Below are 286435 nucleotides of genomic sequence, written 5' to 3' on the forward strand. Positions count from 1 at the left end.
GGTTCTGAATTTAAAACTGCAGTGGTAAAATTAAGTGTATAAGTCTCTTTTTGTTGGTGGTGCCTGGCTCAGATCCATTTTTAACATGCTGTTAGCTATCAGAAATATGACACTGGCTACCCCGGTGCCTGCTCTAGGGGTAAAACCTGTTTTTAATTGCTATATAAACTCCTTTTATAACATGGTTAAAAGATCACAGAGATGGTTCCAAGCAGTAATTAAGGCCTATTTAGTAAATATTAAAAATTGCTCAGCAGGGGAATGTTTAACACAGACAAGCAGGAAAACAAACAGCTTTTCAGTTGGAGGTTCTGCCTTATGACAGTGTTGGAGTGCCTGCGCAGCAGCGAGCGAGATGGGGCTGTGGGGCTTTTTTGTGGGACACAGAAAAGAGTAGAAGCAAGGAGTTGGGTGTCCTGCATTAGAGCTCAAGTGAAAGCACTGTGGTCAGACTATGCCTTTGGCAGTGGCCCTCCACAAAGCCTGGTTCACCAGAGGCATCTCAGGAATTTGCCTTAATAAACTAAAAATACATGTAACTGATGTTCTCTTTGACCCGCAGAAGAGCCTGACATCAAGCCACAAGAAGAACAGTGATCAGCAAAGAAGGATGAAACCTGATACTGAGATTCCAAGTCGGTTCTCCTGATGGTTACTGTCCTGCACTGTAATAGTGAGATGCTGTTTTCTCTCTTTTTATGTTGGTGGAAAAAAAAATCCTCAAACTACAAGCAATTTAAATGTATATACATTAGACAGAAACATCAGCCTTTGTGGGTCCATGGTGCCACTCAGCCTTGTATTCCTCACTCTTTTTGTTTTCCTCAATGACCACCAGATGTACCTGAATGCATCCAGATAAAAAAGCTCCGGGTGCAAAGCCTTAAACCATAGGATGAGCGCACAGGACATCTCCATGAGGGCGTTGGACATATCCACGAACGCTAGAACTGCAGCGTGGAGCGGAGAACTGCCCGTCCTCGAGGGCTGAGAGAATACCAGGCCTCCTGATGCCTCACACCCACACGCTATTTTTAAACACGGAATGTGCATCCCTGGAGCGCCTGGGCCGGGCTCCGCTGCCGCCCGCAGGCTCCGGATCGCCTCAGGGCAGGATCAGGCCCAGCCCCGCGGGCGCAGGGACCCGGGAAAGGCCGGCATATGATTGGCAGCCGCTCGACCAATAGAAGCAGCGGATCTGGCAGCGGGCAGCCAATCGTTGCCGCTCTTAAGCGGCACCCGCTCCCGCCCTGTGCTTGAGGGCGGGGACGATGTTTGCAGCCGCCATCTTGTGTGTGGCATCCCCGCCCTTTCCTTAAGGACTCCTCCTCCGCCCTTCTCTTTGGAATCCCTCCTTACCGGCCCGTCCCCTGAGGCCGGTGGTGATAACCGAGCAAACCGTGGCGTAGTCGCCTTGTGGTGGCGGGCAGGGAGTCGCCAAGCCACGCTCAAGATGGCGGCGGGCGGTTCCCCGCCGTGGCGGGCGGGGCGCACGCGGGTGACGTGCGGCGCTCCGGGCATGGGCAGGTGCAGGAGGTGGCGGCGGCCGGAGTTGGGCCGGCGGTAGCGGCGGGAGAGGAGGAGGCGGAGGAGGAGGGGGCTCGGGCTCGGCCAGGGTTCGGGGACAGCCGGGACACCGCAGCGCCTCCTCTCCGCTCCCTCGCCCCTCTGGGACGCTCCCTCTCGCGGCGCGGAGGGCGGCGGGCGCGGCGCGGCCATGGCCGAGGAGTCCAGCGCGCTGCCCTGGTCCATCAACAAGGATGACTACGAGCTGCAGGAGGTCATCGGTGAGCGGTCATCGGGGTTTGGCGGGGGGGGGTGCAGGGTGCCTCTCGGATGTGGGGGTGTGAGTCGGCTGAGGGAAGGGGGGGGTCCGACTCCCCTCAGCTGAGGGGAATCCTGTCACATACCCCGCAAAGGAGTGGGACTGTGTGGCTGCCCCCTCCTTCAGCCGTGTGAGGGTGTGGGAGGATCCGTTCCCCCACACTGAGCTGTGTGAGGGTCTGGGGGACCCCTCAGCTGAGGGGGGTTTGTCCCCCCGCTCTGATGGGTGTGAGGGTCGGGGTACCCTTCAGCTGGGAGGGGTCCCGTCGCACACACCCGTCACGGACTGGGACTGTGTGACCACCCCCCCCGCCCCGTTCTCCAGCCACGTAGGTAGGAAGGATGTGAGAGGATCTGTCCCCCCGCCTTGCGGGGAACTCTGAGGGGCGTGAGGGTCTGTGTGAGCCCCCTGCTGAGGCTGCTGCCCCTCCTCATCTGTGTGTGGGGCCCATGGAAGGTGATGTGGGTCTGCCCCATCCCAGGAGAGGATTGCGGTGGTCGCGGGGACACCTCCCTGGCAGGGGGGGCTCGTCCCTGGCCTCTGCCCGCACCTCTGGGCAGGGTCTGTGTCTCGTGTCGGGGTGAGCGGGACGGGGTACGCTTTCGGGGTGCTTTTCTTCCCATCACGGTGTGATCTGGATGTGCTGGAATGTGAGTGGTCAGCGGGAGTGAACTCCAGAGCTTGCGTGGGCTCTCTCATTCTGGGGCACCCCCGTTCGTTTTGGGGCGGTCACACCTCTCAGCAGTTTCGGAGCCCCGCGCTGCTTTGGTCCCTGCACGGAGGGCTTGGTAGAGCCGCCGAATGAGCCTTTTATCCTGGAATTTTGCTGCTGCCGTGCATTTTCATTCATTGTCCTTAGCTCGAGGCCCCAGCCCTTGCTCTCTCCATTAAACATTTTTTTTTTTCCTTCTTCACTCTCTCTTGCCTTTAAACTGCCCAGTTGCCAAAGGCCTCCCGCTGTACTGATTTATTGGCTATCTCGACCATTTTGTTGGGGTGTGTTTGAGGGATATATTGCTCTAGGGCGAGTGTGTGACACATCAGAGGTGGTGCCACAGGTGACTCTAAGGTCAGTACCTCCCGTCTCACCCTCCGGAGGCACGGAATGAAGCAGGAGGTGGCTCCTGGCCAGAGGGTTTTAGGAAGGAGGTTAATTCTTTGAGTAATCTTTGTGGAGTGCTTTCATTTGAAGTTTCTAAATGACGTAGCACTGTCATGCCCAGGCTTTCCATCTCTGCCTCCTCGGGAGGCTTGTTTTCTGTTGAGGGCGGGAGAGTCTGTGAAAATGCTGTTTTAAGAGATTAAATTCTTAGCATTGTTTAAAAGTAGGAAGGAACTAAAGCTGTGGAGTGGGGGAAATCCTTCTGGAAATCCCTGTTGCTCTGTGGGATCAGGCTTTGTCCTCTCCCTCTGCTCAGAGGGAGCAGCAGTGCTTTAGGAAGGAGACCAACTACCTGTAAAGACAGAGAAGATGTAATCCTCAGACCAACCCTTTAAATCTCCTGGAAAATGTGCCCTGGGGAGGAGGATGTTTAGCCTCCCTGAGGAGCAGGAGATACAGGTGTGGGGCGGAAGGGGGAGAACATGCCACCCATTTCCTGGGGAAAGAGAACTGCATTTCTCTGTGTAGGAAATACTTCCTTTTCTTTTGAGAGCCTGCAAAGGGGTGCTTTGTGGTGGCACAAAGCAAGGATTTGGACCTGAGCAATCAAGGATAGGAGCGAATGCCTCTTTGTAACTGGGGAGCAGGGTGGGATGGGAACAAAAGGGAATGTAAATACACTTCTGCTCTTGGGAGAACTTGCTGCTGGAGACGCGCATCCCACAGCCTCAGAGTGTGAGGAGGAGCACAGACGTGTTGTCTCGTGTTAACTGACAGAACTTGGGGAGAAATCTGGAAAAAATGTTTAATTTCTTCTCTATCCCCTGTCCCTCTGCAAACTGAGTTTCTGGATGTCGCCTGCTCACTGAAAGGTTGTGTTGGCATTTTGGCATGTGATGGAGTGTACACTGAGATGTGTATATTGCAAACATATGGTTTCTCTTTTTAACTTTCCCGTCCCCCGCCCCCCCTTTACTCATTTCAAACACTGGTGTGTCTGCCAGCGGCCTGGATGGAGATGTGACGCAAGTTTCCTAGCACGTATATGATTTGTGGGACAAAATGTCACTGTGTTAACTGAGCTGGTCTGCCTTGCCTCCTGCTTCATGTCTCCTGTAAACCTCAAGGGTTTTTGTTTTGTTGTTGTTGTTGGTTTTTTGGTTTTTTTTTTTTTTGTTGTTGAGCTCTCTTTTTAACTGAAGAGCTGTAAAGGTCCTTCAGCACAGAACAAAGAGACATTCTCCTGTGGAAAGAGATGAACCTTGCACTGGTGCTTTTAAAGGATTTAACTTGTTTCCTGATGAAAAAAAACATAACTCTTAAAATATAGAGTAAATTTTGAGATTACCAGCTCAGCTGTTTCTTCACATGGAATAACGAAAATCCATTTGTAGTCTAATTCTTTAATTTGTACTTGCTTTGCCTGAAAGCAGCCATATGTGGCTTTTATTGAATGTGGATGGTTCCATACCACTCAAGTACAGGAATAGAAAAAGCAAGTTTCCTACCTGCAAAGAGAACTTGTACTGTAAAACTGCCCCCCTGATTCTGGCTAATACTATATATAAATAAAAAAGGATTACTCGGCACCGGGGATGACTCATTATAAAGGTATGGATTAATATCCATGTTGATTATGCTTGGTTAGTGTTAATAACTGCTGAGTAGCCTCCTTAGGCTTAAATAACTTCCAGTATGCTGAATCAAGGAACTTTGATCAGATGAGAACCTAATTTCATTTTAAGAAAGGATAAAATGCAGGTGGGGTAGAGGAAGCAATTTATAAAGCATTTCAGTGAAATGTACCCCCAGAGTAGTGAGAGTTCTGCAGGTGAATAGGGCCTTTGGAGACACTGCAATTTTGATGTAAAAAGCAGAATATAGTCTGTGCCGTGGTGGTGGTTGTGAAGGTGGTTGGTCTTCTGAGCGTGGATTGCATATAAATTACTGCAGTCTTCTTTTTGAAGCCTGAAATAAATTCGACCTCATGCTGCTTGTGCTGATCAGATACACAGGCAGGTTCCCCTGGATCTCACAATTCCTCTTGGAAATGCTGGTAGCAGGAGTGAAGGTGGTTGGAACTGGGTCATTCTCATTTTGCTACTTTTTTGGAAAGATGAGAGCAGTGCTGACTGTGGCTGTTTGATTTAGGAGCATCCCCTTTGCTGCAAACAGCCCGTGCCAGAAACAGGAGATAAATTAGTGGTGGGAATGCTCCCATGCTCTGTTCCTGTGCCCTCTCTCCCCTGACAGATTCCTTTGCAGCGATGAGGACAGTGCAGGCTGCATGAACAGATGTGGTGGGAGTTTCTTATCCCATCAGAAATCAAGCCTAAATTGAAAACTGAAGTCACCATTTAAGGAATGATTAGTTTCTTTAATGACTGCGGTTTAAGTAGCTTTGGAGTTGGGCTTTGCCTGTGAACATGTTGATCTTTTGGGGCTGAATATTTAGATTTCTATCTGTGTTCATCCCAGCCCTGTGTGGGAGAAATTTTTTTTCACAGGTACAGAGGACCTTCTTAGAATTAAGATTTCTGCTCTCCCAAATTTTATCAAAGTGTCCGTGGTCATCTGTCTGGTGCTTCTGTAGAAGTCTCATGTGCCATTGAAGAAGAGCAGCCTGGAGGTGCTGACCAGGAGCGATTGGGGTCTTTGGATGTAAAAACCAGGCTGGAATGGGAGGTTCTTGTCCAATGATAACTTTAGGGATTGTTTTTTTTTTCCTTGGAGCGTGGTGGTGTTCATTGCTAGCTGTGGTGCCTGTGTGCTGGCTGCAGCCAGTTTCACATGCCTGATTATTTAAAACCCATTCAAAAAAATGTTACACTGTACAAAATATAACTGCCTGAGCTCTAAATGGAGTGTTTAGGATTCAGTCTTGGTGCCATATGTTTTGTTTTAGCATTTTCTTGTGGATTCCCACTCCTCCCCCCCCCCCCCCCCCCCCCCCCGCTTTGCTGAGCAAAATTGATTCCTACACTGTATTCCCAGTATTCAAGCTGGTTAATTCATTTGAAGACTTGCTTTGTGTGCTCATTTTTTCCACATAAAGTTGGTGGAAAAGCCTTAGTTGTTTTATATTATGTTAAAACTTATATTAAATTGACTTTGGGCAAATATAGATAAGTTAAAAAAATGTGAGCAGTCATTCATAGTCTGCTTGGGCATTGAAGTGAGAGATGCTCAGTACCAGTTTCTCAGCTGCTTGGATGTAGACAAGTATGTCTTGTGTGATCCTGAGTGCAACAGAATAGCCAAGCTACTCCTGCATCCAGGCTACCTTGCCTTTGGACACTTGACACATCTCGTTTCTTTAAGACCTTTGATACCATTGCCCTGCTAGAATTAGAGCTGAAATGAGTTGCTTTTCACCCATGGGGAGGTGAAAGCAAAAGGTGTTTGGTTGTTCGTGTGCCTTTGTTTAGTGCTTCTGTTGTCTGTGCCCTGATAGGAAGGAGGATAAAATGCAGCAGAGTGGCAGGATAAAGGCAGCTGAATGAGGACTTACAAAGCCAAGCAGTGATGAAGGAGGCTGGCTGGGAAGAACACCTGGTTGTTAGCCTTGCCTACTGGTTTGAGGGGACAGCAGGGACAGATCCTGCTGTTTTCAGCTATTCTGGGGTATTAAGAAAAAAGCCAGCATGCAGGGTGTTTCATGTAGAAGTAGTTCACACTTTCCTGGGTTTAGTTTCTATGTAGCAGTTGCTTCCAGTACTGTTAGGTACCTGGACCGATTAATGTTTAACACTTCCATTTCTCAAGAATCCATTTAAATAGTTTCAGTTTAATGCAAATATCTTTGCTGGTGCTGGGAAGTGTGTCTGTACTGTGCTCCTGAACACACCTGAGGGGTGTACGTGCTGCCTGACAAATGCATGCCTGGGAGGCATCTTACTTCTTCAGCTGATGAAATCTTGAAGAGAATCAACTCTTCCCCAGAACGTTTGTCTATTTAAACTTGGCAGCATCTCTTTTCTTTCCAAGTGTTAGCAGCTTGCCCACTAAGCCAGAGTCTAGAGATGTAATATTTTAATAAAAGTTGGAGCTCTTTAAAACGATGGCAATAACACTTATTGCTAATAGTATTAGTGCGTAGCAACAAACTGTGTCTTGGTCAAATTTTCTTGGAAGATTTCCCCGAAAATGGACAATATCCATCATGAATTGCTGCAGCCGTAAATTTAGCTGTGGACATGATAATGGAGTGCTTGTAAACTTGGTGTTATTAAACTTTCTTAATAGGGAGAGACAGACTTGAGGGCTTTGTGGGTGTAGAAGAATAGCTGTTGGAACAGTGGAATTTGGCATTGCAAAATCTTTCAAATATCAGGATGCTGGGGCTTTCCAGACAAGTTGAGCTATTATCCTGCACTCCCTTTAGAATCAAACAACTGAGATGCAGATCTGAAGGACTTGGCTCTCAAAGCTGCTGCAGTTTCCTGTGACTTCACCTAAGGGAGTTCAGCCTTGACATTTCTAAAAAACACGTGAAACTCCATCTCTCTTCCTGGCAGCCACACGGGAAAGTCTTGGAGACAGGGTTAGGTCCCCGGCAGACAGGCAGTCCAGGCTCTTAATCAGAAGGTCTTAGCTCTTGGTGTGTGAGAAGAGATAGGGTACCTCTGGTAGAGGCAGAATAATGCATATACTAATGAAGGGAGTCAGACTTAAGAACAAAATCCAACTTGTCTGGCTTGAGTAAGACAAGATCACTTTAGCAAATGGTGTAACTACAGCTGAATGGCAGCAGGGATACAGATGCCTGACTGGGTCCATGGTACTGAGTCAGAATTTCTCATGTCCCTTGTGTGCATGAACATAGATGAAGAGACTGACTTAGTGTGGGATTCTGTCAGCCCTAAGTTTGATCCCTTAACTTGTCTGAGCATGTTGTTTGCCTTGAAACACTGCTAATGAGTGGGGTTTTCATGTTAATCATCACAGCCTGCATATTCCTTGGTTTTAACCATATTAGGTGGTCCTGTCACATTGTACAAGCAGGTAGGGATTTGTGGTGATACAAGTGCACAAACGAAAAATCCAGTACTTCTTTTCACAACTACTCAACAGCTACAACAACCAACAAAGCTTTTTTCCAAGTCCTTTCTCTCATCACTCCCCAAGGTTCTTAAAGATTGCTGTTTTCTGGTGTGTACCACTGCACACAGAACTTTTGCTTAATGCAAATTTTCTTGTAATTAGGAGAAATTCCATCCTGGAAAAAATACTGGTTATGTATCAGCTTCCATCAAGCTAGGGTCTAATGTGCCTTGCCAGGATTTCTGAGACCTTTTTGGTTCTACATACTGGGAAGTCTGCAGGGGATGACTGTCTTCCACTCTTAGAGGCTTCACATCCCATCCATGAATGAAGTACAGAATAAATTCAGAGCACAGATTCACTTTCTCACCAAATTACCATGTTAGGCAAATCTTCCTTCCACCTCCCATCCCTTACAGTTTTATACAGTTTGTACTGCATGCTTGTGAAATGACACCTTCAAAGTCTGATAACTCAGTTGAATTAAAATGCATTTGTGAGTGAATACAGAAAAGCTTTTCTGAATGAGGCTTTAATTTTTTGCCAGATTTCAATTTTCTGCTCCAACCACTTTGTCTTGAGAGTTTGGGGCGGGGAAGAGAAAATATTCTTGTTTTCTTTCATTTCACTGTTCCATGCTAAACTGACTTTATAGCATTCTCCCCAATGGATATTTCCTTCAGGCAGGAAATGAGCGTATGTAAATTCATTCTGTAAAGAGAAGGTACAAGCAGCTGTTAAAGAATAGTGTGAATTGAAATACTTCAGTGATCATCTCTTACTGTAGTAAATTCTCCTTGGGTTTTGCCACAGTTTTACTGTTTTATTGTCATGAATGGTAATTTAAGGACAAACTTTACTTTTATTGCTAGCACCTTGCTATTAATAAAGCTGTGTGGGAGGATGCTGTTCCCATTTCATCCATCCACAGAGTTGAATTAAGTTAAAACAGCAGAAGGAAAATTTGACCTTAAGTACCCACCTGACTTCTGGTGAGATCTGTCCAGTTGTATCCTCTGGTGGCTTATTGTGTGGAAGAATTGAAGTTGGCTTTTGTCTTATTGCAGAGTTAACTGACAAATTTTGCAGTTCCTTAGAGGGGAGGGTGTTGTCAAGTAGGAAGATGTCTAAAAAACTATCTGTGAATGTAGAATTGTGTTGAGGTACTTGTGGCAGGATGTGAGATTATTGCATATTGGGGCAGTTCAACGCGTTTTGTAAAACTGATGGTTTACTAAACATTGGATGAAAGCTCCATAGTTACTATTGGACAGGTTGTGCATTTTCAAATTTGGTTCAGTCCCAGTTACGCCCTTGCTCATTTTCAGTCTTCGGGGGATTTTAAGTCCATGTCCTTAGGTCCTGGGGTTCATTCCAGCTCTTCTGAGAAGGAAGCCGTGAAAACAGTGCAGAGGGTATTGGAAAATGATGGTATTTGAAAAGTGAGAGAGCACATTAATGGCTGTGGGATGAGAGCACTTACAGAATATTTTTCTTAACAAAATTTTGGGCTCAGCTGTCCTCTGAGCTGATACCTGTTGAGGTAAGTGGGGCAGCTGAAACTGCAGTTGGGAATTTCAGGCTGTCTCCATCTTCAGGCAGGCAACACAATATTAGGTTATCTTGATGGCTTGAGAACTTGTCATTTAAAGGCAGAGCTTCTTGTTGTGGAGTGTAAACACCTTTCCTGCAAAATCCACAGGGATGGATTTCATTATGTCAATTTTCAGGACAAAACCGGAAAGCTCCTGTCACTTATTTTGCTGAGACACAGAGCTAGTGAGGACTCCCAGGGTCGTGGAGTTCAGTTCCCTGCTCTGGCTGATGCCAAATTGTATAATCCCTATACCGAATTAATGAATGCTTGTGCTGGAAATGGCACATGGGGGAATTACTGACACACGTTCTATTAAACACTCAAATCTCCCTGTGACCCTGTCATTGCTGGATGAAACAGCTGCTTAATGGATTCCCCATGACAGTGGGAAGTAACAATGCCTTGTCTTTCATAGCACGTGGCTGAGGCTTGGTGGTTTCTTACACCACTTGCTTTATGTTCAGGCTGTATCTGCAGGGACAATTCCCTGTGGAGGCACAGGGAAGCTGAACCTTGACGTTTGTGCCATCTCCAAACCTTAAAGGCGTTGATGCAAATGTCTCCAGTTTGTGATTCCTCAAGATCTACCAATGGAAATGGAGTTATTTGGAAACTTGATGTGTATATGTCTTGTGTGTATATGTCTTTACTTCCTAGGCCACTTCTTTGTGAACCTTTCTATCTCTCACCATGTGAGGTAGTTATAAAATCATAGAGTCATGGGATCATTAAGATTGGAAAAGACCTTTAAGATTATCAAGTCCAGCCATTAACCCTGCACCACTGTGTTCACCACTAAACCCTGTCCCCAAGTGCCACATCCAGTGTTTTTTGAACACTTTCAGTGGTGATTCCACCACTTTCCTGGGTAGCCTGTTCTGATGCCTGACCACCCTTTCAGTGAAGGTTTTTCTAATATCCAATATCAGCCTCCCCTGGTACAACTTGAGGTCATTTCCTCTCATCCTGTCACTTGTTACCTAGGAGAGGAGTCTGACTCCCACCTTGCTACAGCCTCCTTTCAGGGAGTTGTAGATGGCAATAAGGTCCCCCCCAGGAGCACCAAGCAAGTTGAAAGGTGAAGCCATAAGTTCCATCCTTTCACTAAAGTAAAAATAGTCATTGAGGATGCCAATTGCTGTCTAATAAATAGCTTGGTATTAACAGCTAATAAATACCTTGGTATTGACTTGCAGCAAACTATATTTCACTGGAAAAAGCATCTTGAGCATGAACAGTTTTCCTGTTGAACAACTCACCAATGCAAATCTTGTTTGAACAGCTGAGAGGCCTGATGAACTGGCAACCTCAGCTCAGTTATCTGTCCAGATACTAAGGCTCAGGATGGTTCTCATTACTCTTGGTTAGAGAATGTAGTTTTTAACCAATGGGCTAATCTTGTGTGCTGAACAGACTAATAGATGCAGAAAATATTTACTAGATCAAGATATTTGCTGAAAAGAAAGGATAATAGCCTTTGAGAGAGGATATATCTGATACTTAAAAGCTTGTTTACCTAAAATAACCATGGTACTATCAAACATCTGCACTGTAAGCAGACAGATTGTTCTGTTAAGTGGAACCCCGGCCAAATAAAATATCCTCTACAGTTGACAATTACATTTGAGAGACAGAGTTCAGAGATAAAGATTGGAAGGGAAGAAAGGAGAACACTGGCTTGGCTACTGTACCAGTGCTGTGTTTTGAGCCTTGGTAATACCTGATGACAGCCAGCATGATATTTACATTGCTGCATATACCATAAAGGCAACTGACAGTAATTAAAAGGGAACGATGAACCTTCTCCACTAAAATTGCTGTGTTTGGAGATGTTTGAGCCTGCTTTCCGTCCTGTAGAACTAACACTGCATAGCTGCAGTGCCCTTTAAATTAGCCAGAGATGTTGGCACAAAATCAAATAAATATAATTGGTTTCAAACTGAAAATCTAATTTAGGCATGCTAATAGCATCTTAAGTAAATGTGGCAGGTCACGCAGGACTTGTGTAACTAGCCCTTTGAGCTTACTGTAGTTACTGCCATGGGGAAAATGGTCTCAGAGGTGTTCCCCAAATCACCTGGGTACCTTGGACAGCTGGAGGGTGTTTTCTTAAAGCATGATGGGAATGTCTGCTAGTCTGGACTCATTTGGGGTATGTGAGGGCTGCGGGAGGTTAGGCATACAGCCAAGAGCAGCACTCTCTGCCACCCTCTCTTCCATGCTTTGGTTTTTGCAGTGGAAATGTTGGAGGACTATCAGATGGGCTGATACTCCTCCCTGGTAATCCTCTCTGCTGATACCTTCTGTGGCCAGTGGCTTTTCCCCTGGTCTTTTTTTTTTCTTGCATCCCTTGCTCTGGTGTGGAGTCTGATGCTGCAGCTCTGTCATAGGGAGGCAGTGGAAAGCTTGCCTTGGCTGCCTGTGCTGTGCACTGGTGCCTGCAGATGAAATCAAACAGCGAGGTGACCGGGTGACAACTTTGTCACATACCTTGCTGACATGCTTTGCATGGCCAGCCCTATTCCTTGCCCTCTGTTCCAGTCCTGGCCTGTTTTACATTGACAGGCTGACCGTTTTCTCTCCAAGCCTGTCACTTCCCTCCTTAGTCTGTGAGGATTCTCAGCCTAAATGTTTGCCGAAGGTGGAAAACAGATGACATTTTTCTGTGTTCAGGGCCTATGAGATATTGAAAGATTTTTGAGAGAACAATGTGGTGTGGGGTGGGGTGAAAACTTCCATAAGACTCCCTTTCCTTTCTGCAGAAACCTTGGCATTGAGTCGTTTAGATTACAGTAGCTAACCTCTCTCCAGCTTAGAAATCAATGTCATTTATTTATTTATAGTGTAGAGTTCAGTGGGGCCATGGGAAGATGTACCTATCTGTGGGTATTGCCCATCAGTTGCTGATGGCTCTGGAAATAATAATGGACTTATTACAAGTGATTGGATTTGGGTTTATATTACTTCCTCTGAGTCTGAGATGTGAATTAAAGACTTGGGCAATAAGTCTGCAGCATTGAGTGTTTTTGTATTGATGGACCACTGGATGGGAAGTGTGTTTAAACGAGTGCTGGCAGCACTGCGTGATCTTTGCTGGCTTACCATCCAGCTCCACTGTACATGGAGCACTAGGAATCTTGAGAAGTACATTGTCTTACATGGGCAGAAACATCTGAGCTCTGGACAGGATGTGTGGTTTTCAGTGGTATTGTCAACTGTGAGAGCTCTCGTCAAGATGGTGAATAACTCACTGTCAGCAAGTTTATGTGCTGTTAAATGTTTTGGCTCTATTTCTAACTGGACTGCAGACTTTCAAAATATGCTTCTCCTTATTTTCTGAAATTCTTTGAGCATGCGTGATTAATGCTGGAATATCAGTTGTCTGTTGGACACTGCAGGTGCTGACATAAATTGAGCAAAGACTCTCAGGCTTTGGGAAGACACATAATGGTGTCTTAACAGAAATCCCTTGTGTTGTGAGCACTGTTGGAAATCTTTGGCCTCACAACTTGCACAGAATCTCGAACTACTTGAACTCTGGCTGTACTGGAATAAATGATCAGAGAGCATTGCCAAGTGATACACCTGCAATTTAAATGAAACAACAGGAATTCACAAGTGAAAACTCTGCTTTTTCCAGTTCCTCCTTCCAATTCTTCAGTAAAAGGTCTAGACTGTAGTCCTTAGATGTGCTGGTGTGAAATAGAAGTCACTTGTATTTATGTCTCAGTTCTCTGCCTGGACTTGTTACCTCCCTATCCTTGCCCTTTCTCAGGGTGTTGTCCAGCCCATGCCCTGTGTCTTGCTGTACCTCCAGCTGCCTTTGGCTTGAACCCAGCTGAATGTTCCCAGTGCTGGGCTGTGCTCAAGGTGAGCCTGAGCGAGGAATGAACCTGCTGCATGCAGTGATGTGAGTTAGGCTGGGCTGAAGGGTGGGGTGACATTTTGTCATTGACCACACAGAAATGCAAAGTTTTAAAATTATTTATTTAAACCAGGCTTGAGCTGTTCTTCCTAAAGCCTTTTCAGAACAAATATGAGGGTAGCCACTGTCTTGTAAATGTGAGAGGTCAGCTGTTAAGCTGCCTGCAGGACTGTTGCATGCACATAGTGCAGGTGTCTTCATATGTAGTGTGTACTTATGCTGTGATTTGTAGTCTGTGGGGAATTGCTGGTTTTCCTCCACCCCCCCATATAGGCTTTAAATCTGGCTCCCTCACAACTTTCCAGTTAAATCTGCTTTCGCTTTCTGCCTTTGCTTATGCTTTTCTGATTTATTTCTTCCTTGCACTGTATTAGCAAGTGTTTCTTTCCTTCTTCTCCACACAGTGTCTTTCCATCTCTGCCAGAGATCAAACACTGTATGATTGGAGTTGGGAGAAGGTGCACCTAGTTAAACCTGGCCTCTTACTACCTCTGCCAGAGTTTTAAATAAGTGCTTGTGCTGTGGATGTGTCATCCTTCAGCTTGTAAAGAAATAAATGTAAAGCCCTGGTTCTTCTCTCAATAGGAAATACTATTCATAGTAAATTTGTATTGGGAATGAGTGGTGGAAGGGTGTCTGGGAGTGAGTGTGGCTCTGCTGGTGCAGCTCTGGGAGCTTCTTGTGGGTAGGTGCATGTCTGCACTCCCGTGTTGCTGTGGGAGGGGAGTTGTGCTCACTCCTGTGGTTTTGTAACTTTTTTTGTTCTTGTCTGTGGATTGCTCTGCTGCTGCTTCAGTTTCCCACAGGTCCCCCAATCAGGCACAGAGCAAACCCAACTGAATTCTCCCTGACTGGTTTTGCTGCTGCTCCCAGTGTCTCTTAGCAGCAGTACTCACAGCCAGTTTGCTGGCTGGGTTCACTCTGAGCAGTGCTAGAAGCACCCAAGTGATCTTCCTGCTGGTTTGGGACTCTAATTCCATTTCTAGAATTGTTATCATTCTTCCTGCAGTCTCATGCTGAGTAGATGACACTTTGTTGTGAGAACCTTTTCGTCTCCACAGGTAAGAAGACTTTTTGCTCCCTCTGTGGCAGTACTAGGACTATGTCTGAGTCCTGTTACGAATTCCATTTGGTTTTACTAATGCTATTTGTAGCTGCTGTAGATTGCATCTTCCATTTTGTAGTAAGAACATGACATGTAGTGGGGAGACAGCTTGAAAAACATACTCAAGGACCATTAACATTGCATTACTTCACTCTTCCTGAATTGTGGGGCTTGTGCCAGCAAGACTTTGACATTCAGTGGACTCTTGTTACCAAGTCCTGCTTGGGGAAAGGAGTATTCCCACCCCATGCTGAGTTGGCTGGAAATCCGAGAGTAGGCTTTTTTTTTTTTTGCTAGCTTGTTTTTAGAAGCAGTTCATTCTTTGCAAGAGGACTCTTCTTACCAGAAGCCTCAAATGAGGTGCAGAAAACAGAGGCATCACTTTGCCTTCGCAGCACATGGACCAAACAATGCAAGATCAGTCTGAATTTGCAATCTGGTATTTAATTTCTGGTTTAATTAGATCTGTATTTGCCCTGTGCTCTGTAAGAACGCATAAGAAGTTCTATTCCCAGTCTTGTAGCTTCTTGTTTTATAGCTGTATTGTCCTTGGAATGAGTAATCAGAGCAGGGCTCCCACAGCTCTTTGGCATGAGGCTGTCAAAGAGTTGAAGCATCCAGAGATGGAGCGAGCCTGCAGAGACAGAAATACTGAGCCTTGGCTGTAAAGCATTAAAGGTCTCCTGGGCTTTGGGGTACCTGGAACCTGCAAGTCAATGCTTGGTCCAGAGTAGCCTTGCAGGGAAGTGTTTTGTGTGCATTGTTCATAAGAGGAAAACCCGTGGGCACAATTATAAACAGAGCCTGCGTCACGAGCAGCTTTCTGGCACCGCACTCCAGATAGTGGAGGATGGATTCCAGATCTTGCTTAAAAGTGGAGAGGTCATGTGTGTGCAGGGAACGGTGGAAGCACAGGGCAGGGTTGTGCAGAGGTGTTCGGCTGAGCATGGCCTGATGCTGAAGGAGACTTGGGAATATAACTTATGGGGGCACGTGTGGAGAGCTGGATTTCTTCAGCCTTAGCAGAGTTGTTACTGTCCTCAGCTATATAAGTGGGAAGTTTTAGAGAAGATGAAGCTGGATTCTACAGAGGTGCATGGTGAAAGACCAAGCTTGGGAGCAAAGCTGGGAGATCTGATTAGTAATCAAGGGGGGAAAAAAAGCTGTACCACATGGGTGGTCAAACACAGAAACAGCCAAAAAGGTTGTAGAAATACCTCTTGTTAAAGAAAATTCAAACTAGACTGAATTCAATGCTGAGGAAATTTATCTAGGCTGGGATTTGATCCTGCTTTCAGCAGGAGGACGGACTGGAGGTTCCTTCAAACCTAAGTGATTTGTAATGTTCATTTGACCCTGGGAAAGAATATTTCCAATACAGAGGGTATCTGATACTGCAGTAGGATAAGGACTGATGCTCCAAGACTAGTATGGAACATGTCCCCCGTTGATTGTAGCTTTGTGAGCAACTGAGTTACAGTGAAGGGAAACTGTCCCATCTCCCAGGGTGCCCGAAGTAAATGTAAAGCTCGTGCAACACTGTTTTCTGAATCCTCCTTCCATGTGACTACTTCAAATCACTATTGCATGTGGTAGGAGAATACTATCCTAGAGCCAGGATTTGATGCTTGTCTTGTGACGGTTTGGCATGACTGTTCCATTGCTTAAGCGGATCTCTCTGCCAAGGGGATCTCTGGCTTCAATTGCATTTGCCTGGGAAGAGGCATCGGTGCAGTTCATCCCAGTCTTACTGGTAGAGCTTCAATGTCCTGATATGGCTGCAAAAATTCAGTTAAATTGGAGACAAAGTGTACAGGAACATGCTGTGTCCTCTGGTCAGTCCCCTGTCTTCCCACTCCTCCAATTAGCCTTGAAATAATTGATTTCCATTAACTTCAACGGAGATCTCAGAGGGTTTGTCTTCATTTTCAAAAATGGAAGCTTCATGTAAGCTGTGCAGCTGTAGAAGAGATGGTGTCCAGCATGCCTTAAAGGCTGATGCTGGGCTTTTATGGGGAGTTTGTCTCAAGGAGAAGTTCAGGCTGGAGCTGTGGGTGCTGAAGGTACAGGGAGCATGGATCCAGGGGTCTAGAGGAGATAACCTGAAAAATCACGCTTCAGTAACTGAGTGCTTGGGGACTTTTTTATTTGGGTTATTTTAATCCTTTCAGAGGTTGGTTTTATGTCAGAAAGAGCCATTTAATCGTAGAAACATGAAAGAAGCAGGGGTTAGAAAGGGTATGTTTTCTTCTTAAGGCGGTGTTTTCTAAAGTAGGTCATGACCCTCTTATGCAGGAATTTTGCAGCTGCTATCCTAGGGGTTGGAACTATATCTGGGAGCCTACAGAGGCAAAAGCAGAGGGTATTAAGCAGATCCTAATAACCATTCCTCCCCATCACCCTTCAATGAAATGATCTCCTGCTTTTCAGGAATAAAGCAGCAAGCATTTGGCTGTGCCTGGTTTTCATTGTTTTCCTAAGCCATTATGTTGGAAGAGATTAATCAGGGAGCAAATTTTCTCCGAAAGCTGATCTTAAAAGAGGCGGGGGAAGAGCCTCAGCACTGACCTTGATCAGAGTGTCTTGAGTGAGTGGGGGAGTGAGCAGGAACCCAGCACAGGAACACTAACCCCATGCTGCCCACCTCATTGGGACTGCAGTTGGCTCTGAGCGCAGCAGATCTGTGGCTGCTGGGAGAGTTGGTTTGTCTAAGTTGTGCTACCCTGGCACAAACTGCCCTTGGGGTTTTTCCTCATTGAAGGCTGTTCACAGCAGCCCAGGAAATCTCTTTCCATGTTCCCTATATATTTGTTAACCGCTCTTAAACTTCACAAAACCTTCTTGGTGAGCTTTTTCTTCTTCTGTCTGTTGGTATCATCTCTCCCTATACTTGTTTTACGCTTAGCAGTGTGTTCAGCATCCTGGCTGCAGCTTCTCTCCTTTCTTTCTCTTGCCACCCTGGCATTTAATAAACAAACTGTGTGGCTGCAAACCCTGAAGAGCCCGTGTTGCCATGTTTTCTGAACTCTCCAAAGAAGCATGGAAACCTGTCTTTGTTTGGTCCCAGAAGCAAGGCACGCTGCTGCTGCTGCCACCAAAGAGCAGCTTGCTTGTGGCACATCGTGCTTCAGCTTGGCTTAATCCTCGCTTGATACGCTTTTGAGATTTCATTGTTTCTCTATAATTAGTGCTACAGAGGAGCTGAAAGAAATGACGAATTAGCAGGAGAGGGGGGAGTGGGGAGAGCAGGTGGTGATCGAACTAAAGAGAGCTGCCAGAAAAGTAGGAGCAGCAGGGAATTAAATGGGAGGAGTCTCGAGTTCAGATGGTTCCCTGCCATGTGCCCAGAAGGATTTAGTTTGGGATTTCATTAGTGTTCAAATAATGCCATACACTCCTAACAGATCGGGTCCTTGTAGGCTGGGACATTGTCCAGCACCTAGTGAAAAGCAGTTTTTCCCTGAAGTCCTAGTGAGCATTGATCCCACAGACTTGAGGACTGGAAAGGAGCTGTAGCATGAGTGGTCCTGCTTTTAATTAGCCTGTATCTATTGTTTCTGGTAGTGACATCCTGAAAGAATAAAACACAAAGCTCTTCTTTGAGTGGTGACTTCTATAAAGCCCTGGACTTCATCTTGTGAAGGATTTGGTTCATAGTAGTGATGTTGCATCTGGATTGTGAGAAGCACCTCTGCCAGTTGTGCTTACACAAACTGGGTTTAACTGGCACAGAAATCCTGGGGTGTCATGCAGTGGGGGGAAGCAGTATGCTGACACTCTTGAGTGTCTGAGATATCCAGAAAGAGTCTTTGAACACAGATACCTATGCTGATGAAGACAGGTAGCTTTAGAAGTAAAAATACACACTACAAAACTAACTGGGGAGTGAAAAGGGTTCTGGGACAAGACAGTCCTCCGAGGTGCACAGTCATATTCTTCCAGCATCTGGCTTGTGTTTTCAGCCTCTATTACTATGCACCAAGACATCCAAAGAAAGAAATCATAATACTGGTGCTTTGAATGTGTCAGCAGCAACATTTCTTTTGGGATCTAACTCTTTCCAAAGAAATGATATAGTGTTTGTTTTTTGTTCTGACTTCCAAAAGGCTATTGCTGTAGGGAGACCAGCAGTTCTAGGAAGTGCAAACTCACTTCTGCCTTTTGTCACCACTTCTGTGTGCTCTGCTCTCTTTGTCTTGAGCCTTTGTGGTTTTACTTTTTTCCCCCCACCAAAGAAGCAGCAGAAACAAAACGAGACAAACAGGTATTGGGTGGAGAGAGTAGGTCAGTGCCACCCAGGATTCCCAGTGAGTGGGAATTAATTTCTACTGGGACTGCTGCTTTCATGCTGGATTCCTGCACCTGCTGGGCAGAGTGACTACAGGGAGTGTATGTGGAGGTTTGCTTTCAGGATGTTTGTCCTGTTTTTAATGTTGTGTATTTCAGCCCTGCTCCTGGCAGTCTAACCAAACTGCTGTCAAAACCTCCATCCCTTGCTCTTTCTGAGCACTTTCTTTTAAATATCTGCATAGACCTCTCCATCATCTTTCATTTGCTCAAGAACCTGCTTACAGCACTCAAACTTTGCTTTCAAAGCCCCTTGTAAATATTCTTGCTGTTATTGCTGTCCTTTTCCTCATAACTTTGTTTTGCCTTGTGCTGTGAATAGTCTCTGAAAAACATTATGTGTGCAAGTAATAAATGGCCTTAGTCTTGAACTTCTTAAAAACCCATTTGCTTTGTGAAATAATAAAGCTTTAGCAACCTTAGCATTTTGTGTTCTGCACACTTTCACTTTCTGCCATTAAAATATAAACTCCTGAGTACAGGGACTCCTGGCAAGCTGATGCTGTTGTCCAGGGTGCACTGGCCATGCCATATAAAGTGAAGTCAAAGTCCTGTAGCTCCACTGCTCCACTGTAGCAGGTACTGGTTGAAGATTAGAGGAGCAGAGTCCCACAGTTCAGGGCTTCTCAATTTATTTCAGTGTGATTTGGAATGGAGCATTTTTCCTGTATCTTTCAGGGCTGGGTTTCAAGCTCTTTCTCCCACATGGAACTTCGAGTTGGTACAACTTGGTGTGAGAAGATTCTTGATGGTGGTTGTAGGGAGCTTCAGTAGCTTTTGTTTAAAGATGAAACTTTTAGCCCCCAGTTTATGTGAATGTACTAGAAAAAAAATCACAAAGCTTGCCAAACGTGCTTTACCTGAATTGCAGATTCTGGAAGTAGTTTTTATAGTGTTAAAAATAGGAGAATCTGCTAAAATAGGTGTTACTCCAAAATGCAGAATAGTTGTTCTCATTTCTCTCAGCCCAAATGGACTCAAGAGTTATGCCTGGGATAATAAACAAAATAGCTGTGGGTTTATTTTTATTAGCATTTTTTAGGTATTGGCAATAGGCACTTTGGAGCTATTTTTTACACATCCTACCCCTTTTTTTATTAATTTGGATTTACTCCTTTCCAATGAAATGTGTAAATGTGGGGAACCAAGATGAAGGTAGAAGGTAAAGCAACAAGGTGTCCTATTGATGAGAGGTGAATGTTGCAACAGCTTCTGGAGGCCAGCAAAAATGAGCATCAAATAGATTTTATGTCTCAGCATTGCAAACTCCTTCTCATGTCAAAGGATATGATGTTGCTGAGCATGTTAAATCCAGAACTCCCTACCTGTAGCAGTTTGAAGGACTGTATGTTAAAATACGGTATTTTTTCCCCATTGGAATTTAAATGTTCTCTGGCTATGGTTTTCAACCCAGAAACTGAGGCAGTGTGAGAGCTGGAGCTGAACCTGCTTGAATGAAACCTACCTCGTGTCTTTGCATAAAATCAGGAGAGATGGGAACAGCAATTAGTGTCTAAAAATATTTGAAAAATCTCATTAGTGTCGGCAGCAAAGAGTGGCTTGTTTTGACACTTTGGGTGAACACATCAGGTTAAAAGTCTGTGTGACCTCAGTGGCATATCTTTTAAAAATACATGAGTAGAATCACTCTTCTATAAGGAAGCTGGAATCTGGAGAGGGTTTTTGGTCTGCAGAGCTGTAATGATCCCTGGAAGGGACCATAAAGATCTACTTGTTTTCCTTCAGTTTGCCCAGTTTGGATGTGGCGGCTGAGCCAACCCATGGAGCTGCACAGAGGGGAGTGCCTAGAGGGCTTTCACTGGGTTTTTACCTGGCTCTGCTGTCTTTACTACCTGGCACTCAGAATTTTGTTGTCTGGCCTCCCTCCCTTCCTGGTGAAGTCTGTAAGGTGTTGGTAACTCTCTCTTTTTCCTCCCTCAGGGAGTGGAGCGACTGCAGTGGTCCAGGCAGCCTTCTGCGCTCCGAAGAAAGAGAAGGTGGCGATTAAACGGATCAATCTTGAGAAGTGTCAGACAAGCATGGATGAGCTCCTGGTATGCAATCAGAATTGTCTGGGGAGTTGTATTTCTGTTATTTCTGAAATATCTCTTTGCCAAGTGCCTTAAAACCTTTCTTGAGGTGGAATGAAGGTTTTGGAACTTGACTGACTTCATTAGAGGCAGCTTAGTTGTCCTGGTTGTGGGACATGGTACTTAAAATGTTAAAAAGATCAACTGTTGCAAAACTTCAGACTGTTTGTTTAGAGCTCAGCACTTTGTATAATCCCTTTGTTTTGAACTGAGTTAATGTGCAAGTGTGAAGCTCAGATGTACCCACAAGAGCTCTGAAGTTTGAGGGGGATCCAGAACTGCTTTCAGAACATTTCAAATTTAAGGGAATGGCTTCGCTTTCTTTTCCTTTCCTTCAGTTCTTTACATTTTTTTCCCTTCACCTGTAAAGAGAAAAACTGAATGAATTAGCTGTTGTTCCTAATCTCTTTCTGGTACTGATGCCAGCTAAAGAGATCACTGACATATTGCAGGCTGCCGTATGGAAATCCCCGTAATTCTGAGTTCAGGACAGGAGACAGAATCCTTTGGAGCTATGGCTCTGTCATTTTCTGCTGCTCTGTGCCTCTTTTCTCAAGGTTATCTCAATGAAAAACAGATTTTTGCAGTAGCTGTGGTAACTGAAATTTCCCTTTCCTCATCTGGCCCCTGTGTTGATGGGCTTGGTTTTCTTCTCTTTGTGTGTGTGTGTGAGCTGGTGCCTCTGCAGTGCAGTGGTTGTTACATTCGCCTCACATCTGGAAGGTCCCTGAATTTAAACCAGGTAGAAATAGACATTCCTGTGAACACTGAGTTGTCTCCACTAAAATGAGAAAGCTCTCTGGGGGCAAAGCTTTTCCACAGTAAATATTGGCATTACGGAGATGAGTCTTGGTACTATCTTTTCTTCTAAAGCAACTCTCTAAGATTTTTATAATCCTACCTTGTCTGTCTGTCCACTTGCATCTCGACAGCTTCTGTAGTTTACTTCAGGCACTTTTTTTGGTGCTTGCAATTACAAGGTAGAACAGAGAGAATTTGAGAGTCCTGCTACCTCTACATTTGTACAATCTTCAGCAAATCACCTGAACCACAGTTCCAGTTTCTGTCTAATGCTATTTTTGTCATTATAGGCATCTGCAAATCTGCCCTGGTAAAGAGGTAAAGGCTCCATTCAGTCTGTCATAGTGCTCCTGTGGAGGGTTGCATGAAGGACTCAAGATGGCCTGTGTTCAAATCCTCTTATGGTTCATGCTAGTGTAGGAGTTCAAGATCTCCTCTCACAGTTGGTCTTTTTGTCCTTATACCAACCCTTGGTATCCTTTTCGAGCCTCTTACATGTCTTGCTCATACTACCCTGCCTCAGTGGTATTCCTGCCTGCATTGTCAGGATGTAGTAATTGAGACTGAGTCTTTGAGTAATTGCCAATTCTGGCAAAAGAAGGTTAGGTTCAGAAAGAGATACTGCAGAGATACGATGTATAATTTTAGATAAGTACTTCTAATTGCACGTTTTGGGTCTCTGGCTGACGTGTTCATCACAATGATTTTTCCTGTTGTGGGTAGGCCTGCAATGTATTGCTGTTATCAGCTCTCCAGAGCTTCCAGTTTTATGACCAGATCTGGTGTGGGTCCTTCGCTGGGCTTGGGTATGCAGCTGTAAATATCCTTGAATTTAAAAGTCACAGAGGGGTGGAGGGGCACAAAGATGGTTCTGAGCTGTAGCAGCTTCCTGGGGCAGCGGTTGCTGAGGTAGATGTGTTGTGTGAAAAAGTGTTTTCCCTGGGCTTGTTCTGAATTTGTCAGTCTATTGGATCACCAGTGTTGTTTCTCAGTGCAAGAGCCAAAAAGAATGGAAGTTCCTGATTTCCCAGCTCTGTGTGCTCTTACCTTCACTTATTTTTATCTTGTTTCCATATCTGCTTCTACTCTAAAGTAAATATCCTCAAATTTCTTGTAGTCTCCCTTCATGGCAGTTTTCCCAATTAGTTTAATTAACTTTTTTGAGCAACTGCTTCTTATTGCAGGATTGTGGTGTTCCCTCCCCACCAAAAAAAAAAAAAAAAGGTAACTGTAGATGGTTACAGTTGCTTTAAGAAAAAAATGCAAAGACAAATATGATGAATTCACACTGGGGTATGTTACACCCCCTCCTTGCTTTCTCCTTTCCCCCAGTACAATTAGAATCACAAACTGGGGCCTTCAGGAGCTCTGTTATCCTTCTGTTGCATTTGAGCACAACAGTCAGCTTAGGGTAAACTCTGCTTTCCTGCCTGGGGTCAGGAGAGTGCTCTTGGTTTACAGCACTGCCCACTCATTGGGCAGTGTGATAGCAAGGGGGAAATTGTGCTTAAATTATTTTATAATTATTTTTCTACAGACCTGTAGACTTCTCTGTTGAAGCAAGCTTCTTTCATCCCAGAATCTGCCTAGCTAAGAGGGTAGAACAGTGTCACATTGCTCATGAGAGACTAGGAAGACCAGCAAACAGTTCTGTAATCCTTAAAAAGATGATTTGATTCTTGTATATCTCTTTCAATGTCTGTGCTGCTTAGTGGCTGGCACTTCTACTTCTTGGGACAGAGGAGAAGAGGAAGGTTAATATGGAGTGTGAAATGCAGAGCAAGTGGCTCTATGACCAGCTGGATGGGTGAGTGGCCTTGAGCTTCCTTTAAGCCTAGCAGGTGTCCAGAGGCCAGGAAATCTGGGACCATGTCCTTGCTTTGGAGATACTCACTCTAAGCAGAGTAAGTGCTATGACTTGGCTCATTAAAGATACTGATCTTGATCCTTTTAGCTCAATATACATTTGAGCCGTGTGGGTGATCAGGAATAAACTGCACACTTTGCATATACTGTGTGACATTCTAGGTTAATGCACTGTATTTATTTATTGCTGCTGTGGGGTATGGAAAATGCAGGAAGGCCCAGTTTTGTTGAATCATGAGTAAGCCAAGTCAAGGGCATTCAGCTCTTCAGCTGGAGTGCTAATTGCTGTAAAGAATGTAGACAGCAAGAGTAATGCTGGGCAGAGATGTACCTCTTTCTAACCCAGCTGCTGAATTAGGGGTGATGTTTGTCAGGAATTTATTTCCATGCTTCATTTTTACTTTTCCCCTGTATGTTTTTGAATGCTCCCAGATCCTTCCTAGACTGCCTGTGGGGTTCAGCTGAGAGGGAAGTACAGTGTAGCTTATAATGATTCTTGCTCAGGGGTGTGACTGGGAGTGGAGTGTAAGGAGAGCTGGTCAAATACAGTGTTTTCTATAAATTATCTTGGACTTTTTGATTTATTACTGACGTGGAATTTATTCAATTCCAGTTTTTACTTGTCTTGCGACCCGTGGTAGTTAACAACCACACTGGTGTGGGTTTGCAAACAGTCTGCTTGTTCATGTGTTGTATGTCACAGCTGCACACCATTCAGTGCTGTGTTTTGCTCTTACTCTTTTCCATTGTGGGATGCTGGTTGCTTTACTGCTGTTGCCAATCCTTGAAACAGTGGTGAAACATCTGCCTCAAAATAACCATGCCTCCAGCCTTTTTTCTTGTATAAGTGTTTTCTTGTTTTAAAGAATTACTGATGTAAAAGGCCTTAAATCCCCCCTCTGTCCTACAAACTCTGCTTCATTTTCATGCAATTAAAGCTGAGTTTTCTTTCATCCAGATGGAGACTTTTTTCTCCATGAGTAGCAGATGACGTGGGTTGTCAGCTTAGCAGTTACCAGGAATGTTGAACAGCAGAGAGGGAAGCATAAGCTATGGGATATTTCACATTGGGCTTTCCCAGCTAGGGCGAAATGCTGCCTGTTTATTCCCTAAGATGATTCAACAGGAGACAGGCTCAGGAAAGAGCATGGGGGATGTGGTGTTGCTGTTCCTAGAAGGAGATTCCAAATTCTTCCCACTCCAGAAAATGATTAGGACTGGGTCTGACAGGTCTGCACTCAAGACGTGATGGTACTACTCTTTTACTGCTGTGGCCAGAGGGCAGTTAAGGAGGCTGAGGGAACAAGTTGAACTGCAGTTAAACAGAAATGTCCTCTAGAATTTCATGGAAATAACCTGGGGAACTTGCTGCCAATAATGGAGATCAAACATTGCGTGAGATTAAATAAATCAACCTATAGTTTAGAAGGTTAAATTAGATAGGATTTAAAAAAAGGATTATGAACTCCCCTGGTTTAAAGCGTAAGCCAACTGTTAACTGCCCAGGCTTAGTAAGAAGTCTACCCTCTGGGCAGATAATTGTGTAACTGCTTTTTATAGGGTTTTTACACCTTCTTTTGAAGACTTGGGCAGGATATTGAACTGCCTTTGATCTGATGGAGCACTTCCTACAAGTGGATTAACCAGACTATAAGGTTGTTGGGAACAAAGCAGCAGATTGCTGTGGAAGTAGTACAGATGTTTCATCCATGCCTGTCATCTGATGGGAATTGCTGTTATAATTCCATTTCCAGGCCTGAGGAGCTTTACACTTACTCCAGGGGAAAAAAGTCCCCAGTGTCAGTGCCAGGGAGTCTTACGTATGATACGTGGTTTCTGCATGGTTATTTGATCTGCTGTGTTACATGTTGGGATTGCATCTTAAGACTTAAACCTATGCTGGGTACAGCTTGGTTGTATTGTTTATCAAAGCAGGAACAACAGAAGTCTTAATTACTGGACTGGTTTAGGTTTTGGTTTGGTTTTGTTTTGGGGTTGTTTTTGTGTAGAGTTCACTATGATCATCAGTGTTAATGGTGGGTGAAGTCCTGAACACAGAATGTCTTCCTTTACTTGGACTGGATGAGCATGAGATGGTGCATGTAAAGAACTTTAGAGAGTTTGCAGCTGTCTGTGGGCACTAATCACATTGAAAGCATTGTTGAGCTGTAAGCACTGGCTATTGATCTGAACAACTGTAAGGGTCAGTAATAGGTTAGTTGGTGATGTGGGTAAAGCTGGCTTGCTTGTATCTGTGAGAGGAGGCATTCACTTGCCCGTTCGCTTTTTGGCTGAAACCAATAAAAAATGGCCATGTAGGAATTGCTACACCACAATTATAAACAAACAACAGTTTATAAACACCTGCTTCCTTCAGTACATTTCCACTAATGCTGAAGACTTTGAAAGAGGGAACGACCACTGACTGAGGCTGAAGACTAGCCATTAAAATGGGCAACTGCTGAATGACTTGCCATGGGACTGTTTTGTTCCCGTCACTGAAGATTATTTAATGGATGAAGTGTGTTTATCCCTTTCAGAATTGTTTCTCTTTCACTGTTGTTCTAGGGCTAATCTAACCCCTCTTTACTCGTGCCAATTTAGGTCCTGTAGCCACTTGAGGCAAGGAGTTGAACTGGATAATCCAAGGAGTGGGAGGTGAATCAGGATCTCTGATTTTGTGTTTTTCCCCCACCTTCTTAATGTCTCTTGAGTTAATTTTGGTAGAAGAACATGTTTGGTTTTGTTTTTTGTTTTTAGTTATGTTGCCACCTCAAAAGGCAAATGAATTATTACTGTCAATTTTCCAACCTTTTAGCTAAACGGTTAAAATTCCACTTGGAGCAAAATATGAATGGTTATGGCTGCTGTAGGACTGGAGCTCTAAATCCTGCTTTAAAAGGATGAAGAGCAGCTTTAATGCCTTATCTCTCAGCTGAAATCTCATGGTGTAAGATCTTTACCAGCCATACTTGAAGCACTGATGTTTTCAAGGGGTGATCACACCTGACCTGCTTTGATTTCTGCCTAGCCATGCTTTCCCTCCCCAGTTCTCTTATGGTTGTGATTGCCTTCAAACAGGGTAGCCACGTTGACAGCTTTCTGGACTCTGAAGTTGCAGGTAGCCACATGAAAGCACTCCGCTGCTGTGCTGTATCTCTTGAGTTCATGTCAACATGTAGAAAGTAAAACTAAATAAAGCACAATTTTTGTCCCTGTATTTGAGAGCGTCTCTGAAGAAAGCCTCAGGGGCAGACGAACAGAGTAAAAGGTGATGATGTGAAAAGAAAATACCATTAAGAAACTTGAGCTGGTAGCTAAAACACAGCCTTAACTGCTCCCATTAATTCAAACTTCAGTTGTGTGTCAGTGGGCAAATAAACCCTCATCCAAAATAGCGGATCTCCAGAAGTATGTCTGACTTACAGGAGACTAGCAGGTTGCTTATGATTCTAGATTATACTTCACTGCAGTTTTATTGCTGTTTTGCAAGCCTTGAAAAGTTTCTTTTATTGCCTGTAGAAGTACTGAAAACATTTGTCAGAACCCTTAATGGAAGCCATGGAGGCATTTAGAGCTAATCCCAGTCTATTTGCTTTTGGTATTTGACAATACAGATATTTTTAATATCTTGCCCAGGGTGAGCATGTAACCATTTCCAAACCATTGCCTGTGTCTAGACATGTTTTTGTTGGGAATTCATTCTCCATAGCTAAACAAAAAGCGGAGCAATTTATGGGAATTGGCAGGAAGGCTGTCTCTCATCACTGAAGCCATGGAGTGTGAGGGGTGTTGGGTGGAAGAGCTGCTTATCACCCACTGCATCTGTGGATGGCGTGGAGGTCTGTATCAAATGACCCATGGCTGTTGGCAGAGAGGGAATAAAGCAACCTTTCCACCTTAATGCTTGTATAGAGCAGCCCAAATAAATTATTACAGAGGTGTGGAAATCACTGAGATTTTTTTTTAGCAGTCTTCCAATATAGTTTTCATGCTGGGGAAAATATGGGAAGCACAGTTGTAACTCAGTTATCTGGGGATAGCAGTCTTATTAGGGAGGTACGAAGAGGAAACCCTTGCCGGCTATGACTTTGTTGTGTTTGAAGAGCAGCAAACTCTCCCAAAGGTTTTGGGAATAGTATTAAAGCTGAGCTTACTACACACAGAATGGCTGTTGCTGCATTTTATCCCCTCCTTCTGTAAGTATGCTTTTGAGGAGAGCTTCCCAGTGATCCTTGAGTGGGATTCCTGCTTTAGCTACAGCCCTTCAGCCGCTGCATTTGTACTGCTGGAGCAGACTGTGGATGTATGACAGAATTGGCTTGGTTTCAGTTATGCCAGGAAGCATTTTAACCACAAAGCCCCTGTGATTTGCCACTATCACTTATAACAATTGTATGGGTTGAGCTTTCAGGATGTTGGTACCCTCTTTGGGGGAGAAGAAGAACCAAGCTTTGATATAGCCAGTGTGAGATTAGCCTAGAAAACTGCTGAAAATGGAGTGGGGGTTTGTGGGTGGAAGGGAAAGTCTGCTGCTCCTTCTGATTGGTAATAATGTAAAAACACTAAAAATCGTGGGCTGTGATGCAATTAATTATTCAGAGCTGTGCTACACTGTGTGAGAAATGGATTAATCTGCCTGTGTTATACATCCACTGGCTGACAGAGGTGTTTAATTGCACAGATCAGGTTTGTGATTATTTATTTTCCCTCTTTATGCCTTGGTGCACATGACAGACTTGAGCTATTTTTTTTTTTTAAGCTGTGCTTCCCAGCCCAGGGAGCAGATTGTGGTAGTGAATGAGAGAGGAAGTTCTTCAAAAATAATAAAATGGTAACTAAGTGTCACAGAACGCCTGAAAAATTCTGAAGTACAGGGCTGCTTAAATGACAAAGATCTGATCCTGGTCTAGGCTGTTAAGTAAACTTGGTCCAGGCTTTGTCTCATTGCCTCCTGTACTCCAGTAGGATACACAAGTGTGTATCAAATATGCAGTGTTTGAGTATATTTCTCATATTACTCTCTTGATCTCCCAGGGAACTGCTTCAAAATATTTTGAGCAGTCTAGCTGAGAAAATATAAAACCAGCTCCTTTGGATAATTTCTGAGAGTGGTGGGTTTGGGGCAGGTCTGGCTGAAGAGATGGATTACCAGTCCTGCTTGCAGCTTTCCATCTTGGCTTCCTCTGGTGCCACTTGTGCTCATGTAGTATATTTTAATTGTCAGAGAGAGAACTACAGAGAGCCACAGAAAACTCTGAAGTTGCTGATTTATTCCTTTTTGAAAAATGACTTGACACAAGTGAAAGTTTGCAAGGAAGGGAGCTGGAGCTGTCAGAGTAAGCAGAATATATTGTTTTAGGCTGTATTTATTTTCACAGAGTGTTTTTTATTCAGAGTATGCTACATGGAGATGAATAGCCTATTCCCCACTCTTCAAATATGCTTTCCTGTTTAGAAGGATTCTTCTTTAATCTGCTTGTTAAGTTTCCTGGAAAGCTGGTGCCTCTCCTGGGGAAGCAGAAAGAGGAACCAATTGCTTTGGATTCCTCAAATGCACCTACTCCCTGAAAAGCAGTGCTAAGTGGATAAATCAACATGAGCCTGTTCCTTTGGAGCTGTGATTGCCAGCTCAGGCCTTGCCAAGGGGAAGCAGTGGCTTTACTCTGAACTCGGTCACAAGCAGAGCTTTGTACAGGAGTAGGAGGAAAATGTGCTGCATTTGTGGGGCGTCCTAGGCATGAGTGAATTCTTCTCAGAGCTCTCTCTTGTACTTCAGTACCAGGGAAGTCTTGTGCTTAGAGGGAGGGAAGGATCAGGGGGTGAAGGGCCCGTGCTCTCCTCCTTCCCTGCGTCCAGTGAAGGAATGTTGTAGTTGAGAGCAGAAGTTCAGGGTATGAGGGGAGGAGTGTCTGGGGTTGGTGCTGCTGGAGGGTCCAACTTGACAGTTTGGGGGACTTGGCTGGAGCACAAGGGCTCAGCTGGGTGCGGTGCAGGGTGCCAGGCTTGGCTCCGTGGATGGCTTTTGTCTATGGACAGCCAAGAAACTGTGGGTCTGCCTGTCCAAACTGGTGATTTGTGCTTGCATAATGAAATCAGTCTGTGTTTTCTGTGGTGTTCCCTCCATAACCTGGGAAGCCTCAACCCATAACCTGAACCCATAACCAAAACTGAGGCTAAGCACAGTCAAAACTCGAAACAATTTATATATCTCAACATATTTCATGTTGTCCTCCATCAGTAGTAGCTACTGACTTTCTAATCTCAAAGTGGTCTCCCTCTTCTTCCAGTATGACAAAGGATACAGCTGTCCTTTGTGCCTTCAACCTGATTGAGCTAAGCCATCTGCTTTCCTGCTGGGAAGAAACATTAGGAATAAGAGGCCTTTTTTTCCCAGAGGCCAGTATTTCCCTTTCTCATCCAAATGATCGTCTTCAACAGATTAAGCATCTGTTGCATCGTGTCTTACTGAAAGGAGAAGTCGGCATGAACTTCTTAGGTCACAAACTGGAGTGAATTTTTGGGAATATTCTATTATAGCTGCATGCAGGTGTTTCAGTTGCCACCACTTTGATGGTGTTACCAAGGGTTTTTTGGGTAACTTTTTCTTCCTCTAGACAGACAGGAATAACATCCTAAAATACCTTCTGGCTCTAGTATGATGCAGCCTGAGTGTTTAGAGTATTTCTGGATTTTCTACATTTACCTTCTAGGTATCCTTTTTCTTTGCACCCTCTTTGTGTCTTGAGGGAGATAACCTCTGTGCCTGAGGAGTAATAATCACTGTGTGTGTCCAACTGCTAATGTTTTTTTTTTCCTCTACAGAAAGAAATTCAAGCCATGAGTCAATGCCATCACCCCAACATTGTATCTTACTACACATCATTTGTGGTGAAAGATGAGCTTTGGCTGGTGATGAAGTTACTTAGTGGAGGTGAGTGGTCCAATTTCTTTACCCTAAAAGGCAGCATAAAAACCTGTCTTACCTCCTTCCTCTCTCCCTTGTTTACCTCTTAAGCATCCCACCTGTGAATTAAGACATTTCATAGAATTGTAGAGTTGTTTAGGTTGGAAAAGACCTTTAGGATCAGAAAGTCCAACCATTACCCCAGCACTGCCAAGTTCACCACTAAAACCCTGTCCCCAAGTGTCACATCTATGCATCTTCTAAACCCCACCTCCCCAGGCAGCCTGTTCCAATGCTGAACAACCCTTTCCATGGAGATATGTTTCCTACTGTCCAATCTAACCCTCCCCTGGTGCAACTTGACGCAGCTTCCTCTTATCCTACTGCTTGTTCGCTGGGAGCAGAGCCTGACCCCCACCTGGCTGCACCCTTCTGTCAGAGAGTTGTGGCAAGTTAGAAGGTCCCCATGGAGCCTCCTTTTCTCCAGGCTGAGCCCCCACAGCTCCCTCTGCTGCTCCTGGTGCCCCAGCCCCTTCCCCAGCTCCATTCCCTTCTCTGGACTTGCTCCAGCCCCTTAAACTCTTTCTTGTAGTGGGGGGCCCAGAACTGCACACAGCACTTGAGGTGCCTTAGCAGTGCCCTGGTCCTGCTGCCACACTATTCCTGACACAGGCCAGGTGCCTTCGGCCTTCTTGCCCATCTGACCACACTTTGGCTCGTGTTCTGCCACTGTCAACCAGCACCCCCAGGTCCTTTCCCACCAAGCATCTTTCCAGCAATTCCGTATGAACAGTAATAATTTGATTTCAACTCATTCAGGTCAGAAATAGCTTCTCATGTTATGTCCATCAGTAGTAACACCTAACTAGCTTTTTAAAATCACTGTCTGGTTAACACAGAGCCAGGGAAACTTCCCTTTATTCTCTCAGATGCTGGAGAAACAGCTTTTTTTGAGAGAGTTGAGTTTGAAAATTTTGTATCAGTAGTGTTTTATTTGATGTCATAATATTTTCCAGGAACCCTGTGTAAGTTACAGTTGAGACAAGAAATGGAATCAAGTTCTGGATGATAGCACAAAGGGTTGTTGCTAAATCCTGGGCCTGTGTTTAGGAAGACTTCATTTTCCTGGCACTGCAGTGAAAAGGAATTGAAAACTGGGGGGGAAAAAAAAAAAAAAATCCCTATTTTCTTGCTTAAAAAAAAAACCTCCAACTTGGCTTCTCTGTTCTTGGCTTAATTTTGAGGACTGTAAAATGCCAGAAGATGATGTAGAAAAATCTGGCTAAACCTGTTTGCTTTTTACTCAAGAGCTCAACAATGACCATAAAACATGTCTCTTTGAAGGTGTTCTTTAGAGAATTTTAGCAGTCCTCTTGGGGGAAATCAAATTCCATGCCAACCTTAAGTCTGTCTTAAAGGGTTTTTAATGTCTCATGTGTCATTAAGCAATACCTTCTGTTTTCTTAGAGGGACATGTAACAGGCCATTAAAGATACGATGACTATGTGTGTGTGGAAAAGAATCCCCTGACAGCTTAGAGCAAGCAGTGTTGCTGTGTGTATAAAAGGTGTATCTATGGGAAAGTTTCCACAACACGAGGAAATGGCATTTCAGGGGGTGCTGGAGAGGCAGCAGCAAGGGGTTTGGCCTTTTCCAGGAGAGGACACAACCTTCTTAAAGAAAATGCACAGCTGCCTCAGTCACTTCACAGCAGTTTTCTGTCAGAATCAAGTCACAATGAGGGTCATCCTTGAACCTCCAAACGTTGTCTCTGTCTGTTCTCAATTTTGTGTGGAGGTGGGGTTTTTTTGGTTGTGTTTTTTTGTTTGTTTGTTTGGGTTTTTTTTGGTTTTTTTTTTTTTTTTTATGTAAAGCTGGGAAAAAGTCAGACCATCATTATCAAGGCATCACAGATGTAAAGACTACACTGGAAAATTTCTGGAAAAATAATCATTGCTTCAGAACCAGCCTCTTGCTGGTGAGAGTGACAACCTGCTTCTCATTTAATATTCCCTTTGAATGGGCTTTTATGTTCTTCAGCCTGATAATTGACCCATGTGCAGCTCTGGCATTTAGTGGGGGACTTGCAGTAAAGTAGTGCTAGGAAATCTCACTTCTTATTCTGTTGTATATGTTGAAGAGTAGGGTCATACAGTAGAAGACAGACTAGTAAGAGTAATTCTTCCCTCTGTCCAACACTTCTGTGAGTCAGTGTTACATTTTCTCACTTAAAAGGAATCATTTGAAGGCTGGAGGAATTGCTAGAGGAATTGCTAAAGTAAATAGAAAGACTTTCAGAATGACCTGTCACTTTCTAAGCAGGAGGGTACCTTGTGAGGTATTTTTCAGCTGTTTTCTTTCACATACTTTTTACTTCATACTTTTTTTTCTATCTGTGCTTCAGGAATCTCATATCTCAAGGCAAATTCTACAGCACAGTCTTAAGGATGGGGGAAGAAACTTGTGATTGGCACTTTCTGACTGAAGAGCTTTTCCATTCACTTTTAACGAGACTATTTTCAGTTGGTCTTAGACTGAGTGATTTATGTAACAAGAGACACTTCTGAAACTGTCTCTCATTCCTTTGAGCTTAGTTCTTATCAGTAATAAAGTGGCTCGTTTTGCAGTCATCTGTCATCCAGTGGGAAAAATAATGATCTGGGTTTCTCAACAGGAAAAACCTTTGAGCTGGTTTTTAAACCAGAAAACAAAACAAAAAGCAAAGGAAAACACCCCCAAAACAAAATCAAAAACAAACAAGCAGACAAAAGCCCTCCACCAAAACAGACCCAAACCAGAGTACAGCCTAACACTTTAATTTTGTTTAGATGTTCAAAGAGATCTGTACATCTCAGTAAGTACATATGAAATACATTCTGATGTCCATTCTGTATCTTGATCATGGCTTTTGTACTTGAGAATTTGTTCTGGGTAAAAGTTCAGAATTTTATTGCGTCTTTTCTGTCAGTGTGTGATTTCAGGCTGAAACTGGTTTTAATTTCAGCCTACAAACACTGACCTTACTAATTTGATAAGCAGCCCATAAGACAGCCCAATCCATAATGCAAGCCTTTTTTGCTGTTGTTGCTGTAAGAGCAATTTAATTTATTTTCTGGCTGCAGTCTTTCTATGAAATCCTAACCTGGTCATGCATGCAAGAGTTTTAGGAATGTCTCCAAGGGAAAATAAATCCATTAATTGCTGCTGTCTAATAGTGCTTTGCTCCTCAACAACCAGAGGGTGCACTCAAAGGTACCTTAATTACCTGACTGACATTGTCACTGAAACGGAACTATTTGTCTCCACAAGTACTCTGTTGATGGGAGATTTCTGTATTTGAAGGGTGTCAGCAGCCAGGAGGTAATGGGGAGCTGATGTGCATCAGAGCCCAGCCAGGCTGGTGGGAGTCACTGCTCGGAGCAGTCTGAACTGGCAGCACTGACCCCAAACAGGTGTGGAGTTGCTGATGGCAGAAACGTGGCTGTGATGAGATGCAACTGGTAGAGACAGGAGGTGCTGGTGTGTCCAGTTACTGACACCCTTTTGCAGGTCTCGTGATGTGTGTCTGTGTCAGGTTTGTGAAGTGTCTGCTGTTTCTGTTCCCTTCAGTAGAAATGGCAGACCCTTTTCTCTAATGATGGAAGTTTTGTAGGGTTCTAAGCTTAGCAGTGTGAACTCGACACCCCAGCCTTTGGGTCTGGTGTTACTCCAAACTAAACTCCAATGGCTATTTCTAGACAACTGGTGACCTGCTCTTTGCCTCCCTGGCATTCTCCTGTCATGAATTTTACTCGTGCCTTTTTAAAGCCTGCTGAAGCCCAGTCCTGCTCGCAAGCTCCTGTGGCTTTTTAGTAGGAAGAGGAGCAGCTGTGCTTTTGTTCTTGTGCTTTTACTGACTGTGACCTGTTTGCTCTTCTAAATTCTCCCTGCTTTTAACAAGAGCTCTCATTTCACAGGTGACCCAAGGCTGTAGATAACGCTATAAAACAGTTGCTCCTATGAAACAGCTGGCTCTGGTGGCTTGCTACATCACACAACAATTTTTCCTGTCCTAGCCTACAGCAGTGGAAACCACCAAAGTATTTTTAAACTGTGCAAATCCTTTAAATACTGAAACATTTCCAGACAGGGCTCTTGGATATTCTGCCCTCTTGAAGGCTCCTAATGAAATCTGCTGAGGAGATTGCTGTATTGAAATAGTTAAACCTTTTATTTTCCAGAAGTTTTTAAGATTATCTTATCAACTTCTAGCTTCAACCTTTGATCTGAAGTTCAGAAAGCCAGACCAAAAGAGGTAGGCAAGTCTTAGTTCTCTACCAGGGAGTTGGGACTTCTTGTTCTGCTTCTGCTGTGTTAGTCTCTGATCTGGCCCCTCCTAATTCCAACAGAGAGTTATGATCAAAGCATAAACCACAGGTTTTTAGAAATCCTCATGTTTATGTTGAATTATTTTCTTAGGAGACAGATATGCTATTTTTAATTCATCTGGAGGAGTTTTAATTTGATTTGTAGAAACACAATTTCAAACAATTAAGGATGGGATAAGTCAGAAGCAGGAGATGGCAGGGACTGTACGTGACTGCAGAATGCAGTCTGTAGATACATTGCCATTCCTAACTGTAATAGGAAAAGCATGAAAAATGAGTTTGTCCTTCAGATTTTCTCCTATAAATGTCTTGATCACAACAGCAATAGGCTGTTTTGCTCCCTTTATTGTATTACTTAGTTTTCTGCCTTAATCTTTTCATATTTCTTATGCATCCATGCACATGCCCTAGAGGGAAGGAGGCAAGAACTGGAAGTTTCCTTAGCCTTCCCTCTGAGGTTTAACCCGGGTTAATGTCTTTTCCTTTGTTTTGTATACGTTGTTGTTTCCTTTGCTATTCTCCTGCTGTATCTATATTCCTCAGTCCCAGAAGTACTGAATCCAAGCAGCTCTTCCTTCTTCTGCATTTTTTTCATCTGTTTGCCAGAGACTGACAAGGTGCAGATTTAATTCTTGGCTCTGATGAGAGTCAGATTCACTGAAACCACGGGCTAATGCTGTGATGTCTTGAAAGAAGCAGCAGTGAATCTGCCAACACCCCCTTCTCAAAGGTTCAGCCTGTTCAGCATCAGTGTTTGTCAGGTTTGGGGCAGATTTTGGTTCTCACAAAGTTGTGTAGTGATCCCCAGCACTGTTTTCCAGCCTATCAATGCAGGTACTGTTACCTGCTTTTTTTTTATTTTTTTTTTTCCCAGGTTGGAAATTAGAGTATTAAATTTTCCCGTTCTGCTTCCCAGACAAAGTTAAAGGAGGAGGTTTTTTTGCATTTAACTTAGAGTGTATCTTGGTTCTGTCACTTAAGTTATAATATAACATGCAAGATATGGTTCCCACAGCAACCAGCTCTGCTGTACATTTTTTCTGCCTCTGGGGGCATGTAAAATTCCAGCTGGAATACTCCTGCATTTATCTGTAATCTTGATCCAAACAAGCTTTCCTTTCTGCTCAGGTTTTCATGCTCTTCTCTGCTTCAGCCCCAATGTGCTGAAGCACTAAGCAGTGTCAGTGATGACTGTGGATGTTTTCTTCCTCTGCTGAGGAGAAACGTCAGAAACAGGCTTCCTAAATGCCGTTCCACAGGCTTGCTGGTGTAGGTGAGGTCAAGGAATCGTGCTCTGGATTTGGAACAGGAAGCCTCGGTGTTTGTGGTGGTTTGCTGTTGAATCAGTGGAACAATTAGGACTCCTTGCCCCGAGGGTGTGATTACACGGAAGTTTTCCTCAGCAGCAAAGCTGGTTTAAGGAGTTCCTGGTTGTTTGGTCTCCACCCTGCCTGGAAAACTGGATTTCCAGTTACTGCAGTGGTCCCGTTTACAGTATGGCCTCGTAAGTGGGTGCAGGGGCACGGCAGTGAGGTGGTGAACCGTGGAACTCCAATCTCATTTTCTTGCCATAGGTAACCCAGTATCTTTGGAGAAACACATAGTTCATGGTGTTGAAAGAGTCAGTTTTACTGGATATGTGTGTGGGGTGCAAGACAGGACTGTCCATTGCAAGTGGTCTGCCTGATGTCAATATCCAAAAACTCAATATCCTTCTCTTACAAGTAGTTACAGGTTGGGCTCTCTCAGCTGAGGTAAGTCTGTGTACAGGTAGTTCCTGCTGACTTGTGCTGTCCTTAGGAGCTACTGCATTATCAACTTTTGGAGCAGACTAGGAAGCTTGTGACTTTGAGCAGAAAACCACTCCCCTCTCAAGTGCTGTGCTGAGAGATTGCTCTTTGCTAAGTAGGTGCCTTTCCATGGCCTTTGGTGTCAGAGTACACTGAGACACTCGGATGATGAATGACAAGTCATGCTAAATGCTTTATCAGATTGCACAGTATCTTGTAGGCTTCCTGTTGATGTGCTGCAAAGTGTATATTTGATGGGCAAGAATTTGTTTTAGCTGCATTTTTTCCATATCAATCACTAAATGTTGTCTCCTTTCCTTTGTCTTCTGTTGGGGTTTGAGATCAGTTGCTCTTCACCAGCTTTCTTTAAACATCCTTGTTAATGACAGCATTATTTATATTTATGGTTAGACTCCAGTTCTGAGCCTTTTGTCTGTGTCTTGTTTTGTCTTTTCTTGGTATGTGGCCCCTTCTGGGCTTGGAAAAACCTTCCAGTCAGCCTCAGCCAAACTTAATTTCTTTTTTTTTTTTTTCTTTCTCTGATTTAGGGCTCACCTTTCTGTACTGTGAGTCTGTACTTGCTACTTGTGCATTTTTAGTGAGAAAAATCATGAGGAAATTGTGTAATCAAGCCTAATGCCATGTATAATACACACCAGAGTGCTTCATAGCATTATCTAAAACAGAGGTTTTATTTTAGGGAGGAGTCAAAGATATTTTTTTCTTTTCTGGAGACATTGTAGTGGATTTGTTTTCTCCTTGAAAATCTTGTAACTGTTCTTTAATACAGAGCTGGGTGCCTTATTTCCAGTGTGAACCTCATCCTGTGGCCACTAGATTCTGTCTTACAGTGAGACTGAGCAGTTTGCACGTGGAGCACAAATCCATAGTGAAACTGCATTTGAGTAGAGATCCAGCTGTGTTTGGATGTGCTCTCTCTTCCCCAGTTACTCCTAAACTGGTTTGAGGCTGGGTCAGAAGCTGGCAGTATCTGCAGTCATGCTGGTGTTTTCCAGCAGTGTGGTCAGTTTGTAAAGCACATGCTCTGGTGTGGTTTAGGCCCTGGTTCCAGTTCAGCTGAATTCGTTTCCAGTTAATTTTAGCAGTTATTATATTGCTGGATTGGGAACAGGTCACTGTGCAAAACAGTCATTTTCCCCTTCAGATTCTGATTTGCTGATCTCTTGGTCCAGTATAATGGAGTTGGTGTGAGAATTTGGCTGTATCCTGAGGCAGTGGATGTCTTACTTAGTGAGTGTGTCACACACTTAACTGAGATCCCTGGGATCAACATTGCCTTGAATTTATCAGCCTAATGCTGAAATCCAATCCTGGCCTTCAAGCAGGAGGTGTTTTCCTTAACAGTGAAATTCCCATGACTTCTGCTTTCAAAGTAGCTTCTACCTTGGCTGTGGGTTTCTCTCCAGGGATTTGGTTATTCTGTTGCTCCATGCCAGGCTTCCTGAGCCAGAATGCTGGAACATGACATGGAGCAATGCTTGGAAGTGGAGCTTGGCTTTGTTCTTTGTATTCCATGGTGCTGTGCTTAATTAAGTTGCAGTTGAGTTGTGAGTCAGAACCAACTCCCAAACTTACTGATTTGTGAGGTGGAAAAATCACAGCTTCATGGTGCTGTGGTGCCAGTAGTCAAACCCTGAGCAGACAAAGGGGGATGATCCTAAGAACACTTTCTCCAACAGAAAAGTGACTCTTGGGTTGCTTTTCTGCTGTTATGTGCACTGAGCATTTTGCTGATCCCTTTTTGCTGTTCTCCTTTCTGCAGAGGACTGGCAAATTCCCCCACTTCAATGAACATCTCAATGTGAAAGTGGTTTTAAAATAAATGTGCTTAAAGAGTGGCAGGCAGGACTGGGAGCAGATATAGCCTGGGTGTGAATCAGCCTTTTCACAACCAGGGCTGGTTCTGTGCGTGCGCTCTCGTCTGTCTACCCTCCACCCCCTTTTCAGGGTTAAATGCAACCTCTAACTTGGCTAAATAGAGGAATTTTGACCAAATGAATTTGAGCACCATATGATCTGCCTCCTCATGTTCCCTGAACCCTTTGCAGGAGAAGGGAAATGTTTGTGAACAAAGTCTGCTAATGGAGTCGTGGGTGGAAAGAGGACAAAATGAGTACGTGAAGAACCACATATTTTCACTGGACTTCTAAAACAAGTGACAGTTTGTTCTCCAGATTAAGGCACATTTGAGAGGAAAGACCTGAACAGTGGAAGTGGAGGGGCTTTTTTGGTGGGTTTTTATTTTGATATCACAAAAATTCTCATTCAGAATAAGAACCCTCAAAGTCTGTAAGCATGTACTCACTAAATGTGAAAACGTGATAGGCTGAAGGCCAGGTGAGTCCTCAGGAAATACAACAGAGGATCCTTTTCTCAGAACATAAAGGTGAGATTTCAGTGAAGGGGTTCATCTCCAACATCTCAAATTTTAGTTTTCTTCAGTAAAGATACTCTTGCTCTATTGCAGGAAGTCCAGTGTATGTCAGAACAACCTGAGTTAGCCCTGGGTGAAACCTTTGGCTAAGACCCATGTCAAAATTCACTAAACATGAGTGTGTTTCTCTGCTTGGGTGGGGTAAAGGAAGGCTGAACACTGAGTATTCTTGCATAAAATGTTGGGGGGGTGTTATGTAACCTCATTTCTATTTTTTTTTTCCCATTTTCCTCTGGGTTTTTTTTCTATTTTTGTTAGAGTCTGCTGTGTTAATGTTGTGTCCTTTGCAAATATATTGAACCAAGCAAAGATTATTTTTTTGGTAAGAGGATGCTGAAGTTGCCATTCAGGCCAACCAATTTATCCCTCAGTTTATTTCCACTGGGTTTATTGGATGTCTTGGTGTCCAGGTGAGGCTGGTGCCAGTGGGCCAGAGGAGATGGAAAGTCAGAAATGGTGTGTCTGCTGGCTGCAGCAAGCTTTTAGATGAGCTCAGCATAAACTGCTTTACACAAACTAAGGGACACTGTGCACCCATGTAATTGTTTCCTCTGCAGTTTGAATTGTGCAAAATGAGCGTTTCCACACGGTGTTTGTATTCAAACCTTGCAGCCTGTGCTTTTGTAGGAGAGTCCAAAAGGAAAATACTCTTCTAAGTGAAAACTGATCTGCACAATTGTTTTGGCCTAGAAATTCAGTTGGGGTAGTTAACAAAATAAATGTTAAAAAGGAGAGGGTTTTTTTGTCTACCTGAACCTGAAGGGTGAGAAGAATATCAAACAAAAAACCTCCATTGTATTTTCCACTTGCTTCAAGAATTTACAAGGTGAAACTTCTAATTCCCCCTGGCCAAATTCATGAGAGGAAGTTTCTGTTCTTCAGATCCAAAAATAATTTTCTCTTACTTTTTTTATTGTGAGTTAGGAAGAATGAAGTTCCCTAAGCTTTTCTAAAACTGAACCCAGCTTCTCTAAGCTAGCTGAGTTTAATACTGGGATATTTTTTCCCTGTAAGTTTCCTGTTCAAAGACAGGCAAAGCTGCAATTTGTGCTGTGCAGTTGTGCCTGCTTTTCTCATTCTCTAAGAACTTCCCAGTACTGCTGACACTGCTTTGTGCCCGTAGCTGTAAAAACCGTGCTAGTCCCTATCCAGTCATTAAACCATAGAAACCCAAGTTTGAAGGGGCTAAATGGCACAGGCTTTGGAAAAGAGGCTTAGCCGTCCCATGCTGGAACAATAAAAGTTCTGAGAAGTGTCTTCAGTCCAGATGCAAATACAAAGAGGGCAGTACCCAGTGCCTATGAAAAGCAGGGCCTTGCACAAGAGGCCTGGTGCGAGTCACGGGTTCCGTTTATTCCTGGGTGCAGTTTGAAGAAGTGGTTTGCTCTCTAAAGCAGGGTTTGTCATGGAAGACGATGTAATTCACACCATGCTTGGGGGAGAGACTAAACATGCTTCTAGGGAAGGATCTAAGCTACTCCAGTTTTGTGCACAGTGAAGAAGTGACTTACTGTCAGAATTCAGGCTCATTTGTTCTCTATTTAGTGATTTTCACTTTTTTCCCTGTTAGGGTTGTACCAGCCCTTAACAAATTAGATTTTTCATGCTATTCCTCTGCACAGAATTTGTAGGAGTTGAAAAAGAGTGCTTAATTTTATCAAGCTTGTTGCCTTCAGCTTGTGAGTCCTGGCAGCCCCCTGCTTTTTCCATTTCCCCCTTCAGCTTCTCCAGTACTCAGCACTAAACCAGCTTATAACATCAGTATCTACCGAAAAACCTTCCAAGAGTCCTGTGTGTGTATATTTTACATTTTGGCTTTTTCAAATAACTTCTCAATTACTTGTGATCACAGGGGTTTTACAGCCTGCCTTGAGAATCTGCACCCGGGGGTGCATTGTTGCCTCTGCTTTCCTGCAGCAAAGGCTTCAACTTCTGACTCTGATCCTGACTATCATCAGTGAATTCCTTGTATATTAAATGATGATAAATTACACTTAATTTTGAATCAGTTCTTCTAGTTTAAACTAAGATGTTTAACTCTTCTCTAGGCTCTGTTTTGGATATTATCAAGCACATCGTGGCCAAAGGAGAACACAAGACTGGTGTCCTGGATGAAGCCTGTATAGCCACAATCCTTAAGGAGGTGCTGGAGGGACTGGACTACCTGCATAAAAACGGGCAAATCCACAGGTATTTTATGTTTTTCTCACTTTGTCATAAAATGTTATTGAAACAGAGTAGCTGAGCACACACAATCTCATCCCACAACTTGCTGTGAGGGCATAAAGAGAGGAAAGTAAAGGTGGGAGCTTAATCAAAATGCAGAATTCAAATGTTTATATTCTATATACTATGTCTATATTCTGAGTAGGCCAAAGTTGGGTGAACTTCGGGGTGTTGAAAATTCTAATATAGAGAATCTATTTCTAAATGTCATCATTCAGCTGCAAAGTGTAGTTGATGGAAAGCTGGAAAACTTCAACTGGTTTTGTTTCTTGCTGAGCTACAAATTACCAAGAGCAAGGCATAGGCAGAGTGGAGCAATTTAATAAAAAGTCCTTCCAGCTCTGATTTTTTTTCTTTTTTTTTTTTTTGAGGTTTAACTGCAAAATCAACATCATGAAACTCGAATTTGAGTAATTTCTTACCAAAAAAAAAAAAAAAAAAAAGGGAAATAAAAATAATGGAAAAACTTCTTCTGTAGGCAAAGCCCAGTTAACTAACTAATGGCCTGTGATTTGACAGATCACTGAAATTCATGGGTTTCTGTGCTGCTGTCTTGTTTGGGATATGTTTTTAAATCATATTTTCCTCTCTCCTGGTGTCAAGGTGTGGTGTAGTTCAGTACGAGAAGATCCTAAGTTGGTCTGTTCTGTGTTAAAAAGACTGAGATTTGCAATCCTAAATATGTGCTGAAAATAGAATATGCCGCTTGTGGTTAATATACACAATCCCAGCCACAGACTGCTGCTGGAACAGCCTCTTCTTTCTTGGGAAATTGGTGAGCTTGGCTCTTTTGGTACAATGCCATTATAAGCATTGCTGCTGCTGTGCTGGAGTAAGTTTCTGTCCTCTTATAGCTGCACAAGAAGAGGTAATTTTTTTGCCAGCACATTATTTTAATTAGAAAATACAAGAGGTATTTATTTCATCTTTTCAATCAAACTGACTGGCTTTTGTAGGTTATTTTGGATTAAAAGGAAAGAAACAGTTGGAAATAATTCAGGTGGAATTCTTCTCCCTTAAAGAAGTCTCAAATTTCGGTTTCCAGTCTCAATTAAAATTCTGATTTAACAAGAATCATTGTTTTCATTGGAGACAGCTTTGATTTCATAGCTGGTTGCTTAACTTTGTTTTTTAGAGATAAGACTTGAGGCAGCTCTGGGAATTTAGAGTAAAGTAATAAACCACCTTACTTGCCGGTTGTGGTAACTTTTCACTTTGCCATAAGTAACTGACAGAACTGTGTTCATCTGTGACCTGCAGTTGGCTTGCTTGGCTGATTTAGTTATCTTCTGGTCTAGTGAAATTGAAATATATATGTTAAAGCAGCAGAAACCTGTTACATCTCAGTTTCTTGGAAGATACTGCATAATGTTTTATGCACTGAAGAGAGGTGGTTCACTATTTGGCTGGCTGGAAGACTAGTAAATGTGGTGAAGATTAGAGAGAATATTTATGTGTGTGGTGTGGGTTTTTTTTTTTTACTGCACTCAGCAAAAATACTGTGTTCACAAAATCCAAACTGCTTGGTCTGAAGAAAATATGATTCATACTGAATCCTTTGGAAATGAACTGGATCAAACCTGCTGTGACCATTCTCATCCTGCTTCAGCAAAGAAATCAAAGCTGTGTCATTGCTGCATCTTAAGGTTGTGGTTGTGCATCAGCTCCTTTGCATGTGTTTCATCCCTGTGTTTTGGGGCTGCTCCAAAAATTGTGTAAAATTTTAGCATAGAAAAGGGTTTGGATTATCTCATTGTGTTGGACACAGCGGTTTGGGAAATCTGGAGAACTGGGATACAGAAGGAAAGTTGTGTGGTTTCCTACCTGTGATGCAAAGCTGTTTTGGCTGTTGGCAGAAGGCGAGCTGACATGCCTTTGAGGGATGAGACATGTTTCCTTAATAGAGTTCCTTTGCTGTGTTCCATTTTATCCAGATGTGTGTGTGCTGCTGCTGAGGAAAACACAGTTTAAAGTTGTAGTGCAGCTGGGACCTTTCCTCATCTGTAGGAATATCTGTATGGTTTTCCCATTTTGCTTAATGCTAGGGGTCATAATATTGGTCATGCCTGATGGGAAAGGCAGGTGGAAATCTTGCAGCCGTGCCTGAGATGCTCTGAGAGGAAGTGTTTAAAATAACTGAACTTTGGTCCCACGGGTCAGCTTAAAGTTTCTGGCTCTAAAGGAAAGCACATCAGGTGATGGCTGAACTGCAAATATTGTGTCTGTAGTGTGGGGCAGCTGTGCTTGGGGTGAACTTCAGGCCAGAGCAAGATCAGCTGTGAAGGGCTTGATTCAAAATTGAAGGGCTTTAGTTAAGACCTGGAACAGCCAGCCCAAAATAAGCAGCCATCCAGCAGAAAAAATGTTCAGCTGGTTATGCTAAATATCCCAACTCTGCTCATGTTACACCTTGGAGAAAGCAACTTGATAACATTAGAGACACAGTATGAGTGAATGACTGTAATTCCCACATCTGAAGTTGGACAGCCAGGCCAGTGTCACAGCCCAAAGGATGAATATTGGGTCCCAAATGTAATTTTGTGGGCACTGTAGACCAGAAGTGGGGCTGTAAATCATTGGTGAGATCAGAGAACATATTTCTGTCAGCAGAGCTGCTCAATACTTCTAAATTATGCATCATCTTAAATGGGTAAATGAAGTTAACACGTGAAAAACTGGCTTAATGAAATTTTGCTGCTGCTGAATCTTGCTCTGCCTATGCCTGCCTTGAACTTAATGCCACTTCCAATTAAGTTTTGGGGAGCTGGCTTGGCGTGGAAGTGTAAATCCCTGCTTTGGACAGGAGAAGAGTTTGACAGTATTCTCTAGAGGAGATTAGAAAGCCAAATATCTAGTGAAGGCTTAAATAATGATTTTTTTCTTGTTTACTTTCCTAATTAACAGCCAGAGTGAGTCTGAGACTTGAATAGACACCATTGTTCAGGAACAAATGCTGAAGTCTCCCACATTGCCCAAAGTGATGGGTTTTTTTTGCTTTCATCTTGCAAGGGCTGTTGGGAAGTGTCTGAGGCCTTAGGGCAAAGACAAAGGACAAGACAAAACCAGTTTTATTTTCATGAAACACTCTATACCACAGTAACAATTGATTACAAATGGGTCCCCATCTTCCTCCAAAATCACCTGTGCCTCCGTTTCCTGGGAGTTGGAAGCTCCCTGCCTTCACTGCCCTGTGCCTGTCCCTGGCCGCCTCTCCCATGGCAGCTGCTCCTGTCCCTGTTGTGGTTTCCTGTGTAGCATGGTGATCCCAATGAGACTTTGAAATCCCAGTGATCCGGCTCATGTAAAGTGAGTTAAGTACCTGGGCACCAGCCACGGCGCTGAGGACAGAGGGCCACACTCGGAAGCCTTCGGATGAAGCTGTCCTGCAGGAATCTGCTCGGGCACATTTCTTTATGGAAGTCAAGCACGGCTGACATGCTATGAGGGGTCACTGCTGGGCTAATATGGGCTGGGTGACACTCAGGGTATGTTGTACCTCTTCCCCATTTGGATTCTGATTCCTCTGTGTATTTGGGGATTAGCAGCAGTTTGATGAATGACTTAGAAATAAAACTAAAGCAAAACCAACCCAAGAGGTTTTATTGCTTAAAAAGATTTATTGGAGGGAAGTTCGAGGCTTTTTTTTTCAGGTGGTGCTGTGTATGGCAGGCTGACAAATGAATCATGCTGATTAACTGTTACAAGGTCTCTCTGTCTTTCTCCCTATTTTTATCTCTGAGCTTATCTTCTGTTCATGATTAGCTGTTGTGTAACTGAATATTTTAGTTAGTCCAGGTGAAATAATACACTGCTCAAATATAACCAGATTCTTCTATTGCAGGACAATAAAAGTGATACTGGCCTGTCTTTTTGTAAAAACAAAAAAAGCCTGGAAAGTGGTTTAGAGTTGCATGCACTTGAACTGTTGGCATGGCAGCAATCCAGCTATTAGTTTGTTTGCTGCTCTACTTCTTACAGGGTGAGAGGAGCAGCAGCATGTTTGATATGCTGAGTTAGATCAGCTTGTGCTTCCATACACAATGTTTGGGGGAGTTTTGGTGTCTTTTCAAAATCACAGTGTTGGCAGCAGGGTGCTGGGACAGCTGTTTGTGGCTTTGAAGAGACCCTGGAAACAATATTCTTCCTGTGGTTTTATGCCAAATAGATTCACTCTTTTTTTTGGACCTTAGCATGATTTTGACAGAGAATCAAAAGTTTAATTCTTTGCCTCTTTACCCATAATAAGAGTAAATATAACTTCTGAAAAATGGGTATCTCTATGTGAGTACATACACATCACCAGTACTTGCATGTGGGATTTTGGAGGAGCTCACCTCCAGCAGCAAGGTTTGGATTTAAGATGAAGGAGCTGATGGATATATTTTGGCAGAACTTGGCTGTCATACAGGATTCAAGCTTAATTTTCATGTAGCTGATTAATGCATTGATAGCCATGCTGGCAGGTATTGTGGTTAAACTGGATTCCACTGTGCCTCTGAAATGCTGTACTTTCATGTTTCTGTAGGAATACTGTGGGAGAACTTCAGCCTCTCCTCCCCACAGTGCTGTAATCTTGCTTTGGGGAGTATGTTTTGGAAGTGGAGTTTGGTAGGGGAGGATTGAGGAATGGATAACAGGATGTGGAGCCTTTCCACCTCTAATTGCCAGTCTGATTTTAAGTCAGGACACCAGTAATTTGAAAGTTGTCTATTGCTTAGCTGTGGGAAGTGGAATTTTTTATTCAGAGAGATACTTTAGTCTCTTCTATAGTATGGGATGGGTAGAAATAACCTTTAGAGCTGGTAGTTAATATGAATTTTAGAGCTTTAATTTGTAAACAATTCAGAAGCCAGAAGAATAGAAATGTTACTGTTGTGTGTCTCTGTGGGAAGGAGGACAAGATGCTGCTCTAGACTCTGCTGGGTGATTTGTTCTCCCAAATAAACACCTTGCTGTGCAGTGGCAAGGGCCCAAGGACCACTGAACCCCCACTCTCTGTACAGTCCAACTGGGGTGTATTGTGGTGGTTTGGCAAACCAGCACGTTTTCCTGGTGGCTGTTTCTTCCACTGCATCATCCAGAAATTCATTGTTTAAAAAAAAAAGAAAATTCCCTGTGGTTGCAGAGAGATAATATGAACCAGATGTAAATCCCAAACCTGCAGACAGCCAGAAACAATAACTCCTGTGGAGACAGTTTTCCTCAAAGTGGATAAAGACAGTCTTTACTCTGAAGTCTAAAAACCTGGGATTTCAACCTCTGATGGTAGATACGGCTGCTGAAATCACAGGGGTGCTGGGGGCCTGCAACATCTCCAGGATATGCCCCAACTCTTGGCAACTCCCTGCAATGCAAGGGTCCAGGTGGGCTCCAGGGGGATGCCTGAAGGTGTGGCTGTTGCAATCAGGTGTTTGCCCCACTGTCATTTCCCTCACACCCAGGTGCTACCTCTGAACTTTATCACTGGGTGTCCTGCAGTTACTCAAAGTAAGTTTGGCTTAGTCCAAAGGAAAATCAGCTGTTCGGTAGAACTACTCTGGCCTTTTATAAAAGGGAGGGGAGTTTTTAGGTTTTTCTCTCTGCCTTGCTACGTGGAGATGAGAAGCAGGAAAAATACAATGAAGAGTGGGAAAACAGAGGTTGGGTGATCTAAAGGTTCAACAGCACTGACAGGTTTTTTGGTCAGTGATCCATAACTGAGTTGTATACTCAAATAATGGTGGTTTCTAGCAATTCTCAAATTGTCAGGAGTATTTGAATTTGATGTGTTTCCAGGGGGAATAATCGTTCACTGTCTGCAGCATTACATGTATCAAGTGAAAATGTAACAGACTCTTAGCTTTTACTCTGAAGAAACCAAGTGCCATTCACACATGTACAACACTGTTTGTGACATCTTTCTCGTGTCAATGCCTTAATCTGGTGTAGATTGCTGAGACTAGGTCACCCAGTACAGGCTCTTGCAGCATCTCTCCAGCAGCAAAGTAATTGTTTAAATTGTCTTGTTCATCTGTTCTACTGTGAATAATACATGATGTGAATATAACTCACTTCAAAAAGATGCCTTTGGATAGTGTTCCCTGTTTTGGTGCACCAGGATTTCTGGCCTTCATAGATCCTAAAAGCTGCATATGTGGAAATGCTTTAAACATTTCTTCAGACCACTGCAGTCTTTTCATTTGTGTGTTATGCTAAAGCAGGAGAAAAGGACCATTTGCTAAATTTGTGTGGTAACATATTAAACACACTTGAAAACTTTGCAAGGCTGCATCAGAAATTATTTTTGTATGTTTACTGAATTGAATTATATCCTGCCTTACAGAGTTCTAATAAAGCATTGATATTAAAAGGTAAAGCAAATACTTTCAAAAACAAAGGTGAGACAAAATCCACACACATTTAGGACAACAAACAAGGAACTCCCATAGAGAAATCTATCTCTTCATGGTAGTCTGGAAAGCATCACCAAGGGAGACTGGGAGTGCAGAGAGGACTTGTTTCCATTGTACAGATACCTGATTTAATAACTGCTTTCTCCATTTTATGGGAATAACTGGATGAAATAGAGATCTTTCTTCTTATGCTGGTCATGCTTAAAACTGTCATATTACAGATTTTGGAGAAGGAAGTCTTGCTGACAGGTCTTTTGTGAGCTCTGGCTGTCTTGACTTTCTCCTCCTGTGTCACGTTGCAGACATGGCTGAGCAGGAGCTGTGGGTGGCTATGTAGATAGGGACAGCTCTTGGCTGCATGGGGAATGCCTTGGACCTTGTGTGTATAGAGATATACTTACTGCTTCTCCAGAACAGGGTGCTTACTGCCTTTGGGAAATGGAGACCTTTTTGAGCTCCCCTATGTCAATTTTTTGGGGTCTAATTTGATCCAAGTTGGTTCTATATTTACCAGAATGACCTTTCATGTTTCCGTCATGGAGGGGAGATATGTAAATCACTGACATTCCTGTTTCTTCTGCCACCTGATGCAGCTTGTACTCAAACTGGGGTGAGGTACACATAGTAATTTTTTGGAAATTGCTATTTCTTAGAGCACTAGGAACATGTTAGACGTGCCGAGACCTACTGCAGTATGGTGGTGTCACTGGTATTGCCACGTGAAGCAAACCCACCTCCTTCCACATGAAAGAATTTGACATGAAATACTGAAATAAGACCATGTTATGACTTGACTATTTCTTTCTGTTACCAATGACTAAGGCAGGGTATCCCAAAAATATCTGGGCCTCCAGGGGTAGGAACAGACCTTGTGACTCCACAGCTTGCTCTGTGTGTTGCTTTTCAGGCAGCAGCCGTTAAAGGGTCTTTGTGCCTTGTCCCCACTGCAGTCCTTAGGAGGTAGGATCAGGAAATGGAAGGGCTGAATAGATGAATTTGTGGAAGAAGTCCTGGTACATTTTTAGCTGCTGTTCAGTGTATAAAAGCTTGATTTCAAAGCCTGCTGGGCAGAGTCTTTTCCTTATACAAGAGAAAAAACATGAAGTTCTGACAGAATAGGGGAAACTTTAAATGTGGTGTATGGAGATGTAGCTTCTCTCTTGCCTTAACTGCTGAAGGTTATCAGAACCATGGGCTGTGTGGCAATCAGAAGCATGGGCTGTGTGGCAAATCCTCCTTGCCATGAGCTGATGTTACAGCAGTGATGTGCTTTGGGGTGGATGGGTGGAGCAAAGGCCTCTTTTGCAGGAGGAAGAAGTGGGGCTGTGAGGATTGGTGTAATTAGATCATCTCCACGTTTGGAGGTCCAGTGCTTGTAGCATTATTTTCTGGCAGAAGGAGCTGATGTGTTTGAAAACTGTTTTTTAAGGGTTTGGATTTAGCTGGAGCAACTTGCCTCACGTTGAGGTTACCTGAGCACTGCTGCTGGGCTGGAGGTTTGGCCATGGATAGGAGGTGGAGTCCAAGGCAGGCAGGATCTGGCCTTAAACCACACCTCTCTTTAATCCTCTGTTAGTATTGAACCACGTGGGAAGAGAAGGAATTAATGAGAGTGCCAAGCCATCAGAAACAAAGTTGGCACAGGAACGAGAAGTGTGAGCTGGATGTAATTTGCTGAGATAAAGGAAAATTGCAGGCGCTGCGATAACAGTGGCTGTGTGATGTGACACACTGCTGCCTGTCTCCCTTCATAACAGAGGCTTGCACCAAGTTAGCCCAAAGTCTGCAACTCTTTCTGTACTGCCTCAGCATCTTCCCAGCCCCCATAGCTATTCAGACAACCAAGATGACAGTGAATTTCAGGCATATCTCCTGCAGCTTTCTTTAGTGAGTTGTCCCTTGTCTGAGCTGACACAGCGAGTTAACCTAAAGGAAATCAAATTTGAGTCATGCTTTCTTGGGCCCCAAACCCTCTACTTAAAGCAGCAGTCCACTTCTACAGCACTAAAGGGCAGAAAATTGAGAGGGTTTGTACCAAGTAAGCACATTGTGGAGCCTCTGAAAGATGTTTTATGTTTTTACAATGAAGTGCAATGGGAGATGAATTTCTCATGCAGCCCTTACTGGGGTTTCTGTTTGCCTATGCCAGGCGACAGGATGGAGTTATCTCTCCCAGGAGGTTTCTTTGCTGCACTCAGAGCGATCTGCCTGGATCTTATGGGTAGGGCAGGGAGAAAACAAGTACTTGCTGTACTCATAAAGCTCTCTGTGACAGAAGCTGACAGTGCTTTCCAGTGGGCTTTGTCTATGCATGGCTCTGTTTGCAAAGCCACAGTCTGTCTGTCAGTCACTTCTGCCTTTCAAGCCTTGCTTCAGACTGCTTTAAAAAAAAAAAAAAAAAACCAAAAATTTTAATATTCCCAGTAACATTGGATTATTCTTCTAACTTTGTCCAGCCATTAAAATGATAATTCAAAAGCCTTTAGTTATTTCCACCTATGTAGCCCCCATGACATTGCAGCTTCATAAATGCTTCTACTGTTTGAGCCTTGAAGTTAATTATGAGTTGCCTTGTGCTACTGGCTCAGCTCCTGTGTCGAGGTCCTGGTCTTTTACCACAGCCCAGCAGCTGACAGAGCAGCTCGGAGAAGAGGGAAGAAGCAGTCACTGTGCTTCCCTGATCCTGGGCAATAAAGCATGTCACTGGGCTGGTCCCTGCTGGAATTTATGGCAGCCTGGCTGCTGCTGCTGGGCCGAGCTGCCAGTGGCCACGAGGACCTGCTGAGAGGGCTGTGGATGAGCAGGGATGAAGCAAGCTGTGGACTTGGCCCTCTCTTCCCTCTATTTATGCCTGGCTCAGCAGGGAGTATGGAAGCTGCTCTGCCGGCTCTCTGCCATTGGAAAACCTTCAAGCTCTGGAAGATGTTTCCGAGTCCAACTCTGCAGTTACGTACAACACTGTAACAGGCAGTAATTGCACCTCACCCAAGAGTTTGGGATTTTATGTTCAACACTGTGGCATGAAAATGTTGGTGCACACAGCTTTTCTGAGCAGGAACAAGGACATGCTAATGTACAGCACTTCCAATACAATGGCTTTGAATGCCTTCTCCTACGTTGTACTGAACGTGCTGACGTTTGAGGGTGTAAAAATACTGATCTGCCTGCACGCTCCAAGCCTAGTTTACATTTTGCAGCTCTAAATGGTAAAGCTCTTGCCTGTCACCAGCTTTTTATATCTTTGCTTATAAGGCAAAGGGAAGAGGTGACACAGGTACAGCATATTATTGAAGGAAGAGGAATGTTTGCTGGTAGAGAGACAATAGCACTCATTTGGTTTAAAATGTCACAGATTGCCTCATATTTAACTGTATGTAGAGATACTGTCCTGGAAGTATTTTACAAATTACTCAGAACCATGTCAACTCCAGCAATTGGTGGCATTCAGCATAAATATTTTGAGTTATTCATTACCATTAACAGAAAACAGTAATTGTTGCATCTTTCACCTTCTGTTTTTTTAAATGAAACTTGGCAGGACCAACCACTCCTTCCTCATGCCAAATTATGCACTATAGAGTTCAGTCCATGAAAATTTATTGTTGCAGTTGATGTAAATTGCATCTAATGGGCAAATGACTCACGACTGTGCTTACAGCCAGCTTTGTGCTCTAAAGGCACATGCCAGCAGGTTGGAAGCAAAGATAGAGTAAACAGCTTATCTGTTTCCCCTCTCCTGTGACAGTTTTCTTCTCACTGCTGGGTTGCAGAGCTCCTGGGGTTGACACTCTTTGCTCAGGTCCCTTCTATTGTGTTTGCAGTGGCTGTAACAACCACTATGGTGTGGGGCCAAGGATTGAGGGCTACAGATGAGGGCAGATCTGATAATTTAGGAGGATTTTAAGGACTCTTTTTATAGTGGGAACAAGCCACCAGGATACAATTCATGTAGTTTCCCTGTGCCCCATTGAAAAATTAATCGTGGGGAATGTGGGAACATGGTGCTTAAAACTGGGGAGCATCATCTCATTGCCTTCCTGTGCTCCCAAGTCTCCTGTAGCTGGAGCTCAGCTGTAATTTTGTTGTTGGGATGAGATTTGGTCATACAGCACCTCATTCCTATGGCCCAGCCCCAACCTGGAGGCATTAATGTGATGTAGCTCATGTCTGGTCAAACTGGGACAGTTTGGAATGCAGATGAAGAAGGGTTTCTGCCCTGCTGTGGAACTTTTCAAGGCTGATGTGGGGAAGCCAGCTCTGCACTGGAGCGAGTCCAAACCGCTCTTCCCACTCTGGCTGTGGAGTACAAGGTAAATAAAAACATAATGGTTATTTTGTGGAAGGGTTCTTGGAGGCTTTAGAGGAGAGGAAGATGACAACTGTGGAGCAGGAGTGCCCACAGCTACTGTAGCATTTGTTAAGCTATTGACAAGAAAGCTTACTCTGGCCTTCTGTAACTTCATTTAAAATGTGATATAATTATTGTTTACGCTAAAGCCTAAAGCTGCTTCCTGTTTCCACTATAGTAATTATGCCAGAGGCAGACCATCAGTGTATCAGCCCAGGATATGGCCATTACCACATTAAGGGGAAGTGCCTTCAAATTGTTACACTTGGCAATAACTGTATCCTGGAGTAACAAACTTCTCGCCATTCACCTCACAAGTTTACAAGCATCTCCTGATGAAAATAAACAGGAAAGCACTGATCGTCTTTCCCCTGCCCCATTGCTTTAAATGCAATTAATTAATTTTAAGTATGATTTTATAGGGGAACCTACTTCAAAGATGCTGCCACTGCACCAGTATATGCTAAAAGAAAGGGATTTGTGCCTTTGTAACGCCCTGTTACACTGGGGTGGGGAATGGGAAAGCTGGGAATTGCTTCTATGGCACAGTGACTCCTCAATGGAGTCAATGTCCACAGACATCTTGCTGCCCCATGAGTTTTGCTGCTCTGGGGTGGAGTGTGCTGGGCTGGGATGAGTAATGGCCTTTGCAGAGGGCTGATCACTGGGAGGAAGTGCCACATGAAGCGGTGATTTAATTCTGCAGTTTGACTTGGATATTTGGCAGTGCTGTTTTGGCCTCCCGGATTTCATATTGTGGCTGTGGCTTGTTTTAATTTCTTGAACCAGCTTTAAGCATCATATTTACTGACTTTTGTTTCCAATGAGAAAATATGTGAATTTTAATTAATCCAAGCTGACATTAAAAAGAAAACAAGCCTCTTGATTTGAGGGGGTTAAGGGCCTGGAGTCCTTGGGCTCATTTTTTCTATGGGATTCAATTTGAGTGCTTGTTTCACTACTTCTGGCATTCTAAGCCTGTCCAGCTTGCTCTGTTGTGGTGGAATGGTTTTGTGATAGGGAATGCCTGCTGGTTTCTGGCAGCTGTTACTGCACCAGGGAGACCTGCCTGAGTTGTTTTGGACTGTGAAGTGCATGATAGTTGAGACTTCATCCATAGTTTTGCTTAAAATCTTCCCTGGCACTTCCTTCGTGGCTGAGTGGGGTCGGTTGTGGGGGCTTGGTGAGCCACACGTGCAGTTCTGCCAGAGGGGAAGTTTGGAAAGGCTACACAATACTGCATGGCCCAGCTTACTGGGGAAATGCTCCAGCATCCTGGGCTGCCTTGAAGTACAGATGGAAGAGGAAATTACTCTTACTCCAGTAAGACAATTAATAACTTCAACAGGCAACCTCGTGCATGCTGTTTCTTTCCCTGTAACCTGGAACTGGCAGGGCCTCGTGCATCCTGGCTGTCACAGGAGAATCAGCTGTGGGTAAACATTTCCAGTAGGATTGGAGAGTTTCCTGAACGCCCTGTGTTCCCTCTGAACTAGGACTGGTGTTTGGGGGATTCCTGGAGGTGGCTGTGCCTGTGCCAGGCACATTTCACACTGTGAGCCAGCTCCTTGCCTAGGGCACAGCAGACTTTGGCACTGTGCTCCTGGGGCTGGATCCCAAAGGCATCTTCTACCTAAATATTGGCAGGGAGCTTTTCCATTCCTCCTGTTATGGTCCATGAACACTTTGTGGGAGTGCAGGGCTCAGTCAGGTTTGTGTCTCTCATGACAATTAGTTCAACAGCACCAATTATATTGGATTTGACCAGTAGATGCTAAGGGGGTGGTGTAGCCACCTGGTGACTTCTGCATTTAATCCCTTTAGGTCCTTCATGTGTTTAAGAGCCTCCATCCACGGATGCTGTGCTGTCTGCAACAGCTACAGGTGCTGGTTGCAGGAAGAAAGCAAAAATCATGCTTCTGGAAGGGAAAGTCAGCTTCTTGAGGCTATCAGATCTGTATGAAACTGTGAAGTTATATGACACATCTTCATTATCAAAGCAAATTAGAATTTTTCCTGTACTTGCTCTCACACCTGTTCTTCAAACTGGGATTAGGCTCCAGGATGGGCACTGGTAGCAAGACATGTACATTTGGCAGGATTTGAAATACCTGTTAGAAGGCTAAAGGTGCTGTCAGCTGCAGTTTGCTGTTCATCTTTAGTGGGACTGTCTTATGGACAGTTTTTGTTCTGCAGTGTGCTGGGGAAAAGCCTTGTCATGCCATTGTCCTAGACTGAGTATTGGGAAGAATCTGACAAATGCTTGTGCTGGAGAGGATGTGTTTAAAATTATCCTGGCCTGGAACTGGCAGTGACCCAGCCTCCTCTTCAGAATAGCAAAGCCAGGAAGGAGGAGATTTCCAGGGCCTGACTGGAGCTCTTTGGCCAGGCCATCTCACCAGTTCTGTTCTCATGATGCACTAGGGAGGAGAGGAAAAAATAGCTTTGGACTTTTCTGTATGTGAAAGGATTTGGAATATTTGCCAAAGGCAGTGGAGGGAAAATCTGCTTGTTTTGGGGTTGTTTTCCTCTTTTTGCTCCTGTTTCACAGGGGCTCCTGGGCAGTGCAAGCTTAGCAACCATGCTGATGAACAGGAGTGTCAACTATGAAGTGCTGCTCTTGGCTTGGCGTGGGGAGCAGCCTGTGAAAACAAACTGGAAAACTTCAAAGTGTTTGCAGTGAAAGTAGCATTCCCCTCAAGGATGGAAAAGTGTTGCTGTTAACCTGAAAACCAGAGCTTCTGGCTAGAAAGAGGATAGTACAAAACATTCATAGCACATACTGGATGCTCTTGGGTGCTTGTTCATTAAAAAAAAAAGATAACATGGAGACATTTTTTCACTGACCAGGATAATGTGGTTCTGCTCATTAAGCTAGGAGCAAACAACATTTTTCTGCTCTCTGGATTTTGACTAGTGTATGGGGCTATACTGATTTCCTGGGCAGGGCTGGAGAGCAGTGAGATGTGGGGCTGGGGGAGAACAGGATGCATTCAGTGGAAGTGAGACAAGATCAATTCACTGTCTCTTGAAGTCTCTCCTCCTAAAGGGGTACATGAGTATCCAGCCAGTACTAGGTTCACTTTTCACTTTTTTAGCTAACTCTAAGAACCTGGGACAAACCAGGTTTCCTTGCATTTTTAAGGGTACCTTCTGCAGTTTTAATTTTTTTTTTCTGTGTGTAGTACCTGAAGTATAAATCATACAAATACTACTTAGTGCCTGTCTACTGAAGTTACAATTGATGTTAAGTCCCTACTATTTCTGCATTATTTGAGGCAAGAAGTACTAATGTCAGAAACAAAGTATAAGAAATAATAACCTTTTAATGTATTTTTGTAGGTTGAAGGAAAGATTTAATGACTTAACACTTACTGTTGCTTTATCTTTTTGCAGGGATGTGAAAGCAGGAAATATTCTTCTTGGAGAAGATGGCTCAGTGCAAATTGCAGGTAACTTTCCTGGTAGCTTTGAGTAAACTTTAGGCATAACTGCATATCCAAAGAAATAGTTTAATGATCAAGGAGAAACCTACATAAAAACGTTAGCTTCAAAAAGCTCCATGGTTCATAAAACAAACAAAAAACCCCAACAATAAACAAACCACAAACCAAAATGAAAAACCAACCCAGAGTGTATTATGTCTTGTTATCTTAAAATACTATTACTTGGAATAATGACAATCAGCAGATATAAATCATTTGTCTGTGAAGTCCTCAGAATCAATAGATCAGATAAAGTTCTTGGCATCAGCTAGTCAGATTTTTGTATCAGCAAGTTTATAGGCTTGGAAGTGGAGTGCACAGACCTCACCGATTTATCACTGACGTGTGAGGTGGTTTTTGAAAGGCCTCTGGTGAAGGGTGGACAGATCCATCAGAAGGAAATGGGCATATCTGATGGTAAAAGTCATTTAAGGAAAGATCAGCCGGTCAGACTGCTCCTGTGGATGCTCCTTGCTCTGCTTCAGTTGAGCTGGATGGCAGAGAGGGTGTTTGAGTGGCTGCCCTGGCCCAACCCAAACTGGGGTGAGCTGGAAGTCTTGGAAGCAGTCATGCAAAGAAAAGCTGTTAAGACAGTTGCTTTAGCTCATACAGATCTGTCTGGAGATGTCACTGACAGGAGCTGCAGCAACAGAGGTGTCCTGGAAACAGTCCTGCGTGGGGACAGACCATGGGGAAAAGGGTACTGTGTGGTGTGTTTCCCCCCTGATCCTCTTCCAGTATTTTATTTCATACATGTTCCTGCAGACTTCACTCTTCTTTCCAGAAATCAAGAATTATGCCCCATCCCTGAAACATTCAGGGTTTAATGGGACTCTGAGCAACCTGTTCTGGTTGAAGGTGTCCCTGCCCATGGCAGGGGTTGGACAAGATGACCATTAAAGGTCCCTTCCAACCCAAACTATTCTGAGTTTTTGATTATTACTATTATTATTGCAGATTATTAAGTAAGCCAAGACTTTTAGAGAGTACATTTAGAACTTGTGATATTTGTTTATCCTTCTTTTCCCAGTGTGCTGTTTTCCTATCCTGAGTACAATTTTTCTCCAGTTCTCCTTTCCCTCAGTATTGTGTTCTTCCCATGGATCTTGTAGTGCCTTTGCTGTGGATCTTGTAGTGCCTTTCCAGTCCTTTGTGCCACCTCTAGCTGGGGGCAGAGCTCTTGTCCAGTCCTGCCAGCTTGGCAAACATCCCTATACATGTGTAACATTTTCAATCCCATATTTAATTGGGAAGAGCCGTATCTCTGTGTGATGACGTCTCTTCTTTAGTGCCCTGTCCTGCTGGTAGAGGCACAGCAGTGGGTCAAGCCAGTGTGCTGGGAGTTCAGGGATGAGGCAGTGACTGTTGTGTGAGGGAGGAGTGCCTGTAGCATTGTTTATTACTTTGGAATATCTATGCCTTGCATTGCATCTTGGAATGAAAGGTGTCGGTTTTCCACCAGGAGGTAGAACATGTTGCAAGCAGTATTTTCTAGGTAGCTCTCCTCTCTGCAGAGGACAATAAGCCCTTTTACAGGACATAACACCTGTTTCTGTTTAAAATCTGAAGTTGCCCTGTTTCCTTTTTTAAGTTTCCTGGTACCCTTAATGCCTGCTGTTCTGTTTCAAATGAGGCGTAAATAATTCAGTTGTGTGGCAGCTGATGGAAGGTAGGGAGCGGCTCCTAAAACGCTCAAAGGAGCAAACTTTATACGGTGAAATCCTACAGTTTTTTCCATAATGGGGCCAAGATAACACTTAGGATTTGTAATTGCATGGAGCTTTTGATGCTGTTCTGGGAGAGGCTGCAAATAGCTGTAACTCCAAGTGTTTCTGCCAGCCTAGAGAAAGCTGCTTGTGTTTCTCTCCCACAAGGATGCCAGGGATTGGCTTTTTTGTATTAAGGCTCACTGGCACTAGGTACCTGTTCGTGTATTTTTTCTGCTGAGCAGTTTTTAGTTGATAAATAGATTTAAGGTTGACTGGTCTATGAATTTCAGAGGATTTATTTTGTGTGTGATTGTACACATTCCCCTAGACTGAACTACTCGTGGTTTATCTGTGCAACATTTAAATGATGAAATCCATCTCTCTGCAAATCCTGCGAAAGCAGCGTTGTGAGATGTGCAAAATTCTCTCTTTACAAATTCTTTCTTCCAACATGCAGAAGGCCCAACCCTACACCTTTCATCAGCCACAGCAGGGCCACTAAACCTAGGTCAGAGCGTTCACCACGGTGGCAGGAAGCACTTTCGTTTCTGTAGAGGCAGCTGATGACTTGAAGAAATGGAAGTAAATGAATGAATAATAGAGAAGAACCTGACCTGGTCGTAACGTGAGATTTTGTTTCTGTGGGAATTTCTGACACTTAAACTTCATTGCCTCCTGACCCAGGATGAAGTAGCAAAATTTCTTGGGAATTTTTCGAGGAGAAAATGCTGGAAGCAAAACAAGCCAAATAAAAAGAGATTTGTTTCAGCGAGATCAAAGCACTTGCCTTTGACAATAATATTAATGCATATTATGAATAATTCTGTTGATTGTTGAGTGCTTCAATTATGAGCTGGATGACATCACTGCGTTCCCATGAAACAAACGCTCCTAAGTTTCGCTGGAGAGTTACACCACGAGATAAAAAACAAAAGATTGATCAGCTGTGGAATGTAGCCTGAGGGTTGGAGTGAATGGGGCACCTCCCTGCAAGGAGCTGGTTTGGTATACATGAAAAATTTAAATCATGTAGCAGGGAAGAAAGACTTCCATTCTTTTATAATGACTCCTTCCTGTCTGCCATTCCTCTATCTAAACTGCCTGTGAACAGTTGTTAAGAAGGTCTTATTCAATCTTTGACTTTCGTGACCTTATGTTCCTGTGTGTTTCCTAGTGCTTGACACAATTCCTGTTTCTTGTTCCAGATGAAATGTAATTCTTAAATGTAAATGAGGAATGTACATCTCAATCTGGACATCCTTTGAGGAAAAAAGCAAAGGTGCATTTGAGATTGAGTGGTGGAAACGGCACTGCAGGACTGTACCTCCACAGCGTGTCAGTGAATTTAATTGCTGGAAACTTTCACTGTATGGAATTCATGGCAGTAATTTTGCTGCAGTATTACACCATTCTAACTAGTGAAAATTAAAGCCTCTTTTGTGAATTTTTGGCTGTGCGATTTCTGTTAAGGCTAAACAGAAGAAGCAGCTTGATGAAGGTGTGTCAGACTTTTCTCAGGTTCTGTTTGTAACCCTGAATTTGTGGTTGTGCATATGGGGAAAGCCACTGTGGGAGCACTGTGAGCTGAGGCGGCTGCAGGTAAAGAGATGGAGGAGAAATCTGTGAGCTTGGGGGCATCTGCTGGAAGTGGGAATTCTAAAAATTCCTCTAATGGCCTGCACAAATTCCCAGCTTGGAACTCCTCCCCAAGTCTTATTTTTACTCATGACTCTATTTTTAACTCTTGTCGCTCCTTTGGCTTTCAAAAAGTGCATCCACTGAACCAAGGAGAAAATTGCCTTTAACAGATCCAGCTGAGCAGCGAGACCTAAAGTGAGGCAGTTTGCTTCTATCTTAACATTCCTCTTTTTTTCCCCAAGGGCACTGGCTTGAGCTTGTGGCTTGGCACCAAATTTTTGGAGCCTGTTACAATTCAGAGTGTCGCTTTCTCAGTTTGAAGTGTTTTCCTGCACACTGGATTAATCTGTCTTCTGGAGAGAGCAGGACTCTTTCCCAGATACCGTTGTTCTGGCCTGTGCTGACAGTGGTTGCAATGTAAATGGAGATAGCCGTGTTCTTTTGTGTTCCAGCCTCTCCATGGCAATTACTTCATTTCTTTTAATCAGAGCATAAAACCTCTTAGCCCTGGCATTTATCAGCTCCCTGGAGTCTAAAAGTACACGGATAAAAACACTCTGTCAACATAAAACTGTATTGGCACCAATATTGCTGCATAAACCAGGAGATGGCTTCTCACAGTAAGCAAGGCTTTGCATTTGTCAGTTTATTTAATAATGCAGGACCTACAAATTAGTGTGAAATGAAGTGAATGTCTTGATAGACTGGGAAAGGATGGGAGAGGTTGAGGGGAATCTCTCCCAGGGTGTATGATACTTGCTCAGTATGAGGCATGCTCCAGCCATGGCGTGATGTGAGCATCCTACTGAGACTGAATGCAGATGAAATCTTTTTTTCCCCCTGATTTTATCCACGGAGATATTAAATAATGCTGTCACCCATCCCTGTGAGATTGAATGTGACAATAGAAGTGTCTGCCGAAGGCTGAGGCATGCATCCCTCCGTGTGTGGATTTTTTGGTTGTGGAGACAGTCACACAATGGCTTCAGGATTTAAAACCAGAGAATTCTTAATGCGCACTCCCGAGAGGTGCCTGGAGGGTCAGCCATGGCCTGGGCAGGCCATGTTGCCAAGCAGTTGAAGTAGATTGAGATTTCACTAAGTCGTTCAGGACTTGCTAATTGATCCTGGGCAAAGTGCCTAACCCCTCTCTCTTTATCTATTTATAAAACGGGGATAGTTAAGGCCAGGCAAAACTTGTGTAACTGAATTTGTGTAACTTTCCACAAATCCATGCCAGCTTGTCACCGGTTCGCTGTGTTCCTGACTGCTCTTAATTCATTGTACTAAAATAGCGCTCTACATAAACATCGAGCTATGATGCAGGCAGTGTCATTCCCCACTTTCCCTTAGGAAACTCTTAACTTTGGGAGATTAAATTGCCTGAACAAGGGGCAAGGCACAAATCTAACTTGGGAGGGAAGTGTTGATTGCAGGGCTCACTCGAGGAGTCTGGGTTGTATCATGAACACCTCAGAGCCTCTTCTCCCTTTCAAAAAAAGGGCCGAAAGTATTTTTCTCTGTGATTGGTGGAGACTTTTAGGACCTGCAGAAGCATGTTGTGAAATAACTTTTTCTTTGTGTCACTTGTACTATCTGTGTTTCCTGAAGAGATGTTGCACTATTTGATTGTTGAAACCACTTGTGAATGTCTCAGAAGGCGATGGGTGGCGTCACCCAGCCTGGGCTTTGTCATCCTTAAGTTATTTTGCGAAGCAGGAGGACAAGTGTGCATTTACAGATCCAATACCACTGTGTATCCATCTAGACTTTAAAAGGAAAGAAGCCTTTGATTCTTGTTCTCCACTAATCTTCTTTTTATCTGGTGTCCTACCACCTGCTGTGTTCTCAGCACAAAATTGCTATTTATCACTGCCTTCCTCTTCTTGCTGCCAGTTTTATTCATCTTCAGTGCTCTAAAAGCTTTAAGATTTGCAGGAAAGCACTAAGTACAACTGCAGGTATTTTCTGATGGTGAACAACTGAACAAGAAGGAAGGTGACCGGTGAAAAAACCACTTAGTGCTGTCTTCTGAAATACTTTTTGTTTAAAGACAGCTCTGAGTGATTTTGAAGTCAAGATTGAATTATTATGTTTTTCTGCCCCTGTTGGTTGAAAACTGCTTTAGGGTCTGATCCAAGCCCGTCAAACTCTGTAGGAGCCCTTCTGATATCAGCAGGCTTTGGTCCTGGCCCTTAGTCCGTATTCTTCCTTTCTTTCCCTTCTATGTACCTGTAGGTAGCTACATGCAGTAGCAGGTACTTGGGCTTTTTAGAATTAAGGTAATGTTACAATATGAGATGGCCAAGGAGAGCTGATTTTTAACAGCTGACTTCTAGATTTGGATAGAACAATCTAGAATACGGTAGAAATGTATGTTCCTGAGAGACACACCTGCACTGGCACCTGTTGTGATGTGGTCCTGCCACAGCATTCTTGTGTTGGTGAGTTGTTTGTACTGGGTGTTTCTTTCCATCTTCTATGTTTCCCGAGTGGCCAGAGTAGTTTTTAAGTTTGACAGTTTGGATACCTTATTATCAGGAATTGTTGCCTCATACCATGCTTTTTCAAACACTACTCTGCAACTTCATTGCCACTGTAGAGCATCCTGTAGGGTATGTAGTTTGCAACACATGTTTCTGCTGGAAGAGACAAAATTGGCCATGTTTTGTGCAGAGCCTGCATCAGCAAAATTGACATTCCCATCCTGGATTGGTTTTGCTGTGATAGGAGAGTCTGGAGATACACATCTTTGTGGGGGTTTTTTTAGTAGTCTTTGGTTTAAATGACTGGAACAGCTCCAACAGATGAATCTTTTCTACATTGCTTCAGAAAAAAAAAAAAGATCCAGACACCCTGGAGGCTTATTTGCTATCAGATTGCTGGAGGTCTGCAATTTTTGGGCTCCTTTAGGATATCTGACAGTCGGTGGATCCCCAGCAGTGGTGGTTACTGGTATTGCAAGCCAGGTCCAACCGTTTCCAATTCCTCCCTGTCTCTGGTGATTCAGTCCTTTACAGTTATCACTGTAGTGAGCCAATGTAAACTCCGAGCTGCCAAGGAAGAGTATGAATGTGTAAACACTTCAGAGCTATCCTGAATTTCACGGATTTTCCCATTTTCTAGAGTTAAATTCATTTGCAATAACCTAGTTCTGTTTTAACCTTTCTGGGGGCAGAGAGACTGAGACGCAGATGGTACCAAGTGCTCTGAAGTAGGAATTGAACCTGAACTTGTGGTTGGGGTTGTGTTTTATTGCTTTGCAGATATTTCCTGAGAGCAGGCGCATTCTTATCTGAATAGCTGGGGCTTGGATAAAGTTAGTAAGATGACATTTGAGAAGATGGTCTCAAAGTTATTCCTTACAGTAGAGTAGCACAGGCTGTGTGAGCCTGTTTTAGCCCACTGGAAATGAGGGAAATTAATTGGGAAAACATTAAATAAATCAACCATGTAATAAAATAAACTTTAATTCCATTTAAGCTTTCTTCAGATGGCAGATGTAGGGGCCTGATTTCCATCTGGAATTTATAAACCCATGTTTGATGTGAGATGTGGTGAATACTGTGTAAAGGACTTGTGTTTTTACTGCTGGAATGCTTTTGCTTTGAATGGCATTTCCTTTCCCCTCAAAATGACTGCATGGAAACTTGAGGTAAGATAATATGTGCAAGTTCAAATACAGCACATCACAATAAAATGCTGATGGCACTTGGACAAGTTTCTATTAGTATTATCTTATTTAAAAGAACTTCCAATTGCTCTTGTGTTTAGAACAATAGATCTTGCGAGACTTCCTGTAATGAGCAGTAAAAGGCAACTTACTCTGAGTCTTTTAGGAGGCTCGTTCGGTTTCTGAGAAAAGCAAGGGTCACATAGAAGATCTCAAAGCAAAAATCATTGTTGCAAAATGTGGGTTTCCAGAAAAATACAAATTGCAGTGCTGATGGGGACAGTGATCCATCTAGGTGTGCTAAAACTTCAAGGGTAGCAGGGAGCCAAGGATGCCTTTGGGAACAGGAAAAGAACAGGACAGCACATCTGGAAGAGCTAAATCCTAATGATAGGCTTTTGTTAGTGCTGGTTTTAACCCTGTGATTTCTATGCAACTTTCTTTAATGTCACCTTGCAGTTACCCATGCCTAGTACTTGAGTAAGCACTAACTTCCTGTCCTGGAAGTCTCTAACTGAAGTGAGCTTTCAGCATCTTCTTCTGAGTGATAACTTCAGAGGTGTTTCTCAAATATTGAAATACTGATGAGAAGTGACTCATTGAACTGCTGGTGTGATGCAGAGGGAAACTTGGGACAGTCCTCATAATAATGCCATGACTTGCAAATTGTAAGGAGGTATCTTATGTTGCAGTTAATTCTTCAATATAACATCCTTAAGCCATGCAGTAACTCTGGCTCCTCTGGCCATAGAGGCAAAGGCTTTTACATTTACAGTTAACTGTCAGCAGAGTTTCAAGAATTTTCAAAGCAGTTGTGATCAATTATGTTCTGATTTTATGTTAAATAGCCCTGGAGTTTCAGAGATTTGCCCCCCAAGCCTGTCATCAGCCTCAAAAATGGCATTTGAGATTTTGATTGCTTGTACTGTGTTAAAAAAAAAAAAAAGTATGTGTGGATAAAGTTATGAGGAATTGAGTTATAGGCCTGTTGCTGGCCTGTAATTCAGCAGTGCATAAATAATGTAGTTTGGAGCAGATTGGGAAGAAATACTTACACAGTTCTGTGTTAACAGTTTCCCTGTCACTTGATTGTTTTCTTCCTCCAAAGTGCCATCCTCTCTTGAATGACCTGGGTGCCAGATCTTTTGTAATGCTCTTCTCTGAACAAACATACTTTATCCCATTGCTATCCCTGTATGCTGCTGCTGGTGACAGATGCTGTTTTCCATGTCATTCTTAATTGCATAAAACATGAGGTTACAGCATAGTTTTCACATAAAAGAGTGATTTATTCCAAGAAATGCAATTACCAGTGAATGCAAAGGGCATCTTTGAGCATCCTGGTGTGTGAAAGGTGTTTCAGGTGGAGTGATTCTGTGCAGGGTGTGAATCACTGTCTGTGAGGCTTCCCTGGGATGCTGGTGCTGGACTGTGGCATGTTCAGTATCATCAGGAACCAGTCCGAGGTCCTGTTAAAGCACTGAGCATTTGGGTCATGGAGGATTATCAAATAAAGCATATTCTGGTAATAAAGCATCCAGACTAAGGGGCTGATACCTCAGTTAGGACAGTGAAATGTTCTCAAGGGCCTTTCTCTGCACCCAACTTGATTGCTGTGGACATTACAGGATGCTGCTTGAGGGTCAGTACAGTTATGTGTGCATGCAAATGTAAATAAAGCTCTGGCTGGCAGGGCGGGTTTGTACAGCAGCAGGGCTGCTGGGGGAGTGTGGGCAGCCTCTAATGTGACCAGTGGGCTGTAAGGGAAAGTGGAATTTTCCTCTCTGCCAGCCAGGGCTGAAAGCTCTGCTGTCCCCAGGAACTGAATGGTGAACTGCTGAATGGCAGTTCATGTACCAGCACTCTTAGCTAACTGTTGATCATTCCTCCTTTATTAGGAAACCCCTCATGCGTGACTGCATGGTCTGGTACTTAATAGGTGGCTGGGAATATGAGGGGAAAGAAGGGACAGCCCTTCAGTTTGCTCAGGATGTGTGTTCTTAATAAATTCTGCTTTTGTTTTCTTTTCAGACTTTGGTGTTAGCGCGTTCCTGGCCACTGGTGGTGACATTACCAGGAATAAAGTCAGGAAAACTTTTGTGGGCACACCTTGCTGGATGGCACCAGAAGTTATGGAGCAGGTGAATTGTTTTTCCCAGTGTCCTCTGAGATGATCTGCACCTGGAATTCCCTGTTATCAGCAATGACTATATTTATTTCAAACTAAGATGATAATTTGACATCCTGAAGGGTTTTATTAAAACCACAGGATTTTCTTTGACTTGCCTATTACAGCCAGACTAGTACTGGGGAATGTTAAATGTTCAGTAGGTTTGTGCCCCATTGCTTCTCTTCAGGCTCCTGCCTAAGGTGAGGATGGGACAGCTCAGCTGTTGCATAAAGAAGATTAACCTGCCCCTCCCTTTTGCATAAATGTGAGATAGAGTATAAATAGTTTCACACGTGGTAAATATGCACATACACAGCTCAGTGAGGTGCTCTTCTGCATCTGCAAACATAAGAATTCGGGGTAGTTAGTTGTGACATGTCAGAGTGGGGAGTTAATTCAGTAAAATAGCATTCATTTGACTTCATTCAGGTTTTTAACTTCACTTGGCTTGTGAGTATCCAGGCTCTAAATGCTAAGGAATGCTTGCATTTTCCCCTTCTTCCTCTGCTCTTTTGGCTCACTAAAAGATGTCGTACTTCTTCTCCTTGCATGGAGAAATGTCATTTTTTTGTCCTCCACTGCTTCTAGACTAAACTACAGAAGCTTTGTCTGTGTGACTTCTGATGAAGGACACCTGGAAACTTTGTTTAATGTAAAACTGCTGCCCATTGCTGAGGAAGATCCACAGAGAAAATCACACCACAGTCTTACCAAGACATTTGCAGTAGCTGTCAGTGGCATTGATGTTCAGTGCCATGAGCATTCCAAAATTATCCATCATCCCCTTAAAGTCAGTTTGACAGGGGGGCTGGGTTTCTGACAGGTGTGCTGTATAACTGGCTGTAAATAGGTTTCCATTTTTCTTTCCAAATTTTTAAACCAGAAATATTTGAGGAAAACATTGTTTTATTGCAGTAAATCCACCTTGATGTATTTCTCTTTGCTATTGCTCACAGTAAAATATTCTGAAGCTTGGAAGGAACTTGAATAAGACCCTCATGGATATCTTTATCTAAAATTAGGTGCAGCTAAATATGAGCGCATTAAAGTTCATTTTAATGCATTTTTTCCAGGATCTAAAACTTCCTGAGGAATGGAGATAATTTTGGAGTAGCTTAAATATATTATTGGTGAAGGGCTTGTTCCATGTTTGCCCTTTTCAGTGGCTCCCCATGGTGGCACCGAGGGGCTGGTGCATTCCAGCACTGCTGCAGCCTCCTCAGAGTGCAGATCTAACAGTGCAGAATAAAGCCACACTTCCCAAGTCAGGATTGTCTTTGCAAACTTGATTCTGAACTGCTTTGCTGTCACATTCTTCTGGATTTTTTAATTTAATGCTGATTTAAAATAAATAAAAATAGAGTACGTAGTGTTTCCAAAGCTAGATCAGAGCTGTCCCTTGCTTTTCTGTCCTGTGTGTTGTGGCCAGGGCACAGCAGCCTGGCCAGGACCTAATGGTGCTGCTCCAGGCTCTTTGCAGCTGCAATGCTCAGGACAAAAGGGAAAAATATCTTAAGGAGGGAGCTAAAAAGGGGAAATAAAGTTTTCAGTGACAAAGTGGGGGATGGTTCCCCACAAACGTGTTTCCAAAGGAGGTAAGTTTTCTGGGGAGTGCAGTACCTCCGCCAAGGCTGCGCACATCTAACCCGTTGCAAGTATAACCACGTTAAAGCAGTATTCGGGACGCTGACGATGTTGATGTGAAATCCTTCAATGTCCATTAGGTCATCTTGCTGCCTTCCAGCAGGTGTCACTCTGAGCCACTGGATCCAGCCGGGAAAAGGGATAGAGGGCTTGCTCTAGGTTGGCCTTTCACGTGTAGATATTGTCGACCCAATTCCATCTGGTTTACTTCAGCACCATTAAATTCCTTTAGAATGTTAATATTTGATAACTCAACGTTGTCTTTTAATGTATGGTCACTTGATTTATGGCGAAAGAAAGAAGTTGATGAGAAAAGTAAATGTAGTTGATATAAACTAACTGCAGGGGGGTGACTAATGTATTGGACAGATGTCAAGATGAACTGCTGCAGACAGTTTTGAGCTTTATAGCTTTCACTTGCAAGCAGGATTATGTGAAATAATTTTAAAAAATCCCACACACTAAACAGTTAAAATCTTGTCAGGGAATGGAGAGTTGTACAGTGTCTTGGTGTGCTGCAAGAGTAACTAAAAGATGGAGCTAAGAAATGCCCAAAAGTTATTCTCAAAACCTAAAATTAGTGTGAGAGGACTAAAAATCACCCTTACAGCCTATTTCTTTGTGCCCTCTGCTCTTTTAAATTGTATTAGATATCTGTGCTTGTTCATTTAACTGACTTGAAATCTGTTCAAAGTCGTGGCATCCATAAACTGAGGCACTTCAAGAAACAGTTCAGACTTTTAGAGCTCATGAAAATTATGCTTACACGGTGAAAGAAATCAGTACAAGACATAAATTCCTGTCTCTATAACAAGTTACAGTCCAGCTCTAGTATTACATGACAAATAGTGCAGGAGGGGTTTTTGTTAGTTTGCCAAGATTCAAGATCATCTTTAAGGTAGTTAGGGAAATGCTTTTTGGCTTCATCACAATTGTCTCTCTAAAGCTGGCTAGGTTAGCTGAGCACAATACCCCTGTTAGCTCTGCTCTGATTCAATTTTCATTTTTCCATAGTGTAGCGAGAAGAAACACAAACCATCCTAAGCAACCAAAACGCTTTGATTTTTGGAGCTGCTCTTGAAGTTAGTACATAATGTCTCTCCCCTGCAGCGGAGAAAGCAAGTGCCAAAGTATTACCTAATGATAATGAGGAAGTAACCGCTTTGGCATATGAAATATTTTTTCCTGTGCAGGAGGGGAAGTAAATGCTATAAATTTTCTTGAACAAGCCTGTGTTTAATGTCAAGTGCAGAAGCTACTGTTAATTAGTGGAGGGAAACATTAGTCTGTAGGCAGGAATGAGGGGCTTTTCCTGGGCTGGTGTGTCGTGAAGTTCCAGGATGGAGCATGTTTGCAGTCAGATTGATTAAGTGGTTGACTAAAAGTGTAGTGAGGCGGGTGTCCCAAGGGGTAGCAGCCCATCTATTAACTATGAGAGTTTTATTACACTGTGTAATGACTCTCTGTGTCTGTGTGTAGAAGTCAGAGCCTGGGTTAGCCCAGTGCCCCTTTATGTTCTGCAGCAGAGTTTTATGGCAGAGCAGTCCTGGTTGTACAGTGCACAACCATGATTTTTATCAGACTGTGACTTCTAAAACACCTCCTTGAAGGTATAAGGAGCTGGGGGAAGAGGAGGGGGAAAGTGTTCTTTCCATCCCTATAGTGCTGGTCTTTCCAAATTCTAGGGGAAGGGTGTGTGAGAGGGATGGTAGCGTAGGACAGTAAGAGGCACATAATAACATCCTCTAATGTTTTTCAGGTCAGAGGATATGATTTCAAGGCAGACATCTGGAGCTTTGGGATCACTGCTATTGAACTGGCCACGGGAGCAGCTCCTTACCATAAATACCCGCCGATGAAGGTGAGCAGGTTTCCAGATAGTTGTGCAAGATAAGGGATCAGTGTGTTCTGTGGATGTTTCCAAGAATTTGACTAGCATGTTACACAGAAGAGTTTGTCCTCTCAACTTAGCACGTTGCATAGAAGAGTTTGTCCTTTCAACCTGCACTTGTGGATCATGATGTTCTTGGATGTATCTTGAGTCACCTTTTAAAAATACGCCACTTCATCAGCATTATCTGAACTGCAGTTTTTATTTAGATCCTGAGTCTCATCGTTCTTAAGGAAAGTGCTGTTTTAAACCTCTGAAGTCAGCAGATGTTTTTAGGGTTATAAATAATGATCCAGAATGCCTTATGGGCATCCAGTGACACTGGGATGGCGAGTCATTCTTTCTCCTGTACTGATAATCCTTCTTGATACCTTTCAGAAATTCTCTTGATACCTCTTGTGTTACCAGTTATCTGAAAGAATGTTTAATTTTGTTTAACACTGACACAGTCCTGTCAATCACTGATCCAGTTCAAAGGACCACATCAGTATGAAACTGTGGTTTTGGCAACAATAGTATTTTATTAAGGATGAAGTGAAAGAAATGTTCTTGTTTAAACCTTGACACTTCAAAATTCTTTTTCAAGTATCTTGAACCTTAGATTGCCTTATGAGTTTGGCTAACTTTCCCTGTTTCCTGATGCTTGAACCAGGAGCTGCTTCTAACATGCAGCTCTTTCAGGGGGAGGGTACATTTTAAAGTTAAGAGCTGACACCCATCCATCAGTTGAGGTCTGAAGCATCCTGTCCTTCTACTGAGCTTTGAGATCTTTTTCCTTATCTCCTCTGTAATATCTGATGCGGCCTTGTCTCAATCACAAAACTTTAAGCCCCTTTGGCCCACCCTCTTGAAGGTCACTTTGGTTCTCCTCCTGGGGTGCGTGGTTCTTCGGATCAAACACAGGGGGGTGGAGAAGCCTGTTCTAGCCCCAAAGCTAATGCTTAGAGCAGTGATCTGGGATATGAGGCCTGTGGGTGTCAAGTCCCTCAGTTTTTTGCATTGGGAGAGTGATGTTTTACACAGACAGATAGTGATAGGACAAAGGGCAATGGCTGTAAACTAAAAGAGGAGAGATTTAGATTAGATGGGAATAAGGAATGCTTTACTGTGAGGATGGTGAGGCCCTGGCACAGGTTACCTGGAGAAGCTGTGGGTGCCCCATCCCTAGAGGTGTTCAAGGCCAGGTTGGATGGGGCTCTGAGCAACCTGGGCTAGTGGCTATTCCTGCCCATGGTAGGGGGATTGGAATTAAGTGATCTTTAAGGTCCCTTCCAACCCAAACCACTCAATGACACTGTGGGTAAACTTCTGTTTTCTGAGTCTTAACTGCTGGAGTGCTGTGGGAGTTGGGAGTCACTTCTTCAGGACCTGGGTGTGTCCCCTCCCACACCACAATTACAATGGCATTTGGAAATCCAGCAACTGCTAACTCAGAACAGGCACATCCATGTATCCCTTTAAATGCCAGGACTTGCACAGGTTTAACTCTTGTAGAACAGAATTACTTTTAAGACTTGTCGTCTACGTGCAGGGACTGTTGAGAGGCTGAGAGTTCAGAAATGCCATTAAATTTCCTTCAATATCAGTGGCTGTGGAAGAGCAAAGAGCAGTTATGGGGAATGTGTTGCTGATTTAGGTGCTGCTGGTTTCATTGATATTTTCTTCTGGGCTGTGATTATTGGTAGCATTTTGCAGCAGCTTCTGCAAGTTGTACTTCTGTTTATTGTGGTTTGAATGCATGGGATGAAGCTTTGAATACCAACATGACCTATTTACTATCAACAGCACCTACTTAGTGCTGTCATATGCTAGATAGAATTGAGTCCCCAGTTCTGTGAGATTTGGGTTCCAGTCATGCAGCCGGCAAGAAGACTTCTCTATTTTATTTATTGAACGTAATTGTATTGCACTGCAGATTAATTTTGTTATGCAGCAAAATTACTCATGCATTAAGTGACCCTTCAAGGAGTGGGGAAGAAAGCAGGGAATTCTGTCATGGGCTGTATAATTTCAGCTAGATTGATGGGCTTTTGCTGCCCTAAGCAATATAGCTGTTGAAAGCTATTTAAATGTGCTATGTGCTGTTTCCTTTTCTAAAAATAGATATTCATCTGTATGTAGGTGACAAGTGGAAATGGAAATGAGTAATTTTCTTCCTTTCCTTCAGAATATTTAAGTGATGTGAGGGAAATCAGTTCGGCTTGATGGGTGCTTATGTGAGGAATGTCTTCACCTGCTGTCACATTGGTACATGAAAGTGAACTCTTGTGTTTTTTTATGTTGCCCTTCTGTCTTTAATTTGATTTCTAGCTGAGAAATACCTCAGGGAGGTATATTGAATCAAAAGCCTTGCACAATGGCTCATCTTGAATGAGGAAGCTCGTAGAAGTTCTGCTCTGCTTGTACTTTTAATTGCACAGAACAGACCTGAAAACACATTCCAACCCTGTGTTTGGCCCACAGACTGCAGGGGGGCCAGGAGATGGGATGGAAAGCAGTAACTTAAATTGTGGGTGTTTGTTGTCAACATATCCTTGTTGACTCAGATGCTTCATGAAAGTGCTTGTCTAAAATACATTTTTCCCAAGGTCTGTCTCTAACAAAGGCCAAAGAAAATCTCTTTGTCAATAGAAATAATTCTTTCAGGTTTTAATGCTGACGCTACAAAACGATCCTCCATGTTTGGAAACTGGTGTGCAAGATAAGGAGATGCTGAAGAAATATGGGAAATCATTTAGGAAGATGATTTCATCATGCCTACAAAAAGACCCTGAAAAAAGGTAAGAATGGATCACACCAAAATAAATTAAAACAAGCAAACAAAACCCACCCCCAAACTCACAAACGTGATTGTGTTCCCTATTTTTTGAAGCTGGTATACTCTCTGCCCCTCCAACCTTTCAGTCACAAAGAGCACAGCAATCTTGCTGTGTGGCAACAAATTCTCTCGGCTGTCCTTATTTTTATGGATAAATGTCTGGCACTGTGCCTGGCCAGGGCACACATCTTCCATTTGGGTTAATGAGAGTGCATCCCAGTCCACTGCCTGGGTAGGGCCATTCTCCCTTGGCCACCTCCAGCAGGTGACTTCAGTTCATGTTTTGTTCCCAGTCAGAACTGCTTTGTGTTTACAGATCAGAAATTACAGGTTGGGCAATACGTGTTTACTTGCAAAAACTACATAAATAAACTTTTTAAAATCTGCCAGTGCAGAGAAGGCTTTTAGTGTAATTTTGACTTGTTTAATTATATGTAATATTTGGTTTGGATGGGAAATCAGGAAAAACAGTGGCAAATTTTACCAACATGTTTTCATCAATACAGATTGCTTAAGTGACCTGATGACACTTTCAGCCTTCCTTGAACAGTATCTTGACTACTCAGTGACACAGGAAATATTACCAAGGGGATGGTGTGTGTGCTGTGCCATTTTTTAATACCTCTTAGGTTGGGTTTTTTGTTTGGTTTTTTTTTTTCTCCTCAGTAAGCAAACTTAATTCTGGAAGGGAAAAAATGCTTTCATAAAATAATAATAATAATGAAGACATTCTTCAGTTCCCTCTTGTGTCAGATCCAGGAACACAGGCTTCTCACGCACTGTGCAATGAGTCTCTCTCTTCTAACAAGCATTACACTTGAAATGCTTAATGAATCCAGTGGAGTGCTTGATAAAAGTTGATAGCTGGGTTTTTTTCCAGCATGAATTTTTTTCACCTTTCTAAAGCATATCCTGTCCTTGCAGGCTAGGATGTGTGCTGATCAGATTATATGTAATCACCCTGAATCTGGCACACCTCTTCTCTCTCCTCAAGCACTACTGACAACCACTGGCATCATCCTGACTGTGGGAGCAGGAGGCTGGCATATTGCATGGGAAGAGAATTCAGTGCAATTGCTTTTTCATTATTTTAGGGGCTCCCTTGCTATAAGGAGGATGCCTTTTGTTGGAGTAGTCTATGATGAAATAAACCCTGTGGATGAGGGGCCTTTGCAGGACACTGATTAAACTTTGTTACTATTTAAGCATCATTTGCAGTGTGGGAGATGCTGTAAGCTTTCTCATTTAGGCTTGAGTCTTTAGGAAACTCCTCCTAAACTGACCAAGGGATATCTCTTAGTTTCCAGTATTTATTCTGAAGTCTGACTTGAAGGGGAAAATAGTTTATACTTGTTCATTTTGTATTAGACCAAGACTGATCATCCCACCTATGTTTAATGGAACCAATTACACATATTTAATCAGGTATCTCTGAAATAACTGTTACTTGCACAGGGTGAGTACTGCACTCCAGTGATGATTCTGTGATTTCAATTTTGAGCAAATTGTTTCTGTGATCCTGTTGTTATCTAAGAGTCTCAAGTTCAGCATCAAAACAGGAGCAAATTCTCCCCACCAGTCCCCAGCTACTCATTGCTTTTGAACAGAATAGGCCTTGTTCAGAATACACTGAGTAATTTAAAAGATTGCTGGTGTAAAATTTACTTGGAATACATTGATTTTAGGGGAATTATACAGGAGAAGCTGATGCCCTCACGAGATGTCAACAAGCTGCAGCAGCCTGGAAGACCATTGGGTTGAAAGGGAGCATTTATAATTGTCTTTTCTACATCTGTTTTTATTGACAGACCAACAGCAGCAGAACTCCTAAGACACAAATTTTTCACAAAAGCAAAGGTAAGAAAACATTGATTTATACAGAGGCTGTGGAAAGGACTTCTCAGAAGCAGGATAGGTGTGGGTGACAGCTTTAGTGGCAGGAGTGTGGGCTCTTTCACTTGGAGCCAGCAGAGTTGAGTGAGTTGAATGGGTCATTGTGAAGGAATAGAATAAAATCCCCCTTCTGTGCCTCCTGTGTATGCTGTTGTTAACAGAAATTATCTAGGAATTCTTGAGCATTTAACTATCTTTCAGTGCCTTTTGGGTTTGTTCTTCCCTTGTAATGGTGCCATTCTGGCTGCCTGTCCAACCATAAAGGTCTCTGCTGCAGCAAGTGTAACTTGTATTTTAGTGAAGTCTATAATCAGTCTGTGTGCTAGGGGCTGAATGAGGCCCACTGTGTAAGACCTTCCTAAAGATATTTCACCCTGTTTTGCCTTATGAAAAGTGAAGATCCTGTGATACAAAACAGTAGGAAACTCCCATTTCTAGCCTTGGAGTGAACTGCCAGCAATCATTATGTAATTACTGCCTGGAGATTAGTGCATATGCAGCATGCGCGGTCTTACTGCAGGAGACAGACAGCAGTAACACAGGGGAGGATTTGTATTTCCATGGGCATGAGAGAATACTTTCTCTCTGCTTATTTTTTTCATGATCAAAATGCACAGGATTTATAGCAGAATGCAGATTAAACTGTCAAAAAGAGACTGCATACTTGGGCTAGCAAAGCAGCATCACCAGTTAATCCGTTTTCAGCTCCCAGATTAAGATGCTTAAGTGGAATTGGCCACATCAGGTATCTGTACAGGAGCTGGATACCCTATTAAAGCTGACAGGAATCTTAACACGTGCAACTGGGGGGAGTTGCACTTCCTCCTCATGAGGAGAAGCAGAGGGGCAAGTGCTGATCTCTGTGGTGACCAGTGACAGGGCCCGAGGGAATGATCTATAGCTGTGTCAGGGGATGTTTAGTTTGGATATTAGGGAAAGGTTCTTTCACCAGAGGGTGGCTGGGCACTGCCCAGGCTCCCCAGGAAATGGTCATGTCCCCAAGGCTGCCAGAGCTCCAGGAGCATTTGGACAAGACTCTCAGGGGGGTTTGTTGGGGTGTCCTGTGCAGGGCCTGGAGCTGGACTCAATGATCCATGTAGGTCCCTTCGACTCAGGGTATTGTGTGGTTTGATAATTCTGTGAACCAGGGAAGTCTGCAGGGTGATCCAGTTGATGCAATGCAGCAGTTTGCTTTAGGGCAAGTTTAACTGATGTCTGGGCTCTTGACAGTATTAACTGGGGTTTCACTGTCCATAGTCGGATTTTTGGCAGCTGATTAGTCTGCCTCTGTATGCTGGATGCACACTTGGTGTCCAAAGTGACAGGATGGTTTACACATTGCTGACCTTTCTCTGTTTGGTTATGTGAGTTCTAGTTCACGTTATACTTCATTGTGTGTTAAATCTCCTTTGTGCTTTCATTAAGCTGCTGGAGAGTAACATATTAGCATGGGTGGTGATAGAAAATTAACATTATTGTAAATGAGGCAATGCTTAACCCGGCATCTGAAGTGCAAATGTGTGCCAGTTCACACTTGGGGTTAAATTACTGTCACACATCAGCCACTGCCAAACTGACAGCTGGAACTTGAGGGCTGAAGAGTGCAGCTTCTATACAGCTATATTGAGTCATATATTTAAATACCATCTAGGTTATGTAAAAATATGGTTTGATAATGCTGGGAGCCACTTACCAGGAATGACAGAGTGTGTCTTGAGACTCTCCATCCTGCCTGCAAGCAGCCATTCTGGGGGAGTTCTGGGAGCTCTGCATGGGCAGGGACAGCAGAGCTTTCCAGTTGCACTGGTGTGGTATGGAATACCCAGCCAAATGCCAGGGTGCCTGTCTGGACTGTCCTGCTTCCCCTGCTGCCGGAAGTTTGGCCCCACAATTCAGCAGTCAGAAAATTATATTCTCAGGAGCCCATATTGGCCAGTCTGGAGCAGCTTGCTGAAGGGGAAATTTAATACAATAAAGCATCACAGCAGTTTCCCAATATTCAATCTGTTGTGATCACTGCATTTGCTTCCTCTCTAAACATAAATGCTGTACATTTTTTCAGCCACTTCAAATCTTGCTGCCCCAATTTCTGTTTACTCCAGCACAGAGGGATTCCTGCATCCCAACCTGTCTGACATCTGAGGTTTGCCTTTGACAGTTGGACAGGCATAAATTTAGGAGTAAGATAAAGCAAAGGGCTTGGATCCAGGTGGTGTAGTATCTGCAAGTGGAAGAATGCCAAATACCTCAGCAGGGTATCAGATCCTGCAGTATAATATGTATATTTCCAAGGAAATCAGCATAATATCCAACTCCTCAGTTGTTAATTCCATGTCACTTTGCATAGGGAGTGTGGCACTGTTAACTGAAAAGGTATTTAGGATGAAACATCATATACTGCAGCCCAGAGTAGGGGAGTGGTTAATATCTTTGGGGGAATAGGGATGAAACATGTAAACAACTTTCTGCTAGAAACAGCTTAACAGTTTATCAGAGACACTGAAGGCATCAAAGGGCATTTTCAGCAATGCAAATGTTTGTTTGGTATTTTTTCCTTTGCAGAATAAAGAGTTTTTACAAGAGAAGATGTTGCAGAGAGCACCAACAATCACTGAAAGATCCAAAAAGGTATTGAAAACCTCCTGGGCTCTTGCTGTTACAGTTGTACTAATTTTTTGTGCTTGTACTCACATTTTTAATAAGTAGTGCAGTACAGCTTTTTCTAGATAGAGCTATTTATTTCAATAAAATAATCAGACACTGTGGTAGGTGATGGAACCTGAAGACATTCTGGTGCTATTTCTTCTAAAAAGTCAACTCTAGAAACTGCTTGAGGTGTAAGTTCTGTGTCCTTGTGCTGAGCAGGTCCGGAGAGTCCCAGGCTCCAGTGGGCGTCTTCATAAGACTGAAGATGGTGGCTGGGAATGGAGTGATGATGAGCTCGATGAAGAAAGTGAGGAAGGCAGAGCAGCAATTTCACAGCTCAGGGTGGGTCCTCCAACTCCACTGTCTCTGTTTTGTTTTCCAGTTGTGGTACATCTAAATATATTTGGGGAGCATGTGGCCTTAAGCATGATAAACAGCATGTTATATTCCCTTCCCTCAAGTTTGGAGCTGAAGGAAAGAAAGCAGATTGAAGGTTGAAGAAATTGTATTGATCTTTTGTGTCGTTGTGGTGGGGCACAGCTGGTCTCATTCAGGGCTGTTCAGCATAATTGGAAATGTTAATTCAGACAGCCTGCTCCCAGCTCAGCATACTAATTTACTGCAGCTAGGATTCCCTTTAAGGATGCTGACTGCTTGAGACGCTTTCTTCTCGAAGTGTCAGGAGAGGTTTTATCCTACCGCCCTCTCCAGGATGGAGCTGAAATCAATAGGGCCTGTTCTTATGGGTGATTGCTGAAACATGCAGGGTCTGGTTCTGCCCCCCCCCAGTTACACTGAAATCACTCAATCCTGGTAGAAAACCTCACAGCATCCCTGAAGTCACAGGAGTGATTGGTGTAGTGCTTGAAAATCCTCAAGAAAACACCACTTTCCCCTCTCCCAGCACATACACAAAGCCCCCAAGAACTCAAGAGGAGTAGTGCATAATGATCAGCTAAAGATTACAATGGTTTCTCAGGTTGTCTTCCCCCAGCAGTCACCAGTGTGGGTTTTTTCTGTAATGGTTTGCCTGGTCCTTTTTCACTACAGCAGGTGGCTGGAAGCGGACTCTGTGTTATAATCATCCTGTAATTGAATTAGTGAGACAGTGAAGGATTTTTAGAGGAAGCTTTTCAATAGGAAAGGGAAAAAAGTAGTATTGGCTTGAAGCATTTATCCCTTTACAACTTTTCTCATTTGTCTTTCATTAGTCTGGCCTCTGTTGCTGTTGTGAATAGACACTTAAATATTAAATGCAAGATTTTGCATCTTTTGAAATGCTTGGATTTTTAAAAACCACATGATACAGTAATTCCATACTTTGTGACAGCAACTCTTGTGACTTCGTAAAGGGCTTATTTTGTCCAGCTTTGTATTATACATGATCAAGGAAGATCTCTTGGTACCAGGTGGCTACTACTGAAATTCTTTGATGCTTTATAAGCTGAATTCTTCTAAGTTCCTTTGTAAGTTAGAATATGATCACATTTTAAGAAACATTCTTGTAAAAGACCCTAATTCTGTTTCAGAGATTATTTAGAACTTGTTGTATCTTGTCTCAAAGCCCAGGGCACTGTGACTTCACACTGTTTACTGTGTTTTGAACAGTACTTACTTGTTTCATTCCTCTTAGGCAGAAAAAAGCAGATTGACACACATGTTTACAAGCTCCTTTTCAAGACAGTTTTTTTCTTGATGCTTTGATACATTTTCCTTGTGCTGCTGCCTGTCCTGACTGCTTTCATTTGGGCTGTGCTTGGCTGTTGCTTGTAGGTCTCCCATCCAGCAAAGCTTTAGGATGGACATTGGAGCAGTAGGTCTTAATTCAGTTACCTCCCTGCAGATGTACATTACCATTTTGGAGGCAGCCCATGGGTATGTAACACAGTATTTTGGGGCACCTGTATGTTTTGTGATGTCAGAAAGGGCATGTGGCACCTCAGACCTCACTACACGTCTGCCTGGGTACTTGAATCTGATTAATTTTCAAGCAGTCCTAAGACTTGTATCCAGACTGCCAGTTTTTGCCATGAATATGGTGGTGTTACTGAGGACTAGTGTTTGTCCTGTGTTTTTGGCCATATTTCAAACACTGGGTGTAAATTCCACCTGTAATCCCTCTGCAATTTTAACCAAGCTGTTGGATAGAATAACTTGTGTTAACTAGGTGGCACCTTTTTTCCCTGCCCGTTGCTGTAGAGGTGGAGTAGAGGATTTTTAAAGGTCCTTTTCAACCCAAAACATTCTGTGATTCTGTGATTCCATCTGTACCTGCATTTTACTGCTGTCAGCCACAAAGTAAAAGGAGGCCCTGCAGATTGACTTAATGTGCCAAAATACTGAAGTATTAACCTGCATAAAATCATCTACATAAATGGAAGGTGTTGGTATGTTTTACTTGTTTCCACTTTACATTAAAAAATAGGGTGAATTTAATATGTGGAAATGTGTATTTTAAAAGTCTTTTCTGAGGACTGCATCTGAGAGCAGGTAAATATTTATTACACCCAGAGCCAGAAATGTCTCTTCCATTCATTGATTATGGTGACTTCCTGGGTCAACATTACCTTTTGGATATAAAGACCTTCTAAACTTCCTTCCTCTCTACATTTGAAACCTTGAATTCAAATTAAAGCAGTTGCACTCTGGGGGCTTTTAAATAGTGCACCTTCTGTTACCCAATAAATCTGAGCGGTGGTGAGTTGTGTGGTCACATTTCACTGCTTACTCACATCATCTTTGATTACACAAGCAAAAATTAGTTAGAACTAATCCCCGAAGTCATCCTATTTGTGCCTTAGGTAAATGTTTTTTAATGTTTATGCTGTCTTCTTCCTGACCATGTTTTTCATAAAATCATAGAATTGTTAAGGTTGGAAAAGACCTTCAGAGTTGCTGAGTCCAACTGCTAGCCCAGAACCACTTTGTTCACCACTAAACCCTGTTCCCAAGGGCCACCTCTTCATGTTTTCTGAACAGCTCAAGAGATGGTGACTCTGCCACTTCCCTGGGCACCCTTTCAGTGAAGAAGTCTTTCCTAATATAGAATCTAAACCTCCCCTGGTGCAACTTGAAGCTATTTCCTCTTTTCCCTTGTTACTGGGAAAAGAGACTGATCCCCACCTGTCTGTACCATCCTGTCAGGGAGTTGTAGAGAGTGTGGAGGTCTCCTCTGAGCCTCCTTTTCTCCAGGCTGAGCCTCCCCAGCTCTCTCAGCTGCTCCTTGTCAGCCTGGTGCTTCAGACCCATTCCCAGCTCCATTCCATTCTCTAGATTTGCTCCAGCCCCTCAATGTCCTTCTTGCCATGAGGTGTCCAAAACTGCACACAGCACTTAAGGTGCCTCAGCAGTGCCGAAGTACAGGGCAAGAATCACTGCCCTGGTCCTGCTGCCACACTATTCCTGATACAGGCCAGGTGCCATTGGCCTTCTTGGCCACCTGGGCACTCCTGGCTCATATTCAACTGGCTCTCACCACTTGTGTTTCATTTATCTGGATCAGTTGTCAGCTCAGGGGCCGGGCCAGTGTTTCTGTACTCATCTGTACAGTGCTTAGCACGCTGATCTCTCAGACAAGTTCCTTTTACGTAATTCCTTGAGACATCCAGGTACACTTGGATGTGAGCTTTGTTCCTGGAAGAACACTGCAGCAGCTGTGGCCTGCAGATGTGGAGCAGGGCTGTTTGTCTGGGAGGAATGCCATATTTTTCATCCCACCTGGTAACTGTCAAGTGAAGGCTGAGCACACTGAGATGGATTTCAGGCTTTACCTTTCCGGCTGTGTGACTTTTTTCCTGACACTGCCTGCACATAGTCATCCGGAGGGAACTGTTCTGTCTCCCCTGTCCAGAGAGCTTTTTGAAACTTGCTGTTCTGAGAGTAAGACTTCTTAACCCTTTCTCACGAGAAGCCTCTGAGCCATATGTTACAAATTGCTCTGATCTGCACTTGTTAAGGTAGTGGCATTGGTTAGTGCAGAAAATGGCTCAGAGTAGGGGCATGATGGCACTTAATGTTCTGCTGTCCAGCCTGTACTGTCCAAACAGCAACCTGTTAGACCATTATGTGCAGAAGGAACAGGTATTTTTTTTATTCCCATCATGGACCAAACCGTTCCACTTATCTCCACACAGTAATTGGACTTGTTGGAAGTCAAAGCTGCAGGCTCTCTACGTTGCAGGGCTTTCCAGGAGTACTTGGCAATTCCTCCCTGGCCGTGTGAAACAGTTAGTGCAGTATTATCTTTGTTTTACTGATAAGCAAAGGTTGGTCATGTTGCTTTGCCTGCACTTTCCTCTATGTTCAACTGGTCTTTTTGTTTCATGGCTGAGTGTACACCTACCTGTCAGTTCTCTGCTTTCTCTCACAAAGAGCACAGCAGAATGCAGGGTCCAAGGGCAGGGACAGCAGGCCAGGGATTTCCTTCTAAAAGGCAGCACAAATAAGGCTGATTCCCGCCTCCCACCCTACAAAGGGTCTGTATGTTTTAAGCAAGCTGGTGTGGAAACCACCTCCCTAAGTAAAGGAGGGGAATTTGTTTTCTAGCAGAGTTCTGCCAGGCAGGTCTGTGTGTGTGTTTTTCTGCCAGATTTGAGTAGCTTAAAATGTATTTTCCCCTCTTGGTGCATAAGTAGTTTGATCCAATCTGAGTGATCTTTGGGAGTCCTGGATTTTGCTAATGGGTAACCGTGATAGCATCTTAGGGTACTGTGTGCCACTGTGGAAATATTGACTGCAAGTTCTGAAATGTGACGGTGTTTCTGGGTGGTACAATATGACAACAAATCGTGTGGTGTCCCTTTTATCGTGCATCTTAATACACATATGGAACTTGAAACAATTATGTAGGGTTCTCGTGTTCAGTATGGTTCTGACAAGTCCTCCTAGTCAGTAAGCTTCACTTTGGTCTAGGCAATGACATCTTCTTCTCTGTTTTTCAGTCTCCCAGAGTGAAAGAACCTGTACAGAATTCCGAGGTAAGTTATAATTGCAAATGGCTTCTTGAAAAGATGTCTCCTTGTTACTGCTGTTGTTTCAAGGAACATGCTTTATTAGCCTTTGTACACAATACTGTGTGAAGTAGAAGCTGGTATCTAGCTGAGCTCTGTTTGAAGAGCTCCCTATAAAAGGAATCCTTGGCTGTGTAATGCCAAGAGCTCTTCTTGAGGTTTGTTGTATGTCTTGTCAGCTTGCTATGGCAAAAGACTGTTTGTTGTAAGGTAATGAATTGGTCACAAGAATAATCTAAGCAAAACAACTGTCTTCTCATTTCCTCCTTAAAAGAAACCCCAAACAACACAAACCCAACAGAACACAACTTTAGGATGTCTGGTTTGCATTCTCTGATTCTCTGCTTTGGAACCTGTGCTCAGAACTGTAAAAGAAATCTGTAGTAGTATTTGATAGCAAACAAAACTTCAGTTGCAATTTATCATCTTTCTTCAGTTCTGAACTGTTTCTTACATTAGGAATATCAGTATATCTTATCTGTCAGTGATAGGGACTGCTTATCTTCCAGAGGCTGTGCTATGTCTGTCTTTTCCCTACCTGTGTTGAAAGATAAACAGAGCTGTCTCCTAGAAATTAGTCTTGAGTTGGGCTGTCCTGTTCTTCCTTTGTTTCCAAGAAGTGTTTATAAAGGGAGATCTTGAGAAGGACCACAGTTCTGGCACTGTAATTTGGCATAAATTCTAAATTTAAACAAAAAGCTGAAAACCAGAGTCCCTTTGGGGTGAGTTTTCCCACTGGAAGTCTCCTGTCCAGGTTTCCAACATTGAAGATGATTTATATTTCCTACAACCCGTCAGAGTGAGCTGGAGGGCACACTGAAGTGTTGTCAAACTGACAGTTCTTTGGCTACCATGCCAAAATTGGTTTCTCTGTACTGAATAACAAGAGGTAAAAAAGAGATTAAACTTCCATCTAGCTCTTTTTCCCCACCCTCAAATTAGTTTCATATAGAGTTTTTTGGGGGGAGTGGCTTTTTTTGTTTGGTTAGTTGATTTTGTGTTTTGCAAGAGACCAAAGTCAAGTCCAATCCTAAACCTTCTCTAGTGTGATTTGAAGAACTCTGAATTCACTTTCCATCGATACCCAAGTAACTCTGACATTTGCTTGGAAAGGCTTAGTTGTCGATAGTTATCTCACTGCTTTGCTGGGTTTTGTTCTCTGAAAGGAACTACAAGTCAAAGCAGGGTTGTTCTGCTCTGAGTGCGTGGCTACTTGGAAATATAAGTAGGACTCAGACTCCAGGAAAGAGGAAGATTGAAAGATAGGATGCTCTCATCCCAGCTGGATAGGATAGCAAGGCACGCAGCCCTGCCACAGCACGGAATTTTTGTCCAAGATCAACAGCCATGCTGGTATCTTGGTTTACTGATGAGTAAAACTTGCAAATGTCAGGACAGAATGGGTCCCTGGACATAAGGACACGTTAAACCCCTGAACACCAACTTGGGATCAGCGTTAATGTCCTGGAGGCCTGGGAATGCCCTTGGCATTAGAACTTCTCTAAATGATTTATGTGGCAGACAAGCACTTCTGGGAAAGCTGGTGCTTGAATCAGAACTCTCTGAGTTGCTTTTCTCATTAAAACTCCTTTTTGCTTGTAGCTGTTTCCATCAGCTGAGCCTCCAGGTCCTTCACTCAATGCTCCAGCACAGGCACCTACTGAACTACCTCAGGCTGCAGGACAAGCACCTGCACAACCTCCAACTGCTGTACCTCCACCCAGCCAGGCTCCTCCAGCAGCCCCAGCAGCAGCAGCAGCCCCAGCAGCAGCCCCAGCAGCAGCCCAGGTAAGAGCAAACACCCCTCCTGCCAGCTTTCAGGTTTTCCCTTAGCTGTTCTATTCCAGATGTGCTAGAACAATCTGAAACCATGGAAGTTTGACATATTCTTGGCAACATTAAAATGGCTTTAATACTTAAATCAAACCCCTTCAAATCTCTTAAATAAAGGCCGGTGTTTAATCCCTGAATTTTACGCAGCAGTTGAAATACCAGCAGCAGTGAAGGCTGGAGCAGTGTTGGTGTCAGTGACACTTTGGATTTGCACTAGCAGAGTATCTGCCACTAGTGCCCAATACCTGATTTATTGGTAGCTTGTCCTAAGCTGAACTTCATGAACTTATGTCAGTGTGTTCGTCTCTATAGCTCTTAGTGTCAGTATGTTCTTCCTCAGAGCTCTCTGTGTCAGTGTGTTACCATTATGGCATTATCTCCTCTGGTTCTTGTTCTCTCACTGGTTACTGTTTTGCAGAGCTCTGGACTTCTCCATGAACCCTTGTTTGTTTTCACTGACTTGGTTTTCAGCTTCAACAGAAACCAGGTTGTGATCAGAAGCCCTGAGCTGCATTGCTGGGCCAAGAGCACCTTGGAGTAAAATGCTAGTCTTAAATGAAAGGTTATTTTTTTTCTCCTGTGAAAAAACAAGTGGTCTAGATGCAAAACACTTGGTCAAGACTTCTATGCTTAAATTATCAGCCTCGTGTTGTGTCTGTCTTGTTCCTGCAGGTATAAAACCCTTGCCTCAGCATGGGCAGTACAAGTGACCGACCCCTCTCTGTTTTATTTGGGTTTTTTTGGTGGAGATTGACTAACACATGGCTCTTTACTGGAAATATCACAAGTGCTGTAACAAGTGCAGGGCAACTCTTGGATCTTCCCTACTGGAAATCTACTGCTGACAAGTATAAAATGCTTTGATTACACATTCCAGTAACTACTCAGAAGTAATTTAGAATTGAAAATAGGCAGCTATAAAACTGCTGCTAGATGCTCTTAAAGTCTTCGATTTCATGGGAAAAAAAAGATAACGGAGAGTACATGCTAATCTGCAAATTAAATTTTTTACTGATAGAGTTGTATCAGGTTTTTAAATCAGGTATTTGGGGCAGGGATTAAAACACAGGAGGTCTTAAAGCTGCCATGAATATCCAAAAACCTTAAGTTTTAATGCAAAGCAAGCAATCATTTTACATTTAGCACTTCTGAAGTCTCCTGCCATTTTGGCGTTTCTCAAAGTTGTGCAGCTTTTACTCTTTTCAAGGCAATTGCAGAGACCCTCCTGTTCAAGTGTGAAGTTTTCCTGGTTCGTTGGTCTGTTGTTCTTCTCACTGTAGTGCCATGATTCCAACGATGAGTTAAACTTTTACCTACAGCTGATCAAGGTTACCTCTAGTTTTAAAGCCAGAGCAAGGAATTGTTAACCTGCTTTAAAATGATGTAATCCCATTGCAGGCTCCACCTGCAGCCCCTGCTGCAGCTCCGGTACAGGAAGACGTGAGAGTCCCCATCAACCTTGTGTTAAGGTTAAGGTAAGGGCACAAAACTGTCCTGTTCTGTCAACATGAACCTTTGCAGAGAGGGACACTGGCAGACTTCTGCGCCTTTTAATTAATAGGGTGGCAGTTAAACATTGTTTGTCAGCTTGGATTTCATCTGCTCTTCCGAAACTGGGACCTGGGAAAGCAGTTTATCACATCCACTTCAGTTTGGTAAAACCTGTGTATCGAAAGAGGTTTTCATATTTGTGTAAACATTGCTAAACTCTAATGGAGTGGGAAGGAAATATTAGCTGGGTTCCCTTAAAGGATTCAGGGATCCAGGGGTTCTGGCCTTGTGCTGAATGATCTTAATCTTCATGCACAACTTCAGACTTTAGCCGGTTCTGAGAGTGAAGAGCTTTTACCCAGTTCAGGGAGTGGATTCTGGTCTGTGTCACTAGAAATAGGCAGAACAAAGGATTCTTCTGCACTCATTGCACACACTGCTGTTTCTCATTAAAAGAACCTGCCTCTCATCTCTGGAGGCATCCTGGTTGTTGGTAGGTGTTAGAGTGGGGATTCTGAGCATCGCTTCCATAATGGGTTTGCATCTGCAGCCAGTGAGCACTTCCCTCCTCTGAAACATGCACTCCAGGGATACCTCTGCTGAGGGATATGAGTTGCTGAGACAGTGGAACAACATGGCCTTGTACCAGAGAGGTGGCACTCACCTATCCTGGAGTGGCCCAGGCTCTGTCAGGTTGGGAGGCAGACTGTGCTGCTTCCACATGCACACCCAAGTGATGAGTTTCTGCCTTTGAGGGGGTAGAATGCAGAGAATTCACTTCGCAGACTGATTATTCAACAACAGCACTTTCTTTTGGGCACCTATCAGTGCCATGAAATGGTCTCTTTTATATAAAATTCTCTTCTTTCCACAGGAATTCAAATAAAGAGCTCCATGATATTCGGTTTGAATTCACCCCAGGGAAAGGTGAGCTGGTGGGAAATTCCAATGTGTGAAGGGGAAGTTTTGTGTTTGGTGTTGTGCGGTTGTGCGGTTGTGTGAATGTCTGTCCACAGTGCCTTCCTAAAGGGCTGGATGTGGTTGGGCTTGGAGCACTGCTGTAAAACTCATGGATGTGGCCAAAGTGCAGCCCTTCAGTGAATTCAAGTGAATTCACAGCACCTGGTGTGCACCCTGGTATCTGTCTTTTGTAGAGAACACTTTTGCTGTTTGGTTTGTACAAGCTCCTTCATGTTTCTGTGTGGTGCCTTCACCAGCTGGACAACTTCTGCTCTGTGGTGATGGTTCTTGGGTTTCTCCCCAACAGATACTGCAGATGGTGTGTCTCAGGAGCTCATTTCAGCAGGTCTTGTTGATGGCAGAGATCTGGTAATAGGTAATTACAAGGGGTTTTTTCTGCTCTAACCATTTCAGTTACCTTTTGCATGTTTAAAATGATCTGATTAGTGGGTGATAAGAAAATTTCTTGTGGCCTTGATTCTCTACCCCAGTGGGTCTGCCCAACTGCTGTCAGTTCTGGTGACAGTTCTGTGCCAACATGTAGGCAACCCCCAGTTCACAAGGTGATGATTTAGTTGGTAACATTGTGAAGCAAATGTTCCTTGTAATGCAGAAAGAAGTCTAATGATGCATTAGCCAAGTCATGACAGAGATGCATTACCAAACTGCTGCACAAGCCTGTCCTGCTCACAGATCCTGTGCAACAGAGCTCTGGGACTGGAATCAGCCAGGCTTTTTGGGTTTAATTAGGGCTGGGGAAGGAAGTGTGAGGTGCACATGCCCTGGGGCAGCAGCACGAGTTGTATGGGGAGAACAGCTGCCTCAAACAACACTTTGCTAAATAAATGTGTCCTACTGTGCAGTAGGTGAGACTTTTGAACTGTCAGCACTGCCTGTGTATTCCAAGTGCAGCAAGCAAAGCTGTTCCTTGTACACAGGACAGCTACTAGTGCAAAATTAACTGGATTTCCAAGTGCAGTTGGGCATTTATTACTATTGATCCCATCACATCCTGGGAAAAATAACTACCTCTGAAAAAGTAGTGTAGTAACAATAACATTGTTTTCACAGTTCAAAGCTTTAGATTTAAGTAGACTGAGTCTAATTGAGACCTAAATCTTTCCTTATCAGTGTAAAAATTCAAAGTTTGTTACGTAATAGAAAGAGGACTAATGAGTTTGGGATGTTTTTATCCGGCCTGTGCTAATATTTGCCCATTTTCTTTGTGTCTGTGTGATTTCAGTTGCAGCTAATTTGCAGAAAATTGTGGAAGAGCCCCAGGCAAACAGATCCATCACTTTCAGACTGGTATTTATTCCTGTTCCCTAACTGATCGAGTTGTCCCTTGCAAGGAGAAGGCATTGCATGTAGATGTCTACTGCAGGCATCTGATGTATGCACTCTAAATCCTCCCTTCTTTCCCAAAGCTTCTTACTGGTTGTATAACCGTAGGCACTGCAGGCTCCCTGCTTGTATCCTCTGAGCAGCACCTGAGATAAATAAGCATCAGATGATGTGCTAATAAACATGTAAAAATGTTGCAAAGGGGTATTTTTGGGGCTTGGGATGTGCACTTGCAGAAATATTTCAGGGCAGGTGGATGGGCTAAGAATTGCCACAGACTGCTTTTGTGGAGGAAGAGAATGAGGGAGGGTACAGATTCATTGTCCCTGAGGAGGAGATGGGGAAATGAAGAAGAAAAAGAAAATAAGAGAGGTGGGCCAAAAAAGAGAGCCAAAACTGAGAGCAGAGCAGGTGAATCTTTCAGAGGTGGTAAAACTCAGGGGGAGTGGCAAAGCAAAGGTTGTAACCAGGTTATTGGGAGTGAAGGAGTAAGTGCTCTTATTTTTTACTCTTCCTGTAAGGAGTTTTCACTTGTTTTGCCCCAGTTATTGCACATAAAATGTCTAGTTGGAGCAGACATTGGCAGACATTCAGTACCAGCCCTTTGTAGCTTCAAAAAAAAAAAAAGGCAAAAATATAAAAGCACTCAATTTTAACTTTGGGTAGTGCAAGCTGCTGAGTACAGTGCAAAGCTGTCCTGTGTCTGCTTCCTCCCCAGGCCGTGTCTGATACACCTGCTTGTGGTTTGTGCTGAAAGGTAGAGCATGGGTGTTGCTATTTGGATCTCTGTTCTTGTTTCAGGCATCTGGTGTTGATGGCTCAGAAATTCCGGATGATGGCAAACTTATAGGATTTGCACAGCTCAGCATCAGCTAAACATTGGTCCCAGGAGATGTTTCCCAACAGAGAACCCACATGTGCATATTCGTAATGCTTCTGTTAGCCTAAAAAAAAAAACCACTACTGCCAAAGAATTGAACTACAGCCCCCTTCCTAGAAGCTTTAACATTTTCCTTAATAGGATCACAAACCTTCCTGAAATTACCGATGACGTTTACACCTTTTGTAAACAACTCTCATGTTTTTGTATCTGTCATCTCAAACATGCAGACCCAACACGTCATTGCCTGCATGTTCATTTTATTATTGCCTTACTTTAAAGAAAAATACTACTGAGTACGAAGCAGGGGGTTCCACTGCTCTGATGATCTTGCCTAAGTGTTTGCTTACATGTGGTTTCATTTTTTTCACTTGCTATTTTTGCACAAGTTTTAATACTGAACGGATTTTTTTCTTTTTGGTTCCCTACCTGCTTCTCCTTCTATTGGAAACACCAGTGTACATGTTGTTTGGGTCGCCTGGAGTGCTGAGAAATCTGCTTCTCTTTGGCTGTGTGTTTTAAAACTGCTGGTTTGAATGCTTGCACGTGAGAAAGCAAGCGGAGTCTTAACCCACAGGAGGGAGAGCCGCCTTCCCTTTTGTTTGTGCTTTTGAGAAGTTCCCTGACTTTGAGGTGTTAGAAGTCAGCTTCCCTTTGTAAACTGCCTTAATTTTTTTTTTTCTTTATCATTTTGGTTCTCTCCACATGAGTGCCAGGCATGGCATGAGGGCTGAACCTTTTAATTTACATTAAGCAGTCCTTCCTGCTGCTTTCATTCTGCATCTTAGATGTAGTCTGTTCTTGAAACAGACCAGCAAGGCATTGCTGCCTGGAAACTGGTCTTTCAGATGATGAACACAATATCCACAGTCACAGGGAGTGGAGATTTGTGTCACTCTGCCTTTGGAACAGATGCACTTCTTTCCAAGTGTCCCTGAAACCCAGTTTGGTCATGCCTGGCTGGCCTCCCAGTGTGTTCCCCAGTCCTTTGTAAGCTGGTACCCGTGGAACCTCCCTGTCATGTTTTACAGCAATAAAGAATTGCCAGTAGAGTGGCCGTACTGGGCAAAAGCGGGCGCTGGGCTTGTCCCTCCTGCACTAAATCCCTTGGGTCGTCGGCTGCGCGTCGGCCCAAGCCTCGATCTTTGATCAGGATGTCACTGCACCCCTGTACACACGTATTTAGCTTTTCTTTCCATGTGGTGTTGAAGTTGAGTTTCTACATGAATAATATAAATTATGCTCTGAGTTTGATAAGAGACACTTGTAATGCAATATGTGAATAATAAATGGTGTTGACTCTTTTTTTTTTTTTTTCCTACTGTTTCACAGTTGGCCTTTGTAACTGCTCTTGGCTCTGAAGTGTTTTCTACACAGAAATTGTAAGTCTGTAATTTAACACACAGATGGAAACGTGCTTTGTTTCCATCAGACACAAACAATGCAGAAACAGAGCGGAATGACTAGGTTCAATTAGGACTTTTGTTCTGTTGGGTTTTTTTTTTTTAATTTCCAAGTCTTCAGATGAACAATCTGTATTTACATCTTGTTCTCTATGAGCAGCTGTGGAAGCTTCCTGAATTGTGCATGTTCTTTTTATACCGCCCCTGTTGCTTGTAGCCTCTGGGTGGATATTGGGTGTGTCCCCATGGGCTGTTTGCAGCCCCGTGGCTGGTGAGTATGAAGGGAAGGGAGAGGAGGATGACAATTTGGGAGCGAGATCATCCCGAGGTGCTGAGCTGTCGCTCTCAAGAGCCCAGGAAGCGCGTGCCCGATAGCAGGGAGTTGGTGGTGGCCCCCATTGAGCTTCTTGGCTTGGGAAGAGCAGGCTGGCACCTTGATTTTCCCGTCACCCTGTGCTCAGTGTGGATGTGTTGGGAACCTTTAGGATACAGAGACAAGGTAGTTGTGGTACAGTATTATTTTCCGTCTGCCTGCATGCCCCGGGGACCTCCTCGTTCATTTGTGTACTGGTGCTGAGGAAGGTTAGGACTCAAACTGCTCAAATGGAACAATGCAGCATCTATTTATTGTTATTCCCCATTTTCCCAAAGCCAGGACTTAGCGAGCTTGAGCTCACGCTAACCCAAGGTTCCGTAGTTCTTTAATGGAGAAACTAAGTGAGGAAGAAGCTGATGGGTTTTGCTCTCTAGATCTCCAGATCTTTTGGGTAGGGATCCAGAATATTTACTTGGGCTATTACAGTGCTAGACAACTGTCTTTTCTGATGTTGTTCCAGTAAGTGCCAATGCTGTTCATAATTGTTTTCCAGTGTCATTAAGAATTTGGTTTTTGTGCAAATTTCTGATCTGAACCTGGAAGCAGGTGGTAATTTTAAGTTAGTTCCTACTTTTAAGGAAAATGCTCTGTTAATGAAAACGGATCCTCTTCACAACTTTGGTGTATTGTAGATTATAATGAAAGATGTAAAATAGTCAGGCTTTTTTTCCTTTTTTGGACTTTGTATTTTACTGCATGTGTCTAATTTTTAATCAATAAAGAACAAATTGTCCATTGCCAGGTGTTTGATATGTGGTTTGCTTGTCATTGGGTTGGATGGTGTTTCTTGGGGAAGGGGTTTGTCTGAGTGGTGTCTGCAACCCCTGGGGTGTTTCTGTTTGGGATGGTGGGAGGTTTGGCAGCCCCCAGGAGGGGGACAGGGAGATCAAGTCCAGGCTGGATGGGGCTCTGAGTAACATGGTCTGGTGGGAGGTGTCCAGGCCCATGGCAGGGGCTTGGAACTGGGTGAGCTTTCAGGTGCCTTCCAACCCAAACTGTTCCGCAAGTCCAACTCTGCAGGAGTTGTGTGCAGAAACGGAGCAGGAGGGCACTTGGGATGGTGCCCTGAGAGCTTGTCTCCAGCTGAGAGGTTTGTTCCAAGCTCTGCATGCCCTGTGCAGCTGGGAATGAGCTTCCCGTGTCCAGGAATGCCTCGGGATGACACAGGTTGGTGTGAAAGTGGGAGGATTTATGCCCTGACAAGCGGTGAGAGCATGAACTGCACTCCCTCCTCTCTACCTCCGCAATAATTGTTCTTTGTGGGTGCACTGGTCAACCCCAGTGCTGCATGAATGGTCTGTTTTCCATCATGCTTTACGGTGCCCTTCTCATGGATCTGTGGCCAGGAGAAGTGGCCTTTGGGCACCTCATGGACATCTCAATGGGGGCCTCAGGCAAATGCTGTTCCTACATTAGGGATGGGCTGAACACTGATGGACTCATGTTCTTGGTGATCATTTTAGGCATTTGAGCCTCAAGCAGCATTGCCCCATGTCAAAATTTCTCCCATCCCTTTACTCCTTCCCCAGGTCTTCCCTGCATTTAGCCCCCAGCAGCCTGCAGACTGGCCCAGAACTGGTGGGAAGGGGGGACATCCTGTGCCCAGTTTGCTTGTGTTGCACAGGGGAAGGTGCAAAAGATGAAGGAAATGGCAACTCCCATCACCTGGAATCACAATGAACTAACTGGCTGCCCTTCCTTGTCTTTGGCTCTGCCCATCCATTAACCTAGCTCCCTTTATTCCTCTGGGCTGTTCCCAGCTCTGCATCACACTGGGCTTGTTTTGGCCCCTCTGAGCCTTGCTTTCCTGAGTGGTTCAACAAATGCAGCCAGTGCTGTCACTGTGGAGAAGAGTCTCTTCCCTTTCAATGCCACCTGGCCCTGGCAGAGGGGGTGGCCCAGGTTCCCTGAAACAGGGGTCCTTCTGCTCCAGCCAGCACTGGATGTTGGTGGGTGGCACAGGGATGATTAATATATTACATGGTGTACTTGTAGTGACTGCCTATGACTGCAGAGCTTATCTGAGGTTTAAACATTAATTCCAGGCCTCTGGGAAGTCTGTCCCAGCACTGTCCTGTCCCAGACACAGCCGCCAAATGTCAGGTGTCGGGGAAATTTTGAAAGCAGTTGGTGATTTTGGGCGATTTCAGAAATGCCTGGTGCTGCTCTCTGTGATCCCCTGCCTCAGTGTGGCTTTCCACCAGTTTTGCCAACTTTTCATGGTCCCATATGTGCCTCACCACTGTGACACCAGCTGGATCCGTGCCGTCGGCCCCAACCTGACCGAGGAAGAGCAGCTGAACCTCACCCTGCCCCGGGGCGCCGACGGGGAGTTTGAGCAGTGCTCCATGTACTCCCCGGTGGACTGGGACCTCGACTCCATCATGGCCTACGGCCTGAATGACACACAGAAGTGCAGCAGTGGCTGGGTGTACCCCTCAGAACAGCCACCGTCCCTGCTGACCGAGGTCGGTATTTGCCTGCTGATGTGCTGGGATGTGGAAGGGATGGGACACCCAAATGGCTGCAGTTCCCCCAGAGCTGGTGCCTGACCACGGATCAGCTGGGGTGGGCTGACATTTACAGCAGGTGTGTGTTGGGGACTTCGGCTCCACCACACAGCCCCCAGGTGTGGTGCTGGAGAGGGTGCAGGCTGTGATAGAGGTGTCAGTGGGGCCACGTGCAGAGCCAGTGGGAAGATGAATCACTCCTGGTGAGACCTCCTGCCCCTGGGTTACCTACCTTGCTGTATACAGGGGGTAACCTTCCAATTTAAAATCATGGAATGATTTGGCTTGGAAGGGTCCTTTGAAACTCATCTAGTCCAACCCCTAACATCACAGTTGTAACAACTGCTGAGAAAGAAGCTAAATTAAGATGGAGAGTAGGTTTAGGTTAGATATTAGCAAGAAATTCTGCCCTGTGAATGTGGTGAGGCCCTGGCACAGGCTGCCCAGAGAAGCTGTGGCTGCCCCATCCCTGGAAGTGTTCAAGGCCAGGTTGGATGGGGCTTGGAGCAATCTGGGGTAGTGGAAGGTGTCCCTGCACATGGCAGGGGGGTTCGAATTAGATTATCTTTAAGGTCCCTTCCAATCCAAACCATTCTATGGTTCTGTGATCCTCCCCATGTCATTCTTTCCATTGATGCCCTCTGGATGCTGGCAATTGCAGGACATCTCCTTAACTGCTTGTCCCAGGAATCAGCACTGCACTCATCCTGTCTCCTCTGGGAGGTCAGGTGGTCTGAGAGGAAGGAAGATGCTGTTTCTGACCCCAGGCCCACCTAGAGCAAAATTTTCTGACCAGGAGGCTCCCCTGGGTTGTCTGGGCTGGACAAGGGGCACGTCCCAGTGCATGGAAGAGGGACCCTACTGAGTGCCCCAAGGGCTTGTCCTACCTCTGACTTGTGTGCCCTGTGCATTCTGTGGGGATTCACATCCTTGGAAGGGGGGATCCCAAAGCATCTCTTTCTCCCTTCTCTAGTTTGACCTGGTGTGTGACAGGAAGGACCTGAACGACATTGCCCAGGCCATCTACATGGCAGGGCTGCTCCTGGGATCCATGATCTTTGGGCCTCTGAGTGACAGGTGAGGAGCCGCAACCCCCTGCCCAGGGTGTGTGCAAAGCCAGCCCAGCACAGAGCAGGTGGTGTGAGCCCGTCTGGACACTGCACCCTGTGCATTTTGTCACCACTTCTCACTAATAGGGACCCTGACCAAAGTCCTCAGGTCCCATGAGGACATGGCCACACGGGGAGGGGAAGAGAGAGAGACACAGCATGTGTGTACAATGCTTCACTTGTCACCCCACAGTCTAGTCTGAGCCTTACCAGGGTGATAAAAATCACTGTATAACCTGCTGGGCTCCTTGCCATCTCCGTGGGGTCTCTCCAGACACCGATTGTGTCTTCCCTGTTTCTCCCTAGGATTGGCCGCCGCCCAGTCATTCTGATCTCCGTCTTCCTCCAGGGTTTGTTTGGCCTGGGAATTGCCTTTGTGCCCCACTTCTATGTGTACATGGCCTTCAGGTGTGTCGTGGGGGCCTCTGTGTCAGGGATCACCATGACCATACTGGCCTTAGGTGAGTAGTGTGCCCTTGCCCTGGGGCTTCTCAAGATGCAATAGAAAACTCTGCAAAGAAATAAAAATATTCATGTTTGACTAGAAAAACACCGTGGTGAGGACAGGTCTTGCTCTTCACTGTCCTTTGGTACTTTGGCATCTTCTCAGCCCTCAGTCAGAGCTTTGGGGAGCATTTCTCCCCAGCCGGTGCTCAGAGAAGGGCAAGGGGACAGTGGCCCATCTCAAGAGGTTAGTCTAATCCTCACCTCCAGAATAATTCTTCTCCAGGGAAGCACCCTGTTTGCATCAGAGAAAATAATTTGTATGACTGTGAGCCTTCCTTCTTCCTTTCAGCTACAGAATGGATCGGTGCCTCCTCCCGGCCAAAGGCAGTGCTCACTTCTCACTGCTGTTTTGCCATCGGGCAGATGATTTTGGCTGGTTTGAGTTATGGGATTCGCAACTGGAGGCTGCTGGAAATCACAGGATCTGCTCCTATGTTTGCCCTTTTCTTCTGCATTGGGTAAGTGGGATGTGAACAGAGCTCCTGCAGACATGACAGCAGTGTGAGGGCATGGGTGAGGAGGTGGCAGCACTGCAGGACCAGGCTGCGTCTTTCCCATTGGCATGCAGATAGTGGAGCTCAGCAAATCTCCCTGGGGCACTGGACTGCTGAGAGCAGCAGCTGCTTTGCTGAATCAGGTCTCCAAATTTGGAGCCTAAATTTAGGGTATTTAGACCCATTGACCCCATGGGCCATTCACTTTAGAGCTGGACTTGATGATCCTTGTGGGTCCCTTCCAACACAGAATACTCTGGGGTTCTGTGATCTGATTCTGTGGTGGCCACGGCTTGCTGGACGTGGTCCCAGAGAAAGGGGCTGTGGGGAGCTCAGCAGGTCACAGCAGCATGTCCTGGCCTCCCCTCCTGGCAGGGTGCTCCAGAGTCAGCTCGCTGGCTGGTGACCAAAGGCAGAATCGAGGAAGCCAAGAAGGTCCTGCAGAAGGCGGCAGCCACCAACAAGCGCAGCCTCCCGCCAGGGCTCCTGGAGCAGGTACTGGGGGGGTTCTTGTCCTCAGACACTGCCCTGGGCCTTGCAGCAGCCCCTGGAGCTCAGCTCACCCCAGAAACCTCTCTCCATTCCCACTGGGGATGGTTTGGCCATGGACTGGGGGGGACTCCAGCTCCAGTTGAGTTACAAGGGGACAAGGTCAGGGAAGAGGCCCAGCTTCTGCTGAAGCTCAGCCTGGAGCTTTCTGGAGTCCACCTGGGGATTGGGAAGGACTGCAACGCTTCCCTGGCTTTTCTCCTCTGAAGATTCCAGGAGTGCAACTGATGAGCACAAGGTCTCTGGTTAGTCTGTGCATTTCCATGCAGAAAGGCCTGAAGGGGAGTTCCCTCCTTGCCCACCCCAAAGTTCCTACACTGGGGAAGTGTTCATCCCCAGGAACCTTTCAGTCACCACCCCACTGTGCTGGGCACCCAGAGCACAGAGGCACGAGCCCAGCCCCACTGGTTTCCCTCCCTCCCTCCCACAGCACTGGGTGCCACAGGCCTGTCCCACCAAGGCTTTCCATGGTCTGCAGGTGGAAAAGGAGCTGGCCATGGGTTTCCTTTTCCTGCTTTGACTCCTTGACTTTCTGTGTTTTGAAGTTGAAGCCTGAGAAACAGACCAAGTCTGGAAGTTTCCTGGATCTCTTTCGGAAGAAGAACCTGCGGAAGGTGACTTTAATCATGTTATGTGCCTGGTAAGACATTCCCTGGTCCCTTATTTGCAGGCTTCTAGGTGGAGAAAAGAAGGGATTCATGGTTATTCTTAACTAAATTCACTTTGTGCGTTTTGAAAATTACTGATAGGTGTTTCTGCTTCTGGCTGTTTAAGATGCTTCTGGATGTTAAGACAGGAAAGGTTATAGCACTTCCAGCTTTGGCAGGCCTGTGGTATTCCTCTGGTTTTACATCTCCTTGGAAATGCTGCGGCTTGGTCAAAGTGTTGTCATTGGAGATCAATGCTGCATTTCCTCATGGCTAACAGCTGCTCAGTGCCACCCTGCCTGGCTTTCAGGTTTGTGAACAGCTTTGTCTACTATGGACTGAGTCTGAATGTGACAAATTTTGGCCTGGATATCTACCTGACTCAGCTGGCCTTTGGAGCAGTGGAAATCCCAGCCCGTGTTGGTTGTATCTTCACTCTGCAGAGGTTTGGGAGGAGGAAAACCCAGGCCGTTCTCCTGGTGCTGAGTGGCCTGGTGTGTCTGATCATCACCGGCATCCCTGAAGGTGAACAACCTCATCCCATACAGAGAGGACATCCTCTGGGATAGGGAGGCACAGAGCCCCAGCCCTTCCCTTGCTGGCCCTGTCCTCCCAGCCAGGGTGGCTCACATCCCTCTAGGCCTGAGCCAGGACACAGGGGCCTGGCTGAACCCTCAGGGCCCATTCCAAAAATATAAACCTTTTCTTGCCAGTCATGATAGAAGAGGGCAAAGCTGAGCCCAGTGGGCCCCCCGTCAGCAGAGCTGTGCTCTGGGAAAATTAATACCTGGGGAGGTGAGATGATGGATGTAGAATGCACTGAAAGTGGCCACCAGGCCAGAGCAGCCTGGTTCATGCTCAGGCCCTGTCAGAGGCAATGGCTCCCTGCAGGTGACACAGTTTTCCCTGCAATCCCCAGTTGCCATCTGTGACTGCTGCTGAGCCCTCCCCCATCCCATAGCGGATGTCTCTCCTCCTCCCCTCAGACCAGCCCATGGCAACCACCATCCTGGCCACCATTGGCAAGTTTGCTGCCTCAGCCTCCTTCTCCACCTCCTATGTCTACGCTGCTGAGCTCTTCCCCACCATTGTCAGGTGAGGTCTTCCCACCCATTGGGGCTTCCCTCTGCTGTGGCTGGCGGTGGTGATGGGGCAGGAGCCCAGTTGTCCCCATGGCCATGCTCAGCCCCGTGGTGGCCTGGGGGTGCTGCTCCCTGCCCACATCTCCCGTTACCCCTCGCTCCCACAGGCAGACTGGAGTGGGGCTGTGCTCCATGTCAGCGCGGGTGGCCGGGATCCTGGCCCCACTGGTCCGTCTCCTGGACCAGTACCACCGATCCATCCCCATGGCCATCTTTGGGAGCGCCCCCGTGCTGGGGGGGTTGCTCTGTGTCCTGCTGCCCGAGACCCGCGGCACCGACCTGGCAGATGACACGGGGGATGGCCACCCCCCGGCTGAGGTGGGTTCCTGGTGCTGCCTCTGGGGTGGGGATGTGGGGAGCCCCTTGGTGTTGCATGTGCTGGGGGTTTCTTTAGAAGTTCCAGGGGTGTGAGGGCATGGAATGGGGCTGTCCCACTGTGGAGGGAGGGGAGGAGACCCCCATAATCCTGCCCATGGTGGTCATCCCTTCATTCCTGTCCATGGGATAGAACAGCCAGTGCTCCGCTTTCCTCCCCCTGCCCTCCTCAGGGAAGGGCTGGTGCCTTGTAGCCACATCCTCTGGCTTTCAGCCTCTCATTGCTCCCAGCCCTCATTCCCCATGGGACCAGGTGGAATTGCACCCCAATACTTCTGTTGTCTTGCTGGGAGAAGGGTGTCCACAGGAACAGTAAGGAATGGGATCCAGGTTGCTGAAGGCTGCTTGTCTCAGGGACGGCTGCCCTCAGCTCATCACACACCTTTCCTTGCTTTTACACCCTTTTCCCTTTCACCAGGTCTGCAAAAATGCCACCAGCAGCTCTCAGAATGGGCAGGTGAAAGGAAAAGATGGTGGGCAAGACAATGAGAGCACGAAGACCACGTACTTCTAGCTGAGTCTGCAGGTGGCTGTGGATAAAGGCAGCCCAGTGCTGTGTGGGCACTGAGGACAGGCAGGGTCTCCACCACAGGACACCACCATTGCTCAGGCCATCACTGCCAATTCTTGGGTTTCCTTGTCTTTTTTGCCTTCCTGTATCTTCTTCTGTAGCATGTCCTCAGGCACTTGAGTCTGTCACTGGTGTCCAACAGTGCTCTTACTGGAGAAAATTGGGTGCTTTTTACTTGAGGGAAAGAAGAAATCAAGAATCAGAATGGAGGAACTTTCTCTTTGTTTTTCCTGTCATGTCTCCAGGAAGGTGAGACTGTAAACTTTGTCCAGTGAGACACCCACTAGAGCACTGAATAAACTTGCAACAGAGAACTGGACTCACTAACAGGAGAGCTGGAGCAGATGCAGCACTGAAAATAATCTCACACTTGCAAGGAGTGATTTATTGTGGCTGTCTAGCAAGATCATCCCGTTCTCTCATAAAAAAACACTCCTTTTTTTTTTTTTTTTTAAATTTGAGATGCCCAGCTGAGGAAAAAAAAAAGATGTGATGGAAGAAACAGCATGCAGGGAGCAAGGATGTCTAACAGGCAGCAGAATTTTCAGCTAAGTGCTGGTGGCTTTGAATTGATGCCTGTCATGATGCTGTGGGCATGGAAAATGGTGCTGTTGGGCTGCAGTGTGGGACCAAATTGATTCCAGGAAACTGAGGGATGTGGCAGTTGGTCTCTTAGAAAAAAGTGCAAATCTTTCTGGGAAATGTCAAGTCTTTTCTACTCTGTTCTAGTCTATTCCTTTTTTGCTGGATCCATTTTGTCTTTAAAGATTTAGGACCACTTTTGTCTTACACTGTGAAGAAAAAAACGTGTTTTTCCTCTGCTTCCCTTCATATTATCTCATGTCCCTCAGTCCACCTTTCTTTTCCCACTGGATGGGTACAGCTGAAGCCTGGGAGTTGCACATGGTGGTTCTTCATCTTTAACTGTACAGCTCAAAGATTTTTTTCTGGTAGTGTCAAGAAACTTTTAAACCAGAGTATTTCTTCTCTCCATTGTCATGCCTGTATGTTTTCCATGGACCAAAGTACCTCATGGATATTCAGTTTGATGAAGACAGAGTTTTGGATAAAATCAGTGCCATGTGACAGTACCCTGCCAGGAGGGACTGGCTGTGATGCTGTCAGAGACTGAAAATAGTTCATGCCTCAAACACTGATATAAAGTTTTGCTCATTATAAAGAAGCTACTACCAAAGAAGCCTCCCTGAAGAGTGGGACTTTGAACTGAAAGTCAAACCGTTGGTTAGATAAAGGGAAACACATTGTTCAGTCATTTCAGGCTGAGGGAAAGGTATGCATCCACAAAAGACCAAAGCCACCAGCTGCGAGGTTGAGTTTGGGGTGGGGGGAGAGAGCACAGCTCACAGAAGCCAGGTTTACACAGACTCCCCCCAACTGAGGGGGGAGGAGGAGGTTTTGGGTGGTGCAACCTCTGGTGAGAGGCAGTAAACACCCATCTTCAAATTACACAAACTGGCCCAGCTGTGGAACCCCCAACCCCACAGGCCACATCCACAGGACATTCATGTGAGAGGCTTGGCCCCACAGGGCTGCACGTGATGCAGCAGACCCAGAGTCTGCTGTGAGAGACTGACCCCACCCCAGGGGGACATGGCCAGACATGCCCACCCAGCCTGAGCATGTACACCCATGGCACTCTGTGCCTTCTGGGGGACCTTCACCACCGAGAGACCAGCTGGAGAGGATCAATGAACATCATTGGGATCCACGGAGTGGTGATACTTTCCTTCTTCTGTCCCTGTCACTCTTTCTGTCCCCCCCACTTGTCTTCTACTTCTTTCTTCCTTTCTTTCTTTCTTTCTCTCTCTCTCTCTCTCTCTCTCTCTCATATTTACCATAAAATAAAATCCTTACTATTGTTACTGGCATATGGTCTCGTTTGCACCTTAATTCGGGCAGAGGCATTTCTAAGGACCTGAAAACTGGATCATAACAGATGCCATCTTCTCTCTGGCACTGATTTTCAGAGGATTTTCTGTGGTGCTCCTCTTCCGTACCCTGAGAACAGAGGAGCTCAGTCCTTTATCCTTTCCCTGGAAAGGCTTCGGAGTGCCTCCTTCAGGCTTTTATGGAAAACAAGGCACTTAGGGTAAAGGCTGAGGGAAGAGCTTGGAGCCAAATGTACAGTTATTGAAGGAACCACTTTGGAAATTGTGTTCTGAGACTCTCTGGTTTAGCTCATTTCATAAATACAGGCATCCAAGCACAGCTGATGTACTTCTGTTTCCATCTCATTCATGCCTCTAGTGGGCTGAAGATCCATTTCATAGAATCTTGGAGTGGTTTGGGTGGGAAGGGACTGCAGGAACCCAGAGTGCCAAGAATATTTCTCTGCCTGTTTTTAAGGGTTCTTACCCCCCTGAACAACACTGTTTTAATATCCAACCTTGGAAAGAATTACCAATGATCAGACAAGAACTAGAAAATACAGTGGTGTGAATTAGGTGATAGACTACTATGTAAGATTGTCACAGGGTGAAAAATTTAGAGGTTTTGGGCTTCTCTTTGTGGTAAATAGATAAGAGTAAAAAATATCAAAATGGAGGATTGTTGTTGTTCTCTAAACCTTCTCCTCCTTCCTCTATTACTCCATGTTCTGCAGTAAAAGTAGTTTGGAATGATTGGATAGAGAATTCCGCAGTTCCTGGTCATGTTACTGAATAATTGGCAGGAAAGTGAAAATAATATATGTTTTCAGTAACTATTGGTTAAAATATCTTTAAAAGGCTGTGTAAATCTCGATAGAGAGCCTTCACTCCTGCTTTTCTGTGCTCTATGCTGTACCTGGGTCATGCTAGTGGCTCTGTTCCTCTGATAAGACTTAATAAACAACTATCTGGAAGCATTGAAACTCCAGGAAAAGTCTCGGTTTATCTTTGAAATTCCTTGAAAGGACTTTCAGAAAATTCTCTCCCATCAGGAGGGACTTGATTTACAGCACAGTTTAGTGTCAAGGGACCTTAAAGATCATCTCATTCCAATCCCCCCCTGCCACGTGCAGGGACACCCTCCACTAGACCAAGTTGCTCCAAGCCCCATCCAACCCAGCTTTGGACACTTCCAGGGATGGGGCAGCCACAGCTTCTCTGGGCAACCTCAGCCAGGGCTGAGGGAGCCAGGGCCTCACCACCCTCACAGGGAAGAATTTCTTCCTAACATCTAATCTGTATCTCCCCTCTGTCAGTTTTAAGTCATTCCACCTTGTCCTGTCACTCCATGCCCTTGTCCAAAGTCCCTCTCCAGCTCTCCTGGAGCCCCTTTAGGCACTGGAAGGGGCTCTAAGGTCTCTCTGGGGCCTTCTCTTCTCCAGGCTGAACAATCCAAACTCTCTCATCCTTTCCTCATAGGAGAGGTTCTTCATCCCTCTAATCATCTTTGTGGCTTCCTCTGGACTCACTCCAACAGCTCTGTATTACATTTTATCTGCTCTTCTCTGGATCACTGGACCATGTTAGTTTGAATACCCCTGGACTGTACACTTGAAGAGTACCTGAATAACTTGACTCATGTTTCGCCCAGCTCAGCACAAGTAGGAGGATGTCCAATGTTTTTGCTGTGCCTTAACGTCACTCCTAGCCAGCCCACACATGGCCTTGCCCTGCAACGAGTAGAGTTGACAGCATAAAGTGGAGCCAGGAGTACTGGAACAGCATGTGGGAATGCAAACATAAACCTGTGGGAATGCAAACACACTTTTGCATGCACACAGTGGGGTGCTCTGGGCTCTCATGATTATGAGGCCATGGGCAAAGGGTAAAAAGTGACCTGAAGGATAACTAAGGCAAAGAGGATGACCCCATAACAAAGGGAGGGAGCCAAAACGCTAAAGAGGTGGTGAAGACAAAATGGGGTAGCATGGTTTAGCTGGGAAGAGCAGATGCAGGGGCAAAACCAGCTCCTGTTGTCAGAGTAGCCCCACAGGGACCACTGAAATAATCAGCACATTGTCAGTGTCAGTGACACCAACACACTGTCACACAGTGACACTAATCCTGGCTGTGGGGCAGAGGTGTCAGGAACCTGGAAATCCCCCTTTACCCAGAAGACATGACCGTCTCCTTTCACCTGACCCCATGCTGGCAAGCCCCAGGTCAATGAGAAGAGCAAAGCTTGCAGAAGGGGACGCAGCAGGGAATGGCTGAGGAGGTGAGGAGATGAGCATTAAACCTGATCTCCTGACTGTGCAAGAAGCCATAGAATCATTGGTTCATTTAGGGTGGAAAAGACTGCTAAGGCCATCGAGTCCAGCCATCAACCCATCCGTTCCACCATGGAACCACATCCCTAAATGACACAGCTACGTGCCTTTTTGATACCCCCAGGGATGGTGACTCCACCAGTGGCCTGGGCAGCCTGTTCCAGTGTTGGACAACCCTTGCGGAGAAGAAATTTTCCCTATTATCCAATTTAAACCTCCCAGTGGTGCAACTTGGGGCCATTTCCACTTGTCCTGTGCTTTGTTACTTGGGAGAAGAGACCCACCTGCCTGTCAGGGAGTTGGAGAGAGAGAGAGTATCCCCTGAGCCTCCTTTTCTCCAGGCTGAGCTCCCCCAACCCCCTCAGCTGCTCCAGGTGCACCAGCCCCTTCCCCAGCTCTTGGGGGTTAGGATTTTTCCTTTTGTTTCCTTCTCTCATGGAATTTTGTCCCATCTGTTGGTAAGAAACAATAACTACCTATACTTAAGAGAACAAAAGATGTGGCTGGTAGGAGGAGGGGAAACGGTGCAGCTAGCTACTCTCTTACCTGGGGGATTTTCTCTTTGGAAGGTCAGAGATACCCCGAGCTTTTGGCTGGGGGTAAGGGGCTGGGCTCAGCTCTTCTTGCTCTCTCACTATTGGCATCAGAGGGGAGACAGGCTGTGGGGAGAATTTGCCACCATTTTGAGGCTCCGTCTCCTGCTGTCTTCTCCTATCGTGAGTGAAGCTCTGCTCCTAAGAGTGGCCGTTGCACTGGGATCTTATGGACATCCAGCCTCACTGGAAAGGACCCACACCATCTACTTGGGTGCCTCAGGGGAAAACCCAGGACCCCAATCCCCTGCTGAGGGAGCCTCTCCTGGCTGCATTCAGGAGCTGGGCTGCCGCGGCCCAGCCCCGCCATGCCTCTGCCACTACCCTGGGTTTTCACCACACGGTAACACCGCACCCACTGCCTGCCGGGCCACCCCGCGGCTCCAGTTACAGCTGTGGAGTTTCTGATACATTTCGTTCATCACTCCCGGATCTGCTCGTCCCTGCCCTTCCAGCCGCCGCTCCGAGGTTCCTGCTGCAGCCCATTTCGCCATCCAGCCCGCCCGCCCTTACTGCGTGAGGGAGAGACGCTCGCGGCACAGCGCCCCCTGCAGGCGCGGGGGAACCATCGCACCTGCCCTGCCCGGCCGGGAGCCACCAGCGCCCCTGCCGGCCGTGGGCGGAACTGCACCCGGGGGGAAAGGGCCTGACAGCCGAGAGAGGCTGGCGCTGGGTTCTGGCTCTGTTCGTTGTTGCTGCCGGTGTTGTTGTTTGTTTGCCTTGTTATATATACTAGTAAGGAACTGTTATTCCTTGTCCCACATCTTTTCCTGGAAGGCCCTTAATTTCAAAGTTATAATACTACGGAGGGAAGGGGGTGATAATTTTTCCATTCCAAGGGAGGTTCCCACTTTCCTTGGCACACACCTATGTTTCAAGCCAAGACACCAGCTCCGTTCCCTTCAGTGCCAAAGCACAGATCTTGCAAACTCCCCACCCCATTTCCAGCCACGGCCAGCCATGTGACTCTGGGGTGATTTTGTGCACCAAAGCCAAAGCACAAAGTTAATATCACCTCCAGGCATGTCTGGCCTGGACTTGGGACACCCCAGCCCTCAAAACACCACTTACTAGAGCACAAAGACATTGGAAACCAAAAGATGCATCAAAGCTGAGTGAGCAGCCTTCTCCTCCTTTGAGAGCAGTGATGTGTTTGAGGAGATGGATTCATCAGAGGGCACTGAAATATGTCCTTTGCATGCAAACAAATGAGCACAGGAGAGGAACACACTCTTTCTTTTACATGACACTAGATGACACTAAAATGTCATGACTAAGCTGTCAGCAGCCAACCAAAGATCACTGTAAAAGGCTCACGGTGACTGGGGAAAGCTGTCCAAATGCCCACAGAGTATGCCATGGAATTTCAGCATTCCTGTGCAATTCAGAAAACTTCTAGAGCTGCTAGCAGAGAAAACAAATGCAGATTGTTCATTGGAAGACTTTAAAAAAAGAAAAAGTTCCCTTTTGAACTCAGCCACTCTGCTTTAAGACTCTGTTTTTGCATTGTTTGTGTCTGATGGAAACAAAGCATGTTTCCATCTGTGTGTTAAATTACAGACTTACAATTTCTGTGTAGAAAACACTTCAGAGCCAAGAGCAGTTACAAAGGCCAACTGTGAAACAGTAGGAAAAAAAAAAAAAAGAGTCAACACCATTTATTATTCACATATTGCATTACAAGTGTCTCTTATCAAACTCAGAGCATAATTTATATTATTCATGTAGAAACTCAACTTCAACACCACATGGAAAGAAAAGCTAAATATGTGTGTACAGGGGTGCAGTGACATCCTGATCAAAGATCGAGGCTTGGGCCGACGCGCAGCCCGACGACCCAAGGGATTTAGTGCAGGAGGGACAAGCCCAGCGCCCGCTTTTGCCCAGTACGGCCACTCTACTGGCAATTCTTTATTGCTGTAAAACATGACAGGGAGGTTCCACGGGTACCAGCTTACAAAGGACTGGGGAACACACTGGGAGGCCAGCCAGGCATGACCAAACTGGGTTTCAGGGACACTTGGAAAGAAGTGCATCTGTTCCAAAGGCAGAGTGACACAAATCTCCACTCCCTGTGACTGTGGGTATTGTGTTCATCATCCGAAAGACCAGTTTCCAGGCAGCAATGCTTCGCTGGTCTGTTTCAAGAGCAATGGAATTGGACTAGATCATTGGTAGGTGCCTGTCCAGTCATCGCTCGCCCTCTGAGCATCTGCAGACATCCTTCTCCAAGTCCCTGTCATCCTCCCTGGTGTCTCAGAAAAACTCTCCAGTCTTCTGCTCCTGAAGATAAGGAGGAAAGAAGAAGAGTTGAGACCATATTCATCCCTGATTTTGACATTTTTTCTTTGCCATCAATTTGTAGTCTTAGATTTTTTTTTCCTTAAATTCGGAGTTCCCTGTATCTACCCCATCTGGAGGTTGGTCCTTCCCTGTGTCATCTGCCAGGTCAACGCCTTGGGTCTCGGGCAGCAGGATGCAGAACAGGGACACCACCACAGGGATGCTCCCAAAGATGGCCATGGGAATGGATCGGTGGTACTGTTCCAGAGGGATGATCAGCGGGGCCAGGATCCCGGCCACTCTCGCCATAGTCGAGCACAGCCCCACGCCTGTCTGCCTGTGGGAGAGAGGGGCAGTGAGAGGTGTAGGCAGGGGTCAGCATCCCTGGACTGAGTGTGATCATGAGGACAGCTGGGCTCTTGCCCCATCTCCACTGCCAGCCACGGCAGAAGGAAGCCCTGCTGGGTGGGGACTCCTCACCTGACGATCGTGGGGAAGAGCTCAGCGGCGTAGACATAGGAGGTGGAGAAAGTGGCTGTGGCTGTGAGCTTGCCGATGATGGCCAGGACGGTGATTGCCGTGGGCTGGTCTGAGGGGAGGAGGAGAGACCACCACTGTAACCTCCAGGGAGATGGTTCATTTGGGACCAGAACTCTCTGCAGTGGGATTTCTTGGGACAGCCCTTTCTGGTGGACTTGCTAAGCAAACCTACTACCTCACCCATTGGAAATTATCCCCAGCATAACCTTACCTGGAAAATACCCTCTGGCAAAGAGAACTCAGATTTCTCCTGAGGCCTTGGGCATCTTCTAGATCTGCAGCTGAAGTGAGCTGCTGAGCCACCACAGGGGTTTGGGGAGTGCCTGTTTGGAAATGCCACATCTCTGACCTTGAAAGCATCGGGAAACCCCACTGTTTTCTTCAGCCTCACTCACAGCACTGGCACAGCAGCAGGGGTGGTGTATGGACTGGGGCACAAAGAGATGAGGGAGAGTGGGCATTTGCTTTTCCTTTTAATCTAAGAAAGGGAGACATGGTGGCTTTTAAAGCACCTCTTCTGCTACACCTTTCTGCCAGGAGTTGGTGGTGTCTAGTGGGTGGTGGTGTCTAATGGACACTGCCTGCCGAATGCCAGGAGCTGTGGAAGAACCAGGCACAGCCCTGAGGGAGAAGGAATCCAAGGGGAGAGGAAGCCAGCATGCTGGGGATGAAGCACCCTGGGCTGTGGCACTGGAGGCAGCTGAGCCCGTGGGAGTGAGAGTGGGTCTGCCAGCATGGGAGGATGGGTCTGAACAAGGGAAGGGATGACCAGGGCTCTGCCCAGCTCTGCTCACAGGTTGGGAAGATTCACCTTCAGGGATGCCAGTGAGGATGAGACACATCAGGCCAGCCAGCAGCAGGAGAATGCCCTGCACTTTCTTCCTCCCAAACCACTCCAGCAGGAAAATGCAGGAAATTCGAGCTGGAAGCTCCACTGCCCCAAAGGCCAGCTGTGTCAGGTAGATGTCCAGACCAAAATCTGTCACACTGAGGCTCAGCCCATAGTAGACAATGCTGTCTGCAAACCTGAAATTGAAGTGGAATAGAACATGTCACCAGATGGTTTTATGAGGGTCTATCATCAAAAATTAGAAAAGTTAGAGCATACACAACTTATTTAAACTCCCAACAACCTCTATTTTGATTCTAGTCACCACTTGTGACAGTTCTGTGGGACATAGTTGCAGGAGATAAAGCAGAATGGATCCTCATATGGTCAGCAACTTCTAGACTGAACCCAAAACTTCTAGGCACAAAACTATTCCAAGGCCCAGGGATTGCCAAAAGCTGGAATTACTCAAGCCTTTCTAACAATATCCTCATTATCATGGATAATCATCTTCTTCCCATGCCCAGACAAGGTAAATCTGATCCAGTATGTGGAGGTAAAATGAGAGCAGATAAACACACACATCTACATGACGACATATAAAATAGCATTAGGTGAATTTAGAGTTCTTGTCAACAATCAACTTCTTATCTTTCATGTAGGATTGTGGAAAGAATGGACCAGGGAATGTCTTACCAGACACATAACATGATTAAAGTCACCTTCCGCAGGTCCTTCTTCCGAAAGAGATCCAGGAAACTTCCAGATTTGACGTCTTGCTCAGGCTTCAACTTCAAAACACAGAAAGTCAAGGAGTCAAAGCAGGAAAAGGAAACCCATGGCCAGCTCCTTTTCCACCTGCAGACCATGGAAAGCCTTGGTGGGACGGGCCTGTGACACCCAGTGCTGTGGGAGGGAGGGAGGGAAACCAGTGGGGCTGGGCTCGTGCCTCTGTGCTCTGGGTGCCCAGCACAGTGGGGTGGTGACTGAAAGGTTCCTGGGGATGAACACTTCCCCAGTGTAGGAACTTTGGGGTGGGCAAGGAGGGAACTCCCCTTCAGGCCTTTCTGCATGGAAATGCACAGACTAACCAGAGACCTTGTGCTCATCAGTTGCACTCCTGGAATCTTCAGAGGAGAAAAGCCAGGGAAGCGTTGCAGTCCTTCCCAATCCCCAGGTGGACTCCAGAAAGCTCCAGGCTGAGCTTCAGCAGAAGCTGGGCCTCTTCCCTGACCTTGTCCCCTTGTAACTCAACTGGAGCTGGAGTCCCCCCCAGTCCATGGCCAAACCATCCCCAGTGGGAATGGAGAGAGGTTTCTGGGGTGAGCTGAGCTCCAGGGGCTGCTGCAAGGCCCAGGGCAGTGTCTGAGGACAAGAACCCCCCCCAGTACCTGCTCCAGGAGCCCTGGCGGGAGGCTGCGCTTGTTGGTGGCTGCCGCCTTCTGCAGGACCTTCTTGGCTTCCTCGATTCTGCCTTTGGTCACCAGCCAGCGAGCTGACTCTGGGAGCACCCTGCCAGGAGGGGAGGCCAGGACATGCTGCTGTGACCTGCTGAGCTCCCCACAGCCCCTTTCTCTGGGACCACGTCCAGCAAGCCGTGGCCACCACAGAATCAGATCACAGAACCCCAGAGTATTCTGTGTTGGAAGGGACCCACAAGGATCATCAAGTCCAGCTCTAAAGTGAATGGCCCATGGGGTCAATGGGTCTAAATACCCTAAATTTAGGCTCCAAATTTGGAGACCTGATTCAGCAAAGCAGCTGCTGCTCTCAGCAGTCCAGTGCCCCAGGGAGATTTGCTGAGCTCTGCAGCAGCTCCTGCAGCACCTACATGTCAGAGGGAAAGACCCAGCCTGGTCCTGCACTGCTGTTGCCTCCTCACTCGCACCCCTCACATCACTGCTATGTCTTCCAGAAGCTCTGCCCTGCTCTTGCTTACCAGATGTAGAAGAAAAGGGCAAACATAGGAGCAGATCCTGTGATTTCCAGCAGCCTCCAGTTGCGAATTCCGTAACTCAAGCCAGCCACCGTCATCTGCCCGATGGCAAAAGCCGTGTGAGCAATCAGCACTGCCTTTGGCCGGTAGGAGACACCAACCCATTCTGTAGCTGAGAGCAAAAACAAAGGTTCAGGGTCACCTTTCCAAAACACGTTGGGCTCTCTTTGGTTATTGTGTCTTGAGAGGCTAACTCTGCTGCCTCAGTGCAAGGGTCTCCCACTCACCCAGGGACACCACAGTAATCATAATTCCTGACACCGCCGCTGCCACGACACACCTGAAGGCCGTGTATACATAGAAATGGGGCACAAAGGCAATTCCCAGGCCAAACACACTCTGGATGAGGATGCAGATGAGCAGGACTGGCCGCCTGCCTATCCTGTGGAAGAAGAGGGAAGACACAGTCAGTATCTGGAGAGACCACATGGGGAGAAGGAAGAGCCCAGGAAGGATGCAAAGTGATTTGAGAACCAGAGGAGATTTGGCATCCATGTGAACAAAGCTCCTCTATACACACCCCAAGAAATAATGTGCAGAAAGATCAGTGTCTCCACTGTTGACCCATCATAATGCTGGTAAAGCCTGTGACACCAGCAGGGGCTAAACTTGTGATTCCTGAAGAACCCCCCCACAAGGCTGTATCTGCCTCTCTTTTCAACCCTCCAACATTTACAGACATATCAGGTGGCCCCAGATGCCCTTTCTCAGGCAAGGGGATTGAGTCCTGTGAAGTGAGCAGTTCCTGTTCAGTGCACGGACAGTCTGCACCCTCAGCTGGGCTGTCCCTGGGTGCTGGGCAGTGTCTCTGGGAAGGAACTGTGTTTTCTCACCTGTCACTTAGGATCCCAAAGATCATGGCTCCTATGAGAAGCCCAGCCATGTAGATGGACTGGGAGACGTTATTCAGGACTGCCCTGTCACACACCAGGTCAAACTGGAGGAAGAAAAACACAGATGCTGTTGCTTTTGACAGAGCCCAGCTGCTCTCTAGGGATGGGCAGCCTTTGTGGTCCATAGTGGGTCCAGGATCTGGGTGTGTGAGCTCTTGCTCCAGCACTTGAGAGCAGAGAACCCTTCACAAGGGCTTGAGCCCTTCATGGTGAGCACTTAGAACACAAATCAATGGTGGGAAAGGCATATGAGGTGCTCAGCACACCTCTGCATCCTGGTGCACACCTCCTGGGTGCTGGGATCTACAGGATTCCCCTCCAGCACAACCATCCCTGAGGAAGCCTCCTGTTTGGCAAGATTTGTTAAAAGTGGGACCTGGGGGTGAGAGCTGTATCAGCTTTCTTCTCTGGCAGAAAAGGCAGGACAGGGTGGAAAGAGGAGGAGGGCAGTGTTTTTTTCTGGTAAAGGAGGACCAGCATAGGAATGGGAAGGGATGCAGCTGCTGGAACTTCCAGAGAAGGCTTCTCTGAAATGGACTTGGTGCTTCAGGGACACCAAGGAGCCTTTGCAAATACCAGAGGCTGGACTTTCTCCTCTGTTCCAGCTCAGAGGAGGGTACTTGTGAGAAAATGCTGGAGCTGGGAAAGGAGGGAGGAGGAAGGGAGGAATGAGGGAAAGTTTGAAAGGAACAAAGGTCCACAGAGGGAGAATCCCAGAATCATTTACATTGGAAAAGACCTCCATCAAGATCATCAAGTCCAACCTTTGACTGACCACCACCTTTCCAGCTAGAAGGTGGGAGGTAAGGCAGAATGGAGAAACTGAGGATGCTGATAAGGCATTGTTCAACTGCATGGCCCATGGGATGTCTTGTTGCAGCCATGAAGGTCTCTGGAGATATCAATGACAGAAATATCAATTAAAAACACTTGGAAGGTAAATGTTATTACCGCTGGCCTGGTTCCTACGGCATATCACCGTGTCCCACAGCCATAGGGAGGAGGAGGAGGAGGAGAAGATCCAACAGGCAGGAATTGTGCAGCAAGATTGATTTATTTAATTATTTTACAAACTCTTTATAGACTTTTCTCTTCATAGTCTAATTGGACAAGGACCAGCCACCCCTTGGGGGTGATTGGCCAAAATCCTAAAACATCCATTATCAAAATATTTTCTACTATACCATAAATAAGACTTTCCAAGGTTGCAGGTGGCTTGGTTGTTTACATTCCCTGCTACCTCTTCTGTGAGAGAGAAAAATCTCTCACGGACTTAGAAAAATAACAAGAAGTCCTCACTAACAGCATTTTTGTACCTACAAAATGTGTTCACAGAGATGATGAGAGTAGAACCAGGCTGAAGAACAGGGGAAGCTGTGGCAGGGACACCCAAAACGTCCCTCCAGGCAGACACATCATAGGTTCAAGGGTCCGGATACTTGAAAGGGGACAGATGGTGGGCAGAACATGTGCTGTACTCACACCCCCATGGTCACTGGCTGTGCCATCCCCAGGTATCAGCATCATGGCCTTCCTGCAGCAACCTCCCAAGGGTTACAGCTGCCATCTGTGTGATGGAGACAAAATCCTGCAGTAAACTTTAGCCTGACTGCACTACAGCTGGCATTGACTGACCAAACCACAGGCCAGGATATTCCCATCCCCTCCTTTCCACGCCCCCGTCTCATCAAACGGCGATTACAGACCTCGGTCAGCAGGGATGGTGGCGGTTCTGAGGGGTACACCCAGCCACTGCTGCACTTCTGTGTGTCATTCAGGCCGTAGGCCATGATGGAGTCGAGGTCCCAGTCCACCGGGGAGTACATGGAGCACTGCTCAAACTCCCCGTCGGCGCCCCGGGGCAGGGTGAGGTTCAGCTGCTCTTCCTCGGTCAGGTTGGGGCCGACGGCGCGGATCCAGCTGGTGTCACAGTGGTGAGGCACTTCCACAACCATGAACACTTGTGCAATCATTTGGAAAGGATTGAGAAGTAGTGGGAGGGAGAGGAGCAGGATCAGCAGTTTCTGATACAGCCCAAACTCCCCCAGAGCACTTAAAAGATCTCCAAACTCAGCCATGGCGAGCACCTCTACGGCCAGGCTGCACTGGTGCCTATGGCTTAAATAGGTAAATATTAATGTTTAAACTGTGAAAGCACTAAAGCCCTAATCCAGTGAGATAAAATCAGCACCTGTACTGGCACACTAGTCTATGATGATACAGTGCAGTCCTCCGGGCTGTACTTTGTCACCAACCATTCCCTCCCTGCTCCGTGGAAGAGAACAAAGGTGCCAGAACATTGCCGCTCTTGGAGATAGAACAGTGACAACTCATCCTTTTCCAGCTTGGAATGTGTCTCAAGGTCTCCTGAAGGCAACTGTGCTGCAGCACAAGGTTTTTGTCTGAGGCATGAAGTTGGGATTCTACAAATGCGGGTTTATTTTACCCGGTGTGGTGAAGTAAAAGGAGTAAATTTTCTGCTCCCATGAATGGTTTAATAGCTATCTAACGCATCCTGGAGACTATATGTAAGTGAAGAACACTTCTCCTCTGGACCAGGAAATATGGCTGGTAGTCCAGTAGACCTGGTCTTGACTGCTGTATCCCAAGCTGTCTGTTTTCACTTGTAGAAACCCTGCAAATCTAAATCTAAAGACACTGTAGTTTAAATCTAAAACTAGATTTAAACTACAGTGTCTTGGGGAGAATCCTAAAGGAGAGCTGGCTTAGAGAGTACCCTCAGGGAAAAAAGCATGTTACACACACAGACATAGAAAGCACACAGGATTTGGGAAACAACAGCAACTTGGCTTTGCCTGAGGTTCTGATATCACTTGGAAAGCAGATTGAGCTGATTTCTGCTGCACATCTGAGCTGCCTCCTGGGTAGACTCCCTGAGTGGCTTGTGTCTTTATTCCTGGTAAACCAGATAACTGGATTGCCCTCAGCATGTGAAATTTTGTGCACAATTTGGCAAAGATTGGTTTTACCTGAGCTCCTGGCTGCTTTTACCAGAGCTATGAACACATCACTAACTTTCTCATTCCAAGTCTCCTCTCATATTCTTTCTTTCACTCTCAATGTCCATAGTACATCTGAGCCTCCAACAAAGTCACTCCTGGGTTGCACAAGCCTGTGTTAGTGTTTCATGAGTGGGAATAGCTCTGTTGTGCTTATGGAAGTGAGAAAAAAAGTGTAATACTGGATTTTAAAGCATCACCCCCTAATCTGGAGTGGGAGAGTGAGATCATATTGGTTAGTGCTACTGGAGTAAAGGAAGAGAAGAGTAAATGTTACTTAGAGTTGTGTAAATTCACACCAGCACTGAGCATTTATCATCTGCACACACCACACAGCCAAACATCACTCGGCTCTGCATCCACATCCTTGGATGGGAGGACTTACTGTTATTCAGAGACATTCCTTGTGCAGGATGTTGAGCTACACATCCTCCAGAGGTTCCTTTTACCCTAAATCTATCTCTGACCTTTTTGTGGGATGACTTGTCTGAGGAGATCTGCTCTGGCAGAGACATTTTTACCCTGTCTTGCCTTCTCTATCAGTGTGCAACAAACTCAAGTCTTCAGGATCACTCTGTTGTGTGTGGCTCATGGTCTTCTCTCTCAATCCTCAGCACCTAGTATCTCCTGTGACAGAGGTCCAATTTCTGACTAGAAAACCTCCTTGAGGGTGACCCACACTTGAGTGAGTCTCACATGCTAATGCAGATGTGACTCCTTCCTTAACACTGTTCTTCCAGCCATGACCAGACAGGCTTTTCTGAAGCCCTGGGGAAGCTTCAGCCCTTTGTCACCCTCAGATGACATTTCTCATGGAAAGATGTTGTTTTCGTAACTGTCTCCATCATCTGGAGCTGAGTGAGTCAATCCTACATGGTAGAGATCTCTCAGGGACAAAGGCTGGGGCAGCCCTGCAAACCTCTGTTTCCTGGAGCCCCACTTATGGGGATTCTGGGCTTATTTCTGTCTGTCCAGCAGCTCTGCCCAGGTGGATTACTAAAGCTTGCAAAGTCTGTTGAAAATGGGGAAGCCTCTGTCAAGGGGCATCAGAAACCAGCAGGTCTCAGGGAAGGCCTGGGATGGACAGCTGGAAACCTGTACATCCATGTCCAAGGACAAGGGAGGGGAAGCATCCTAGAGAGAAGTTCAGAAAGAGAAACCACAGCCTGGGAATGAGGTCTAGTGCAGGAAATAGAGCATTGACGCATTAATTCATGGGCTTAGCTTTTCTCTGTACATCAGGAGTGACAGTGCCTGGAGACCTCTTTGCACGCCTCTGTGTTGGGGTGAATTGTGGGGAAATGGATTCATACCCACCGACTGTGGTGCTCCTGCATTTTCCCTCCTCCTCTCAGAGCTGGCAGGGAGAGATCAGGTTTATAGGTGTCATCTGGTAGTGAAAACTCATCTAGGGGCATCAGTCTGAGCACCTTTTGCACAAGTGACAGGGCCACCCACTTCCCACTGCTCCAGTGAGAGGGGTTTGATCTCTGCAAGCCTCCTCTCCATCTCCAGGCACAGCCTGGCCAGGTTTCAGGCACAGCTCTGAGACGGCAGCTCCTTTACCCTGAGCCCCTTGACTCACCCCAAGGTGAGACTGTCTTCAGCATTTGATGAGTCATATAAATGTCAAGGATATCCCTGTTTTCCCTGATTTATGCTGATTGAGCAGTTTCCCTGCATAGAGCACTGACACTGCTTTTGCTGCAGATGCAGTCATTAAGCAGCTTTATTCCTCCAGCAGATCTGACAGAGCCAGGGCTATTTTGGCACTGGTGAGGCAGTGAGGTTGTTGGGGTGTTTTATTTTATTTTATTTTATTTTATTTTATTTTATTTTATTTTATTTATTCATTTTATTTATTTTCTTTATTTCATTTTATTTCATTTTGTTCTATTTTAAAAATTAATCATTCTAAGACCTTTATCTTTTTTTTTTTTACAGACAGCTGATTAAAACGTGATTTGATGTGCTCTATGACCCTTTTCATAGTGCACGTGTTCATGCTTTAACCCTCTGGGGTTTTTCATGTGCTTGTTTATCATTGGTATAATTGTTAACTCCTGTAATATTTATGTTATGTAATATTTATGCAAAGGGCAGCCCGGGAGGAGCAGAGTGCAATGGCATAGGGAGAGCAGATGTAGCAATGTCCCCACACCGTTAGACTTCAAGACACCAGGGTTCATTTCTCTATTCTGCCCTTCTGACCTTGGCAAGGTCATTTCACTTTTCTCATCACTGTACAGCTGATTTCAAGAATAATTTTTGGTTCCATATTAGCTAACTTGTGCTGCACAGAGGGCTGTGTGTCTTTTTTAATCTGTTTTTTTTCACCTATATAAAGAACTCCTTCTCTGAAAGGTCGTAATTTAACATCTCCAAGTCTTCGGAAGACAGACTGTCATCATCTTCTTCAGCTCCTGATGTTTTCCTGCTCCTGTTCATTTTTTCAGAAGCCTCCTGGCCCGTTTTGGTTGAATCAACATCAAAATGATCAAAGACACCCTGATTAGAGGTTTCAGAAGCATAGCTGCTGAACATGTATGTTAAGGGAAAATTGTCATCCTGTGTAGGGAAACACATTTTTGTGGAGCCTTCAGCAGTGAGACCCATTCCAAACATTTCTTCTGCTGCCTTTGGAGCCTGGCGCTGTGGATCCAACTGCATCAGGAGTTCACAGCTCTGAGTCCCTTCCAGGTCTCTAATACTCATCTCATCCTGCCCATCGAGAAGCGAGAGGCTGGAGGTGTACCACAGCTCCAGTGAGGGATTTGTTTCTGATGAGATTTCCTGGAATAAATCTGAAGGATTTGGATCGAAGAAAGGTAGATTTTCTGCCTCTGAGTTTTGCAAATCTGAATTTGGAGTTTTTCTTGCTATGCTGGGGAAATCTTGTCCTCCAGAAAAGAACAAGTTACTGTCCCCCAGAAAATCCATGTTGCTGAACTGAAGCTCAGCCTCCTTAGGTACCTTTTCTGAATTGCCTGGTGAAAAAAATATCCCATCCTGTGCCACTGTGCCCTGGACATCCAAGCTCAACAGGTTCTGGGTTTCTGGCAGATGAACATCATGGTGATTCCCTCCCCTGGTGAGATTTTCACTGTTGTCAACTACAGGCATAAGCTCTGGAGGAGGCTGTAGAGGGAATTTTCCATGATTTGAGGTTCCTGCAGCTTCTTTCTGATTTTCCTGTGTGGGCACAAGAGGGGGCCAACAGCTGTCCTGTTGCTGCCAAACCTGACTATCTAAAACCTCTTGGTCATGAATGTCAAATTCAGTTCTCTCACGTTTATCATCGTGTGACATACTTGTGCCAGGTGCTAACAACAGGACATCAGTCTCCTTGCTCTCAGCAGAGCCTGAGAATCCTCCAGAGCTCTCCTGGATGTGTTTAGGGAACAGCTCTGTCTTTCCAGGCTGTGGGAGGTGATCATTCTTGGAGGCCTTTTGCTTTGCTTGGCTGGAGGAGCTGAGGAGGCCCTGTGCCTTTTCTGTCCTGCCATCAATATTTGCTTGTTTTGAGGATCCTGCAGGTTTTTCTTGTGCATTCTGCTTCTTCTCTGAGGAGTGACCAAACAAAGTGGCAAGGGCTGACTGGGACTTTGTGGGTTTCCTCTGGGTTATTGCTTCGTTCTTGGGAGCTCTGCCTTTGTCTTCAGAGCCAAAAAGGGTAATGAAGGGGTTTTTCCCAAGCCTGAAACCTTTACCTGATGTCTCTCTACAGGCTTGGCTGCTTCTGGCCTCCTTGCTCTGAGCAGCAGTCTGTGACATAGGCACAGTGCTTTCCTCTGGGAGTTTCAGATCCACTTTTTCTTCCCCTGCTGGATGGCCTCCAGAGTTGTCCAAGGATATATTTGGTTTGGAATATTCTGATGTCTTGGCTGGATGCTCAGAAATGTGCAAGGTGTTTTCACTAAGAACTTCCCTGTAATCCTTTGACTTGGAGTTGTTGACTTCATCATGTGAGGGGCAAGTAGCACAAGTTCCTTTCAGAGGAGTGTCTGTTGATACTGGAAAACCCTTGCCAGGTGATTTCATATGATGGCTCCAAATACCCTCATGAGTGACAGTTTTCAATGGGCCACATGTGTCCTGAGGTTCTGTTTCTTGTAAAGAGGGCGTATTGTTATCATCTGTCCTGTCTGGAGAACCAGGTGAAGAGACTCTGCTCTTTGCAGCTTCATTTTCCTGAGATGTGTGCTCAGGACTGGGCTCTTCCAGAGACCCTGACACACTTACTGGTTTCTCTTCTTTTGTCTTCTCAAATTCTGCCTCTTTGCTCTCAATTCCAGGCAAATCTCTTCTGCTGGATGGTTGCATAACTTCCCCCAAAGTTACTGGCATCTGTTTCCCAGGGAACTCTCTGGTGTTTGCCTTTGATTTCTCATTCAACATTTCAGTGATCTCAGGTGACACACCCAGCCCTCCTGGCCCCAGGGACCCAGAAGATACAAAAGAGGTCCTCAACACACCAGAGGCGGAATGGGCTTCTTCAGCTTCATTTTCAGGGGGATCAACACCCTCAGCTACACATTTTAGCTCTGTACTTGTGGTGTTTCTGGTTTCGGGTTCTCCTGGCACATGAATGGTCTGTGTGCTGCTCATTCCCTCTCCAAGGTGATGCTTGGCCCCTGCAGTATCTGGGCTGGCTACAGTCGGTTCAGGCTTGTTATCTGTCATTGTGCCTCCTTTGCTGGGTGTGCTCAGAGACCCACAGGCCTTGTTTTTTGTCACTGGGACCTCTGTGTCAGCGAGAATGCAGCCACCTGTGCCCCCCAGGTACATCCACAAGGTGGGTTTAGTGCTTTGGCATGTGGGGTGGGGAGCAAGTGAGCCACGAGGCAGGGGTTTCACAGGCTCCAGGACGGGAGGGAGGGAGGCACAGGCAGGTCCTCTCTTCAGCTGGGTTTGGCCCTGCTGGATTGCAGCCACACGCTGGGACACCTTCCCCTCTTTCTTTCCTTCAGGCACATCCCCATTCCCAGCCTCTTCATGGCCTCTCTGCTCTCTGTTCTTGGGCCAGGAACACACTTGCTCTCTTTCCCTCGTGCAGGTGATGCCAGGTAAGAATCTTCCCTTCTCCCCTGCTCCCTCCTGACCCCTGAGCACCATCCTTCCTGCCCTGCTGCCTGCAGCCTGGTAGGTTTGCAGGCTCAGTGCAGGCTTTTTCTGGGAACACACTCCATTACCAGCTTTTCCATTGACAGTGAAGGCTGGTTCTGAAGGTGGCCAGACTGCTCTGAGCTTGCTCCCTAAGAGGACAGACCTGCTGTTCCTGTGCTCAGCCAGCTGCAGATCACACTGTGCATTGAAGGATGCGGGTTTCTCTCTCGTTTCAGTCTTTTTGGCCCTGTTACACCACTCCCAGGGCTGTGGTCCATGCTGAACATGGTGGTGCTCCAGCCTTTCCATCTCACTTCTGCTTCCAGCCCCAGCCATCAGCTTGTAGTGGACTTGGCAGTAAAACACCCCGTGGAGGGCAGCATAGTTTTGCAAGCTGGAAAACACACATTGGCACAGCTGTCAGTGGCTATGTGGGAGGGGAGCTGTAGCACTGATGGACAGGCTTTCAGCAAAATCATTTTTCAGTGGGGAAGGGAGGGAGCAGGTTGAAGAATGAAACCTTTCAAAAGTAGTGTTGGCTTTCTCAGAATATGTTTGATTTTTCTTTCAAACACCAAAACACGTGAAAAATTAAACATTTCCTTGCAATGCCTCCGGGGGCTGTAGCCCAGGTTATGTGCAATCCCTTTCTCATTTACAGGCCAGGCTTCATACCAGTACTTCATCTCTGCCCCTGTATTCACAGCGTGGACCTTATGGGTAAAAGTGCCCAGGGCTCCCATGATACAACAACTGCAGGAGGGGAGGAAGTGTCTGCAGAGCTAGGGGTAACAGGATTCCAAGCAGCCTCACAGGAGGTGGCTGTCTCAGTGACTGACAAGCTGAAAACAAGTCAGCATTGTGCCCTGGTGACTGGGAAGCCAACTACATCCTGAGCTGCATGGCCAAGAGAAGTGAATGTTCCTCTATATTTGACTTTTGTAGGATTCCATGTGGATAACTTTGTCCAGTTTTGGGCTCCTCACAGCAAGGAATTCAGCAAAAAGCCACCAAAGTGGTAAGGGACCTGTGTCATCTGAGGAGAGGCTGAGAGATGAGTTGGCCAGGTCCTACCAGGAGAAGGTTAAGAGGGAGAAACTCACTGCTGCGTGTGTCTATTTTATGGGAGGTTATAGAGAAGACAGGGCTGGAGTGCTCTTGGAGGGGGGCAGTGACAGGATGAGAGGCGATGGGAACAACTTGTAACACAGGGAATTGTGATGAGTGGCAAGAAAAACCATTTTCACTGGTGGTCAGATGTTCAAAGAGGGGCCCCAGCTGAAAGGCTGTGTAACCCCCATCCTTGAAGCCATTCACACCTCTCCTGGACATGTTCCTGAGCTCCTGCTCTCCTTAGGCCTGCAGAAGGCTGAGTGGAGACTTCCAGAGGTGCCTTCCAACCTACCTGACTCGATGTGATGCTTGGGGACATGATTTAGTGGTGGAGAGTGTTGGGTAAATGGTTGGACTCAACGACCTTAGAGGCCTTTTCCAACCTTAATGAGTCTATGATTCTATGACCATAGGAAGCACCCTAATGGCTCCTCCAATCACATTCCCTATCAGTATTCCCAAACTGTAAATATTTATTGTAGTTTCAGCTCACCCTTGCACCACCATCCATGCAGATTCCTAATCCATGGGGGTCTGCAATCTTGAGGTGGGCAGACTTCAGCCTCTGGTGATGGAGAGGCAGATGGAATCAGGGAAACTGCATGCCCTTTTTCTCATTTCCTGAGTCCTGCTCTCTCAGAATTACCCTTGGGCAATTTAGATGGAAACTACTTGGGCATCCCTTAGAAACAAACACACTTGTGTCCTGCCACTCACCTCAGCTTCCTCCCGCAAACCTGACAGCAGAAACACGAGTGGTGCACACAGACCTTGTCAGTGACCACACACTCCATGGGGTAGACAGGCTTCAGGCAGGAGGCACACATTTCTTTCAACATGGGCTGAAGAAGGAGAGACTGAGGTTAAATAACTGAATCATGACCACCTGGAAGTGCATCTGCAAGGTAATTTTCTTGGGATTTTTTTTGCAGATCTGTCGTGCGAGTTCAGATTCCTGTCTGGTCCAGTTTACCTGTCAGCTTGGATGGGTCAGTGTTAATTTTCAGTCAGAACAGAAAGACGGAACACCCTTGGATCTCTGATGAGAAAAAATATGTTCATTTGATTGAGAGTAAATGATTCATTCAGTTGAATAATATAAAAACCTCGAGTAAGGCGAGAAATGTTGCTCTGACTCAAAAACTCTGTGCAGCTCCTGGAATCACTGGTATCTTATGGCTGCTCACACAGACACATAGTCCAAACCCTGGAAAGGCAGCTCATATCAGCATAAAGCTTCCACAGCTCCATGAATCTGGTGGTTTACTCCACTATGTTTACTGTCTGGATTGTGTTGTGTGCCACGACCTGATTCCTCAAACACGTCTTTATGTGAAAAGCCCAGAGAATCTCTCTGGAAAGCATTGCCAGCACCAGCCTTTTTAGTGGAGAGAGAGAGGGGGAAAAGAATCTTGGCTATCAGCCCAGCTGCAGAAATAGGTCCAGGTACTCTGCATGGTCAAGTGACCCAGAGGGTGCAGGTGGCAGTAAGGATGCCTCTGTGCACTCCTCACTGCGGTGCAAAGCAGAGGTTCAGCTTAGCTGGCAAATTAATCTGAAAACTCAGGTCTTTCCAAAGCCCCAGAAGGAGCACAGCTGAGCCCAGCCTAACTCTGACAGGTCAGTGCTCTGAGTACTGACACTCCCTCACGTCAGGGCAACTCTGCCTCTTTGTCAGGGGTTATTTGCCACAGTTTTGCTGGTGGTCTCTGATCCCTCTGGCTTTCTTTCCATGTGTTCCTACCCTGGTTTGCAGCATTTCCAGCTCACAGAAAAGACAAGTTTACTTTCTGCTCTCATGTTGAGTGGGCTGATGGCCAGATTTTAGCTTTGAGTAAACAGTAGTCCAGAGAAGTTGGGCATTCCCCGTCCCTGGAAGTGTTCAAGGCCAGGTTGGAAGGGGCTTGGAGCAACCTGATCTAGTGGAAGGTGTTTCTGCAAGGGGATTGGAATGAAGATGGTCTTTAAGGTCCCTTCCAACCCAAACCATTCTATGACTGTGTTTCTATGAAACAGGAATGTGTTTCTGTATCTAAAGAGATGAGTTGACACAAACAAGAACAAGACACAGAACAAGAACCCTGTCTTTTACTTGCAACACACACCTGGGGAAACAATTTTTAACTTTTTAACTTTTAATTTCATTTTGTCTGATCATATCATTAAGGTCAGGTCATCTTTGTTTTCCTGTGACAACACTTTCAAGAAGATGAGTTTAGCATCTTGAGTTTTCTTCCTTCCTTCTACAGGGAAGCATACAAACAAAATCCCTGTCTTTCCTTCAGTCTGCAATGATCCCAGCACCCCTCCACTCTTCCAGTCCTCTGCAGAGAGCAGACCATGGGTCTGTAAGTGAGTACAGAAATAATGGATGTCTAAACTCCCAGAATTCTTGGTGGAGGTCTGTTAAGGCAATCTAACGGGTGATACATCTACCCTGAAACAGGCCCACGTAGTTGTGCAAAGTTGATCTGTTTGCAAGGTGAATTTCACCAGTGTGACTGTAGAACTTCCTCTGATGGTGACGAGCTCTCACCCAGCACAAGGCTCTGTGTCCTGGCAGAGAAGAGAGTAACTCAACATGTCTGTGTTGTATAAGAAGAAAATGCTTTCCTTTAACCGTGACCAAAGAAGGAAGCAGAGCTGTTTAGCAAACAAGAAGGATCTCTCTCCTCTGAACTGGGGATGAATGTCTGTACTCCTGGGGTGTTTCCACAGTGGGATAACCTTTTATAGGGGGTATTGGTCTCTTTAATGGGGGGACTTATTTTCAGTGCTCATTGTCTGATGCATGGCAAACACTCTTGCCTTCAGAGGTGTATTTGGCAGCCCCAGGAATAAGCCTTCCTTATGGTCTGAAAGATAGAGAGGTGATTAGAAGCAATTGAATGGCACTGTGGGCAAGGAAATTATCCTAAGGCTTCTGTGAAAAGCAGTTACAGGGTGTTCCTGGAAGGCTCTTCCAGCACACCACTGATTACTGCAGTGCTGAAAGTTGCAGCTGGATTATGGCTTATCAGTTGTTGCCTTTTTTTCCTTGTGTGAATTAAAACCTTTATATAGCAGGAGAAGTCAGCCTGAAAACTCCTGTGTTATTGATAAGGGGAGAATGTGGGGAAGGGTCTGGGGCACAAGGCTGATGAGCAGCAGCTGAGGGATCTGGGGGGGCTGAGCCTCCCCAGAGAAAAGGAGGCTCTGGGGGGACCTTCTGGCTCTCCACAACTCCCTGACAGGAGGGTGCAGCCAGGTGGGGGTTGGTCTCTTCTCTCAAGTAGCAAGTGATAGGACCTGGCCTCAAGCTGTGCCAGGGGAGGTTTAGGCTGGGTGTTAGGAAATATTTCCTCACAGAAAGGCTTGCAAGGCATTGAAAGAGGCTGTCCTGGGCAGTGGTGCAGTCACCATCCCTGGAGGGATTTAAAAGATGTGTAGATGTGGCCCTTGGGGACAGGGTTTAGTGGTGTGTTGGTAGTGCTGGGGTAATGGTTGGACTCGACGATCTTTCCAACCTGAATGATCCTGTGATTCCATGGTAAGCACGAATCTTTCAAACTGAAGACTGAGTGTCCTCAGGGAGGCCAGTGACTGACAGAGCTGGGAAGGGCAGTACTTTTTGTGGACACTTCAAATGAGGCCTATTTCCTGTCCACTACTGCAAGAGAACCAGATCTGCAGCTGAAGTTCTACTTTGACCCCTCAAGGAGATGTAGGTCTGATAATACCAACTGTCCCCTGTCCCCTGGTGCAGGTAACTCTCCCAGCCTGCTTACTTTTGAAAACATCTACTGTGTGAGAATGCAGATACCCGCCAGGGTAAAGAACAGTGAACAATGTCATGTCTTGTACCTAAAAATCACAGAAAAACTGTGACAGCTAATTTGGGATCTGAAAGTTTGTATGAGCTCTGCTGGTTTATTATTGCAAAGTCTGAAGCACGGAGAATATGAGCTGATCCTTCAGCTTGTGTTTGAGTTTCAAATCTTTGCATTTGTTTTTTCTCTCCAGCTCTTTCAGTGTCCCCAAGAGCCATGTATGGTGCTGAAACAGTGCAGCATGTGTCTCCTCATCATATTTCAGTTCCTAGATGATGGAAATATCACGAAAGAAGCACGTCTTAAATGATCTTAGTCTCATAAATGGCTCTTTGAGACATTTAGAAATCCTGTAAAACCAGAAACACAAACAATAAGATTGGTATTTCTAAGCAGTGGCAGCGCAGGATGTTTGGGTTTATTTGAGTTTATGTGGAATAATTTTCATTGCCTGAGCAACCTGTTTGCAGCTTACTAAAATTGCTCCACAGTTGTCCTTCAAGAGAAATGAAACAAACATGTGATGGAAGCCGAGATGGAAACAAACAGGGGTAAGAAAGGAGTGTTGGAAAAATTTTGAAGAGGGTCTCCAGGTAACTAACTCTCCCTTATTTCTGCAGTGGGTCCTACTTAAAGGAATTGGGAGGGTGTAAGTGGTTATTTTATTCAGATTGCCTGAAAATAGTTATGCTCAGTTTATTATGATCTGCTCTTCCAGCTCAGCCTTCAGTGTGCAATGGAAAATTATGTTCCTATTCTTCTTTTGGCATGTCTTTCAAATTTATGGGGTTCTGGATGTAAATCAATGAGATCTGGGTATGTACATCTTTTCTGGGAAGGAAGCAGAAATCCAGCGTGGTCTAGAACACCTTGAACAAGGTCTTTGTGATGCAAGATGACAACTGCTATTTAGAAGCTTTGCTATGGGCTCAGGGATGTGGAGTGGTAGACTCTGAACAGTCCCTTCCTCTCCAGTGTCCTGCTCCTAATTCATTAGTGTGGGCTCTTTTTCCTCAGAGGAAAAGGGCAAACATTAATCATAGCAAATTACTGAGTTTTTGTTTTTTCACTGAGGTTACTGTCCCATTCTCAGAAAGATAAAGTGATGCACTGAGAGATGAGGTGGCTGGCTATAGTTCAACGAGTCTACAATCTGAGCCAGGCTGTAGGACACAGCTCCACAGCCTCACCTCAAGTCCTGTGCGCAGTTTCGGTCACCACAATAAAAGAAGGACATTAAACTATTACAGAGTGTCCAGAGGAGGGCAACAAAGATGATGAAAGGCCTTGAGGCATGAGGAGTGGCTGAGGGCCCTTGGTCTGTTCAGCATGGAGAAGAGGAGACTGAGGGGAGACCTCATTATGGTCTTTAACTCCCTCATGAGGGGAAGTGGAGGGGCATGTGCCAATCTCTGTGACCAGTGACAGACTTGAGGGAATGGCCTGAAGCTGTGTCAGGGGAGGTTTAGTCTGGATATTAGAAAACAGTTCTTCGCCTGTTGGGCACTGAACAGGCTCCCACAGAAGTGGTCACAGCACCAGCCTGAGCTCAAGAAGTGTTTGGACAATGCTCTCAGCCGCATGGAGGTGATGCCATGAAGATTTTTTGCCTTTTCTTTTAGACCCCTGTTATACCTTTTTTACAACTTTTGTATTCTTAGTGCTTTTTTCCTACATTCTTGGTCTTGTTTGTCAAGCTGAGAGACTCAACATTTTAGAAGCTTTGTAGGTAGGGATCAGTGTGCCCCAAACCCCAAGGTGCTCTCCAGAACACATTCTGTAAACTGAGATAGAACCATCCAGGGGAAGGTTCCTTGGGGAGGGGGGCTCACTTGAGCCTCTCACTGGGGAATCTTTGATAGATATGATAATTAATAACACCTATAATGTTATACCCAATCTTTTGGGGGGTGCATTTTTGCGGGGTGCATTTTGATGCATTTGACCTGGACGTGTGCACCTAAGGATCCTTAAAATAAATACCAAGGTAAAATCCCTTCTAACCATATTTGACTCTTGATTTTAAGACCAGGAAAAGGCATCAGAAGAAATTTTGGGGATTTCTTGTGCAGGGCCCGAACCTGGACTCAATGGTCCTTGAGGGTCCCTTCCAACTCAGGATATTCTGTAATTCTGTGAGAAACCATCTGGCCCTTCCATAGGCTCCTCACATTCCCCCACACCTGGAGTGAACTCCTTGCTCACCCACCCATCCCAGAGCCGAGTGTGAGGTGAGTTGAGGCACAGCAGTGAGTAAGGGCTGGCTCATCAGCTGCTCCTCCTCATAGGACTTGTAGAGGCACAACACCTCAGCTGCCTTCTCCCGTGGGGGAAATGGGTACACACAAGTGTCCAGACCTTTCCTGGTGTACACATCCTACCCAGGCTCCACATGCCTACACAGAGTCCTGGTTCTGTATCATCCTGGACTCATTTTTCAGATAAGAGTATGAACACTCTTTGCTGAAGGGCTGGTGATCCACCCACACTCTAAAGAAGATGTAGACCAAACCCCTCCAGTGACACAGAGTGCTCTCAGTGTGTGATTCAACTGGTCCATCAAGATATAATTTCTAGGCACTTTGAAAGGAAACAAGCACTGAATAAAAGAAACTCTACCAGACCAAAGTATTTTTAGAGGTAATGTTTACCGTCAGAATGCAGCAATAGAAGTTAAAAAAAAAAAAAAAAAAGCCACAAAATATCTAAAATCTTGAGTTGAGAATGTACAAAACAAAGTCATAATAATAAGAAAAATTGCTTTACAAATTCTCAAAATGAATTTAAACAGTAAACATGTAGGAAAGCATGGAAAATCTAAAATAAGGAGTTTGTGTATACTGAATAATAAATTAGAATTCTAGAAATAAAGAAGAGAAAGCAGTAACCATTCTGACTCAAGAATATTTCATAGCATATTTCTTTGGGGGAATGGCATTGATAGTAGCTGTAGGTCTTGGCTTTACAATTTCCAGTATCATCAAACACTTTCCAGGAACTGAAAAACAAACTGATAAATAACTCCCCCAAGTCCAAGAGCGACAACAATTCAAGACTTTTTTTTCCTTTTCTTATTGGCTAAGAGAAAATCTATCCAACCCACCCATCAATATGAACTTGTGTATATATATGTTTGTGTGTATAGGATGCCCTTCTTAGAAAAAGAAGGTACCATAAAGGTGTTTGTTTTCCAATGACCAGATTGATTGGTTTTTTAATTGATCCTACCTATCCTTCCTTCTGCAGTGGTTCAGAGAAGCCCGATCCAACACCTCCAACCACCCCCACCAAACTTTCTAGGGGGAAGTACCCTAAGGTGCCCATGGATGGATTTTTCCCTTGTGCTTCTAACAGTGCCAGGACTCCGGGTTGTGGTGCAGCACCAAGTCTGTTGGGCTGGCCAGGTGAGGGATGTTCTCCAGCGTCAAGGCAGGCTGCACTTGTCCTGTCTGTATGCAAACACCGAGACGATGACCCTGAGAAGTCCTTAGGGTGAAGGTAAATCCCTGTGTGTAATGTGGATAAAACAGGAGAAATGTTTATCGTGGCCCTTCTCTTTTGTCTTATACAGTCCTCTCTTGCTCTCCAGAATCTCCTATTTCTTTGGCTTGGAGTTGCCAAAGGTGACAAAGACCACTCCTGGCTCCTGAAAAGTCCCGTTGGTGTGGAAGTCTTCACCTGGGCTCTTCAAGTACCTCCGAAACACAGGTGAGGCAGATACCTCATACTGGGGATGAGAAACCACATCGCACGTGGAGGATGTTTGTGTCTCAGATTGCTTGGTGACTGTGGTGGATGAAGTGATGATTTTGTTTCCAAACTGGTCCATTTCCTCATACTGCTCCATAACAGTCCGGGTGGCTCCGTAGAGCTTGGACCCGTCGGGCCCTGTCTGCAGCTCCAGGATGCTTTTCTGCCTCCGTGGATTTTGTGGGCTGGGGACATTCAGGGAGCGGTATTCTGAAAAGCTGCCTTTCATCCCACAGTGGCAGCTGTCTTTGGAGGTGTCCAGAGAGCACTTCTCTTTGTCACTGGTTGGATGGTTGGTGTTGCCAAGCATGTGCTGTTTCATTGAGCTCAGCCCAGCTTTTGTTTGGACGGGGTCTGGCCTCTTCTCTAAGGGTTTTGTGTCATGCCCAGCAGACCCTGCTGAGGGGTGGTTAAACGAGCTAAAGCTGTTCTGAGCAAAAGCATCCCTCTTTCCTGGAGAGTCAAGACAGTCTGGTGAAGGGCTATCCTGGGGGGAATGTGCTGTCCTGGGTGATTCTGCTGGTTTCCTGGCAGCAGACTCAATGGAGATGTAGGAAGGTGAGGAGGGAGAGCTGACACGAGACTGAATGAGGCGGGGGACCCCTAGCTCTGCCTTGGCTGCCTCGGTCTTTTCTGCCACCTTTGCACTTTCCACAGATGCTGCTTCCCCTGTCTCCAGCATGACTTCCTCTTGCTTGGCTTTGCTTGAGACAATGCTGATTTTACGGATATTGCTACTGCTCACAGAGCTTTGGGTGCTCCCCAGAGACTCCTTCAACAACCCTGAGAGCCCAGCAATGTCTGACTCAGACTTGAGACTAGAAACAGAATAAATAGCTTTCTTGATGGCCTCCTCGATATCCTGGATGCGGGCAAGTGTTTGCTCCTTCAGGTGGAGAATCTCAGCACTTGCTCGCTCCAGGTCCTCAAAAACCAGATCCACTGAGGAGACACTGTCAGCATCCTCCTTTGCCGCAGCCTGGTCCTGTTGCTTGGCCTTCTGGCGCACAACCCACTCAGGGACCTTCTCAAAGAAGCTCTTGAGAGCTTTCACATCCACTTTGCTTGTTTCCTCCTCAAACTCCCTCACTCGGTTCAAGATCTCTTGCAGCTGCTCCTGTCTCCTGAGGTTCTCAAAGATCTCCATAGCCTCCTTGACATTGCCTTTCATGATCTCCTCTTTGTGTACTGACAACCTCTTCCGACGCTCATCTTCTGTTTCTCTCTTTTTTTTTTCTCTCATAACAACCCCTGGCTTCTCCTGGGCAGGTGTCTCTGCCTCCCTATCAGGACATTTCAGTTGCCTGCTATTCCCCTGCTGGTGCTCCTCAAAGGAGTTCACTGACTGCTGATGGAAGGACATAGAATGAGACATTTGCCTCCTCTCATGCACCTGCTGCATGACTCTCTGACTATCCCACAATCCATAAGAATTAGATACACTTTCTCTTTCCACCTTGGATAAAGCATTTTGTGGAGTGCCATCTCCTCTCTTCGGAGGGGTGCTGTGGCCCACAGGGGAGGTGCTTGGCTCAGTTTGTCCTGGCACATTCTGTGTCTGTGCTCTGCCAGGACAGGTTGGAGAGGACAATGAAGAGCACCCGTTCTCCTCTTGGCACAGCTCTATCTGCCTCTGAGCCACCTCACCTGGACACCTCCTTGGAGCAGCTGCTTTATCACTCATCATTCCCTGCTTGACTTCAAAACCAATGACTCCATTATTCATTGGTTTTGAGGTCTTATCACTGTCTGATTCTACCTTTCCTTGTCCTCCTTTGCTGGCCTTGTACCTTTCTTCTGCTATTTGAAGAGGGGTTTTGGCAGTGTATTTTGGCAGCTTTCTCTCAGGGTTTGTACACTGAACTGTGACAGACTTCTTCACAGATGTCTCCAAATTGCAGCATTTTGCCTGAGCCTCCTCATACCCTGTTTGTTCATGAACTTCCATGCAGCTTAATCCCAGCTCTGTGGGGGAAGGCTTTGGTTTGCTAATCTCCCTCAAGCCTGAAGGTTTTGGAGGCAGGGGTGGAGGGATGGGTTTGGTTGATTTGCTTGTGCTGTTATTTGCAGAGGCAGAATATGCCTCGTGTAAGAGGTGCTCAGGTTTTGGAGGGGGAACAGGTTTTTTCCTGGGTGGGGCAGTAGTTTCTGGTTTTGGAGGAGTCCTGGGCTTCTCTGCAGGACTCTGATCACTGGGTTTGCAGGACAGAGAAGGGAGAGTGGGAAGAGGGGTTTGGAGTAGTGCAGAACATCCTGGGGCTTCGTCTTTGCTGGTTGGTAATAGAAGGGCACCTTCTCTTGCTGCTTTAGTTGAGGGTGGGCAATGCTCTGCTTTCATCACAGCAACTGAGGGAGGAGGAGGAAAGTCATTATCAGCCTGCGACCCTGAAGCCACTACAGCAGCCTCGTTACTAGTGAGTTGAATCTCATTTTTCTTTTTACACACAGAATAGGACTGCCCTGCATTTCTGTATATCATGGCAGCTTTAAAATCCCCTCTGGAGACATTAACGTTAGACTTTTCCAGCGACTGAAGTGTGGCTTTTAAATTACCTCGGACAACGTCCTCCTTTTCTACCAGGCGCTGTTCTGTGGCGGCACTTTGCAGTGCTCTGATAGCTGTCTGCACATCCCCTCTGACACCAACATCTCTTTCTTCTTGCACTGATTGCTCTTTGTAATCAGACTCAACACAAGGGTTTATATAGGTTTTCACAGGTGTGGCAGTATAAAGGCCATCCTTAATGCTAAAATCTCTACTGGGCACAACTTGGATTTCCTGGCTCAACAGTTGTCCTCCCTGTACTTCCTCAGAAGCACTGACCTTTTTGTGTGATGCTATGCTCTTCTGAGACACGCTTGTGTGGGTCTTGGATGCCTCCTGGACTCTGGTGGTGGTGGTCCTGGTGGCAGTGCTGCTGCTCTCCTGCTTGGTGGATGAAGAGTCCTGTTGGTGTACGGTGGATTGAAGGGTCATGGTCCCCTGTGAGCTGACTGTCTGCTGCCTGCAGGCTGTGTGGACCTCCTCCCTGTTCCTCTGGAACTTGCTCTGAACGTGGTGCTGAATATTTTTTGCTTCTGCTGTCGCCAGCCTCAGGCTTTGCATTGCAGCCTGAAGATCACTCCCCAGGGCCTTTTCTTCTCTCTGAGTCTGGCTGGCTTCCCCAGTCATCACACTCTTCTGTTTCCCATCCACTTCTGCCCTCTGAGCTGTCACTGGGGTCGGAGATGTGCCTTGCATCATAGTTTTTGGTTCTTTCAAATGGGCAGTGGTGGCTTCTTCTTTCTCTGCCTTCTTGCTGGCATCTGCAACCCTTTGGATTGACTTTGTAGTCACCTTAAGCCCTCCAGACAGAATTTCTTCCTTTCCCATCACTGTGGGCAGGGGCTTCCCAAGACATTGCACAGTGGTGCCAGTCACACCTGCTGCATGCACAGCCTCTCTCTGTAACACACCCTCTCTGCCTGTGCTTGCACATACAAATCCCTTTTTTGCTCCCTCCATAGCCCCTGGCTCACTTCCTGCAATTACTTTCTCTATTTTTTCTTTATTTGGCAAGACGTGTACGTTAGCCCCCTGCACAACCCGTGGGCCGCTCTCATCTGCCCCCTCCTCTGCTTGGGAAGAGATGAGGGATTGTATCTCTGACTCCTGCTGGAGATTCTTCAGATAGCTGAGGTCTCCCTTCTCAATGCAGCTTGCAAAAAGTTGTACATTTCCCTTCTCATTGTCCTCACGCTTGATGGTAGCTGCTGCTTTCTGCTCCTGAGAAGAAGCCAACAGGTTCCCAATCGTTGACTTCACATCCCCCTTGACAACTTTCTGCTGGACAGAATGGAACAGGAGGGAGTAGAGAGTCATCTTCACTGATCCTGACTTTGTCTCTTGTAGGACCATCCCCTTTTTGATGGAAGCATCTTGACTGAGGAGACCCTGTAAGGCCTTGGCTACATCTCCACTCAAGTCCTCTTTGCCTTTAGCAGCTTCACTCTGGTCCAGCAGCTGCAATGGGCTTACTTTGATCTTGCCCTCTCTGTCCTCCTCTACCAGCACACTCTGTGCTTCCACGTTGGTTCTGTGCAGGAGCTGCAGCATAATCCTTTGCAAGTGGCCTCCCACAATCTCCTCTTTCAGGATCTCTGGAGCTCCTGGGCTGCTGAGCTGGTACTTCACCATCTTCACACTCTCCATATCATTAGCTTCGATGAGGATTCCATCATGCTGGATAGCTTGGCAAGTGCAGAGAGTCTCTAAAGTCTCCTTCATGGTTCTTTCTTTCAGTTCTATTTCTATGCTACCTTCAGAAGTACTAAATTTATCCAGGGGTGTGCTCTCAAAGAGCCACGTTGTGCTTTTCACATCTGCACGAGGGATCTCTTCTTGGGCCCCAGCACTGGCTGTCACCTCTGTGTCCTTAAGGGTGTCCATGGGCTGGGTTTCAAACAACCAGGTGCAGCGTTTTACATCCCCTTTTTGGCTGTCCTCTCTCTGCACTGTGCTCATGGACGAGCTTCTCTCCGCATCCCCATACAGGGAGTCCACAGGATGGTTCTCAAAGAGCCAAGTGGATGTCCTCACGTCACCTCGCTGCACGTCACTGACACTGACCATCCTCACATACTTCTTCTGGCCCACTTGCTGGGACTCAAAGAGCTGCTTGTTGGACTGAACATCTCCCTTCTGCACATCATCCACTGTTCTGGGCACAGACAACTTTCCCCCTGAGAAGGAGTCAAGAGGCTCTGTCTCAAACCTCCACCGGGCAGTCTGGACATCTCCTTTCTTGATGTCCTCTTGGGTGACAGCCCTAATCACAAACACCTCTTCTTCCTTCTTGATCTGATCCAGGGGCTTAGTTTCAAACAACCACCGGGCTCCTTTCATATCACCTTTCATGATTTCTTCTTTCTGCACTGAGGTGACCTCATGGTATCCCCCCTCTTTGTCCTGGATAGCGTATAAAGGTTGGCTTTCGAATAGCATTGTGCAGGACTTGACATTAGCTTTGCTCATGGTGTCTTTCTGGATCTTCTGGAGCTCTGTCTCGTCCACTTTGTCATGGATTTGGTCAAGGGAATAGGTCTCAAATACGAACCTTTTTCCTCCAACATCTCCCCCCTTGACATTCTTTTCTGGAGGGATTTCCTGGATACCTTCAGAGTTGTCCTTCAGGGTGTCCATGGGGTAGTTCTCAAAGAGCCACGTGAACTTGTGCACAGACCCGGCTTCAATTGTTCCAGCATCCTTCTGGGACTTTGGCTTGGTGGCTGTGTCCAAGGGCTTGGCTTCAAAGAACTCTTTCACTCTGGACACTTCCCCAGACTGGAACTCCACACGACTGGAATAACGCATGTTTTTTTTCCGGTCAGCTTCACTGACAGTGCTGCTGCCCAAGGGTTCAGTCTCAAACAGGTGCCGGACGGTTTTGACATCCACTCCCTGTAATTCTTCCTGACTGTAGGCCTTACTGACTTGCAAATACTGCTCCTCCTGGCCTTTCAGGGAGTCCAGGGGCTGAGTCTCAAACATCCATGTGTAGGACTTCACATCAGCTTGGGGCACACTGCCATCCTCCTCCTGCTTCTTCTCAGCCTTCTCGTACAGGGTGTGCATGGGCTGGGTCTCAAACAACCACCGGCAGGTCTTCACATCCCCCTTCTGGGAGATCTCTCGCTTCACTGAGGGACGCTTCTCCCCTTCCATGGCTTGGAGATGAATGACATCCATGGGCTGTGTTTCAAAGAGCCACTTGGCTGTCCTGACATCACCAGCCACCACCTCTTGTTTTGTGATGCCCCGTATTATATCCACTTTCTTGATGCTTTCATCAAACTGGTCCAGGGGCCTTGTTTCAAACATCCACTTGTAGTTCTTGACGTCACCACTGATGATCTGTTCTCTGCTTACAGAGGTGACTTCGTGGAAATTGCCAAAGCTATCCTTGATGGCATACAGGGGTGTTGTCTCAAACAGGATTTGGTTGGCTTTGACATTGCCAGCTGGAATCTTCTCCTCCTCTTCTTTGGTGGTGGGCTCAGCATCAGCCTGCTTAATGCTGTCTAAGGGGAGAGTCTCAAACAGGGTCTTGAAAGATTTCACATCCCCTTTCACTACCTCTTCCATGCTGGTGGCTGGAATTTCTTCCTCAAATGCCTTGGAGATACTGCCAAGGGGACAGGTCTCAAAGACGTGTTTTCTTTGCTTCACATCTCCCTTCTCATCTGCTGAAAGCTCTACTTTCTTCAAACGTCCCACCTCAAAATTGTCTTTCAGTGTTTCCATCGGCTGCGTTTCAAAGAGCCAGAGTGTAGATTTCACATCGCCTCCGATGACTTTTTCTTTGGTTACAACACTTTCCGAAGCTTCTCCTTTCAGGGAGTCTAGAGTCTGGGTCTCAAAGAGCAATCGCTGCTTAGTGACATCTGCCCCTGTGACAAAATCTGTCGAAGCCTTGAAGTCCTGTTCTTCAACTGTGATTTCTCTGATGGCATCCAAAGGCTGAGTTTCAAATATCCACCTTGCGCCGCTGACATCGGGCCTTCCAATTTCTTCCAGAGAAATCCCACGGATTATCTGCACTTTGGAAGTGTCCTTGTTGATAGTATCCAGGGGCTGAGTCTCAAACAGCCAGCGAGCTGTCCTGACTGCATTGCTCTGAATTTCTTCTCGACAGACAGACTTGATTTCATGGATAGTCCCACTTTTATCTCTGATGGCACAGAGGGGCTCTGTTTGGAAAAGCCTGACAGTCTTCTTAACATCGCCTTTAAGCTCCTGGATTTCTGACTTGAGTTGTAGGATGCTCTTCTCCTCCACTGAGGAGCAGCGTCCTATGGCATCCAAAGACTGTGCTTCAAAGAGCTGTTTGGCCCCTTTCACGTCACCTCCCTGGACAGGCTCCTTGAGAACTGCCTCCTGCACCTCGGTTTCATCCGAATACAGTTTGTTTAATGTGTCCAGTGGCTGGGTTTCAAAAAGCCACCGGGCAGTGCGAACATCCCCTCTGGCAAGGTCTGTTTCTGACACCTTGGCTGATGTTGACAGGTTGTATCCATTTATGGATTGGCTTTCAAACCTCAGGGAAGTGCTTTTCACATCCCCACTGGGAATGACCTCTTCTTCTGTCAGCTTCTTTGTGGCTTGGTGGTCCCCAATGGAGTCAAGTGCCCAGTTCTCAAAAATCCAGCGCATGGACTGAACCTCTCCCGGGAGAACTTTATCCAGGTTCACAGAGGCCTGTGCATTGGGATCCTCGGTGTTAAGCATTTCTGCCAGATCCTCAGTCACAGCTTCTTCCAGGTTCTTCCTGAGCTCGGGGTGCATGTGCCTGTAGAGCCTCTTCAGCTCATTCACCTGGCGCTGCTGGTAGAACTTGGAGAAGGCTTGCTTTGGAGGAGGCACAGGGAGTGCATTGAGATCCTGACCCCCTGGAGCGACGACCTGGACTGAGCCAATGGCTGGAGGGGGAGGCAAGTCATCTTCCATTTTCTTGATGGCAACTTTAGATGATTTCTGAGCTTCTGACATCTTTGGGGAAACAGTTTTAAACGTCAGCATCGCCTCTCACCCCCCGTCCCCACGGCCATTAATGGAGTGAACGGCAAAGGGAAAAGCCAACGGGGGAAATCCATGCACCCAGTAAGCTCCATACCTTTAGTTCAGTAGCACACAGCACTCCAAATCATCACATCACTGCACACGCTCCAGGCTTGGTGTTAACCCTGGTTCCACAGCAAAGCAAGGTCTCTAATCCGGGTGAGGTGGTTAGTCTACAATTCCCTGGATTCAGTCCAGCTACAGCACAAGAGAGGTGCCCGATTTGGACTATGCCATCAAGAGAGAATAACCGTAAGAAAGATAAGGCTGACTTAGAGAAGTCAGCTAGAAGTTAACTTCTCCCTCCAGCTGCCCAGTGTCCAGGACTGTTGTGTCCCCAGCTGAGGACCTGAAGAGTCTGGGAACAAAGGATCTGGGTACAGAAGAAAGCCAAGGAGCTATTTGTGAAGAGATCTCAAGAAGAAAATGGGGAGAGGGAACCAAAGTGTCAAACTGAGCTGATAAGGTTGGACACTATGGGGTGCCCACTGCTCAGGAGGGAGGGCTTGGGGAAGGATGTTCATCTGATTAATGATTTCTTCTGTTGCACTCAGGAGTGTACTCCATGTTACCATTTGCACAAGAATAGGTGCACGTTTACATAGCTGGAGACTTAAATAAAGCTCTTCTGACTTGTAGACTTGTACAGGCATGAGGCTAACTAAGGTTTGCAAACTGCTGGAATCAGCACGCCAAAATCTGTGCTGCCTTAGAGGGAAAAGCAAGGCTGAGGGACCACAGGGTGGAGTAGCTCCTATAGGTGGTGGCCAGGAAAGTTAGACCTGTTTATACTCAGTCAGACTGAGCTCATCTCAAATTCACAGCAGTGTTGGTACAGAAGTGAACAGAGTGGACTGTGGTTGTCCAGCCTCGCTTTGAACCTCCCTTTCTGCAATTTTTCTCCTCAGTTTGTGCATCCTGGGCACTGAACACTCAACTGAATACCTGCAACCTGCACTGCCTGGGCATTTATCCACAGGGAAGGTAGCTGAAGCCTTTAATGATTGTCTAAAAGAGACAGTAATCCTGGTGGCTTTTCTTTCAGTAAACAGATCTGCTGACCCTTGGCATGCCTGTGCAGTTACGTCTGCAGAGTTATGCCTGGAATATTATTAGTTGTTGCTCAAAGCAAGGGTGCACAGTGTTATTTCACTCTGTTACACACAGATTGTTCTGGCTAAAAATATGTTTTGAACATTAGTAAAAGAAACCCACACTCAGAACACCAAAATCAGCATATTTTGCAGCAAGTGAAAAATCCAAATCTTTTGCATGCGCCAATGTACTTGGAATGCACTTTTTAAAACAAAGGTTTGTTGTTTGTTTTTTTTTTTAATCTGTGAAAAACTTCTGAATGTGGGGAAGGGCAACCGAGCAGCTGATAGCTATATTCAGTATGAAAGTGCTCCTGGCTGCCTTGTGTGGGTATTTAGATCACACTCACAGGCCACAAATATTTGGTTAGATAATGGTGCTTATCTTAAACATTTCCTACCTTGCTTTTTTTCTGTCTGTGGGGAGTGTGAATGGAGTTGTCCTTCACAGTACTCTGGAAAAGATATGAAGAGAAATGCCATCAAACTGCACAGGGAGACACATTATCTGCATATATATTTTTATGTGCTTATGTGTAGTAATGTGTATATCAATTACACCTGAAAACCATGCAGGTTGTGGTTTTCTGTTTTGGTTTACTGGCAGTTCTGTACAGTTGAAAAAACAATTTTATTCCAGGTTGATCAGAAATATGTCTTCTAAAGTGCCAGTCAACAAATAAAACCCCAAACCCATTTTTTCAAAGTTAAGGGATAAACAAAACTAGCACTGATTTTTCCAAAGTTTGATTTAGCCAATATTTTTCCTTATACTTCAATATTTCAAAAATTAAAACTGATCTACATTTGTAATTGCATTATGAATTGTGTAATTTAATGCTTTGTAATTTAAAAAAATTTTTTTCTTGGTTTTCTAACCAGTTGTAATTTTCCAAATGCAGTCTCCACTTATTTATTTTCAGCTGGGACTGCTTCATCTGGACCTCTCCCTGATACACGCTCGAGAGACTGCATCTCTGAGCAGGGGCCCCATAAAAGGTTGAGAGTGTGGGGAAACATGAGCGTGCCTGCAGGAAGGGTCCAGGTATTAAATCCCATCCCACGTTACTCCTGGATCACCAGTGGAACTAGAGAAATGGGAAAAAATGTGCCTCATAACCCTTATAACCCGAATTATCCCGTGGCCTGATGATCAGCCTGGAGTGGGGGTTTAAATCTCTGGATCCCAGAATAAGGGATAGAGAAAGAGAAGCACAGGGAGGTTGCACTATAATGTTATGCTTGAGTGTGGCATATATGGACATATACACACACACACACACACACACACATATATATATATATATATATATATATATGTATATAGTATATAGGGGGGGGTGTGTCCGAATGAGGATAGCATGGAGATGTACATGTTACTCTGTACTAAATATTTCCTCCATGGATGTATGTGAATATAAATGTGGAAATAAAATGGAAATCTTATGTATGAGTAAACTGTATAGTCTAGTGAATGTAGGGGGTGTGTATGTGCTTGGTGTGTGTGTGTGCATGTGTGAATTTAATTAGTATGTGATACACGTGTGTGTTTGTACACATTTATCTTATATTTGCAAGTGACGAGGGGAAAATGGTCATTTTTGGGAAACTAAACCCTGTTTCTTCAGATTTACAAAAGCAGACGTTCTCTCTCACCCTCTGACAGGCACTTGCCGGGCCGGGACATTGCTGGGATGCCGCGGGCGGCTGGGGAGGGGGAGGACTCGGTTCTTACCGGCTGTGCGGGGCTGGCGTCAGCAGCAGCAGCTGTCTGGGACAGATACAGAGCCGACAGCTCCTTCACGGAGGGTGCAGAGGACCTCCCTCGTCCTTGCTGAAGTATGTGGCTGGTGCTGCCTGATGGGTCTAAAAATGACCGTGCCCGATCATCTGAAACAGGGACAGAGGCGTGCGGTGAGCCACGAGCCACAGGCGGGAGGGCAGCGCCAGCATCGCTGTCCACGGGCTCTGCCAGGCTTCTGACGCCACACACCGAGTCCCCCAACAGCCCCACCCCTGTCCCCCAAAACTTAACATCACACCCCTCTGGTTCAGGGAGAAAACATGGGCATTCTCATCTCCTTCATGGCTGAGGTGGATGTTGAGCCTGGATGAGAGTAACACATTTGGCAGTGACTTGATTCCTGCATCCCTGGGCAAGGCCATCACCAAACATGAGCCAGTCAGAGGACATGGAGGAGCTACACATACCCAGCTCGAGCCAATTCCCACTTTTATTGCTCCGTGGCCACACCACTCTCCTATGGGTGTGCCTCACAAGCAGTTATGTCCATTTATCTTTGCCTCTCCCCTGGGAGCTCATTTCAGGAGAGATGAAAAGGGTGAGACTTGCCCCAAGATGTAGCAGGGAGCCTTTGGTAGACCCAGAGGACCAAACCCTGCTCTTGAATTTACAGACCTGATATTTTGAGCTGCACCAGCTCCCATGGGGTCCCCACTGGAGCTTCAGTTTTCAAAGAAAGAGGCAACTTCAAAATGTAGCTAAGACCTTTCTTTTTGCGTTAATCTGCCAGGTGTGAGGATGGCCATCTCCACCTCCCATCACAACCATATATAATATATAGAGCTTTACACCTACAGGATGCATCTCAGCCCTCCAGGTTACTCAGGGCTGCAATTTCCCTGTTGCCACTGTAAAAACACGAGAAGGTTCTCCCGTTCTCTGCAGGGCTTGCACTGCTGCATTTGGATTTAGTGAGGTATTTGCAATGCTTTCTGTTTGAACAATGGGCTCTCTCTCCACAAATCCAGCTATTGCACAGCCAGGAAAGGGCTGATGTATTTTTTAATACGTGCACACTGGAAGCACTGCAGCCATTCCAGCATTCTTTGCCCTCAGACCTCAGCCCCCAAATCACGGGAATTACAAAACAACAAACCTAATGACTCTTCTTCTTTGTGTTCTGCATTTAAGTTCAGATTTCCAAGTTTTTCTTTAAAATACTGAAAGAAACTTACTCTGGTTTTATTTTAAACCGACAAGAGGCAACTTTGTGCACTAAAGGTACTTCAAATGAAATACCAGTTTCTATAGGCACAGACAAGCACAAAAGAGCCATGATGATAAGAGCAGAGGGACCTCAGACCCTGCCAATTGTGCTGCTGGCAGGTGCCAAACCCCAAGATTTCTGTTGTCCTTCGTTCCAGCTGCTTCTGCAGGTGTGCAGGCATTTTGATGCAGAACCAAGGCTGGATACATGGGGAAGCAGTGGGATGCAATACAGATTTAACTGCCCAGTTCTGCTGGAGGTCAGTAGGGCACCAGAGGAGGAAACAGAAGAAGAGATTTCCTTAAGGCTTTTTTTTTTTTTCCTTAAATCTCCATGTAAATATAGCACCTTTCTCCCTGATTTCTGCTGTCCACAGCTTAAACATTGAGGCAGAAGGAATTATCTGTCTACAGCCACTGGAGCCGGTGGCAAGGCTGGGGCAGACCTGCTGCATCCTGACATAGGCTGTGAGGTTGCAACCACCCTCTGGTTGCATCATTTCCCCCCACTTTTCTCAAGACACCCCAAACTTTGTCTAGATTCTGGATTTTTGAGGTGAACAGCATCCTGGAAATCATAGAATGGTTTGTGTTGGAAGGAACTTTGGAGAACATCTCATTCCAAGCCCCCTGCCATGGGGAGGGATGCCACCCACTATCCCAGGTAGCTCCAAGCCCTGTCCAGCCTGGCCTTGGACACTTCCAGGGATGGGGCAGCCACAGCTTCTCTGGGCAACCTGTGCCAGGGACTCGCCACCCTAACAGTAAAGAATTCCTTCCTAATATCTAACCCCAATCTCTCCTCTTTCAGTTTAAAATTGTTCCCCTTTGTCCTAAGGTCATCAGGAGGGTTCTTGCAGCATGTGCTGAGTTAGCTGCAGAAAGCTTTGGGGAATCTGAAAAAATTCCTTTTGAGGAATTTGAAAAATCTTGTCTGCAAATCTCTTTCTTTCCTCCTATATTGCTGAATTACCTACTGGAAAGGCAAGAAGGAGTCCAATCAGTCTGGCAAACAGAGAGTTTCTTCTCTGCATGGTAATGAGATTTGGCGAAGTCCTGCAGTAAGAGCAATGGGGAACACTGGGCACAGTGAGCCTTGCTAGATTCAAGGTAGAAAGGAAACCAAGCACAGATTTGCAGCCTTTCTGGCTGGGAAAATGAACACAAGCCCTTGACTGTCTTGAACACCACCTCTAGGAGATAGGAGCACCTCATGGAAAGGCAGGGACCCTGCCTAGGCTGATGTGAGTGTTCCTGTGATTAACCAGTTCAGTCTGAAGCATTTAGCAAAAGCATCCCCATGTCCGTGAGCTGGGCTGGTGATGTTTAATGGTCTCCTCCCACCCCAGGCTATGGGCATTACTGCTGAGATGATATAATTTGTACTAACCTATAGGCCTGTAGGTTCACATACTGCATAAAGAAAAGCAACGTGCCCCTCCAGCCACGAACAAATAATGCAGCTGAAGGAAGATTTCCAGTTCAGGCAGTGGAAAGTAACACAATGTTACAGGGCTTGTTTTAACAACAGATATAATTAGACACAAGGCTTTTGTTGAAGGCATCCCCTTATCACTGCCTTTGTTTTTTCTTTTTTTTTTTCTTCTTCCCTTCTCATTTTTGAATATTTTTTTTGCAGTGCACAGGCTGTGCACAGCCCTGTGTTTGCTTATCACTTCTCACAAAGCCTCCTGCGTTGGAGAGGCGCTGCTCCAACCCGCTGGGCTGGCTCTGCGCTTGCACGAAGTCTGGTCTCTGCCTGAAGAAACAGGCTGCTGCCACCCTCTAAATCGCTAATTATAGATAAGAGCAGAAGAACAACAGTTTGTGCCGCTAACGGGAAGGCTGAGTTGTCACGTGTGCGCGGATCGCGACATCCGAGCGGCACCGAGGACATCCCAGGAGCTGGGAGCGAGGTGCCGCTTCACAGCATCCCCTGGGAGGCAGCGGGGAGCTTCCCAGCTGAAGATGCTGAAGCACAGCTAAAGGTCGCTGTGCACACCAGGCTTAGGGTGATATTTGTTGTGGGTGAGGTGGAAGCCCAGCCCTGCAGGTCTCTTGTGCCGGGCTCCACATTTCTGCCTCGCTGAGCACAAGGGCTCCGCTGGCGCGCTTGGCATCCGCTCCAGCGCTGAGTGATGCATCCCGAGCCGCGCTGATTGACTGCACGGACTGCAGCCCCAGGGGTGTTAAACATGATCCTTCGGGCATTAAAGCATCCCCTGAGAGCTAAAATAGGAGGAAAAATCTCCTGAAAACCCCCTCCTCCCGTCCCACCCAGTGGCTGGCACCGCGGCCGACGGCGCTGCCGTCCAAATGAAGGATACAGGGAATGTTCTTCCCTGCTGGCGTTTGTCGGCAAAATGTCCTTCGTGCCAGTGTCTGGCGCCGGATGAATCTGCACATTTTGTGTGAGGGGCTGCAATGCTAGGATTGCCTGTAAGGAGATGTCGGGTTTCTTGAGCTCTTCCCCTGCCCCACGTTTGTGCAGGTCGGGCTTGGTTTACAGCCTCTCTGTCCTGTAGGTCACACCCCAGGCAGGCAGGGAGGGCTGTGGACATGGAAACTTGCAACAGGGGAAAAGAATTCCTTGTATTCGTTTGTACTCACTGATCTTTCTAAACACAGGGGGAGAAGACAAGGCAATGGGGGAAAGAGGCTCTAAAATATTAATCCAGAATTTCATTCACTTCCTCTCCAGTTATTGCCCATAAACCACTCAACTCTCTGTCTCCTGCTGGAGGTAATATTGCAGGTCTCTTGAACCAGAATCATCTTACACCTGGCAGCCAGCTCCTAACAAGTGGAGAACAAATCACCAACAAGACCTCTGCCCCCTCCCTCCCCTGAGAAAACCCCATCTCACCAGTAACAGGGCAGCTCTGTCTCACTCTGCTTTCTATTTAAACCACTTCATCCTATGAATAAACAATGCTACCCACCTGTTGGTGTCCACCACCTCTGCCGCTGGCACTGCTTCACAGCCCGGCTCCCACCACCAGCCCCAGTGAGCTACCGAGCGCCTGAGTCACCTATTAAAAAAGGAACCTGCAAGCTCAGCACCAGTCTCCTGGGTCGCCTGGCCAACCACATGTCATCAGCTGTGCTCCCAAAATCAGCCGCCCTGAGCAAACACAGCTGCTAAGCAAAGCCCTTTGTGTCGCCGCGCGCGCCCCACGGCGCTCCGGGAGCTGGGGGTTGTGTAACGGGGCCTGGGATCGGAGGGGGCTTGCGCAGGGCTTGCACGAGTCAGGGGAAAGGGGTGGCCCTGTGGGGCAAGTTCTGCCAGGGTCCTGCCCCTCTCCATGGCTCACTGAAGGGAGCAGTGCCGGGGAGAGCATCTCCTCTTGAATCTGGCATCCTCAATCCCCTGCTCTGTGGCTGACTGACATTGCTGCTCTGCAGGTCAATTTTGGGTTTGCCATGTTGGCTGCTGGGCCTGGCATGTCCTGTGCCATGGAGCACAGATGTGTTGTGGTCTTATGCCTTGGCTACACCGTGGTTTGGGTGCCATGATACATTTGGTTCATCCCACGGTGCAGGACCCAAACCCAGTACTCAAAGGCCAGGAAGAGCAAAGGGAGCCATGTCCTGGAGCTCCTTGGCACCAGGGAAATCAGGGCAGGAAAACAACTGATTTCTTCAGACTGTGAAAGCAACTTTCTTTTCCAAGGGGATGGAGGTAAACTGACCAGGAGATGCTGCTTTGTGACGCTCTGGGCTGGTTGTTTCCTGGAAATTTGGGGCTGGCATTTCTCCCTGCCTGGGATCAGCCATGGTTTACCCCCATCAGACAGTCACTACCAGCTCAGCCTCCTGACCCAGAAGTGTGTGTCACCCCTGTGTGACTGAACGTGTCCCCATTCCCACCTGCTTTTCCCTGCTGTTCACTCCAATGGAACTTCAGCAGCTCACTGACCTGTCCCAGAGCTGGAAGTACATCCCTGCAGATGGGAACCCCATTTCCTAAGTGCCTCTGCCCTTGGATGTGGCAGCTGCATATGCAGAATCACATCTGTCCCATCCTCCTCCCATTTTTTCTCCCCAGAGAATCCATTCCCTGACAAAAGTGACTCCTAAATACCGGCACAGCTCCACGGCTGGGCTGGGGTAATTTGCACGGATGGGTGAGCACCCACAAAAGCTGGCTGGGAAACCAGTGCTGCTGCTTAATCGGGGAGCCAGGCAGCCCGTTGGGGGTGCTCAGTCAGTGGGGAAAGGTTTAAATCTCTGCCCTAACCCTCTGCCCGTGGCCCTGGTCCACAGGGAAGCTCTGCCAGAGGCGACACATGCTGAAGGAGGTGTGGGAAGCAGGGCAGGCTCCCTGCCACCCCAGTTCGGAGGCTGCTGAAAAGGTGAGTGGTCCTGGGATGCTTCAGTGATGGGTGGGCAGGGAAGGGTAGTCCTGGGAGGGTGAGGATTTGGCCAGGGGAGAGCATCTTTATTTCTCATTGTCCTCACAACCCATTTGTGAGGCTTTAGAGAATGCTAAATTGCTATCTGGTTTCTCCAAAGGAAGTGGAAAAAACCATGGGACAAAGATGCAACGGGGAGCATTGATGGGATTTTAGGCTCTAGCAAAGACTGAGGACCAGTCATGCTCTAAAACACCCTGCTCACCCTCACAGGTGCTCCCTCCTGATGCCTGGATCACACTTTGTTCTCTTTGCAAACTGCAGTACTTTCTCTCATTTTCAGTCCTACAAAGGACTGTGCGTGTTTGAAATTCAAGCTTTTTCTTTCTGCCGTGGATTGGCCCTTTCTGTGGCAGAGTGGCAACTGTAAACATGTTCTTTTTACACAGAATTCATGTGGGTTTTTACAGTTTTGATCCAAGAGTACCTGTTTGTTATAACTGTATGGGCTAGGAATCGACCTTTCAAAGTGAGAACTGAGATTTTCACATGCTCACCTACCAACTCAGATGTAAGAACAGCACTGATTACAGTTGGATGATTAATGTAAATCATACGACCTAACAAGGCTTTTTTTTCTGATTCCAAACTTTCATGAGTACACCTTGTCCTTTCAAATGAATTTGTCCAACATCACATACAATAGATCCCTGATTTGGAGGTGGGGAGCACTGCTGGTATAGAACATAAGTGTAATGACTAACACATATCAAATAAATAGAAATCATTCCCTTTTGAAAGGGTTTAAGAGAGATTTCCCTGTCTGCAAGCCATATCTTGCAATTATTAGAGGAGCTCTGGTACATAGAGCTAATAGGTGAATTCTGGGGTGGGAAATGGGCTGAAAAGAAAACCACCAGAAGCAGAAGAAGGTGCTAGACAAAGAAGTAAAATAAAATAATGTAACTAAAGACCAGCTGTGTTGAAGAGGAAATAAGATTTAAATTATCATTTCATGCTTTAGGAATTGCCTACTAATTATAGTGAAATAATTAACATTTTGCACATGTATAAAGTTGCATTTGCAAATCTTAGAGAGTGGGAGGAGGTGAAAGGAAAAAAAAAGTGTCTTGTTTCCTGCCCTTGATTGTCAAAATCAGATCTCTTTGCAATTTCCAGCACATCCAAACAGAAGGTTCGTGATATTTGATCACTTCTGCAAATGTTTTTGGCTCTTCAGTGTCAGCTGGAATTTCTTTGCAGGAACAGCATCATGACCCCACAGGTAATTTAAAGAGCTTCTGAGAAGAGTTGGGAAAATTTAGCCTCAGGCAGAGCTGAGTATCTGCCCCAAGGCAGCTTGGGGCTATTTCTGGGCTTTGCAAAAATCCAGGAATGTGGAGGACTCTATTCTGGGCACCAAAAAAATGCCAAGAAGCTCTGCTGAGAGACAGCTGCGAGTGGCATTGCTGTTTGGGGACATGGCCTTCCCGAGTGGGCCAACTGCTGTGGGCTTGTCTTTCCTTAGGGAGGGTTCCAGCATCGCCCCATCACCCCACGTTTTGGGTACCAAGGGCCTGGAGGAGGTGGGTGCAGCCCCGCCTGTCCCCTCGGCATTGCCTCGTTCTGTGTTCCTCTGCTAAGTTAATAAAGGGTTAATAAAGGCCGAGTGGATGTTTAGTGACTCTGTCCCTGGCTGTGTGTCAGTGGGGGTGTCCAGCACTGCCCCCTGACACATCGTGGGTCACGCCCTCCTCACACCGTTCTCGTACCCTCCAGTGACTCTTTATCTGCTATTCACAGAGGTGTTTTTCACTGGAATGGTGATAAACACCCCTGCTTGACATCCATTCCCCGGCTTCTCTATCTCCCCTATCCCATCATCAGCACTACTTTTATCCCTAACCCCTTTCCCTTTTATCCCTAACTTCCCTCCTGCAGCACAGCTTCTCAACCCTTGCAGCCCGGAGTTCAGGATGACCCCTCGTGATAGCAGCTTCCCTCCCTCTAAAATCCCCTTCCCAGGGAAAGCAACACCGAGCTCCCCACTGGAATAGCCTCAGCCTGGGGAGAGGGCATCTTGGCATGCCACAAATACCAGACCTTTTAAGGGAAGCCCTCTTTCACCCCTCTGAAGAGATACCTTGGGAATGTGTGTGCAGGCACGAGCCCTTTGAGCATCCCCGGCCTCACATCCTGCCTGGGATGCGGGGCCCAGCTGGGATCAGGCTGTGGCGTGCAGCTCTAGGCATTTCTTTGCCATGCCATGGTGTTTACGTGGGGGCATTGCAGGGATGCCACGGACCTGAGGAGCTGCAAGGCCATGCCTTGGCTTTCTATTCTTGTCCCGGTGTTTCCATGCCGCTGTCGGCTCTTTATCACCAGCAGCCAGAAAACTGAATACTGTTTTAGACGAAAGTGTCACACCCCAAACCAAATTAGCAGTATCATTTAAAGAGAAAACCCCAAACCCACTTGTAGCTACTGAGATTCCTGGGAAATTTCCATTTGCTCCTGGGTAAGGCAAATTGCCAACGAGAATATGGGAGAGGAGAGAAATGGTTGGCTTGAAAGGGTAAGGTACCAGTAAGGTACAGTACTTCAAGAAAAGATTCCTACTACTCTGTTCAGACCCAGACCTGGGACTTTCACCAGTGCTGAAGAAGGATTTCCTCTCTCCTAGTAACTGGTTTAGGGCATCCTTGCCTGGTTTGCCCCCAAAAGGAAGTGTTTGTATCCTAAAAAATACTGTTCAAGGGCTGAAAACAACCTTTGTAAGATGTTCCTACAAATTTTTATCCATGCTGAATCCCTTAATTGCCACTAGTGATCATCTACCACTTTGCCTGGACAAGAATATGGATTTTTATATTTTGCCTCTTCTCATGAAGCAACATCTGTACCTGAGGCATAGGGGAAGAAAGACAACTCTACCTCTCTTTTCCCAAATGCCTGTTTTCTAACAAAAATCTGAAGCTATTTCACATATTTTTTTGATACAAAGATTTGAGTGACAACTAGAGACCTGGAAGGAACTGGGGAAAGCTACAGAATTTCTGTTATTCTCAAAGCCATGAGAAGGATGTGAATCTCAGAAGGAAATATCAGGCATTGACAAATGCATGAGCTGAAAAAAATACTGCTTTCAGCTCAGGCCAGGCCCTTCCCACAACGACTGAGGGCAGCCCCAGGGCTGGACCTGAAATCCTGGCTCTCCTGGTGACCACAAGACAGCCCTTAGAACCAAAAGGCAAATGGATAATCAGGTGTGAGACACATGTGCACACACAGGGGCACATTTCTGCTCCATCTTAGAGTGATGCAGATTTTTGGAGTGTCCTTCCACACACGTGAGCACAAATAGGGAGTGGGGTATGGCCATATTAATGCTGCTGACCCCACAGGCTCCTGGAGCCCTTTGTTTGGCTCAGGGTCACAAACACATTTCTCAGCCCTCTCTGGCAATAGGGATTGAGGAGACAAGGAAAGAAACTCCCTCTTTAACTAATCCTTCCCTGCCTCCTGTTCCCTAGGGATGTAAGATCAAGCAAAGCTCATTTAGTTCTGAACAGTCCATGTCTTGCTGTCTGCCCATCACCAGTCCTGAGCCCAGTTTGGGTCTGGAAGGTGCCCCCTCCCCCCCAGCATCCCTCTGGCTCAACTGAATCCCATACAGATTCTTTTCCCTTTTTTGTGCTCAGAGTGACCAGAGTCATGGTAAATAACAGTGTTTTCTTGGGAGAGAGCTGACACTGACCCCTGTCCCCATGAATTTCAGCCTCAAAGCTGTGAACTTCGGTATTTCAGGATGGAGGAAAAGCACCCAGGTACAAGGCTCTGTTTCTGGCTAGAACATGCCCAGGTGCCCTAAATCACAGTCTTGAACCAAACCAAAGCCACCACACATGGAACACACCCTCTGCAGCACAGAGCAGGATTTACCAAGCTTTGGGCCAGCAGAATAAAATCCATGGCTTTTCATGAGCTGCAACACTGCTTCCATAGTGTGAAACACTAAGAATCCTCCTTTGCCCTTCATTTTAGGATCAGTCTGAGGTTCGTATTCATGCAACCCTTCACCCCGCTCTAATCTAACCCAAAATTACTTACAGGGAGGTCTCTGTAGTCCCAACAGGTGAGTCACGTCTCAGACAGCCCCAGTGGAAAATCTGCGTGAAACCCAGGGCCAGGCAGCCCTTCGAATATCCCAAAAGGAGCCCTGCTCCACACCCCACACCCTCGGTCCTGTTCACTGCCTCCCAGTGGTCTCTGGCAGCTGGTTTTATCTCAGAGTGCTGGGCTATGTTGAGAGGATGAACCACTTGGTCTATTTTTAGGGAACAGTGAAATTGCTCTTCCACCAGGCTGAGTCAATCATGAGTCCCAGCAGTCCCGCGCAGGGGTTGGGAAAGGCTGGAGCCCTGGCTTATTTTCAGAATTTATTCATTCAAAATACTCCTGGTGTAACCTGGTACGGGACAGGGGATGAATCCAGGCAATGGTGCAAAGGGGAAGAGGCATTTCCCTGACTCACTGTCATGTCCTCAGGCTGTGACCCACACAGCCAGGCCCCCCTGTCACCTCTGGCCACAGTCAAAGTTTTAAGAGAAAAGCTGGGAAGGTGACAGGGATTACCTACATTTTCTGGTTCCCTATTCCCTCATGAGTTCCAGTATTTTAGAACCAAGAAGGAAAAAAATTACTTTGGGAAAGTGACTGAAAGAAGGACAACCACCCTACCTGCCGTATGGTAAGCAGGGAATTGCTCCCATCCTTGCAGCAGTGTGGTGTCACAGGTATCTGCTTCTGCTCTGGGAAGTGTTTGGAGAGGGATAATAATAAAACACTCAACTGTGGAGGACTTTTGATGCCCTCAAAGTCCAGCTGGGCAGTGGGTACTATTTTTAGCATGTTGATGGTGGGTAAAACTGTATACCAGAGCTGGGGATGCTGCCTGGACAAGATAATTTGCAAATGCAAACATAACCAAGAGCTCTGAGCATGCTTTTAAGAGTCCACCTTTAGCAGGCTGGGATACCAATATGACTAATGTACCCAGTAATGTCGAACCACTCCCAGCTGCTCTCTCTTTGGTTTGCTTCTCTGTCACCTTTAGAGAGTGTATGTTTGAGAACATCACCCCATGGCAATGGAAGATGCGGGCTGGCTGTGCCAGTACCAGAAGTGCCCATCACCTGAGATAAAACACTCCACGCTCTTTGTTCCAAAGTGCCAAGCAACTGATGCTGATTTTCCAGTTTCACAGAATCCCAGAGTGGTTTGGGTTGGAAGGGACATTAAAGATCATCCAGTTCCCAACCCCCTGCCATGGACAGGGATACCTTCCACTAGATCTGGTTGCTCAGGGCCCCATCCAATGTGGCCTTGAACTCTTCCAGGGATGGGGCATCTACAACTTCTCTGGGCAACCCATTTCAATGCCTCACTACCCTCTGAGTAAAGACTTTTTTTCCTAACATCTAGTCTAAATCTCTCCTCTTTGAGTTTTAAATAATTTCCCTTTGTCCTCTCACTATGTGGCCATGTAAAAGGTTTCTCTCCCTCTTTTTGTAAGCTCCCTTTAAGTACTGAGACATTTAAGTTTTTTCATGCACTTCTCCTGAATAGTTTTGCTGGACTTTTACAGGGGTGTTTGGAGGGGCTGCTGCCCCTCTCTTTTCCCTGTGGGTCTGCAGGTATCAGGAGAGGATGCTACACATCTGCCAGGCTGCAGTTCAGCATGAGGTGTGGTTTCCTCGCCAACATCACATCCCATTACATCATGTCCAGCTGCAGATGACCATCTGTTTTCACTGGGGCTCCTGGAAGGGCCCAGCTCCTCTCTACCATAGCCCAGTTTCTTTAACCATCCTGCAGGGCTATGAGTTGCCATTCCCCTGCTGTCTGTGTTAAGCTCGGTGCCTCAGGAGATCATCACCCCTCCTTCTGTTGTGGTCTCTGCGTTCTTTGTTGCTTCCTTCAATAAATGAGGGTCAGAAAAAGAGCTGTCAGGAGGGTGCTGGACATGTCCTTGATGGCCAGCCAGGCAGAGGGCTGGAGAAGGCAGAGGCTGTCAGCAAACACACACCTGCTCAGGGTGGCAATGGGGTCTGCAAACACAGCAGCACACTGGGGACTGAGATATCTTATTCGTTCCATGTGGATGGAGGGACACAAACACACGAAGTGAAGGGCAGAGCAAATCAGCTCAGTCAGCAGCTCACAGTGGGTATTTGTGTGTCGTGGCCTGCCTGTGCCCAGCAGGAACACACAGGCTGCCTGTGAATATTAGTGTGTAGCTCTCTTTTCATCTGCAACAAATATGTGTTCTGCCTGCACACATGGCTGGCTGTTCTCACTCCCCCTGTCTCTCTCCATCCCTAGGTGAAGGACCTGCTCTGCTGTGGGCTGTGACTCCCACGAGTGTCCCCGTCAGTGCCCCTGCAAACAGGTCCTGCAGCCCTAAGAAATCCGAGCTACCTGACAGCTCTGCACAGCTCCTGGGGAAAGGGTTTTGTCCTCCTGTCTGGCAGACAGCAACTAATTAGAAGGCAGGAAATGAGGAAATTAAAAAAAAAAGATTACTGAGGCACTTAGATTTTCTGAGAGGCACTGAGGGTGTGATGGGAGGGATCAGCATCCTGGGGATCTGGAGCAGAGGGCAGACCTGAGCCCTTGACTAAGATGGAGTGGCTCTTGCTGGAAGCCCAGTGAAGAGGGCAGGAGGGTCTTAGCAAGGGAAAGACTCTGTAGGTTAGATTGAGTGAAAGCAGAGACTGGGGCTTGCAGGAAAAGCCAATTAGGAGGGACAAGCTTGTCTGCTTTGATTGTTGGCAGAGCTCAGCCAGGCTCAGCAGAGGCTGATCCCTCCCCTGCTCTCCACGACTGCCTGGGAACTGCTGCATGCTTCCATGGCAGCCTCCCCAAAAAATGCCTGTGATCTCAGTTTCCCTAATCAGCTGTCACAGGGGCTGGGAGATGTGACAGGGGATGTGTGGCACGTCCTGCTGCCCCTTCTTTCTGCGATGCGAGGCGTTTGAGTCGGGGTCAAGATGGATCTCCTGCTCAAACACCCCAAGTTTCCCTCCTGCCCGAGCTGCAGATTGGGTCCTTACAGGAGTCCTGACGTTCAACTCCTGCTTGTCATGCCCAAGAAAACCAAAACTGCTGAAAGGGAAATGAGTTTTAAGGATTATTACGACTGCAGGAGCCTCTATCACGGCAAGTGCCAGAGCTTCCTTGAACTCGGAGCCGTCTGTAGCCTGAGCACAGCCTTTTATCTTAAATCAGCATTTCCGCCCCGCCTTTCAGACCTTTCCAGTTCACTAGCGATGTTCTCCCGAGCCCGTCTGCTGAACAGCGTGCGCAGACGGCGGGATGATGGCTGCAAAGCCGCGGGGTCATGGCGAGAGGGAGGGTGGCAGCCTCCCCCCACCGCTGGGGCTGGGACACAGTGCCCCGGAGCATCCTTGCGAAGCCCGATTTTGGATTGGCAGTGAGGCAGTCCGCGGTCACTAGATGGCACCGCACCCCTCGCAGCAGAAACGCGCGGGGGCTGCAGCCAGCAGGGGATGAAACCTCCCCTGGCAAGCAAACCCTCGAACCAAGCCTGGGTCCCCTTGCGTGCAGGATGGGCGACTCCACTGTTTCCTGCCCTCTCCTTCGCCTCCTCTCCTTGCTTTGAAAATTCCTCTTGTGTAGAGGTGGAAATGAATAGAATAGAATAGAATAGAATAGAATAGATAGAATAGAATAGGTAGAGAAAAGAAAAAGAAAAGAAAAGAAAAGAAAAGAAAAGAAAAGAAAAGAAAAGAAAAGAAAAGAAAAGAAAAGAAAAGAAAAGAAAAGAAAAGAAAAGAAAAGAAAAGAAAAGAAAAGAAAAGAAAAGAAAAGAAAAGAAAAGAAAAGAAAAGAAAAGAAAAGAAAAGAAAAGAAAAGAAAAGAAAAGAAAAGAAAAGAAGGAGGAGGGGTTTGCAGGTGGTTTTGAGGCTGCCTGGATGCTCCATAATTTGCAGTCACCTCAGGCTTCTGTTTCATCTTTGCTCTGCACCGAGGTAACATCCCCATGTGCTCTTCAGCTGGAAGCCCTGGATAATGGAGCAGTGTTAATTGTGTATTAACACAACATGCACAAACCAGTGTGCATGTCCCTCTTCCCTCTTCCTTGGCCACAATTACCTCTCTCTGATTGCCAAAATTCATCTAGAAGTTGTTGATTTTTAATTCCAGAGTACTCAAGAGACTTTACCTGAAGTAAATTAGCTGGTGCCTTCTCCTTCTGAATATTAGAGTACTCAAGCTTTCAACTATTTCCCATTGGGAAAAATTGTCCCTTGATTTGCCGTCTTCCTTCCTAGGAAGAATTTTGTTCTGCTGTGTAAATCTTCTAGTGCTCAGTTTAATCTCATTACTGCAGACTACAGCTGCTTGGACCTCTTTAATTAGTGACTTGGTGACGTCTTTGGTGGCAGCTTCCTCTGGATCATCTGATATCACCAGCACGACCAGGGGCACAGCCCAGCTGCTTTGGCTGCCTGGGAATGTACTTTTCTCTGGGGTGTAGCAGCCGTCCTCTTTGAGCAATGCTCAGGCCTGCAGCAGTGTCTCAGGTGCGACTGTGCTGTGCCTAGAAAGAGATGCAGCCACTGGTGCTTTGGCTTTCTGTGCTGTTATTCAGCTCCAAACTGACATGTGTTTGCTGATAAACCCAACTCCAGTCAGCAGAGCTGTCTTGAACACTGCCATGCTGTTGTCTTCTGTATCAGACATCCCAGCCCCTGAGACCTGTGGTCTGTGCTTAAATTATATTAGTGTGTGGCTTCAAACTGATGCCATAAAGATTTTTTGCCTTTTCTTTCATACCCCTGTTATACCTTTTTTACAACTTCTGTATTCTTAGTGCTTTTGCCGACATTCTTGGACTTGTTTGTCAAGCTGAGACTAAACATTTTAGAAGCTTTGTAGGTAGGGATCAGTGTGCCCCAGACCCCAAGGTGCTCTCCAGAACACATTCTGTAAGCTCAGATAGAACCATCCAGGGGAAGGTTCCTTGGGGAGGGGGGCTCACTTGAGCCTCTCACTGGGGAGTCTTTGATAGATATGATAATTAGTAACACCTAGAATGTTATACCCGATCTTTTGGGGGGTGCATTTTTGCGGGGTGCATTTTGATGCATTTGACAGGGACGTGTGCACCTAAGGATCCTTAAAATAAATACCAAGGTAAAATCCCTTTTCCCCTTCTAACCATGTATGACTCTTGATTTTAAGACCAGGAAAAGGCATCAAAACCACTTGACACTGCTTTCCCCATCCCAAGTCTGGGATATCCCCTCCTCATCCCTCAGGAAGGGCAGTGGGGCTGTCCCTGTGGGATGGTGAGGAGGCTCCCGTAGAAGATCTGCCCTGGTCACTGCTGGGGCCCGTGGACCACCACCATCTCTCTCACTCCATGGGAATGACAGAACACAGCACAGGTACAGCCTTGGATGTGTCTGGTCCCTGAGAAATTTTGGACAGCTGGTTCCTGGGCTTTTTTAGGAAGCATTACGACTCCCATCTCTGAGCAAATCCAGCACCTACCTCAGCAGTAGCTGTCGTATTCCCAGCTCCCTGGATGGAATTGCCTCCCCAGAAGGACCTCTGGGACACAAAGCCCTTCCAATGAAGAACGACCACATGAAGCCATGGCTATTACAAGACCTTTGAGTCAGGGGCTGGGGAGTGGTGTAAGGATCTAAGATAGGCCATGATTCACCCCTCACCATCCAGAGGAAAAGACATTCCTGGTGCTGGAAAAGGCACACAACACTGTGACAGTGTTGAGCTAGATAGAGTGGTGACATCGTGTGCTCTGATACTAAGAAAAAAAAATCCCAGCAATGCTGTGGAAACCTCAGCTCCATCATTTGTGTGCTCATGTAAGAGAGTTCTTTTCCCATGCAGCTGGGTAATTAAATACAAGGTCTCAAATCCAGGCAGTGTGTGATCCTTTTTCCCTTTCTTGTGTGACAGGCAAGAAAGAAATGAGAAGGAAAAAGAACAAATCCTAAATCCATGGTTTAAGGAGACCCTGGATTCCTGATCCAGGGACAAAAATCGTGGGATGGTCCAGTGGTCTCTAATCCAGTCATTATGGGATTTTTGGAGACCTGCTTTTTTTCTGGCCCAATTCAAACAGCAAAGTTTGGCAAAATTCAACTCTTTCCCATTCAAAGCTTGGATTTCTCACTCTTGACAGATGCCTCATGCCTTGAATTATCCCTGACCTGCTTTAGTCCCGATGATATCATAACATTAGGGATCACTTACATGCTCTATCTTAAGCCAAGGATGACTCTCTCTGACGCACCACTGCTGCCAAATTCAAAAGGAGCCCAGCCAAGGCTCCTTAGTTAGGTACAAAGGAACCTCTCCCTCTTCCTCTCCTCAAGGCTGAGGTGCAGGAAGATATTACTAGTCCCAAACTAAACATGGATGTATTTCTGCCTTGGTATTTAATAGCAGCTATTTTTAACTGCTGGGATAAGAGCACAGGGAGAGCCAGCATGGCTCTGTGGACTCATCACTGGCCCAGATCCTGGCTGTGCTGGGATTTGCCAGCTCCGTGTGGTGGGACTGATCAGGGCTGCAGTCAAGGGGTTGTCTGCTCTCTGTGCTCCCTATCCTTGGTCACACTCCTGAAGGTCCAGTCCTGGCAGGACCCACATGTCCCCAGCCAGCATCACCCGATCAGTGTCTGCTGCGGGGTTCTGTGGGAAGCACAACTCCATGTAAGGACCCAGCAGACCCTTCCCAGCTGCAGCTATAGAGGTGGAAGGAGGGTAGCAATGACACCTGGTAACCAAAATAAATCCAACTCACAGCTTCTGCCCGTGGCTGAGTCATCGGCTGTATCTGGCACCAAGGAGATGTTCCCCTGCCTGTCCCGGGACTGCTTCCCTTCCTGTGTGGGAACAACAGCACGGAAACAGGTAAGTTCCCACAAACAGAGGAGAGGAGCTGCGCAAAGGCCCGGTGTGGGGAAAGTGACAGCACCAGAGGTTTTCCAGAGGCAAAGGTGGCTTTTTTTTCCTGTAGGACCCAGCCTTGGCTTTGCTCTGTTCTGTCCAAGGGCTGTGCTTCACAGTTTTTGATGCTTCACCTCATTTCCAGAGCTAAATGGAATTTCCCCCACCCATCTTTGATTTTGAGGCCACCTTTCAGAGTCAGGACTATCTGTCCATTTCCTTTACCAACTCCCACAAAGATTTTTGTGTCTCAAACACAGCAGTGATTGGTGTCGCCCTTTGCTGCACTCCCAGCGAAGGACCAGTCCCTCACATGGACTGATATCAACAGCAAAGAGATGAATATGATAACTTCTGATAGGATCTCATCCATAATTAATATTCCAGATGATGCCAACATGGTTGGTATAATTTCCCATGTTTCCTTGATGTAGGTCTTACTCTAGGCTGCCCATTCCTACCAAGTCCTTCCCTCCAGGAAGAGGATTACCACAAGGAATGGTTTGTGGAGCATCTGACCTCTGCCTCTGGTGCCATTAAATCACCCAGAGCTGGGTGGCACTAGACATAAACATCCACAGGGAAACCTGTTCCCTGTTCCTAGGGATTGGCATCAGTGGGTGATGAAGCACCACCACGAACTCCAGGAATATATAAGGATAAAATATATTTCCAGGGCCTTTTGAAGAAGAGCGCCTACTGACCTTTGCAGCAGACTCGCTCCATGTGCTGGTGGCAGGACTCCATTGTGCCTTCCTCTGGATGCTCTGGAGAGGGGAAAGGAAGGCTGGGTCTCCGTGGGGTTTGCTCTCCATGCTCAGGGGCTGGATCGTTGTCAGGATGCTGCCATGATCAACCTCCCTCTTCCTCAAAGACCCTTTGGGAGATGGTGCCTCCAGTGGGGCACAGTGTGAACTCTTACAGTGTGGGGTGATTTTAGGGGTGTCAGAGCTGGTTGGGAGTCCTCTGAAATTCCTTGCTGGAGTGCCAATCTTAGGGATGGGAGCACTCTCCATGGGCTTGCTTGAGCACATGTCACAGGGATGACTTTGAGGTAAGGCACGGTTTTTCCCCACTGGAATGACATTGTTCTGTGATGGATACCTCGCTTCCATGAGCTAAAAAAAACCAAAACCAACCAAAACATCGAAATAGGTTCTTACATAATTTCAATAACAAATCACGTGAAATTTTTATTTTCTGCTCTTCTACTTCAAGCATCACATCTGTTATTTTCTATCTTTGTGGAATGAAAGAGTATCCCACCGCTTTCTACGTTCTCCGAAATAAATGTCAAGGACACAATTTAAACTTTAGTTTGTTTTTGAAGAGTTGAAGTTTCTGTCTTGCCTGTTTCCAGTGAGCCCTCCTGACTTGTCCATGAGCGTGCAAGGAAGCCTTGGAGTAGAAAAAATATGGCCAGTGGTTGTCTTCCCTCTTGGATCATTGCTTTATTCCCATCTCCATCGTCCTAGTCTATTGAAAATGTGTTTCCAAACAGTTGGAAACACCCACCCCTGTCATTTCATAGGAAACCTCCAGTTTTTTCTTAGAAAGCGGCACTGATAATAAAAATTTTCTGATTCTACCTTTTGTTTAATTAGATGGAATTAATCTTTCTGTGGTCAGTGGGAATCAACCCCTTCTTTTGCAGAAAAGCTGGATAAAGTCCAGAGTATCTGCCTTCTGGCGTGTTATCTTTTTTATTCCAGGTTGTAAGAGGTCCCTTATCACAAAGCAGGGTCAAATGAGCAAACACAGAGCTAGAACTGCACATTATGCCAATGAGTTTGTAAGCAAAACATGAGGGACACTGGTAGGTGGGAGGTGCCCCTTTGCCATGATGTGAGAACAGCAGTCACAGCTTCTGGCCGGGGGGAATTCCATTTGAGATGCTGAAATGCAGACACCTAAATGAGCTGTGAGCAAAATCTAGTAATGAACTTCACGTCCAAGTCCCATTATAGTCAAAAGCACCAAGCCAGTGCTAGAATGGCAGGGTAGGATGACAGAAATGACACCAGCACCTAATTTGAGACACACAGGGCAACACCAAAAAACCTCAAGCTAGTGGTGCAGGAGGGCAGAGATGCCCCAGTGTCATCCCTGCCAGCTCAGTGTGGCTCTCTGGGTGCTTTAATGGCTTTGTGCACCTTTTATCTCAGGCTGGAGCCTTCCCTCACTTTCAAGCCAGTACTAAATCCTCTGCCAAGTCCTCCATTTTTGATGGTCTTCCATTAGATTCTACCTCCACCTTTCACTCTATAGCAATCTGAATATTATACATGAAATCTCCATCCTGGAGCATCTTATGTATGTCAGTGCATCTGTACATACTAAGAGGCAATTGGGTCTGAGCTGTCCTGGGGTGCAGTGGTTATTGCAGAAAATGCTGGGATTTTGTTTGTCTCTCATTGACAAGAACTGGAGCATTATGTCGTGAGGACAACCCACACCAACAGCTCTGAGCTTTTGGCTCTCACCTTGGGATGCTCTTGCTTGGTCATGTTTCTTTCGCCATTCAGGATGCGCTGGTACCTGCAGGGAAGACAGGAGATGGCACCTCAGTCCCTTTTCAGCTGAATATATTTTTGCATATTGTGAACAGGCTTTTTTTGCCTTCCCCTACCCTCTGGAAAATATCAAAGTCAAGAGAATCCAAAGACAATCTTGAAGAGTGACAGAAATGTGAGAAATCTCTCAAAGAGGACTGATTTTAGCTCAGGGCAGTACTGCCAGATGCGGAGTGAGCCCTCTCCTCCCGAGCTCCATGCAGATGTGTCCCTGGAGCATCCATGTCCCCACTGGTGGGGGATGTGTTGGGGGTTTACATTGCCTGAACAAGGTGTATTATTGCACTTTGCTGATTTATAGCTTGGAGCTGAAGTCAGGCTTTCCAGAAGCTCAATTTATTCAGCTTTAACCTAATGTAGAGGGATTTACCAGGTCAGTACCTGACCTAATATAACACCAGTGATGAGTGAGACCTTTGCAGAAGAAACCACCTTCCTTCTGTTCCATGCTCTGGGGAGTGCACTCTCAGCTTTCTCCAGAGACCCTGCCAGAGAGATGGCTATTTGCAGTGGAAACTAACCAATTATGGGATATTTGGAATGAAACTGTCCCACTGGGAAGTTCAAGAGACAGACTTGACAGCTGCTCTGTCACTCTTACATGGAGGGAGATGTACTTTGGGTTCTGTTCCTAATCTTATTCGTCTCACGCTTGGCAGTGTTTTGGTCTGACCTCAGTTATGGGTTGTAACAAGAAGAGGAATCAGCCCTTAAGAGGCTTGGGCTGAAATGTGACTCTCCCTGGAGCCTTTTGGTGAGAGACAGTTGAGAGAAACCAGGAAGGGATACAGTGCCCATACCCCTCTTTCTTTCCCATCAGCTCATCTCTCCAGTATTTGCTCCTTTCCCTTGTGGCACCTTACAAACTACCGAGGTTAAAAGCTTTAATTGTCCACCTGGGAATGCTCCAGTCCTTAGGGTCAAGGGCAAATTCCTCTGCATAATTTTATTTAGTGAAGATTGTCGAGTGTGCCTGGATTTTAAATCAGGACTTGTCTTCCAAGACATGATCATGCACTGGAAATCTACAACAAATAGGAGCACTGGTGGCAGAAAACACCCACCTCTCACTTGAGACCTGGCAATTTGGGATGCTGTGTTTGGGAAAGATCTTATCTCAGTGAGATCTGTTTGTTACAGAGCTGGGAGAGGGAGAGCTCTCCCTGGAACCCCTCAGATCTGAGGTGAACTTCAGCCACAGACTAAACACCCACCTGGCAACCAGTTCTGAGACAGACACAGCTTTCCTCAGAAGAACTGCCCTGAGCTCTGGATTGCTCCTTGGAGAATGGCACAGAAAAGGGAAGGACTGAGCTGGCCTCAGCTTCTCGGCTTTTTCCATGTTTTCTGTCTGCTGGCACTGAAACAAGAGAGCAAAGGTTATGGTGCTGGATGTGAAGACTCAGGGAAAAGAGGCCAAAAATCAGTGTGTCCATCTCTGCTCAGGGCACTGGTGCATCAGTAAAGGGCTGTGGAACAAATGCTGTCTCCACTGATACATCTGCAAACCTCATCACTGAAATTCACTTCTGAAAAACAAAATGGGGTTAAAGAAGACACAAGTTAAATTAAATCACACTTAATGCAGGGCATTGGTCTTTTCTACTCTGCCTACCACTTATCTCATTCTCTTAGATCCCAAGTTCATCTCTATGACAGTGAGAGGGAAAAGACGCGAAGAAAATTAGCTTTAAATAATTTAAAAGTTATTTAATGGAATTTGTATATGCATCATTAGTTAAAATTTTCTGATGTTCCCAGTGTCACATAGACCTGAACCAGCTCTGGATTCAGACAGTTACTGGAGATTTAAGCACCCCTTGGCCTCTTCTGCCAAAAATATTCTTGTTTTCCAGACTTCAGCAGTGTGCAGCAGAAGTCTCAGGCATTGTATTTGCATTGACTGATCTGACACTTGGAAGTACATTAGGTCATCTGGGGTTCATTTTCTGAATGTAGACAGAGCTCTGGGGACCCACAAGTTATATGTAATTGCTTTTTAATTACTGACACAGACATTTGAACTATGGGATTATTAAATACTTGTATTTATATTTTGAAAGTATTTGTTCTAAAAGCCACGTTGCTTGTAAAAAATGTTTCATCAGCAGTTTCTGTGGCTCTGGCCTGAGTATTATTCAGTGTCCAGAGTCACTGTCCACCCGTGTTTGGGTGTTCACTTCCAGATGCACTCAAAAGGGACAGATTTTCGGGGGGATAGGAATGTCATTCAGCAGCTTGTGAATCTCTGCCTCTTTTCTCTCGTGTCTGCTAAGACATCTGAAATCAAGACCAGAGGGACGGAAATATATTTCTCAGTAGTTGCTTTAAAAATTTCCTTTTTTTTTTTGTTTTCCACGTCATTTCCCATGGTGTTAGAGAAGAGACAGATTTGTCAGATCACAGGCTGCCACCTCCCACAATTCAGGGATTGTTTCCTGTTTTTGCGGTGGTGTCTAACATTAAACAATTCCAGGTTAAGGGCCCTCCAGGGATTTATTTTGTGGCAAAATGAGCCTGTTAGGAGGGAAGTATTCCCTATCCCTCCTTTCCCTTAAATACAGGCAGTCGATGGAAATACCCTTCTCAGCCCACCCTGAAGAGTTCCCACAGCCAGCACAGCATCCCCCAGTTGCTGAGGGTTTACAGGATTTTTCTGATATTAATTGATTCCATCTCCTGTGATCTGGGAGGGGTTTTTGTGTAAAATCACTTACATGCTAGAGCGCTTCCCTCTGCCCGAGATCTGCCATTTGATAGTCTCCTTGGGGCTCTCCAGCACCACTCTGCTGACTCCTTCCTCTCCCCCTCCTATGCAAGAGAGGAGGCAAAGTCCCTCGGCAGAGCTGCAATTAAATATTAAAAGCTGATGTGCAAATGGGGATGGTGTGAATGAGAGAGCTGGCACTGAAGAGTGGAGGAGATGAAGCCTCCTCCCTCCTCCTGTCAGCTTTTTGCCAGTTATTGAGGTCTCATTTCTCCCCATAAAATCACCAGATAAGTTCAGATCCTGGCTGGGGCACCCACATCCATCAAGACCCAAAGCTGGAGTCTGATTTAGGTGGGAAGCTGCTGGAATCCCCCCTTGTCTCAGAATGCGCTCCACTGTAAGGGGATTTTTAAACGGATGCTTCTGGCACAGGTCATATAGCCATACTCCGAACCTGAGAGTGTTTTCAGCTCAATTTGTGGTCCCCTGGGCTTGTGGCTTTGCTGAGGATGTTCTGCATGAGCTGCAGGAGAGGGCATCTCTCTGGAGTGTTAACAGCTCCAGGGAATACACTGCTCCTCCTGGCAAAAATGAAAGGCAGGCCAGGGTCCAGATGAAATGAATTGAAATAATTCACCATTAGGGGAAACAGAGGGCAGGACTGTCAGTGGAGATTTGATTTAGCCAAAACCTAAGTTTGATTAAAGTCAGAGTCTGGCAAAAGTAGCCCCCTCACCCTCTCAAAAAGCACCATGGCCACTAAAAGAGCTGCTTTGCACCTAACAGTAAGTGGGTTACTTGGAAGTTCTCCCTGGGTTTTATTCTGCTCATGCTGGAAAGTTGACCAAGCAGCAAAGCCAGTGCACAAATAAGAGCAGATCACTGTGTTGGTTTATAATGAACAAGAAAAGCTACATTTGACATCAAAAGCTGGAAAATAATTTACCCAGAAATGACTAAGCTAAGCAAGAAACCTTTGAGACGAGAAGCCAGTGAGTCAGGGCAAGGCAGAGATCTGGATAAACAAACGGAGTGTCCGTGTCATTATGTGAAATAATAGCTTGCACTTCTCCATCTGTTCTGATTCAGCTCTTACTGGAACAAACCTCCTTACTGAGCTTTTATTTCAGCATCTAAAACAACTGAGAGGCACTAATGATTTTAATTCTCTCTTCTGTGGATAGATACAGCAAGTTTGGTTCCACATGGTGGACTCGCGTCATGGTGTCAGTCGAGTTCCTTGCAGCAGTGCCTAAAAAACCTGCCTGGAGCTCAGCCCTGGCTTTGTACATGTTCAGATTTGTGCCAGATGTTCTCCCAGGGTCTCCCTGAACTGATGGACAGTTCAATTCTTGGAGGGCTGTGCAGGATGCCCTGCATGGTTATGGGAAAATACCTGTGACTGTAGCAGCTGCTGGACTCTGAAGAGACAAACCTGATGGAGGATAGAAGGGTTTTAATTGTGTGGGCAAACCAAAGCTCTGAAGCTGGGATGCATCCTTGCCAGTTATTTATTTTAGTGGAGGAGGATTTGGCCGCCAAAATGAAACAATGAGCACTGCAGCCCTTCCAACAGTGAGTAACAGAGGCTGCTAAAAGCCCCGTGAATTATTTTGGGGACTACTGCTCTCCAGATCCTCTCTCCATAAAAGGGCTGCATGAAACAATTCCCTCCACAGCTCTGAGGCACCCCCACTAGATAAAGTGTGTTTTGAAACTCTTTTTGCCAGGATTACAGGGCCTGAGGCTGATTCCTCAGCTACTGTCTCTGCTGGGGGCCTTGCTCATCTCACAGTGATTTCAGCCTTCGCTATTAGCAGTTCTCTGGGTTCGCTCTGTTGGCAAGGATCTGTGGGAAGATGGGAGGGAATTCTTCATGCTGAGCTGTTACGAAGAAGAGGGGCCTGAATCACACTGATTTGCCTCCAGGCAGCAAATCAAGGCAGTTGGGGGCTAGTTAGAGGATGGAGGGACTGGATGTACCAGTCCCCAAAACAACTTTTCTTCCAACAACCAAGGAAGGGAAATAATCACTCTTGAAGACTCCTGGGGTTCGTGTGTTGCCTTGTGAGAAGTTGGAAAAGATCACTTGTAGAAACTGGAAGCTTTGATGGGATGTGATTTTTGAGCTTCAGCAGTTCCCCCAGGTGGAAGACAAGGGGTAAAGAAGTGCTCTGAGGATCATTCAGCATCCCTGTGGTCCCCAAATCCTCTTTCCAGCAACCCTTGACATATTTGGGACACAGATTGTGTTCTGGCTGCTCTGCTCCTGTTCTCCAAGGGAAGCAAACAGTTCAGCACTGACTGTACCTCTGGAAGAGCCTTTCCAAATGTCCTTAATGTTAATTAAAAACTGGTGGCCAAGATAGAAGGAGCAGCCAGCCTCAAACACCTCCTCTCTTTCCTACAGAAAGATGGGAACAACCACGTTACTTGTGTGTGCCTCCATCCTGATGTCACCTGGGGAGAAAAGGCAGCTGAGAGGTTTTAAGAATGCAAGCTTCCTTTTGTCTCCTTTAGTGACAAACAGCCAAATCACACTCCTTTCCTTCAAGCAAGGGGAGTTTCCCTGCAGAGTATGAGAAGGGAGGCAGAAAGTCCTCCAGATGCTTCCACAGGCAGCAAATGATGCCACTGCCATGCTCCTCCTTGGGGTCACACCTTTACCTGTTAGAACCACCTGCCCTTCCTTGTCCTGTGATTGCATCCCAGGACTTTTCCAGGATAGGGGCTGGAGTTTTATTCCAGGCACTCTGAGGCCTCACTGCCTGCTCAGGACATCTCCTGACCCACTTCCCCAGGAACAAAAAGCTCTGCTTTCTGGTTTTTGCTTGCTGTGGTCAGACATTCCTTGGGGAGCATCCAGGAGCATCCAGGCTGGAAGCTGAGGTTTGGTGTCTCATTCCCTGCTGAAGTGCTGAACTCTCCAACATGGACATGGACAGGGGTGGGCAGTGCTGCCTGCATCTTACCTGAGGCAGACATAGGGAATACTGGCAGGGAACAGGGACAGCTCTCAGGGAACTTTGGACTGGGAGCTGCTAATGGTTAACACAGACAATTATTTCTAGCTGCGTCAAACGGACTGGCCTAAGCCCACACGAGCTTTGTGCTGACCAGAGAGGGACAGCAGTTTACATAATCACCTCTGCTTTTTTTTTTTTTTTTTTAACTTTTCTTCCCCAAACTGTGTAATGTTGTTTTGATAGCTGTATTCCCACTAAAAACCTGTGTGCTCTTCTTTCTTTCCTCCCCAGGTGCCCAGATTCGCTGCACGCAGATTAGTGCTCTGTTTGTCAGATGAGTGTGAGTGGGAATGGTGGGGTGTGAGCAAGCATGAGAGAGAATAAATCAGTTTGGGTGTGAATAGAGCTCTGCTATTTGTTATAAACAGATTGATGCATAAACGGTTTTCTGAAAAATACTGGTTGTGATGTTTATTTCCTCCAGATTCTATCCCCAGCCAAGGAATTTACAGCAAACTAGCTACAAGCAGTTGAGGGAAGAACCAGATTTTGCTCTTTCCAGCACATTCTCCACATTTTTTGGGGGTGAGGGGAGCCATTTGCCTGTGTGGCCTCAGGGCTGGGTATCTGACTGCACAGCCAGCCTTTTATCCTGCAGCTGAAGGCCCTGTGCAGCTCCAGGGAGCTGCTGCTCCCAGAGCCAATTCCCTTCCTTTGGTCTACTGGGTAGGACTCTGCACAAGCAGTTTGCTAAGGATGGGTGCATTAGGGGAGGAAAAAATCCCTGCAAAGTCTCTGGTATTGTTTGCTCTCCTGCTCTCTGCCTTCTTCTTGTGGAGACTATCTGGATCCTCACAGTCATTTCCATAATTATTAGTTTCATGTTACATAACCAAAAAAAAAAAGAAAAAAAATTATCTATCAAACACACATGTGGAACTAATGGGGCTTATTTGAAAAGACCTGTCTTTGCATTTGCAGCTGGCACATTTCTTGGTCCATTTTAATGAGCTTCCACAGCCCTGGCACATGCTGGGGAGGGACCTCACGTGTGCTCACCCCGTGCCCCCTGGGACTGTGGGGCTCCAGTTTCACCCCAACATGTGGGAACACAAATGCGTGGTCTGTGGGAAGCACACGAAAACTGCTGCAAGAGCCTTCATGAATGCATATTCCCTTTGGATACTCCCTGATTGCCAAGTCTTTTTTCTGATTTTTGTTTTTGCATTCAGGGTGGAAAGCTTGGTTTTTTCGGGGGGAATTCTGTAGCTTCTGGGTTTTGTGGTGGCAATTTCCCCTTCAAGAAGCCCCTGGCTTCCCCAAGGAAATGAAAAGATAAAAATTTTGAAGTTTTTTGGACTCCATGCTCTCAAGTTCAGTGGTGGTTGAGTTGCAGAGGTGGCCAAGGATGTAGGGCTCAGGGTATGGGGACACCCCAGGCCAACTCCAGCTCCTGTTTGGCCTCAGTGCATGAAATGAAGCAAATCTTGGACTTCAGTGGAGCCAAGATGTGGCTCTCAGGACATCAGTGTTACCATAGATTCACCCACCACCTCAGGGTGTGTGAAGACGAAGTTTATTCTGGAAATGAAACATTGGTCCCAATACACTGAAAAGTAGAGAAGGCTTCTGGTGGCCTTCATTTAGAGTTTTGGGTTCTGATTTTGAGAACAGCACTGGCACAGCCTGTAGGACCTGATGGGGTCTGTGAGTAGAAAACACCCTGAAATGCTGCCCACATTTGACTGTCTCGTGGTGCACAGGACCAAGCTGAGGGACAGCAGCAAGTCAGTTTGGTGTTTGCTGGGTTTTGGTGTTTGATGGTTCCAGGCTGCACTCAGACACAGCCACCACCTGCCTGAGGACCAGAGCTGGCCTCGAGCAATACCTGATGATGTCTCTCCTTGCCACACCAGAGCATCCCCCTCTGCATAAAAGAGAATTAGAGAATCATTTAGGTTGGAAAAGACCTTTGAGAGCATCAAATCCAGTCATTAACCCAGAACTGCCAGGTCCACCACTAAAACATGTCTGCATCTACACGCCTTTTAAAGCCCTCCAGGGATGGTGACTCCACCATTTCCCTGGGCAGCCAGTTCCAGTGCCTGATAATCCTTTTGGTGAAGCAATTGTTCCAACCACAACCTCCTCTAGTGCAACTTGAGACCATTTCCTCTCATCCTATCCCTTGTTACCTGGGAGAAGAGACCAGGCCCCACCTCTCTACATTCTCCTTCCATGTCATCAGTCATCTCCACCACAGCCAGATGCTGCACCTCGATGAGCTCCTCTCAATGCTCCCAACCTCTTGTGGTGCATCTTAATCCCAGGGGTGTGAGGTCCCCTTCATAGAACATGACTCATCTCCCCAAAATGCTGCTGCTTAAACCTTGCTTTGCCCTGCTCCCAGGTGGATTCTGTGCCCATCCCCATGGCTGTCTCCATCTGGGGGAATCCTGAGCTGAATCCACCCCTCCTGGATCCAGTGATTGACCATGGGTCCCCCATGCTGATGCTTGGGAAGGGAACATCAGTTATCCCCCAGGATACACTGCTGCAGCTGTGTCCGTGGATCAACACCCCAGACTTCCATGAGTTGTTTTCAAAGTCAAATGACCATCCCCCAGATCCCCCAGATTTCTCCCTCACCTTTCCATGGGTATAGGTCACATCCTCTAAGTCTTCACTCTTTTATCACAGCAGGGAAACCTCCTGTTTATGTGTAAGTAAGGAAGAAAAGAAGGAAGAAAAGAAGGAAAAAAAGGAAGAATTAGAGCTACCTTTAATTCTGAATACAATAAGCCCACGCAGCTAAAAGCTGGGTGACTCTCCTTCTGCTGAGTGCTCTGCTCATCCCAGGCACTGCTTTTTCTCAAGGGAAAACATCATCTTTTCAATCTTTAGTGTATAAAGCATCATATTCTGACTGTATGGGGCTGCAGTGTCCCTTAGGGCTGATCATGTTTTTGTTTCACTGGCTTTTCCCCGTGAAAAGGGGTGATTGCCTGTGGTGGTTTTATGAAAGTGTTCAGAGGTGGATGTTCCTTCCACCCTCTTTCCACCCAGCAAAACGCGAAACCACAGATTTTTCAGGCTTCAGTTTCTCATTGAAAAGTATCTTTTTTTATTTCCCCCCTGGGAAGCTCTGAAAATTAAAACCAGCAAGAATACATTTCTTGTGAGGAGGAAATATTTCCTGGCTGCCTCTAAGACACTGTGGGGGCTCTGTGTCTGCAAACTGCACAGTGTGCATACCCTGTGCTCTTGTACTCTGTGGGCAAATATGGGGCAAAAGCCACAATATAAGGCTTCTTCCTGTTTTCTTTAAGGGCCTGGAGCATACACGCTGCCCTGATTGATGCTAAAGGAAGGGGAAAGGCAACAGCAACCTCTCAGCACCTCTGGTAAACATGCTCTTGTGCACAGTTTGCAGTGTATTTTTGGGTTGTTTGAAAAGTGTGCAAAGGTTTGGTGACCATGAGTGTGTCTTTTACTTTTTTTTTTTTTCCCCTGTGCCTGCACTAAAACTCTGGGCAGCACAAACTCTCGTACCTGAAAATGTAGACTCAGTGGAAAGGGGGCAATTCTGGGGGATCTGGCTGAACAGCTGCTGCCTGCCAGCCCTGACCACGAGCCTTGCAGCAAAGAGGTGGGAAATCTGTGAAGATCTGCCTGGGGAATGTGAGTGAGGCTGTATCTGGGTGAGAGGGAGATGCTCCCCATGCCCAGCTCAGCCGAGTGGGTGAGGAGCCAAGGAGCAGCTCAAGTCCTGCCTTACTGCACTGCTCCCAAAATCCCAACAGCAAACCCAGCTTCTCTTGTCTCACGAGGAGGAAAATGTGTGTTTCTCCATCGCTCTCAGCTGGGGTCTGGCCCTGAGTGCATCTGGAGCACAGCATCAGGATCCAGGGATGCTGGGAGGTGCTGGGGCAGCTCCCCAGGGCCCGGCTCACGCAGCCCTGCTCCATCCTCAGCCTCCCTCCAGCTGGCTGGGGCACTTGGCAGCTGTCACTGCCTCCCTCCTCTTGGTCCTCAGGCTCAGTTCCCTCCTGCTGCACGGTTAGGAGCAGGGAAAAGGGTTTGGGCCAGGGGATGGGAAAAGGGGTGGAATTGCATCAGTCTTCCATGTGCCAGGACTCCAAACTGCTCATGGGAGCCTAAAAAACAGCTTTTTTTTTTTCTTTTCTTCCCTTAAGCCCAGTTTGACCTTCAAGATCAGACATCAGATGGAACTGTAAGGTTGAAAGGTACAGATGGTTTTTTTGCAGTGGGCTGCAAGGGCTTGCAGACTATAGATGAACTGGCTGGATATCAGTTTTATTCCACTTCAATGCCTGCAAGTCCTCACTGAGGAGCTGTATTCCCGAATCCCATGTAATTATCTTGAAGGTCTTCACATGCCAACCTTATGCAACTGTTAAGGAATAGATCTGGTTTCATATCTGCATGCATCTTTGGAAAGATGCAAATGAGGAGGGAGCATTTGCATTCCGAAGTAGGCTCTGAATGAGATTTATTCAGCATTATTATTATTGTTATCAGTGGCGTGCTTCTGTGAGTGTCTAGAAGGCAGAAAAGGTAAAAATAAGAGATTGCTTCCAGCTCTTCATTTCTTCTGTAAATAGATTTGTGAAGCCTGAAACCACCCAGCCTGTGGTGCCACCACTTACCCAAAATACAGAAAGTGCTCTCTGGCCACAGGAAATGGTGCATTTAGGGATTCGGGGGCTGCCTGGGGGGGGGTTCCCTGCATCTGCCAAACACACGGAGCCCCGGGGATGCTCCCACCAGGGGAGGGTGTCTGTCTGCAGCCATGTGGGGACATAGGGAGGAGTGTGTCTGCAGGTGTGTGCAGCGTGTGCCCTCAGGAGCTTGTCGTGCCTCTGACAAGTCAAAACCCTCTGGGATCTGTGGGCTGTTGCTGGAGAGGAGTCAGCGAGCCTGGAGCACACACGGCAGGGGGAAGGTTGGCTTTGCTTTCTGCTCAACCAGAAACTTCTGCTGTCGGCACACCACGCTCAGGGTTACCTGTGGACAGATGCTGTGCATAAACCCCCAACTGCAGAGGCTCAAAGCCCTGATTCATTCTCCCCTCTCCTTGCTTGTGACCTCTGCATTTCTGAGCTTTGTTTCTCTGTTTACAGCCCTGTTCTCTGTCTTGTTTTCACGTCTGCAGAGGCATATACTCTAAACAGGGTGTTTGGCATGAGATTTGCACGTTTTCCATGATCAATATTGGGTTGTTGCAGTTTTTCCACCTCAAAGGGCTGCTGTTCACTGCTCCCCTGGCTTCAGAGGGTCTATTCTGAATTAGCCAAGAGTACCCCAAAGAGCATTTGGGAAGTTTGTCCATTTAAAGAAGGCAGACAATGGAAAATGTCACATTGGGATTGACACTCTCAAGTGTTGTTTCCGGACAGGTCTTTTCCAAATAGATTTTTTACTATGGGGGTTGTCCTGAACCACCTGCCCAGAGTTTGCTTCTGCCTTTTCATGGAGACCTGCATCCACCTGCTCTCCCTGATGCATCTCAGCTGAGTGAGCAAAGGGGGCAGAGCCCAAGGCTCCTCTGTTGATGCTCGAGGGTCCTGCTTGCAAAGGTGTCCAGGGACAAGGCAGAGCCTTGGTCAGAGCCTGTTTCCATGGCTAGAGGCCATCAGTGCTGCACACTTCCCTGCTGTCCCTGTGCTTGAAGGAGCACTATGCCAAGCAGAGAGTGGGGAGTGGGAGGAACTAGAGCCGTTTAGTTTGTTCAGAGCATAAAATCTTCCTTAGAAGATGTCCTAAGCCAGTCTCCTAACCACATCCCACTCTGGATAGGATTTAGAAGGCAAAAATACACTTAAAATATAATTGCAGTTTATTTTAACTTTCTGTGCAGTTTATTTCCTCAAACCCCCTCACTGCTGTCCCCCATCTGGCACTTTCCTGCCCACAGTTCTCTGCCTGAGTGTGGTGGGCTCCGTGCTGCGTATCTCGATGCTGTGATAGAATCCATTTCCATTCTACCTCTGCACGGTCTTTCCCACTGCATTTACAGTAAGAGATGGAGCTTCGGTGTCACGCTGTGAGCACTCCTTGTCCTCTACCTTCTATCCTTTAGGTAGCCAAGGTGTTTCCTACTTCTGCAAAACGATCTGCAGAGAGCGTGCACCCACCTATTTTTGGATAACCATCCCACACGGCCTCCTCCGAGGACACAAGAGGGCGCTTCCACCTCACTTTTGGGGAGCATTTCTTCAGCAGGATTTTCTCTCGCCTTCACCCCATCAGACGTGGAAGGTTGGTTGAAGGTCCTTAGAGCAGGGAATTGGTCTCTATATGTGTTTACAAGGCACTCGGATGAGGGGAGCTTCATCCTTGCAGCATTCCCAGAGCCTCACACAGAGCAAATTAAATCATATTTATGTGCATGAGACAGGGATTGTTCCACTTCAGGATCTGGTGGATTTTCAGAGGATGTCTCAGAGGATCTTAGCACTGAGATATGTCATTGGTTTTGATTATTCACTGTGAGAAGCAGACATGTCAAGGCATCATTGCTGGGATCCTCTCTGACTGTAACAGAACTGATGGATCCAGGGGAAATTTGGTTTAAAAACAAGAGTTGGGAGCCTGCGAAGGGAGAGGGAATGGATTTTGTGAGCACATCACAGAGGGTGAGCACGTCACACATCTGACATCCCCCCACCAAGGAGGAGGCAGAACTGGTAAGAAAACTGCCAGAGGTTGGGGAACCTGTCTGAATCCATTTAAACCAGGCTATTTCCTCCCCAGTGTTCTTTTCCTGAGAAGGTTTTACCTGCTGGTGGCTGTATCCCAGCCATGCTCTAGAGATGGAGAACACAGGACCCCTGACCCCCAGGCTGACCTGCAGTGCACACCCACATCATGGCACTGGCAGTGAAAGGAATTTTTTATTCACTGCTCTATCCAAGAGCTCCATACCTGGAGCCTGAACAGCAGCCTGAAAGCCCAGGCTGTACAACAGTGGTAAAATACAGGCAGTCTTGGAATTCCCTTCCTGTGCTGGCTCACTCCTGGGACTTGGAGTCTGCTTTTCCTCCTCCATCACCCTTCAAGGCTGTCTCCAGACAGGCTGTTCCTAGAGAGCCACAGAGTTAAGGGTCATCCATGCAATAGGAACACATCTCTCATTGCAGCTATCACTACTGCAGCTACATCTAATTACCTGCTTGTAAATAAAGCTTAATTAGCCAGCACCCAACTTTTCCTCTGCACCCTTGTCCTATCACTTCAGTTCAAACACAGGGAAAGCAGCTTTCCATCCAGGTGTTTGGATAGGGATGTTTTTGCTACAGAGCTGGCAGAAAGGGACAAAGCATTTACAGCCAGAGCAGGGCTGACCTGGAGAAGGCACAGAGCGTGCTGCCAGACACGTCTCTTCATACAACCTGCAGGGCAAAATCAGAGTGCTGGGGTATTTTTCATCACAACAGTAGGGCTTTAGGTTTTCCTGGAGCTGCACAGTCTCCAGGATGTGGAGGTTGTGGGTTTTTGTACTGGGTGACATTGGATGGGTTACTGCCTGGTATTAGGTTTTTTTTAAAGGCTGTTGAATCTAGCTACTTTTAAGATGCCTGTCTTTCAACAACTGCTCTATGGGAGGAAAGGTCTTTCCTGCAAATCAGACCATTTTCTGATGTGTAAAGTTGTATTCTGGAACAGGATGTTCCCCAACACTAGTGACATGTTACAGGGTTTTTTCAAGTGTTCTACTTTTAAAAAAGCAGCAAAGGCCATTAGGAGAAAAAGAAACTAAAAGTGCTTGGCACCTTTGAAAATCAGAGTGCCTCGGTTTAGTTTTGCAAATATGGAGCTTGATACAGGAAGGCTCCGATTTCCAGAGCATCCATAGATCCTTGGGGGAGAGGTGCTGAGGGAGCTTATGGGCAGCGTTGCTGGGTTCTGAAAATGCGTGTGTCCCTTTCAGCCAGCTCCAAGTGGCTTAAACAGAAATTCCTCTCTGCTGTCCCATTCCAGGTTGAATCAAATGTTCATCAAAAGAAAGAAATTTGGGGCAGTCAAGATGAGGTTTTGTCTTTCTCCTCTCCAAGCCCAGAAAAACTCTGCTAACTTCTGATCTCATCCTGGTCCTTGGGCCTGGGACATCCTCTGGTAGGACAGGATGTGGGAGGCAGGAAGGAAAACCCAGGTATCTTTGAGCCCACCTTGCTGCCCTGGTGCCTAAAGGTCTCCTTTCTGCACCATTACCTTGAGGGATTTTGGCTGCAGAGCCAAGGCCAAGATAGGAGGAGGGCAGAGCAGGATATGGCATCCTGGAAAGAGCCTTTCTTGAGACCAGCAGGTGACAGCCAGGCTCATTTCCATCAGCAGCACACACCTGGCACTGCTCTGTCCTGGGACAGAGTGACCCAAGGCATCGCTTGAGTCTGGTTTGGATGTGGCCACACTGCTCTGGGTTCCACTTTATGGATGGCATAAGTGCCATGTATTCAGGACCACAGGCTGGCTTTTTATTAACCCAGAGGGCTCTCAAACTGATGTACTGCACTTAAAAACATGCTTAGGTCTCTTTAATGTGCATACAAGTGTCCTGCAAAACTTAAACCCATCTAGTGAATAGCTGATCCTTTCTGAAAGAAGGTTACTCACACCTGTGTGTGAGTAATTAATGTGGTGAAGAGCTTTGTCAATAATTAGGCAAAAGCTGCCTGGGCAACCCTTCAGATGTGTCTTGTGCATGAGGTATTGGTATTTAAAACTCTAAAATTCTCCATCAGCAGAGAAATGTGGCAACATCTCCCTCTTTATATTCCTAATGCTATCTGTTGGAAGGATCTCTCCAATGGTCTTGTCCATTTTTCCATGGAGAACTTGTCTGAACCCTCTTTCTTCCTCCTGAGCCTCCACAATTTCAAACCTTGACCTTCCTATCAGACCAGAAGATGTTGAAGGATTTCGTCAGGGGAACCTGCACCTATTTGTTTTAGTAAGGATCAGTTTCCTTCTGGGTCCTTTGGGGATCTACATGCCCCATTTTAGTGGCTTCTCCAGGAGTTGGCCCTGCAGTGTTTTCTTACTGTTGTTTTCACATTTGCAAGTTGCCTTTTCCTACTGGGCTGCAGACTTGCATGGGAAAACATCCCAGAGCAGATACCACAGACCCATGGAGAAGCATTGCTTAGTGTGACCCATTTTGCCGTGTTTCCACCCGAATCTGTTCACAGCAGGGTGGAGGCATTTTGCTCCTCAGCTCTTGGCGGTTCCGGCCTCTGCATTCCCAAGGACGCGCTGCCAGGCTCAGCTGAGCACAGATGTGAGAACGTACTGCACATATTCCCCACTTCGTCTTCACCATATAAGGGAGTGTTGTCCTTCCTAATGCTGGGGAAAGGGGGTAGGATGAATAACTTTCAGGATTAAGAATGAAATCTGGAGTCTTTCCCCTCTTCTGCTTGCGGGCTTGTGGGCTGGAAAGGATTGTTACCATCTGAAGGGCTGGTGAAATGGGTTGGCTCCTCACTGTTCAGCTCCCCAGACTCGTTCCTTAAGTCCGTTGGCAGAGCTGAACGGATCTGGAGATCCAGCCTGGATGGAGTCCTCCAAACCAGGGCTGGAGAGCAGTGAAACAGCCTGCACACAAAAACTCACTGCATCCCCACTAAATAGGGCACTCAAGTCTTCAGGGCTGGAGTCCATCTGGCCCTTCACAGTCACTTGAGCAGAGCTTTCAAACGCAGCTGCCAGGGTACGCTCTTCTGGTTTTGTATGCTGAGAAAGTCCAGACCAACACTTGTCTGCAAGGGACACGAGTTCAGTGTCTACTAACCACCCTCAGCTGCTGGCCTTGGCCAGGGAAAGCTCATAGATGTAGGGAAAGTGTGGGGAAGGTGGTCCTGTAGTCCTACCCTGCTCTGGGAATTTGCTCAAGAGGGGTAAGCTGGGAGATAACTTTCACAACATCTTGGAAGTGGATGATGTTCTGACAGAACGTGCAGAGCTGCTGCATTGATGAGAGAGCAGCCAGAGGTCTTGGGCACTGTGTTAGGAGGGTACTTTGAAAGGTCCTCCAAGGTGTTCCAGAGGGAGCAAAACTCTTTGGCACTGTGTGGGGATAACTGTTTGAAACAACCTCTGAAGTGTTCCAAAGGGAGTAGAGCTCTTAGGAGCTGTGTTGGGATGACTGAAACAACCTCCAAGGTGGCCCACGGCAAGTGAGAGGCTCAGCTGTGACTTGAGTGTGCTCCAGGTGCCAGGCTTTCAGCAAGGTGAAGGGGCAGCCCAGGGCACCTGAATTCAAACCACTGTGACCCAGATTTACCTCTGAGGTTGGCCACGTGCCTGCTGTGTCCACGCTGCCTGGTGAGGGCAATATTGCCAGTTCCTGGCTGAAGCTGGGCCACCCTCCTCTGGTTGTATTTTGTGTCCGATTACTCTCCAGCCTTCTCTCCTTTGTCCTGTCAGTTCACCCCTGCTGGGAGCTGAACCTCTTTCCAGATGCCTGGCTGGTCTCCCAGAAGCAGCACAACGCCATTGTAATGTGTAATTAGGCTGGAATTCTCCTCCAACCCCCTTTTTTATTTAAATTACACCAATCCTTGAGTATGCAAGAGGTTATAAACCCAAGGAGAAGAGGATCCTCACACTTTTTCCCCCAAGATGTAACCTGTTAGTATTTTACCTGAAAACAGGAAGAATATTAATAATAAAGCCTAACACTGAAAGAGTACACATCTTGTAAAGATGGAGTAGGGCAATGTTCCTCTTCTGAATGACATGGGGCAGAAGTGTTAGGTGAGTTTACCAAGGCCACTCGGCACAAGAAGAGTAAGAGGGATAAAAAAGTAGCACTTCCAAGGCCAATTCTAATCCTCCTTCCCCTGGCCAGCACCAAAATTACTCCAACATATGATCAGGGCTGCATCTTTCATGGGCACTTATTCAAAGCAGACTGTAGCCAGCCATCAAAACAATACAAAATGCAGTGCAGTACTGCCAACCTGGATCTTGCCTGTAGTGGCCAAAGTCCAAGGAAAGCACTGAAAGATTTTCAGATGTTGGTTCAGACAAATCCCTGGACTCTGAAAGATGACCATCTCTGATAACCTCTCCCACCAGCTGGGAAGTGGCAGCTGCATCTGTGAGGCTGGTTACTGCAGTCACCTCTTCTGAAAACAGCAACTGTTTAAATTCATGAGGGGTTTTGACCTAATGTAGGAGAGACAGATCCCATCAAGGAGCCCAGGACACTTTTAATGCCCCACAGGAATAATTACTCTCCCTCTTTGGTATCCAGTCTGCATGACGTAAATGTTCCACACCAACCTCTGCCGTTGCAAAGACTCCAAGCTGCATCTGCAATGGAATCACAGAATCATAGAATGGTTTGGGTGGGAAGAGACCTTGCAGACCATCTCATTCCACCCCCTGCCATGGGCAGGGACACCTTCCACTATCCCAGGTTGCTCCAAGCCCCATCCAACTGTCCATGAACACTTCCAGGGATGTGGCAGCCACAGGATCTCTGGGCAACCTGTGCCAGGGCCTCATCACCCTCACTGTTGAGAGTATCTAAGTGTAGCTCCATGTACTCCAGTTGATGATGTGACCCTGGAGATAGAGGCTCTTAAAAGGTAAGAGGCATTTCTAGGAATTTCTCACTTCGGCTGCAGATTTCAAGGGCATATAAATGCATGGGGAAAATACAGATATAGGCAAAGATGCCTGGAAACTATCAGGTAGCCCTTATTGCCCTTGTCTTGGGTAGGTCCTGTTCTCCACATTAAACCAATCCCCCCTCCAAAAATGTACTGCTTGGTTTAAACATCATCAGAGCAGCTCTCCAGCTGTCTGACATGGTTAGACTCCATCATGTTCCTTGTCAGTGTTAATCTAATCTGTATCAGCAGGAGGGCAACTTACTGTGAAGATAAAGCCAAAGTGCTTAAGGGTAACAGCCACATGAGGTTTTTTTCCTGTGTGGAAGTTTCTGTAGCAGTGACAGATTTTGGATTACAGGTCCAACTCAGTGTCTGTCAGAAGGATGTCATTCTTGAGCATCACCTGCGAGGAAGCACAGCTGGGATCCTCCTGAGCACCTGAGATGACCCCTGTTTTAGATGTTCATACATCTCAGCTTCCTCAGCAGACCCTGGTGTTCCCCAAGGAGGTGGTTGTCACACCAGTGGGGACTATTTGAGGACTTGGTGCCAGCTAACCATTTCACCTTGATGTCCCCTCTGCCAAGGATGTGAGTCTCTTGTGGTCCCTGTCTAGGGTCGTGCACGAGAAAGCTCAGCTCTTCATCCTGATGAAGTTTGTCATCTCTATCAAACCTCAGAAAGTCCCAGTGCTTAGGAAATGTCACCCTTCCCCTCACTTAAATGATGTGCTGTCACTGTAGATTGGTACCAAACCCAGGGAAGGGCACAGTGAGAGTGGAAGGATAAGGGAGGGAAGTACAAGGTCAGTTCAGTCCTCCAAAAAGTTTCTCCTGATCCAGAAAAGGAAGAAAGAAGAGAGTTTAGGGGGCTTTGTAAGTTTTTGTAGCTCCCAGATGCTGCTTAGCAGCTCATGGCACTCAAACAGTGACTTCCAGGCTCTCCAGAGGTCCCTCACCTGGAGGTCTGGACATCCCACAACACAGCCTGGATCTCTGCTCCAGCTAATAGAACCTAAAATAGGACCTGATCCAAGTGTCATCTTAGCATGTGTATTCCTTCCTTCATCTCTGGATCTTAATATTTTTTTGCTTTCTTTGAGAAGAGTCTCCCTGAAATGAGAGGGATTGTCTTTCAGTGGTTTTTATCGCAGACTTTTGCCAAGTGCAGGTTGTATCTAGAGCATCACCATAGCATGCTGTAGATCACCCTGACTCCTGACTCCTGTAGTTCACCCTGTTCACCCTGACTGGATGCCAGACACTCACCAGAGCTGCTCTGTCACTCCCCTTCTCAGCTGAACAAGTTTCTGCGGCTGGGCCTGGCAGAAAGGACATATGGATGGAAAGGCCTCAGTTGTAATGCACTTTTTTGTCCCTTGGTGCGAACCAGACTGGTTTTCCAGCGTGCTTGAGTTATGCATCACCCACAGCCAGTCAAAAATTGACACTGGACCTTTCTCAAGCATAAATGAGGTTTAAACATACTGCTTTTTTGTTGAGAAGCAAGTGTTTTTGCCTAAATTCCTCTTCCATTAAGCACATCTGCTGAGCACTGTAGTCTTGAGCTGAAAAATGGGCCTCACCCCTCAGGAATCTTCTTCCCCAACATACGAGGCAATTCTGTGTTGGGTCTGATAAGACCAGTGTGGGCATATTGGTGTCATGAATAGATCAGGGTCATGATACTGTTCTCTAGGTGAGAGCTGGCTCTTAGTGGGACCTCTCTGTCCAGGCAGTGCCACCTACACATCCCTACAGATGGAGGATTAAGAGTCAGGACATTGAGCCACATGAAGCTGGCAGAGAGAAAATTTGAAGGTAGAAAACAAACAAACAAAGTAAACCCCACCCAATATGTGCTCCAGCTGAGTGAATTTAGGCACCTGTATTTTATTTTTGAGATACTATAAGTGGTTTTGAAGTTGAAATGCAATTTTTTAGTTCTGGGAAGATGCCTATGACAACCTCACTTCTGTACAGCCCAAATAGTTTTTAAGGATCTTGCTCAGCAGGCTGAGTATCAGAATATCTCAGAGATGTACCACATCTGTTGAATTTCCTGGTATCTCCAGGAAAGCAAAGAGAAATGGAAAGCCTTGCCCTGATTATGTTTTTCCAAGCCATATCTGGGACTATTTTCTCTGTTACAGTTCCTGCTATAACATTTATAATCATGTCATAAATGGGGATGAGGATTTATTGCAGGGTGGCTGCACATCCTGATTTGGCTGGAGATTGTTCCATGAGACTGAGGACATTCCCACCATCCTGAAAATAACCTTTGGGGTGCTTGGCTTTTATCAGAACATGAACTTCCTCCTGTATCTCTTGGGCTCGCCCCTGGGAACCTTCCTATCACGGCAGAGCTCAGCTGTGGTGTTGGCTCCAGTTCTAGGGACATAATCTGCTAAAGTGTGAGCCCCATGTCCTGGTGTGGGTGTCATGGTCCATGTATCTCCACTTTTTAGCACTATTTCAATCTGTTATAAACCAATCTAGAGAGATGAAACCACTTTGAGGTGCCCATTTTGATTGTCACTGCTTGTAGGCTCTCCTCTGGAGAAACCACCCTTGATAGATGAGGCAATTACCTATTCCTTTTTTATCTACATGGACCATGAAGCAGAGCAGAGCAAAGTACTCCAGATAGGAGTAATACTAATGCTTCTATGTGTGGTGGCTTAATGACAAAGTCAGCCCTCCCTAGCTGGAAGTGACTGGAAGAGAAAAGCTACCTGTGCTGCTCCTGCTGAGGGGTGTAGGGGCACATCCCAGGGGTGTGCGACTGGGTGCATCCTCACATGTACCTGCTCGAGTGACAGATGTCCTAAAGCCCTGTCAGCCTCAACAGAGCTCAGCCTGCTCACAGCCACAGAGAATCCATCACCTTGCATTGGGAATTCTGCACCCATTCATCAAGTGATATCTCAGCTGTGACTACTTGTCAGAGAAATTTTACTGAGGATGCTTTATCCCCTTACAACCTCCACTGGACACCTTGATTTACAGCTTCCAGCTCTCAGCCCAGATGGAGCAGGTGATGCAGCCTGAGTAAGCTGGGGAATTGCTGCTTTCAGCCACTAGTGGGATGGCAGCAAGAACTGTCTGCTTTCCCTTGTCCCTGGGACCATGATGGCTCAGAAGTGCTGGACTGTAACAGGAGGAAAGAGGATTAGTGCTGGGGACCAGCTCTCTGCCTGTGCCTCATCCAGCACATCCTTCTGCCCATCGATGTCCTGTGCATGGCGTTACAGCAGTTTTCCCTCGTGTGCTCTGGAAAAAAACTCTGCTGTCTTTGCTGACCTGTTTCCTGTTCCACTGTCTTGTTCTTGCTTTGCCCTTTGGCAGAGGGTGAGTGACTCTGACTCCTCCTCCTGCTTGTCAAGGCTCGGGCTGTGAGCACAGGGCAGAGCCATCCCGTCTCTGAACCCTTGGGAGCCAGAGGCTGTGTGGATGTGGGCTCTGGCATGCCCACACATCCATGTGCCAGAGTGATGGGCTGGGGAGTGCAGCCCCACCACAGGCACCAGGAACCTCTTTGTGGCTTTGCATAGCCACGAGCCTGACCCATCTCTGTCCTCTCTGGCTCTGGCACAGTCAATCCCACACATGCCTGTCACATTTCCTAGTGGATGTTGGCTTTTGCAGAGGCTGGAGCAGGCTGTGGGGATGTGGCTGGCCAGGGCAGGGAGGGAGGAGAACACCACCTGTATTCACAGTCCCCTGGGGCAGGTAGGAAAAAGATGATTTTCAGCTAAATGGGAGTAAATATTAATTTCTCATCTGCCAGTATGACTAGCACAGTGTTTACAATTCTTTAAAACCACGAGGCAGATTCCCTGCTCCTGCTGGAGGCACAGGTCAAGCCCTTGTCAGCACCTCTGGGCACAGCCTGGCTCTGTGGGTACTCCTGTATGGCTTGTGGTGAGCCAAAACAAGCCAAAGGAGAGGCAGGATGGGCTAATTCAGCCCCAGGAAGGAACTGCCACTGTGCAATGTGCTGCCTTTGCACAAACCTGCTCAGCCCACAGTATGGGCTGCACTGGCTGGGAGCTGTTTATGAGACACTGTGATCCTCTGACTGCAGAATCTGGGCTCTGATGTACTTGTATCACCCCTGAAGAACTCCTGAGATAGGGGCTTAGTCAGAGGGCAGCTGGAGAGGAGCTGCCATGAATAATTAGATTGTACTGGTAATCAGTACAAACAACATCAGGTATGCACGATATGGAGAGCAGGGCAGTGATCATTATTAAAAATCCCCATTCCTTTATTCCTTACCCAGGTGTGGGGTGTGAGGAGGTTTTTCTTGGCGTGTGTTTGGGCCACCTCATTACTCACGAATGACTGCGAGGCAAAGGGAGTGAGTTATGCTGGCCTTTGCAGACAAGTGGCAATAAAACAAGTTTATGGTACCGCCTCCTATACCATCACATATTTATGTCCCATATTTATCTTGCTTTTTTAGCTGTTTGTGCTTGCTTGTCTTGCAAGGCCACCCCACCTCCATTCCCTGAGACCAGCAAAGGGATAAATTCTGATATTGCAGCTCACCCTGGGCATCACTGGAGCTCCTTGGAGACATCCAGGCAAAAGTTCTTCTGGCATCGGTGAGGGACAACTGAGCTTTATGTTGGCTTCCTATAGGTTCAAGCCACATGGCACTGCAGGCCCTTGCCCGGGGCTGAGCCCAACCTCTCTCAGCAGTTTGGGATAGGACCTGCTCAGCAGCCTGCTGAGATCTTGGACCATAACTGGTGCAGCCCATGGGTACCTGCTCTGGAAGGAAGGGATTGGCTGAATATTTGTGTATCATCGTGTCCCCATGACCAAGGAGAGTTTGGTTCCTTGAAATCTGGCAGCACCAGAGTTTCTGCATCCCATGGAAGTTCCAATACTCACATGTCAAATCCGGTCAGAGGGAAAGGGACTGAGCACTGAGGGGAGAGGACACTATTCTGTCAGTTTAAAGCCAACAATGAGATTTCGGCTGTGTCCCCAGCCAGAGGGGTCAAATGCATGGTTTTCATTATAGATCCCAACTCTGTTTCCCCCCCATTTCTCTGTTCCCTGGCTGGCCCACCATGTGCAGCCGCAACACAAAGACATGAAAGCGCAGCCCTTTGTGCCATCTGACAGCAGCACACAGTCCCCCATCTGTCCCCCAGGGTCCCTCCGCGGCGTGACCCTTCCTTTGTGCTCCAGCCCTGTCTGCAGGGCAGTGATTTGGCTTTGCACATATGAATTACCTGTGGAAAGACAGACATCTGTAAGATGCAAAGTAAAGGACACTAAATTATGATAAACAGGGCTTTCGATTTCACTTCATGTGGGTGTAGCCATGACTCCTCTCCAAGTTGTCTCTGCTTCCCTTTTCTGAGTTATTGACATATATTCCCTTTTGCTGCCAGCTTTGACGGCTGCTGCTAAGTCAGCCAGCACTCATCTCTCAGCCCTGAATAATCAAGTGACTGGGACAGCTAACAGAAGGACAGACTCCCTCTAGGACACGATGGTTCTGATGTACAAATGTGTTCACACACGAGGTTGAAAGGAGAGGGCCAGGTAGGCAAAATGTGTGTGCTGGTACGGTGTGATTTTAAACACATGATAACAAAATTTCTGCTGCAATATTAATCCTCGTGTCTGCCTGTTTCAGCCTTGCATGCTCAGTGTGGTTCTGCTCTGCCCAATTCATCTGCATCCCCTCCCCAGCCTTCTGCACACAGGAGCAGGGGAGAGGCTGCAGGAGAGCCAGGTTTGTCTTTTTCATGCCCTACATAGTGGGTGTTAAGGTGATAAGACAAAATAGTGGAATCCCGGTTCCTCAGCATTCTATCAAGAGGGAAATCCCATCCCACCTGCAGGGATAAGCTCCTGGAGAGCAGGAATTTAGTAGCATTTTAGTAGTCACTGCCTCACTCTATCACATCAACTCATCCTAAGCCCTAGGTCCTGCTAATTTTTACCAAAATGCTGAGTGACATCCAGATAATTGGAAATATTGTGGTATTTCCTTGGTGTTGTTACTGTGGAAGACTCAAGGAGTGTCACCAGATGCTTTGGTACAAACTTCCTCCTCCCTTGATGCTGTCTCTCATGCTTGGCACTCCCACCAGCCAGCTCCAGGAATTCTGCCCTGAAAGGCGTCGTGGATGTGCCCAGCAGGACTTGCCTACATGCAGCAAGTGTTTGTGTGCCTGCAGGAGCCAAGATACTCCCCTTCCCACTGGGCACCCAGAGCACCGAGCGAGGCGGCCGCATCTACCTGGAGCTCTGGAAATTTTTAACATAAAAATGATTTGATTGATTTGGTGGGGGGAGAAAGAAACACAAAAGGCCTTAAGATTTCGCTGATTTCTCCTGGGACTCTTTTCTGTACACAAAGTGTTTCCTGCTCTGTTCTTGGAAGCATTACCCTTGGCTGGGCCTGGCCTTTAAAACATTACCAGCTGTATGCAAAATAGAGTGCAAAGTGCCAAAAAGCCCCGCAGGCTATTTACATTTGGCTGGAGCTTGCTGTGTTGGCCAAGCTACAGAGATACTTTGTTCATCGGCCTTGCAAGGAAAGCAGCTACTTCAAGCTGTTTGGTCCTGTTTATACACAGAGTTACCATGGAAGTCCCCAGGCCCCACAGCTCTGCATACTCGCATATCCAGGGTGGACTTCTCTGATTTGTCTTCCCTCTCATTTGTTGGTAGGAAGCTCTGGCACGAGGTTCTTGGGTAGATATTGGGTACAAATTGATTTATTTTTGTGGTGAGGGGTTGCTTGGGTGCTGTCTGGGTCCTCTCTTGAAGCAAGCAAGAGCAGGTGGAGCAATGGGATACCTGATATATTAGCAAGAACATTTTTCCAGGGTGAATTTGGGGAAAAGTAACGCTGTCAAAAAAACTTGGTCACAGACAAACTCTTGCAGCTGTATGGAAAGAATGATTTATAATTGTAATTATATTGGGGTTTATGTTTGCAATAAATAGATACACATTTCCTAAAGTATGATGGTCAGTTGAGGGCAACCTGAATTACAAAAATACATAAAATCGAGGGAGCTCTGCATTAATTTCTCCAAGATAAACTGTTGTGACCTTGGATCAGTGCATTTTAAATGTTAAATTGTAGGCTCTCTCTCTTGGAGTATTCATTATATTCTAAAAGCTCAATATAGATTAAACTTCTATCCCATCAAATTCAAATGTATGAAGCATGTGGCAGATCCTACAACAACGGGCATAAGAATAACTGGGGTTTTTAGGAGACTTTAGGGAAAAAGTAACAACCTTTGCAACATTTTGTGGTTAAGATCATTTGGGTTTTCTTGAATCCTTGGGCTACTACCCCAGCTAATAAGGATGTGGATTTCTTGACTTTTCTTTCTGCTATTATTTGTTACCTTAGCTGTTTTATTAAAAAGACTTCTCGTGGCTGAACACTTGTGATTAATCACCTCTTGCCAACATGCTGCAGGCAGACTGAATAATGGCATAGCTGGATATGAGGGTATGGCTGGAGATCCTCCCCTGACTGGCTCTAGGTATCCAGCTTAGGGAATTTTTTATCTCTGTGCTGGCAAGCAGTGCTGGGAAAGACTAAATCATTGCTTCCTTGGCCTCGTACCAAGGCCCAGGGTTACCTCTTGTGCTGGATGGAGTGGTTTGAGTACGTCCTGCTGTACTGCAAGGAGCTGTGCTCTCAGTGAGTGTTTGGGGGGAGTGGGGACACATGAACCTGACAAGTTGATGGTGAAAAACACTCCTCCCTGTGTCTGAGATCTGATTGCAGAGCCTGACTGAGGCCAGTGGGGACCTTACCCACTCATTTTTTCAGGGCAAGGGCATTTTGAGCGTGTGGAAGGGAAGAAAGGCTGAGCACTGCAGGCTGGCCAAAATCTCCAAGCCCAGTTGGCTGAGGTGGAGCCTGGACAATGCAGTTACACCTGTGAAATAAAGGTTCTCCTTCTGCTTTGGCTTTCAGACATCCTCACTCAGGAGCAGAAATGCTTGGGAAGCAAATCAGCAATGTGTCTGTTGTCTGTGCACTTGTTCTCTACCAAAGAGGGAGTCAGCCAAGCCTGGAGTTCATTCTGTCTTGGCCAATAGTTAATAATAACCCTGCAACAGCTTCTTTTTCTTTTTTTTTTTTTTTGCAAATTAAGGGTGGATGAATGGCCTGGATAAAATTAGAAATCTCTTCCTGAAAGGCTGAGCTGAGTTTACAAAGTTATAGCTCCACAGAAGTCCCACTGCAGCTGGGGAATCCCAGCTGCCCTCGAAGGGTGAATAGCTGACAACAAAGTGCAAATGTGTGCTCTGGATCAGAGGGTCCCCCCATTGTGCTGGCTTCACATCACAGCAGCTTTGAGGAGTTGAATGGGGTGATTCCTGATTGCACCTTCCTTTACTGCCAGGACAGGCAGTAGTTATAGCAGGCAAGTGCCCTGTGAGGTGTTAAGAGATGGGGACTAATGGGGTTGGATACTGGATGTCACAGGACAGGAAGGGAACTCAGGCTTGGGAAGGAATTCTAGTTCCTTTGAACGTAATGCCGAGGCACTGCTGGATAGGGAACTTTCTACATGTGGATAGCCAGGCAGGAAATTGTTTGGGAAGCTGTCCCTCCTCCCATCTAGTACTATGAATCTTCCCAGGGCCTTCTGCATTCACTGATACTGCTACATTCTGGTCATTTACCCTTGAGGCTGCATGATGAACTTGTGCCCATGTTTTGAGCGACCCTGGCACTGATGCTCTTTATAAAAACCTCTTTTTTTTGTAACTGTGAGACCCAGAGCTCTCAAGAGTCTCATCCATGAGAGAGGATAACAGCAGGAGGCTCTTTGTGGCAAACCCCACCTTTATTTCCATGTTTTTTGGGTGAGGGGGTGTAAAGTCACAACTGGGTGTGACTGAGCTGCTGTGACAGACCCAATGTCCCCTCCAGCTGTGTGCTCCTACATCGTTCCTACCAGCGAGGCTGAACACGTGAGCTCAAACCAGCCTGATACAGGATGGACAACAGTTGGCAGTAGCTGCTTAAACCATTGTGTTTCCCATTTGATGGTGTCCCCACAGCTCTACTTGCCATGAGCTCTGAGCCATTGACTTACATGTGTTATTAGGATTTTGCTGGTGTCTAAAATGACGCACTGAGGTCAGTGGAGATGATGTGCACCAGCTCAGTATCAAGCCCAGCACTTTCTGCACAGCATGAACATTTATATCCTCTCTGGAAAAGATGGAGAAAGCCCAGGTTGCCTTCATAATGAGGTATTAATAAAAAGTTGCCCAAACAAAACAATATATGTTTGATACCTTGAGGGTCTGTCTGTTGGTTTCAAAAGTCATTCTGAACCTTTATATAACAGTGCAATTAGCTGATACTATAAACTTATTATGTACCTGCTGGAACACAACAGCTCCTTTGAAGCAATTCGGATCTATTTTGTAATTATAGAATTAGGCCACATGCCATACTTGGGAGATTGTGCAAAGGGGGAAACTTTCCATTTCAAAGTGACTGAGAGCTTCAGTGGCTGCCGGCTGTTTTTTCCTTTCTTCTTGCTGACCTGCAATTAAAAATGTAGAACTCTTCAATATATCACTCCTTGGCTGAGTTAATCACCCCAGGAATCTCCAAGGGGGTCTGCAATGTATTGACAATAAAGAAATTTCCTGGGACAGTGCAGACCTTGCTCTGCATGCTGTCAAACGTGATGGGATCCGGCACCTCCAGCTGCAATGGAAGGAAAGCAGAAATACAGTGGTTTAAGAATGCCTTAAATAATCCAGTTACATTGGTTTCAGGGTTTGGTTTTTTTTTTTTTGCAGGCATTCCAGAATTACTACATCTGGATTTCCCCCTTTCCTCCCACTTTTATGTGTCTTACTCTTTGGGTAGACGGAATGGTCCTGCCTAGGATGTGAGACAAGGCTGGTTATGACATCTCAGCACTTGGAGTCTCTGGTGGCAGCTCAGCACTGTTCATTGTGCAGGGTCATGAAGAGGAACTGCTGGGACAAAAAGCAATTCTGGTGGGCTCCAGCTGGGGTGAAACACAAGAAGAGAATCAGCTGGTTCTTGGATTTGGTGGGGAATTTAGACAGGCCTCCAAAATGGGACAAGGACCTCCAGAGCTCAGAGCCTGAGGTGGGATGTGCAGACATAGTCACCTCTGGGGTAGGTACAAGCTCTGCATTGGAGTGGGTGTCCTCAGCCCTTTTTATGTGGAAGTCCATCCCAAAGTGTGACTCTTCTCGTCTAAAATAGGCACCAAAGCAGAAGAAAGTGGGGGCATTTTTTCAGGGATCTGATTTTCCTGTTGTGTCTGGCGGGAGTCCCACGTGAGGTGTTCAGAAAGACAACATCAGCCCAGATGTCTTTCACTGGGTGACTCATGTCCCACCCTGGTTTCCAACTCATCAGTTGTAGAAGACCCAGCTCTGCCACTGGAAGGAAACATGAACACAACAGTGCTCCAACTTCTTCCCTTGTGAAGGATAAACTTGTCCTCATCTCCCAGGCAATCTGGGTTTGGGGAATGATTGTGTTTCCTAGCTGGGATCTATATCAAACCACTGCCCTTCTGGATACGTCAGGCCTGGTGTGGGGAACATACAGATTTTGAGCAGGACACCCTGAACCCCAGTGTTTGCCTTCAGGAAGAGTCTTGGCTCAGGTGCAAAGGGACAGTGGTTTGTGGTTTTGGATTTGACACTGCTAGGACCTGTGATAGCCTGGGACACGCCTGCTTTGGGAGCAGTGAAAAGACACTCAAAGAAGATAAACCATGGGATGTCTTTGTGGAAAGGTTTTGAGGATGTGCTGCAACAGAGCCTGGGACTCCCAGGAAACCAAGCTCTCGCCCTCAGTGCCCGCATTTGAAGCCTGGCCCAAACCCTAAATGGAAGGGTTTGTTTCTCTGGACATCAGTGCTCTGGTGGGATGAGTCCTCAGCCTGGATGAAAGCTGAGCTTCCAGCTCAATTGTCATTCATCACACGGAAAAGAACTGCCATTTTTTAATGATCAGGCTTCCCTCTGGAGACTGTGCTGAAGCAATTCCTAGACTGAATGTCTCAGAAGATGTGCTCCAAGGGGGGAGTGTCTCTGGTGGCATAAATCCTCATTTCCTCATTATCTGGGCATTAGTGGAAGCAGGTCACTTTCTGCACAGTACTTTTGAGAGTGTATTTGCATATAGATGCAGTGGGTCAGATTCTGGTGCTGGTTTAAATCCTGAATAAGTGCATTAACAATCGTGCATTAAACCACGCTATTTGTGAAGTCTGAACCTTCTGAACACAAAAGGACCATAGTCAGGGTCTTGCAAAACAACAAACAAATGCAAAAATACATCTGGGATGTTTACAGAATATTTCAGCAAATTGTCCCCATCCAAGACTAATTTTTGCCAATCAAAAGCTGTATATATATTTTTTTTAAGCTTGTGCATAAGCACAATATTTTCTGTTAGGCAAAGCTGTGCAAATTACTCATATGAATTAATCTGACCTGCCTAACAGCCTGGAATATGACATACATAAATACATACATATATATATATACATGCACACCTACATGTGTGCACATATAGACTCCACACAAAAGATGTTAGCTAGGAGATGATACAGGTTTTTTCCCCCCCAAATCTTTTTCCCTGCTGGATTTACTGAAGGATTTTCCTTGTTATCTCCTGCTGAACTGCCATGGCAAGAGGACCTTGAAGATGAAGTCAAGCGTGAGGTTTGACTGTACCCATTCTGGCATCCCTAGAGGAGCCTTTAGTGCTTTTCTTGAAGTCGCTCCAAGATTTTCTTCTGCCTCACCAAGGAGAGTCCTGCAAAGGAGTAAGGGAGTTTGCCAGCCTGCTAACCTGGGGTACACAGAGGAAATGAAAAGCACAGATTTCTCAATGTACCTGATTTTCTGCCTGGTGCAGAAAATCTGGCCCACCCTTGAGTCCCTGAAACATGCAGAGCATCTCCAAGAGTCCTGAGGTCTGTGCTGTAGGACATCCCTATGAAGAGAAGATACCAGAGGTCTAAAAGTGCTGAAATCTGACTGACCCCCCACAGGAAGGGGAAGTAAAAGTGAAAATGGGTTTGAAACAGCGAACATTGATAGTAGCAAAAACCAAAGTTTGTGCTTTTCCCACTTAACATTTTAAATCTCAGAATGATGGCATGGCCATGCATTTCATAGGGCTGTTGCTGTCCTTGAGACCCGTTCCAGCTCATGTAGGCAAAGGGGACATGAGGGCTCTGGAAAAAGAGATTTTTATGTGGGTATCACTACAAGCACCTCATTTCCTTGGGAAGATGAAAGGGCAGGGGAGGTTTTTGTTTTGTTTTGTGTTTTTTTTCCCTTTTTAATTTTTTTTTTTTTAAAGAAAAGCATCCTGCTCTTATCCCAGAGCCTGGATCTCTGCAAACTGAGGACCAGAGTCCCTTTGCCATGTATGTGGTGCCCTTGTGCTCTCCAGTATCACCTGGGTGTTTGGACACTGTCCTTGGAGAGGGATTTTCCATTCAATGATGAGGATCCCCAGTTTCCCACTGTTTTTTTCCTTCTCCATTGCCTTGATCAGCTGAGCTGATTTTGAGACAAGGCTTGGCCCCACTTGGCTGTGCTCCCCCCATGGTAGGGATGGCTTGGCAGGGCCTGGCTGGGACCCAGCTGGAGGATCAGAGAGCAGCCCTGGGCTCCCTCAGGACTCACCACAGGCATGTGCCAAGCAAATCTCAGCTCAGCAGAGAAAATGGCCCATGATATGGGCTTTGCAATGCTCGTGCCAGCTGAAGCACAGCCATGAAGCTGCTTGCTTCTTGTTTGCCCAACAGCCCCCACAAAGCTGGGGGCTGCCATAAGAAAAGCTGGAAAATTGCAATACTTCATCTTCTACCCACTTCTGCTGTCAGCCTCTAGCTTGAAGCCTTAACATTCAAGGAGAGGCAGAAGTGATTGGTTTCTACAGGGCCAGGAAGCGCACACAGGTTTACTTGTGCTTAAAAGGCATGGACATCATAGGGTGGAGGTTTGTCTCTGGGCTGCTGAGCACTGTGATGCTGGTGGAGTTGCAACAAGCTCAGTGCTGTGCAGAGCTGGTGGGTAGCAGAAGCACATGGATAACATGCTACTGCTCACCCTGAGCAGGGACCAAGCCTGGGGTCCCAGCACCACATCCCCAAGATGCAGGAGGATGCAGGTGCTTGGATGTAATAACAGTAAGAAATAATAATTGTAGTTATAAATTATTATAACTGGTATCTATGACTACTATTTGTATATAAATTAATATCCTAATCTTACTATTTTACTAATAATTGTGGGATCACTTCTGGACCCCTTACCAATACAGGCTGAAGGCAGCCCTCCCCCAAGAAATAATTGCTCTATACTCCAACTGGAAGCCAAGAGGTGGAAAAACAGAGGGTTATAGCAACTTCAGCGAGAACTATGGGATAAGCTTCCATCCAGAGATGGAAAGTTCTTCTCCATACACAGTCTAGTGCCCCCAGGGGACTTTCCGTGCAGGGCTGTGGCTTAAATCTGTGTTGAGACAGCACAGTACTGCATTTATTCCGTATTTCTATGCCAGCACTGGTTTTCTCCAGCAACATCTCCGTGCTGAATAAGCCCTTGGCTCCTCTGATCTCCTCCTGGGTGACAGTGGCTCGGTTTGGCAGTCTGTGTTTCCCCAGGGCTGGCTCAGCAGGCCCTGCACTCTAACACCGGCTACGATCTCTCCATCTGTTTGGATCTGTTCTTTCCTGGTGAGAGTTTAGTTTTCCTTGCCTTAAAAGGAGACAGCCTTCACCACTGATACATCTTCTTCCCTTGCTCCTCACTGTAGTTTTCATCAGCTGATGGCACATCTGTATTCCTGGGAAACTGAGCTGGCCTTAACATCTAATTCCTCTCTGTCTCCTGCTCTGCAGGCAGTGATGAATCTTTGCCAATTTACTGAGGAATTAGCTGGGGATAAGGATCTGTGTACACTTTATACTTTGCTTCCCAACACCCACCATTAATAATGAGCATGTCCTTTATGACCTGAGCCTTGTTTTAAGTGAATGCAAAGTATTGGCCCTTTCCTTGATGATCCATAGCCCTTGCAGCCATGCACTGGTGTCTGGAAGGATTCCAAGTGTTTTGGAGCAATGCACTGGAATACATCACAAATGAACCAGTTTTGCTTGTCTAAGTTTTGTCTCTGGGTATTTGGGAGGGATGGCAGGGGAGGAGAGGGTGAATATTTATTAGCTCTTAATCAAAGAAAGTGCTCTCTGTAACCAGACAGGCTACTGTCTGTATCTGATCCAAGAGAGACATCAAGATCCCTGTTCTTTGCTGTGCTGCAGCTCGTGCCCCTCCGAGCTGAGCAAACGGATTGTAAAGCACTCCAAGAGGTGCCTGTCTCTGTTTGGATTTCTCTGCATCCAGATTTTCCTGGCCACGTCCACCCAGGATTCTCCTGGAAAAAACAGTCGCTGGATGAGTGGAGAGGAACAGCAAAATGCACGTGCCATGACCCTGAGAGAGGAGGTGCATTTTGGGTAAATTTGCACGAATTTGAGCAGCATGGTCTAGCGGAAGGTGTCCCCGCCCATGGCAGGGGTTGGGAATGAGATGATCTTTAAGGTCCCTTCCAACCCAAACCAATCCGTGATTCTGTGAATGAGGCAATCTGTACACTGACAGTACATCCTGGGAATCCTGGATAATCCCTCCAGACCCCACCTGGATACCCTGAGCAGGAAAAAATAACACCTCTCAAGTAGTATGAGAGATGATATAAAGCAGCAGAGACCTGGAGCTGTGGAGCACAGCTCTGTACCATGAGCTGGGAGGCAGGGTTTTATGGAAGTGTTTGCCAGACTCAATCCAGCTCCTGGACTGTGTGTGACAGCCCCTGGTCCTGTAGTTTCAACCTTCTGGGAGCGGGAGGCAAAGTCAGAGGGGATACACCATCCCTTTGCATTGCACTCTGTCAGGATAAAAGGTCTGCATCCTGCTGCTCTGCGATGCAGGAATTCTGTGCAAACCCACAAAGGGGGTTTAAAGGTGGGACCCCAATGCTTGGTTCATGCTTGGGTGTGCCCACTTCAGGACCTCTGTGTCACAAGAGGGCAGGCACCAATGGGGAGCCCCAAATCTCTAAGGCAACACTCATAATTCTGCACTAAGCCAGGCACCAGGCATTCACAATGGTCCATACTGTTAAATTGTCATCAAGCTCCTTGGCACAGCATCCACCTCTCCCAGAGAGGGCCTGGGGACTCTTCAAGGGCTGGCATGGGGCAGGGACCAGCCCCAGCTGTCAGCATGGCTGTGAGACCACCCTGGTTAGGGTTTGGAGAGGAGAAGGGGGTTTGGTTTGCAGGCCTGTGTTGTGCCATCTGGCCACACAACTGCTCTTAGCCCCTTCTATTTACTGGTACAGACATGGTCTCCTTGTTCAGCAAAATCCTGACTGTGAAACCAAGGGACCACATAACCCACTGTCCTGGAGATACAGCTTCCCAACTAAAAACATCTGTTAGGAGCCCTGTGTTTGTGTTAGTGAGAGGCCAAACAGAAAATGCCAACAAACCCTGCTGCAGGGATCAGATGAGATCAAGCCAAGGCCAGATCACCTCTGAGCAGTTTGGGGCTGAATTTTTACCAACAAGCCCATTGCAGGACCAAAGTCTTGGGCATGTGCTGTCTCCTTCTGCCAGACTGCTCAGAGTGCCTCTGTGGCTGCTGCCTCAGCATCTCACCCAGCTCTCCAGGCAGAGACGGATGGGCACACCAATACCTCTGTTACAGACCAGGAGCTGAGGCGTTAAGTGACTGGGAACCTTTGGCACATCAGAGAACAAAATCTCCCAAATCCCAGGGCAGGTGTTAGCCAGAGATTTCTCTTACTTCTCAGCTGGAATGTCTACCCCACTGATGTGCCACTGCAGGACCTGGTGCAGGACCACAGCTGCAGCTTTTTAGGCTGCCTCAGATGTGGACTGAGGGCTCTCTCTGCAGCAGGAGGTCCTGGGGGTGGGAGGGGGCTGTGTGTGCCCTGAATACAAAAGAGGCAAATATTTTTATTACATCCCAAAGCACACTTGTGTCAGCACTCGCTCTCCCAGCTAGGAAGTGTCCATGCAGGAGGTCTTCTCCTGACCAGAACAGACTGGGGACACTGACAGGGCAAAGCCTGTGAACATCTGGAATAAACAAAGTCAAGCCTCTGCTTCAGAAACAGCCACACAAAAGAGTCCAGGCACATCAGTGAGGATTCATGGACCACAATAACACTGTCCCTGATCACTGACTCCTTTGGGCTTGCACCAGGGCAGTTGCAGATGTCCTGCAAAGACCAGCAGTGTGACAAGAGTATCATTGCAGAGCTGAGAATGGCAGGGTTGGATGTCTTGAGAGTGATCACAGGACATCAATAAAGCAACCTCCAGATTTGCATCAGAGCAGTGGCAGGATTGCACCCAAGTCCAGGGCAGGAGGAAATCACATCCTTGGCCCTAGGAGTGCAGTGAATGTCAAAGTATAAACTCATAATTAATACTGCACAGTAAAAAATAAAGCAAAACTTTCAGCATCTTTGTCTTGTGGGTTTGCCTTGCAGTGCTGGTGTTTGGGATAAAGGTTTGGCAGCAGGCAGAGTGGTGGGGTCCTGCTGGGAGGTGCTGGAGGACACATCTCCCTTCTCTTCAAACAGACCAAATGGATCACTGGGAACTAGAACCAAGAGCCCATCAGCACCTGGCAGGAGACAGGACCAAGATCCTGAGGCACCAAGGGCTGGTCCCATGACCCCTCGGAGCCAAGCTGTCAGCTCAGCCTGAAGATATCCCAGAGCTCTGCTGTCTCCGTGGCTGTTTGAGGAGCCCCATGCTCTTGGCTCTTGTACACAGCTATGCCAGGCAGTCCCTTCCCTGGCATTTCAGTCCTGTTTCAGCCTTCTCCTGCTGCTTTCTCCCCAAGCTGCTCCTCAAAGCAGCCTCTCTCCACAGCACCTTCTGCAGAGCACCAGCTCATCCATCTCCTGCCAGCACCGCTGTCTGACAGTTCTGACTGAACAGCAGCTTCCAGTCTCCCAACGAAGTCATAGAGAATCAGAGTTTTCTGGATCAGGGAAAATGCCAGACCCTCCTGCCCTACCACCAGCCCTTCTTTTACTCCCATCTCTCTCCTTTCGCTTTTCCAGGGGGATTCAGGGGCTCTTTGCTCTGCTGCCGAGACACTGCTGTAGTAGAGAAATGGAAGAAATCTGGATGATACATGAACTGATGCCACTTTTGGAAGTTTCAGAAACAAAACTTCCCAGGGGAGAGCTTTAGCCTTTTAAGTTTTGGGATGGCTCTCTGAGGGGAAGGTACAAGGCCAAGGCTGTCAGCTGGGAGCGTTTACCATGGATGGAGCACCGGTCACTCCTGTGATCAGCACAGAGCATGTCCAATCCAGGTGCACATTCCCAAATGGATTTGCTTCAACCCGTGGAATCCTGCCTTTGTGCTGGGATTTCTGGAGCTCGTGTTTGGGGAGCAAGCAGCGTGTGCACAGCAGTGTTGGTGACACAAGATATGACACCTGCAGGATGCCCATCAGGGGAGAGATGGCTCTTTCGGAGCCTGTCCCCTGGGAGGCTGGGGGAGGTCTGGATCAAAGCCTGGGGGTGTGTGATAATCAGCCTTTTAGGAGCTGTAATTGCACTGAAAGGCTTTTTCCTCCCGTTCAGCTGGAGGGCTCAGGTTCAGGTGTGAAATGTCAGACATGGGTGCTAAGCCATTGAAGAGGGTGTTGTAAAACAGGCTGGGGTTTTGCTGTTGCATTTCCTTTGTGCCTCCTGTGTGCCTCAGTGTGGCTCAGGGGCCTTTTGTGACCTCACAGGCTCTGACTTATTTCCTAAACACATTCTTTGCACCTTCTTGGTAAGGTTCTTTTGACTTCCAAATGTTTCAAAAATAAAAAAAAGTTTTTATGCATAAATATAGGCTTTCCTTGGGAGTCCCTTGAGAAAAAAAAAAACCAGAAAAGAAAGAAAGAAAAAAAGAAGTATATTTTGATGCAGTGTTTTGACCTACTGCTTTTTTCTACTAGGATATTTTTATAGAATCACAGAATACCAGGTTGCAAGGGACTTAAAGGATGAGCTGGTTCAACCTTTCTTGGCAAAAGATGGCCCAGCTGAATCTTAAATGTGTCCAACATTGGGGAATCCAAGTCTTCCCTGGGGAGATTATGCCAATGGCTGATTGTTCTCATTGGAATGGGATGAATTGGTGGTACAAAAACTGAGAATAAACCAAATCAAATGCTGTAAAACACTTAATTCCTCAGGGAGCAACAATCCCTCCAAGTGACCCAGAGGCAGCAGCACATCCTCTGTCTGTGGAGGGCAGAAGGACATTAGAAATGCAGGACATGTGCAGACAGCAGGGCATTAATCATCCCCAGAGGATTTACAGACAATTCCCCTGGTGAAGAGGAGGCATCAGATCAACCAGGGAAGGATTGAGGCAGGACACAGCCGGAGCTGGAGCAGAATGACCCCTCCCTCTCCCATCTGAGACTGCTCTGTGGACAGGCTGATATTAGTCCCACCCAAGCACGCACAGGACAGTACTGGGCAGTCCCAAAAAAGCTTTTCTCTGGCCTGACCAGCAGCATTTCATCACTTGTCATCTACCCCTCTACGAGCTCTCATGCTGTGCCACTGGCACAGCGGCTGCGGTGGGAGCCTCAGCAGGGAAATGTTAATGAAAATCATCTATCAAAGGCAGGCCAGGACTCAAGGCAGAGAGATGAGGGCACTGAGAGTGAGGCTGTGCTTCCAAGTGTGGGAGCTGCTGGGGGAGGCCTTTGCAAGAAGCCTTGTTTGCACTGCAAGGCTCTTGTCCTCCTAGCTTACACCTGGATGGAGGAGATGGGGCCTCTGAGCAGTGGGGTTTGGTGGTGGTGGGTTTAGGGTTGGACACTCACCTGTTTCCCAGCTGAAGGTGTGGGAAAAGGCTGTGTCCTCTTCTACAAGGGCATGGCTCATACAGGAGAGATTTGGCCTCCAGTTCTCTGCATTCTTCATTTTATCCCACAATAAATTCATCACTTTGGTAGAAATGTAAATGTAGCCCAGGGGTGGGCTGAGATCTCCTCCATGAGGGGTGGTACCAGCAAGAATCCTCTGTCTTCTGCTGGGAAGGGAAGGGTAGAGATGGCAGAGAAAGAGCCAGGCTCTGCAGCCCATGGCTTTTCTTGCTGTGTGATGGGTTGGCACCCAGAATTAGCAGTGAATCCCTTCTGCAGCACTGAACTCTCCTTGAAGGGGTCTCAAAACCTTGTGTGGGTCATACAGTGCTGCTCAGACACCCTTTATTCTGGAAAATCAAGGTATTTTTCATACCTGTGGGGCCATACCTGCCTTCCTCCCACCTGATCTACACCCGGTGTAGATCTTGGTGTCTTTCATCAGGAGTGAGGTCCTGCAGCTTCTGCACCCCCTGTGAGCTTCTGGATGGGCCTTGATGGCTCTGCAACCTCCCAGACTGAGGTTCAAGCAGTCATGAGAACCCCGACTCTGCCCCAAATCCCCATGTGGTTAATTTAACAAAATATGGTTCAAATCATAAAGGCTGAGGCTCGCCTGCCCCCATACAGAAGTCTCACCATGATGGGAATGTTTCAGCAGATCTTATCCATAGGGAAAATACTCCTCACCTCCCAGGTTGCACAATCTGCATTCCAAGGCTCCTCACCCACAAATGTCTGTGTTTTCAATGCCACCTTGCAATAGCTTTGGGGAGGAAAGTTAAAAATTAGGCTTTTTTATCTTCTTCTTTTTGTTCTGACAAGCAGTTGTACTTTCCTGAATTCAAAGGGGATTTTCAGGTAAAATGAGAATTTCCTTAGAAAATGTCATCTTTGGTAGAAATGTTTTAATACTTTTGAAAACAGCAAGCTTAAACACATAGGGTTTTTCCCTTCTCTTTCCTCCTCACTTTCTCCCAAAAACAGGTGGGTGGGGAGGGAGAGGAAGATAGAACATTTTGTGTTCTCTTTTTCTCAAAAAAAAAAAAAAGAGAGAGAGAGAGAAAATTAACACATTGCCAAGAAATTTTTTTTTGTTATTTTGTTCAGAGCTGGTTTTTTTTTTCCCATGGAAAAAGACCATCTTTTTTAAACCAGCTTCAGTTGCTGTTCTTCTATAATTATACCCCAAAGTCTGGGAACTAGGGCAGAGGAGGCAGTGAGCAGAGAGAGCACTACAGTGTAGACAATCCATGCAGCAAGCACGTTGTGGGATTTTGCAACTGTCCTGTCTCAGCCATATGGCACATGGGGCTTGTTCCGGGGTAGCACTGCTTCTTCTTTTAAACATCCATCAGGTTTTTTGCCGTTTTGCTGGAAGTTGTAAAGAAGGAAGGAAAAAGATGTAGCTGCCATTAGGATGAACTATCTAATTAGTGTGCAAAAGCACTTGCCTCCTGGAGGGAGAATGAATTAAATGACCTGCGGCAGAGGGTGATTCATTTCTGCTCTGCTCTTGCATTTCCCCTCTTGAGACATGAATCACTTGTCCACTAGCCTGTGCAGGGAGGAGGGCAGAGCTCCTGCATCAGCCTGTGGGGCCAGTCTGAGGGACTCAGACCCAAACCACCATGAGCAGCCAGCCAGGTTCCCTCATCTTTAGCGAGGAAGATGTTAATTCAGGTCTCACGTCGTCTTCCCATGGCTTTTTGCCTTGTGGAGAGAGTATCACACCTCTCATGGTGTGCCAGCTCTGACTGAAACATCCTCAGAGCATTTGTCTCTCACCCAAGAGGCTTCTCTGCTCTTTGCTGTGCCTCTGGGCTTCTTGTGCCTTCCTCCTCTCCCTGCCCACCTGCATTTAAAACCTGGTGGCAATCTCATGTGTTTGTGGACTCGTAGTCAAATGGCCAAAATTGCTCAAGAGTTTTGGAAGTTTTTGGAAAAGCCAGGACTGAGATGTGCACAGACAGGTACTAGAGTCACAAAAGCCTCACTGCCCCTGGGAACTAGACCAAAATTCTTCCTGAGGTTGTAAGGAAGCCTCCAGAAAGGTCTTGGAGGTGGTTTTAGTGCAGTGCTACCCTGACATGACTTCTCAAAGCAGAAATTACAAGACAAATCCTTGTCAGTTCCTCCTTCTACCCTATGAGGTTGGTAATAGGAGTGGAGGAATTCCCTGGGATCTTTGCAGCATTCAGCCCTTTCTCTGGAGCAGGAAAAGTGGCTGATGTCCATGTCATTCCCCCAAAAATAGATTTTCAGAGAAAAACCCCAACCTGCCTCCTCCACAGGATTGGTATGAGCAGTGACCACCTTCCTCTACAACACTCATCAAAAAGGGTGCTCAGACACTGCCTGAACCACACCAGGAGTTACAGGGATATTTTAATCTCCTTCTAAATGAGAAATGAATTGTTCACTGGAGTAGTGTAGAGTTCAACAGGGAAAGTCACGGTCCTTTGCTGTTTGGTGGGGCTGGGTCTCGTTTGTGCTGCCTCAAACCGGGGATGTTTTGGGTGGGAGTGACTCTGTCCATGTGGTGGACTTGGGCAGAAAATCTTGGAAAAACCTTTTAGGAAGGTGAGACAAAACTCACTACCTCAGAAATCTCCCTCTGCCCTCTCCTTCCTGCTCTGGATGTGCAGACCCACAATCACTGGCTTGACCAGGTCATGCTTGGAGTCCTGGTCAAGCTTGTCTCAGCTCCTCTCCTTTTGTTGAAAATTTTTCTCTGCAAATATTGCTGTTTCTCAGAAGATCCTGTTCTGCTGATCTGTATTGCCTGTAGATTGGGCCACCATGGTAAAACTGGGCTGGTCTTCCACCTTAAACTACTGCCTTTGTATCACAGGTGACAAAAAAAAAGCCATTTAGAAAGGATGTGGGAATGCAATTGGTAGCTAAAACACACTCTGTCTGGGTAAAAATTTGAAATATGTCACCACCAGAGATGGACAAAAATGTGCTGTTGTATCTTTTGTTAATTTTCCTTTGTTCTTATTGAAAAAATATTTATGGTAGACAAAAATGACACAGTTCTGAAACATCCAGATGGCTGTTTCTACAGCTACTGATCCAAACTTCTGAATGGACCGGATCTTCATGCTCTAAGGAAGCAAAATTCCCTGTTGTTTAAAGGAATTTTTCATCTGCCCTCTCATCTCTGGAAAAACTCCCAGACTTCTGGGCAAAACAAGGTTTTTTCTTTGTTTTCCCACTGAAGCTGATCATGTTGTATAAGAGCCTTAAATCATATATCATAGAATCCTACAGTGGTTTGGGTTGAAGGGACCTTAAAGTTCATCTCATTTCAACCCCCCTGCCATGGGCAAGGATGACACCCATTAGATCAGGTTGCCCAGGGCCCCAACAAACCCAGGCTTAAACACTTCTGGGGGTGGGGTATGTCTGTGGGGACATGGACACTGACCTGGACACCTGCATGGAGGGTGCCCAACCACTGGCATAGGTGATGTTGTTTAATTTCACTGGACAGAGATGTATTTTGGGACTGCAAGAGGATGAGTGCTTCCCTCACCATGTCAATGACCCCAGTGAGAGGTTGAAACTGTGGGGTCATTATCTGCAATTCCCAGGTCTTTCTTGAAGAGATTTCTTATTTGTTAACAACCTCCCTGATTAAATACCAACCTTTCCATTTCTGTCTGTAAAGCAAATGTGAGTTCAGCCCCAGGGTACACAGAATGAGAGAGGACTCCAGGCTTTGACCTGCAGGCAGCAGTGCTGGCACCAGGTGAGTGCTGGGGATGGTAACTCGGGGAGGCAGCCGGCGTTTGGCGTGAAACCAACCCCCGTAGCTGCCCACCTCCAACGTGCCTGGCCCTGACCAGACAGCTCTTAGGTGCTCCAGATGGGGCCCCACCAGCACAACAGGCTCAGCTTGGCCAGCCTTGGCCTGCCCTTTCTTCTGACTCAGCCGACCTTGCCCAACAGCCATCGCTTCCCTTGAACATCAAAGGTCTTCATTAAACCCTGTCAATCACGGGGCCGTGTCCCCTGCCGGGCGTCGATGTGTGACAGGAGCACCGGGGGATCCCCACCCTGCGGTGGGAGGTCAGCCTGGTTTCAGAGAGGGGGACTACTCATGTCATGCCACTTCCAATTTAGGATGTGCTCTTGAAAGCAGCGAGGTGGAAGGCGAGCTCGTACCAAGGCTGTGAGGCAGGTGCTGCAGCTGTAGGACCCCTGCGCTGTCAAAAGGGAGCTGCTGGGATGAAACAGCCCCCACGTGTGAAAAGGCAGCCTTTCCCCCCCTAGCCTGGTGGCATGTCCCCAGATGGGGAAGTGGTCTCCAGCCTCTGTCAGCTCCACTCACATCAGTCATGTCTCATTGGGTCCTCTGATGGATGGAAACGGGCAGGACCCATCGCAACCTCTCCCTGTCAGCCCGGGGCTGCATCTGCAGAGATTTCACTTGAGGAGGTCACGTGCTGTGTTCCCTCCTGAACTGAGACACAGGAGGTTTGTCTTCCTCTCAGGAAGGCTCCCTGGATAATGTAGGACATTCCCAGACAGCTGATTGCCGTGTCGGCTGGCACAGGGCGCTGCATGAGGGAATGATTGTAGTGACCATCCCTCCCTCTCTTCGTGTTTCAGGACTGTGAGATCCAACCTAGGGGCTTTGCAGCACTGGTGGGCAGCAAAAGTCATGTCTACTGTAAGCTCCAAAGCAGTTTTTCCTCCCTCAGTTCGTGTCTACACAAGCAGTGTGTGGCACAGGGGACCTCTCCAGATCCCATTCACCAAATTGATTCCTGTAGAAGCTGCTATTTCCAGAGCCCAGGCAGGGCTGTGAGCGTGGAGAAGGTTTTGAGCCGGTCGAGGATGTCTCCACAGGGATGTATCACACACTTGGCAGTGGGCTGTGGTGGCATGGGGACAGCTGAGTACGGGCTCTGAATGCTTGGGTTGTTCTCTGAGATGAAACTGAAGATGGGTTTCCCCACTTGTGTGTTTAATTAAGAAAGAGGCACTCTTCCTGTAAAATGTCCTTTCCATTCAAAAACACTCCTTGCAACAGGTCTGCAGTGCCAGATGCTGATTTAACACGTGTGCAGGAGAATCCTGACCTTAATGCAGGACTCTTTTTTCTCCCTTGCTGGAGGAAATGCTTGCAAGTAATGTACCATGTTACAGCCACAATAATGTTTAATGGTTGTGTCCTGTGACTGAGGTTAATGACAAGTTAGGGAAGCTTTTACACTGAGGAATAAAAAAAATGTATAAAATAAAGCTGGCAAGGAGCAAGAAAGAGGGTAATGACAGATTCTGGCAGTTGCCTACCCCAACCTTCTGTCCCAAGGAGGTGGATGTTCTAAAACCAACCCAGCAAGCCCTTCTCAGGACATTGACTTTGCTAAACCTTTAGGACAGTGAAGAAGACACGTAGCCCTGTGCAAGGACCCTGCTGCAGATGGGTGAGCATCTTCTGCTGCAAACAAACCTGGGTATATTTCTTTGGTACCCCATGGACTCACACAGGTACCCACACCCGTACCTTGAGCCTGCTGGAGCAACCCAAGCCACTCCAAATGCCTCAGAGTGATGCTGACCCAGCCATCCTCAGTGGGTCACTGTCTCCTCCCCGTGTGCCTTCAGCAGGGCTTGACAAGCTCAGGGCTCCTTTGAAAGGCCACACAAACTCAATGGAAATGCTCACCTGTGTCTGTGATCGCTGGTGCTGGGCCCCAGGAGGAGACTGAGTCTCTTCATTGGCTCCAGACCAGCCCTACACCAGGGGGTTTTGTTAAGTCTCGCCCTCCCTGTGGTCGCCTTTCCTTCACTGGAAGCTGAACTTCCAGTGTTCTGTAACCAGACTCCATTTATCTGTCTGTGGTTGCATGCTTGCCTCCCCCTGCTCCCTTTTCTTTTACAGTTATTACTATAAAAGATTTTTTTCCCTCCCTCCTTTCTTTTTAATGATTTGCTGCATAAAAAAAGGGCCCTGCTCTGCCTGTACTGGTGATAAATGAGAGCCAAGGGAGAAGCCAGGGCTGCCTGGTGACCCAGGTCTCTCCTTTCCCAAGCTCTGAGCTGTGCCCAATGTGCCAGCTGTGGGGCACTGCTCTCCCAGCTGCTGCCAGATGTGGCAACCCCTCCATCACTGCCTGCTCCCCCATGGCAGGCACAGGGTTGGTCTCCAGAGTGGGAAGGAAGGGCTGAGAAAGGGAGAAGCCATCTCTGCTCTATTGTGGGCTTGCTGGCTGGGGACAGCAGGCCTGCAAACTGGCTCTGGAGGCAGGTCCAAATCAAGGTGGGGTTGAGATTTAATTCCAGCTGGCAACTAAGTACCACACAGCTGCTTGCTCACGTTCCCCACCACTGGTGTGGGGAGAAGAAGAATTGAAACAAAAAAGGTGAAATCCATGGGTTGGTATAAGACTGTTTAATAATTGAAATAAAATAAAATGTAATAACAATAAAATATAGTCATTGTAATTGTTGTGAAAAGGGAGAAAACAAAAAGAGAGAAATAAAACCCAAGGAAGACAAGTGTTGCACAGCACAGTTTCCCATCACCCAGTGACTGGTGCCAGCCTGACCCTGAGCAGCAATCAGGGTCCCCCAGCTGACTTCCCCCCGCTTATACACTGAGCAGGATGTGGTAGGGAATGTCCCTCTGGTCTGTTCAGGAGCTCAGGTCAGTGTCCTGGCCGTGCTCCCTCCCAGCCTCTTGTGCACCTCCTCACTGGCAGAGCACAAGGCACTGGGAAATCCGTGATCTGGGGTGAGCACAGCTTAGCAACAACCAAAACATCAGTGTGTTATCAGCATTATTCTCATCCTAAATCCAAAACACAGCCCCATACCAGCTACTAGGAAGAAAATTTAAAAACTATGCACAGCACTGTGTGGTCTGACCCCTTTGCAATGCTCCACAAAGCCCTGCTGAAGGCCAGGGGTGTGCCTGACCTTGGCATGACACCAAAACCTTGTGGGGATTGAGACAGGAGGGCAGACTCTGAGGATGTGAAGTGCTGGCCTGTTGATCAGTGCTCTGTGCCCTCTCCCAGAGGGTCTGAATCCAGTGTCCATTCCTGCCACAGGCCCAGGTGACTGTGTGTGACTCACCAGGTAAGTGCACTCTGTCCTGCCCAGCACTGCCTGTGATAGCCCACAAGGGCAGCCACCCCAGGGCTAGCAGAATAAACATCATCAACACTAAGAGTGCCATAAACACCACTTCCTGCTTTTGCTTTGGAGCATCTGAGCCTCAGAGCCTCTCCTGAAAGTCACCTGAAAGGTAAAACCTCTTTCTTCATATTGAGCATCTCATCCATGTGTGTCAGCACTGGAGAGAACAGAAATAGCCCTCATGCATCCAGCCTGTGATCAAGATGCTTTGATATTTCCACTGCCCCGTTCAGTTTAAGCTAAAATACAAAACCTGGAGGGAAAAGAAATACATGCAAAGCATGACATACAACCTCATCTGCTTTCTGTGAGGCTTTTGTGTGATGAGCCTCAAAGGGAGAAATTAGGTTCTAGATAAGGCTGCCTCACTGCCATTCAGGGAGCAGAGTGGTTTCATTACTGTTCACTGCTCATAGCGGCATCTTGGCCCTCTTTGGGATATTTTTGTTGCTGCTGGTTGTAACTTGGACATGCATTGTGTGTAGTCTGCAGGATAAAAATAGCTGCAGTGCCTATTTCTGTCAGAGCAGAGCACACCAAACCTTTGTTTACCAGTTGCCTTTGGTTTAAATATAGCAGGGAGTCGAGCGCTCGAAAGCAGAGGGAAGCTGTGTGAGATGAAATCCACCCAGCTAATTTTAGATCACTCTCTGCACAATGCTGCGGTGGAGAGGTGGGTGCAGGTGTGTGACTCCACACAGGTGGAAGGGGAAGGAAGAAAGGGATTGACCCAGTGTGTGCTGTCACTAAACCTGTCACCTTTGGCAGCCTCTGTCTGGGTAAAATGAGTGTCCCAAAGCTGCCAGCTGGGTTTAGGGAGAGCATTCAGCCCCCAGCATCATCCCCATCCCCGAGATGGGGTGGTGGAAGTGTGTGTTGCAGGGCTGCTTGTTTTGGCAGATGTGATGGTTACAGTGTGAGCTTTCAGAGAACAGTAGGAAAGGAGTGTTCCTCTCTTTTTTCAATCCCCACCTCCTGGAGTCTTCAGATTTTTGAGGACTATCTGTTTCCTTGCTTTGTGCAATATATATTTTAAGAAAACTCACAGCTTTGCTCTCTGTGGGAAAAGCCTGGAAATACAACTCTGAAGGTTTCAAAATCAGACGCAAATGAAGGCATCAAATACAAATCTCAGTGTGTTTTTATCCTATGTTCCCATGAAATCAAACCCCCTGGCCTCTCCCTCAAAATCTGGCTTACAGCAGGGATGATATTATAAGAAATAACTTCTCCTGGCAAAGGCAGAGGGTCACTGGGAATTGGAAGCAATGGTTTCTGGCAGGTCAACCTGCAAAGCACAACACATCCCTGCCTCAGTTTCCTAACCTTCAGAGTGGACAGACTGTCTCCTTCCTCAAAAGGTCCTGTAAATACCCCAACATGAGGGAATTGTTTCCAGCTCTGGACATCATGTCCTGATCTCCACCATTTCTTGCTCCACAGAGGAGGTGCTAAGGTTGTCAGAGCCCCTTGGCAAGGGGCTGTGGAAATACAGAGAAAGCACAGAGACTCAGCAGCAATTAAAGCAGCTTTGCTAGGAAGGTGATTTACATCATGGCATTCCCAATGTCACTCACATCCATTTGCTTTTATAAACCCTCCAGGGCTCCCACCCAAGCCCCAGCATGCCAGAACACCCCAGCTGATGCCCAGAGCTGTGTCTGACTGTGCCTGTCCCATCAGGTGGGAACAATGAGCTCTGCAGCACTGTTTGGCTTGTTCTCATCTGCCCAGGCTAATGACAACCCCTTAAAGCCTGCCCCTGGTTAAAGGCAGGCAGCTATTTTCAGTGTCTGCCACTCAGATATATAAAATATGTTGAAATTAAAGCCAGTTCTCAGCTAAGCACAGGCTGGTTTGCTTCAGCGGGCAGACAATTATTTACATCACTGGAAGATCTGGCCCATTTCCTGTAAAAAGCTCTTATTTTAGGGGAGCTTTGACGCAGTTGTTGTGTTTGTTTGTTTATTTATTTATTTATAGCAGGACTGTATTTACTTGAATCTGGGATACTCTCATGTCAGAAATAACTCTGCATATCCTCAGAGTTGTTTCAGGGAAGCAAATAAACTTTTAAGGCTGTTTCAATGAGTCTTTTCAATTTGACATGATGTTCGCATCACATCCAGTTCTCATGTGAAATTCTGTGAACTTTACAAAAATTCCTGTTTGGAAGACCCATAGGAGGATGATGCTCACCCATGACATAGCACACTTGGGTGAGACCAAGAAGGCCTTTATGGATTTTATTTTCTATATTTTTCATGCTTGCATCTTCCAGTTTGTGTGTCTGTGCGGGTTTAGTTGCTTGGTTTGCTTTTATTTCCAGGTCTTCATCCCCCCACCCCCAGCTGAAGCTCAAAAATCAGAGGTGCAAACATCTTGAAACAGAAATATCTAAATTTAGGGGTTATTTTCCCGGTTAACCGGTGGTTTTGTGTACTGAAAGGCAATACACCTCAGTAACAGCAGCACATCCACTCAAGAGAAGCTATTCCCTGTTTTCTGGCAAAAGGAGCCCTCCCTGAGCTCCAGCTGCATCCCTCTTTGCTCTCTGGAGTACAGCATCACCCCACGGGAAACAGAAGGCGATTCAAGTAACTTCATCTTAGCGAGGGAATCGAAGATGTCCCTTGTACTCCTAAACCTGGCAGGGTGGGAGAAAAAACCCGACGGGCTTTTGGCGAAACGAGGCTTTTGCAGGGCAGCTCCAGGCAGCTGGCCGCGGTTCATCCCCGGGCACTATCCATCCATCACATCCGCTGGATGTTATTAATGAGGATGCGAGCGTGCAGCGGCAGCACGGACAGGCTGGAAGGGGCTCCCCCGTCCCCGGCACGAGGCTGTGGAGAGGCCGTCTGTCTTCCAGCTGCCATCCCCTCCGTGCCGCCCCGCCGCCCCCCGCCCGCTCCCCGCGGCACATCTGCTCCGCTGCTCCCGCCGGCACCGCGCTCCCCGTCGCAGCGTTTCAAACAGTGCCTCGCACGTTGGACCCATTGTTAAAGGACCGGGAGGTTTTCAAGGGATGGAGGGGCTCTTCTGGTGGGTTGGGTGGGACTTGGGCAGCAGTCGAGGAAAAGGATGTGTGGGAAATGGGCACGTGGAGTTTAGGAGAGGTGGGAGACATCCCGCTTGGTGAGGCTGGAGGACTTTGAGAACAAACTCGGAGCAGAATAAACCCTGTAGAAGCTTTGCACAAGCCCTTCTGAACCACTGAACACCAGGCAAAGCAGTCTGTACCTCACCACGCAGCCCATCCCTGGAAAGCAGCATCTCCTCAGCTCTCGCAGTAGTGGTGGCAGAGGGGGTTTGGTTGGTGTAACACCTGCAGGTGAAACATGAGGCTTTCAGCTTTGCAGGAGTTGGTGGACCAGGAATTTCTGTACCTTTTGAGTGTTTGGAGGGGAAGCCTCTTGCCTTTCTTCATCAGTGCCAGGAGCAGGCACCCAGAAGGGTATTTTGGGATCTTGCTGGTGGGTTGGTCGCATCTCTTCTTCCTTGGAAGCAGAAGACAGGCTCAAAGAAGCATCGTTAAAACCTCCATGGGCAAAGAGTGGTGCTGGGCTGCCACTGACAGAGCTACATTTCTGAGATCATTCCCCAAACAAAGCTGGTAGGCAAGACTGCTGAAGAGCAGGGACAAAGACCTGGAATATCCCCTGTCCTCCTTGACGAGAGGAAGCCCAGTGACACTAGGCTGAGTGAGGAATAAAAGGAGCTTTTCCCTCCCAAGACAAATTTAATGTAATGAAAATAAAGACTTAAGAGAAATATTGCAGGCAGAACCCAAAGTAAATGACTTCAGAAAGGGTCTAATGAGACTGGCACCCTCTTCCTTGCCACTTCAATAAGATAAGAAGATTTCAGCTAATGATAGGCCAAGGGTCAACGCAGGAGTTAATGCAGATTTTGAAACAGGAGCCAGGAGTCTTGCAAATTGAAATCCATCCACTCTAGTCCCACATTGTATCAGAGCAATTTACTGGTGGATGCATCTTCAGCAAAACCTACTTGTTAATGAAACTGCTTGGTTCATGGACACAATATCAATAGAGAAGGGGAAATGAAAAGCTTTTCTGTCCCCCACGCAGACACCATAAAATTAAAACTCTTTGATAGCACGCCTTAATGGAAATGCAGTAAGTAAAGGGCTGTGCTCGATGGCCATCCATATCCCTCCCCACCCTATTCACCCTCATTCTGAGAAATGCACTGAGAAAAAGCTCCTGATGTGGTGAGAAACATTCTTCCATCGTCCCCTGAGACTTCCCCACCACCACTAGACACTTGGTCTGTCCTTGGGGACATGAGGACAGATAACTGTGTGCCAGCTTCCAGTTAAGGCATCCTTCCAGGTTACTCTATGACATGTGAACTTACACACAAATGCATTTGTGAAGCAGCTAAGGACAGGACACGGCTGTGGGTGATGCTGAGGGCTGGCAGGTATCTGACCCCTGCTTCTGTACCCCTGACCCTGGTACAGGCCAGCCAGAGAGGAAACACAGCTGCAATCTATAGGAGCTGTTGAATTGAATTTGGGGAGCTGATGGACGAGTGCCAATTTCCATTGCAAGGCAATAACAGAAGTTTAATCTGAACTAGTGATCACGCTCATAGTTTGGCAGAACAACCATATCTGTAAATGCCCAGCATCTGTAAATCTACTGCTTTTGATGTCAAAGGGTTTTCATGTGTTTTGCAAAGTAAAATATTGACTAAATTATGACCTATTGGAACCTTCTCTGATGACTGCTGAGTGCTGGCAGGCGATAAAAAGGGTGGCTGAGCTTTTTTTGCTCAAGTTTGGTTCCAGCAGATATTAAAGAAGTGATTGAATTAATTGGCTATAGAATGAGGTTCAGAGGTTGTTTAGAGGGAACTGTGAGATGAACTGCTGCATTAAGGCTTTTTTAAAATACATCCAGTGCAGATAAACCTACAATTTTCCACAAGTGTTTAAACCACACCGGGCTGACATACACATCGCAGAGGTTCTGGCCTTTAACCTCATGCAGGTGATCCAAAGATTTCTTACAACTTAGCTCATTCAACCAGCCTTTTCTTAGTTTTTCAGCTCTTTTTCTTCCTTCACACCTGTTCAATGTCATGTCTAAAATGCTCTTAGAAGAAAGACCTTCCCAAACCTCAAAAGATGGAGCTTTTTCTGTACTGAAGGACATGAGAACTGTCCACGATACATCAACCTGTCCCTGCTGCAAAGTGTCAGTGCAGGGCTGTCCCTAACCCAAGTGGCAGCACTTTAGTAGGGTGCAAATGGTTTTGTGATGGAAAGGCACCAGGGAATGCTGAATTATCCTGACTGACTCAGGAAGAAGAGCCTTGAAGGCTGAACTCTCCTGCCTGGTGGATGGAGAGGTTTGCTTTGAAGGACAGGCTTGACCCTTGGGTGTGCTGGTGTTGCCTGCCCCAGTTCAGATGCCTCCAGTAGTGATGGGCAGGAGTTTTCTGAACAGCCTTTTTTTCATTAAGAAATGATTGTTTTCCAACCCAAAGCTTTGATTCCCAAGTCCAGCTGGCTTTGGCAACATAGTAGGAATTAAAGCTGGACAAAAAGGCTCATCCCTTTTCCTTATTGTGGTGTGATAACTGGGTCAGTGCTGAAAGCAGTCTCCTCTCCAGTTACAGATGCTGGGATCAAACCTCCTCCCTGTCTTGCTCAGAGCAGTGATTTGAAAATTTCACTCCCCTCAGCAGAGCTTCCTTAGTATGTAACCATCTGGGTCATTCTGGGTTTTGCCAAAAAATGCAAAAATCCATGGGTCCCTTGAAATGCTGGGTGGGAAAATCTTTCACTTCTATAAATCCTTCTCAGAAGAGGAAAAAACATCTTAAACATCTGGGACAGGGTTTTTTTATTGTTATTATTTCAAGCCAAGATAAGGCATGACATTATATTTAATGCTGATTGACCAGAGAAGAAAATCAGTTGCTTAGAGTGTAATGCAAAAAAATTCTAACAATGCATGAGAAACCCTGTAATAACAGACCTACTTGAGAATTTGAGTGGCATGAAATGTGAAGTGTACTGTTACTTTAATTGTATTTTTATGCAGACATACTCAATTCCTATTAGTGGCAGAGCTGTGTTTGCATTTGGCCAGAGGCAAAGAGTTACTAGTGGACAGTTTAATCAGGATGAAAGAAAGAAAATAAAATTAATGTAGCATGGGCTGGTCTCAGACATTTGTGTTGGAAGAATTTTCACATCTTTATTGTGTGAAGCTTGGTCCTGTTTATTTTTAAAACCTGAAAATGAGGGTTGAATAATTTCACACTGGAGTTATGGCTGCCAGTCATTTAGTTCAAGGGTTGAGGTTAGTAAATGAATAATTCCACTTTGCCAGAAGTCTTTATTGGTTGTCAGTGGTTAAAAATCAAGGGCTGAAGATGTTGCTGCTTTACTCCTGTGTAAATCCACCCATCCGTTATTTATATAATTACTGCTTTGAAGCCAAATGCAGATGGGGATCCTGCTGGGCTGGAGAGCCCGTAAATACCTGCAGCTATTCAGCAAACCCCCTGAAACCTTTCATACCTCCTTAGGACAGAGCAGAAAATGGAATCTACTTGCCCATGTCCTGCCAGTGGGTGGTCAGTGCCTGATCCGGGTGGGGAGCCCCAAAGCAGGGCTGGCTGGACCAGATGTTTGCCGCTGTGTGGTTGCAGCTGAGATCATTGAGGTGAGCCAGAAGGTGGTTCCTCCTGTCCTCAGACAGACCCCTGAGGTGGAAGTGCCAGATGAGGTGCCTCATAGTGGTGCTACTTCTCTGTAAACACAGATGATGAAGACTATGAAGACAGAAGGACTTGAAGTCTGAAAATCCTACTTTCCAGGGTTTTGAAGCAGGTAAAGGTGATTCCCACCATGCCTCCTGACACTCCAGCCAAAAAAAAATCCCAGCATTTTCAGACCAGCTCTGCCTGTGCTGCTCACCCACCCAGGCCTCCAGCTGATATCAGCTGCAGTGACATTGATGACACTGTCAGTGAAGTATTTTCTGAAAAAACAAAATTGCCTGAAAGAAAACTATTACCAGAGAAAAAGGGAAAACTGGAGAAAGTTATTCTGCCAAGTGGTAGAATTTGTGTTTATATTTCTATCAGCGCTGGCTTCCCTACAAGAATCTTGCCCTGACGTGATCAATCAGAGAAGAGGAATTTTCTTTGCTTGGCCTTCATTTATTTTACCATTTAATGCTGAGTCTGTTTAGTCAGGAAGGACTTGCTTCCAGACTGCACAGTCAATGAACGATTCATCTTGTCCAAGAACAAATTAAGCAGAGTGAATAATTAAATGGAAGCACTCAACCAATATTTCTCAGAGCTCTCTTAAACAATTCCCCACAGTCTCCTTGCATCCTCGCCCCCAGACAGCTTCAACCCCTCTATTCAGCAGCGCCATGTCCAGCATCCAGGCCAGCCCATGCCAACACTGGCCAAAGGTTATTTCCATCTGGGTGGTCACTGGGGAAGGCTTGGTGGTCTCGCTCCTGTTCCTACGGGAAAATCTTCTGGACCACAAACCTCCCTCTCTATTCAGCCAGGATTAATAAGGCCTCCTTGCTGGGAATGGGGTTGGGATTGATTGGGCAGAGTGAATAAGGCTGCCAGAGGAGATGGCTCTTCTGGGACAGAGGGTTCCTCGCGGCAGCGCTGCCCTTCAGTGACACACAGGGCTGTGGGTCTGACAGGCTTCCCGTGTGAGCAGGAAGGGGAATGATGAATGAGGGTTTCGAGCCAACTGATTGCATCAGGAGGCTTCAGACAAGGATGCTCAGGCCTTTCCAGGTGAATGTGGGGAGGGATGGATTGAGCTGTGCAGGCTGGGAGGTGCAGAGTGTGCTGGTGTTCACTGAGGACAGGCTGAGCATCAATGGGAATCTGAGCTCTCCAAGTGAAATTTCTTTATGGGATTCGCAGGCTAAACAAGCAGCAGAGGTGTCTGCAAGCACAAAGAGCCACCTCCCTCCTCACCATTGCCTTCAAACTGCCTGTCTTGGCCGGCACGATGAGTTTAATTAAAAAGTCCTCAGTCAAAGAACTCCCAACTCTGGTTACCATGGAGTCAGCAAAAGCCAAAGATCAAACTGGGGTCTGAGATGAAAAGAGCTGTGGCCACCTGGCTTGTGACATCACCTGGCTCCTGAGGCCACCACCACGGAGGTTTAGAGCAGAACATAAGGAGGTGGTTGCTTGGTGACCTTGAAGATATCTTGAGAGGTGAAGGGGACCCTGACAGTGATTGTTGATTTCGTTTTAGGAAGATTTTGGAAAATACAGACAGCAGGTAAAAGATGAAAGAGAGGAGGACTTCCTTGCTAATAATCCAACACGTGCCCTGCTTCTTTGCTAAACCGTTGTTGGAGTGGGTTGGGAATTTTTTTGGCGAATCTATTTTCAGCAGAAAATAAAGATGGTCAAAAAACAGTTTTCATGAGATTTAGAAACATATACCCACTGAATCATTTAGGTTGGAAAAGACCTTTAGGAACATTGAGTCCAACTGCAAATTTAACCAGTCTGGGAAATTATTTTAGTGGCAGGCAGGAGCTTCCTCAGATCTGCATACCACTGACCAGGTTATAATTTTTCCAAAACTTCAGTGCTAAGGGACGTGGAAATCCCAGCTTCAAGTCATGATTTCAAAAGGACGTTTGAATACAGAATGGAGCACCTCCAGTAGGCAGTTTAAAAGGCAGAACCATTCAGGACAGCCAAAAGACACCCTGGTCCTTTTGTCGTTTGGCCTGGACGTTATCAGCAACAGGGACTTGAGCCCCAGCATCCCAGATTGGGGCAAAAGCAACCTGCCACCATGCTGGGTGTCTTGGCCAAGAGGATAATTTCATTTCCATTTTAAGGATGGAAGCTGTGGCCTTTGTCTCACTGAGGAATGGGGAGCCTTTGGAAATCATAAAAAGTTTTAATGGGACCCAGAAACCTTTTCCTGCCAAGCCCAGATTTCCACCACAAGCACATCTGAGAATAGAAAAAGGGGGAGAATCTTGGTTCTCCCATAATGCTGTCAGAGTGGCAATTTTTCACCACTGTGGGTGCCACTATCACACAGTTCCTGAGCTGAAAGGGGCCCAACAGAGTGAACAATATCCCAGCTGGGAAGATAAGAAGCTGCAAGACATTATCCAGAGAGATACAAATTGTAGTAATCTATTTGTTCTCTTGCCCATGGGGTCCTCGTAGTAAACAGGGAGTGCTGGGAAGCGAGTGAGTTCTGACACATCATTTCTCATTGTTCCCAAGGGATGGTGAGCAATCCTAGTGCTGGCAAGCCAGACAAGCAGTAAATGTTTCCTCGAATACAAACAGAGCGGGAGCCAGTACATAAAGACTGCAGAATCACTGTCAAAAAGTAATCAGATGAAAAAAGAAAGCAAAAGCAGAGACCACGACATGGATGTGACACCCTGGAGAGGGAGAGGGAAGAATGTAATGAGAACCTGTGAGAAGGTGAAACTCGCTCCTTAAAGGATTTGAGGAACTTCTTTAACAGGAACATGAAGGGATGGGCAGGAGAGCTTTCCAGGGGTCTGTGTCTGAGGCAAATCAGAAGTGAATCTCTGCTAATGACTCAGTTTATTAAGTCTGAAGATGCTCTGGACCTTTTGTTATGATCTCCTGCTTCCAGGTGAAGGTTAATCTTCCCAAAGCACCATTAAGAACCAGGGAGGTTAGAACTGGAATGGAGCCATATTCCAGCCTTGCTTTCAAGTTGGTGGACTTGCACGTTTCCAAGTGCTGACAGCTTCTCTTGGAAAGGCACTCTGGAAGTTGGCAGCCCTGGAGCTAACCCCATGGTCAGTCACACCATGGTTCTGGGTCCCAGTCCCTGCCTGAGAAAAGCACTGACATCTCACCTCAGTGCCTGGCAGCATCTCAAGCCAGCTTCCAAATGTACAGAGAGGGACTTTGGACAACTTGTGGAGACAGCAGGATGCCAGCAAGGACACTGACAGCCTGGACAATCCTTCAATTGGGTTAAAAAATCAGTATATCCCTGCTAAGAGAGAGGTCAGAAGCCACCAGCCTGTGGGGTTCAAGGTGGCAGATGGATCCAGAGCGTGCAGAGGGATGAAAGTGAGAGGAAAGGAGGCACTTGGAACTGTCAGCTTGCACCCTCTCAGCCAGGCCTGTGCTGCTCAGCTCTTTTACTGCCCTGCTTCCCTTCTGCCCAGCCCAACCCTTGCAGTTCTTCTTCCCTGCCCTGAGCACAGCTCCAAACAGGCATCTGTCAAGTGCAGTTGGCATTTTGATTGACTTTTGCTCGAGCCTGAGATGGGGAAACTTGTTCTCCAGCCCTCTGCTTGACTTTCTGCTTCCCCGTGGCAGTCAGCAGCACCATGTTGTGCTGTGACCTTCTGAGGGACGAGCCAGGAAATATCTTCCTGGCTCAAATAACGAATCTAAAAATCAATTTGTGGAGAGGTTGGAAAGCAATGAGCATACAAATTAACCAGTGTATGAGTAATACATTTGCATCTTGTGGATCCAGTTAACTTCCGAGCAGGCAAAATTTATGACCTACTGAACTCAAAGTATGAGGCTTAAAGAAATTACTGTGAGCAGAATTATTGGGTTGGATACTAGACATCATTCCAGCCTTCATTAACATTTTCATGTGTTCTTTAAGGTTTCTCCATAGCAGTACCCATTACTGAGTTTGGAAAAAAAAGCAGCCACTGAGATCACTTGGAAAACACTTCGCCTCCTCCCTCTCATTTCCCCAAGTTGCATTTTTATTCTCCACAGAAACCCGATGGTCAGACAAATTACTTTACAAGTGAGATTCTGATAACAGAAATCCTGTTATAAGCCAAATGCTGATGATGTGCAGATATGATGTCAGGGGAAAAAATCTTTTGTGGGTGTGTGTGCATGCGTTTAGATAGATGGTTCTACTCTGTGGGCGCATTTATGGCACTTTATGACACCTTCTCCACAGCTATGCTGACATAGAGCCCAGGCAGAGCTCTGGGCTGGTTCAGCCTGACTATTGAGCTAATCCTAGTGGTTCTGTGAATGGAGGGAAGTCACATGAAGCCATCAGGTCTCCAAGGTTTGGGCTTATTTGAGGTTTCACAGACCGTCGACAAACCCCTGTGAATCATTTTTATGATCCTGTCACTTGAGAATAGACACCTGTGGACACCAGGTCCATGTGTCAAAGAGTCTTATTGGTGTCCAGGCCACAGGGGAATGTCCAAGTCACACCAAGTGTCAGGTATCTGGACTCCCCACCTCTCTTTCTCCTGGGGCTGCTCTCATTGAGACAGCGAAGGACCAGCTCCCTTTCTCATCACCTCTCCAGAGAGTCCCAGTCTTTGAGGTGCCTCAGGGAGGAGGAGATGGGAGAGGACACTTCTGTGTTCACTTTAATTCTGTGTCAAATTAGCTGCTCTCCCTATGACAGCTGTTCCTGCTCCAGGGGGTGCAAAGTGGGGGAAGAAGCAGCTTGAGGCAGGTGTGCATCTCCTGCTGGCTGTCCACACACCTGCACCCCAGCCTGGAGGGTCCTGCACCGCCCCAGGTGATGCTGAGCCAGGGATAACTGCAGGTGGGATGGGTTTAGGATACACTACCTGATCTTGGCCTGACTCTTGTGAAGTACTGTCATAACATCCTCACACTGAGGCTTTTCCTCTCTGGAGAGCTCTGGAGATGAAACTGTTGACACAGATTGGGCCTGAGAGTTTTCTCTGTGTCTTGTATATTTTGGAAATGAGCTCAGACCTGTGCTACCCTGCCAGGGTGAAGGATGCTTTTCTCCTGAAAGTGCCGTAATTTCCCTCCTGCTTTCCCATTTGAAGTGGGTTTCCTCCACAGTAGTGGCATCCAGAGTGCAGGGTAAGTGCGATTGTGGTCCCCTGATCATCCAGACGAGAGGACACATTGCATCTCACCATCTGGGGAAGGGGACATGTCACCCCCTGCCTCCTCCCAGCACACAGCTGGGGTGTGGATTGCGTGCAGAGCTGGACCAGGGCACTGGGAAGCAATTCCAGGCTGCACAGTGCTGTCTCTGATGGCTTTTCATTCAACAGCAGGGAAAATCATCAAAGGGAGAAAAGAAAGGGTTTTTAAATACAAAGCCAAACAAAAATAGGTCTCAAGTTGTAAAATTGGTATCTGAACTTCCTGGAAGCTTTGAGACTTTGGGTGGGGTTTTGTTATGCTGCTGCAGAGAAAATGCCATATGTAAATCTCCTACAACATGAAAGATCACGTTCCCTTGTGATCCAAATAGACAGGGACATATTACTGGTGATGGTCCAAGCAGCTGCACCAGGGCAAGGATGCTTATGAAAGAGGGGATTGCTGGATTTACATAACCTTGCCTGACTAACAGATTCCAGTCTTTTCAGTGAAGGGATTTTAGAATGCAAATTTGGAAGAAATACAAGGGAAAGAACCACAGGTTCCAGCACAGGCCAAAAAAAGGGTAGTGCTGCACACTGGCCACAATATGTGATAACACAGGAACATGATCAGTTCTTTGGATATCCCCTTTCCATAGAATTTTAAAGGCACTGAAAGTGAGAGAGTGAAAACCCAAGAGGTTTTTCCTCCTGTGGAAGATGTTGGTGCTGTGGTCTCAGAGCAGGGTCTTGGCATGGGGTCCCCAGGCTCTGAAAGTGCCCAGCAGTGCCTGGGTGCCTGAGAAGCCTTTCTGGGCTTGCTTTGGTGGAGAATGCTTCCCACCATGGCCATATTTCACACAGCCCTCTGCTCCTCCCTGCCAGCTCCCTGTGTCCAACACAGTTGTGGCCTTGGGAAGCTGAAGTCTTTGCTCACCAAGCAAATATATGGTACATATGTGAATTCAGAGATGGAGGCGTCTTTCTGTAAGGAACAATGATGTCCCACCCTGGAAAAGCCACAAAGACATGAGGGAGGTCTTTGGGGACAAGCTGCAAAGTCCTGTTGCAAACACACTTCAGCCACAACTCTGCTCCTTCTCATCTGACAGTGAGGGATGGCAGGAGCTCATCTGCTCAGGTACAGCTCTTGCCTGGGCAGCAGGCACAGATTTCCCAGCACAGAAATCCACCTGAGCTTTGCTTCTGGCGTGTTGGAGAGGAGAGGATGCGACATCCATCATTTTCATAAACAGCACTGCCACATGGAGTGCATTTGTGTGGCCACATCCTATACACAGGATTACAGCTCAGCCAAGGAATTTCTTCCCTGTTGTGTCTCCGGGCATTTAGACTGGGAGGTCTTTTCAGAATAAATGATCTTGCCATTTGTTTTCCATCCATTCTGTGCCCAGCACTGTGGCACCAGGGCTGGAGGCAGCAGCCCTGCATGGTTCCTGGTGCTGGGAAGAGTGAGGAGAGTCTCTGCAGCTGGTACCTAGCTTCCCCAAGGCAGAGCTCTCCCTGCCCAGCCTGCTCTGCCAAGGTGACACTGCCAGCTCCCTTACAGTGCTTCATGTTTCAGCACCTATTTCTTTTAAAATCTCTCAATAAGGCAATTTCCCACTATTCTTCGTTTTTCCGCCCTTTGATTTTAGCCTTTTCATCAATCTCCTGCTTCAAACAGTAGCCTGCACTGCTATAATAATGCAGGAGGGACTCCCAGGGGCTGATTTAGCTTTGGGTTCCCAGTCAATAAAAGGCATGGCTGCACATGCCATCGAAAATGTCCCAGTGTAAAAGGCTGGGCACAGCTGTCTTCTCCCAAATCATGGTGTTCCTGCCCTTCTGTTTGCTCTTCCCTGGTTCCAGCTGTGAAAGCTCCCTCTCACCCATGTCAGGCATAGTGAAAAGCACCTTTGCTCGAGGTGTGAGTCCCCGAAGTTGATCAGTAGATATTCATGTGCTGGCAGAGCTATGGAGAGCAGGGATCATGGGATCACAGTCCATGTGATAACACAGGCAACACAGCCTATTTTCTATCCATTTTCTCTGTGCATTTTTTGCTCTTCCAGTGAAGAGTTGTGAACATTGTTCTGTAAATTAAATGAGAGGAATTTTTTTTTTAATAATGGGAAATTTAAAGTAGAACTAATGCTCATTTTCCCAAATGAGGCAAGGAAAAGGATTCTTTTGAGCCAGCTCTACATTAACTCTTCCATCCTGCAACCCAGAGCACTCCTCAGTTGTCCTTGAAGGGAGCTACAGCTTGAGCAAAGCTCACGGCCCGTAACAACCTCATTTATGATGCAACCACTGGAGGAAAGCAAGACCCCTGGATGCATGAAAGTTGCAGGTATCATGTGCTGGTCTGGATTCCACACTGTGGGTAGCTCAGCATTTTCCACCTGCTAATCCCTGACCACTGCTACTCACAGCATCATTCCTAAGCTTGGCAAAATTAGCGTTTTGTGGGAGCTTTAAGCAAGGTCTGCTGAGCTCCTGGGAGACTCTCAGGTGTTCAACATCCCCAGCGGGTGCAAAGGACCATCTCCTGGAGGATTCAGCTCTCGGGCTGTGACACAAGGATGTGGGGATGCAGCTAAGGGAAGCTCAGCACTGGGTTGTGCTGTTCCTGATAAAGCACACAACAGAGACAGAAGTGATAGACAGGTTTTTCTCACACCATCTGATACCACTGGGAAAAACAGGTAAGTTTGTGGGCACAATTCTTCAGTGAAACCTCCTCCTACCAAATAGTTGAACGCAATTAAATAATGCACTCATTTTGTGTTTTGTGGTTTACAGCTCCAGTGATCAATGCTTTAAAGGACCCTTCCTCCCCCTGCTCCCTGAGGACTCATTGTTTATAGATTTTGGGAGCATTTGAGATCTATTAAACTTAATGGGCCTTTTCTTGAGAAGGTTGTACAGAGCAAACTCCTCTACACTCACATTTTCAATTAGAGCACACAACAGCCCCTGGGTGCTGGAGATGAGGAATGGGAGCAGTTGCTCCATCACTCTCCTCTTAGATGGCACTTCTGGCACTCAGTCTGCCAGCATTGGTTGCCTATGAATTATGGTTTCTCTAGCATCTTAAATCCTTAGGCTTTTTGGAAGTTTTCTGGAGGCGTATTTCCTTTCTACTAATAAAATACTGCACTGGGGCTCCTGTCTGCACTGCTAGAGGGGGGGAGGGTTGCCAGGAGTCCTGGGTGGCAGCAGGGCCAGTGGTTCCAACCATGTGTGATGTCTCCTTAGTCCTGGCCTGCAAGTCACTGTAAAACATGGAATATTCTCTCAGGAGGTCCCAGAGAGAGGCGGTTTTGAATGTGTTATTGCAGCAGTACTTTCTTGCATGGACCTAGTTCAGTGCAACTGCTCTGTTCCTTGGAGAAAAGCCACCCAAACAGGTGAAAGACCTCCCTACAGTCCTGTCCCCAGCAGGAGGAGGTGACATACAGGAGCCAGAGCGGTGGCTGCCTGCAGAAGCTTGTAAACACTTTAAAGCCTATTTGTGCTTCACTCTGAAGTTTATTTGCCTGCTGTAAAAGTGATAACAAGACAGTAACTTCAAAACAGTTATTCACCCATATTTTTGCAGAAGAAGCACCTGAACTCTACGCTGGTGAGTTCCACACAGCCACAGCTGTCAGCAACCCTTGCAACACTCGCAGCTTGAGCAGATAAGGTGGACATAAGGAAGAGAAATGGGCAGGAAAATTTGGGAGATGGAGTCTTGGGGTGAGGATGGGAACTGATGTTTAGCCTGATTAAGGGCTAATTAGCAAGGACTGTGAGAATGGACAGGCTTAAGTGATAAGTTGAGAGCTGTTGCCAGAAGGTGTGGGGAAAGTTATTTTGGATCTGCCACCCTCTTCCAGCAAGGGAGAAGTGCCTGATGCTGCATGTTGTGAGCAGGTGAGAGAGGGACAGGACTCCAGAGCAGAGAGGACAAGGGGGAAAAAAGCCACAGGGCCCTGGTCTGTGAGTGGAGCTCTCCAAGGGCAGTTACTGGAAAAGAGAGCTGAATGAATGCAAATGTCAGATGAAGTCTGCTCTCATTTCTGACAGACTGGTGCCATTTGTGTCTGTGCTGTGCCTTCTGCCACATCCCACACTTTGCCTGCTTGTTCTCCAGAAGAGCTCTCTGGGCTTGCTGCAGGCTCACCTGTAGGGGGTCCAGCTGTGGATGCCAAGGGCTTTGGCAGCTGCTGAGTTTAACTTGGCCACAAGAACCTCAAGGCCACCTCTTTGCTCATGAGAGCTCACTTTATGTGACACAATTTTGCAAGGCAGCTGTGGGGCCAGCTCACCAGAGGGCCCCAGCGGGGAGAGCTGAGGTCTTAAGTCATGGTTGTTGTAACCACAATATACTTTTTCATGATTTAAAAAACACCCTACTATGTTCCCTAGTGGGGAATTTTCTGGTGGATGCCAAAATATGAGAAAATGGGCACAGGGGAGCTATTCTGAGTGCTGTGTTTGATGCTGGTAGCCCCAGGCATGTTGGACAGCCAGCCACAAGAAAAACCCCTCAGCCCTGAGTTTCAAGGGGTCACGAATTTGGACACTCCACACCCAGTCAATATTAGCATAAGTCCTCAATTTCCCAGTTCAGTGTCCTCCTGCCCTTCACTTTCTGCCCCATCTCACACCATCTATGTCCAAACCTCCAAGAAGTGCTCATTCTTGTTACTCACTGGCCTGTTTTGCAGTGAGAAAGCAAAGTAATTGCTGACACATCCCCAATTCCACTTCTCTATTTCTCCACAGGGTCCCTGGGGACCAGCCAGCTTGTCCATGAGAACAGAGGGCCAGCACCAGGCAGGTCTTTGCAGCTCTGAGGGGTCAGAACATCTTCCCTGTGCCACCTGGCCAGAGACACCCAATGATTGGAGCCGTGCTCTGTGGATCTTCCAGGGAGCATCTCCCAGGGGTGCAGCACAAACAGAAGCAGTGTCAGCCATGGAGCACATGACTTTTATTTAATTCTTGCAGGAGTAGGATGGGTTGGAGGTAAGATCTGCCTTTGCTGTCTCTTTCCTCACTGGTGGTTGCACTGATGCTGTTCAGGTGCCTGTGGCAATGAGGGCAAGTGGTGTTTGGGGAGCTGCAGAGACCCTTCTGCTGCCAGTATCATCTGAAGGCGCTGAGTCTCAGCCCAGCCAGGCTCCTTGGGAAATTCCTGGGAAAGCTCCAGGCCTGAGAGTCTCCAAGAAGCTGACACGTTTGGAAGCCCTGAGGAAGGAAAGCTTCGTGTCCCCTGGAAGGCCCTGGCTGGGAATCCTGCTGGTGACTCAGTGCTATGGGATGGGGAGGGTTGCTCCAGTCTCCAGAGACTCCCTCCAGCAAAATCCCAGTGACGACAGGCTCAGAGAGAGCTGCTGCAGCAAGGATGTGTAGAGTGGCAGGAGACCTTCCTGCCCAGGACCTTCTCATCTCCTCTCATTTCCCTCCACCAAGGCCACCATCGCCAAGGCTGAAGGCTTCTACAGCTGCCTCAGGCAGCAGGCTGGACAGTTTCACACTTATGGCTCCAAAGAGGGAACACAGGTCCTTGATAAGCTGCAGACCAGAACACTCTGCAGCCTGTCCTGGTGATGGAAGTGGTTGTGTATTCAGGGGGGCTAGGAAGGGAAGGGCCATCCATCAGGAAGGCAATAGTCAGGGGAGAGTAATCCTTTGTCACCAAAAAATGTCCTAAAAAACTTCATCTCTTTTGCTCAGTTCTGTTTTGCTGAATTTTGTTGTTTTGATCCACAGCTCTGCAGACCCGGGCCTTGTGGTGTCTTTGAAGATGGGTGTCAGCTCTGAAGGGTGTTTGAGGCACATCCAGAGGTGCTGAGCTTCACAGCAGGATTTCACCATGCACGGGGCTGGAAGGTTTGGGAGGAAAACTGCTCCCAGTCTCTCTTGCAGATTCCTTAAGCAGCAGCACAACAGCTTGAAGGCATTGCCACATGGTTTTACTTGGCTGGTATTAAAATACACACGGGAAGGGTTTTCTTGCCTGAGAGCATGCATGGGTTTTATGCAGATGGGGTGGCAACATGAGAGCCCCAAACACTGAAGGGCAGGAGGGGCTTTGTGCTTCCTTTAGCCTGGCTCTATGCTGACCTACAGCTGTAGGAAGGTGGTGCTGTAGGAAGGGCCTTTGCCCCTCAGACACTGAGTCCAGTGGGTGAGGAGGGTGGCAACATTTTGGGAGAGCTTGATGAGGGTCCTGCCTTAAGGACCCTCTAAAGAAACGTGCAAGAAAAGCAAATGTTTGACCTTAACACCCAGGACTTGAATGAGAAAAGTGATCTCAGTCAACGAGTGCTGCACCCTCAGGGAGGCCGGGATGTCTGCTTGCAGTTCGGTATTTTTATTTCCCTGGTCCATCAGTTACCAGCTGGAGCCACCCAGGTCCATGTCAGAGCACCCCAGGTCCCTCTCTCGGCGCTCTGGGAGCTGGCAGAGCCCACACGGTGGCACTGCGACCCAGCGTCCTGGACTGACACTGTTGTTCTCTGTGGGGACAGGTCATGACCAGCAGCCTCAGGGCGCTGGGAGGTACAAATCCGGCAGCAGGGCTTGTGTGGGACAGCTTCACCCTGTCTGCACGAGCCTTGAGCCGTGCTGGACAGCGTGCCAGGGAGCAGGAATCCCAGCTCCACCTTTCACCAAGGCACCCGCCTTCTCCAGGGCTTGGCTTTGTTTTCACCAGTGCTGCCAGCAAGAGCCACATCTTCCTTATGCTGCAGGTGACAGCAGGCACATGCTGGATTCAGCGGCTCACCAGGGCATGCCCACTGCTCCTTTTGCTGCTGCTAAAAGATTTAAGTTTTAAGGAGGATGAAGATACTGTCTTCTCCTCTTAACCAAAAGGCCAAGCAGTTCCTGGATAGAGGTGAGGGTCTGTGTGTGACCTTGGCTTCTTCACCCAGAGCAGCTGTCACCAAACAGCCCCGTCCTTCATCCACATGCCTAACTTGGGGTCTCTGGCCTAACTCTTCCATCATGTGCAGGAAAAATGAGACCAAATTTGATGATCCCATGAGCCACTGTGTCAAAGCCATGTCTGGCCCAGGGCTCAGTCTCAGCCAGGTGTCCTCACACACGATGTACATGCTGCCAGCTGATTTTTCAGATAAAGTCAGCAGCGTTTCTGAAAAACCATTCACCCTGGAAGGAGCCAGCTGGGGTTAGACATCCCTAGACTGCAGCCCCTTCCCTGGAGAGGAGCTTGGTGGGGCTCCCCATCCTTCTCTGCTGATGGAGCACATCCCTGGTGCTTGTCTTGCTCTCAGTCACTCTGATGTAGCAACAAAACAGCTCTCAGTGCTCCGTGTCCTGGGGAGGGGGTGACTGATGCATCACCTGCAGCCGGAGCCAGGCACCTTTTGTGACTTCTGCCGGCAGCTAGGACCACAGATCATTCCGGATGATTGGAGCCCTAAGTAGTTACAATTCATATGAATTAATCAAGCTGTTCCCCATCACGCACATGATTTAAATCACTAAAACTCTCCTATTGGCATCACTTGGTGGCGGGCTATTGGCATGGCAGGGAGTCTGTTTATAGCAGAGCACAGTTCTCCCCTCCACCCTCCCACCCCGGCACGGCGTGGGGAGAGGGGTGATCAGTCAAGGTGCTGTCCCAGTGCCTGCTCCTGCTGCCCCACTGTGCTCACCGTGCAGAGCCGGGAATAAGCTCCTCGTGGAAGCATTCCATTAGCACTGTGTGCAGTAAAGCCCAGGGGAGGCAGATAAACGGGGATTGAGCTGCCTGCAAGGGAAAAAACCCTACAAAAACATTCCCCCCCCCCCCCCCCCCCCCCCCCCCGTTCCCATCAAGCTGTCATAGGAAATGCTGTGGAATGGGCGGTGGAAAGCATAAGGAGTGGAGTGCGGGGTGTGGTTTACTTCTGTCTATGCCTTGGGAGGAAGCAGACTGCAGGGAAGATTTTCCCTTTGCCAGCAACTTCCTCTGGAATGAGGAGAGCTGCAGGGATGCTTGTACACAGAGGGGCAAAATAAACAGCAAGGATGAGCCGACCTATCCTTGCCCAAATCCCTTTTCCTCCTCTTCCCCTTTCCCAGGTTAAGTTAGCTCTGCTCCTAAGGGGGATGCTGTCTCTGCCAAGCATAGAATCCATCCTTGGATTCTCCCCCAGAGCCCACCTTGACAGGCTTTTCAAGCCCAGGTGAGCTGAAAGTCTGCCTCAGGCCAAGTTTGCAGGCTCAAACTCTGCTTGCAGTCCCAGAAAAGCAGAGCTGTGTCACTGTCCTCTCTTCCTGAGCAGGGCCAGCCCAGCTGCCTTTCTTCCCATTTGCCTTGGGCGGACCTGGGTAAAGGTTGTTCAGCCAGGATAATCCAGGAGATGTTGTTAAAGATGCACACAGGTCTCAGGGGTGGGGAGCAGTGTCCTTCAGCAGAGGGTGTAACAAACTGCTGAAAAAGCGACAGCACTTTAATGCCTCCTAACTATATGTGCCCAAAAATATCTGTCTGTGCCTTGTTGCTGAGCTCTGAGTCCTTGGGAAGAGCACTGCATTAACATGGGTAGTTGTTCCGTGTCCCCAAGATATTTCTGGTGCCTTTGCTTTGCTCTGCTTAGTGCAGAATAAAATGCCCTTACACGCCAGTGTGGGAGACACTTCCTAATCCCCTAAGAAAGACCTTATCCTACAACCTAATGGCAAGATCAGAAGAATTCCCAAGAATTCCCACTACCAAGAACCAACCCATTCATCCTACAGTGGAAGTTGCACAGGATGTATCTATATGCAAGACCCAAGATGTCCTTCAGCGTGACATGTGCTTTGCCACAAAAAGGCTTTAAATCTTTAATGGGAAAGTGCACTTTGTTCCTTTCTACGAACACAGTAAAAGGCTTTAAATAATAGCTGTTCATGTGGCCCTGAAAAAGGTTGCTGTGTGTCTGAACTCTATAAATCTGGACATTTGCTGAATTGATTTCACCAAGAAACATACTAGAGCTGAAAAATGAGCTGGAGGGATAAGACAGTGGCTGCTTGCAGATGCCATGCTGCTGCTGCTGCTCTGCAGAGCTTTGTTCATCATTTAAAAAACATATTAAAGCCCTCTGTAGTAGTCGGAAGTTTATTGCTAGCTTGAGGAATTGCTGGGTGAAGCTAAAACATTCTCACTGTGTAGGATCAGGATGAGGTTCAACCCAGTCACTGAGAGAGAAGTAGAGCTGAATTAGATGCAAATCCAGGTCGAGTGCCATGATTCATTCCACTCTGGTTATGAGAGCAGAGAGCAGCTGCTGTCTCTTGCTTCCACAGCTTATGAGCATGGTGTGGGTTTTTTGTTAGTTTTTTTTTTCTTTGTTTAGTTTTGTTTAGTTTTTCTGATATGCTGGTTTAATTAGAATGCTCTTGTTTTGCCAGTAGCATTCCCTTATGAAATACTGGTTATACCAGTACAGATTTATTCCAGGAATAAACAAACCACCAAATCGCCTTTTTTCCCCCCCCTTCTTATAATGAGGATATTTATGCACAAAAGGAATCAAGCTGGTAACTGGAAGAGTTTAAATTCATGTGTCTTTTAGAGATACAACTGCACAAGCAGATGAGTGCTAAGAGCCTTCCAGTGCATTGGCTCTGCTTGTGATCCAACACTGAGCACTTTCTCCATCCACCTCTGGAACCAACGTGGTGTTTGTGCCCCTGGACATCTGCACGTTGCATGTGAGCAATTTTGCTGAGCCCACATCTGCCCATATTTGATGAGCTGAACAGCTCCCAGGCCTTGTTGACACTGTTTACTAGACCTTGGGGGAAGATATTCTGTCCTGCTCTATTTTTTTCCTAACCCTAGAATGATGCTGAGGGCACAAACCACATGCATCTTCTGGAGGGGATTCCCTTGGTGTGAGAGACTTCAGAATCACCTGGGTCTTGTTCTTTCTTCACTCCTGACACAAGGGGATGGATCTGGGCAAGAAATCAAAAGATCTTAGCAGTTTACATGTACAGTCAAACCTGGATAGCAAATTCTACCAGCATGGAACAGCCCGTTTTCATTTTAGTAATCTCAGTTGTCATTCGAAGAAAAGGGAGTTCACAGCTGCCTGTTGGAAATGGGTCTTTCCAGGAATTGTTTAGGACAGTGCTTGTTTGCATGAGCGTAAACCAGCCAGAGACTGTGCTGGTGATCTAAAAGTATGGCTCATCAAGTTCCACTAACAGGGAACATTTCCTGGCATTGCTTAATTTACTACCACAGATGAAGCCAGAAATAGCAAGAACCCTATGTTTTGCTCCTCTCCTGCTTACTTGGTAAGAGAGGCATGTTCTCCACTTAATATCTTTGGAGGAGCTATTTGTATTCTTCTGTTCACTTTTGTCTCTCACATGATGTGGTGGAATATCTATCTTTTATTACCTTATAGCTTTGTTTCTGTGTAAAAACTCTGAATTCAAACTGTCTGTGCAGCCAGACAAAGCGAAACTGTCCTGAAAGAAGATTCTGAGAAACCACCTTAGAAGAACCTGCCTGCCAAGATGTGTAATCAGTGCAGAAAAGATGCAAGGTCACAGCCAGGCATCTTAATAGCTCTCTCTTCCTTGTTCAGGGTTACTTGAACCCCTCGGCATGAGGAAAAGTGATACATTACGCCCCATCCCTGGAGGTGCTCAAGGCCAGGTTGGATGGGGTTCTGAGCAACCTGCTCTAGTTGGTTGGTGGGAAGGTGCCCATGCCCATGGCAGAAGGGTTTGGAACAGGGTGGTATTTAAGGTCCCTTGACCCAAATCATTTGACAATTACATGGTGTTCAAGGTTTCAGCCAGTTTTTAGGCCTGGTAGTCTTGTCTGAAACCGCCATGGCCATTGGAAAGTCATACCTTGGAAACCAAGTGAGGGACCAGGAAACTGAGAGCAAAGGCGATGTGGGACCGACTGTTCCTCTTAAATGAGCTTTTCCCACTAATATGGAAAAAAGCCTTCCATCCATCAGTGGTTCAAGCTGTGGAGGACTTGCTTCTAAGTTGCCGTGTGCAGTGACAGATTCACAGCATGCAGTCATTTTTAAAAGGCTTTGCAGATGATTTTAGCAGCCAAAATGTGCCCGTTGTTCCAGTAAAATAATCTTCTTCATTTCCAGCCAGAGCCTTTTATTTCTCTACAAATATTGACAGGAAGGGTGACTCAAAAGATAACTGTATCCAGGACTGCTTGCCGCAGCGTTGCTGCTCTGGATCCCACTGTGGTCACTCCTCACCATCATGTTCTTGTTATGCTTGCAAGAAAAATGTGGTGAGCCAAGCACGATTCCTACAGGCAATCACATTATCTGTAAGCCAGGAGTTGATGCTACACTAAAGGGCCCTTTGAGTTTGCTTTATCTGGATCTGTTGGGGTTTTGACCTCCGAAAAATACAAATAAACTCAGGAGGAGAGGACAGTTTTGTTGTTAAAGCTGGAGTGTGTGTCAGCTCCTCTTTCCTTCCTGCACAGCATGTGGCAGATCCCAGTCCTGTCTCCAGTGGGCTTTGAGCCACCAGCACAGTGGAGCAGTTCCAAGAGGAGAGGCTGAAGGGACACCTGTAGGACAAGCCATGCTGGCAGAGAGGACATGCTTATTAAATACTTCCTTGAAAGTCAGAGGTGCAATTAACTGGCACTTTCCAAGTAAAAAATTCTGCAGATAATCCCCATCAAGGCACAGTGTGGATGTGATTGCCACAACAGGACACCCCAGAAATTAGAAGAGCATTTCTGCACAATTCTGACTGTTGGGATGAAGATGGCTGCCCCCTTCCCCTGTGGTTTTGGAGGAGAATTTAAGTAGACTACTTTTCAAGATCGGGCTGTACTCTCCATTCCCCTCCCCCTCTTCCCACTGATGTTTTTAGCTCTAAGTCTCAGGGCTGCAAGAGGTGACAGTTGCTTTTTGCGGCCAAACAGCTTCCCTCTTTCAAACAAGGCAACTCTTGAAAACAAAGCACAAGGGGAAAAAGTTGACAAAACCAAATGCTCTTTTCATGGGGGCTCTTATGTGACCACCACTACCTTTTTGCTGCACCTTTGACAAGACACAAACAATTTTGCCTCTAGCAAGACCCAAGCCATAGTTATGCAGAGTAGTCCTCTCGCTTGCTTGCTTTGATTTCTTATTTATAAAAGGAAAAGGAGCATGTGAGAGGCTGAAAATACTAATTTTCCAAGTGACCTTGTGCAAGGTGTATTTGAATACCAAACATGATCTGTAGATCTTGAACTGATGAAATATTTAGTAGTTATTTGTGACATTGATTCAAAATGTTTTTAAGACTGGAAAAGATGGTTCTTGCCAGACCCCCATGCAACACAGGGAAGAGGTTTATGGTCCAGGGCCACTTTGTGTTTGGTTTTTATCATCTGATTGAACTACAGCATTTTCTGTTAGAACATGCTCAGTCTTCATTTAAAATCCCTGGATGATGGAGAATCCACGGTATCCATAGATATGTTGTTGTAATGGTTCATTACCTTTGCTATCAGAAGGTGTGTACATCATTTCTAGCTTGAATTGGTGGGATTCATCTTACCTAAATTTGGGTGTTTACAGTGTAGGTATCCACAGCTGAACTGGTTGCCTGAGAGTCCTTTCAGATTCAAAGGGGGAAAAAAGCACTCGGTCATGGTTTCTGTCTTCCCTATTTTGTCTGTTTGGGAGGAATCTCACTCTTGGCTGGGGATCTATTGGCAATACCAGGGCCTGGAGTAACTAAACTGAGATGTGGTTGTCTACACTTAGAAAAATGCTGTCTGACACATCTATCTAACATCTGGCTGCTGCCAGCTCTTTCTCTAGTGCTCACCTGCAGCCCCCACACAGAAGGAAAAGGGACACCCAAGTCACTTTTTAGTGTCTTGGATAAATTGAAGGGATTGGTATTAATTAGTATATTCCAGATTTCTTATCACTGAAGTTTTTCTCTAATCTCTTGCCAGAAACAGCTTCTGCAAAGAGAAGGTTCCCAGATCAGTCCTGCTCATGCACAGGTAGCACCATGCTCACTGTTGTACCCCCTGTCAGATCTTTCCCCCTTTTTACGCACCCAGAGTTAATATTTGCCTTCTGAACAGTGCACAGCACTGGGAATTCATTCTGCCTCCACATATCTGGAGAAGTTGTGATCACCTACACCCCTTTTAGACAAGTCACCCCTGATCTGCCAGCACAGCGTGTACTGACCCTGCATGGAATTGTTCCTGTGAGCCACAGTGGGCCACGAGCTCTTCATTTGTCTGTTTAATTATCTGCTCCTCTCTCCCTGTTTCATCTGTTTGTTTAATCTTTTCAACACAGGCTATCCGGAGTGATTTCATTTTCATTTTTTATTGCATTCGTGCTAAAGCCACCAAGAGCATGGACCTGAAGAAGTGTCCCATCTTCTGCAATTAGTCCTGGGGGATGAGAATTCCCCAATTTAAATAAATTGCTGTGATGTATTATAAACTACTCCCCTAGTTTAACAGGATTATTCTGACTGCATGGGTTTGGGTGACCTGCAGCCCAGCTCTGCACAGGTTGAAGAAATTTTTGCTGCTTGTTTTGAACAGATCTTCTGCTCCCTCCATTTGATGCCCCCTAATTCTTGTATTGGGAAAAAACCATAATTATACTTTTACTGACATTTTACTGCTTCTTGGCAAGCCATGCACAGGAGGAACGACTTGATTGTGAAATGGATTTGATAACTCCATGTTTTCTGACAGCCTTGAGGCCTCAAAGAGGAGACCAGCAATGGAAGGATTAGCACACACCCTCCCCTTCCCACCACAGCCTGTATCCCTTGTGCAGATATTTTCACCAGAGTGGGTGCCATATCTAATCACACTTCCACCAGGCCAGGTTGTTTTGACAGAAAGACTCATATAAAGCAACAAAAGCCACTCAGTGAGAAAAGAAAAAAGGCTTTTCATGGTCCCCACACTGAGTATCTGCTGTGCAGCACACACACTCCCTCCTTAACCACAGATCCTATCAGGCTGGACTGAGAGGTGCCTCTCTGCTCTTCTCTATCAGCAATGCACATGCAGCAGTTTTGGAGTTTATAGACTACTTCATTTTTGGTAAGTAATCTCCAGATCTCTGCACTGCAAAAGGTCACAAATTCCTGACTCTTAATAAGAAGCATGGCAGCAAATGTTACTGTGCAAAGGAGCAGAAAGCTCCAACAACCCTGGCATGCTGTGCCAAATGGGGAAGATGTTCTGGAACCATGGATGTCCTGCTGGCAGTCAAGGTCATTTCCTCTCCAAGGATGGGATATGCAGAAAAATCCAGGGAAATTCATTGGCTTCGACCTGGCTGACTACAAGGGCTCATGACTTTCTGCACACAAGAGTCATGACAAGTGATTGTATAGTCAGTGCTAAGAAATAGGTTCTACAATCAGGTTTAAGCCTACTGGAGTCTTCTCCATCTGTAGGCATTCCTGCCCAGGCATCGTGGGCATCTGCACTTGGCATTGCATCATCCTAAAATTAAAGAAAGAAATGTAGGTCTGGCAACTGGAAGGCTTTGGGTGTCAACTCCATCCTCAAAAATATTGACCTCTGCCTCCATTTTGTGTGGCTGTTTTGTTACATTCAGGCCAAATGAGGAGGAAAAGTGGGTTTATTTCTGCAACATCCTCTTCTCTGCTTTCCATGGTCCTTGGTTTGTGTATTCCCTTGCAGGGACATACCTGGACAGACAAACCTTGGGGAAAGGAGAACCTCTTCAAAATTTGGCTAGACAGGTGAAACTCAGCATGTAGGTCCTCCCTGTGCGAGAGGGAAGAGAGGATTTAAACACCCCTGTGCCAAAGCCAGTCCCATGTGTGTCCTGTTTGGAAATACCAGCCCAATATGTGGTCTCCCAGACTGTAAGTCCTGTGGAAATCTCAAAAGCACCAGCAAAAAGAACAAGAAAGAAACATCTAAGCAGCCTTTTTTTTTCAAAGCCAGGCAAAATGATGGTCTCCTGTCCTGTTTGATGCAACTTCCCTGCTTCTGCTCCCTGCCCCTGCAGTGTGCATTCCCCTGTGGGCTGCCAGATCAGACTAGATGATGCTTAGAGGCAGGAAGGGGAGAAAAGAGAAACAAAGAAAGAATTTCACTGCCCAGCTCATGATATCCTCGCACTGGGGCTGGGGGTTCATGCCAGGTACTGTGCTGTTCCTGCAGGAACCAAGCTGTGGTCCCAGACAGCAGCAAACCTTAAACAATGGCACAAGCCCATCACCTCTGAGTTGGTGTTTGAATCAGAGCACGAGTGGGGAGCTGGCAGAGAGCGGGGGGGTGTGTGGTGTCAGATAATTTATGGGTAAGGTCTTCAAAAGAGCTCTGTTCCCACTGGGGACAATGGGAACCACCGGGGGCTCCGCGTGCACTTGCCACTCTGGTCACGTCAGCACCAAGCCCCTGGTTCGGTGTGTGAAGAATACCCTTCAGTGTGACACTGACCTCTAAAACAAATAGAGTATTGCGGCGCGCTGATGCCCCATTCATCACCGGGTGACAATGGGAGCCAGGCCCGTGAGCGAACAGCGCTTCATTCAGGGCGGTGCTGAGTGGCTCCGGAGCGCTCGGCGGTACCAGCCCCGTGCAGGGCACGCTCCTGGTGCTCCTGGTTCCCGCGGGGAACCCCCCGGCAGCCTCAGGATGCCGCAGCACCGCGGGGAAATCCTGTTTGGCAGCACACGGAGGGGTTGGGCTGCAGGGTGGGATAGCTGGAGACGCCCAGGGAGGGCCAGGGGTGGGAATGATGGGGAGATCCAGGATATATTCTCGCCCAGGAGTGTCTCGCTTTGCAAGAGGTGTCTTCTCTCTCTGGGCTGGGACAAGGGGATGCCCCAGAGGAGAAAAGATGCCTGAGGGGTGTGGATAGGATCCTCCTCTGTGAACTGATGGAGGAGACCGAGAACGGGCAGCACAATACAGCTGTGGTGATGGAGAAGCAGGGTAGAGAGATGGGCATGAAGTCTTGCCGGCCATGCTGTGCCATTGAGAGGTAGGCATCTGCACACAGACCCTAAGAGGGGCACTAGAACCTCACCAGCTAACTTTTGTGGCTTCTCTTCTGCAGTCATCAGCTCCAGGATAAATTTTCTCCAGCTGTTTCTGCTGCCCACGGCTCTCTGTTGTTGCTCCTGTGCATCAGGACAGAAGAGATGGCTGGTGGCAGGAGAAAATCACAATGTCAGGCTTCAGAGCAATGTGCAGGGGCCATTTGATGGCCCTCTATGGGGCACCAGGCTACAGGAAAGCTTTCTTCCCCATCCCTGAGCCAGGCTGGGCTGATCATTAAAGCATGGAGGTGCATATGCTCACTTGGTTGGGTTTTTTTTCATTCACATCCTCCATCAATGGTTAATTTCTCCTGAATGAGCCTCGGACTGCCTGGTGATTGCATTTGCTGGTCACGTCTCTGGATCACAAAAGCAATCACAGTTCTACATATGTTCCTCGTAAGGTCCTCTGCAAATGACCAAAGTGAATATGCAGGGAGTCATTCCCACGTCCAGATCGTAGCATGAAGAGTGCAATTACAGAGATTCCTCAAAAAACCCGCCTGTGTATGTACAGATGTGTACATTCACACTTTTAACAAGCCTGGTCTTATCTAGGCAGGCATCAGGACTGAGAGAAACACTCCCACACATTTTCAGAGGGAGTTTCAGGGATTAATTCTGCCAAGGACTTGCCTCTCAGAGAAAGTGGTCTTGTGCCGATGCCTGAAAGATTGTAATGTGCAACATTATCTTTCAACAGACATCTGTGTTAACAACTGAAATGAAATGATGGCACATTAAAAACTTTACTGTGCTGTTGCAAAACACTTGCCAAAAAACCCTGAGCTGCTGCTGTAGGTTACTCTGAATCGTGCCTGAAAATAGCATATCCAGCATTACTTAGAAGCAGGCACACGGTCGCTAGCAAATCTAATTATCTCCTGCGAAATAAAGCACCAGTGCCTGTGTGAAAGGCTCAGAGGCGAGTGTAGGCATTGTCCCACCATTCAGGGGAATTATATGTGGATTTGCGACTCCTGTAGGTCGTGGAATCACAGCGCCCTTGCCAAGTGTGCAGTTGTCTGATCATGTGAAGATCACCCACCTAGTGCTGGCTTGGCCTGCGAGGGATCTCAGATAAAGCAAGCAAGGGTGACACTGTCAGAATTCATGTCCTGATTTCCCAGCTCACTGCTCAGAGAGGGACAGTGTTACAAGGGTGAAATTACTCACCTGGCTGAACGTGGTTGTTTCAGCACCTCTGATACCGGTGGGTGAAATTTACATCTTCCTTCTCCTCTGAGTTGTCCCTGGAAGGTGTCTGTCTGCCTTCAGGGTGGCAGAGGGAGGCTGGTACCATGCTCAGCCAGCTGGAGGGTAGGACACTGGGCTAAAGGACACATGGGGATATCCTACACAGGTGGAGCAGCATCACTGAGGCTGCTGAGGCACTGCAGCAAAGCCTGGATGGTGAGCATTGAGTTAGGGACCAAAGGCGTGGCCTCTCTTCTGGAAATCTCTCTGGGAACACCACAGGGAAAGCCATGAGGGATGGGAGATGAGAGTCAAGGGTTTACAGGTGATGTTTTGGAGCAGCAGCTGGAGAACAGAGAGGATGTGTAGAGCACCCGAAGTGACAGTGCACGGCAATACACGAGAACTGAATCTGGCCACAGCCACCGTAGAAGACACGAGGGGAAATCAGCTCAGAGGTTATGATATCTGCATGAAGATGTCTACCAGGCTGTGGAGAACTAGGAAAGAAGATTCTGGAGACACTGGAAATACCCGATGGCATCCCACCTGAATGGGACGAAATGACATGGGGTTCTTGTGGCTGGAAGCTGAATCTCACCTCACATCAGGTGACCTCAAAGATGGCTTCACCAAAGGCAGATGCTTACTCTGGGAACCTGAACAGCACCCTGGAGTCTCAGCTGTATTAACTGGCTCTTTTTCCACTGCAAGGGGCATTTAGACACCAAACACATACCTGTAAGTGCTTAAATTGAATCTGCAGTTATCTTAATCTCAGGGAGTTCCTGTTGGTCCCAGCAGCATAAAGAACTGTGAGACAGACCTGCAGAGGTGGTCACAGCACTGGGGAAGACAAAGTCTCCTGGGGAAGTGATTTTCATTGTGAGGCTGGTGAACAGCATGTGCTGAGCAGCTCTCTCCCCTCGCAGGCATATCCCAAAGAGTTACAAACACAAACCACACGGAAGGCCCCCAGCTTACTTCATCCTGTCGCCATCCCGTGTGAGAACCACACATTGTCCAACACTGGCCAAAATGTTATTTCTCAGGGTTATTTATTCTCAGGACTTTTTTTCCAGGATTGTTTCTTGAGGATTATTTTTGCTAGACCATGCTAAGAATAGCCGTAGTGAGAAAGATGTGGTTTGTCTGAGTGAAAAGGCAGCCCCCTGTCTTTCAAAGTTTTGCTATCAATGCCTGAGAGGTTTATTACCATTTGATCACTTAATATGTGTGAAGCCCCCCAAAACAGTGAGCAAGGCTTGGTAACATGGTGGACAGCAACATTGTCACTGTGGGCAAAACTCAGTACTTTGTACTTCTGTAAAATTCAAAGTACCGTCAAAAGCTCTCTGACGTGAGTCTGGGAGTTGCTGCAATCCCAACTATCAGCTGTGAGATTGCCAGTGCTGTGTTTTTCTCCTCTGTGCCATGTTCCAGGCTCATTCTCAGGGAACGTTGTGTCCAGACCATCTCCTGGTCTCTGCTGTATTTCACATTAGCAAAGCCATGCCTTCAAACTTAATCCCTTGACCAAATTTCTTGAGCTTTCCTATTTTTTTTTGCCAGAGCACCAATGGCTCAGTTTAACCTTTTGCAATAATGTAACACTCCCTGGGATAATGCCTGGAGTCTCTGCCTGGTTAGCAATTATTTAAATACTCTGTTATGAATAGGATCAAAGCCTTCTCTCATTGAAACACTCCATTCCCGATGCCAGAAGTTGTCACCGCATGACAAATGGATTGCCTGCTCTCTTCTCACGAGTGTGCTCTAACCAGACAGGGCTGGGCAGCCTGTGGGATGGGGGGAGTTTAATTAATAACAATATTTAATTTCTACAATGGAGCACTTAGGGGAGGATGAATATTGCAGCAGCTGTGATGTGCCTGCCTCCTGTGCCCAGCCGAAACCGCGAGGAGCGAGCGGCTCCATCAGCAAAAAGCTCGGCCGCGTGCCCCGCATTCGCCGGCTCCCAGAGTTCCACAGAATATTTCAGCCAGGACAATTTTTATTTTATTTTTTTTCCCCCCCCTCAGTTACTGAGCAGCATAAGTGTCATCGTTCCTCCAACTGATAGTAGCTATGGAAACCGTGACATCACTGCCGACATAGCGATACATAAAAATTCAAGCGGCTGGGGACCGGTTGCTAGGAGAGCTCTGCTCGGGAAAGTCATCGGGCAGGCAGCCAAGGGACGGGAGTCTGCTGAACATGTTGTACTTCACCCTGGTGATTTTACCCTCCTCCCACTATTTTCCCTTTCACATGCAAAGCTTTTTTTTTTTTTTTTTTTCTCCCCTCTTTTTTTTTTTCCCCCTCACTATATTCATCCTTAAATTATCTCAGAGATTTTTACAACGGGCTAATGAGCTGCTGGTGGAATAGCTGCACATTATAACAGTGTGCATAAGGTCAGGAAAGAAAGCCACATACTGTACTTAACATCAAGTAAGAGCCATCATCAGCCGCCTTTGTAGCACCTGAGTTATCTTAAATGTGATTTTGGATCACTTTTGGGCAAGGGTTTTTCACTAAGCTTTATGTATACATAAATTAGCATAAAAGCCTGACCAATAATCATCAGAATTAAAGGTGATTTGACCTAAGGATGAGAAGTGACCTCTGCAGTGGGTAAAACCTCCTATTACAACTGATCTGAATTCAGGAAGTGGAGGGTTTTCCAGCAATCTGAGTCACACCTGGTTTCTGGAGAGCTGGTGCATCTTATATGGTGGTTTTGGACCACTGGTGGTCAAGGGAAACAAGTGAGGCAAGTCTTGTAGGGTAAGATGTTGTTTTTTATTAGACCAAAATTGTTTTATGAGACCAAAACTGTTAGAAAAATCCACGAACTAAGAAAACCCTTCCCTGGGCTGTGAGAGGATTTATTGAGGCAGCTTATTTGCTCATTTCAGCATTTTTGGTTGGCCTCATGAGGGATCTTGCACACAGATCTGGTCACTTGCTGGTGTGTGCATCTTTCTTGGACGTACCTGCAATAAAGGAGAACATGTGTGTCTCTGCTTTTATGCAGTACATTCAGGGGTATGGGTTTAAATCTGTTTCTATGCACATATAAATAGATATAGACTTTTCTCTCCTCCCTGACTGAAATGCCACTTGCAGAGGAAGTAGTGCAAGTAGGTTTTCACATGACCACCCAAGTACTAACAAGTGACAAGATCTTAATAAAGGCAATATTCAGACTGAACAGTACTGGGAACTGACCAAACTGTGGTGTTGGGGAGCTTTGTCTAGGAATTACTCACCAAAATTATTTGGTAAAGGGTTTTTTTGTTCTTTTTTTTTCCCCAGAAACTGTGTGTGCAAAATTCTTAGAGTGTAACCAGAAACTGAGAAGGAAACAGAAAAGGAAAAAAAAAAAGATGTTGATAACTTATTTTCAGACAGTCTCTGATTCTGGAGAAATGGGCCCTCAGCACACCCAAGGCACCCACATGAACCCAGACACAATCTCAAAATGCACATGAACGTCAAAAGAAAATAAAATTATTTTAATTTTTATGAACCAAGTTGTGACCTATTAAACAAGTAGTGTGTCTCCCCCCAAATATAGCTGAGATTTGACTTATTCGTGTTTATTAAATGTACAGGAGAATGTGTATTAGGCATTGAGGTCTTCTCAACCAAGACAGTAGAAGTTTGGGTTGAAAAGGCGTCTTCTGGTGTGGAAGGATGTTTGCTGTAACTGCATCAGGGTGCTTAATAGATCACAGATTGGTCCATAAAAATGAACCGATAAATCTCTTCCATTTTATCTGAAGGTGTATTCATTTCTATGGGATCAAGCTATTGTTTTCCCAGATGATCTTTAGGGAACATGAAGTACTTTGGACATGCTGCTACTTATTTCACTGCCATTTTATCTTAATGAACAAGGATTATTCTTTAGCCATCTTGATGGAAAACAACAAAAAGTTAACCAAGAGTCTCTTTTAATAGCTATGGCCATAGAAAGATTTGAACTCGCCTTCCCTAAAATAAGGTAGGCTCTTCACTATCCATCAGGATACAAGATCTTTGGCTACCTTCCATGGGAATTTAAAAGTGTTAAATTAGCTACAGGAGGGTTTCACTATTGTTCCCTAAATGTAATGGAAGCGGATTTAAATTTACAAGGGGGAAAAGCTAATAATTAAAAATTGAACATAAGGGCTGTAAAGTACAAAATGGGCTCCCTTGGACTGGGTTACAAAACTTCATGAAAAGTGCAGCTCCTGCTGTGTTATGCTTTTCTAGAATGACTTAAAAAAAGAGGTTTCTTAAAGGTGTTTTTTGTTGTAAATTAACTGCTTGTGGCTTCCATGGATCTTACAGCCTATAAAGCTGTCCCCATTATGGTTTCCATTGATTATTTCATAGAGGATTCCCCCTCTGCTTCTTCTTGTTACCAGAATCACACACAAATTAATAGAAGTGTTGGTGAGGAAGTTGTGAGAGTTACTAATGCCCCAGATCTGTCACACCTAAGGACTTGGGGTACAGATCAGAGCAGTCTCCAGTTCCCTCTCAGATTTCATGCACTTTCTCCTGTTCCACGCAATATCCCATGGGCCACTGGCAGCCACTCATCCCAGTAGGAGTCACGGTCCTTTTCTGCATGAGCTCCTTGATTTATTTGGATTGGGTTGTTTATCTACCTATAAGAGCCCTGACAGAAAAGAAAATATATACTCCTAGAGCTGGAGGCAGCTGGAGAAAGGTCTGATGGCACCTCAGGATCTTCCTGCAACCTGGCAGGTGACAGGGAACTACCAAGGGAACTCATCCTCACTTTATCCCTCCACCAGGAATTCCAAATATGCAAGTGATGTGAAATCTCAGCAGTCCCAGCTGCCCATGTGGAAATGCCACAACGTCTCAGAGCTCCCTTGCTGGGAAGAAGGGCCAAGGCAAAACCTTGTTCTTGGTGTGTTTCTCCCCCCATAGGATTTTCCTTTCTGAATTTTAGCCTGTTCATCAGATATCTTCCTGCCCAGAAACTTCTGCCTCAGCCATATTTTTCATCTATGCAATTCCATTCATTTCCTCATTCCCCTTTTCCTCAACCCACCAGCTTGTTGTTATTATTTTTAATATTTAATCATTGCAAAACCACTTCTACATTTTCTCTGACTCTTGTCACTCTTGTCAAACAAGGAGTTGAATTGTGCTGCCTTCTAGGACTGTTCCTTTCCCTAGTTCTAATTTTTCACTGAATCTTTTTCACTCCCCTGAACTTTATTCTGCTCAGACTGAATTTCCTCCTGTCTTTTCAGCCCTAGTCTGTTTTCAACCAGAGCATATGAACTCCTAGTCTCTTGGGACAGCTGACCTGATATGAAGAACATCACACTATTGGTGGGAAGGTTCTGACATGCCTATGGGGAAAAGAGAGTTACCCAGGCAGCCACTGCTGTGGCTTCAATACCACTTTGTGCACAAGAAAATGTTTGAAGGGGATGGTCATTTTAAGGCTGTAGGAAAGCAAAAAATGGGACACAAAGCAGGGTGGGGTTGCCAAGGGTAATCCCCAGCACTTACTTGCATAAGATAAGGGTGTTTATAGAAAGGTTGTGCATTAGAGTTAATCCCTGTGGGTGCAAAGGTATTCACTGATCTGAAGGATGCTGTGAGACATCAACGTTAGTCAGGTCACTCGTGGCTGGAATTGAGCTATGTCAGCTACTGATCCCATAACAAAAGGGGGCTGAGTAAGGAACAGGGAGCTTTTTGCTGAGCAAATGTTAAATCTTTGTTCCACTCCTTTGGCAGAGACTCTGTTTCATCTTGTTTAGCACTCCTCTGCAAATGAGCTGCTTAAAAATATGGGGTTTCCTTCTCCAAAAGGAGAAGGATAACAAAAGTTGAAAGATTTTGTGTTTCAGCTTAAATTCCAAGAGGAGGAAAAGCAGGAATGGAAATCTGTTATTTAGTGTTATGCTGCTGCTATATATCAATATATATGACTAAGTGGCACAATCTGGGCTCAAACTTTCGTTATCAAGGACTGATCATTTCTGAACACAAAAGAAAGTTTCACCCAGAACTCTTGGTCCCTGGCACAAGGATTCAGTGCTTGCAGAGAGTAAGGACTGTGAAGTTGGTGTAATTGTAAAACAAAGCTGCTGGCAGTCGGCAGGGCCGGAGGTGTGTTGTGCAATGAACTCTTTGCTCATTGAAGATCAGCTTCCACTTGCTCCCCCAGCACATTAATCATTAGCTGGAGGTGGATGGAGGGGTTCAATCTTTAGCAGAACTTTTATGTGTTCAAACTGTTGATCGGCGAAGAGATGACAGGCGATCACAGAATCACAGGGTGTGCTCAGATGGAAGGGATGCACAAGAATCATCGAGGTCTAAGGCTGAACTTGAGACATTTTCAATGATCTCACTGATGTTCAGAAAAGAGCAATTCAGACTGACTGCTAAAGCAAGCACCCCTATGTCAGCCAGAAGAGATCACTGTTTAACTAATCAACAACTGGTTTTTCCACTGACTGGGTGGGGATCAAGGATCTGGTGGCCCAGAGGTTGTAAAGAGTCTTGGTTTCTCACTGATTTCTGGAGTTCTGGTTGGGTGTACTCTGGGCATTAATGTCTCAAGGTCATCTTCACCTGGGCTGTCAGATGAGCAAAGTGGTAGAATTATCAGTTCTATCCAGAGCAAGACAATTTCAACCTGGAAAGTGAGTAGCCCCCGACACTGTTCTGGTGTCTCCCATGTGCTCTTTGGATTGCCATTTCTCTTCCCTGTCTCCAGTTTCCCCACATGCAGTGAAAAGATTCCAAAGCCACTTCCCCATGGAGTAGGGCCACAGAGAAGAAAGTCACCCAATCTTTTTGACATCCCTGTCACCAGCAGCAGATGAGGGAATGCAATGAAGCTGCCAGCCTATACCCAAACCCTCCCTTCACAACACAGCGGACTTTTCCAAACCCACATTACCCGTGTGAGACTCAGTGGAGGCAGCAGTCCTTGGACAGAAAGCCTGGCATGATTTCAGTTTGCAGAGTGTTTCAGTCAGCAGCCAACCAGACTCTTGCTCAGTATTCAGCATTTTATTTTTTATACAGAAATAAATGACAAAATTCCCATGATCTTCAGAGGGACGATACAGCCCTGAGTCCACATGCAATCCATTAGTACTAGATGGAAATACATCCACTGGGATCTGATATTGGTGAGATTTAGAGTTTTATTCTTTTAGGTGCTGTGTATTATTTTACTTTATTTTCTTTTCTTTTACTTTATTTTATTTTATTTTATTTTATTCTTTTAGCTGCTATATATTATTTTAATTTTAATTTTAATTTAATTTCATTTTTTATTTTATCTCATTTTATTTTATTCAATTTTATTTTATTCCACTTTATTTTACTTTTAGCTCTACAAATAAATTCTTCAGTTTATTCAAAGAAAGAAATAACTGGTCCAGAATAGTTTAGTTTGTGATTCTTTCCATAATATGAAAATCCAGAGATTTGCATCAAACTATATTCCTGAACAGAGATTTGGGAAAAGAGGGGTGGTGGTGAAGTCAGCTCTGCTTTGCAGCGCTGTTCCCAATTCCAAACACAATCATCTCCAAACGTTGCAGATGGAATATCTGCTGAAATGGAGAGGTTGCTTTTCTGGGGAAGGAGCAGAAAAAGCATGTGACAGGATCAGGTGAGGCCGGGCTGGCAGGGAGGGGGGCAGTGCCAGCGCTCCTGGCGTGGCTGCAGCTGCGGGGGACGTCGGAAGGGGTTCGCTGAGCAGCAAAGTGCACAACTCACGGCTGAGTCCAGCCCTCGTGAAATCACCCCACTGTGACTGCCAGGCAAGTCCCACGTGTGAGGGTGGGATCTGTGGACACCCCTGGAGCCAGCAGCTGCATCCGTGGCTGGCTGCCTTCCCCCGGGGCTCTCCGCACCTGCACACGCTTCACCGCAAACGCAAACACGGACGGGGACCCTCAAAGGGGCTGCCAGCCACTGCCGGCTGATTTATGAGTTGCTGTCAGATGCAACGCGATAGAAGGAGGTTTTTGAGCTTCCCAGAGAGACCAGGTGGCTCTGGAGAAACCTGTCTAGGTCAAGGCTGTTGGTGGTAAGTGCCCCTGGCTACTCACAGCTTGGAAAATTGTACTTTCCGCAGCTGAACTTCTGAAGGAACCTGAGACCGGGAGGAAATGGGTGGGTGGTGATTCTTCATGACCCCGTCTCCTGCAGACAGGAGCTGGATTGCCGGGGGCAAGTTATTCCCTAATTGAGCATTACAGACATTAGTGCTGTAGCTGACCCAGCAGGCCCAGTTAGGGACCGTGGCCACGTTCAACCACATGAACCAAAACCAAAGTAGTCGTGTGTGTTTTGGGAGATGGCGGTGAATACAGCAAGCAGATGTGAGGATGAGGGGGAAAGGAAAAGCTGTGAAAGCCTCTTGCCCTCCTCTGGAGCACCTGCTTGTGGTCACAGCTGTAAGGGGAGTTCTTGACCCTGGAACTGCTCCAATACAGTGAGTTCTTTGTGCCTGGCTCAGCACCAACCAGGGTTCAGCAGCAGGCTGTGCAGTGCCAGGAGCAGAGGGAGAGGCAGAAGTACCATGTGTTTCCCCACTTGTTTCAGCTGAGAGCAGTGTAGATACACCAGGAGAGAGATAAATCCCAGCCATTTGTCCATGGACATATCTCTAGGGGTCAATGCTAGAATTACACTTCCTCAGAATCGGAGAATATCCTGAGCTGGAAGGGACCCACAGGAATCACCCAGTCCAACTCCTGGCCCTGCACAGACAGCCCAACAATCCTACCCTGGGCATCCCTGGGAGCATTGTCCAAATGCTCCTGGAACTCTGGCAGCCTTGAGGCTGTGCCCACTCCCCAGGGAGCCTGTTCAGTGCCCATCCACCCTCTGAGTGAAGAACCTTTTCCTAAATCTAACCTCTTTAGCATCTCTGCTGAAAAGCTCCAGACCAGCTTTGCAGGCAGGGTGGGCAGATGGCATCCAGCTGAAGGACTCAGTGACACCATTTGTCACAGTAAAGAGCCACCAGACCAGAAGCCACCTTCTTGGCTCATTGCAGCCCTGATACTGCAAGTGGCGAGGCCATATGCTGTCTCCCACAACCTGTGAGTCTGTTCACACCTCATCAGGACCTGTGCTGAGATGCTGAGACCTTCCTATTTATATGGCGTGGCTTATAAGCTTCTGCATTTGTCACTCCATATGTGAGTCTCATGCCAGATTTCGAGTCTGGGATAGGTCTCTTTGGTGGCCCAGGCGGGTCAGGATCCTTCTTGACCAAAATTGTCTCCTTCAGTTTTGACCATGTTTTCCATTCTGGTTTTGATGGCAATCCAAATTTCAGACAACCTTCTATAAAAACCATTTTGTTCTTTTTTTTCTTGGTCTCCCTCTCTCCCTCTTTTTTTATATTTTAATTTCAACAGGTCTAAACCTCCCACACACTGACCCAGACACTGATGTGGATCCAGATGGTTGCACTGGGATGTGACATACAGCAGGTGAACACCAAGCCCAGGACACACAGAGACATTCCCAGAGCACAAATCCTAGGACTAAATGCTCTGTGCAGATTGCCCAGAAGTGGGACTTTTCCTCACAGGGAAAGTTTTCCTCCAGGGGCTCAGACTGCTACAAAGAAGAGCCCCTCTTCCTGCAAGTGAATTTATAAATCCACGTCCCTGTATCTGTGCAGAAATGCCACAGAAGAAATAAAATATTCACCCATAAAGAGGTATTCTCCAACAATCCTTTTCAGACAAATCTTTGCCAATTTTCACTGCCCAGTTCTGCTTTTTGTAAAGGCTGTGGGGAACTACCAGAACAAGGGAAGGGGTGCTGACACAGCTCCCTCCTCCTGCACTCATTCCGGACAGGAATTGCTCACATCCACAGGCAACCCCCAGTGTCCATCTGCCCCCAGCCCTGGAACTGCCAGGAGAGGAGATGCTGCTGTGCCCAAGCCAGCCAGGGCTGCTGTCGGCAATGGATTCTGGCAGGTTCCCCCGCCGTGTCCCTCGCAGAGGGCGAAGGGCGCTCCGCTGGCCGAGCCACCCCTGCCGGGCTCACGTGGAGCCGAGGTGGCCGTGGCGGGTCCCCAGGGCTAGCAGGGCCTGCTGCCACCATCTGTGCACTCACTAATAGGATCAGGGAGAGCCTTGGGAGGGAGCCAGGGTGGACACTCGACGCCAGCCCGTGTCTCTCCGCCTGAGCAAGTCTCAGCTCATTGCAGGGCGTGTGAGAGGGGACCTGAGCCGCAGTGGTACAGAGCAGGATGCAGCACAGCAGGAGAGGGCGAGCAGCCAGGCTTTCCCCGGGTCCCAGCCGCCCTTTCCTGCAGGGTTGGCCTCTGGAGCTGCTTCACGCCGTCCTTCAGCAGAAATCCCTCCTGAAGGAGGTTTTCAGGGAGCTGTGAGTTAAGTGTGGCTCCTCCTTGGCCCCCTGCCTGGTGCTGAGGTCAGGCTGTGAGTCAGGGAGCAGGGGAAGGGAGCCAGGGGATGCTGTCATGCTGAGAGGGGAAATTTGGGCTCCACAGCCTCCTGTTACATGTGAGTGGTGCTTGGAGGCGGCTTTTATAGGTGGGGATGACCCCACTGAGTGACACTCCTGGGCTCTGCTGTAGTCCTGGGAGTCACTGCAAAGTGGCGGCTCCAGGAAAAGGACTCCAACGCTGAGCTCAGCTTACATCCCATCCCTCTGTGTCTGGGAGCACTCTGCACTCTCTGGAATGCTAAAGATAGCTCATGTACCCTTACACCAGCTGGCCAGCATCATCTGGTGTCCAAGGGGACACACAGAACCTCTGGACCTGCCAAGCCCTTGGCTCACCTCAGCAACCACACTCCATGTGACAGATTTGGAAAGAAAAAGGAAGTGTTTCAAGCCACTTACACATTTCCAGGGACCAGGTTGTGAAAAACCAGCTCTTGGCTGCTCTGCATGGGACCAGCTGGAGATTCTGAGGGAAGCTGGGAGCTGAGGTCGTGTAGCAGATGCTGATCTGTGCCCTTGCTGCTGTGGCTGCTACATAATGGGGAGAGGATTAAGGAGCTGTGTGGGGCAGCACCCTTCCCAAAGCTAATTAAGTGACTTCATTTTGATGGGGACAGACTTTTTAGTAGGGACTGTAGCAATAGGACAAGGGGACAAGGGGCAATAGTCTTAAACTAGAGGAGGGTAGATTCAGACGAAATATAAAGTAGAAAATTTTTACAGTGAAGGCGGTGAGGCACAGGCACAGGTTGTCTGTGAGAGGTAGTGGATGCTCCATCCCTGAAAAAATTCAGGGTTTGGATGGGGCTGAGCAACCTGATCTAGCTGATGGTAACCCTGCTCATTGCAGGGGGGTTGGACTAGATGGCCTTTAAATATCTCTTCCAACCCAAAGCATTTTATGGCCCCGTGACCCTATGAAGTGCATCTTGGCCCACTTTGTGTGAATCAGAGCAGAGCACATGCAAGCAAAGTGGGGGATCAGGGGGTGGGACCCCCCCTATGGCAAAGTGGGAGGCACTGCAGAGCTGCTCCCAGCACGGGCAGGGACTCGGTTCTGCAGTGGCTTTGGGAGTGACCCACAGAGGAAGCTGTGAGGCACGAGTTGGGTCCAAAGGGAGCTGGACAGCAAGCTACAAATCAAATCCATACACCTGGAGCATGGAGTGCGTCTAAGACTCACCAGCTTCATCTTATTTAAAAACGCCCAAACTGGTACACTCTGCAATCCTGACCCCCTTCAGGAAGCTCCATTTAGAGAGAATACAGCATTCTTCTCTCAAAATCACATAAACCCCAGAAACCAGGGATGCTGGCAGCTGCTTGGATAATTTGGCTGACTGAGCATGACTTTGATTCATTTATTTTTGGAGAGGGAAATATCTGGCTCAACTGGAGACTAATTCCCTCCCTCTCCTGAGATTGTCTTTAATAGCTAAATCTCAGCTCTCTCGCTCGCTCTCATACCTCTGGAAACAATTGAATCAATTTCTTGTTTATAAAATGCCTGTGTTTATGTACAGTTGACAAAATAAAACCTGTCTTCTATTTTTCTGCCAGATCTCAACAACATTAGTCTTTGAGGAAAATTTTTACTTTATTTTGTGCGTTTTTCTCAATCTCTAGTCTCAAGCAAGAGACACCTTTAAAGAAGTAGGAAATGAAGTCCAGAGTGAGATACACGTTAAGGAATTCAGGTTATGACCTAAGTCTATTTTTCATCCAAACCTGAATCCAAATACACTTTATTTTCAGAAGCTGATAGCTGGAGCTGGACTTGAAACACACCACAAAGATTTCTTTATCACAGACTTAGGGCCTGAAGATCTGCTTTAGTAGCTATTTTTCAGATATCTGCTGAAATTTTCTCTGCCCTTGGTCATCTGATGGTGAGGGGGGACCACACTATTTCAGGCTGAACAGCAGGAAGGCATGGGGCAACCTCTTCTTGCAGGAAGGGTTCCCCTGATCTATTTTGAACATCTGCTTTGGGTGAGAAGAATCACACCAGGACATCACAAACATTTAAGAGGATCAGATGGTAACTTGTTTTCACGAAGATATTCACGTGGCCCAAAAATGCCATGATTTGGTGCAGTGGGGATACTGCAACACGCATATATCAAACCAGGAGTCCCGTGGAAAGGAAATATATATGGACGGATTCTTGCTAGATGTTTCAGAGAGATGTTTATTTCTCCAGCCGCATGGCCGGAGCTCTGCCCAGGAACTGTTCCAGTCACGGGACCAAGGGTCCTTCTGCCCGCGCAGGGAACACAAACCAACCAATGGGAACGAGGCTGAGCAGGGGCAGGGAAACCCCGTGTCTGTGCCCTCAGGGCCCCTCTCCCAGGGCTACACGGCAGGGGAGGGACCCCAACACCTCACCCATTTTATTTTAATAAAAGGAGAATGAAAACAACTGGATAAACATAACAAGAACAGTTTCAAAACAAAACAAGCCACCCTCCTGAGTCTTTAAATGTCCAATCAGATTCTGTGGAACATCTTAGGGCTGACAGAAGGGAGACAGAACTCTGAGCATGCTTTGTGGGGAAACTGAGGCAGGAGAGGGTTTAACTTCTTCCCTCCCCCTTTTCATCCCCCACTCGGCATTGGAAAGGGATTTTTGGGGAAACAATTGGCAAAAGCATGGTTTTGTGAGGGAAACCATGGGTGAAAAAACGGATTAGGAATACACTGGGGGTAATAGGACATAGGGTAAAAGGGAAAGGTGGGATTAGGAAAGGGAGACTGTAGGGGGGGCTTACAATGGAGATATTGTCTAACATGACTACGATTTTTGGCATATATACTGCCTTTTACAGGAACACCATCAGGCCCAGTGACCTGCGATGCTTGTAACCCTTTTCTCCCTAGCACAATTTTGAATTCCACCACCTCTCCATCTCTCAAGCTTGGGATGCATTTTTCAGGGTTATTCTTTTTAATAGCAGTTCTATGCACGAATATGTCTTGCTGGTTGTCACACCTTGTTATAAAACCATAATTTTGCTTAACATACCATTTTACTATCCCTAATATCTTAGTTACTATGATCTTTTCCTTTTTCCGAGTGGCTGCTGTTTTCTGTCTTGCTGCGTCTTTGCTCTCTCCTTCGGTCGCTCCCGTGTTGGAATTGTCGGAGCTGCTGGTGCCTGCGCGCTCTTCCCGGGGTCGCGTTCGGGGCTGCGCGGGCCGGGCCGGGCCGCGCCGCTCAGTTCTCCATGCGTCGCCTCCTCTGGTCGCAGCTTCGCTGCCGCTGCTGGGTGCTGTACCCACGTCTCGGCCGGGCCCCCGAGCGACGACTCCCCCGTGCCCTGCTCCAGCGCGTGTCTCGGCTGGGCGCGGCTCCGTTCCACCGCCACCACCGCCAGCCGCCGCCCGCGCGCTGCCCCTCTCGGCCGGGCGTTCATGGGGCTCGCTCCACCACGCGCTGTGTGGGGCCAGGCGGGCACCGCCGGGTCCCGCCGCTCCCGCCGCGCCTCGCTCCGCCACCGACACTGCGGCTCGCTTGGCTCCGCCCGCGTGCGGGAACTGCCTCGCTGCTGCTCGCAGAGCGCTCGGTGCACGTGGCGTGGGCCGCACGGTCCCTGCGCCAGACTTCCCTTCACCAGGACACAGCTGACATTGCTCAACAGTCTCAGTAACTAAATAATATTCACGAAAATATTCTTCCATTGGCATATATTTTGACTCCAGTATTAACTGTGTCCAAACGGTTTTCGAAAAGCCCTTGGTAAGAATTAAATCCCAAGAAACATAGAAAAAGTTCTTAAACAACCATGCCAGGAAGTGTTTCAGTTCTTTTTGAGCTTGAATCAAGCTAAAATTTACAAATTGTTGTTCAAGAATCATTTTAAGATGAATGTCCATATGCGGCTCTGAGAGCCAAGAGTCTTCCCACGGTTCCTCCATAGTTTAGATATGGAATAGCAAAGCAAAACCAAGAAGAGGAATCCAAAGTTTCCAGGGTTTACTCACACAAATCAGTCGCTTAGGGATCGGGGATCGTTCTACTCACAATTCTCCACCATTATGTAGCAGTGGGGATCCTGCAACACGCATATATCAAACCAGGAGTCCCGTGGAAAGGAAATATATATGGACAGACAGATTCTTGATAGCTGTTTCAGAGATGTTTATTTCTCCAGCCGCATGGCCGGAGCTCTGCCCAGGAACTGTTCCAGTCACGGGACCAAGGGTCCTTCTGCCCGCGCAGGGGACACAAACCAACCAATGGGAACGAGGCTGAGCAGGGGCAGGGAAACCCCGTGTCTGTGCCCTCAGGGCCCCTCTCCCAGGGCTACACGGCAGGGGAGGGACCCCAACATGCTTTGGGTGAGAAGAATCACACCAGGACATCACAAACATTTAAGAGGATCAGATGGTAACTTGTTTTCACGAAGATATTCACATGTGGCCCAAAAATGCCATGATTTGGTGCTGGAAAAGCACCTCACAGCTACATCTGACAGTCACATGTGAGAATGTGACAGCAGGAGCTCACCATAGACAAGCAAGACTTGGGATGCTCCTTGTGAAGACCTCGAAAGTTGTTCCTCTGTGCAGCATTCCAGATGTGCTCTCCCGCTCCAGAGAATTTTAGAGACCAAGAAATGAAAAATGTACTTATATTGGTCCAATGTAAAAGTAACACTGGTTCAATTCCCACGTGGTTTGATCAGTTCATCTCCATGCTCTAATGTCAGGCTGGCAAAATATCCCAGCTTCTCCCAGACCCAGGGCAGTATCCCTTGGCAAACACAGCTCAGCCCTAACATGCATGAATTTGGGCTTCCCATTCAACCTTTGGCCCTCAACCTTGTCACACGGCCAGCAGTGTTCCCAGGGCTCAGGGCAAGTCATTGCCTGTGCTTCACACATGTGTCCCTGAGGCTTTGATGTCACCAGAGACCTGCCTGGCACGGCTGTTCTGTCCCAGTCCCTCCCAGAAAGAAGCAGGGATTTTGAAAGTAAAAATGAGTGCACACACAGAGCCATTCTGGCACAACCACCGTGCCTTTAATTCACATTCTCCGTTTGTTTGAAATAACATCATCGTGTAGACAAGCTGTAAATTCAGTTCTGCCAAAAAATCAAGTTAATCCCTGCCTTTCTTAGTGCTCATCAGACAGAGTTTGCTCCTGGCTTTCTGGTTCTGAGAAGGAGCCTCCAGCAGGTTTTCTGTACCTTAAGGTACCTGACAGTCAGTCGTGTCAGGGTACTTCTTCTGGGAAAGTAATTTTAAAAAAAATACTTCTCATGCCAGAATCTAGGCTGTGGAGAGTAACCTTGGGCAGTTTTTACTAACTTGTGGATTTTGAGTGCCTTGTGAGGTTGTGAAACACTTACATAGGTGGTTTTGTGTTAGAAGAAACAGTTTTCGCCGGCAGCAGCAAGGAACCTCCCACACGGGAATTGAGACAGACCTTGGCTGGAAAGATGTCACACTATTCAGGGAGCTGCTAAATGTCTTTAATTGCTTTCAGCACTCAGTCCCTGCACCGTGAGTGCACTTTTTACCTCTGCAGCTGGTAACCACCAGCACATCTCACTCCTTGCCTGAAGGGACTGAGCTGCTGCTGTATGGACTGGCTGGAAACTGGTCCCAGCACGAAGCAGTTTGAAAAGTACCAGTATATTTAAATAAAATGATGTGAAAAGGAGCCTTATCTTCTCTCTGTTAGATATGTTCAGCTATTTTTACCTTGGCATATCTAATTTTTATGTGCAATCTAAGGTAAACACATTGCAGAGGGAAGGTAGAGCAGTTTCAGTCAGCAGTAAACTTTGCAGAGGCAGCTCCAAGGAGGGGATAATCTTTCCCTTGTCTAGTTTGTTTGGAAAGAAAATTAAACTTGCTTGTTCTCATTGTGTGTTTACCCATTGTGTGCACATTGGTTCTCAGTGGTGCAAAGTACAGCTTTTCCTGCCTTACAGATCAGTCCATAAACATGTTCACTTGCTTTTGCTGCTTTCTTGACTTTAAGTGATTAAAAAACCCCAAAAACCACAAAATCCACACTATATTTGCCAAAAGAACATCTTCAGCTGACTTTTGCTGTGAATGAAAGGAGACGCTGAGCTCTATATTACAGTGAAACAGAGAATTTATTCCTATTTCTTGTGAACATTCATGGTACAACCTGTGCAGAAGCAGGGATATTTTCTTCCCTGTCTCACTGGGGTTCATGTCACAACCAGCAGGGCAGCCCCCTCCCCTTGTTTGAAGGGAAAGATGTTGTTTCTATGAGGCACGTGGACAAATAATGTTCAGGATTGAGTCAGGTGTGCAGCCTTGTAAAACCCCTGGGTTTAAAGGTGTTTCTGGTCTTGAGACCAATAATAAAAGTGAAAAACTGACCATGCCTGTGACTAATCCAGTGGTTTGATACAGAGTAAAGTGATATTGTAGATAGGAATGTTATCTCTAAAAGACACTAAACCCACATCTAGGGGAACACTTATTGGTGCCTGTATCTATCGGCTGATTAACCATTTATGAAAACACATAATAATAATAATGTCATAATCCTTTAAAACCTATTAAAAGTCCTGTGGTGTGAACTATTCCTGGAGAAAGGCATCTCACCTTTCTTTAAAGAATAAGATGATGGGATTTAATTTTTTTTTTATTTCTTATTTCCTTGCCAAGGTGGTCTGGATGGTACAAACCACACTGAAGGAGGGAAGAAGAAGACATGTGTGAGCTCTCTGCAAGCTGGTAGGACCCAAATGACCCAGCCATCACTTTTCCTGCCTTCTTGACCCTTGTTCTCACAAAACATCAGTGAGAGCAAGTCAGGGAGGTTTTGAGGTCTGTCCTCTGCAATCACTTCGTTATGATTTTTGAGCCAAATGATCACCGAATGTGCAGGGTGAGATGAAAGCACTGGTGAGGGGACCCTGCCTGGCACCTTTGATGCATCTGCTTAAAGCTCATCTCTTGGGAAAAGCTCATCAGAGCGGAACCCACTGTGCCAACACGTTTCCCTGTGAGACTTGCAGGGGCTCCAGACCCTGCTGGTGCCACCACAAGGCCGCTTTTCCCAGCATTTCAGCTTCTCCCAGTTCGGGACATCACGGAAAAGAGAGGGTGAAAAACCCCAACAGAGGCAAGTATTTCCTTTTGTACTCCGGGGCTCTGTGGAGGTGGAATATGTTTTCCCCTGTTAGTTTTTCCTCATCCCTCACTTCTCGGTCCTCCTCAGCATTTCCTCCCTCCCCATGGTTACTCCACACAAACAATTTCCCCGCTGACACGGCCAATGCAAAGCTGCCATAAATACGCACTGCAGATGCAGCGTGTGACTCACCGTGGTGACTCATCTGGAGCGAGCTGGTGACGAGCCATCCTGGGGCCTGTGAGTCAGCAAGCCTGGTTTGCTGCTGAGCTCACACCTACAGCGAGTGGGAGAACATCCCAGTGACTCTTGTGGAAACCCAGGGAGTCCTGCATGGGTGGCCCCGATCGCTCATTAAGGAGAGAACTGGAAGGCAGGGGAGGAAAAGTTGCAGTCAGTTTTGCTGTCATTGCTGGCAGGAGGAGAGGGCTTGGGTAATGAGGGGGTTGCCACTGTGATCAGTCGTGGGATCCAAGCCTGAGCCCACCCAGGGTGAGCTCCCAGCCCTTGGACACTGGGAACCAAGAATCTGGCACCTGAAGGAGGGCAGGCACTGCAGGCTGCAGGTAGCAGAGGGAAAGCTACATGGGTGGCTTCCCTCTTTTAGGGCAGAAAGCAGGTTTCATATAGTGAGTCCATAAACCACGAATTTTCTTAAGGTGCTGACCCTAACTCAGCCACAGCCCTATGTGTCCTGAGTTTGTACAGTCTCAGCATCCTCAGGATGCTTAGAATTCTCTACTTACCTATCTTCCATTGATTCATGGACATGAGATCATCACTCACAAAAATTCAGGCAGCCTGCCCCAAAATGATTAGGCTTTCATGGTGACAGATTAAAACAAATTTTGCTCAACAATGTAATCAGTTACTACAATGGGCAAACAAAGGATAAAGCAAGGCGGATACGGCATGGGAAAGTTCCTTGTGGAACTGATAGGAGCTGTAGGCAAATGCTAACACAAATGGAAATAAACCCAATGTAAAACAAGGAAATGTATAACCTTACAATCAAAAGGGAATTATAGTGTTGCTTTTTCTGGTTTTGGATTGTTTTTTTTTCTTAAAGGACAATAGGGAAATTGACCACTAGAAATTTGGCATAAGTGTTGTGACTAAATTTCGTGCAAGGCTGTGGCATCTGCTGGTGGAGGACATTGTATGAATGCCAGCTTGGGGACAGGAATGCAATTGGGCCATCAGATCCCTCTTTTACTTCTTAGGAAATAATTAAAAATATCCTCATCTAGCTGAAACAGATGGCTACAATCACACCATTTTGTCTTAATCTGAATAAGGAAAAAATTGTTTCCTGGCTGCATGACACTCAAGCTGTTCCTCTTAGCCTTTTCCCCAGGAAAAGCCCCAAACACTTCACACCTTTGACATTCTCAGGCTCTACCTACTGGCCAGACTAGCTCATGCTACATTTCCCTAAGATGTCCATAAAAGGGTTAGGTTTAAACAGGGTGTCTAAAGCCCTTCCAGGTAATCATTTGTAGATTGGTCTGGTCATGATAGATCCAACTTGTACTCGCTCCACTCTGTTTGCTGAGCAAGGCTGGGCCAGAGCTGTGATGCCCAGCATGCTTGGGCTGGCTCACATTCAGAGGGCCCTGCAGCTCAGCTCTACCTTCATTTAGGCTTCTCTGCTGCCAAAGAGGTTGGTTTGCAGAATGATCTTAAGATCCAGGATTTTCTAGGAGCAGATCCCCAACCCCCAGCATCCTGCAGGAAGGAGGCCATGAGGTACCTCTGGTTGTGGTGCCTTGGTACCTCCAGCTCTTGGCCACGTCCTTTGCCTCCTTTTCAATGAAGAACTGTTTCTAAATCTACATTGTCAAGCTCCAAAAGGGGTTGGCTCACAGCCAGTAAGGGGGAGATAAAGTTAGATGATCCCTTACACGCCGTGAAATGCTCCATGAAACTTTGTAGGGGATAGAATACGAACCTCCCTTAAACAGACTTGCTGTGACTGCCTGGGGAACGCACTTCTCATTAAGATTGCATTTGGTTTTGATGAACAAGGGATTCTTGGAGAGCATTGCTCCTCTTCTCTCTTGCATTTAAACCCCTTCTTCACTTCTCCACCGTGCCTTGTCTTGGCTGTTGTGGTGACATTGTTGTGGTGGCACTCTTGCTACTCATCACCCTCAGAGCAGCTACTTTGGTTCCCAGACCAACTGTACCTTGCTGGATTCCCTTTTGTGCCTGTGCTTCTCTCCATATTGGCAGGAGATGGTGCCTTCCCAGAGGAATGGCTCACTGGATGGAGATGGAGGAGCAGGAGGGCATCTTGCTATGGGGAGGGCAAAAACCACCAACTGCTGCCAAAGCTGATATGGTGCAGCAGAGCATGGGCTCATTTTTGTGCTTTCCAGAGCGCAATTAGCAAACTGAGAAGATGCTAGGTGGACTTGGGTGGAAAGGGATGTCCTGATGCATAAAAAGAACAGGGATAAAAGCGGAAAAGCTCTCTTGGTAAAAGTGGAAGGGTGCAGGCATCCTTCAGACCACTTGTCAGCCTGGGAGTCATGGACTGCTTCCAAGAGGGCCAAGAGTGGTAGCTAAGAAATGTACATTACTGGGCTTTATTTTGCTTTGCGGGAGTCTGCTGCGCAGCTGGAAAATGTAATTAGGTCCTTGTGCTGTAAAATGGGCTGCACACATGCTGCTCCAGGCTGAGATTAGACAGGGAATCTGGGAAAAGGTTAGGCACAGGCTATGCTGCAGTGGAAACGTGCTCATTGTGAGTCTAAGAGGATAAGATTTGTTCCAGAAGCCACTTTCTTTCAACCCCAACCATTTTCTTGGTACATCCAAGGCAGCTGGAATAGTTTGTTACAAACCTGGAACAGATCTGGGCTCCTCACTTCGGGTAGAGAGCTCAACCATTTCTACAGGCTGAAGATCAAGTCTACAGGATAAACTGGGAGACTGAATGAAGGAGCAGACTTTGAGGAAGAGAATAGAGACAAGGAGGAAGAGAATCTCAAGCAACAGGTCCACCCACACAGGAGATAAGAAAGGGGCAAGAAACTGAGCTGAAAGAGGACAGTGTAAGGTCCACACCCAGGGAGAGATCCAAGCCTTGCATTTCCTGGGTATCCTGGGAGGTCAGCTGCTGCTGCTGCTGCTGCTGGAGAATGCTTCTTCCAGAGCCAGGTGAAGGATTCATAACATTTTGTTTCCAGCATTCTTCTCCCATCCAGCAAGCAAACAGAGCACACAGAGTACTGTGCTCTGGCAGAGCCTCCAAACTGGAGATAATCACCTGTCACTACCACCAGTCATTCCTTGGAGCTGCAAAGAGCTGTACCTTCATCTATAGGTTCAGATTTTCCTCTAGACATAAGTGGGCACCGTCAGTACATTTCCATATAAAAGAGCTCTTGTTCTTACATCACTGCTTTGATTTTGTTTGTTTTTGTTTTTGTTGTAACCTGGAGAAAATCCAACCAAGAGCAATAGTGAGGTTTCAAAGCCAAGCACCCTGGTGCTAGAAGCTGCCAGAAGTCAGGCTGTTCACATCAGTTCAGCTTGATCTCCTATTTTGACTCCTTTTTACAAGACCCTGCATATTTCAGCAGAGGGGCCCAACCTCACTCAGCACGCCGGTTGGACAGTGAGGCAGGCCATAAAGCAAACACTTTCTCTGGTGATTAATGCACACTGTGGGTATCCTGGAGAGGTGAATTATAGTCTTGGCTTTGCTACCACCTTTTGTTTGATGTTGAGTTGGGTGAGATGGTATCATAATGGAACTGTACAAGGTGGCTGAGTTATGGTGGGGGCTTGACAGCATGAATGATGGCCTTCTCCATTGTAGCTTTTTTGGTCTGTCTTTTGAAATCTTTGTGTTCTTGCAACTCAGCTTTTTCATAGCACACATTGCCCTGGAGGACTGGGTAGATCCTTGCTTTTTTTAGTGTCCTCAAAAGAAAGCAGCCTCTGGGTGATCTCTGGCTGGGGCTGCTCATTGTGATCACTCTCCACTTGAGGGCGATGTGACGTGGTCCAGTGCACACGAGAGGCAATTCGGGGCGAAACGAAGATGAAAGGAATTTGGCGTCTGACCTGTGTGTCCAAATGAGGTCTAGGCATCTCCACCGCTGTAGCTGGTGAAGAGTAATTCAACAGAGCCAGAGGAGTTTGGAAAGAAAATCAGCTTTCTCTAGAACAGACAGGCACCAGCTGAGCCTGGGAATCGTTCCCTGTGTTCCTGGGGCTGGAATGGGGAGGGTCACAACTCCCTTCCCAGTGCCTTTGTGTCTTTGAGGTGGTCTCAAGACCCTGGTATGGGCTCCAACTCTGCCCCAGAAGAGTTTCCCAAAGGTTGCACCTGCCACCTGTGTGCAGGTGTGTGACAACATTGAGACACACCAAGTGTCCACTGAACAACCAAACCAAGGCCCAGATCTCTGCTCACAACTCTGGGAACTTGGACATTTAGCTCATGTGCAGGCAGGGGAACTCAGCTGCTGACATTAAAAGGTCTTGTTTGCAAGGAAAGCCTTGCCCAGGGTTATTGATGCCATCGAAGAAGGGAAGATGTCCAGCTGGGCATGGAAATGCAGGACATTTTTGCTGAGGGGACTGCACACCCACCTCTCAGTCAGACTGAGACTTGTGGGTCAGGATCTCAGATCAAGAAGCAGCTGATGAGGTTGACTGAAAATACAGATGACTCTCCACTGCCAGGTTGCACAGCTAGATTTTGCTGCAAAATATGTGGCAACAGGGCTTTTTATAGATATAAATCTTTGTTTTGCAAAGGCCTGTAACAATCCCTATGGCAAGAAATGTATTTCAGGTTTCTGAAATCAAGACATACACTTTCTTTTTGTAGTCCAGGAAAGCTACACACCAGGAATATGGGAATATGCAATGACTGCCCGATAAATGCTAGTTGATCTAAATAATTCACCCTAGTCGTGTCTGGTTTATCTGTCAAGTTGATCAGCATTTATCTTTCTTGTTTGCAGGTGAGCAGGAGAGAAATATTATAGATGGAAACATTTCAGTCCACTTATAACTGCATGGAACTAAATCAGTGTTACAGTGGCAACTGAAGCAGACATTGCTAATTAGCAGCAGCTTAAAACACAGCAAAGGTCTGTAATGAAATAAATAGATCACCATTGTCCCCAGCATCAGGGAAAGTGGTGTAGGACACCAGAAGCTTCGTAGGTCATACATTTTCCTGGACTCTGCATCCCATGACCATGTTCAGAGTCTTCATATGTTCAGTTCCCTTCCTAAAGCAATTTTCCATGCGTGTTACTTGAAATTTTTGAAGCAGAAGGGTGTATATTCTGCCTTGCTGGGTATAAGTGTTGTTCTGATGTGGTGAGAGCTGCACACAAAGTTTTGGGTTGCTGGGGACAGGAAAAGACTTAGTCACAGGTCTGGGAGCAGAGCCCAGAACTACACATGTTTATCTCCTTGAAGCCAGTTGAAGCTTAGGCCTGTAACAAATGTGGGGTCCCCCAACACCTCTGTGGGTATCCCTCTAATCTGGTTCCTTGAGTCTGGCCCTCTTCTGATGGCTGATTTAATAACACTTGTGTTGAGCTGTAGCAGGAAAAGATTTGGCTTCTTTGAAAAAAAAGTAAAAGAGGAAACTAAAGTGCTTTCATTTATGACTTAGTGGGTTAAGGAAATGATTCTGGGATCATTTGTTTCACATGTGCCTCTATCTCATTTCTCAGACAGACAAGGTACTGCTGTTCTCTTAGCCTTTGATATCGAACAAAAGTAATAAGAGGAGGGAATTTGTACAGGAAAAACAAATTCCAAGGGGGAAATTTCAAACTGGCCTGCAGAACTCACTCTCTCACAGGACTGCAGAGAGGCCAAGAACTGGGCAGGGCTTGGGACAACTGGAAATTGGGCTGGCTCTGACAGAGGTGACCCTTCCAAACACACTTTGAGGGGCTCCCCAATTTTGGCTGTGGTCTTGCATTTCCTTCCCAAACACACAGCAATAGTTCTGCTCACCTGCATCCCAGGGGAGCCATCCAGAAAGCCCTGGCACTGTGGTGGCTGACCCTCCAACCATCTGCTGGGAACAGCAGGAGCCTTCTGGCTGCCTTGCTGTGGGAAGCACACGGTGACATTCCTGCAAGAGGGACTTCTGCTGAGCAATTGCCCTGCAGAACGATGATTTTATCAGCTGTGTCTTAAAAACTTCCACTCTAGTGCTGGAGATAATGGGAACACACATTCCTGCTGGCCTGCTTGCTGCTGGTTTGACATCATGCCACGTGGGGGAGGTGTTGGAAATAGGCAAATACTACAGAATTAAAAAAAAAAAAAAAAAAAATCGAATCACTCTGAGTTGAAAGGGAGGAGAGCCAGGAAAGGAAATACCTCAGGCAGAGAATTACTACTTCTGTATCAAAGCCAGCAACTCCTTACTTTAATATTTAACACCCAAGAGAGCTGAGGGGGAGGATGCTGAGAATGGGTGAAATTTTTCAAAGGAACCCAATTTCTAGTGATTTTCCTTGGGTACATTTTTCTAGTGAATATTCAGTTTGATGAGAAATGTGACTTTTGGTCATCAGAAGCACATTTACACGTTCAAACCTCAAACTGCTGAACAGTTTCAGCTGGAAAACTAAGTGTGGAGAGTGGCTGGAAGGGGAGGTGACATTAACCCCTCCCACCAAAATCCAGCACTCATTGCTGCTGCTTTTCTTACTTAAAAGTCAAAGTGTTTAACTCTGGGTCAAAGGGAATGTTTAGCTCAGGAGAAGAGAAGGCAAAAGGGGTAAGGCAGCTTTTTGCTGTGTTTAAAGGAGGGATAGTGAGGAGACACATTCAACAAAGGATGATGAAATGGGCACAAGCTGCATCAGGGGAAATTCATTTTGGGCTTAAGAAAAAGCATCTTTGTCATGAGAGCACTGAAGCACTAGAAGAGAAGCCTAGGGAGAGTGAGCAGTGTTCATCTTCAGAGGGAATCAAAACTCAATGGAGCAAGGCCCTGAAAAACTGGAGATGACCTTGAACCCAGACCTGCTTTGATCAGGGCACTGAGCTGCAGACCTCCAGAGGTCCCTGACAATCCAAATTATTCTCCAGTTCTGTGAAGCTGAGATTGAATGAATTGAGGGAAAAAAGTTCCCTGTTTTCCTGTCATTCCTCTCCCTTCAGCACAGCTGGAGGCTGGCATTCATGTGCTTTGCCATGCTCTTTGCCTTTCATACTTCTGGCCCATACATGGTCCTAATATCCATTTCAGCTGCTTTGCTTAATCAATTAAGCTGGTTTGAAGTCATTTCAGTCCCCAGTGATGCTGTCTGCATCAGTGACAGCGAAATCAATTGCCCTGCAACAAGACGCACTCTTACTGCCCTGCCAGCACTTATGGGGATGTCTTTTGATGCTGCAGGGACAGGGAAACAAGTGGGATAAGGGCCAGACAAGGTACAAGGTCTACTTTCACCAAGGAAAGACAGCAGGAGGAAGTTATTGGAAGGGTTGAAGCTGGTTGTCAAAGGGACATAGCACATGCACAGGGATCTGTTCCCTCTCTCTGCTGCCTTAACTTCCCCTGTTGGAAGGAATGGTATATCCTGAGGGTGCAAGGCTGGATCCAGGCTAAGGGAGGCCAATCCTGTTATCCAAACCTGTACCATGACAGCTCACCTGTATCTGGTAAGGAGCTGCAACCACTTCTTCTTAAAAAGGAGAATTTTTTTTTTTTTTTTTCCTATTTGCAAGTGGCATGCAGGAATGCAAGAGTCACAGTTCAGTTTTGGGGCAGGGAGATGTGGGGTCTTTTTCTTGCTGCCAGGCCCTTAGGAATTTTGGAGGTTTTGGGTGGAGAACTCTTTTGGAGTTCTGGAATAGGGCTTGGACTCTGCACCACAGGTAAGAAAGTGAAATGGTGCATTGCAACTGGTGATAAGAAGGCAAAGGCATTTATTGTGCTTGTCACATGTTTGGATACTGTGGGGCTTCAGGCTTGATCCTCCCCACTGGTTCCAGTGGGAAAGACCACAGACTGACTTTGCTCGGCCTGAGGTCACCTCCCATCCCTCTCAGTACCTGGAGAGTTAGGAAAGAGCCAGGACACAGAGTTAAACAAAACACTCACTGGCATGTGTGTCTTTTTCTGCACTGGCAAAAGCCCGGTTTGAGTAGATCCAGAAGGCTTTTGTCCTAAATATTTACAATTAGGCTGCTAAAAGGAACTGTTGGATGTGACCTGGAGGCCTCCTCTCCACCTCTTTGCCTGAGGGAGATCCAAAACAATGCAAGGGAGCTGGAGATCCTGCTGGACTGGTCTCTGCTTGGGGGAGGGATGAAAGAAAAAAAAACAACAGACAGCAGATGTCCTTGATATTGTTTAATCCAGCCTGCCTTGGGGGCAGGAGAAGAACCTGTAACAAATGGACCAGCTGAAGGTTCTGCTGGTGAGCAGCTTCCTAGAGCTCTTGTAAAAGTCTAGGTCATGGAGTAGCTAAGTCAAACCCTGACTTTCTGTCCATCACTGCATCTGCTTTGACTTCACTGCAACCAGTGAGGAAATGGGGAACACCTTTCTGCATGGGCACTCAAGACTGGCTCTTTGTCATTTGTTGGAGGAGGGTACATTTCCTCTGGAGTCTTGGAGTCCCTTGGTGGATCACAGAGAAAACTTTATTCCTGCCCAGTGCTGCTCTTCTGTGCTTTTCAAAAGAAATTGTGCAAAAATATTCTTTCTTTTATTTGTAGAGTCTGTCACAGTAGGACTTCATTGGTGTCTCTCCTCTTAAATTCAGAGACTTTTTCTTGGCTTAAAGGTAGCTCATAATTGACTTACAGCTGCCTCTCCACAGGATATTGCTGTATCATATTCCCTTTTATGTTGCTGTGCTGTGGAAACATTCCTGTGAATTTCGGGGAAAAGGAAGAATGAAAAGGTGAGAGTGGGATAGAAATCTACCTCCATTTGGTCCTTAGTCTTTTTCTGCTTACCCCAAAAATCAGAAGGGATTCAGGCTTTGTCCTGATAGGGGCTGTTATTAATAAGAGCTACGTGGTGATGACAGGTGATGTAAGGGACCTTTGCCTGGGTCTAGATAAGTATTGTTCCTGAAATTTTCTTGAAAAGCCACTCTTGCTTTTGCAAGTGGTGCTTGTGTCTCCTTGCCTGTTTCTAGAGGACAGTGAGAGAAAGTTCCTTGCATTCAGCCCTGGCTGCCTTCCCATCCCAACTCATGGTGTTACAAGAGCCTGTCTTGAGTGCCCATGCAGAAAGGTGTGTCTGCACCTCCTCGTGGCTTGCATCTCTCTGTGGATTTACTGACCACTGAACAGTGAAGGAGAAGAGAGCTCCAAGGCTCCAAACTCACACTGTAAAAGCTAGAAGTGTGCTAACAAACCCTGAGCAGTGGGAAGGCAATATTAACCATATTAGCTACAATGACAGGGGCTGGCCAGCTTCACTCGTCAGGTCAAAGCTGATCTCTGGGGATGGTCAGGGAGGCTGTTCCCCACATGGAACTGGGTTATACGAGCAGGTGTACGGAGCAGGTTTTATGTAGTGCAAGAACAGCTGGAGGCCCCAGCACTGATCAGGTTTCTTGGCTTGGCCCTCGATTATACATCAGGGATTGCCAGCACTGCTCGGTCTGGTTCAAAGCAGTTAAGAACTTCTGCCTTCTCCTGCTGTCCTCCGTGGATGACACATCAAAACTGGCTCCCAACATAACTCCAGTGCAGCTGAATGCTGTTCAGCTCCATGGAGAGTTTGGTCTGGTGTGTTGTGATGTGTCAGAGCTTGAATTCCCACTGCCACAGCGACTCACGCTGGAGCTGGTGGAAGACATGTCTTCATCACACTTCACATGATCCCGCCATGGCTTCAGCTTCCACCCAACTATAAAAGGCTTCTTCCTTGCATTCGTCTGTGGGCAGATGGAGATTTCTGGGACATAGGTGCAGAGGGACCCCATGGCTGTGGCTGTACCACGCTGCTTGAGGTTCTCCAGACTGGCAGCAGTGCTTATTTGGGGCTGTTCCCTTGAACAGGCTCTCATGTACCTCTTTTTTCCAATGCACTGATGGCATCTAAGTCCAGCCTGATGAATGCTTATGATAGAAATCTAGACAAGAAATGAAAATGCTGAAGTGTCCTTGCACATGAGAGCCTTTTGCTCATGTGATCACAAGCAGTAAGACTGGTGACTTGGGGAAGCAGCCTCCACACGATGACCAGTTGAGCATGGCATGTACTCCACGAGCTCCTGTGGAATGTTGCCAAGCAGCATCTGCTGGTGATTCAGAACTGTCCAAGTCCTCCAAGCCGTTTCTGAGTGGGCACAAAGAGTCCTGAAGCATTGTACAAAAAAAGCATAGATGTCCCAGAGCTGTGTCATGAGATGACAGTGAGTACTGCCAGGTTGTGACATGAGAAACCCTGTGTGTGACATGGCCAGCATCATGATGCTCTTGTCTAAATGCACTGATTCACTCTTGCACTAAATGGCAAAGCTACAGAGAAGCTTCACACCAGCAAACCCTGGTGAACAGTGGGGCCAGTTTCTGAGTAAACTGGAATTCCTTGAGGTTTCTGGCCAAAGTGTCATGACTGTTCAGCCATGAGGCTGGGGAAGCAGAGGATATCAGCATTACACGGTGGTATAATTTAAAGCCATAACTCCAGGGACTGTAGCTGAATGGCCAGGCAGGGGCTGCTGAAGAGCTGTGCTATGAGAAGAGCTGATCCAGAGAGCAGCTCAGTGGGGAGGCACGTGGCTCTGGGCCTGGCAGGGTGGGTGAGTGCTTGGGAAGCTGTAGTTTTATCTCCTCTGAGATGCCTTGGCCGTGTGTGCAGGACATGGCGTGCTGCCAGGGCTGGAGATGGCGCTGCCCTGGAGGGAGCAGGGCTGTGGGGGCTGGGCTGAAGCTTTGGCAGGTCTGGTTCAGCTCATGAACGGGATGGCTGCTCAGGAGCTGTAGGAAATGCAAGTGCTGCTGGTCTGGGGAGAGACCTTTAGGGAAAGGAAGGTGGGTGCATTGGCTTCTTCTTGGTGGGTAAATGATGCACGTCCTGAGCATGGGCTCCCACAGCAGCACAAGAGTGTCCTTGCTGTTAAATGGCCCTTGGCATCGTCCTACTGGCATTTCCCAGGTAATTCCCAGGCACAGTCTGGGGGTTATCCCAGGCTGGAGCCGTCCCCAACAGGCATCAGTGATGTGGCTGTCCTTTGAGAAGGACATGTCCTTTGACAAGAACAGCTTAGAGGGATAGATGAGTTGAAAAAGGGTCTCATGCCCACCGTATTGTCTGGTGCAGTCAGGATGGTGCAGAGTGGGGTCTGTCAGCCACAGGACTCTTGGATATCCATTGTGCACTCCAGTCACTCCACATAATGGCCTCCTAGAGATTCCTCCTCTTGTTTATAGTCACCTCTGAACTCTCCCTGACTCTTGTCAGGTTAACACACTCCCCAGCCCTGCAGAAGCTCAGGAAAATTCAAACTAGGAGGGATCTGCACTGGGAAATAGCAGCTGAACCCTCTGCATCACCGATCTCCTGCAAAGTGGGACTTCATTCGAGTACTTCTGGTTTATCCTGATTTAAACATCCTGACAGTGGTGCAGCCCAGTGGCTCTGGAGAAGCTCTACCGTTTGAACAGCACTTTGCAAACATACAAGCTGTGAAATTTCCTGGTGCCACTGGGGTTGCTTGAGAAAAAGCAGCGAAAAACTGCTGCTGGCTACTGTATTACAGCCCAGCAGAGCTGCAGGCAGGCCGGCCTCCCGGCGTTGTCACAGAGCTAAAATTGATGGATAATAGGGCTAACAAAATAAAAAAAGGCTCTTCCTTGCGCTGCCTGGGGAACAGGAAACTCTGCAAGGCGAGCGCGTGGAGGTGAACAAAGCGTTAAAGGCTGGCAGAGCAGCTGCTGCTGACCTTCTGGTCCCAGCACCGCTAAACAAAGCTCCTGTTACAGCTGAACTTTAGTACCAACTTCTGCTGCTCCAGGGATCCTCGCAAAAGTACACTCTGAGCTGCAGTTAGCATGGGCTGAGCAGGGGGTGAGGCAGAGAAACAGAGGGTGGTGATGCCCACAGAGCCTACCCTGTCCCCTCTCCAGGCTCCCTCAAAAGCCACCCTCTGTTGTCATCAGCAGTAGAGGACCCCTGAAATTGAGGGCTGCTGCCAGACCAAGGTTTTTTGGTAGCCACTGGTCAGTATATCCACCATTTTGCTGAATTTTGAAACAGGCTTTTGGCCTAGCCACCATCCTGCAGCGATGAGTTCTGTGGATGGACTATGTGCACTGGGAAAATGTGCTTACTTTTGTGCCTAAAATGTGCTTAATTGCAAATTTTCAGTGTGCTCCTGGGTCCTCTGGCACGGAAAATAATGAACAACTGTTTAATATTAATATTTCTCTTCTTATTCATGGTTTTACAACCTCTAATATCATATCCTCAGAGAATTCTTTCCTTTCAGAGGAAGAATTCAAAGCTATTCAGTCTATTCCCACATGGGAGCCTTCCATAACCTAAACTTAATGCTGCACATCCTTGCTGTCCTCCATTACTTCCACAGAAAGCAAAATCTGAGGCACTTCTCAGCAGAGGTTTTACAGGTATGGTACAGCTCTTAGTGGGACATAAAGATGTGAAAAGCATTTTCAACCATTGACATTTCTCATCCTCTACTGGGGATGATGATGCAATTACACACCACTGGAAAAAATGCACTTATTTCTGTGTGAGACTTGATAAGAAGGATGAGGCAGACTGGACAAAACATATCTGGGGTCTCCTTGTGTCCACAAACTCTGGGGAAGAATTTGTCCTGTGAAACTAAAAGCAAGACTCAGCAGACCTAGATGGGTGTGTGGACTGGTTGTGGCACAGAATAAAGAAACAGGGCAAAACCCAACAAGTTTGCATTAAAACAGTAATAAACATCATGATGCTTTCTGCATGAAGCTGAGTTCAGTTGTGATGCCCAGTTTTGACAGTCTGAGCTCGAAATTTGCCCTTTTCCTCCTCAGTGCTTTTTGTCCACGTAGCTCCCAGTGTGGCCAGCCCCAGAGCTCTCCACTGCTGACTTTTTGCTGTTCAGGGCAAGAGCCCTTCTGTCCTTGTCCTTATTGTCCCCAGATTGTTGCCATTACACTGACAGGAGGGTGGAGGAATTGGGTGGTTGCTGAAGGTGGGCATCGCTCCCCAGGTCATCCGGGGATGCACTTGGGAGGCTGGTGGGTTGGCAGCAGAGTACCTAATAGTACTCATTGTGTTTGAGGCCAACATTAAAATCAGCTCTTAACTGCTGATATTATTTCTTTGGCCTTGGGAAAGTAGGGAGCCTTGGAAGGAAAGGAATCTTACTGCTTAAGGAGCTGCGAGACTCTTAGGACTTTCTTATTCCCAGCTCAGTGGTAAGAAGTATCTCAGAGTGGAAGAGCTCTCAAGGCCATGGCATGTGTGCATTTTGAGTTTGTATATTGCCATACAGGACCATTCTTTGTAGGCGTGGAATTCTTTGTTTTGGCATGGATGGTACGTCCAAGAAAGCAATGAGAAACAGGGGATGTGCACACTGCTTCTCCTACCAGGGGTTTATCCAAGATTTTAGCAAGCAGTGTTCGTGGACTTACTCCATCTGAGCAGAACAATCCCTGAATCCCCTCAGGAGAGGCAGTAAACAGCCACTGTACCATACATTTTTTGAAACCCACTTGTTTTGGCTTGAACCAAACCATAGCTGGTGGAAATTGGTTTCATCAGACAGCCTCTGCAATATTTATTACTTGGGGTGGCTCCTCACCTTTCAAATGAAGTCCAGACCTAGCTCCATACTGATATGTGTCTCAGGATGGCCTTAGGATGGAGAAGGACCATAGCTTGAAAATCACTTTGCTTCAACCCCAGGTGAGAGATGCAGATTCTGCTTTGCAGGAAGAATTTCTGGTTGAGGCCATGAAGTCATGCAAGGACATGAGTCTTGCAGAGGAGATCAGTTTGGGAATCTGGAGGCTGTGGGGCAGCTCCTTCCCCTGCCAGGACACCCACAAACCTCCTTTTTCCATCGGGATGCAAGGCAGTGCAGTGTAACATTGCCAGAGCTCCTGGCTGAGTCACACCACCCTGGGGGCTTTGCCCCAGTTCCTGGGATTTCACGAATTCTCACCTTCCCCTTTGAAAACTTGTGAACCTGACGGTTGCTGGGGAAGACTTGAAAGCATGGTGCAGGCATAATTGGAGAGCTTAAAGCCTCAAAATTTACACTAAAAGCTGTCAGTTCTTGGATTCAGAAACCTGCTAGGGGTGGGCGCGGGAGGAAGCAGGCAGCAGCACTGATGCTTTTAGCAGGAACGCTGCCAGCATTAATATTAACAGAGCCACCACGGTCCAGGGCTTCATTTGCATTTGCTCTGTGACAGAACTCATCCCAGAGCAGAGTCTCTCACAGCGCTGCAGAAGTGAGGCATGAGACAGCTCTGTCCTGAGAAGCTCCTGATCCAAGTACCAAGGGCTCTGACTTGCAGGACCTTCTCCACAGCCACCTTACCCTCACCCGGCTCCTCACATTGAGCTCATCAACCTCTGCCCTTGCCCACCTGGGTTATTAAAGCTAATGAATGTGGGAGTCATTTTTTACGTGGCTGGGATGCAATTAGCTCAGCATCTCACTGAGAGTTTGGGGACCCTGTGGTGCTGGTACCCACTCCCATCCCTTCATGAATCACGGTGTTTGGAGAAAGGACACTGTAGCAGAGGTAGAGCAGACATTTAGAGAGGTGCCTGGAGCACACTGAGTCTTTTCTCCATGGGTGCCTGTCAGGAGAAATCGCTGCAGCTGTGTGAGAGATTCTGTGCCTCCCCCTGCTAGATCTGTGTGGAACTGGTGATAGACTGGTATGCTGGGTTCACGTGTACCTGGGGTACAGTGAGAGTTGTTCTGGCATGTTTGGAGGTCCTGTACATCCTCCCAGGTCGGGAGGATTTGCAAGCTCAGTTGCACCACCGCCAGTATTCATCAGGAGCTGAAATCATGGTATCAGCAGCAGTGGTGGCCAAGTTTCCAATCTGGTCGGTGCTGCAGAAGGCTGCCAGAACTGAGTCCTCACCCAGGACCTCTGGGAACGTGCCTGGAAACTGACTCACCCCTGTTTCAAACCACCCACGTGCTCTGGCAGGAGACTCTGTGCAGTGGTCTGAACCAAAGCCTGGGGTCTCCCAGCCTGGGGCTTTTCCCCTGTAAAGCTGGTGATGAGCCTTGCCAGCTTCCCAGGGCCTTTATTGTAAATTGAAATATGGTTTTGGAGGCTACCAGAGGTCCATGTTCAGAATGTCCCCATGGTGCTCTGTCCTAAGCACCAGGTTTGGTTTGGTTTTTTTAAAATCCCCTAAGTCAATAGTCTGGTGCACTGTGCAGTGCAGCCTGGACTAAAAGGGAAGAAAACATACCCAAAATGCAAACCTCCAACCTCCACAGTTGCTTTGGACACCATGAACTACCAGTAGACACATGACTAGCAGGAGAGAGGATGGGGAGAGCAGAGGTCCATTAGCGACTCCCTACCCCCAGCATATGGCTAATTAAAATTTCTAATTAAGGCACTGTGGGGGTGAAGAAAGGAAGCTCTTGGCCTAAAGTCCCCCTCCTTTTTCTGTATTTCTTTCGATAGCTTTATAAATTTCCCCCCTAACTTAACTAATTAATATCACCTAATCAGTTAATAGAATTAGCTAATTAGATTGCTTAATGGAATTTCTGAAGAGCAGATTTAGAAGCTCTTAAGGAGACTTTAATCACTTTTTATCTGGGAAGCAGAGCACCAGTGTCTGCATTCATTCAGCAACTTAGAGTGATCACTGTTATCAGCAAAACATTTCTGAAAATCACTAATTTGGCTTCATCCTGCTCCAGAGTCACAGCTGCAGTCACCCAGGATTGAAAGGTCAGGCTGAGCCTGGCTGTTTTGCCCCTCCAAGTTGCTGTTGCCTGCACTTGATTACATCAAAAATCCTCTTTTCTGAAGTGCTCGGTGCAGTATTTAACAGAGCCAGTGGTGGGGCACAGCGCTGTGAAGGTAACGGAGCTCCCTGCAGGATCTGGAGTGGTTTGTTAGCCCCTGGCACTTTCCAGGCTTGTTTGCTGGTGGTGTGCTTGAAGTGGTGAGTGATAGCAAATCACTCCCTCGGCCACCGCAGCGGCAGCAGCAGTTGTGTTCACAGAGGTCAAAGTTTTCTCCACAGTGGTGTGCAAACACACACACAGACACACAAACACACACACAGAGCCGACTGATCCCAACACTGAGACCACAGCGAGGGGGAAATGTCTGTGCTGAGCAAAACACGGTGCTGGGTGAGCTTGTGCTGCACCGCTGTGCTGTGGGCATGGATGGTTTGCAACCACTGCCAAAGAAAAGGGTCTTCAAGGAGCACAGGGCAGCTCTAGCAAGTTATTTGTTTAAAGCTGGCCAGTTAAGGGGGATGAGAGTGTGGCTGGGCTTGCAATGGTATCCAACTACAGGTAGTCTGGTCATGCTGGGACATCCAAGTTGCCCAGAGAAGTTGTGGATGCACCATCCCTGGTGATGCCATGAAGATTTTTTGCCTTTTCTTTTAGACCCCTGTTATACCTTTTTTACAACTTCTGTATTCTTAGTGCTTTTTGGCTACATTCTTGGACTTGTTTGTCAAGCTGAGAGACTCAACATTTTAGAGGTTTCGTACGTAGGGATAAGTGTGCCCCAGACACCAAGGTCCTCTCCAGAACACATTCTGTAAATTCTGATAGAACCATCCAGGAGAAGGCTCCTTGGGGAGGGGGGCTCACTCGAGCCTCTCATTGGGGAATTTTTGATAGCTATGGTAATTAGTAACACCTAGAATGTTATACCAAATCTTTTGGGGGTCTGCATTGCAGTGTGCATTTTGGTGCATTTGACCGGGATGTGTGCACCTAAGGATCCTTAAAATAAATACCAAGATAAAATCCCTTTTTCCCTTCTAACCATGTTTGCCTCTTGATTTTAAGACCAGGAAAAGGCATCACTGGAAGTATCCAAGGCCAGGTCGGATGGGGCTTTGAGCAATCTGGTCTAGAGGAAGGTGTCCCTACCCATGGCAGAGGGGGTTGGGACAGGATGAACTTTAAGGTCCATTCCAACCCAAACAGTTCTGTGATTCTATGAGTGTGTGATCCAGAGCTGTTCTGGCTTTGGGCCTTGTTTCTTTTCAGCAGTGAAGACTGGAGGGCTTGTCCCTGCTCTTTTGGGGACACCTTGAGAAAAAAGGAGACCTTTGTGATCCAAGACCGCAGCATGGTGAACGGTGGGGAAATGAGCTAGTCTGGGAGATCCCAGTATGCTCATGCTTCCACACCAAGGGATAGATCCTGGATGACCCTCATTGCGCCTTGCTGGGTTGTTGTCTCCCAGCCCACCTGGCTGGGTGCAGTGCTGGGAGGAGAGGCAGGGATCTGGTCTCCACACAGCTTTGAAGCAGTCTCTACTCTGTGTGCAGCTCCCAGCCCTGATGTGAACTGGTTTGTTATCGGTGAGGCTGTCAGCAGCCACAGCTGAACAGTGGGATGTGCAGTTCCAGAGTCCGGAGCCTGTCTCAGGCAGAAGTTCAACCTGGCCATCTGGGAGACACTCAGTTGTGTCCCCCCTGGGCAAACTGTGTCCAGCCTGAAGCAAAAATCAGAGTGACACAGCTTTAACATCAAACTCTGAAGGCAATTTAATCCATCCATGGATTTTGGCATCACAACCTGAGCTGGATGCAGGAGTCAACAGCTGTGCTGTTCCTAGCAGTTGTTGCTACACTGGCTGTGTGACCTTCTGTTCTCACCCTGAGCATGGTGTGAAGCAGAGAAGGACCCAATGTCAGCTTTCATCATTAAGGTATCACTCTGCCTCTCTGTCAACTGTGCCCTCATGATTTCATTAATTACACTTTGTGTTACTTAGACTCTTCATACAATGGCATGCTCTAGGAGCCCCTAAGAGGTCACTATTTTTATTCTCCCTCTCCATATTCCTTTTGTGAGACCTCCTCTGAAGCTCTGCATCCAGCTCTGGGGTTCCCAATGTAGGGATGACATGGACGTGGTCAAACAGGTCCAGAGGAAGCCACAAAGACACTCACAGGGCTGGGCCACCTCTACTATGAAGACAGGCTGAGAGAGCTGGGGTCGTTCAGCCTGCAGACAAGAAGGCTCCGTGGAGACCTTAGAGCCCCTTCCAGTGCCTACAGAGGCTATAAGAGAGTTGTAGAGGGACTTGGGACAAGGGCCTGGAGTGGCAGAACAAGGGGAAATGGCTTTGAACTGAAAGAGGACACAGTTAGATAAGATATTAGGAAGAAATTCTTTACTCAGAGGGTGGTGAGACAAAGGAAAAGGCTGCCCAGCAAACTGTGGATGCCTGACCTCTGGGAGTGTTCAAGGCCAGGCTGGATGGGCTTTGAACAACCTGGTCTAGTGGAAGGTATCCCTGCCCGTGCCAGGGGGCTGGAACTGGATGATCTTTAAGGTCCCTTCCAACCCAAACCATTCTATGGCTTTTCAGTGGTTACCAAAGCAGGCTCCTTCTCCAAAGTTTGTAGCATTTTGACCAGAAGCTGGCATTGATGCCCAGCTGCAGCTCTCACAGTGGCAAAGTGGAGCTGGCAGGTATGACCTGGACCTGTGCAAATATGGCTGCAGAGTGATGAGGGCTCCTGGAGAGACATCAGCCTCTATATGAGAGGAAAATGGAATTACACTGGGCTAGGACAGTGGGCAACCTTGAGATTTCCAAAATCTCTTCTGAAGTGTTTCCCTGTGATGTGTAATGCTTTCTTGAGCTGAAAATGGTCAGTTCTCTTCCCTGCCTAAATGTCCAGAGAACGGTTTTCTCTCTGATTCCTGCAGAACAGGACTCAAACCACAATCCAGGCAATTCTGAAGGTCTCAGGGTGTCAAGGTGTAGCTCAGGCAGGTCAGCAACAAGGAGGGAGCCTTTCCAGAGCCTGGTTCAGGTTCCTGCTGTGATTCACCATCAGGAAGAGCATGTCTGTATGTGCTGGCTGAGCAGGACCAGTGCCTAGAGCCTCCCAGCTGAACCGTCTAACACAGGCACCTGAATCTTTCTCCTGAGTCCCTCCAGCACCAATAAAATGGTTTTAATGAAGTTCCCAGCAAAACCAAGCCCCATGAAAGAGCTCACTGTGCTGGGACTAAAACTAGATGCACAACGCCATGTTGTCTTAATAAAGAAATTTCCCAGGGAATTTGCCCCTCTGTTTCCCCCTGACTTGTGGATTTCCTGTGGACAAGTTGAGACCTCTAGATTTCCTCAGCAACTGTTGGGTTTTTTTATGCTATTAACCTCTGCAAGCCATCCCAGCCCAGGGATCACCTTCAACCCAGCCCAGGCAGCTCTTTTGCTGGAGAGGGCATGTGCTGTGCCATGCAGTTGTTCTCTTGGGATGAAGTGGGACGAGAATGAGCCATTTACAGATGATGGGCCTGGCTTCAAAAACTTGAAATTTTACATCAAGTGAACAAACAGTTAGAGGGGTCTTGCAAAGATGTTCATGGCTCTCCAGAGTAGACAACTGGATTTGATATTAACATGATTCTCTGTGCAGATAATTAAGCATTTTTAATATGGTGACTTGCCTCTTCCTTGGAAGATATGAAGCCATTGAATGGAACCTCTGTGACGATGCTTCAGAGAGCAGCACAGAGATAGTGGAGCAACCAAAATGTCAAGGTTCCTCTCTTTGAGAATCTAGTTGCTCACAAACTTCACTTAAAAACACTGGGGAAAATATTATCCAAGATTCCCTGGTCCCCAAAACCTGGGGATTAGAAGAACAGCCTAAGAGGAGGGTAACAAACCTTTCTTAGCACTAAAGTTGGCCTGAAGAGTTGCAGTCAATTTCTGGTGACAGCAATGATTTCCCTGGCGTGGCAATGGGGTGATGGTTGAACATTTATCCCGCTGGGTGCCTGGTGTTGTGTTTCCTGGCAGACAGGTAGGCTCAGGTTTGTCCCTGGGCACTTGTAGCAGGAGGGGCTGAGCATGCAGGTGCCTCTGCTGCAGCTGCCTTGGTAACAGGGAGATGATGAGGACCATATGGCACCAAAACAGCATCACTGCTCAGTAACAACTCTTAACCCTTTGGGGGGCGTCTTCTTCCAGTCTGAGGAGAAGGGCAGGCTTAAATCTCTGATCTGGGGCCCACCAGTGCAGCATCTTGGCTTTCCCAGTGGTCCCCTGCAGATGCCCAGGGAAGAGAGGAGAAATAAAGGAGCTCTGAAGTGGCTCTTTCACCTCCCTGGTGTCTGGCTATGGGTGGATTAGTACGTTCCTTATCCACAGAGTTGTGTCTGCAGCTTTGTGTTTCAGGTCTCTTGATAGACTTTGAGGAATGTGTCTAGTTTGTAAAATTTCTCCAGCCTTGTGCAGCAGCTCGTGCCCCCTGGCATATGAGTTCATGGAAACAATAGGAATATCATTCCTTCTCTTTCTCCATGGAGATTTCTTATCCCGCTAGGTAGACTTTTGTTCTACTCTCTTGGTGATGGCAAAATTTGTTTCACTAAGAGTACCAAAATCCTGCTGGGAAATTAAATTCAAACAGTAAAATAGGCCAAAAATGCTTAAGGACTGCTAGACTAGTCCATCTAGATGAAAGGAGCTGGAAACAAAACAGGGAAAGAAAGCTGAAAAATAGGAAAAATATATATAATATTTCCATTGGACACTGGAAGGCTCTAGCAGTATGGTGCATGGAGTCTTTCTGAGACGGTGTCTTTAGCTCCAGTAGCTGATAGATTATCTGGGAGAAATTGCCTAATTCCTTTTTGAGGAATTCCTTTTTCCCTTGTGCCTCTCTAGCATCCACAGCATCCTGCAGCAAGGAGCTCCACAGCCCAACTGTGCGTGGGTTAATGAACCACATCCTCGTGTTTGTTTAAGACATCTGCCTGTTAGTTTTGCTTGTTGGTCTCTAATTCCTGTACTGGTGGAGACCACGGACACCTGGCCCTTGTTTATCTTCTTTGAGTCACTGATGAGCTTTTAGACATATCCCTGCATTTTCCCCAGTGACTTTCAGAGACAGACAAGTCCCAGATTATTGGAACATTGCACAGTGTGTTGTACAAGGGACATTCCATAACTCTGCCTAATTTGTCCATTCCAGATGTTTCATATTCAGAAAAATATTTGTGACAGCAGATTTCATGTAAACTTCTGAAAAACACAGTAGGATGTGATCATTCTGAAGAGGTGGAGAATGTTGTGAGTGCAGTGGTGCAGTGAATGCAGTAGGAGGATGGATAGAGGTTTTAATTAAAATTCTTGTGTCTAAATAATGTCTCACATTTGCACAGGCCCGCTAAGAGAAAAAAAAGAGGAATTTTTTTCTTATTGAAAACTCCCTTGAAGCAGAATACCCCAAGCAGGGTCTGGTTCATTGCTGAAGTCTTGCTTGGGGATTGTGCTCTGACCCAGCATAAAATGGTTAACACTGGAAAGCCAAAATATCCCTCTCCTGGACATTCCTCCAATGTGTCCATTTTCACAGGCTCTGACTCCTGTGCTCCTTGAACGTGGGAACATTTTCTGGTTTCCCAAACTGCAGGCTTGTGTTAACTTTCCCCTAGTCAGGTCAGCAGCAAAGCTGTGTAAACAAATGACCTGTAGCCATAATCTTCTTCAATTCCCCCTATTGATTTCACTCTGCTGTTTGCCTGCCAGATATTAGCAAAGCTTCCTTCGGAACTGGGGAAACTTTGGAATGCCTCTCAGACGGGGTGAGTCAGGGCAGGCTGCTGCTGTGTCGTGATCCTCGGCTGGGCTGGAGGAAGTGTGCTGGTTTGGGCTGGGAGAGAGTTAATTCTTTTTATGGTCATGTGTTTTGGCTTTGTGATGAAAACAGTGCTGATAACACACCAATGTTTTCGTGATTGCTGAGCAGGGCTCTCAAAGCCTTGAGGCCTTTTCTGCTCCTTGAGTGCCCCACTGGGGGTGCACAAGGTGTTGGGAGGGGACATGGACAGCACAGCTGACACCAGCTGACCCAAGGCATGTTCCAGACCATGCAGTGACATGTTCAGCAGATAAACCTGGGGAAGGAGGAGGAAAGGAGGACATTCAGGGTTATGGCATTTGTCTTCCCAAGTCCCATGTTGGAGCCCTGCTTTCCTGGGCTTAGCTGAACACCTGCTTGCCAGTGGGAAGTAGTGAATTCATTCCTTATTTTGCTTTTGTTTTACCTATTAAGCTGCCTTTGTCTCAACCCACGAGTTTTCTCACTTTTATTCTTCTGATTCTCTCCCCCATCCCACTGGGAGTGAGGGAATGAGTGGCTGTATGGAGCTGAGCTGCTGGCCAGGGTTAAACCACAGCATAGATATGGCTGATAAAAATCCTTCAAGAAATATCACCCATGACAGTCCATGACATTTTGATTTTGAAAGTGTACATTTTGCTGTATCAAGGGGTCAACAATTAGGTGGACTAGCTCTCTGCTGCATTTTGAAAGCCATTAATGCCATGGCTCCAAAGAGCAGAGCTATTTTGAGGTGGTTTCCCCAGAGATCGGTCTTGCTCCACCTGTTTAAAGCTTTGTACAGGTCATTTTGCAGTGATACAGAATATATAGGGGTGAGGAACACTTTATGGCGTTACAGATGACACAGAAATTTGCAGGCTAGAGAATGAGGAAGATATGGGTTATTCAGAGATATGGATTGTGTACTTAACTGGTCATGGTTCAGCAGGATGCTTTTAGCCCAGCTAAATTGAAGGGAATCCCTCTGGGAGTGAAGAATGCAAGGCTGTGCTTACAGAAGAGCCAGCTCTGTGTTTGAAAGCAGTGTCTTGAGGAACGACTTCAGGGTCATCGTGATAACCTCTCAAGATGAGCTCTCACCATGGTAATTCCATGGGGGAAAGAAAAAAAAAAGGATAATCTTCAGAGCAGCTAAAAAGGTATGTAATAAGAGCTGGGACAGGGAAAATACAGTCTTGGGAGAAAGCTGTGCTGAGTCCAGACATGTTGGGAAATCAGGTGGGAAGAAGAGCTCAGAGAGACACCCAGAGATGGATGATCATATTTGGAAATCAAATAAATTCACCCCCAAACTAGACCTCAGCGCCCGAAGGCTGGAGGCAACAGACCATTGGGCTGTCTGGATGATGGAGTGAGCTCTCTCCAGCTGTAGCTCATCTCTGAGATCTTATTTAAGGATGGAGCTGGAGCAGTGGTGGCCTCATGGACCAGTGAGGCTTTGGCTGTGATCCCCCATTTTCCTTACTTCTTTTCACATCTGGCAGCTGTTTCTGGACCACAGTAAGGTAAACCTGATGAGTTTCAGGCCCTCCTAAAGGGTCCTAGGAAGGACTCCTGTATAGGAGTCTTTGGGTTTCTTAAGGACAAATCACAGAATAATTAATGTTGGAAAAGACCTCTAAGGTCATCGAGTCCAGTTGTAACCCCAGTGCTGCCGTGTCCACCACTAAACCCTGTCCCCAGGTGTCACACCCACGTGCCTTTGGAATACTTTCTGGGACAGTGATTCCACCGCTTCCCTGGGCAGTCTGCTCCAATGCCTGAGCACTCTTTCAGTGAAGAAATCATTCCTGATATCCAATCTAAACCTCCCCTGGTGCAACTCAAGGCCATTTCCTCTGATCCTGTCACTCCTCCCCTGGGGGAGAGTCAAACCCCACCTGGCTGCCTCCTCCTGTCAGGGAGCTCTAGAGAGTGAGAAGGTCCCTCCTGAGCCTCCTTTTCTCCAGGCTGAGCCCTCCCCAGCTCCATCAGCTGTTTTTCATCAGCCTGGTCCTCCAGACCTTTCCCCAGCTCTGTTGCCCCTCTCTGGACTTCCTCCAGCCCCTCAATATCCTTCTTGTCATGAGGGGCCCAAAAACAAACACAGCACTCGAGGTGTGGCCTCACCAGTGCCAAGTACAGGGGAAGAATCACTTCCCTGCTGGCCACATTATTTCTGATGCAAGCCAGGTGCCATTGGCCTTCTTGGCCACCCGGGCACAGCTGGCTCATGCTCAGCTGGCTGTTCACCAGCCCTAGGTCCTTTTCCTCTGGGCAGCTTCCCAGCCACCCTGCCCCAGTTCATGACTCGCTGGGCTGTGATGCAGGAGGCCACTTAGACAAGGCAATGCTCCCTTAACCCCAGAGGTTCCTTTTCCATGTGTGGGTACAGGCATGTAGGCACTCATGTGCCGGTGAGTGTGCAGCCACATCCTCGGGATGCTCATCACCACCGGTGACGTCCAGGGCAGCACCCTGACTCTCTGTTCACTCAGCCAGGGATTTTGCCTTCCCCCTGTTCATTTGCCCTTCAAATACTTTGAAGCACACAATTTATACAAGAGGGAGCTGGCTGCCTTTTGCCTCCCCCACAAAACAAAAGGAGAGAGACACACACACAGAGAGAGAGAGAGAGAGAGTTGTATATATAAAGAAAAAGCTCCAGAAGAGCAACCTCACAGCTGACAGCTCAGCCAGCATCTCCCCCAGGGACAGGAACGCATTATATTAACTGTGATACACCGAGGAGCCCTGCACATACATCACTTTCCAAAATGTTTTTAAAAGTTCATTAACTTCCAGTGGAAAGTTGTGGCTGCATCAGTTGCCTCCGAGCCATTTTCGCCGACTCTTGGGCCCGGCTGGGGAATACTTTGTTGATTTAGATGGGTCTATTAGAAAGTGTAAGTCTGCTGGGATATATAAAAGGCAAAGCTTCACTCTCCTGAACATTTCCTTAGTGCAGCACTTTAAAAATTGCACGGGAAGCAGCCTTTGAATGCCTTGCTGCTTTTTAACGGCTGGACTTTCAGCTTGGATGTTTCAACTTGGTTAGTAACCTGTAAATGACACCAATAAAAGGAATTTGAAAGGGGAGAGAAGAGAAAAAGATGAGATTCATCCAGCATTCCTATGGCTTCTGGGAATTTGTTTCTAACCAGTAATAAAAGCACCTGGCACCCAGTGAAGTCCGTGTGCTGGAAAATTGGATGTGACCCACCTTCCCAAGGGAAAAGTTGTGGGTTTGAGGGGTTTTTTTGGGAGGAGATGGAGGAGGAAGGATTATGTCTATAACATCAGAGCAGGGAGAATAGTGGGGTGAAATATTATCAGAGTTGTCTCCACTGCTTTTTGGAGTTGGTCTCCCAAAATTGGTACCTCTCCCTCCCGCAACAAATAATTAAATTTTGTTTTCATTCCTATCTCTTTCATGACCTCAACTGCCAAAATTTCATCAGATTCTGTATTTTCCCTTCCTTTTTATTCTCTTTTCCTCCAACTGAACTAATGCAAAATTAGAAAAAGAAAGGGATTTAAAAAAAAAGTAGCTATCAAACTGCAATCTTCATTTAAAAGCGAGAAAAATGCCAACTGTTTGCTAAATGTATTTAATACATTTATCCTTCCTTCTTCTCAATCAGACCAGATTTTTCTCAGTGGCCAAAGGGAAACTGCTGTATGTGTCTGGCTCTGACATGCGCTGTACATCGTTAAGCCTAATACATATTTATTTAAAATATTAATGCAGATGAATGAGCACTGCCTGGCTGATAAGTGTGTTCAGAAGACACTTTTGTGCACATTGTCTTCTGGTGCTCACAGAGCTTCATTCAGGAGCCTTGTTGGAAGGAGAAATATACTGGAGAATAAAGGTTTGCTTTTACCCTATAGGAATTTTTTAATTACTGTTTTGACAGAGAACAAGTTTAACTGGCTCTTCAGCCACAGACTATAAGGTCATTGCTATCACAGACCATAAAGAAGATACAAAAATGAGGTAATAAAGTATATGGGCTGTGTATGTCTGGCAATTTAACATTATTCTTGTAACCCTGTGAGTCACCTGTGACTAATTTAAAAATGCTGATGCACTTAGATGAAAGCCACAGTAAACCACCTAAATCAGATTCTGAGAGCAGTAAACACTGGGGGTGGGGAGGAGGATGGGGGTGAGGAGGGGACCCAAGCTTTTATCTCAAAAGATGCAGTCAAGATGTGCCCTGGTCACAGATGCCTGCTTTGCACCAGCATCCTGACGTGCTGTTCACCCCCTGCATGTCTGTGTGGTGCCCGAGTGCTTTCCCTCCAGAGAAGGAGCTGAAAAAGGTCAAACCCAGAGGGTTTTGGGTAGGCACTGGCTCCCAGGGGTGAACAACAAGTTCCAGTGGGTGCCAGTGCTGGGCTTCCACTGAATGGGCTGTGGGTGTTACTGGGCATCTGGTCCCAGCATCTCTTCAGCTGTTGCTAAAGCTGTTTTATCCCAAATAAAGGGAGGGCAGAGACATGAACTGCTGCTTCTGCTGCCCTGTGGCCCAGAGACCCTACCTGTGTCAAATTTGGAGTACTGCTCTTTCCATTTCTTTTTCCCTCCGTTCTTTGCCAGCAGCTGCTTGTTTGTTTTTCAGCAGTCGGTATCATGGGGCTGGAGGAAGGTTTTTTGTAGTTAAACAATATTTTCAGGCAGGTACTCAGGGCAAACAGGCATCAGGTTTGGGCTGCTGGCTGCAAAGATGTGCACATGCCCTCCACGACCCTTTGCCATAGGGACTGAGCCCTCAGCAAGGTTACAGAGTCATTTTGTCCTGCTGAGACCGATGCAAATCAGCTCCAAAATCCCGCTTGTCCCCGTGCCTCCACCTGTGAGTTCTGAGTCCTTGCCTTGCAGGGACCAGTGCACAGCTCACCCTGGGGTGAGTGGGTTCAGGGAAATGAACCAGTGGGAAACTATTTGCTTGTTGGGGATGGGTTTTGCTGCCTTAGCTCTCCAAACCAGCTGCCTGCAGAGGGAGGGCAGGTGCCTACAGGGAAAAGATGGGATGCCCAGCCAGGACTGGGGTGGAGGCTGGGATTCCCAGTGATTCCTGCCGAGTTAAAGATTCAGGAAATATCCCACATCTGGAGAGAGCTCTTTCCTCCCCATCTCCCCTACCCCATGTGGGGATGCATGAGGCCTTTCACATGCTGGTGCTGATCATTTTGTTTCCATGCAGAACAGAGGAGCATTTTTAATGTAATACTTCAGTTATTTTCTATCCACAAAGCCAGGATTTCCACAGTAACTGTAACACAGAGACAAACATTATCCCTATTACCATTGTTTTGGGTTGTGAATTAGTACTGGCTCTAATAAACCCAATTTTGGAGTTCTCTTTAGGGAGAATGAGGTGAATTCCTGATGTGGAAAGCAGGCAGGGAAAGGAGAGCAGATACATAATCACAGAGGCTGAGGACACTTGAAGGAAACGGCGATGGTTGATAGGTATTGATCCCCCTCTTTGATGTGTTCAGCAGCTGCAGGCTGGGGAAAAAAAGCCTTTTGTTCCTCCTGGGAAGGTGCAGGAGGCAGATTGTGCTCACTGGCCCCCAGAGCAGATGGGCCAGAGCTTTTTTTGTGTGCTCTGTGGCACAGGGAAGGCTGGTCTGTGGTGGGAAGGAAGGGATGCTCCCGTGCTGAACAGCCCCAAACCCAGGTTTTCTGCTGAAATCTCATCAGAGTAACCCAAGGCAGCATTACCCAGGGCTCCTGTGGGATTGCACAGCCCCATGGGGCACGTGCCACTTGATTTTTGGAAGCCAAGTCATTCCAGCTGGTGGTAATGGGGAAGATCTGCCATGATCTGCTATGCCCTGCCAGTAAATCTGCTCCAGGTTTCAGAGTGGTTCTGCCCTACCTAGTGCAGGACCCAGGGCTTTGCAGGGTTCCTGCAGAGGCACGAGGACAGAGATGCAGAGAGGATGCTGGAGGATGAGCCATCAGAGCCCAAAAGACCCCTCAGGGAAGGGAGGAGGGGAGTGGATCTCTGTTAGAGGCAGGGTTGGTACTCCCGGTGATCACCTGAGCAAAACATCCTCACTTTTCCACTCCTCCCCTGATGCAGCCATCAGAGCGATCCTGCCTTTTCTGGGCTGGGAATCTGACCATGCCAGTTTTCCTCCTGTCTCTAACCTGGCCTGTGGTTCAGGTTGAGTCACTCCACCTCTCCCTGCTTCCCTTTCCCCTCAGTGCTTCGTCTTGTCAAACGAGCCCATGAGCTCTCTGCTGCCGGTGCTGCCTCTTGTGTGTGTGTTCATGTGTAGCACAAGAAGACACCAAAACCCACCATTGACCTCTAGCCCTCACTGACATGCAGATAACAATGATTTATTTCTGGCAGTTTTAGCAAGAGAGGCCTTGATATTCAACACTCGAATTTTTTACTTCCCTGGGAATGCAATTTTTTGTTGCCAAAAAAGTTGCAACATTGGCTTCACTATGACACAGAGTGAAAAAGGTGACTTGGGAACAAGCTTTACCTGAGTGTTTTCTCTGAATAATGAAGTCTGACATATGGTGACAGGATCTTTGGGAAAGATTTCAACATTTTGGACATAAATTATAGCATTTTCAGCTAAATCCTCAACATTTACAAATGGTGATTTGAAAGGGAAGAGGGGGAAAAAAAAAAACAAGCTGTTTGCTTAGACTTGGTGAAAAATAGGAGAATACCATTGAAAGCCTTGGTTTTGAGTCAAAAGTTAAGTTTTGGCAGAATCCTATATTTCATGGAGAAAAACCTCTTAATTGTAAGACATTGACTGAGCGACTGTTCCTCCCAGAATCCCAACAAGACACACAGTGCTGCACAAAACCGGGAAACAGACAGAACCTGTTCCAAGCAGCTTCCAAACATGCAGACTCTTATCTCTCACTTTTGATTTTTTCACTTAGTAACATATATTTTGAGAAATGGAGGTAGAGCCTAGGAGCAAAATTGCCCAGTGTGTGACTTTCTGACATATAATCAATTGTCTGCTCACTGACTACGGTCTGGCTGTGTTAATATGTCCGTGAAGTCCTTCAATTTATCAGGCAGGGCAGAAGCATCTCTGAACCTAGAGCTGGCTGACAATAACAGAGGGGGAGCAAAGTACCCAAATATAGCCACTCTTCCCTGAAGTAACTTATCATTCAGTCTATATTCATGGATTAGCCTGTGCTGGGGTTTTCAGCCTCTGCCAAGCTTGCAAACCGTGCACTGATTTTCACTCAGGATGTGTGAACAACGGTTTGGGTTGGGAAAATGTTAAACAGTGTATAGTAGTAAGGTGTTTCTAGATAGAATCTTTTGAAAAAAGAAGTTTTGGAAGAAAAATCTTTTATGGGTCAAATATGTTCCTTTTGGGGGGATTTATGATTGCCTGAATCACACAAAACCATTAAATTGTCTTATCCTGTGGGCAACTGTGACACAGGCATTATCCAAGGAAAACCATGTGGAAATCCTTTTTATATGATTAAACCACATCAGATATGCTACTGCAGACCTTCCAGGAAAAACCTTCTTAGGGCACAAACGTGGACTTGATTGAGGCTTGGGCTATAAAAATACTAGCATTTTGGGTGCTTGGCACCCATATGGGAAGCAGGCAAGGAGTTGAGACACCATGTGACTGTGGCAAGGCAGTGGCAGCAGCCAAGGTGTCCCAAGACACAAACTCACCCCAGCTCCTTTTCATCTAGCTTCCAAATCCACAGCGATCCACGGGAAGGATGTGTTTGCCCTTTGCAAACATCCAAGCTTTCCCCCCTGTTCTGCCCTTTAGCAATGGCAATCAGAGCATTTCTCTGCTGAGACCTTTATTCTTTGTTCCTTTGTTTCTTTCTCTGCATCCCCTTTATTTGCATGCTTCAAGGAGTTTAGCTGGAGAGGGAGTATCACTGATGGAGGTGAGCTGAGCACCCCCATCCATGTAAACTTTCCCGGGCGACAGCCCCCAGTGCAGCTGAAGCTTGGACTAGATTAAAGAAAAATATAATAGGGATTTTTAATTTCCCTGTGTGGAGCTGGGAGATGAAGAGCCACCACGAGAGAGCTTTGCCAGGGGCGGTGAGTAGATGAGAATGTCAAGCCCGGTGAGAAACTACTAAGAAGTACAGGAGCAGCATTTTTATTCGGAAGCAGTTCTCATCTCCAGCACTCGCTGCTCCGGGCACCAAGCTGGAGTACAAAATGAGATCCCTGGGGTCCTACCAACAGGACAACATCTAAAGAGCCCACTCAGTTACAATCACATGGCTGTTGTCACTCCCAATCTCCCCACGTTCTCCATGTGAGGGGAATGAAACCTGAGCTTGGGGACTCCACTGCCACCTGCCCCGTGCAGGCTGCAAGGTGGGACAAGGGTTTCTTGGGGTGGTGTCAGGTGTTCCTTGAAGCTGCTGCTAATGTGACCCTCCTCCTGCTCAGTTTGCTGTGCTATCCATCATCTTTTGGTGGCTACAGCAAGTACACTGTGTTTTGTCTCCTAAGCCTGGAGTTTGTATCACTTGGCTTTTCACAGCACTTCTAGTCCTGATGGGAAGTAATTTTCAAAAGCACTGACATAATTTGAGTCATAAATGCCATCTCCCAGCAGGACTTAGGATCCTGCACACCATTTCAGGTGGAATTCAAAGGGAGTTAAATCAGGGCTTTGCACAGAGAGGCTGGACATCCCCTCAGTCCCTTCCTGCAGGGATTCCTGTGGTTACTCCAGACCTTCACAGTGGACAATCTAACAAGAGCCAGACAGTGCAGTCAGTACTAGCATCTGTGTTTTAAGATTTAGAATGGGACAAAAAACTGGTATTATATATTTCCTTTTTTTTTTTTTTTTTTTTTTTTGCACTAAGAGCATCTTCATGTTCAGGGTGCTGGAGATTCACTTCTAGTATGTATCCCAGAAGCACCCAAGCACAAAGGAGAACAGAAAAAAGTGTCAGACCATTTTGACATGGCTTTTCAACTCATAGTTTCTCCTGATTGTTCAAAAAAAAAATTAGTTTTCAAAACTTAAAAGTATGAGGTTTTTAGTTTCCTCTGTTATGTATCTATGAATATAGGCACTTGCTGATTTCAACCAAATTCGGCAGGATGTGTCCCAGAGTATCCTAAGTTTTCTGAGGAAAAGGAAGGAAAAACTAAAGGTCCCACGAGGGTTAAACTCCTAATACATGCCCCAAAGTGGGAACAAGGCTCACCTTTTCAACCACTCATCTTTCAAATTGACCTCCCTCCCCTACACCAAAATCCTGGGACACAGATGCAAAGGAAGCCAGGTTTCCTCAATTTCTGCTTCCTGCCAAACATTCGGGGAGTGTCTGGCTAACAGTTGAGGTTTCAGAAACTAAAAATGAGCTAGAGGCTCAAACCCCTGTTGCACATCAAAATACCAGAGTGCTTTGGCTTTACTGGGTCCTTCTCCCTGCAGTGGTTAACTTGAATTAGCTCGTTCGAGAATGATGCCTTTTATCTGGCTGTCACATGCATGTTCAGAGTGCACAACAGCAAGGAGAATAGCACAAGAATAAAGGCCTTTGATGGGGATTTATGGAGGTCACGTGTCTTAATTTTGCAGGGGTGGAAGTGCACACAGAGGGCCCGTGGAATGTGTGCTTGGCAGGGACCTGGGAGTCTGGAGACCTGGAGGAAGTGGAGACACTTAGGGGAGAAGGGAAAATTCCTGGGGGGAGAAAAAATAGACCCATATGCACCTTTACTGAGTGGTTTTTCCCTTTCAGGACCAGGGGATCAAACGGTCTCTCCTTAAAGCAGCAAACAGGTTGGAAGTGCACACGCAAGACCATGGGCAAATTGACCAGTTCTACCAAAATTTGGTGTCACAGGTGCCTTAAGGAGACATTTCAGATGTTTCATCACTGGCTGGTTACTCAGTGCTGTGTTGACACAAAGCTTTTGGATGGCTGTCAAGAGCTTTTGGAAAAGGTGAGACCAGCTCCAGCAGCACTGGGTGTTTCCCAGCAGGCAGTGACCCCTGTGAGCACAGACCTGCTGCACCCTTTACACCCACCAGGAGAGGCCACAAACCCAGAAGAGATCAGCATTTCCCTGCAAAACCCAGTCCTGTAGGGGCTGCTCAGTGGAGTTGGTGCTAACAGTGAGAACCACAGCAGGTGACCCCAGTGAGAAGTAACCCTTAGACACCACTGCTAAGCAGATCTGGTATCTCTTCTCCAAGATGTTGGCACTGGAGGTGGGACCAGCCAACACTTCTTCAAGGGCTGGAAACAGTGTCCAAATGCACTTGAGGATTTAGAGACAGCCAGAGGGTGGGTGCAGTGGAAGAAGGGATGCAGTCAAGGAGAAAATATCCAGGTTCTGTATTCCTGCAGAGGAGAAGAGGCTGCGGCCAAAGCCTGCTGCTGTCCCCTTTGCTTTATTGCTCCTGCCAGCAGGTTTGTGCTGTGCTGGCTGCTGTTTTCCCTCTCCCTTGAGAAAGCTATAGCCCCAAGCAGGGAGAAAGTGCATCACTAAATTTTTCAGGGCAGGGACTGGAACTGGCCATGTTGGCTGCTTTAAGGAGACGCTGATGATCTGATCCCTGCCAGTAACATGTAGTTCCAGAATCAAACTCCTTTGGTTCATAGCAGGCAGCTCCTTGGTGGATCCTGAAACTCTTGCACCAGATGATGTTCAAAGAAGTCCCTTCCTCTCCCTCCCAGCCTCTCTCCCTTGGCCCAGCTCCTTGTTTGACCCCTGATGAGGTCACTGAGATACTTCCTCCAGGTCAGTCTCACCAGGTCTGGAAAAGCTACAGCAAATATCATCTCCTTCTGTCACAGGAGGAAAGTGCCAGTGGTGATTGACAGAAAAAAACATGTGAAAGACCATGGGGCAGACACAGAGTAACAGAGAGATTTTGGACTCTGTTCTTGCATGCTCTCCTTCCCATCCCTGTATCTCTTTCCCCTTATCTCCTCGGTGGGTTGTGCCCCTTCCCAGCCCCCGCAGGATGCCTGAGGTACAACAATGATTTTCCTCTTCCCTCGAGCCGAAGGACTGCTGTGCACACGTATCCTCACAGCAAAGAGGGCCCTATTGAGTGCTGCTTGGCTCCAGCCTTAAAGCAATTTAGCAATCTGCCATCTTAAACTGTCTAATGACAGCTCTTCAAGCAATTGGAAGATTGCAGCCTTCAGTAAACTCTCGAGCTGAGTGAGAGCCGGTTTGTGCCTCCTCCACTCCCTCTTGGCACTCGCAGTGGAAGTCAGGCTGCTCCCCATGCACTTGGCATGGCGTTAATGCAAAGGCAGGATTCTAGGGATGGGTTGAACAGGGGCCAGGGTTAAGTCTATACTGCTAAATAAAATGGGTTAGGTAAAGTAAATAAATAAATAAATAAATAAAACAGCTTGCTCATGGGCACAGACAGCAGCTGGCAGAGCTTACAGGTCAATACATGACTCTCCTCTTCAGGACAGGATGGCTGCATCCAAACCACCCATTAAGGACGTGTCCCAGGATCAAGCACCAGCCTGAACCTGGGCTTGTGTCAAGAGTTCAATGGCCAGAGCTTGGCCAGGACTGTGCTCTTAATAGCCTGGATGATCACAGGACCTTTTGGGGATATGCCTCAGCTGACCAAGTTTGGTGACATTTGGGTAGCCCCACACTGGTTATCGTGTCTGCAGCCTTGGCTCCCCGTTGCTGTACTGAATAAGTGGCAAAGCAGCGTGTGGAGGGTTGGCACATACTCATGTTTGCTGTGCAGCACGTTTAGAGGCTCCAGTGGGATGCCAGGGAGTGTAAAACTGAAGCAGGGATCTACACAGTTGCATCACAGCTTTGCCATCAAACTGGGTAGAACTGGAAAAAAAAGACCGTAGGTTCTCCATAGTACCAGGCAGGAGATGAGGCCTGGAGGGACCCTGAAACTCCTGGAAATGCTGAAGAGAGTGACCATAAGGAGCTGTGCTGTTGTTTTTCTAATAGCTGGATGCTGGCTGAGGAGAGATGGGGCAGGCAGGGCTGGGGTTCTCTCAGCTCTAATGAAGCTGTCAGGGAAGCAGCAATCAGAGTACACTCGCTTCCCAAAAGTAGGCTAAATCTGGCTGAAGAGATTACATTTTTTGACACATTCAAACCTGCCTGGGAAGCTGACAGCAATCTTGCCTGAGGAAAGAAAAAATGAATAAAAGACATGGTGTATTACATGTAAGGCCAGGGCAGTATGGAGGTTATGGGAAGAAAGGCTGTGTGAGGGTGATGCTTCACCCACAACCATGAGGAAGGCTCCTGCTCTTGTTCAGCTTGTCCACTACACTCTGCATCATTGCACGCTTGGGCAGACCCCAATGGATCCTCTTCCTGCACCACCTTGGTCATGCAGAAAGTCATCCTCACCATGGGCACTGGAAGCAAATTTCCAGGTCCCCATGGATGTCCTGAGCTTGCCACAGCTGGAAGGGTAGGAAGTTTCATACATGACAAGGGAAGTCTGGGATGCAGATCTGCAATGAGAGTTGTGTAAGCAGGGCATGGTGTGTCTGTGCTGGCAGCTGGCTTGGCTGGACACAAGGGTGATAAACTCAGCAGAGCTCCATGCAAGGGGAGAAGAGAGGGAATAGCATCATGGATGTGATTGGCAACAGCTTGGCATGCTTACAAAATCCAGACAAATTGCTTTGGCCAAATTGGTGTACATCAGGACTGGTTTCTTGTTCGTGGAGTAGAGGACACTCACAGACACGCTTTCACCCTGGTTCTCCAGCTGCAACTCATCCCTGGTACAAACTGTGGGAGTGTTGTCTTCCCAAAGCACATGGGAGCAGCCCCCTGTGTATCTCAGGGCTGTGATAGGGAGAGGTGTGGAAGACAAAGCCAGCACGGGGGGCTCTCTGCCTGCAGTCACGATACTGAAGGGGTGCTGTGCCAGAGGATGGCTGTGACTGCAGCTGCACCAAGGCAGACGTGCTCAGTCAGCTGGGGGACCTCACTGGGGGACCACAGCATCGCTTGCTGACACCACATGCCCCCTCCACATCGGGCACAGCAGCCAGAGCCAAAGCCTGAACCCACGGAAGGTTTTTGCCTCTTCCCACTGTGCCTTAGACTCCACAAGGCAAACCATGGAATTCCCAAACTGAGGCTGGAGCCAAATGATCCTGCGGTTCGTGAGGAGATTTGATTGCACAGCCCTACTGGAGTGTTATCACCTCAGCCAGCTCCAGGGATGAGCAGAAACTGGAGCTGGGCTGAGGCCAACGAGACCAGCGTTGGGCTGAATGTGCATCTCTGCAACCCTTGGAGCTCTGGCTTTCATCTGTATTTCTTTACAGCTTATCATGTGTGCACTAGGGCTCCGCAGATAACAATCTATTAACAGTAAAGTGAATTAGATCACTGCCTGGTTATTTCCCTCAGCTGAGGCCAAACTGCTCTTGCCCATTCAGGAAATTTGTGTTACTTTATTCTCTCTGAGCACGAAAGCATGTCACTCTAATTACCTCCCGTCTCATTCGGCCCGAGCAGCTCTGAAACGCTTGCGAGACAGGAGAGCTATAACCTCATTAGAGCGTGTTATCATAGGAGATCAGACACTGGCAGGGGTTTGTTGTGACGAGCCGTTCACAGATGTTTTCTTTTGAAAGTACAAAAGGGGAAGAGGAATCTGAAGCCGGTGAAGGGGAGCCTTGAAATAACCCCTCCGGTAGCAAAGGACCGCAAGCAAGTGCACGGGGTCACATCCTGCTCTTGGTTCGGCCTGCAAGGAAGCTCAGAGGGGGCTGTGGGGTTGCAGCAGGCAATTTAATGCCCTGGAATGGCCCATTCCTCCCCACATCTCAGAATTAGGAGAACATTTATTGAACATACAGGTAAATGTGTGCCAAAGCAAGCACCTTTCTGGCAGCAGATAAGCGGGCTGGTGAGCAGCAGTCAGGGTGGATTTGTGGTGTGATGGAGCCTGACTTTGCTGCTTCACAATTGTTTTCCCAAACTCTTTGGGATTTCCAATCCAGAGATGCTTAACAACTGCTTTTTGGGGTTTTTTCCTCATGAACAGAGACTTTACCTTCTCCTCTAACTGCAGCAAACTAAAATGTCAAGCAACCAAATTCATTATTGCAATCTTTCTCCAAATTAAAGAAAAAGCCCTATTTTTTCATTTCAAGTGGACTTTTTTCACTGGAAAAGTCCATTTTGTTCAAGCTGAGGAGAGAGGTGATTAGAAATAGCTACAGCCTTTCCAGTGACCACGTGTAGGAGCAGAGCAAGTAGGCTGTGATGGAACAGGCTGTGCCCAAGCCCTGTGTCCACTGCTTGGAGAAGGAGCCTGGCCATGCTGAGGGAGAGCTGGGACCAGCCCCACCACACCACCTGCCCTAGAGTGTTTTAACATTACAAATGATGCATACTCTTGTTGGAAGACAGGACTTAAGCATTTAAAGAACATCACTGAACAGCTTCCCAATGAATCTAAACCTCTTTGCTTAAGTCAGAATAAACTTAAATGGTCCTTTTTATTATTAGCTGTTGGAGAGAAGCTGAGACCACTAATATTTAATAAAGCCGGTGCCCACAAGCAGCTCACGGCTGTTGCATGTGCCAGGCTCGTCTGGCAAAGGCACAAATCCTACCTTACCAAGGGAGTCCAGGCAGATTCTGACAATTTATGGATGAAAGCAGCTTAATGGGATGTTAATTTAAGCCATCAGGACAGAAATGGGAAGGCAGCCTTCGGGAGCAAAAGATAATGCAGAGCCACTGACATCCCAGCCTTGGTGCCATAGGATTCATCTGTTGGAGCTGGTGGGAGTGCAGCATGGGGACAGACATGAGACCCACAGCTTGGAGATGTTTCATTTGGTGGAATCACCACAGCCAGAGCTGCTGCAAATGGTTCCCTGCCCAGTTCTCCAGCATATTCTTATTTTCGTGTTCATTTTGACCCCTTGTTCTCTGGCAATGTTGCTGCCCCTAATGCAAGCAGAGCCAGGACAGCCTGGAACAACACCCACTCCCTTCCCAAGTCTGTTTGGGTTTGTGGGATGCACTTTCACCCTCAGGGGATTCTGAAGTGAAACAATGAAGGCCCTGATCTAAAGCCCTCTGAAATCAAAGGGAGGTTTGGGTTAGTTTGCCTTTTTTGGTTTTGGGGTTTTTTTCTGCCTTTGACTTCTACTGCTCCAGATTCTCAGCAATTTCCATCAAGTAAGAGCTGATCAGCCCTGGGCAGTAACCAGGCAGTCAAGCTGAGCACCTCTGCATGTAGACACACTTTAGCAATGCTGTCTGACAGACCCAGCTTCCAGTGGAAGGTCCCATTCTTCTCTAACTGATGGTTCAAGCTGAGGGCCTCACTCTTAACACCACTAAAAATTGTGGAATTAAGTAAAGACCAGGATAAATGCCACAATATAAATGTGCACACACAGACATCTGCAGCAGACAGCAGTGCTAAAGCCATGGGCAACTTTCTGCTGAGCTGCAGTACATATTGGTGAAACCACTTCCACCTTTCTCCATCGGAGAAACCTGGGCCAACTCTGACTTTCTGATGCTGCAGCAATTTGGACCCACCCACACAACTGACTTATCAATTAGGCAGTGGTCTCAAATATGGCTTGAGGGGGTTTCCTGCCCCACTGGGTGCCAGGAGCTGCAGATTTCAGCTCTCCTGCAATGACAGGAGGGACAGAAAAGCACAGCTCTGGGTTTTCTTTTTCTTCTCTCTTTCCTTTTTCGGAGTCTTCCATTGGAAACTTTTCCTGTGAGGATCTCGGGGACAGCCCAGGTAATGAATCCCTGAGAGAAAGGGCAGTCAGACTTTAGCTGGGGCAAACACACAAGAGTTGACTCCTGGGACCTGAGAAGGAATTGTTCAACTGCTCCCTGCTGTGGTGTGTGGAAAGCTGAGGAGCTCATTCTCCTCCAGGACAGATGCCACGACTGCTCACATGCCAGTACCTACAACAGATACAACCCCAGGGGACTCCACGCATCCCTGACCTCTGCAGGAGGGTGATGTTTGAAGAGAAGAGAAAAGGTTGCACACAGGCACGCAGGCAGACATTGACTGAGAGTGAGAGGAGAGTGGCTGTAAGATTCAAAAAGGGAAAATCTGCTCTGATGGACACATCAAAGCCCAGAAATGGCTGGGGGAGCATTCTCAGTGGCAGGACAAAAGGTGACTTTTGCGGCAGTGGAGTCTCAGAGTCTGTCCCATGGCCCCCAGTCTCCTCTCTGGCTGGCAAAGCTGTTGCAAAACTGTCTCTGCCTCTAAGGCTCTGGCTTCACATCATCCCAGCACATGTACAGGATGCCTTCCAATGTCTGCAAACACAAAGCCTGAAAGGAGCCAGTCTGCTCCCAACCCCTTTGGGCTATTTGGGGAGCAGAGGCCACAGGGTGACAGGGGGTAGAGAATAGATGGCAAAGGGGGCAGAAGGCTGCTTAGCCCAGGGGAACCAAACGAAACACAGGGGCATTGAAGGCACGTACCTCTTACAGTTGTGGAGTGATTTATTGAAATCTTAAAGAAGGAATTGCCAGGCGCTCTTTGTTTCCATGGTACCATAAAAAATGGATGGGAAGTGACTGGGCTGTCTTGTAGTTTGAATGTTTCATTGGCATGTCGAGGAAACCTCCAGAGGATGCCTCGAGGGCATGAGAACCAGCTGATGGAATGTGCTAGTTTGTTAATTTAATAGGATACAGCGTTTTCCCTTAACACCGCACATGCAAATCAGGGTGGTGAATCAGGTCAGCACATCTCCCCTGCACTGGCACTCGGCTCTCACACGGCATCTCCTCATCTCCTGCAGGATGCCGGGGTGCCCCAGCCCCCCCTGCAGCCCTCAGCAGGAGCCGGCTGCGGGAGAGGTTTTGGACTCCAAAGTGTCTAGTGGGAAATGAGAAACAGTATTTCTGTGGTGTGAAAGCCAGCCTGAGAAATGTGGTGGTATGCAAGGCAATACCAGCTCCGCTGCCTGGAAGGGAAGGGATCGATGTGCACAGCAACAGGAGTATTAAAAAATTCAGGTTGCATGTGATTCACTGGGGACTCTATCAATGATTCCTTCGACATGGTTCAGGAAAAGACATATCAGATTTATTTTGGATTAGCAAACTTAGTGTTGAATTTTCAACCCAAGGTACTGAATGCCATATTCAGGACATGAATCTCCCAAAGCTCACAAGGTGCTTCAAATCCCACAGAAAGGATATCAAGCTCTAATAAACTGCATATACAAATTTAGAGTCCTTTCAATGAAACTGTGATATTTTGATCCCCATTCCAAAAGGAGGCTGGTGAATCTAACATAAATATTGTGTATGAGTGTCTGTGTGTGAGTGCATCCTAAAACCCAACGCACAAGTCTTGCCTCACCTGTCACTAGAGGTGAATCCAATATTTCCATTGAGCTGAACAGCTAAAGCCTCATTTTGGGAAGGGTTCAGTCCTGTCACAGACACAGACTCTTCAGGGGATAGACATAATCCAAAACTAATTGAATTCAGTGGAGCTCTGCACATTTAAACCAGCCAAAGACATTTGAACAAGACAACTTACCCCATCCCCTCTCCTCTCTGCAGCCAGGAGAGGATCCCAGTTAAAGTTTTGCTCTAAGACACCCTGGAATTGCTGTCCTGGAGCAAGTATCATTTCATACTTCCTGAAGCTTATGCAGCTGTCCTGCAAAGCTGCTGTGTGACGCTGGGCATGGGCTCCATGTCAGCAACCTCCCTGGCTGGTGGCAGGGACCCCGATGCTGGCAGGGACCCCGATGCTGGCACTGACGTGCTTCAGTGCTCTTTGGGGAGTGACCTAAGGGATCCCAGCCTGGCACATCCCTCACCTTGCCACGGGAATGGGAATGCCTGCCACGCGTGGGTGGCTGGGCTGGCCCCACCCCAGCTACGGCGCGCAGCCAGAAGGTTTCATTTTCTGCTGCCTGTTGGCTTTGTGCTCATCTTCCTCTCTGTGTCTTGTGCATTCCCAGAGCACATGGCTGGGTTTCAGGCTCTTTTCCCCACACTGGAGATCTGCTGCTCCACCAGCCAGGGAAAAAAAATGGTGAGATATTCCCATCAAGCTGCAGAGGTGGGATCTCATGGTGCTTTTTTTGCTTCTGTCCTTTTTTTATTTTAATTGGGGAGGGAAATCACTGATTTCTTTTGAGAACTTGCTGTTATGTGGGAAGCACTCTCTTTGAACTCAAGAGTTTTGTTTTCAACCACAGAGACCTTGAGGATCCTGGAAAAGAGGTTTTGTGCTTTGAGAGGAACCAACCTTCCCCATGTCACCCCAGCTGCTCCCAGTATGAGCCAGGAGGATAAACACGCAGCAAGAACCTTTTCTAGAGAAAAGGAAAAAAAGAACAACTGTCACAAAAATCTGACTGAGGCTCATTCTCAAACACTTCAGTGCCCGCTGCACAGCAGGAAAGCGGATCCAAAGGGACAGTTGCAGCAGTCATGTTTGATCTCTTACACGCAGGAGGCCAGAGGCTGTGTCAGTGCCAAGTCCTGCATCGCTACCAATAGCTGGCAGCTGAATGGGCCTCTGCTCCTGGCAGGACAACTGATCCTAATTTAATGACTAGGTGGTGAAGAATGGACCGCACCTCTTTCTAATCAGCGATTAAGTCCTTTTGGTGCTGCATTTACTTTGTCTGACTCCCATGGTGTGCTTCCCCGTGGCTACATCTATGTTATGGTGGAGAGCTGTGGGCTTGAGTTAGCAGAGCTGAGTGTCTCTGTCACTTCTGGGGCATTTCCAAGCCAGCTAAAACCAGGACGTGTAAGAGCCCAGCCTGACTGCAAGTGCACAGCCAGACCACACAACACCCACTCAGACTTGAACCAAGTGCCTGAACTTTTTGGAATTCCTCCAAAAGTTATTCTGCTCAGAGGTAGCATTTTAAATAGACTGTCTATGTGATAATCTGCTAGGGGACATGAGTTTTAGGTGTGTAGGGAGTGCCTACCCTGGAACAGAGGGTGGGTATAGCTGAAAAAATTTCAATTTGTCCTAATAGCTGCTTTTCCTTGACACCAGGATGTATCCTATGGATTGCAAAGCCTGCCTTAAACCAAGATAAATTAACCCAATATTTTGTTTCAGCTCCTGTTCCCCTGTGTAAAGAATTTTTCGGTCTGTTTTCACTATGTTCTCATGCACGAAGTGGAGAGGGAAGTGAAAATCTATCAAAGGAGATGTTACGAGAGGTTTTTCAGCAGCATGACTGTGACAAGGCTGTGCTGTAGCTCTGTAGCACACTGTCTGTGGGATGCTTCGGTACAGCCGTGGAGACAGATGGCTGGTGCAAAGTGAAAAATCTACTTGCATCAAACAAACTATCCAGCAAGCACTCGTCAGGATCCTATGCAAAGCACGGCCAATCTGCACCTGCAAGTCCATATGTACTTGTCCCATCAAGCATTCTCAGCCATGTCCCTAGAGTGACAGCAAATCCACTTAGGCTTTTTTTTTTTTTTTTTTTCCATCACCACTTCTACTCCAGGGGTTTTGAGAGGATGTACAGCATCCTGTAGTTACGAATTCCCAACATGTGTCCAGTTTAGCATCCTCTCCAATATGTG

The 286435-nt window shown here is 46.7% G+C and overlaps 4 protein-coding genes across 5 annotated transcripts; 2 read left to right on the top strand and 2 right to left on the bottom strand.

Annotated features, from left to right (window-relative positions):
* The first annotated feature begins 1573 nt into the window (after positions 1–1573).
* Positions 1574–89788, top strand: OXSR1 (oxidative stress responsive kinase 1). The gene is made up of 18 exons (XM_039549256.1): positions 1574–1787; positions 20886–20998; positions 30527–30635; positions 41269–41410; positions 55583–55638; positions 64723–64832; positions 68265–68366; positions 71043–71176; positions 73023–73071; positions 75670–75735; positions 75973–76095; positions 80694–80729; positions 82365–82550; positions 83994–84070; positions 84961–85013; positions 85354–85422; positions 86290–86354; positions 87192–89788. Exons 1-18 carry the CDS (start codon positions 1718–1720, stop codon positions 87264–87266), a joined length of 1635 nt encoding a protein of 544 aa, XP_039405190.1. The 5' UTR covers positions 1574–1717; the 3' UTR covers positions 87267–89788.
* Positions 89789–91097: 1309 nt separating this feature from the next.
* LOC104686504 (solute carrier family 22 member 13-like) lies at positions 91098–97272 on the top strand. The gene is given in 10 exon segments (XM_039550136.1): positions 91098–91517; positions 92533–92636; positions 92975–93129; positions 93465–93637; positions 94045–94164; positions 94764–94858; positions 95176–95390; positions 95852–95960; positions 96115–96325; positions 96801–97272. Coding segments are annotated over 10 exon segments (1650 nt in total). The 5' UTR covers positions 91098–91145; the 3' UTR covers positions 96897–97272.
* Positions 97273–103382: 6110 nt separating this feature from the next.
* LOC104686416 (solute carrier family 22 member 13-like) lies at positions 103383–110402 on the bottom strand. The gene is made up of 10 exons (XM_010394824.4): positions 110013–110402; positions 108247–108350; positions 107641–107795; positions 107357–107525; positions 106809–106929; positions 106114–106208; positions 105400–105614; positions 104529–104637; positions 104175–104385; positions 103383–104048 (listed from the first exon to the last, which is right to left on the bottom strand). The coding sequence occupies exons 1-10, from the start codon at positions 110382–110384 to the stop codon at positions 104022–104024; spliced, it is 1578 nt and encodes a 525-aa protein (XP_010393126.1). The 5' UTR covers positions 110385–110402; the 3' UTR covers positions 103383–104021.
* A 13665-nt stretch (positions 110403–124067) lies between these two features.
* Positions 124068–135679, bottom strand: XIRP1 (xin actin binding repeat containing 1). 2 transcript variants are annotated; one of them, XM_020584284.2, is made up of 4 exons: positions 135531–135543; positions 134197–134250; positions 127929–132632; positions 127362–127450 (listed from the first exon to the last, which is right to left on the bottom strand). In XM_020584284.2, the coding sequence occupies exons 3-4, from the start codon at positions 132630–132632 to the stop codon at positions 127442–127444; spliced, it is 4713 nt and encodes a 1570-aa protein (XP_020439873.1). In that variant the 5' UTR covers positions 134197–134250; positions 135531–135543; the 3' UTR covers positions 127362–127441. The 2 variants fall into 2 exon arrangements, with proteins under 2 accessions (XP_010393127.3, XP_020439873.1); XM_010394825.4 differs by having other exon boundaries at positions 124068–132632; positions 135531–135679.
* Between the last annotated feature and the right edge of the window lie 150756 nt (positions 135680–286435).

The sequence above is a fragment of the Corvus cornix genome, chromosome 2 (genome assembly GCF_000738735.6).
Source record: "Corvus cornix cornix isolate S_Up_H32 chromosome 2, ASM73873v5, whole genome shotgun sequence".
Lineage (NCBI taxonomy): Eukaryota > Metazoa > Chordata > Aves > Passeriformes > Corvidae > Corvus > Corvus cornix.

Coding starts and splice junctions, on each gene's coding strand:
- OXSR1 (XM_039549256.1), top strand. CDS start 1,718: ATGGCCGAGGAGTCCAGCGCGCTGCCCTGGTCCATCAACAAGGATGAC. Junction 30,636..41,268: donor GATGAAGTTACTTAGTGGAG/GTGAGTGGTCCA, acceptor ACTCTTCTCTAG/GCTCTGTTTTGGATATTATC. Junction 41,411..55,582: donor AAAAACGGGCAAATCCACAG/GTATTTTATGTT, acceptor ATCTTTTTGCAG/GGATGTGAAAGCAGGAAATA.
- LOC104686416 (XM_010394824.4), bottom strand. CDS start 110,384: ATGGCTGAGTTTGGAGATCTTTTAAGTGCTCTGGGGGAGTTTGGGCTG. Junction 106,209..106,808: donor CGCCAGGGCTCCTGGAGCAG/GTACTGGGGGGG, acceptor TGTGTTTTGAAG/TTGAAGCCTGAGCAAGACGT. Junction 104,386..104,528: donor CTCTTCCCCACGATCGTCAG/GTGAGGAGTCCC, acceptor TCTCTCCCACAG/GCAGACAGGCGTGGGGCTGT.
- XIRP1 (XM_010394825.4), bottom strand. CDS start 132,632: ATGTCAGAAGCTCAGAAATCATCTAAAGTTGCCATCAAGAAAATGGAA.